This window comes from Sorex araneus, chromosome 1, assembly GCF_027595985.1.
Source record: "Sorex araneus isolate mSorAra2 chromosome 1, mSorAra2.pri, whole genome shotgun sequence".
In the NCBI taxonomy this organism is placed as follows: Eukaryota; Metazoa; Chordata; class Mammalia; order Eulipotyphla; family Soricidae; genus Sorex; species Sorex araneus.
This window is the reverse complement of record NC_073302.1, coordinates 181,393,157-181,681,514: the sequence shown is the minus strand read 5'-3', so window position 1 is coordinate 181,681,514 and position 288,358 is coordinate 181,393,157. Positions and strand designations below refer to the sequence as shown.

The 288,358-nt window shown below is 36.2% G+C and overlaps 1 non-coding gene across 1 annotated transcript; it reads right to left on the bottom strand.

The window, feature by feature from the left end:
- Window positions 1–274,786: 274,786 nt before the first annotated feature.
- On the bottom strand, window positions 274,787–274,909 carry LOC129401061 (small nucleolar RNA ACA64). Its single transcript, XR_008628080.1, has one exon. It is a non-coding gene; the product is annotated as a small nucleolar RNA ACA64 (small nucleolar RNA).
- Window positions 274,910–288,358: the final 13,449 nt, after the last annotated feature.

Below are 288,358 nucleotides of genomic sequence, written 5' to 3'. Positions count from 1 at the left end.
ATCGTTTTTTTTTTTTTTTGAGGTCATGCCTGGCAATGCACAGGGGCTACTCCTGGCTTTGCACTCAGAAATTATCCCTGGTGGTGCTCGGGGGATCATATGGGATGCTCAGATTTGAACCCGGGTTGGCAGCATGAAAGGCAAACGCCCTACCCACTATGCTATTTCTCCAGCCCCATGGGAATCTAATTATTGTTAAAGAACCACCTGTGATATATTTATGATATATATGGTATATATGATACATATGATATATGTATGGCGTTTGTATTATAAAAGATATGTTGGATGTAATATGCTCAGTATTCCAATAACCACATAAAACGTGTAAGCTTTCTTAATTTGAACATCAAAATGATCAGAATCCAACAGAAAATAGAAGCAAAGCCATTCAAATACATTGTAGTAAAATGAAGATGCTTAGAGTATCCTTGATCACAGTGTTCAGAGAGGTGAAAGGCAGAGATGGAAATAAATCGAGGCAGGGGGCAAGGGAAGAAGAGAAAAAGAAGTTGTAATTCAGATTTAAAAGGCAGGAACTGCTCTTCTTATACCTAATAAGATATACTTTCAGCCATCAAATAAGTAATACACAGACACCATTTAATAACCAAAAGAATAATCTGGCAAGAAGATCATTGGGGCTGGAGAAATAATGCCATGGGTAAGACACGTGCCTTATATATATATCTGACCTTGGTGCAGTCCCTGACACCTCTGAGGTTTCCTGGGCCCACAGGAGTGAGCCCTGAGCACAGAGCCAAGAATAAGTCCTGAGGACCACCAGATATGACCCAAGATTTAAGATAAGAAAAGATTGATCATCAGCATCAATATATGTACACCCAACACAGGTATATATAAATTATTTTTAAATCTTAGAAGACATAAAGAGATGCACTGGCAGCAAATCAATAAAACTGATTATCTACACCAATGGGTGTATTTCCAAACAGAAATTAATAAGGTAATAGTTAAGTAACCAATCATATAAATGTAATAGGTCCCGTGATAAATTAATACACATTCTTCTCAAGAGTGCATGTACTCTTTTCAAAGATATAAATTGAGATAATCAAGAAGTCCTTGAATTTAAGAGTATTGAAATAATATAAATCACATAATCTGTAACCATACACTAAATACTGTGATTTTAGAGGGCTAATTATAAAAGGATGTATCTAGTCTTCACTCCCTGGGAACAGAGAAGCCTTTCTTCAGAGAAAGTCATCTATCATGTAGAGAACTAAAAGTGGATCACAACCATATCAACAATAATAAACTTGAAATGATCTCACACATATGGAAACTAATTATCATTTCCTAAAAAGATATTGATGCATGTAAAAAATAGAGGACATTTTCAAAATTATAAGTGTAGAAAATGAAAATCAAAAGGTATACCATCAGGTCAAGTTGATATTCAGCAAAAATAATATTACATGGAAAACTCATCAGTATAAGGTTTCTATGAATATCTACATATTGCTATGTACTAGAAAATTAGACAAAGGGAAGAGATGGACACAGGACTAGATGGTCAGGTTATTCAGAATAAACTAATATACACTATTGTTGGGAATGTAAAATGATAGTTATCAGACATTTTCTCAAACTTGATAAATTGCCAAGGCCAATCAATAGCAAATCACAACAAACTATATTAATTATTCACAAAATAAAATAATTATTAAAGTCGAAGAAAAATTAGGCAGGAGAAATGAGAGAAAATGCCAATGTGATGATGATAATGTTCTATGATTTAATAGATATAGTGGCTCTTACAAAATTATAAAGTAGCTCTCCCCAAATTTAAGTATTACTATAAACCTTTTATAAATGAGTAATTTCATTTTTATAAAGAATATGAAAGTATTTATGTCAAAATAGAATAGCTGCTACACATAGTGTGACTTCCCCCCACAGGCAGTTTTAAATACTGAGATGCAAAAGGCAGTACTTCCAGAACATAATTACAAAATCAAAATTTCAATCAAGCCAAGATTGAGAAACTCTAAGAGGTAATCAACCAGTTAGCTAAAAGCATAATTTGTCAGGCTTTTTAAAACTCAAATGTTATTATGATGATATAAGAACTTGAATATGATTATTAAAAAGGTGCTTAATACTTTTGCCCTGACATAAGTTGGCATCCTTAAAGAGTGACTGTTGAGCTGAAACTTAGTAATCACAATTTGGAAAAAAAGAAAATTGTATGTTTTTGAAGTAATCAAGAATTTCACATCCAATGGGGACTTAGAATTTATCAATACAACCTCTCTAATATATTTTATTGAAAAGGAAATACAAGATGAAAGACTAAATGCACAGTATTATAGAATTTAAAGCTGACAGAGGTAATTTTTAAATACAGGCCTCCTTTTTGTCCAGCTATTTCTACAGAAGCACAGACATTACCATAACATATCTCTACAGGAACACAGACATTACAATAATATATTTTTAAAGGTACTTTGCTAACTTATTCTTAAATTAAAAGACCCTAAAATGAGAATACTAGAGAAAGTATAGGACTTTTCTGTAAGAACACATTTTTAACTGTGTGACATTGGTAAAAGTACAATGCTCTCATTTCAAAAGAAGGATGGGGCCAGAAATATAATAGAGTGGGTAAGGAATCTGCTTTGCATGTGGCCCACCTGGGTTCCATGCCCACATCCACGTGTGGTCCTATAAGCACCCTCATGCAGGATTCCTGAGCTCAGAACCACGAGTAAGTTCTGAGCACAGCTGAATGTGGTAGAAAATTTGTCCCATTTTGTCCTAATCAAAAAAGTCAGTAAGAGATGGTCAGTTGACAGAGGAAAAACGTTTTCGTCATCACATGTTACTGAGAAATACAAATCACAATGGGAGTGAAATATAATCTCACACCAGTGAGAATGGCACATATTACAAAAAACAGAATCAACCAGTGTTGGCAGGAATGTGATGAAAGAGAAACCTTCCTTAACTATTGCTGAAAATGGCATTTTGTTTATTTCTATGATATTTGTTTATTTCTATGATACGTAAAAATTAAAGTTACAACAGAGCTTCACATAACCCAGTGACCCTATTTCTCAGCATCTACCCAAAGAATACAAGAACATGAATTTATAGAAATGTATGATAAGTAGATTTATGTTATTTGGGCTATACACGATAAGCCAAAGCTGCAAAACCAGATGAATAAAGAAATTATGTGATAAATGTACAATGGAATATTATGGAACAGTAAGAAAAGATGAAATCTTCAAGTTTACTGAAACATGGATGGAACTAGAGAGCATTTTTTTTAAGTTAAATCACTCAGAAATAGAAAAATAAGCATGTGACCTCACTCACTTATAGTATGTAGAGAAACAAAGAGGAATAAATAGTGTCCTTGTCCTTAGTTTATAAACTCACATACCAAGTAGTTAGCAGTGATATTTGTGGGAGGAAGAAAAAGCCGAGCTAGAAGCGACAGGACAATGGGGAGAGTCTGGAACACTTTGGTTGTGGTGAAGGTGAAGTTTTTGTTCTTAAAAGCCATAAGAGATAATGGATTTTTTAAAGGAAAATAAACTGTAAAGAGAATTAAGTATTATAAAATATAATTGGATGTTATGAAACATTATCAACTTAGTTTTTTAATTAGTAGATAACCCAAATGTACTTTGACATTACCTTAACTGCTAAGTTTCTAGTGTGAATCTCAAAGTCTTGTCTATGCTCATGTTCTACATTTCGATTTATATTTTGTCATGATTTAGGAAGATTAATTAACCTTCAATATACAAATAAATGAGTCTCTAATATTGTCACAAATATGGAATATTATATAGATTAAGATGGCCATAAATGCTGTGAATTTTATTAAAACAATTATGGTTAGTAATTAAATATACTATGTAGGTGGGAGTAGTACAAATGTAAATGTGATCATTCTAAATGCAGTAATTAAAAAAGTATTTATTGGGAAAAAATAAAAACGCAATACACTGGCTGTAAAATACTAAAAAATGCATTTCGGGTTTAAAAAATTGTTTATTGTCTGACAACTCTGATTTTTATGATCTGTCCTTTTGAACCACAGAACATAGTTTAGCGATCTGGCAGAAATTTCACTTTCACCAGTAGTAGCCTAAGTACAATATGATTCAAAATATCTAAGATGACTACATCAGAGAAAGGCAAACAAACAGATATAATACAGTAGTATGTCAGAAAAAAAGACGCTACAAATAATTTATAGTACTTGGTAACTATATCTGTATCATTACATCAAATGCAACATGTAATGTGATTAAACATTTACAGCACATATATGTTGCTATTATGCTTGTATGTAATATCATGGGACTATATCAACTCAAGTTTATCCACACCCCATATTTTCAATTGCATTAAATAGCTAGGCAATTTTTAAAGTCAGATTTGGTTTAGTACCAAGTATTCTGATTTAACAGAAAAAAAAATATTCCCATAATTCTCTCTAGGGAAAAAGAACTAGAAAATTTCAACTAGTTAATTTTGGGGCAGGGGAATTACAGGATAAATATTTAATTTTAGCTTCTCCAATTATTTATGACCTAAAACAAACTTCAAGGAATGAGAGGACCTGCAAATACTGACACATGGCACAGCTCAACATCTGCTTCAGTTGCACACACTTTAGTGTTTGCTATCACACAAATTAAGGAAGCTGCAAAAGAAATCCAAAAAATACTGCCTTTGTTTCACCATTGGGAACCTATAGACACTGTACTTAATGCTGTGATTATTTTCCAACTCAAATAAGGCAATAATTTGAAAATAAATTTCATTCAAAATTCAAATGATTGTAATCTTTCTATGTCTGTCTCTCTCTTTCTGACTCATTTCACTTAGGATGATACTTTCCATGCTGATCCACTTATATGCAAACGTCATGACCTCATTTTTTCTAACAACTGCATAATATTCCATTGTATAGATGTACCAAAGTTTCTTCAACCAGTCATCTGTTCTAGGGCTCTCGGGTTTTTTCCAGATTCTGGCTATTGTAAACAGTGCTGCGGTGAACATATAAGTGCATATGTCACTTCGACTATACTTTTTGGCTTTTCTGGGATATATTCCCAGCAGTGGTATTGCTGGGTCAAATGGGAGCTCAACCTCTAGTTTTTTGAGAATCGTCCATATTGTTTTCCAAAAGGGCTGAACTAGCCGGCATTCCCACCAGCAGTGTAGAAGAGTCCCTTTCTCCCCACATCCTCTCCAACAGCGGTTGCTTTTGTTCTTTTGGATGTGTGCTAGTCTCTGTGGTGTGAGGTGGTATCTCATGGTTGTTTTGATCTGCATCTCTCTGACGATTAGTGATGTAGAAAGATTGCACTTATCTGTGGAATATAGAATAATAGACTATAAGACTAACACCCAAGAATAGTAGAAATAAGTACCAGGAGGTTGTCTCCATGGCTTGGAGCCTGGTCTCTCATTCTTGGTAACTCAGGGAAGGGACCACCAAGTAAAATGTGGTCGGAGGTCATGTGGGGGAAGGGTAATGCGGGCCGAATACAGACTAGAGACTGAACACAATGGCCACTCAACACCTTTATTGCAAACCACAACACCTAATCAGAGAGAGAGAACAAAAGGGAATACCCTGCCATAGTGGCAGTGTGGGGTGGGGGGAGACGGGACTGGGGAGGGTGGGAGGGATGTTGGGTTTACTGGTGGCGGAGAATGGGCACTGGTGAAGGGATGGGTTCTAGAACTTTCTATGGGGGAAACATGAGCACAAAAATGTATAAATCTGTAACTGTACCCTCACGATGACTCTCTAATTAAAAATAAACTAATAAAAAATAAAAATAAATTAAAAAATTCAAATAATTTAAGAACTTATATCTTCATATTATAATGTAATGTTGGTGTGTGTCAAAATTTCAAATTTAGAATGTAATCATAGAGAAATTTTATATTTTAATATTTACTATCAAAATATAAGCTTGTTTGGGATAGGAAGTTTTATGTGATTTTTAACATTAAAACGGTAAATTCAAATGGAGTGCTTAATATTTTAAGCATTTACTTGATGAAATAGTTTATTAAGTCCTCTTTGAAAATAATAGTATCATCATCCCGTGGTTTTTAAAGGAAAATTGTAGCATGAAGAATTTGAATAAATTATGCAAAATCACATTATTTGTGAAGAGTGCTAATCAGATCCAGATCATATTGTCTTGAAAGCATGAATGTATTTCTTCTTACAAATTTTATGAGTTCTCTGACATTTTCTATTGAACATATTACTTAAAACATGTAGAAATTAGACTAAAACTGATTTTGCTGTAGTCATGGACAAAGCTTATCATTTACTCACATAGAAATTACTTGTCTAGAAAAATCACCATAATAAGTGATTCTCATACAAAGTAAAAGAGGTGAGCTTTATTAGACACACAACTGTTAGGTTATCAGAATGTGTTTAAAGTATAAAACAGAATTGCATTTATTATTAAATCTCCAAAATTAATTTAAGAAAAAATATTAATCTATTTTCACATCTTTCTTTTTTTCTTTTTTTTTTGCTTTTTGGGTCACACCCAGCGATGCTCAGGGGTTACTCCTGGCTTTGCACTCAGGAATTACTCCTGGCAGTGCTTGGGGGACCATATGGGATGCCGGGGATTGAACCCAGGTCAGCCGCATGCAAGGCAAACGCCCTACCCACTGTGCTATCGCTCCCGCCCCTATTTTCACATCTTTTTTTTTTATCTCCTATTTTTTTTTTACTCCCAGCCATTTTCAGTATTGACTAGATGACTTTCTGGCCAGCAGATTTAAAATGACCAAGTAAATTAGTTTGGTTACCTGGTGCCATTCCCCTCTGCTTCTACCATAACAGTAACATGTACCCTAAAATTAGTAGGGTTTTTTTTTTTCAACATTTAACTTGAAATGAGAGCCTCCATGAAATTGTAGTCATGGCAGAATTAATTACCCTTCCTTTTTGCCCAGCCACATGTCACTTAGATCCTAACTTTAGACTTTACAATTAGACTTTAGAATTAGACTCATTTATGTAAGCATCTTTCTTTCCAAAGAGTCTTTGAAGAGTCCTTGAAAATTTTAATGTCAGAAATAGTATATTATCATTTTATGCTCACAACAAAATTATTCATACCCTGCTCGTGGATAGGGAGAATCAATGTTGTCAAAATGGCAATACTCCCTAAAGCATTATACAGATTCAATGCGATCCCTATAAGTATACCCATGACATTCTTCAAAGAAATGGATCAAGCAATCCTAAATTTCATATGGAATAACAAACGTCCAAGGATAGCTAAAACAATTCTTGGGAAAAAGATGATGGGAGGCATCACCCTCCCCAACCTCAATCTTTACTACAAAGCAGTAACAATTAAAACAGCATGGTACTAGAACAAAGGCAGAGCCGTAGACCAATGGAACAGGGTGGAATATCCCTACACACAACCCCAAATGTATGATCATCTAATCTTTGATAAGGGAGCAAGAGATGTGAAGTGGAGCAAAGAAAGCCTCTTTAACAAATGGTGCTGGCACAACTGGACAACCACATGCAAAAAAATGGGTTTAGATCTTGACCTGACACCATGCACAAAAGTCAGATCAAAATGGATTAAAGACCTCAACATTAGACCACAAACCATAAGGTACATTGAAGACAAGGTCGGCAAAACCCTCCACGATATTGAAGATAAACGTATCTTCAAAGGTGGCACGGAACTAAGCAATCTAGTAAAAACAGAGATCAACAAATGGGACTACATTAAACTAAAAAGCTTCTGCACCGCAAGAGATACAGTGACCAGAATACAAAGACTATCCACAGAATGGGAAAGGATATTTACACAATACCCATCAGATAAGGGGTTGATATCAATGGTATATAAAGCACTGGTTGAACCCTATTTTCACATCTTTCAAAATGCTAAACTATCTTTCAAGTTTATTAGTTAATCCTAACGTGGATTTTAATGATTATCTTGAATGTTGATTTCTTTTATTAATTTTGTATAGCAATATGAAAAGCTGGAAGAAAATACAGAGTAAGTATATATACATTCTATTCTATTAATTTCTGTCTTAGTAAACAATGTTACTATGTGCTTATATACTAACTTATGTTTTAGTAAAACTTCACTGCTTCTATGAGTTTTTATACTAGTATACTACAAAAAATAGTAGTTTGGAATGTGTTAAATTTCAAAACTGATTACTCTTTTGACCTTAATCCCCCTCAATTTAATTTTTACCACTTTGGGGGCTGGAGATATATTACAATGGTGAAAGTGTTTGCATTGTCCTTTCGATCCTTACCACCCCATATGGCCCCTTAAATGAAGAACTTAAGACCTGAAAAAAGCTAGCCAATGTGACCCAAAATCCAAAATAAAGAAATAAATTATAACCTCTATGGAAATGATATACCTTTCCTTATATAATATAAATATCTCTGAAAAATATGACATAGATAGATAGATCATAAAGCTTTTTAAATACAGAGCTACTGACCCATTCATCAAATCGCATTTTAAAAAATTAATCTCTGTTAGGAGACAAAAATAATTAAGAAATAAAGATATATATATAACATTGTAGAATCTGCTAAAATGTATATTATCACCCCAAAATAAAGAATAGTACTTATGTGAATTTTTGCGAACAATTCTCTTACATCAGCTATGCATTTATTATATTCCAAAAAGTTGTCAGTGGAGACATAAAATTTATGTAAGATTTTAAATAAACTCAAACTGAATTTGTACCTCCTAGAGAGCAATAAAACATAGTGCAATTCTATGATAAAACACAACGTGAAAACTACAAAGACTGATATCAAAACAATGTATTGATTTAGACAACTCAATAATATATGATTATATATGAAATTTTTTCAAACATATATAACTATGATAAAAAACATGTTTCCTTAAACATACGACTATATGTGAAACTCAGAGTGGAACAACTAAAATATATTCAAATACACAGCAAAATATCTAAAATCATTGTCTCATATGGAAACCTTTGATAAATTTTAGGATATTGAATGAAACATTTTGAAATTGTTACCTGTTTCTAACAAGACATCTACCACTTCTTTGTATATCCAAAATAAAAATAATTAAAACACATATTTTCTCATACAGAAATCTTTAAATATTAAGACTTTGTTAAAAGTTTTTAAATATGAAAGATTGCATGGGTTGATATATCTTATTAGATATATGAGTTAAACATTTTAAAATCTTCCATGGTAAAAAGTATCTAGGTATTGATATTAGAAATGACTGTGGACTCATTCATCATTCTTATAAAAATTACACTAAAACAAAATATAACACATGAAAGATATTGCAAAAAGCATATTATCTAGAAAATAGTCTGTATCTCCCCAAACCAGTGTTTTATTTTGCAATTTTATATATTTTATGTTTTTCTATCTCAATGACAGTACAGAATTAAGATGTTCTGTAACTTATTGACATAAGTGACTAAAATAAGGTGAAAGAATATCTTGATAAATATGGATAAATCCAGGGAACAAAGCATTATAATTAAGTCCTCTTGTGTGACAAATTGAAGTCACATTCAGTCAGTGTGTTGTTAGTACACAATACTCATTCAAATAAACCTAAAACTAGCATATATTTTAAAGTATTTTTCTCTTCAATCTATTTTGATTTTGATGTCTTCATTCTATTTTTATTCTTTTTTTAAAAGAAATTTTTTTTGGATCACTGTGAGGTAGACCCTTACAAAGCTGTTCATGATTAGATTTCAGTCATACAGTGTTCCAACACCCATCCCTCCACCAGTGTGCATTGCCCAGCACCCCAGCACCAGTGTCCCCTGCTTTCCTCTCATCACCCCTTAAACCCCACCTCCTGCCTGCCTCTATGGTAGGCACTTTTCCTCTCTGTCTCTGTATCTGTCTCTCTCTCCATTTTAAGTCTAGTAGGTTTTTTTTTTTTTAATTGAATCACCATGTGGAAAGTTACAAAGCTTTCAGGCTTAAGTCTCAGTTATACAATGCTCGAACACCCGTCCCTTCACCAGTGCACATATTCCACCACCAAGGATCACAGTATACCTCCCCCCAGCCCCTCACCTCCCCAGCCCCCCACCCCACCTGTGTAACTGATACATTTCACTTTACTTTCACTTTACTTTGAATACATTCAATATTTCAACAAAAAACTCACTATTATTATTTGGAGTTTCTCCCCCCAAAGTCAGACCTGCTGAAAAGGAAGCATTTGATAATTTGTTTTTCATTGCTGAGAATGAAGAGGTATGAAATACTAAAATACAGAAATCCAAAATCATGCAGCCGCTATTGCGGCCGCTAGACCTCATACCTGATGTGTTCATTCTAATAAGGATGTCTCTTTCCCATTCTCCTCTTTAAATCTTTTTACCATATTTATTCTATTTAAACTACAGTAAAAGTATTTTAGGGATGGAGCAATAGCACAGCAGGTAGGGCATTTGTCTTGCATGTGGTTGACCCAGGTTTGAATACCTGCATCCAATATGGTCCCCCAAGCACCGCCAGGAGTAATTCCTGAGTGTGTGAGCCAGGAGTAATCCCTGTGCATCGCTGGCTGTGATCTAAAAAGCAAAACAAAAAAAGCACTTTAAAAATATGAATAAATTTGGTGAAATTTGGACTGAGGAATTTAATAACTGGCATAAAAACTATGACCATTTGTTTGATTTTTATTGTATCACAAAGCAAGAAAAGATAATTTTGATTTTGACAGTTATCTATCGTCCCACCAATTTATGAGTGAAGTTAGACTTTGGTTTTGTAGTAGAAATCTATTGTTTTGTAATCCCTACATTACATTTTTTTATTCACTTTTAGTCAGTAAGTTCAAGTCACACAATATATTCTTCCCTTTCTAAGTAATGCTCATACCTAGAATTGTTCTAGAAGATCTCTGAAATCTTACCTTTTTAGTTATCTTGCTTTCTTAATTCAGTATACTCTACTTGAAATATTTTCATACACAAAAACTGTGTTTTGTAGTCTAAATGTAAAATGACAAATGATAACAATTGAGAGATAAGTGCCTTTTGTAATCAATGAGCAGCACTTGCGTGTTGTTTTTCCCATTTCATTGAGAAGCAAAGTGCAGAAGTGATGTCCATAACCTCATTACCATCCTGTTTCTTCTGGTTAGATAAATAAAAATATATTAACAAATTTTGTGATTTTTTCCTAAAATTTGCCAATGAGTTTTGGATTGGTCTTATAAGTCAGATGTAGTTGTTTGCAAATATGAGGATGAAATTTGTTCCTGACAGATATAGAAGAGGCTAGATCTCATAATTATAGCTCTGAGATTGACAACCTCTCATCTTTTTCCTAATTCTCCCTATTTTCATGTTTTATTCTATGTAAATCAGGTCTACCAATATGTCTCCAAATTTTCCTCTTTCAGACTTATCCTGAATTGATTAATTTATTACTTATATCATATGTGATTGTGCACGTGAAAAATTAAAAGTAGAGAGCAAAAAAAATCACTTTAGATGTTATTGGGGAATATAGTATTTACTGAGTATCAATTTTGGATTTGAAAGTGTTTCTGAGTCAGGTAGGTAGTACTCATGGGTTACTCTTCAATCCTATGCTCTAAAATTCCTCCTGGAGATGCTCAAAGGGCCTAGTTTGGTACCAGGATAGGGCATCGTTCTGCCGCAGGCAAGAGAAGCACCCTATTCCCTACAGCTTGGTGAGTCTGAGGAGCAATATTGATATGCAAAATCATTGCAGTATGTAAAATCAGACTTAATTACAGAATATACAAAAATACACATAAGTCATAATGAGTATGATAAAAGCCTAGTAGTGAAGGAAACAGATTACATTTCTGAGCTGGCATAGAGGTCTCGGGCCAATCAAAATGATATCCAGTGAAGGAAAGTCTCAATTTATGCCTCTTGTCAAAGAATTCAAATTTAGAATTCAAGTCAGAGCAATATTTATTAATAATAGTATACAGTAGAATGGGATAAGTTTGGAAAACATCTTTCCATTTACTGTGATCTAGAAATATAGGCAGCACACGCATAGTAAAGAGTGCATTTACTTTAAAGCATAATGAAGTCTGAGAGAAGCCCTGGAATAATCCATCTCAGAGTAATGAAAACAAACACTTTGCAGTCCTCCACCGTGCTTAGATGAGGATTTTTTTCTCCGTTTCCTTTCTCAGCCGCTAGCATAAGTGTTAGTGGTGCTGTGCCATAAGACAGTTATGTGATACTTCCAGTGAGTCGCAAGTTAGGGAATGGAAGGACAATAACGAGAGTTTATAAGTTCAGTGTTTGTGAAGCATGTCATGGGGAGGCCGGATGAGCCTTAAACCGGTGCCAGTAAAAGCAAGTCAGTCAGCACCGACTGCATAATGCCTGTTTCCGTTTCTGGGTACAGAAGAGTATTATCTACAAAGTCAGGGGGCTCATTTAGCCATGCTTTCTTAATGGTGGTAAGACCAGACAGCATCTAAAAAGGCGGACAGAGAAAGTGAAAGTTTCTCTTTGGAATAACAGAAATGATTGCTCTGATAATGGCACAACTCTGAATTTGACAAAATTCACGGAAACATTTCAAGTCACTAAACACTGGAGCAGAAAAGATAGTTTAACAGGCTAAGCACACACTTTGCAAGAAAGAAGCATGGATTTGATTCTCAGAACCACATAATTCCCAGAGCACTGCCAAGATTAATGCCCGAGTCAGAGTTGGTAGATTTCCCCTGAAGTTCTCCTTGTGTGTCCTGTAAAATTAATACAAACCAGTAAATTAGGATCGGTATTAGCTACACCCTGTAAAGGTCATGGTGAAGTTACTGCATGTGAGAATTCTCAAAGAAAAGTTCCCGGGGACGCATTTACATGGAGATAGCAAGATGGGGCATTTTCCCATAAGATTCTCTATGAGAGTTCTTATCTATATCCTTCTGTAATATAGATACTTTAGTTAGTCTACCCCTCTATATTTATCCCATTTAGTTTGACCTATATATGTATATATAGTTTATATATATACATACATATCTATATAAACACACATATGTGCATGTCTGTATGTGTGTGTGTGTTTTCTGGGAAGAAAAGTGTTAGGTGTTAATAAAATGATTTTATTTTTAGGAAAAGAACTTCACATCACCAAGAGACACTACCCTTTCAATTCCATGCAAACAGATTATTTCAAAATAACTTGACACTATTCATGCAATTCATAGAAACATTTACATTTTTATTTTGTGAAAAGTAAAACATTTAATAAAATTGTTAAAAAAAAAAGTACACAAATGGATGTCATTAGAGAGAATACAGTGGGCAAGGAAATTGTCTTGCATGTGACATGCTCCTGTTAGTCCCCGCTTGGTCCCTTGAACTGAAATGGGTAATCACTTAATAGTAAGTCAAATTCCAAACATCACCAGGAGTAACTCAACACCATGAGAAGGAGTTCATCTCTAGGCCCAAGAACTTGTACAGTAGGGTGTTTGCCTTCGACAAAGTCAACACAGGTTCAATCGCCAGCACCCTATGATCTCCCGAGCTTGCCAGAAATGACTTTTGATCACAGAGACAAAAAATAAGCCCTGAGCACCATTGAGTGTTCCCCCCCAAAAGTATAAACATAGAGTTAAAGGTTAAATGCAGAAACTTTTCCTTTCAATTTTGTGGCAAAATTGAATATTTTTCAATTTATATTTTAAAAAATATAATATAAATTGAATATTTTTAAAATATAAATTTAATATTTATCAATTTATATATTTTTAAAAGTTTATATTTTTTTAGAATCAAAGAAATTTAGTGACTAGAAATCCCTTTCAGTTAGAAACTTATGAAAGAATGAGAAACTTATGAAGGAATTATGCTTAGAAAATTTTTTCTGTTGCATGAATAATTTATATTTGAAGCAAATCAAGTTGAAATATCGTATAAATGAACCTGAATGTGAAATTATTTATGCATTATATGTATGATAAGTTGTATATGTTATTGGTAAGTGCGTATGTTACATGGTAGTCATATATTTATAGGAGTCAGGCTTTACATTTTTATAGTACAGCTGAAATGGAATAAGAACTAAATATTTCTTTGGTTTTAAAAATAAGTGGTACATACCTTGTATGCACAGATTATTTTTAGATCCTCATGACCCCTGACCCCAAGCATTAAAATGTCCTGCACTTTGCAGTAAGAATGAAGACCCTCAGGGGGCCCTTAGGCCTAGTGTGGCCTATAAAATAATAATGATAGTAATAATAATAATAAATATGTTTATACAAAATGACATTTTATGGGCTGGAGTGATAGCACAGTGGGTAGAGCGTTCGCCTTGCACGTGGCCAACCCATGTTCGATTCCTCCGCCCCTCTCGGGTAGTGAGTCAAGCTCCAAACACCACCAGGGGTAGATCAACCCCATGAAAAAGAGTTAATCTCTAGGCCCGAGAGTTAGTACAGTAGGGTAAGTTACCGAGAGTATCTCGCCCGCACGGCAGAGCCTGGCAAGCTACTCGTGGCACATTCAATATGCTGAAAACAGTAACAAGTCTCACGATGGAGATATTACTGGTGCCTACTTGAGTGAATCGATGAGCAACGGGATGACAGTGACAGTGACAGTGACATTTTATTATGGTACATACACTTTTCAATGTTTAAATGTTTAATCACTTGAGAAAGTCACATTTAAAAAGTTAGTAAGAGATAAATAAATCTTACATGTTTAAAGAAAAGAATCAGAGGGCCTGTAGATCACATTTTAGGAGGGTTTTTGGGTGAAGGAATAAAGGAATTTCTGGAAGTGAAGTATATATTTAGATAAGACAAACTATAAAACTGTTTCCTGGCAGTGTTAAAAAAAAAGATAACAGGGGCTGGAGCGATAGCACAGCGGGTAGGGCATTTGCCTTGCACGCGGCTGACCCGGGTTTGAATCCCAGCATCCCATATGGTCCCCTGAGCACCGCCAGGAGTAATTCCTGAGTGTAGAACCAGGAGTAACCCCTGTGCATCGCCAGGTGTGACCCAAAAAGAAAAAAAAAAAGATAACAGGTTTTCTAACAAATGACTGTTGATAAACTTATAGATGCGCATATACAGACACATACCCATGCATATGTGTATAAATATACACACATATACAGAATGAATATGTGCATATATTAATGATAATAGATAAATTCATATGTAAGAACACACATATACATACATTATAAGGGAGAGAAAAATGGTAATCAAGAAATAATGCTGACTTGAAAGATTATATATCAAATATATACATTGGGCATCATTTTTTTTATCTCATTTTATGGTACTTGACCTGGTCTTCAATAATCCAGTGTGGTTACCCCAAAGGAGAACTGTTTTCTAAACATTAAATATTTTGAGGAAAACTATTGTTCTAATATGATAATGACACTCCCCATTGTGCAGCTTTTGGGGGTTACTTGCAATTCATATGAAAGATAACTAAGTCAAATATTACAAAAATCTATTAAATTATATTGCAAATATAAGACTTGATTTTAAAAATAAGAAAAATACCACCAATATAAATGACACAGATGAAATAGTATATTATGCTAGTGGAAAGAAATCACCATTTTATATTTTCTTAAAATTATAATTATAATTTTATGAATTACAGAGTATTACTGCACCTATATATACCTTCATAAAAGGTAAATACATAGGGCTAAAAGAAGTTTAAGGATGGGAAAGGCTAATGGGTAGAAAAATCCACAATAGAAAAACAAACAACAATACAAACTTGAGTTTCCACAATGAATGTCCTTAAAGCAGGCAGAGCTTTATCACGTTAATGCAGTCATCCCAATGCTTCCTAATAATCAATAATCTCACACTTTTGAAATCCAATATTAGTCATTAGGGGAAATCTACTGATCCCTCTTTGGCTAAAGTATCCTTTTGGGTTTTAACAATAAAATTAAGATGTGTTGATATCATTAATCAAGTGTGTTTTGACATTATGTAGATAATGTTTTTCCTAGAAATCCCATCAGGACATTGGAAGCAAGTAGATTTGAGTCTGTATCGACATCAGTTTTGAAAAATTATGATAAGACCGTGTGGCTACAATTCTGGGTCTGTCATATTGTAGTGGTGACATTCAAAAACTATCTTGATATTTGAACATAGATACTTAGAAAGACAATTTATTATATGAAATTAGTACCCTAGGAAAAGACATGCCATCAGACGTTGCACAATAGCTGCTTTAGTTGTTGGGCTTGAAGGCAGTGCCAGCAAATCCCACACCCACCGGCCAGCATCTGTCTCTCAGCTGGACACTCCTGTACTCAAGAGCCTCTGCTTCCCCTTCTGAGGATTAGCTAATAGATTCTGAAACAAAGGTATTCATAGTTAATGAGGAGTGGTTTGGGATATTTAAAGTGTTGCTTGTAAGAAGTCAGGTCTGGCATTATTGGAAATGCTTCTAGGCACAATGAATATCCTGTCATCATTTGGAAATGATGCTAAAGCTAGTAAGCAACCTGAGAGAACTGACCTCATTAGCATTCAAGCCAGTGCATCTATTTGGCAAGTAAAGAAATTGCTGAGCCTGGCAATCTACCCGTGGTGTATTTGATATGCCAAAAAAACAGTCATAACAAGTCTTACAAGGGAGACGTTACTGGTACCCGCTCGAGCAAATTTATGAACAAAAGGACTAATCAATGAACAATGGGACTACAGTGCTACAGTGCTACTTGTTATATAACATGCATAATACATACTATAACAGTACATAATTTATATGATAACATAAATAGCAACTAACATAATTTTACAAAGGTATAAAATACAGACAAAACAGTATATACAACAGAAAAATTTCTATAAAATGTAAATTAATCTGTAGTAATGGGGTAAACAAGTGTTTTCTTGGAAATAGGGAGAGAATATAAAGAAGAAAAAAGAAGAAAATAAGAACCTCTTTAGATGATGGATATGTTCATTGTCTTCTCTATATATATGTATGTGCAAATATATCAAATTGTGATAGTTTAAATATGTGATATTAATGTGTATTATTATATTGCAATAAAATTTACATTAAGGTATTTTGAGACTGGGGGATAGACGAGTGGCTGATATCAAACCCAAGCTTGGGGTGATTTGCTTGAAGGCCATTATTTAAGGGACAAATGTGGTGCAAAAATAAATGAATAAATAAATAAAAGATTTATTCAACACTAGCCACCTGAGACGTTGGTGGATATCTCCTCAAAGGCCACTTGCTCTGAGGCTGGAGTTAGTGGTTTGCAGAACACTCGCTAGGAAATGACATTATCAGAAAATTGTGGGGAGGGGGCCAGCAGGTGGTTGAAGTTGGTTGTGCTCTTGTGAGAGTTAAGTGTTGGCTCCTGTTGAGACGTCCTTGGCCATGCTGAGCTACAGCAGAATGTCGGGAGAAAAGTCCCTTTCGGTCTGCTTTGAAGTGAAGCCTATTATCTTGGGTCAATGCGACCATGGGACGACGTTTCTGGCAGATGTGCGATGACAGTTTAACCATTGTAATCACACGGGAGAGGTGTAACCCTCTCTATAGGAAGCATGTTTGTTCTGACCACCGTGAGTACATCACCGTCTGCTCGTCTCCCCCATTTGCTCAAGCCCATATAAAGTTACACTGTTCGCTTAGTAAATTGGAACTGCTTGACTGGACCCCCTCCGTGCTTATGTGCTCATTTCTCGGTGGCGACAGCGGCATAGGGATATGCTCTTTTCCCCAGACCCCTCTCTTTGCAGGAAGGGTAGATCAGCCCAGGGCAGGAGGAGACCCCAACAGCAGAATTCTCTGAGATCAGAGCGTCTATTCCCATTCTTCCTTTCGCCCATAACTAACCTTCAGTTTCAAACACATGGTATTCAAGAACACCTGTGGAGATTGGCAAGCGGGACAAGAGTTAAAGGGGAGTGAGTGGGGGAGTCAGATCTATAGTACAGCAGGCAGGGCACTTGCTTTACACGTGGTGGACCCACGTTCAATCCCTGGCATCTGAGATGTTCCCCCTGAGCACTGCCAAGAGTAATTTCTGAGCACAGAGACAACAGTAACTCCTGAACACTGCTGGGTGTGACTCCCCAAACAAAAATAAAGGTGTGTGTGAGTATTAGGGGGGGTGGGGTTGGGGAGAGTGAGAGATTATAAATCCACAGTAATAAAGAGGGCAGATTGTCTAATGCTTGCTCACTTAGGTGCTCAGACGTGCAAACTATTTTTTCCAAATATCTTATTTTTAAATTAATTTTTTTTAATTTTAAATTTTAAAAGTGATCGTAAAACTTTGATCTCCACCATGACTTACAAAGTTATCTGTAGTTGAGTTTTAGACATACAATATTGCAGCACTGATCCCACCACCAGTGTCTTAAGAATTTTATATCTCTAACAGTGGTTGGAGTGATAGCACAGTGGGTAGGGCATTTGCCTTGCATGTGGCCAACCTGGGTTCGATTCCTCTGCTCTTCTCGGAGAGCCTGGCAAGCTACCCGTGGTGTATTCAATATGCCAAAAACAGTAATAACAAGGCTCACAGTGGAGATGTTACTGGTACCCGCTAGAGCAAATCGATGAGCAATGGGATAGGATGACAGTGACAACATTGGTTGAGGGAAGCCTGAACCAATGTTAGAGATGTAAAATTCTTAAATGCAGGAATAAAATTTGGGGCCCTTTAATATCTCCCTGATCACCACCAAAGGTGGTCATAGGGGCCTAGAAGTGGTCCTAGAGGACTATAACACCACCAGAGAGTCACCCAATCCTATAAGACATAGGGTCATATTTACATTATATTTATGTAATGTTTTAAAGCATATATAATCATATGATTTGTTTCTGACATATAAAATTGTGTTTATTTTAAGTTTTAAATTAGAATTCTGATTAACTCAAGAGCTTACAATAATTGCAATAAATTTAGTCTAACTTTTAAAAAATACATTGTTTCATATGGACTTATTTTTATAATGAGATCACTAAGTCATATCAATTAGTTCATAAGTTAATTTTTATCAGAAATGTTACATAAGCTTCAATAAATACGATTTAGAAATATGATGTTCATGAACCAAATTTTAAGGAATCTATAAATCACTTTTGAAAGCTCCTCTTTAATCTTGAACCGAGTCTTTTTTATCTTGTAACTATAGTAACAAAAGCTATTATTTAAATTTGCTGTTCCACATTCTTAAAGCAAGCAAGTGAATCACAGTTAATTAACTTTTTAAAACACACTTAACTGTTTATCTGAACTAGAAATTCCTTTCTAGAGTACTCACACAGTGACAATGTGATTGCTTTCTTTTTATGATCAATTTGCCCTTTAAAGTCCTGATAAGGAAAAAGAGAAAAGCATGAAAAAGGGGAAAGGTGAGTAATGCTTTGTCTTAGAACAAAATATATGGTGAGCAGAAAATTCAAAATAAATCTAGGGATTAACTGTGATTTATAACTACATATATAGTCTTCAGGTTTATACATTATAATTTGACTTTTGTGTCTTTCACATTGTAATATCACCAAAAATCCAATAGACAAAAAAATGACGATCATTATCAGACCACCATTACTCAGTTTCCCATATAATTGCCCTTATGATTTTAGTAAAACTAGTTAACTTCCTCAAAATAACTATTGGCCTGTACTACTACCTGTAATACATTCACCAATTCCTTTTCTCCTTTAGTCACCTAAATTCTGTTTTCAGAATTTCAATGTTTATTACTTGTTTTGTATTGTCATTGCTTTATATTTTTATCTTCCCCATGAGTAAATCTAGATGGTATTTGTCTTTGTTATGTCATTGAGCATAATCCCCTTAAGTCTTATCCTTCTTGCAAGCCAAATTCAAGAAGATACATCCTTATATTCAAAGCAGAATTGCTAGTTTTAGGCAAAACTTGAGAAAGAAACATAAGTTTTCATGACAGTTGAGTGGATAAAAAATTTGTTTCATATACACAATGGAATATTATGCAGTTACTAAAAAGATTGATCTTACTCTCTATGGCAGCAAATAAGGAGAAAGATTTAGTCCACAGAAGCAGTAGCTTCATTTTATTTTTTTCTTTTGCATTATTTTAACAGTGCTTTGCAAGGAATTACCATCAATAGAAAAACTTAAACAATCTGTGAAATATATTATAGAGATACACAATAAGCACCTGATGACTTCAGATGACTGATGAATTAATGATTTGGTCACCAGGGAACTTTCCACTCTGAATTATTTAGAATTATTTATCTTAACGTATATTGCTTCATATATATTATGCTGAAATTCCAAAAATGTCATTATTATTAAAAGTTTTAGGTATTAGAATTCCTAAATTATCAATTATCCCTTAAATCTTAGTATCTCTTAATGCTTCATACAACTCCTTTTCTTACATGTAGACAATTAATACTTATATTTAAATAAGCTTACACTAATGAGAATTTCAAAATTCTTAATATGTTCTTAGATTCATTCTATAGCAAAGGACCTTATACTTATTAACTATACATTATTACTAATTATTTTATAATTATTCATATTCTGCTTCCCATCAATATAATCAGAATACATATTTTAAAAACATTTACCATATTCAGAATTATAACATTTGAAGCTAAGGTAGATTTTAGGATATCACTTATACTAATAAAATAATGTGCTATTAAGAAAATCTAAACATATTATAGGTAAAATATAGGGCAAATAACTAGAAAAATAAATAAAAACAACAAAAAAATCAAAAAATATTTTTTGCATTGTCAGAAAAGATCAGGAATTTTGAATTCACTATTCCTTGATCGTAAATACTAGGTTTTAGAAATTTCAAATTCATACGTAGTAATACATAGGTTTAAGGGCATCTTCAGAGAGATGTCAAATAAAATAGTTCATAAAACAAAACAAAGGAAAACATCAATTATTTCTGACAAACTTTGTCTAAGAATGTTGCAGCAGGAGAGTTAAAAATCAGGTTTGGTACAAAACTAGATTATTTTTAGAAGCAATCCATAATCCACTGGAAAGAAATACACTGTGTAAAGGAGTGGTAAGTGGCCTTTAGTGTGTAACTTTAATGTCTTCAATTATAATTTATGTCACTTCAGCAAGGCTATTACTCCATAATAAAAAAATAGTTCCTTTTTGTTTTACAGGAAGATTGAAATTGAAATTAATATCTTAAAGTAGAAGCATGATAAACTACCTGTCATGGAGGTCTGCTTGTACTTTTATAAAGTTCAATATCTAGCTCTTCTTCAGTACTATGACTCATTTTCATTTAAATCATTTGTGGCATTATAGAAAGGAAAGAGATAGTGTGCTCTTAGTGGTATATGAAATTCCTTCCAGATACACATCAAATCTGGTGTAACTTTAGAGACTCAGACAATTTTATGTGCACATTCACATCATTTTTTGCCCAAATATAGGAAGGCTAAATGAAAAATAATGAATAAAATAAGCAACAAAAAGTTTTGTGGTTAGAAGAGTTTTTCACAAAACTTAGATATGAGTGACTAATTGTTACAAGCACATTCCTCTTTCCTTAATGTAAAATTTAATTTGATACTTCATCACCAATATTTTCCAAAAATACTGTTATTGCTCCTTCATAGATTTACACATGATATTTTGTCTATACTCTATTGAACTATCTATGCCAAATTCTGAAACATTTACCTGACAATGCTATATCTCATTTCCATCAAATAAACATAATATAACTGATGTTTCAGCAGTTTATGGAAGAATAATTCCTTATAAATGCTTTTCAATTAACTTCTAGATACTCAATTATAAAAAGAAGAAGCTTTATTAATGGGGTGAAAATGAGGGGGATAACTATGACTTCTATTTTTTAACCAATGCTATGTACTGACAACTCCAGCTAAAATTTATGAAAATTCTGGGAAAATAAAATGAACAGTGTGTCTGTGGAATATAAAATAACAGAGTAGGAGACTGACACTCAAGAATAGTAGAAATAAGTACCAGGAGGTTGGCTCCATGGCTCAGATGCTGGCCTCTTTCTTTTCTTTCTTTGCCCTCTTCTATATTTATTTTACTCATTCTCATGATAAAGGATTTCTCATTTTTTAAAAGAATTGAAAGTCTCTGAAAATTATCCATTTGTCTGTTTCATGGGATAACTTTATTGTTGTTCTCCAATTAATCCCCAAGACCTATTGCGGTCTTTTAATGGTGGATGGATTTCAGCCTTTGACTTACCTTTCAGTGCTCTGTCATTTCTCAGACTTTTGCACAAAGCCAAGTTAATATTGCAACTGTCCCAAGATAGGTTTTTTACTGAATTTGATTTAAGAAGGCATGTTATAGACGGTATCAAAAAGTTTCAACTAAATGTGTTTTCTGTGAGGTGCTTTTGGCACAAAAGAAGATGCTTGAGCATCTCTCATACCACTTCCTGTTGCCTATGTAATGACTGAGGACTAATATCACCCAGTTACTATTGAGTGATATCAATAGTGAGGTGGGTCATGCCTTACTTCAGAGTTCAGAAACACAAAAGAATAAAAGCATTTACCTACAATTTATCCTAAAGATTTCTTATTTTTACTCATAAGAGTGGGGGAGCATAGCAGGTGATGCTCAGGGGTTAGTCCTGGCACTACTCTCGGGAATTATTCCTAGTGGTGCTCTGGGGAACATATAGGATGTCAGTGATCAAACCCCAAAAAGGCCACGTGCAAGGAAATTGCCCTACCCACTATACCATCTCTCCAGCCCTCCAATGTTTCGTAAGAGAGCTCACTTACCACTCAGCAGATTCCTCTCATAAGTCAGTTTTTGGCAGAAATGGAAACTTGCAAAATATCATTGACGAGTGTTCAAAAGTTAAAAGTTTAAATGGCTTCAGAAAAACATTAAAAATGCATTTCTCAGCCCAAAACCAGGTCTACCATGCAATAGTGTGATAATAATAAAAATGATGAGAATGGCAGTATTCTGGATTAAAAATTTTGTCATTGAAGATAAATGTGCATGTAACAATTTGTTTTATTGCATTGGTGATTTAAACCATATTATCTTATATGATTCTTTTCTGCTCAAGTATGTCAAATCTGTTCTTTTCCAGATTCTTTGATATGCAGATGGCAATCTGTGGCAGTTGGAATTTTATTTCTACCATCACTGGGGTATATAATCCTGGAACTGACTTGGACCATAGTGATTAAACTCCCATACACATACCAATGCGAGGGATGTTACGGAACTGGTACACATCCCTCACTGAACTTTATTCTTTTGACAATGATTTTTCTGAAATAAAAAATATGTTTTTCATATAACTGGTTTATCAAATAAACATGAAATTATCTTCAAAACATTAAAGTTTTTCCATATAGAACGCCAAAGGGGAGAAAAAAAACAGTATTTACAAAGTTTCATCTCTGAAGAAATAATCATAGTTTACAAAAGCCTAATATTTGCCTCCACAGCTAGTAATAGAATATTTTGAATATGGTATTTTCAGTGAAAATCCGCTATTCACTTTTTTCATATTTGTGAAAAACTCTTCCCAAAGACGATGAAACTATGATTCTTTCATTTTCACTTATCTATCTGTCTATGTTTCTAAATGACCATTTATTTAACTTTTAACCTTATGTGATTTGGCCCAAGTATTCAGTTGTTGACAAAATAAATAAAAGCAGGTGATACATTTAACCAAATGCAATAATAAAAATGCAGCAGAATATGCAACTTAATGAATGATAAAATCTCCATCAGGCATATATAAAGGGGAACGTTTCAATTCTAGGTGCTCTGAAGCATGGCAGGCACACTCATGAATGGTATGGAAGTAAATGGTCTATGGCTGGAGTTAGTGTGTGAATGGGAAGTGTAAACCCTTTGAAGAATAAGGATTATTAATAGATGAACTAGAAATTCCTATCTATGGGCATTCTGTTATTAAATACTAGCTTATTAATTTGAGACAATCTTTGATCTTGTACACTAATCTTAAATGTTTCAGTGTTTTCCTGAGCCAATAAAGTCTTTAATTAAAATCAAAGCCTTGAGCCATGTATAGGGGATGCTCTGTTATCACTGTACCTGAGATGCATCACACTGAAATATATCGCACTGAAACAGGCCCACACAGCTGGACTAAGTAACACATTCAGCATCTCCGGACAACTGAACACTGTAAAGAGCCCACAGGCACATGAAACCTGTATTATGGAAATTTATATTTTTGTACTAAGAATAACAGTGTTAACATAAACAAGAAATTGAACTTTAACTTATATAGAAAATGTGTCTATTTACAAAATTCAAATAAAAATTATTCACACTATGGTAGATTGAATTTTTTTTACTTACAATATAGAAATTTTTTACTCACAATATAAAAATATAGTATATTGGACTGGAGCGATAGCACAGCTAGTAGGGCATTCGCCTTGCATGCAGTCAACCTGAGTTCGATTTCTCCATCCCTCTTAGAGAGCCCAGCAAGCTACCGAGAGTATCCCACTCATACGCAGACCCTGGCAAGCTCACGGTGGCATATTTGATATGCCAAAAACAGTAACAACAAGTCTCAGAATAGAGATGTTACTGGTGCCCTCTCGAGCAAATCAATGAACAATGGGATGATAGTGCAGTGCTACAATATAGAAATGATTACTTGGCTAATTTGAAATTCAATAATATTTAAAAATATTTGCATGACTCCAAAAACTGTCCATTTTCTTTTGTTGAGTAGTAAGACATGAATTATTGGAGCTGGGGGTATATCATGAAAAATAATAAATAATTGCTTCTAAGTCATGCCCTACATTTATTACAAATATTTAGTCAAAGAGAATAGTTAAAGGTAAAGGTATCCACAAAATAAGCACAAACATATACACACAAAAATATCAGAAGGGAAAAGTGCATTGTACTGTAGATTTACATCTGGATATGTGAACACTGTGAACCTTAAGAAACTTTATTGTAAAAAAGAACAATAATGAGTCCTAAAGTAGTAAGAGGAAGAAAATAAAATTTAAGGATGAGGTAATAAAACATAAATTATAATCACATATGCAATTATATATGTATATATGTATACATAAAGCACAGAAGATTAATAAAACCACGATTTTGTTCCAGAAGAGTAAATAACATCAACAAAACCTTACTAGAGTAACAAAGATAAAAAGAGAAACTAGTTGTAAATAGTTGGGAAAAAGAGAAACTAGTTGGAAATAAAAATGTGAAAACAGATACCACAGAAATACAAAATATATTAAGAAACTACAATGATTAACTAAATGCCAATGAATTGGAGAGCTTAAGAAATGAATAGAATTTTAGAATCATACACTTCCTAAATTTAAATCAGGAAGAAAAAGTAATTACCATAATTAAATTTAAATTTTAATCAAAATTCTCTATCAAAACAAAAACTCAAATTCACAAAGAATTTCTGGTAAGCTCCTTTCAAGCTTTCAAATGTGACCTGTTAATTATTCTTCACAATTTTTCCAAAAAAAAACTAAGAAAAAGAAGAATTATTCCCAATATTTTTATTAGGCCTACATTATCTCAAAGTCAAAAACAAAGTTGTCATTGAAATAAATAAAAATACAAACTAGTGTCTCTAATGAACAAAAATACAAAACTTCTGATGCCCTTGGTAAGATCTTAGAAAGTCAAATTTAACGTCAAACAGAAAGAAAGAAACAAACTTATAAAGTGGAATTTATTTTAGATATTAAAATGGTTCGGCATATAATAAATAAATTGGTGCAATAACCCAATGAACTAGAAAAGAAAACTTTGTATGATCATATCAGTAGATGTAGAGAAAACTTTTTCAAGATTCAACACCCATTTATTTATATATAATGAACATTATCAGCAAAATTGGGATAGAAGGAATTAACTCAGGATAGGCAAGGTCAGATGCAACAAACTGCAGCTACCAATTGGCAAACAGGCTTCTCTTCCAAGGTCAGACATATAAGTCCAGAACACGCCTGTTCCTCAACATAATCTTGAAACTCCAGTCTCAGAAACTAAAGAAAAGAAAGAAATGAAAAGAATTGAACTGAAAATTTTAGTTATTCCATCTACTTATAGATAGATAATATATTAAATATAGATAATATATTAAAACACATAGAAAAGTCTAAAGAAGCCAAGAAATAGCTTTTTTTTTTAACAATCTAAGCCATTGGGAATGTAGAGATAGTCCAGTGTGCAGTGTGTGTGCCTTGCGGTTGGCTGACACTGGTTCACTCCTGGCACCTCCTATGGTCCCCCACTGCCATCCAGAAACACTCGTTGAGCACAGAGCCCTTTGTGCCACCATATATGCCCCCAGAACAACAAACACAAGACTTATACAGCTTTAGTTTCTACTCACATGTACAGGCCTTAATAAGCATTACAAATAAGCAGAATATTTGGGCAGTTATCGCATATATTTTTTAAAACATATTCATTTTTTTTATTTAGGTACTGTGATATGTAAAGTCATTGAGGGTTGGTATCAAGTACACAAATTTCCAACCCTGCTCATCATCAGTGTGGGCCTTCCTCTGCCAACTCACTCCTTTTCCTCCCCACCGCCCCTCCTGGCTACCTCCTTGATAGAGATATTTCTAGTTATTGCAAGGACATAAGACCTCTTAGTCACCTTGTCTCTTGGGCCCATCCCCTGCCTATATTACCATCCACCTTTTCTTGCCTGGGCCTTCAGTTCATTGCTTTAACTATTCTTAGTTCTTTGTCATTCTATGTCTTTCAAATTCAGGTTGCCATTTTGATAATGTTATTTGTTTAGTTAATAAATTTGAACTATCATACATTTCCTTGTGTCTTCTACTATTTTCTTTCTAAAATGACATATCTTGATGTATAAGACTATTTAAAGTCTTTATAGGGAACACTAAAGTCCCTATAAAGACTTTGAAGTCTAATTTAGGGACACTAAAGGACTTTATAGGGACTTTAAGTCTGAGGGAAAGTTTAAGGACTTTAAGAATAAGGGAAAAATTTTTTTAAATGGACTAGTAGGAATGTTTTCAAACTCTCAGACCAGAGCTGAGTGCAGTGGGCAGGGCTCTTATCTTGCATATGACCTACACCTCTGTCACCACATATGGCCCCAGTCATTGTTAGGAGTGACCCCTGAGCACAGAGCCAAGAGTAAGGCCAAAGTACTGCTGTATGTGGCCCCAAAACAAAAACAAAATAGAAAATAAAAAGAAACTCACTCACAGTTGATAAGATTGTGGATTGATTCAGCTTGTATGGAAACGTGAGGGACAATTCTCAATAAAACTGAAAATAGAACTGTGATATGGTCCAGAAATATTATTCCTGGTGATCTATCTCCAGAACACATTTGATTCAAAAGATACACACAGACATGCATCTTTTCAAATACATGAATGTATGCAAATCTTGCCTCCTGCTACAACATGGGTAAATTAGGAGGTGTTCTGTTAAGCAACATAAACCAATAGGAAGAAGAAGCAAATCTTGGTGATCTTGTCAAGTATAATAAAGCAAAGAAAGGGAATGGAATTGTCTGGTGAGAACAGACGACTCTGACAACATAATGAGAATCTCAATTAGAATTATGGCAAGAGAGGTGATATGGAAAACCAAAAGGAACCAAGAGAACATGTGGGATATAAATTGGACCTTTGGTGAAGGAAAGGATACAGTATCATTGCATGACTAAAATATAAACATCAATGCTATTGTGATTCATGTTTTTCAGTAATTGAAACAAATACAGTCATGTAACTAAATACTAAATAAATAAATGAAAGACAGAATACTGTAGAAAGCTATAAATTTGGAAGTCTTGCTGAAAGGTTTTAATCCTTGGTTTGCTTCTCTATCCCTTTGGACGATCATTAACATCCCAAGTATATAAATTGTCTCCTCAAAAATGGAATGACTGATGATATCAATGACAGGAAGTCACCCTGCTAAAGATCTGCACGTTCTCTTTGGTATACCAAATTAAGAAACGAGAGATGCAGATGTGCATCAGGGCAAAACATCTATATAGGACAAACCAAGAGATATCGTGGTAGAAATACAGGACAAGAAAACAAGGTTAGTAATGGATATTTAAGATGCAAATCTGTTTAAGAGTTGTCAAACTGTAGCCAAGAAGGAAATAGCCAAGAAGGAAATGGTTTTTCTGGGGAAATGTAACCTTAAGCAGATTTAGGAGCATCTTACATCATGTGGCGTGCCAGGAAGTATTCTGCTGAGAAAAACAATACTTCACCTTTTAAAATTAAGCATTAGATATGCAGGCAGTTGCTCAACTACATTATTTTGTAAGTCCTTTGCTGTATGGTGAACAGGATATTTGAGTAGGAATGGGGGGAAATGAGTGGTTTACTAAGATTAATTATCAAAAAAATGGCCAGAGGGTCCCGAGGTGATCTTGCTGTGTGGACCTTTTCTGGTTTGTCTCCTTCTTTGCCAGGATTGTCTTGCTGGGTAGGACTAAATTACTGACCCAGTGAGGACACTCCCCACTAAATCTAGCGTTCTTTTTTTAAAAAATTTTTATTAGTGAATAACCGTGAGATACAGTTACAAACTTATGAACTATGAACTTTCATGTTTGCATTTCGTTTAAATCCCTCCACCAGTGCCCATTCTCCTCCACTAATGTTCCCAGTATCCCCGCCACCACCCTCACCCCAATTTCCACATATCCACCATGTTTCTGCGGCAGGGCATTCCCTTTTGTTCTCTCTCCTGCTTGGTGTTGTAGTTTGCAATAGAGGTATTGAGTGGCCATCCTGTTCGGTCTATAGTCCACTTTTGGTATGGGGCTTTCAACCCGAGTGGGTCCTCCCAACATTCTCTACTAGGTGCTCCCTTCTCTATCTCAGCTGCCTTTTCCCCCAGCATGTGAGGCCAGTTTCCAAGCTGTGGGGCAGACCTCCTGGTGCTTATCTCTACTACTCTTGGGTGTCAGTCTCCCATTCTGCTTCTTTATATTCTATAGAAGAGTGCGATCTTTCTATGTCTTTTTTAACTGAACGAGCATTTAATCATATATCTTAAGTTTACATATTTGCTGAAAAATGATTTAAAGTTCACTTCTAGTTTTTAAGGATTGAGCAATAAGCAAGACTCTCAAGATAGCTACAGGAGCTTCTAGAAAAATTAAGAAATATCTTAGTTTACAGAAATTAAGAAGAATAAATAGAACTCCAAGACCTGAGATGAGTCTACATTTTTTTTTAGGATAGAAATTGCAATTTAATTATCCATATCATATTGTATAAATATTTGCTTTGCTTATTTTTATTATGTACAATATCTAAATGAATTTATGCAAAAATAGATATGATCTATACCTTTATACAATTAAACAACCCATATGATATCAGATATTTCTGAGCTTTATTTCATTTTACTATGTAATTTTGACATATTTTTACCTAGCAACTCTAACTTCTAAACAAAATTTTTAAAATATGGAAAGAGTTTTAAATCAGAAGATATAAAAATATTGCTAATTTTTATGTAATTTGAAAGCATCAAAATATTCATTTTTCTCACAGTAAAGGTTCATAACACATTTTCCTGCTGTGGATTAAAATTGAGCATTAAATTATAATATAACAGATAGGTAAATTTATTTTAATCATTGAAATGGAAAATAATATGTGGAATCCAGTGACAAAAAGTAGTTAATGAAATACAGGAAACTACAAAACAAAAAGAGAAACTCTATCAATGTCACTTAGTTTCATTATACAGGTAATATACAACACATATTTTGGTGCATCTGTCTATTTAGCATTAATGCAACTATCTCCTCACTGTTTAATAAAAATGATAATATTAATAAATTAGCATAATGTGATATCATTTCTATCCACCTTTCTGTCTTTTTGCATATCAATCTTATTCTATTTAAGGGAGGTATGCGTTCAGTCTGATCCTTTGGAAGGAAAGTCTTTATTTTAATAAATGCTCTAGTGAGCAGAGTGTCCATGTGGATAACGATCCGTGGGGAGTCAATTTCATTACTTTCTCGAAAAGACAATTTTGCTTGATGACATCATCATTCAAGCCAGAACTGTAGGGCATTGCATAGATCTTTTGAATAAACTGGCTGAAAATCATATGACTGCAGTGCATTTTATTAGCATTCTATACCAACTTGAAAAATCCTAGGGTCGCTGGAGATTGCTTACCCCCCTAGTGTACCAAAGCATTATAGAAACCATGTTCAGGATGGGTGAGTGATGAAGACACAAATTATCCTTGTATAGTGAAGTATAACAAGCAGTTGGATGCAGTACCATACTGAGTAGAAAACGAAGACAATAAATGCTAGAAAGCATGTAAACAGCGGGAAATCATGAGTATAGTGCCAGCGAAGAGATCCAAAGGAGAAAATCTAAATAAGTAGATAAAATCAGACACTGGCCTATGCGTTTTAATCAAATACCAAGAGTGAAACCTCGGCAGGGGTGAGAAATCTGTGGCCATTTAATGGCAAATAGGGATCTCTGCATTTGGTCAGGTCAATATTTCTGTTAACTGTGTTGGAAATCACCTACAACCTGGGGGAATGAATCAACATATTAAAAAAGTGCATTTAATTCATTAAGTAACGTGTATTAATCCAAACAAACAGGAAAGCAGCAAATTGTAGGAAAAAAAAACCACAAGTATTCAATTACTTCATGTTTGAAGTTATTTAGATTCTATTGTTAGTTGGTAATGTTAGCTATCTTTTGCAAAACAAATTTAAAAGTCATGTTACCGACTAACATTTTAAGGGTGCCTAAAGAAACATAGATTCTACATAGGGTGTCTAAAGCCAAATTCAATTTCCAAGGTAAGAAAGGTATTGGAGAATAGCTCTCTAAATGAAAAGTCCATGTTCAAACATTTGCAGACCTCCAATCTGCATTTCTTTCAGAAAAAAAAGGAAGTGCAGATTTTTTCTTTAACAGAAATGACGTACCAAAGCCATGCCATCAGCATGAGATTTCAAATCCATTTTCCTCAAAGCCTTTTATGGGCTCTATTTTGCTAGTGCTAAATGGATCTAAGATATTTTCCTTCTGATTGAAGTTTCCATGAATCTGCAGTACCAAGATTAACATTAACTTAAATTGTTAGAACCTAGGTGAGCAAATATTTCATTGTTTTATAAACAATATCAATGACTTACTATCATTATTATTATTACTATTTTAAGAAAAGGTTTGGGGCAGGCATAGGTAAGGTGTTTGCTTTTCAGGGTACTGACACAGATTCAATCTCTGCCACCCCAAATGGTCCCCTGAACCTAGCCAGAAGTGACCCCTGAACAGAGGCAGGAGTAAGCTGTGAGCAGAGTTTGGCCCAGCCTCATCCAACATCTAACGACCAAAATAAAACAAAAGAAATTATGAACAAAGTCAGTGAAGGAAAAAAATGGTTGGAAAGGAAAAAGTATAACAACTACACAACAGCGATTTAGTATTTCCTATAGGAATATATCTGCACATTGTCACATTAAATTTGAAACAGGAGCCTTCCAAGCACAAAAAAAAATACATCCTTATTGTTGCACTGTCAAAAGTATAATCTTGACCTTTGATGAGTTATCCAAGGAATAACTCCTCAAGGAATAAATTCAGTAAGTGAACACCTCAGCATACCCGATAAGCTTTAGCCCTCACAAAGATAGAACCCAAGTTAAAAATTTATATTCACTTTTGTATCTCTTTATTTCATATGTCAATCTAGTAAATTCTACTACTTCACTTTATACAATTTAGTAGTTTACATCACTACTAAGTTAAATCAGTGATATAAATATTTGTGGGTTACTTTTTTCCTGTCTGGCATCAAGCACTTCTATGTTTATGGATAGAAATAACTGAATATTTTTTTACTTTAAAATGTCACATGTGCTTCAGCATTAATGAACATATTAAACAATTAAATCCAGACAATTTTCACTTGTCAATTTCAATAATAACTGAACCCAGTATATTTTAGCTAAACTATTAATAATCCAAATGTCTGAAAATTTAAGTTAAATAGAAATTCTGTCATTCTTTGTGAAAGTTATTATCCATTTCATTTATCCACTACGAGTCATTCTCTTGTTAGCATGTGCTAATTGGGATGTCAGGATATTGAAGACTTATAGACAAAGCTAATTTCTAGCAACTCATGTAAATATTGTGTGCTAAGCCTGTATTAGCTTTTAAATATGTCTATTGCTTATTGTTCTCAGAAGTTATCTAATAATTCAAACTATCAAATATAGTACTTATATGTAGTGATAGTAACAAATTTATTTAAAATATACATCTTATAGTCTAAATTATATCACCATGTTTTATTCATTTAATATTTTAGAATAGTTAAAACAGTTTCTGGTACACATTCATGGTTTAATAAATATGATGTAAATAAATAAAAGGTAGTTTGTTTTTTTCTTGCTTTCCTAAACCCCCTTTCTCTGGATATTCATTCATCTAGATTTCTGCTCATCTTTGAATGTCCAATAATTTTTTTTTTTTTGCTTTTAAAAAATTTTTATTGAATCATCATGAGTTAGTTACAAGCTTTCATGTTTGGGTTATAATCACACAATGATCAAACAACCATCCCTCCACCAGTGCACATTCCCCACCACCAATATCCAAGGTATACCCCCCTTTTCCCACCCTCCCCCTGCCTCCATGGCAGATAATATTTCCCATACTCTCTCTCTACTTTTGGGCATTATGGCTTGCAACACAGACACTGAGAGGTTATCATGTTTTGTCCATTATCTACTTTCGACACACATCTTCCATCCTGACTGATTCCTCCAGCCATCATTTTCTTAGTGATCCCTTCTCTATTCCATCTGCCTTCTCCCCACCCCCCCCACCCCCCCGCTCATGAAGCAGGTTTCCAGCTATGGGTACCCTATGCTTTTAGCCATTAGACTCTTCCTTCTTATTTTTTTAATATTTATTTATTTTTAATTAGAGAATCACCGTGAGGGTACAGTTACAGATTTATACACTTTTGTGCTTATACTTCCCTCATACAAAGTTTGGAACCCATCCCTTCACCAGTGCCCATTCTCCACCACCCGTAAACCCAGTGTCCCTCCCACCCTCCCCAATCCCATCCCCCCCCCACCCCACCCTGCCACTGTGGCAAGGCATTCCCTTCTGTTTTCTCTCTCTAATTAGCTGTTGTGGTTTGCAATAAAGGTGTTGAGTGGCCGCTGTGCTCAGTCTCTAGCCCTCATTCAGCCCGCAACTCCCTTCCCCCACATGGCCTTCGACTACAATGTAGTTGGTGATCGCTTCTCTGAGTTGACCTTTCCCCGGAACGTGAGGCCAGCCTCGAAGCCATGGAGTCAACCTCCTGGTACTTATTTCTACAGTTCTTGGGTGTTAGTCTCCCACTCTATTATTCTATATACCATAGATGAGTGCAATCTTTCTATGTCTGTCTCTCTCTTTCTGACTCATTTCACTCAGCATGAAACTTTTCATGCCCATCCACTTGACTACAAAATTCTTGACCTCCTTTTTTCTAACAGCTGCATAGTATTCCATTGTATAGATGTACCAAAGTTTCCTCAACCAGTCATCCGTTCTGGGGCATTCGGGTTTTTTCCAGATTCTGGCTATTGTAAACAGTGCTGCGATGAACATACATGTGCAGATGTTGTTTCGATTGTACTTTTTTGCCTCTCTGGGATATATTCCCAGCAGTGGTATTGCTGGGTCAAATGGGAATTCAATATCTAATTTTTTGAGAGTCGTCCAAATTGTTTTCCAGAAGGGCTGAACCAGTCGGCATTCCCACCAGCAGTGAAGAAGGGTCCCTTTCTCCCCACATCCTCTCCAACAGCGGTTGCTTTTGTTCTTTTGGATGTGTGCTAGTCTCTGTGGTGTGAGGTGGTATCTCAAAGTTGTTTTGATCTGCATCTCTCTGATGATTAGTGATGCAGAGCACTTTTTCATGTGCCTTTTGGCCATTCGTATTTCTTCCTTGGTAAAGTTTCTGTTCATTTCTTCGCCCCATTTTTTTGATGGGGTTGGATGTTTTCTTCTTGTCCAATAATTTTTTATAAAAACATTTTCAAACCTTTGCAAGATCTTCCACTTATCAATGGTCAACAAGGAAACTAATCTAAGGAAACTTTGTTACACTAGACACAGGTCACTATTTTGCTTTAAACAGTAGTTTCATCTTCAAACTATCTGTTATAAATCATACTATTACCAAGAATGTCTAGTTCCACTGCAATTAAAGGGCTAATAAATAGACCAAGATAATGACAGGCCAAAAATAATTTCTTAACCATCGTTTTCAAGTAAATATGCTATCTGACTGGCTCCAAGAAGCAACTTGTATAGAAAAAGTGAACAAGGAAGCAGGGTTTTACTGTGTTTGCTTTGTATGTGTGTGGAATGGTGCATGCCCCAATGGCTCCCGGGGCTTTATCCCAGCTCTGTGCTGAGGATCACTCCTGGCAGTACGAGGGCACACACCCCTGGTCAGCAGCTTGCAAGGCAAGTACTTTTCCATAAAACCCTATTGTCTGTGCTGTTGTTCAGGTTTGGAAATCAATGTTTAGTATATTTCTTCATCTATCTCCTGAAAAGTGCTTTATCTCAAAGAAATCTATGACACAGTTTTCCAAGCTAAGTATTTAACTCCTCCTTATATTTGGTGTTTTTTGTTGTTGTTTGTTGGGTTTTGGTCCACGTCTGGCACAGCTTACTCCTGGCTCTGTGCTCAAGGCTTACTCCTGGCTCTGTGCTTAGGGCTTACTCCTGGCTCTGTGCTCAGGGATTACTCCTGTTGTGGTTTGGGGAACCATATGAGATGCCATGAATCAAACCTGTGGATGTCACGTGCAAGACAGGGACTTTCCCCACTGTGCAATAACTCCAGCCCCAGTCCTTGGCATTTTTTTGAGGAAGAATATGATAAAGGCAACCATGATATTCTTGAAATCTTGTGAATTTCTCTTATTTCACTTGTCAATTCCTTTGAAATCAGTTTCAATATATCAATATTATAATTCTTTTAAAAATATCACCTAGTAGATGTTGAATCTTATTTTGCTCATCATAATAAACAAATGATACATCAAATGTACAAGTTCTTTTTAGGGAGATTGCCAACAAATGACAGTTTACAGTGTTTATGTCATTCAAAACCTTATATGATATTCTTTGGTTGACTCATTCATTTCTTTTTTTAAATTTTTGGTTTATAATAATGTGATCATGAATATATTTTCTTCCTGGAGGAGACAGTGGTATATCAATTGGTATTTTCAAACACACCTGTGTCTGAGTCAGCTGGCACTGATTTTTTTTTTTTTGCTGCTATTACAAATATCCTTGAATGGAACTAAGTAATGTGTATAAACATACAGATACAGTTTTGTGGTAATTTCATGCCAGTTATATAGACCCTGAATGAGAATTCTGATATTAAATCCTCTACTTAGAAGACTAGAGTGATAGCACAGGACTGGAGCGATATTACAGGGGGTAGGGTGTTTGCCTTGCACGCGGCTGACCCAGGTTCAATTCCTCCATCCTTTTTGGAGAGCCCAGCAAGCTACCGAGAGTATCCCACCTGCACAGCAGAGCTTGGCAAGCTCCCCATAGCATATTCGATATGCCAAAAGTAGTAACAACAAGTCTCACAATGGAGACATTACTTGTACCTGCTCGAGCAGATTGATGAACAAAGGGGCGACAGTGCTACAGTGCTACTTAGAAGACATGCTTCATACCCAAAGTTTTAACTGACAACTAAAATACATAAATTGTACAGATTTGACCACAAGCCTATAAATATAGTCATAGTCCTAAAACTAGATTAAAAACCCAATGAATCACATATTTGAAAAGTAATTTTTCATATAATGATTTGTTCAACATAAACTAACAAATGAGTCTCCAGGTTATCTTTGTTATGTTATAAGTCCTATATGGTCATATTTATGGCACCATGAGGTTTATTTTTCTCTGTGAAGGCAAGCATTTATTTCTTGAACCTACACTAAGGATTGAAACACTGCAGTTTCTTAAAATATCACCGTTAGTCACTAATTCATTTTATCAAATATACTCACATTGATTCTTAGAAATGGATCCTTACCACTTATGTGACATTAAAAAATCATAATTAAGAGGTAAATAATTAATTGGAAACACATTACAGCTCAGAGTTGACAGATATTAATACCTAAATTCAGTTTTGACTTTTATTGAGTAGCTCTCCCCTTCTGCAGGAAGACGCCTACTTATATAATTTTTAGCCCATCTTCAGTCAATAAATACAATTGATAAACATAAATATGTACCAGTGAACTTATACAAACTATCCTGAAAGTTTCTATAACTTGCATCCATTTCAGATGTTTTAAGTGTCTCTAATTTTACTTGATACATAAAGAACATTTCATTCTGGAATGATCATCCCTTTAGGATGGTTAATGTTACAATAGAATCTTTCTGATGAGGCAACTTGGAATTTGGTTTGATTCACAGAGTAGACAAAAAGCATATAGAAGCAGTGCTACTGAAATCTAGGTATTTACATGCAGATAAATGCTCTTCTGAAAAAGTGTGAATCTTAGCATTAAAGATCAAAGGGCTACAGAGTAAAAAATATGTATAAATTAAATCTGAAATCACACATTTGAAATGTCAAATATTCTCCTTTTTAATTAATTACTGTTAGTAATACAAACTTACTGTCATTAAATAATGTCATATTACTCAAAATTAGAAAACTCTTAAATTATATTACTCCACTAAAACAAAAATACAAAAATCAATGTATGAAACTCTTTTGTAATTAAAACTGTATACAAGATACTAAGAGAAAAATTCAAGAAAACATTTTAAAATGCATCAAAAAATATCAGATTCTTAGGAATCAAATTAACAGATCAAATTTTCTCAACACATAAAATGATGTCACTGATAAAAGAAAGAGAGAAAACAAAGAAGAAATAAAATTATTTCATGCTAGTTAATTAGAATGAAATAGTCTTATTAATTGTACATCCATTCCAAATTATTACAAGGGCCAGTGCAATCCATTTTGAACTTCCAATTGCTTTCTTCTAGTTTACCAAAAATACATTAATAAGATTTGTAGGGAGCAACAAGAGACCGCCAACTAGTCACAGCAGTTTGAAGAAAAGGAAAAATGAGAGAATCATGTTCCTTAACTTTAAACTCTAATATAAATATGCAATTATCAAATAGTAAATTAATCTGATTGCAAAACTTCCATGGGAAATTGTATCTCAACTTATTTTTTAATTAAAAATCATATTTTGTTAGTTAGGCATTAGTTTTGGATTACTTAGTGGAGGGAAAAACTGAGAAAAGTGAGAAATCATTCAGTTCACAAGCTACTATTTATATATAAGCTTGCTTTCTGGTCTTTATGGGTTTGTGAATCTCAGATACAAATGCCAAGGTTATATTTGTCTAGGGAATTCTATTTAGCATCAACAGCCTTCTTAATATCTCCATTGTTCCAAATAGAGTTTTGAAGACATAAACATGTTTTGTTGGAAAATACAAATTTTAGCTTTTTCATGTCACTTCTGTATTTTTATCAGACATATGAGAATTAAAGTCTTCCCCATTGTGCTTAAAAAGAATAAACTACAGCCACTTCTAAAATTATCTGACTTTAGAATAAACATTTATGCTGCTCACATGTGTCTTAAAATATTATATTAAACATTATATTATACTAAACAACAATAGCAAAAGTTAAGTTTTTCACTGTGACATCTTACTGGTGACTTTTAGTTGGAAACCAAGTAAAAACTTTACAGGAAAATATTTAATACATTAAGAAACACACATATATACATATTGTCTCAAAAATAATTCTCAGCTGTATGTTCCTGGAAAATTCAAATTCATAGAGTTCTGTATCACAAGTTTTTATTTGTTTATTATGCTACCATAAATCCTATTATTAGCATAATAATCATATTAAATTTTATGATGCTTTTTAGGCTATTAATCTAAATATCATTACTAAATGGGATTACATCTAGTAATCCCATCAACGGCCAACATCTGGAGACTATAAAACTAAGCTCTTGGAAGAGAGTCTCTTGCCCTGAGTCTGGCTGTCTTCACCGGGCCCCTTGGGGGGTGAATTGAGTTTCCCTCCCCACCCCGAGTAGAGCCCCTGCAGCCCGAAGACCTCCAGAACCCTGCCACAGCCATGCTCAAGGCCCCTCTCCACAGGTTCGGACAAACCTCACACATGAAGGAACTGGCAGAGGAACCCACGTGTGCGGGACAGGGGGCTGAGATGTCCAAGCCTGCTCAGATCAGGACTGGGCCTCTTCCACCCAGTCCCCCCATTTTCCAGTAGCTAAGCGGTCACACCCAGGGACTGTCCCAGGCACTGTGTAATCCCACCAATGGCCAACATCCAGAAACTGTAAAACCAAGCTCCCGGAAGCTCACGGATATCTTATAGCCTAGTTCTCCCTCTGGGAGAGCCTGGCAAGCTACTGAGAGTTTCCTGTCCACATGGGAGAGCCTCACAAACTTCTCATGGCATATTCCTATACCAAAACCAGTAATAATGATGGGTCTCATTCCCCTGACCCTGAAAGAACCTCCAATGAGGCATCGTTGGAAAGGATGAGTAAAGAGAGGCTTCTAAAATCTCAGGGATAGGACTAATGGAGAGGTTACTGAGACTGCTTGAAAAAATCGATGACCAACAGGATGATGATGATGATGAAAATGATCATTACTAAAAGGTGATGACTATATATAGTTACATGAAGACATATATTACTGTGATACAGGCACTGAAAACATTTGTCAAAAATTTTATTTTGATAGAGTAGAACAGTGTTTATTGATTAATTCAAAAGGAATTTAAGGCAGATGTATGAGAGTTTCTACTATTCTTTTCTCACATTTGAATTGAGTTGATATAATTTACAATGCCTGTGTAAATATATTTTGTGTACATTAGTCCAATAAGACATCTTCTATCAAAGTGCCCACTTTGCTCCAACAATATTCCAAAGACTCCACCCACCTACTCCCACCCGTACCAAGGAAGCTTCATTCTGTACATCATTCTTTATTACTTTAAATTACACTATTTTTTCTTTTGATTATGTGTTGATTACTAAAACCTAAACATTTTCTTTAAGTGAAAATTGATTTTCATATACTTAAAATAGCATAAATTTTAAGAAATTCATGAAAAAATTTATGAGGCATATTTTATCATTTTTAAAAACTGATATTGCACAAAAAACATATTGTCCATGTCAACCTCATTCTTCCTGTAGTCTCACAGTGCTGAATCTGAATTGAAAGTTTTGTTCAGTTTTCTCTGATTCCTTGGTTTTCTTCTCTGCCTCACATATGAGTGAGATCATCAACATTTCTCTATTTTCTAGTAACATTTTTCAGTTTTATAATCTCATTTTAGTTATAATATATATTTAAAATTACTTCATATGATAAATTGCTAAATTTATTGTAGAGTTAGAATTATCCTGGAGAAGTGTCAAGTTCTATTCATTGCAGACACCTACTCTTTTGTTAAAGAATAATTGTAAGTATAACTTAAAACATAACATAATTGAATATTTAATGAGTCAAATGTGTTGAACAAACATGATTATGTTATTTTAGTGTGAAGCATCGGCACACCTATAATGGCGATTAGAGGCTGCCCTTAAAGCCTGCATCCCTCTCAGAGAGCCTGGCAATCTACCAAAAATATCTCGCCCACATGGCAGAGCCTGGCAAGCTACCCTTGGTGTACTCGATATTCCAAAAAATGTAACAACAATGGTCCTCATTCCCCTGACCCTGAAAGAGCCCCTATACTGCAGCATTAAGAAGGATGAACAAGGAGAGGTTGAGAAAATCTCAGGGTCGAACTAGGCTGCCAAAATAATGAAGGACTAAAATGACTTTTTGCACTTTTAATGCACGTATGCTGGCATCAGAAGCATCATCAATGACCTAATGGTACAAACATGGAAAATCAAGTACAACGTGATTGGATTGACCGAGAGACGAGAAGATATCAAACACATCACACCATTTTCGACACTGCAGAAGAACTGTTCCTCAGAACATTTGACAGTAGAGTCGCCAGTGGTGTCAGTGTCCTTGTTAAAATGAACTTAGCCATGAGCACTGATTCATTCAAATGCCTAACAACCAGAATTGGACGCTTATGTTTGAATAGATGTGGCTTGTTGCCAACAGTTTGCATCTTCGTCGTCTACGTACCAACATCCAACTACGACAAAAAAGAAATTGAGAAGTTCTACAAGGAGCTGGAGAAGTTCTATAAAGAAGACCACACCTTCTACAAGGTCATTGTCGGTGATTATAACACCAAGATAGTACCTAGAAAGTCACCACAACTCCACATCGGGACTCACAGCCTAGAATGGAACGAACAGGGTAAGAGACTGTCTGAGTTCATCACGTTGATCAAGACCATCCATGATAACTCACAGTTCCAGAAGGCCAAATCTAAAAGTTGGGCATGGGCATGGGAGTCTCCCCATGAAGAGATCCACAATGAAATTGACCACATCATATTCAATCAACTGTTTTGCTTGACTGGTGTCACTGTTGTCCCAAAATTCCAAATGGGATCAGACCACAGTTTCCTTTGTGTGATTGTACTTCATGGAGCAGGGAGAAAGGGCTGCAAAGTTTAAGAAGAGAAAACCCAGAACGACCACCAACAGGGAGCTCTTTGGTACTATTGCAGCAATATGGGAAGATACCATTGTTGACAACATAGACGAAGAATACGATTGACTGGTTCAGCACCTCCATGATTGTGCAAAGAATGCAGAGAGATAGAGAGAGAGAGAGAGAGAGAGAGAGAGAGAGAGAGAGAGAGAGAGAATCACAAAAAGTCGCCTATCTTCAGAAACTCTCGAGCTCATTCACCAATGTGGTCTGGCACGAGCCTCAGGCAATCACAAGCTAATGTCCGAGCTCACAAAGCTGTGCAGAGAGAAGTGATAAAGGAAGACATCAAAGAGAGAAGAGCAGCAGTGTTGGCCGATGCAGCAGAAGCTGGGAAAAGTATTTGCAACACCTGCCTGTCCTTCGTCAACTATAAGACCAAGATGACTGCCCTCCGACGTCCTGATATACCTGATATATCACGTCTTCCAGAAGGACAATGGAAAAGGTTATCCACAACTTCTACTCAGATCTCTTTGACAGCCACGTCCACCTGCCCACATACCAAATTCCACACGATGAATATGTTGTTTCCAGCATTCTCCCTTCTGAAATCCATCACACCATTTTGTCGGTAAAGAAGCGTACAGGGGGCCGGAGCGATAGCACAGCGGGTAGGGTGTTTGCCTTGCACGCGTCCGACCTGGGTTCTATCCCCGGCATCCCATATGGTCCCCCTAGCACTGCCAGGAGCAATTCCTGAGTTCAAAGCAAGGAGTAACCCCTGAGCATCGCTGGGTGTGACCCAAAAAGAAAAAAAAAAAAAGAAGCGTACAGCACCCGGTCCAGACAAGGTCAGACCCGAACACCTGAAGAATCTGCCACCTGTACTGGTCAATACACTGCCTCAGCTCTTCACACGCTAACTGTCCTAATGCAAGGTTCCGTCCCAATGGAAACTGAGTAGGACCATTATGTTGTACAAGAAGAGGGACACCCACGACATCGGCAGCTATTGCCCGATCTGCCTATTGTCCGTTGTCTATAAGTTGTTCACTCAAGTCATCCTGAATAGGATTGACAGAACACTAGATGAAGTACAATCATGTGAGCAAACCGGGTTCTGAAAAGGATTCAGCACGATCGACCATATCCACATGTTGACCAAACTCATTGAGGTTTCATGAGAGTTCAAGATGCCATTCTGTCTAACGTTCACTGATTTAAAGGCCATTGATTCTGTTGAGACTGAAGCAGTCATCGAAGCTCTAGCCAAACAGGGCTACAATAGCATGCAACAGGGACAAATGGAGACATTACTGGCACTGGCTTGAACAAATCGATGAACAATGGATTTCAACTGATACAAGTGATACAAGTGATTTTACAGCATCTTCTCATGGAATTAATTTTTCTTCTTTAATCAACTACAATAAAATAGCGATATTATTAAAAACTTATGAAATCAAAGCAACCATGAGAATAGAATATTGTACGATTTTACACTAGAATTATAACAAAAGTAGAATATACAATAAGTTAATTTCATTCTGATGATATTCTGACTACCTGGAACACAGTACATAAAGTGGGGTTTTAATGACAAAAAACAAAATTAAAACTTCAGATCCAGATTCAGATCGCATGTCCTTCTCTCTCGTAAGGGAACATAACATGACGCTCACCATAACCATGCAGCTGACCCCAAGCCGGTTTGTTTCACTCGGAGCGCCCCAGTGGGTGACAGTGAGAGCCCTCCCTGCCTAGGAGACCCAGCCCTGGCAACCGAAAAACTCCAGAACTCAACCGCCACCATGCTCACGGCTGCTCTCCACGCATTCAACCTAGCCTCACCCATGCATTTGCAGCCCATGCGACTCTTCATAGCACACACACTACCCCTACTCCAGGAGTACTACACCTCATTTGATGGGTTCAAAGTAGGAGGCAACCAATCTTAAAGGGAAATATTTTTTTTACAGATATAAATATAAAAGCACAGAAGGCTCAACTTCTAACATCATGTTGGTGATCTCTTTATGAAGGGCTTAATGGCCCCTGTGTGGAATACAGCAATCTTCACCCTCTTTCCTCTAAAAATACTTTTTTGTAGAATTCTCATCAGTTTTTCATAACAATAGCACTGTAGCACTATCACTATAGCACTGTCATCCCATTGCTCATCGATTTGCTCGAGCGGGCACCAGTAATATCTCCATCGTGAGACTTGTTGTTACTGTTTTTGACATATCGAGTATGCCATGGGGAGTTTGCCAGGCTCTGCTGTGCAGGCCAGATACTCTCAGTAGCTTGTTGGGCTCTCCATGAGGGACAAAGGAATCAAACCCAGACCGGCCATGTGCAAGGCAAACGCCCTACCCGCTGTACTATTGCTCCAGCCCAGTTCTCAACAATATATAAAAAAAAAACTAATTGCATTTCATAACAATATATATTATTTCGGTTCTACTTTTGGGGCAGGAATTGGGGTTTGGGATGGAAACACCCAAAATATGGTAGTGGGAAGGTATAATGTTGTTGGGATTGGTGTTTAAATATTAAATGTAATGAAATCCTGTAAACCACTTTATAAAATAAAAAGATTATTTGGAAAAAAAACCTTGACAATAAACTAATTATAAAAATGAATTAAAGGTCTTTTTTATTTTTTGCTAAAAAATATAAATAAAACATTAGATTCAAAATTTAGGTTGCAAAATCTCAGACAGCATCATTGAGAATTTACTTCACCAAGAATGTGAGATTCTTAGTTTTACTGGGCTAGTATTTAGAAAATGATTGAGCTTGGGAAGACTAGTTACAAGTGTTCTTTTTTTTTAATCAGATCAATAGGCAGCAGTAAAGTATTCTCACCAAGTACGCAAATCTATCTCTGCCTTTCCTTAATTTTATAAGAAAACACAGTCAAGAAGCATTTAAAGGAAAGATGGGGAAGGAATAAACATGCCGAGTGGTAAAAATGCCAATAATTTATCTTTACCAGTGTATAAATTCTGAGAATCCAGTTAAAACACAGCCATTCTTTTCTGGACCAGCACTCACAGAGCCAGATTAGTCTCTCCGCATAAAGAGATGATCTGAGGACAAGAACAAATGACATTTAGTTGTTCAGGGTGACACATCATCAGCTAGAAGCCCTATTGTCAGCTAGGGGCTCACAAAGCAACTAAAATACAATCCCACTTCTTGAGATACAAAATATCATTCCAACTCAGAATTAAATAGAAATATTTGAAAGCTCCAGTTTCAAACTGACTATTGGAATATATCGTTAATGGGGGCAAACTTGCCTTGTACATTGCTGACCTGGGGTTTAGTCCTGTGCACCACATACGGTCCCATGAGCCCCTCCAGGTGCCACTGTAAACAGGTGGCATAAGTGAGGCTCAATCCACAGAGAAATAATATCTAAACAAAACTCTCCGATTAGAAAATTATGTAGCTGTAATCATTATTTAGATGTTTTAGTGCTTCATTCATATCCCTAAACAAGAGTGTATGACTGCATCAAGTTGATATTAGTAAAATTATGTATGTGCATACATAAATTTTATATTTTATATGAAAAGAAATGAGTTAGTATTGAGTGACACAGTCTCTCAAGCAATGCCTTTGTAAGTTTTCTTAATTTGGGAAATGCAGATTTCTATCAGTATCCAACTAGATAAGATAAGATAGTTTATGTGAAATAGCTGGCAAACAAGAATTGGTTTATTTTATACTATATGTGCCTTAGTATAATCAAGTTAGATCACATGTCTCTAAAAATTCAAATCTGTTTTAATTCCAAGTAATACATCCTTATATTTATTAAATTGAATTTCTTGAATTCATTTAATGAAAACCAACCCAAGAAATTTGCAAATTAGTGACATTAGTTGAACTCACTCAATTAGGTCTTTGATAAATTTCTTCTAAGGTATCATATTTCTCTTAATACACTGTAGTATTTGGGGGTGTTATGTTCAAGTATTAAATTATATTGTCAATTGTAATTTAGAAGAATTGATAGTTGCTTATTTGTCCATTTTGTCATAATTTCTAGGCAGATAATGCTATATACAAATTAGGAAGATTTGGGCCAAAGACAACAGAAAAATCCAACCCATAGTAGTCAAAAGTAGGAAAAAGTTAAATATCCTGCAGAGCTTGTTTGATAGTTTTAAGTGCATCATAGTTGAATAATGGATGTGACAGTTCAAAGTATTTCATCTAAACAACACAAAATAGGGAAAGGAAACAGTTTTCTTATCAACATTAGAGGTTAGAACTCTATACTATGGATAATGAAGTAGTCATATGTTAAAACTATGGTCATTCATGAAAAAGAGAAATTATATTATTATCATATTATCATAATATGCTGAAAATTATCATATTTGCTCTTTACCTCTGCTTCAATTCACCTCCCGTATGGAAGAATTAGTGATTTTGATTTGAAATAGTTGGGAAACAGATGTTGCACCACAGCCTACGGTGTTCAGCAGAAGAGAAGCTGCAGAAGGAATAAACTAGTTGAAGCACAACAGCAGCCTCTCACTCGCACTAATGCACACGTCTGCATGGTATCTCTCATCTTCACACAACTCTGCTTAGAGCCTGCATTACTGTAAATATTTAAGAATCTCGATGGAAATTGTCTGAATTGGAGTCAAGGCCTAGAATTGTATCTGTCAGCCTTGTGCAGCACACAGAAAGGAAAGATACATTTATACGTATATGCATATACAGACACACAGAGTCATATACAGATAATTATTTTCCTTAAATTAAAATCTTAGTGAGGACCATCAGTATGAACACCCTAAGAGAGCCCCACGGGCAAAAGCTTATTGGGGTGCATGATTATTGTTGTCGCTTTCTTATTTGGTCTGGGGAGCCAGGTATGGTTAGGAAACTGGTGACACTTGGGCCACCAGTGGGGGCCCGAACGTTCAGTGCTCAAAGCTGCTCAGCCCTAATGATAAGGTGGGGAAACCCCGGGGCAGTGCATGGGGCTCGTGCGCGTGCCAGCACTCTGATTCCAAACAGCTTGTGCTGCCGGGAGCCGTAGACAGGAGAGCTTGCAAGCTCCACCAGCCGCGCTCACGGGATTGGACCAACGCCAGGCCTGGCGCTAAGCCACGCATCTATTGCCCTGGCCCCGTAGCTGACATTTATGCATACCTTGATTTTGGGGTTTAATACTGTCTCTGAACTGACAACAGTTATGTTAAACTGTATTTTAGACATGCTAACACACTTCAAATTGCAATGTTATACAATTTGGTCCAATCAAATATTTTTTCAATTAACCACTAAATTTATTATTTTTGTTACATTTGAACTTCTTTCCTTTCTCTTCTTATTCTAGTTTCGTATGTTACTTTATTTTCCCCACTTGTTAGTCTTCCTAAACTTACCATATTTATTCTTTATTGCTAATGTTTTATATTTTCTACTCTGATTTGTGTTTTAGTTTCTCAATAGGCAGACCAATAACAATGACAATTCTAAACTGGATCAGCACTTGCATAATACTGCAAAATCAGTTTTTATACATTGAAAACTACCTTCCTTGTATCACTGCCACTGCCGTCCCGTTGTTCATAGATTTGCTCCAGTGGGCACCAGTAACATCTCCATTCACCCCAGCCTGAGATTTTAGCAGCCTCTCCTTACTTGTTTTTCCCAATGATTAGAGGCTCTTTCAGGGTCAGGGGAATGAGACCTGTTTTTGTTACTGTATTTTGCATATCGAATTCACCACAGGGAGTTTGCCAGGCTCTTCCTGTGTGGGCAGACAAGAGTATATTTAATTTTAAAGCTACTGCTGTCCATTGCAGGAGTTGAGAGTTCTGGCATCTGGGACCCTCAGCAACCCTCAACTCTCAAAGTCATCTGGACCAAGCCCACAGGCGTGAGACCATACTTCACCATTTCAATGTGCATTTCTCTGATGAAAAACAATGGGAAGCAAACACCTTTTCATCTGCTTATCTGCCATCTCTGGGGAAAAATATGGGAAGATCTCTTGCATCCGTTTTTCAATCATTTCTCTTAAGGATGAGTTTTGTAAGTTCTCCACAGATAATTTAAGATATACCTTCTTTGTATATCTTAAATTATTTTACTCTACTGTTTTAGTTATAATGTTTGTCCTCCCAACAAATTACAGTGTTCATTTGTTTTGTTTCACCTTTGATTTCACTTCTAATTTCCCTTTTGTTTTCAAGTTTATTTGCCTGTTCAATTTTCTCTAGTCTGAAATTTAATATGTCTCTGTGTTTGTGTCTTTATTAGTATTAAAATGACTTGCAAATACATGTCTTTAAATAGTTACAAGTTGAAATGACATTTCAGACATAATTCAACCTGAAAAAACTTTCAAAGAAATAGCAGTATTACAGATTGACATTCAAAATGTTTATATTTCATTCTTTATTTACATTTCAATTATATTATAGGTACTAAGATTTAATTTAGCTTTTCATTAGAGACTGCTGATATAATTACCACTATATGTATGCATATATAATCATGATTTAAACATATATTTCTCTTTTTAACATTTAGAACAAGAAATAGAATAACTTCTCTTTAATGGATTTTATTTTATTTTTTATTTTTTCATTTTTTTCTGACTGGGCAAAATCACAAAATGAGAAAATCCTCCATTCAGGGCAACAAACCTCAGTGAAACTTGGTTAAAACAAATGTAAGGTGAGGTCACTGGACTGTTGACACGTTGTAGTGCTCACCTTAACTTCCTATTGTTATTACAATAATATGAGGAAGTAAATATAACAATGCCTCGACCCCAAGCCTAAAGAACCTTATTTTTATCTATGTCAATGGGACTGAAATGTGCATCTTATATTATTTTTGGTATGAATTTATCTACATAATAGATGGGGAAATGAAATGAATCGTGTTTTAAAAATAATAGTGTAAAATATACATTGTGTGTCATACATTTTTCCAGTACTATAAACGTTTTTATCTTAACTATAGTCCTTATTTTACTGTTATTCATGATTTATAGGGTTTTATATTGGCTGATGCATTCCCTGAGCACAATTAGATAGAACTGTATTCCCTTCTCTACTATGGTGATGGGCAAATGAAGCTTTCTCTCAATTAAAATATTGCTCATTTGTGGATATTATTTATTTCATTTTACTTCTGTGATATTTTATCACTCTGTTGAACTTTTTTTTTCCCTCATAAGTTGATTGCATTTTTTTTAGGTTAGGATTTTTCTTTATACATTCTGTTGTTCAATGTGATCTTTTAATCTAAAAATTAAACTAATTAATTAAATTAAATATTAAATTAAATTAATATAAAAATATGCACAAACATATCTAGGAAGCTTTTAATAATCACACATATATTTACTTTATTTCCTAGATATATAATAGCAAATGGCAAGAGTAAATGGCGTCTTCGGGGCCATGCGACAACTTATAACCTAGTTCTCCCTCTGGGAGAACCTTCCAAGCTACCAAGAGTTTCCTGCCCACATGGGAGAGCCTCACAAACTCCCCATGGCGTATTCATATACCAAACCAGTAACAATGATGGGTCTCATTCCCCTGACCCTGAAAGAGCCTCCAATGCAACATTGTTGGGAAGGACGAGTAAAGAGAGGCTTCTAAAAATCACAGGGCTAGGATGAATGGAGATGTTACTGAGACCACTTGAGAAATTCAATGATCAATGGGATGATGATAATGATGATGATGATGATGATGATGATGATGATGATGATGATGATGATGATGATGATGATGACAAAAGGGCAAGAATTATCTCATTTGGTCAGAGAGTCTCTTGCCCGCATGCCTGGCTGTCTTCCCCAGGGCCCCACCGAGAGGATGGGCTCCAGCTTCCCTCCCCACCCTAGCAGAGCTCCCAGCGGCCGAAGACCACCCAGAACCTAGCTATAGCAATGCTTGAGGCCCCTCTCCACATGTTTGGACAGGCCTCACGCAGGAAGGTACCGGCAGAGGAACCCAGGTGTGTGTAATCCCATCAATGGCTAACATCCAGAGACTTAAAAGCAAGCTTCCAGAAGCGATATCTTGTAGCCTACTTCTCCCCCTGGGAGAAACTGGTAAGCTTCTGAGAGTTTCCTGCCCACATGGGACAGCCTCGCAATCTTCCCATGGTGTATTCATGTGCTAAATCCAGTTACAAGCTGTATCTCATTCCCCTGACCCTGAAATAACCCCCAGTGTGACATCGTTGGGAGGGTCAAGTCGAGAGAGACTTCTAAGATCTCAGGGAAAGGACGAATGAGAGGTTACTGAGCCCACTAAAGAAATTGATGATTAACGAGATTTTGTGATATATACTGACAATATACATATATTCATATTATATATATATATACATATATACATGTGTGTAGGTTTTTTTCTGTGTGCATGTGTTTTCAACATTAAGCTGTGCTTGAAAGGAAATGTGCTAAGGATTTTTTATGATTAAACATGAAACTCTTGCATGCAAACCATGCACTCAAGTCATCTCCCTGCTTCCCTGATATCTTATATTCTTTTGATTTTTCATGTCAACTTAATTAATAGGTGTGTCTTATTACTTGTTCAACATCCTATATTTATATTTCACTCATTCAAACAAAAATGCTGCTTATTTTATGTTTGTTGTCGATATTATAATCAACGCAAAACTTCACAGATTTTCTTTTGTAGAGTTGCCACTTGATGCATTTCCAAAGAAAAATAAATAAATATCTTTATCTGGGGATTCCAGAAGAGCTTGTTAAAAGGGATAAAGATTTACCAGAGTTCTTATATGCTCTTAAAAGTTTGTGAAATGTCACCCTCAAGTTATGTGGATTTTGATATAATGAAATTGAAGGAGAAAAATATAAAACACTTTTTTATTGGCTCTCATTTTTTTCTGTTAAAGCAAATTTTTGTAATAGTAATAGGTAAATAAATCCACTATTTTTAAATGAGAGGGTATTGGAAACAAGAAATAACTGTTGTGGATCAATGAACAGTTAAGTTACTTCTCAACAGCTCAGTTAATTCTTTATTTTTCCACTCTTGCTTTCTATGTGAAAAAAAATAATTTAACCTATTTTATTGTTGTCACTAAAGTGAGTATGAGCAAGTGATTATTATGAAGCTGAGTTTAATCCAAATTAAATCCTAACAAGCCATGTAGTCAATAGTGTTTTCATTTAAATTTTGGTGTGGGTATTGCCGTTATTTCTAAATAAAAAAAATCGTGCAAGTTTAAATGACAATCCAGGGAAGCCCAAATATGAGATTAGAATATGCACAACTTCCCATTATGTATCATCACTTGCATTTTTACTACTTTTACTGTATAGTGTATGTTCATGGGACAATGCATTTATAATTTTATTACCATTATTACAAAAAAGTCAAAAGAAATGTTTTATTTATATTGTAAATAAATTGCAATGTACTCATTGTTGGATTGGAGCAATAGCACAGCGGTAGGGCATTCACCTTGCAATCGGCCAACCCGGGTTCAATTCCTCCACTCCTCTCGGAGAGCCCGGCAAGCTACTGAGAGTATCGTGCCCGCACAGCAGAGCCTGGCAAGTTACCTGTGGTGTAATCGATATGCCGAAACAGTAGCAGTAAGTCTCACAATGAGAGATGCTACTGGTGCCTGCTTGAGCAAATCGACGAGCAATGGGATGACGGTGACAGTGACAGTACTCATAGTTTAATTATAGCATTAACAATAAAATAAACCACAATTAATGGCACACCATTAACTTAAAAAGAAATTAATTTAATTTTACTCAGTTAATTTCCAAATTACTTTTTTTGTAAAATGATCATCACTATTTGGATGCATTAAACAGTGATATTGTATCAATCTGGGTCAGTACAAGACATTAGTTTGCATTTTCTAAAATTTATAGTAATGACAGAAATTTAGAGATTTTCAAAACTGATCTTTCCAGACGTTCCAAATACATGCTATTTTCTTGAGAAGCTATAAAAGAAAATCTCTGCAGTTAACTTTAAAGCTACTGTCTTTAAATTTAATCTTTAAGTCCTCAGGGATTCTTTAGTTAGGAACTGAAAACAGAGAGTAAAAAAAAAAGGGCCAAGTATTATTCGAACTGTTTCCAGAACAAATGGACCATTCAATGAACCTATAAATTTAACTTTTTGCTCTCTCTAGATAGTCAGGATTGTTTGGAGACCAATTTTTGTGATTTCATTTGGGTTCAGTGTCTAATTCTTATGCCAGTTGGTAAGGAAAAAGGAAGGAAGGAAGGAAGGAAGGAAGGAAGGAAGGAAGGAAGGAAGGAAGGAAGGAAGGAAGGAAGGAAGGAAGGAAGGAAGGAAGGAAGGAAGGAAGGAAGGAAGGAAGGAAGGGGGGAGGGAGGAGGGAGGGAGGAAGGGAGGGAGGAAGGGAGGAAGGAAGGAAGGAAGGAAGGAAGGAAGGAAGGAAGGAAGGAAGGAAGGAAGGAAGGAAGGAAGGAAGGAAGGAAGGAAGGAAGGAAGGAAGGAAGGAAGGAAGGAAATAAAGAACTAAAAAGAACTAAATTCTAGAGAAGTTTCCAAACCTGAACTGCTGAGCAAAGGGTAGAGATTTTATTTTGAGTTTCAGATATCCTAGGGTTTCAAATGAAAGTTAACCAAAGGAAAAATTCACTGGACATGACATTTGTGAACAAAAAACAATATAAAGTTGGCTCTGACTGATTTAGTGTGGTTGAAGTTACCTTTATTCTTTTGACAATACACTTATATCTTCAATTTTATCTACTGCACAGTAGGCAAAGGAAATGATGCTTAATTTGACCATTCTTAAGATTCAGGTTTTAAAACAAAGATTCCTTTAACTTGTTGTTCACTATATTCATTAAGATTTCTTTAAACATTACCCTGTTTTTTCTATAATCTAAATCCTATTTTATCTTCAATTTTTCCATATGATGTTTATTTGCTCTCATTTAGAATTTTCAAGTCAGACAAGTTATAAAATATTACAAAAATTGCATAAGATTTAGCATTATGAAAAAAATCACTTAACATTTTCTTAGTGCAAAGATAAGCTAAGTCAGTTTCGTATGTAAACTCTATATTTGTTAATTTTATAAAATACATTACAACATAATTCTTTACTGACTTTGTTTTGGGGCAAGAATCCAGCTGTGCACAGGAATTACTCCTGGCTCTGTGCTCAGGGATCACTCCTGGCAAGCTCAGGGAATCATACAGGGTGTCTTGGACAAAATCTGAGTTGGCCATTTGGAAGGCAAACGCTCTACATGCTGTAGTATTTATTATTCAAGCCCCTGTAATGGAATTGTCTTCAAATCTGTGGAATTTTCATAATCTTTGTATTAAAAGTAAGAGAAATAAACCTTCCAAATATACACCATTATTAATGTATAACATGTGCAATCAAAATCATATAATGCAAGTTTAAGACTGAATATGGAGAAAAAGTAATGTTTAGACTTGTAAATTTGTGTAATTGCATTCTCATTTTAACCAAATTGGCTAAGAAATTTATCATATAATACCTGTCTAAAGGTACACAAACTGCATAAAATTTAGTCTTGCAAATAAAAGTCTTTCAGAAATTAAAATACTTTAGGCTAAGAAAAGAAATGTTTTAGATTCTACCAGACTTTAAGAGAGAAAAAGTAAATGTTTGAATCTGAATTCTCTAACGATTGCAACTTTTCTCCTGTGATTTTTTTTTTCTTTTTTTGGAGGTGGGTATGCTTCATAAACAGGGTCAGGGATTGGCACCAGCAGCTCCTGTGCCGTGATTCTCAGCCAACCCAGAACCTGAGGATGCAGTTTCCCAGACCCATCGGCGACAGGACTGACCCAGGCATGACTGTCAGCTTTGAGGGATCTCTAGACCTTACCCAGAAATTCTGGGAACACACCACAGTCAGCGTGCAAAGCATGTGCTTAAGCCCCTATACTATCTCTCTTATAATTCTTGCATCATTTTCTAGAAATGCCAGCACAGAAGCTTACCTGAAGTTGACACGATTTTCAAAAATGTTTCTTAAACCATTTTCAAATTAGCTTGGCAAGTAGTAGTTACTTCAGGGGAGTATTTTAAAATTAGCTGCCTCCATTCAGATTATATTTGGCATAAATGTTATATGCCATGATAAAATAGAATTTATTTTTGTAAAAAGAATATTCCTTCTATGTCAGAAATTTCCTGACAGTCTTGTCCTTGGCGTTTTGTAGCCATAAATGAGAATTGTTAATTTTTAAGTTGTTTTGCTTGTAATGTTTATCACATTTTGTCACCATTCATTCACTGATATAATATCTATGACTATCTAAGTAAAACTTTATTTGTTTTTATGACTTTCAGAATCAATAATTTTTCAGGAAAGGTTATAATTATAAGCCAATACCTTGCTTTGTTTTTTCTTCTTGCTATTAGCCACAAGTTTAACTTGGCTTTGAGTTATGTCAACTAAGAAATACAAACACTGTTTGCTTTATTTTCATTTTTTTCTTAATATAAAGGTCAGTTTGACTGTTCAAGCCATGTCTTCTTGTGCATTCCTTACTGGGAGAAACAAGCTGAAGATAATATCAAATGACATTTTTAAGCTTTGTTAAATATACAAGTATTTCAAACAAAATACGGAAGTCCTAAATGCTAACATAAAAGCTGAAATCAAGAAAGATATCTCTAAGCCCCTCCAGAATATTTACAGCCTTTAGATTGACTACAACTCTGTCTCTTCCAGAGTTTCGGGAAGACTGAATTAAGCTTAATTTCTAAATTAGTGCAATTAGCATATAGGTTATTAAATCATGCATGAATTTTAAATAATTAAGTGTGTATATTATATCAGACTTGAATAAATACTAATTATGTAAATATACTGAAAATATTTCTGTGTCCATTGAAAACTCTTGTCAAAGTCATGCAAACCTTGCAAATTCAAACCCAGCTCCTCTGTGTCAGGCATTGACAAATTTCTAAAAGGCATAGTTATTATTTTACCAAAGGAAAATTTACATTTGAAAATGAAAGTGCATACAAATGCCTCAATGTACCTGTGTCCATTTTAGTCATTGATCAAAGCAAGTTTTGTCATGCATGCACACGACAAATTAAAAGAGATCTGGGTGAAGGAGATTCACCTGGAAAAATTAGGCCGATTGCCATAGCAACAGACCTTTGAGTAATGATCCATCTTCAACTTTCTGTGTCCTTAGGTTTTGAGTTTTCTAATTTTTCACCAGATTTGGATTCTAGTTTCCACTAAAGAATATCCCCTGATGAATGACAACTTTGTAAAGGTGTATGCTGTTCTTGATTTTTGTTTTTCAATTATATAGTTTTGAAATAATTTGAAATGTAGAGGGATGTTGTTAGGAAAATACAAAGAGAAATGTATTCCAACCCCAACAAATGAACCCCAATGTGTTGGAATACATTTCTGTATGTATATATAAAAATTAATACATACATGGTCACCGATACTCGACATTTTATCATTTTATTTTCACTACATCATGTGTATATTCTTATCATAACTGCTACACAATAAATATTAGACATAATATCCTAAATACTTATTTACTTGAAGTATTTATCTTAACCTAAATACTTAAATTTAGTTTTGTCAGATTTAAGAAATTTCTCTGGCATATTACAGTAAAAATATTCTAAGAATCAGGTAGTTAAATGGATACAATTATTCACTTTTTATTTAAAATTCAGATCTTATCTATTTTCCAAAAATTCCATTAGAAGAATAAGATTCTAGGCTAAAGAATTAGTATGACAAGAGAGGTGCTTACATGGCAGGAAGCCAATATAGGTTTTATCCTTGTCACCACATATGGTCCCCTGAGCTCTGCCAGGAGTAATCCCTAACCCCAAGCCAAGTGTAATCCCTGAGCACTATTGTACAGTCCAATAAAAGGTACACACACAACACAGAAACAGAATAAATTCAAGTTTATTCATTCCATCAATTTATCATGTTTTGACTTCTTTCATGTTTTATCATTAAATAATGTTACCAAAATTGAATCTTAGTTGACTCATATATGTTATATATTTTATATTATATTATAAATACTATATTACAATACTATATTTATACTATATAGTATTTGTAGTACTATATTATATATTTTGTAATATAAGAAAATATTATATATCTTATGGGCTGGAGAAATAGCACAGTGGGTAGGGCATTTGCCTTGCATGTGGGCAACCCTGGTTGGATTCCTTCGTCCCTCTCGGAGAGCTGGCAAGCTACCCGTGGTGTATTCAATATGCCAAAAACAGTAACAAGTTTCATTTGGAGGCATTACTGGTGCCCGCTCGAGCAAATCACTGAGCAATGGGATGAAAGTGATGACAGTGATACATACTATATATGTAAACCCAACACATCTTTTCATTTCCTTCTTTTGTAACCAGGCACTGTGATTTGGAAAGGTATTCATAGTTGGGTTTCAGGGAGTGTGTGGCCCCCAGTCCTATCACCAGAGTTCATGTCTCTCATCAGTATTCCCGTTGCCCTCTCACCCTCCAGTTGGCCTCCTTGACTGGCAGTTTTAGGTTTGGTTATTGTGCTTTAGATATCATGCTTTTTGTCTTCTTAGTTCTGTGCCAGAAGCTTCTGCCCCTGTGCCTCTTACTTTCTGCCCCCCTTTATTCTTCCTCACCCTTGATTTCCTTCATCCCTTATCCTTCAAATTTCTATAATCTCAGAACCAGCATGATCTAGGTACCTGCTGATTTATATCTTGCAACTCTTGTCCTGTTATATTTATTATGTTTGGTTTTAGAACCACATCTGGCAATGCTCAGGGGTTACTTCTGGCTCTATACTCTGGATCACTCTGGCAGGGATCAGGAATGCTATGAAGTGCCTAAGATTGAACTTATGTCAGCTGTGTGCAAGGCAAGTTTTCTACCCACTGTACTATGTCTCTAATCCTTTGTACTGTTATTTTGCATACCACATATAAATGCAATCATTTAGTAACTGTTCTGGCAGTGTTTAATAGTGTATCCTTTATATCCATCCAACTTGCAATGAATTGCATGATTTTATCTTTCCTCAGATGCCTCTCATTGTATTGTGTAATATACAATTTCTCATGTTTAGATTTGGTTACACAATCTGGACCTAAATTGGTGATAATATTTTGGTACATAACGTCAAGTTGAGCATGACGATAATTTTTTTATTGGTGATGCTAATTAGATATATTGGTCAGATTGGTTTATGTTGTCTATGAACATTTTTTTAGCATTAATAAATATTTTAGGTGCATATAACTTAGTAGCTAGATATAGATCATGAAATCACGAAATCCCGTTAATCACCGATTTCTCGGGCAAGCTCAGTAACATCTCATTTTGTCCTTTCCCTGAGATCTTAGAAATCTATCTCGATTTGGCCCTCCTAACGACGTTGCACTGGGGTCTCTTCAGGGTCAGGGGAATGAGATCCAGCTTGTTACTGGATTTTGCATATGAATACACCATGTGAAGCTTGCAAGGCTGTCCCATGTGGGCAGGAAACTCTTAGAAGCTTGCCAGTTTCTCCCAGAGGGAGAAGTAGGCTAAAGATATCACACGGCGGCCGCAAGCTTCTGAGAGCTTTCTTTTAAGTCTCTCTCTGGATGTTGGCCGTTGATGGGATCACACACATCTGGGTTCCTCTGCCGGCACCTTCATGCATGCATGATGCCTGTCCGAACGTGTGGAGAGGGGCCTCCAGTATGGCTGTAGCTAGGTTCTGGTGGTCTTTGGCCACCGGGAGCTCTACTCTGGGTGGGGAGGCAGAGATATAGATATAAGTACATAAATACAATTCTTAATTTGCATTAATAATTATTATCTATTCATTTACTATCTATCAATAATTAATAATAACAGCAAATATTATATTCTTTTATATATTATTTTATAATTAATAATAATAACAAATATTATATTATTAATAATAATAGCAAATATACTATAATAATAATAGCAAATGACTTAGCTATCATAATATGATTATTTTCCCATTTGTTACTTGGCTTTATGCTACAGAAAAAGGAGTCTCCATTATCTTAGTTATATAAGTTGCATTTTGATTTTCCCTTATTTTCTTCTTGGGTTTTTTTTAATCAATCTCTTATTATTTTCTGTATTTATTGTGTTAGTGCTAGGGACCTGGGCTCACTCCTGGTAGAGCTGAACCCACTCCATGCTCTGAATAATGACTCAGAAACCACTAAATCCATAGAAAGGTTCCAGTCTGACTTGCTTGAGGGATACCAGGACCACAAAAAAAGATAGTGGAGCTGACAGTACCACGTCTTATGGATGAGCAGACATGCAGAACTGAGAAGTCAAACTCTGCATCTTTGACATGCTAGTCATGCATAGCAAGCAATGCTGCTCTTTGAATTGGTGTCAGGGCTTACAGTGCTGCAGCAACACTCAAAGCCATGCAGGTCTATACCAGTGATGCTCAGAGGCCACGTGGTTCTGGACTTGAGCCTCGCTGGTCACATGAACCTTAACCTGTGCTCTCTCTCCAGACACTGGCTCACATCCTTTCTCCAAAATATCTGGTGTGGTTAAGTTATGATATATCTAAAAGTAAGAATTTATCTGTTTTCTCTCTATTGCAGTACTTGTCGTGTGTTATCTGATCTTATATGTACAAGAAGAGTGTTCTACTCCTGAATTCCTCAAAATTAATCCTTTTGTTTTTGTGCTGGTAGTGAGAGAAATCTAACCCAGTCCATCACCTAGACAAGGCAAGAACTCTACTGTGAAGTCACATCTCTACCCTTAATATATGACTTAATTGTTTTTGTACAATTACATTTTTATTTCTTCCTTATATGTTACTTTTTAAGTATATGAGCTGTTAATAAAAGCTATAATCAGCAAAATGCCACTCCCAATAATTTCTATTTTTTGTTTGAGCCACAATTGGCAGTGCCTGAGTCTTACTTCTGGCTCTGTGCCTACCACTGATAGCAGTGTTCAGAGAGGCATCTGTGGTGTGGTGTCAAACCAAGGTTGACGACATGCAAGGCAAACACCTTCCCTGCTGTACTGTCTCCAAGCTTCTCTCTTTCGTAATCTTTTCTCTCTTTCATTGAGTGGCTGTGGTATGATTTTACTAAATTTCATCCTATGTATGAATGACATTTATTGTTTTCAATGATTTTCAGTGTCAAATAATGCTGTGATATATATAATGATTTTTAATCATTTTATTAACATGGACATCTCTGCCAAGAAAATATTGGAAATGAGAGACTGGGATAAAAGGAAAATTATGCTGCAAGTTTATTACTTGCTAGAGTATCATAGAAGAATATTGCCTTAATGGCAATTTTTATGAAGTTTTCTTCTTTGTCTTTTTCCGGGGAAGGGGGTGGGCAGTGGTACTTGTGAGCTATACCTGGTATTGCTTGGAACATTCTTGGTTCTCTGTTCAGTAGTGGCCACTGATGATGGTTGGATAGCTGCATGCAGTACCAGGGATCAAACTGGGAGTAGCTGCATGCAAGACAAATGACTCACATTCTGTACCATCAATCAGAGCACAAGTTTTTGATACAATGCTGCTTTGTAAAATTGAGTATTTAAATATTACTTATATTTTTCAGATAAAAAAGCTGAGATTAGTCAATGCTATTGTTATTAATCCCAGTAATGTCCTTGTTGACCTTACAGTGGTTTATCGGTGTGAATTGGGCTAAGTCAGAGAAACTACAGACATAAACCATGACAATAGGTATTTGTATAGTTCCTCCTGTTGGTAAAGGGAAATGTTCATTTTTTTAACTTCTTGTTTCTTCATTGTAGTACAAAGAAAACAACCTAGTGTGGTATGGCTCACTGTACTCACTGTAGCTGTGAGAGGCCCTGGGTGCACTCTAGGGCATAAGAACAAAACTAAAGAAAAAAGAGAAAAGAGAATCAAAATTGAAAAGACCCTCATTCCATCCCCCAAATATTAGCATATATTTATACATGTGCATGCTCAGGATTTTATGTATTCAATACAAATAATTATTGACTCTAGATCTGGAAACTGGCATCCACATAATAGTCTATATATCTTTCTACCATGTCAAACAATAGTTCCTATGACTGTCATCTGAGTGCCATCTTCAGGATTGGAAACATACCTAAGTTCCAGAGCCAGTATGTTTAAACTATTATTTACTCAATACCTCTCTTGTTAATTAGGATGTTAATAACATCCTAATGTTATTCATGGAGTTCAAAAGAATGCATGTATTGACATACATTGAAAAATTATATGGTCCTATTAAAAACATGTCTGAGAGTTGTCTAAGCAATTTTAAAGGCTTGTCACAATTGAATTCACATTTTATAGAAGGGACATCTGTGAAAGCCCCTTTTGTCAGCTGTTACACTGGAAACCTTTCATTTTGTGGGAGTTGTGCTCTAACACGATCGTAGGATTCCTGGACCAGGAATCTCTTTCGATCAGCCTGACTTCCAAGGCACTATTTCTTGCTGATCTTAAAGCTTTTACTTCTCTTGGGATAAGTTGGTTTTCAACCTTCTGTGAGTCTTACCACTTAGTTATTTTGCCTAGCTTCAGTATACCCCTGGCTCTTAAAGTTACAATTTCACTTTTTTTTTCCTTCTGTTCTTACTAGCTGCTATGCAACAGCCTTGAAAGTCTGACCTGATACCCAACTTTCTGAAACGGAATACTCCAAAGTCACAAGAGAATACAAGGTCAAGGTCTATTCCTTAGTGGATGCATGAGGCTCATAACAGTGGGGTCTTGTTTGTAGAGAAGCCCTAACCTTGACTAGTTACTTGCAGGCTTTTCATATGCTTGCATCTTCCTAGTTCATTGGCCCTGGGTGCAAGGGGGAATTTCACACAAAGTCAAAATGAAAACAAAGGTCATGTATAATTCTGAGTTTCAAACCCGAGTAACAGTAGGAAGCTATCATTTCATGCTTCACTTTGACTCTCTCTCTGGAGAAGATCAGACTGTGCTCTTTGGGTGTGTAGCTTGGAGCCCTGCAGAGAGAGGTTAACAGCAATAAACAGGGAATGCTTTGTTGTTGGCAAAAATTTCTATCAGCATCACAGAGAGAAATTCAGTCATTGCAAATGATTACTTAAGAGAAAAAGAGAAAAGCATGATTCTCGTTTCTAATCCCAAACAGTTAAAAGAATGTAGTGACAGGAGGAAGATCAAGTGAAAAAGTACAGTATCACTAGCTCAATAGAGTCCAAATTTTTTAAAACTTGCTCAGTTCAAGACTGTGCTCTAAAGAAACTGCTATATGCATACTCCCCTTTCAAATCCAATTGCTTTTATGGGTGAATGACATAATTCAGACATGGCCAAGGTATGGAATATTCCTTTTTCCCATGCAAAATTTCTCTCGGCTATGATTTATTAGACCCTATGCTCCAACAGTAATTTGAGATCTTTTCATAATATATCAAAAAATTACATAAATGGAGAGCAGGAAGGAGTCGATTGATGAAAAAATATGAGACTATTCAGCATGTAACACATACAGTATGACTACTTAGGGAAGAAAAATACTCAGAAGTAGAGCATATAATTAATATAGTGTACCCCAAAGGCAAAAGTTGCAGAAAGTTTGTAAGAGCTGCCATCAACGAAGGATTTCTCCTACCTCCATCTTGGGCCATTTAGAAAACAGCATTTTTACTGAGCCTGGTTTCAACCTTCTGTTTTGTTGTACTTTTCAAAGGAAAATAATTTTTGTTTTCAGAATGTTAATATTTTTCCAGTATTGAATTTTAATTTACTTCACATATTACCTAAAATGTTAGTTAAGATGGTGGAAATAGGTAAATGAGTCCAGAAAAGAAGGGTAATGCTTCAATTTCCCACCGTGCCCCATTGCACAAAAGCATCACCATGGATCACCCATCATCTGCCTACTGATGTATCCAGCCATACAGCCACAGAATTTTCATAAAATTCTCAAATGTGAGTAACAATTTTAGGGATGTTAATCATTTTTCACTCTAAAATTTTCTTATTTCCAAGCCTGAACAGATTTTGGGCTTTCTCAGTTGAGGACTGTTTTGTTGTTGAACTGATTTTTATCTCCAGAAGTTTAATCCCATTGGGATGAAACAGGATAAACAAAAGGATGTGTATTATTTACTAGATATTTTGTGAAAAGAAATAATCATGGGGCTTACAAGACAAAGAAATTATGCTAGCTAATTGTTCCCTGAAAGATGGTGAAGTTATGTGTGGGGTACACTCATTTGATGGACCAAGAAGCCAGATTCTAGATCCTCAGACAAGATTGTAGGACCGTATACACTCCAAGGTTCTGACTTCGCTGGGACACTGATAGGCAGAAATTAATTATAAAGGCCAGCACATGAACATGGCAGGTCAGGCAGATAAGCACTGCCCATGAGGACAGCACGAGGGCATTCCTGGACAATTTGGAAGCAAAAATGCTTATGTAGAAACAGACTGTATTTGGGTTTGGAGTCTAATTTTAAGATGTTTTTAGATAAGAAATGAGTCTGGAGAATTTGTACTTTGAGTAGGGTTCTTGCTTGCATGCAGTTGAATTTGCATTTGAACTCCAGGATCACATATGGCACATGAGTATTGCCAGGAGTGATCCCTGAAGACAGACAGGTGTGATCCCTGAACACTGCTGGTTTGGCCCAGACTGCCCCCCACAAAAAGAAAAAATAAAATAAAGAAAGGGGCCAGAGTGATAGTTCAGTGGGCAGAGCGTTTACCTTGCATGCTGCCGACCTGGGTTCAATCCCCAGCATCCTCTATGGTCCCCGAGCACTGCCAGGAGTAATTCCTGAGTGCAGAGCCAGAATTTAACTCCCGAGCATCACCAGGTGTGACTCAAAAAGCAAAGAAAAAATAAAAGGAAGAAAGAATAAAGAAATGAATGAACAAAAGAGAAAGAAAACAAAGAAATATTAATATGTCAAATATCCCTTTTGTATGTTTGCATAACGGTACTTTTACTATGAATACTTTATAATTAAAGCTAGCTATTTAACTAAACTAGTATTATATGCAAAACACTTGCTGACTAATCATATCCCTCAAAATTCCAATCACAAGAAATTCCATAGGTGCAGAATATTCACAATGTAATACAGATCATGATAAAAATTGTTATTTTATACTTATATTATTTTTTTAAATTGTCTCCTTAATAAATGTAAATATCTGAGAAATTTTGAAATTCTACCTAATATGAAATATGCTTAATCCACAGACCAGAAAGCTAATACAGTGCTTAAGGCACTTGTTGTGCATACATCTGATTCCAGTTGATCTCCAACCCTGCATAAGGACCCCCAGGCACTGTCAGAAGTGATCCTCGAGACAGAATTGAGCAAATCCTGAATACTACCAGGAATGGACCAAGAAACAAACCAGAAAAAGCATTTCAATTTAATGAAGCACTATACAAAAATAGCAAAAAGTTTAGTTGTTTATTTGACAAGGTAAAGCCAGTGGGCCTGTTGTTCTGTAGAAATCTCACCGGCGAGGTGTCCAGCTCACTCTGTGTCTCCACTGATTTATCTTGTTTCTCTTCTTGTCGGATGCAGTCTACTGTCCACCCTATTTGGTCATTGTTTCTTCTTCCTCTTTATTATTCTTTTTACTTCTCTTCCACAGGGAGATGTACAAAATTATACTGTGGTAAGAATTAGAAACTCAAGCAAATATAGGTGAAGAACTGTCTTATTTTAGTGTTGAACCTGTGAAGACTTCATAAAAGTTTAAAAGCTTTCTACATTCTCTGCAGACAAAATTCATATTGTCATCTATGATGAAACTTTATATCTAGAATTGCACTTTTTGGTGTTGTTTTTGTTCGGGGGCCACATTTGGCTGTGCTCAGGACTTCCCACTGCTCTGTACCCAGTAAGTTTTCCTATTAGGCCTGGGGGGAGCTACTGGGATGCTGCAAATTGAACCTAGTTTGCCATATGCATGGCAAGGAACCTATTAGATGTACTGTCTCTTTGGCCCTAAATTATATATTATTTGTAAAAGTAAGGAGGCTATTGAAATAAAACATATTGAAAACTGAAAGTGACATTGGTCTTGGTATACTCCTCACCAATACCAAAGTACTCAACGTTCCCCAAAGTGCCCTTGTGTTACTTGTAGTCTACCACATCATTGCTCTCCAGCCACCCACCCCACCTTCTGTGTAGTCTCATTTTGGGAAATGAGGGTTACTCAGCACTTCAACAGAGCTCCAATCACATGCCACTCCCATTGGAAAAATCTTAGACACGTATGGCATTTTTAAAAGCATTCTTCTCTGGTAAAATTAAATTAACACATTCACTCATAAGAAGGTATACAAGAGAGGCAGCTTGAAAGTGTAGTGTATCACTTGCATGTGCTATGTCTGAGTTTGGGTTCCAGCAACACATGTGTCACTGAACACAACCCAATATGGCCAGGTGACACAGCCTCACAGAATCACATTGCCAGCTATTATCCATTAGATCCTGTAAAAATTAATAACAATTATTGCTGGTTGTGTCCACATATGAGTACCCATAAAGAGACTAAGAGAGAGGGTGCAGGGTAATGTTCCACCTAAATCAGGCCCCTGTAACTTTTAATAATTTTTGAACATTATCGGATAAATTGAGGCCGTTCTATCATTGATACCATCACGACACTGTAAGTTAAACATCTACTGGATTTCTTGGACATTTCCAGAGTAACACATCTCTCAATTCAAAATTTACTTGTGCCAATTGAAGCTGTAAATTAAATGTTCTGAGACCCCCCCACCAAAAATAAATTCTAAAATTTGGCCAGATACCAATACGTTTTCATTAGTGCTCCCATTGTCGTCTTCCCTAAGGAAGTCCCATGACCTCATTCTGGTCATTACAGAATATCTTGGGAACTCCAGTTATCTATGGATTTTCATTTCCCTGCCACTACACATTGATCTCCTCAGCCCTTTATGTGTCCTTAGAAAGGCAACCGTTGACTCTTCTGAGCTCTCCTGGAGAAAGAGACTCACATGCTCTCTAAGTCTGGCATTCTGTTCCCAGACCTCATCTATGTCTCACAGTAAGTGAAGCCTTGGCATAGTACTCAAGCTAAGTTTGGCATATATTCTTTCTAAAATATGGATTCTGGATCTGCTGGCTTAAACTGCCTGCCAGAAGTACATTATCACTAGTCTTTAGCCGCTCGCTTGATGCCATAATCTTTAAGATTAGGTCATCTTTTATATCCTGGTCTCCAAGCTGTTGAATGAACAACCAAGGAAATGTCTACACTTTGAAATTAATTGACACCCTGTATGTGATAGAGTTCCCTGATGAGTCTCTGGTTTCCATCCTTTAACCAGAATATCCCTGACCAGAAGGGCTGGTGAACGTTCTTTGTATTGTGAAGCCCCGCTTCTATTTCTTTTCCTGGTACCACACGGCTTCAAAAGCACAAAGACGGCAGTGACCCCTGGGCATTGTGGGTTGTGGCTAGAAATCAAAGGAAAATAAAAGAAAATGAAAAACAATGAGTTCCAAATGTGAGTCTAATGGGCTCAATATCAGGCACTCATGTCATCACTAGAAACCATGACTAACAACAAGCCTGATCTGAATATTTTTGGAGACTCTATTCTTTGTTAGATAGAGTCAGATCTATTGCAGCAGTAACATTTTCTTATATGAAGATATCCCTTTAAAACTTTTCTAATTTGCTTTGTATTGGGGGCCTGAAAAAACTTAGGGCTTTTTCTGGCTTTGCATTTAGGAATCACTCTTTGGGGTGATCATACATGGAGGTAGGGATTGAACTTATATTGGCTCCATACAAGGCAAATGCCCTATTCGCTGTACTCTCTCTCCAGTCCTAAAGGACAAATATTTTAGGACACTTATTTCTAATAAGTATACAAATAAAATGAAAATCATAGTTAAATATTTTGTTCACGTTTCTTTTATATAGTCAAAGTGAAAGATAAAACTAACAATGATGAGCTTGTAAATAAGGCATTCAAAGATGATCTTAGCTAACTGTTGTCTCAAGTCCATAAGCATCAGAGGAGGAAATAGTGGCTTACTAAACCAGTCCAAATTGAACTAAATAATGTGTTATATATGGCAATTAAGAGACAAATATTTCAAAGAAGGAAGACAAATATAGGAAGGAAGGAAGGAAGGAAGGAAGGAAGGAAGGAAGGAAGGAAGGAAGGAAGGAAGGAAGGAAGGAAGGAAGGAAGGAAGGAAGGAAGGAAGGAAGGAAGGGGAAGGAAAAAGCTTACTGAATTGAGGGCAATAAAAAGAATGTCAGTCATCCTGCAGCCTTAGTGCCAGGTTCACACACAAGCATCAGTTTGTGTCCAGAGCATCATGTGGAAACAACCCTAGAGCCTCAATTACTAAGGCTGAATATCTCTGGCACTGCAGAGCCCTAGAAGCACTGCATTTCAGTCCCTTTTATTGGACCACTAGCTATTCTGCAAAGAACCCCTAGAGGTGCCGGGGGTCTTTTGATGTCTCCTAGATGACCACTCAGGTGTCCCAAAAATATCACTAACATTTTTCTCTAAACGAATTACACATGCCAAAAACCGTAACAATAAGTATCTCAAAGAGAGACGTTACTGGTGCCCGCTCAAACAAATCAATGAGCAACGGGATGACAGTGACAGTGATTGACCTATAATCATCCATGTTAATGGAGTCAGATTGAGAAAAATTGGATATTGTTTTTACTTTAATTTAGTATCTTCTTAAAAATGTTTTTTTATGAGACTTGGTTATTGCTTATGATTATAGGGAAAAAGTCCTATATTACATCTATCTGGGTATGATAAATGTAGCTTCAAGAAGGCAAATAGCATTTTAAGACACACAACTAATGTACAGTTGAAGAACAATGGTTTATACTAGGCAGTCAAGTCGCAAATTCCCTTGCAAAGCAGAGAAGATGGGCTAAAAAACAATCTATTTTTCCTGAAATGAGTGCAGAAATGTGCTTTGTTACAAAGCTGACAGAGAAAAAATAAGTTCAGTGTTTGTAAAGCACTTACAGGAGCGAATTATAAGCTTCTTCGAAAGCATAGCAGAGTAAAATAAGTTTTACACAACTCTATTAAAGCTGAACTAAATGCATGCATTGTTTATCCATTAACTTAGCCATTGAACAGGAATATGTAAATTTATATTCTCCAAGGATACTTCTTAAATCATGTGTACAAGACTTTTCTTGGTCAGTCTATGAATTAAAATCTTCTCTTGGCCTTCTGCTTACATTAAATGTGATTGCTTGAGGCAAACTGGCTGCTTCTACACCTTGCGGGCATTCTTTTTTTCTTTTTTGCCAATTCAATAAAAAAAAATATGCTCAATTACTCAAATGCTACTTCTTCAAGAATGTATAGGTAAGGAATTTATGATTCACAGGTCAGGTTAGGTTCATTGCTTAATTTCCTCAAGTGTTAGATATTATTAACCTTTTATAATTAGTGCATTTTGTGTGTGGCATTGCCATTTGTTCAAATTTGTTCATAGCCTGAGTTTAAAGCAATAGATGTCACTCACTAATGGATCTCAGAAGATGGCAGTTTGCCACAGAGAAGACTCAGGTCCCCAGGCTGGTTTCACACAGGAGCCTCAGGTGTAGCAGACATTCTCTGTCAGCCCACTCCAAATGAACCCTGGCTGCCACAAACCTCCAAAAGAAAAACCCACGTACACAAGACTAGTGACTGAAAACTCCAGACCACATGAAGATGCATATGGGCCGTCCCTCTCCATTTCCCCACCCATTGGGCTGCTGGCTGTCACAAACGTCCTATACTATTCATAACAAGTAAATCAAAAGAAATTATTTAGCATCTGCCTGTGGGGCAGGTTTTAGTGGTGGTGAGAAAATTCAAAATAATGGTGGAGGGAAGGTGTAATGTGGTGGGATTGGTGTTGAAACTTTATGAAAATAAAATTGAAAAAAAAAGATAAAGTAACAGGTGTTTCCTAATTTATTTACTAATTTAGTTATTTATTCATTATGATTTATGGTGTAACTAATCTCAAACTAGTTTGAAACAACATATAATATTAAAACATATGCAATGCAGACCGATTAAAATATAAATTCTATTCCAAATTCAATTCAAAGGAAGAATGGTGATGTGCTTTATGTTATCTGGAATGAATTATTTGTTGTCATTGACCACAAAATATGTCTCTCCATTTCCAGGTAGCCAACTTAATAAAAGAATGAATCTTATGCACTAATAATATCACTGATGGTTAAAAGACAATGCATGTGTGCATTAAATATTTCACTAAAGTATTCTTTTATTACTGTATCTGTAATATATCTGAGTCAACCATACCTTTGTTAACATTGGCTCACACCAGTTTTATGTCCAATGTAAGCTATGATTTTAGGTTCCTAACTGCTTTCTCCCCTGCTCAGTAACAAAGGGCAAAAAGTTAAGTACAGTCATTCCTCTCAAGACACACTTCCCAGTGCAGTTGACATTTGACTCAATCTTCATTTAATCTATTTTCTACCTAATTTTTGCCTGTGTCTTCCTGGTTACTATGTGCCAAATACTTTTATTTCAAGCCTCGGGGAATACTATTCTCTTTGCTTTCTTGCAATAATTGCCCTTAAATATCACCTAAGATATTCTTTCCAGAAAACTCTTTAATAGTGATTCTTTTTATCTAGTTTAATTCAACTTTCAGCAAACAGAAGGAAAAAGTTATTTTTTTTTCTCACCAATCATCATAAAGTGCAACCTGCTTGGTTAATCTGTTATCTCTTTCAAATTAAAATGAACTTCTAATTATTGTATATCTTCACAAATTTTATTTCCCAATAGAAAATTTGCTTTAAAAGTCTAGTAGTATTATTGAAAGCTATCATTTGTTATTACTATATGTAAGGCACTTTTTAAAGTATCTTACTAAAAGGTCTTGAATTAGAGTGATAACACAGTGGGTAGGGAGTTTGCCTTGCAAGCGGCCGACCCAGGTTTGATTCCTCACTCCCTCTCAGAGAGCCTGGAAAGCTACCAAGAGTATCCCACCCGCACGGCAGAGCCTGGTAAGCTACCTGTGGCATATTCGATATGCCAAAAACAGTAACAACAAGTCTCACAATGGAGACTTTACTGGTGCTCGCTTGAGCAAAAATCAATGAACAATGGGACGACAGTACTACAGTGCTATTGAAAAATCTTATTTAATGTTTCAAAAGTGTTTTGACTTCTGTTATAGTGGGTCCAGAGAACCTTGAACAGTGCTACTGAAACAAAGTAGGATTAAATGTTTTTAAATATTCTGTGCATATAAATAATGTGACAATATTCTTAATTAGTGCTATCAGAGATGTATGAATTGAATCTGTTTATCAAACTACTACAAAAATAGGAGAAATGAGTCAAAGTTGCAGAAAGCTGGAAAACTATACATAAAGCACCTAAAAGGAAAAAAATCCCAAATTTCCCAAACACTGTGACAATCATCACCATGTACACATGCAAACACCTGCACGTATGTGTGTGTATGTGTTTATGTGCAAATTTTCAGAGACAATATGTTTCCTAATTTAAGAAAATTAGTAAAAGACATAAAACAGCATTTTAATGAATACTTGAAATATTGCTGGATATGAGTTAAATGACTCCTTTTATATATTTATATATACATATATAAGCAATAATACATTATGTAGTACATAATGGCTCACCAATGGTTCACCATCTCATTGTGGCGGGGGGGGTGACAATGGTGCCAACCCACGAAGAGTAAACCAACAGGTGCTGCCCAGAGATGCAGATAGGTGCGTGTTTGTCAACGTGCAGATTGTTACAACATGCCAGTTGACCAAAAGCTTTCATTCAGTAGACTGGGGGCACCTGTAAGGGCAATTAGAGGCCCCCCAAAAGCTGCCATCCCTCTCAGATATGTCAGCACGCTACCAAGGGTATCCTGCCCACATGGGAGAGCCTGGCAAACTACCCGTGGCATATTCAATATGCCAAAAACATTAACAAAAATGGGTCTCATTCCCCTGACTCAGAAAGAGCCCCCAGTAGGGCAGCATTTAGAAGGATAAGCAAGGAGAAGCTGATAAAATCTCAAGGCCGAACTAGGCTGCCAAAACGAAGAAGGACTAAAATGATTGTAATTTCAACGCATGTATGCTGTCATCAAAAGCATCCATCGAGGACCTGATGGTTCAAGCGTGGAAGATCAAGTACGACATCATGGGACTGACCAAGATGAGAAGGCATAGATCACATCACACTGTTTTTGACACTAGAGAACTGTTCCTAGAAACATGTGACAGTACAGGCGTTAGTGATGTCAGTGCCCTTATCAACACAAACTTGGCCATGAGCATCGATTCATTCAAATACATAAAAACACTAATTGGATCTTACATTTGAATAGATGTGGATCATTGCTGGCAGTTTCTATCTTCGTCATCTACACACCAATATCATACTACTGTGAAGAAATTGAAAAGTTCTATATGGAGCTGGTGACCTTGTATAAAGAAGACCACACCTGCTACAAGGTCATTGTCAGTGATTTTAATGCCAAGATGGGACCAAGAAGGTCACCTGAAGAACTCCACATTGGGAATCAAGGCCTAGAATGGAACAAACAGGGTGAGAAACTGTCTGAGTTCATCATATTGACCAAGACCATCCATGGTAAGCAGTTCCAGAAAGCCAAATCTAAACATTGGACATGGGACTCTCCGGGTCGACAGTTCCACAATGAAATTGAAAACATCAAATTAAATCAATGGTTTTGCCTGACTGATGTCGCTCTTGTCCCCAAATTCCAAAATCACTGTTTCCAACATGAGAAATTCTACTTCATGGAGCAGGGAGAAAGGGCTGCAAAGTTTAAGAAAAGAACTCCCAGATCGACCACCAATTGGGAGCTCTTGGACACTATTGCGGCAATGTGGGAAGATGACGTCCTTGACAACATTGAAGAGGAACATGATCGACTGGTTCATCACCTTCATTACTGTGCGATGAGTGCCAAGAGTGAGAAAGCAATAAAAAAATGCCTGTCTTTGGAAACTAGTGTTCATTTGCCAACGTGGTTTGGCAAGAGCCTCAGTCAGTCACAAGATAATGTCTGAGCTCGAAAAGCTGTGCAGAGAAATGATAAAGGAAAACCCCAGAGAGAGAGAAGAGCAGCAGTGTTGGCTGACGAAGGAGCCAGGAAAAGCGTTCGCAACACCCACCTGTCCTTCATCAACTACAAGTCCAAGATGAGTGCCCGTTGACGTCCTGATGGATATGTCACAACTTCCAGAGGGCAATGGAGAAGATTATCCACAAATTCTACTCAGATCTCTTCGATAGCCATGTCCACCTGCCCACATACTAAATTCCGCAGGGTGGATATGCTGTTCCCAGTGTTCTTCCTTCCAAAATCCAACATGCCATTTTGTCAGTAAAGAAGCATACAGCACCCTCTCCAGACAAGGTCAGACCTGAACACCCGAAGAATCTTTTGCCAATACTCATCAAATACACTGCCTCGGCTCTTCGCACGCTAACTGTCTGAATGCAAGGTTCTGCCCCAGGGAAAACTAGCAAGACTGTCCTGTTGTACAAGAAGGGAGACATCCATGACATTGGCACTATCTCCCAATCTGCCTGTCGTCTGTTATCTACAAGTTGTTCACTCAAGTCATCCTGAATAGAATAGGCAGAACACTAGACAAAAGACAACCATGCGAGCAAGCCGGGTTCCGAAAAGGATTCAGAATGATCAACCATATCCACACTGTGACCAAGCTCCTTGAGGTTTTGGGAGAGATCAAGATACCGCTCTAACACTCATCAATTTTAAAAAAGGCTTTTGATTTTCTTGAAACTGAAGCATTCATCAAAGCCCTAGCCAAACACAGCGTTCAAATTCAGTACATCAAGATCCTCCGTGAGCTGTACTATGATTCATCAGCATTGACGAGGAATACGATGGACTGGTTCAGCATCTCAAGACTGTATAATGAATGCTTAGAGTGAGAAAGCAACAAAAAGAGGCCTGTTTGGAAACTCTTTAGTTCATTTGCCAGGCAAGCCTCAGGAGCATGGATCTCGCCATTCTATAAGGAAGTGATCATTGATATAAAGTGATCATTGATATAAAGAGAGGGGTTCAGCAGAGCGACACCATTTCACTGAAACTCTTCAGTGCCATCCTTGAGAATGTCATGTGATGAATGAAATGGGAAGGAATGGAAATGAAGATAGACGGTTGGCAACTTCTCCACCTCTGCTTCTCTGATGACATCGTTGTAAAAGCACCAAACATTAACCAAGCAGCCCATATGCTAGCTGACTTAGACCATGAGTGTGGAAATGTCAGACTGCAGCTGAATCTCACGAAGTCAATGTTCATGAGAACCAAATTAGTTCCTGATGTTCCATTTGCTCTCAACAGAACAAACATCTCCAAATGCAGCAGTTTTGTGTATCTGGATCAATAAATCAACATGACAAATTACTTGACACCAGAAATGTGCAGGAGGAATAGAACATCGTGGAACACCTTCAAGGGTGTTGAAGAAGTGGTTAAGAGGATGAAGAACCTCTGGCTCCAGGCACAACTTTTCAACTCCACTGTTCTTCCTAAACTAACACATACCTTAAAGACCTGGACCCTACGAAAACAGTATGAGAACACTATTTGGGTCTCCTAAAGAGGAATCAAAAAAAGCTATGTTTGGAGTACCACATTTCACACAAGTCAGAGAAGGAATATGGACTTCCGACCTCCATTGAAGATTGAGGGTCAGTGACACTGCCTTGCTTGCCAAGGCATCAAAAATCAAATGGGCCAGACATGTAATGCTATTTGGTTTTTTGTTGTTTTGTTTTCATTATTTATTTTTCCCCCCGGGGGCCACGTTGGGGCTGGCTTTCCGCCTCCCCTTTTTTCTTTTTATTGAATCACCATGTGGAAAGTTACAAAGTTCTCAGGCTTATGTCTCAGTTATACAATATTCAAACACCCATCCCTTCACCAGTGCCCATATTCCACCACCAAGAGCCCCAGTATACCTCTCGCCCCCGCTCCCCCACCCCCAACTAAATAACTGATGAATTTCACTTTATTTTCTCTTTACCTTGATTACATTCCATATTTCAACACAAAACTCACTTTTGTTGTTGGAGTTTCTCCCCAAGAAAGATAGCCCTACCACCAAGGAAGCATTTGGTAATTTATTTTCCATTGCTTAGAATGAAGAGATATGTAGTCCCACTGCTCCGAGTATATACTCTTTTTTTTTCCTTTTCCTTTTTTATTTTTTCCTCATCCCCCTTCCCATGCCTCATAGTATGGTGGGAGCCACGCCGCGTTTCTCCCCAAAAATGGGAAACAAACGGGAAAGAGGGATATTTCCTCTTCTCGGCCGGCGTGGGGTTATGGCTTAGTTCACAGTCTAGAGAAATGGCTGCTACTTTGATTACCTTCAATATTTCAACAAAAAATTCACTGTTATTGTTTGGAGTTTCCCCCCAAAGTCAGACCCGCTAAAAAGGAACCGTTTCACATTGCTGACAATTAAGAGATGTTAAGTCTCACGGCGCGGTTTTGGTTTTCTGTATAAAGTCCAGGGAAAATTCTGCCAAAAATTGCATAGCCCAGCAGCTCACAGTCCCAGTGCATTGTTGTAAGAAGCCGCTATGGATGCCAAAATGGGTTAGAAGACCCCTGGAATCAAAGTCTTTAGGAGCAGAGGGTTTGTTTCACGCTCAGCAGCTCCGGAATTATCAGGGTCGAGGGCGTGCTGGTAACACCCAATTCCCATGATTGCCTAGGAGCCCCAAACTATATAAACCATATGCCTCTGGGTTAGGAGTCTTAGAAGGTGGCTTTCACCACTTGGATATTGGTGCTGCCGCCATTTTCCATGCAGAAAAACAGGGTGGAGAGGAAAAATCCATCCCCGGCAGCATGGAGTTGTATCCCAGCTCACAGTCCCAGTGCATTGCTGTAAGGAGCCACTCTGGATGCCAAAATGGGTTGGAAGACCTCTGAAATCAAAGTTTTTAGGAGCAGAGGGTCATGTAATGCTATTTGGATATGAATGCTGGACTAGAGTCTTATCGATTGGATTCCACAGGATGTCAAAAGAATGCCTGGCCACCCACCTATGTGATGGTCAAACTTCTTCATCAAGACCCTGCATGAACAGTTTGATGCTCTTCATATTCCTGGAGCGAGAAGACGCCATTTGGCTACACTAGCACAAGACAGGGATGAATGAGATGTTACTGGTGCCTGCTTGAGCAAATTGACAAGCATTGGATGACAAGTGATACGAATGATGTATAGTATATACAATGTAAATTTCCTTGTGAGACATTAACATAGCTCTTCTGGTCCTCAAAGAAGTCCTGTTTATCAGTGAAAAGCGTATAACTGAAAGAATGTAAATGTAGAATATGACCTTCAGTTATCATAATGGAGTGAATTAAACAGTTACCTTTGTATGATCATTTATAAGTTTCTGTTTTCTTTCACAAATATTCATAAATTTTTATAAAAATATTTTTAACTACTAGATTAAACATATTTGAAATAAGTGTGCCTTTACAATATTACAGGCCAGTTTCAATAAATAAAGTTAAAACTTTCAATTTTTCCTCGTGTCTTTTATTAAAAATTTGGTGCTAAAATGGATTTTGTGCCAAAATCTTAAAGAATTAATGGGAAACACTTTTGAAATTTGGTATTTCTAGTTTTTATTAAGTTCTGTTCATCAGTATTTGTTGCAATTATCTGCTTTTATATTTGTTTCATATTTTGTGACATTTGGTAAAATTGATTTCCAAAATAACAAGTATAATTATGTGAGTAATATTAATAGTTAAAATGTATAGGAAAATTTTCTGGAAATTATCAGCAAGTAACGTTACTGCACAAGCTGTATCACATGGTCTTTGTCAGATAAACAAATGAAGATGAAGTTAGAAATTGCACATTATTTTGAGTCTGCACTCATATTAGGAAAATAAAATTTATTCATGGGGCAGGAGAGATAGTACAGGGGGCAGAGTATCCTTGAATAATAAATAGTCAACCTGGGTTCAGTTCCAAGCACCTCATGTGGTCCCTGAAGTTGTAAGAGTTATCCCTGTGTACTGACCCAGGAGTAAACCCTGAACAGCACAGGGTGTGGCCAAATGCCATCCCCTTCCCAGAAAAAAAAAAAAAAAAGCAAAGGAAAGAAGAATAGTCAAATGCTTTCTAGTGAAAGAAATAATTTCTCCATGGAAAACATTATAGAGATTGAATACTTGGTACTGATTACGATGATTAAACAATGAAGAAGTACATTAATACCACCGCTGATTTGTTGATCCAGAAATAATAACACATAGAAACTAACATTTAAATTAAGTGCAGATACTCATAAATTGATAATACATCTTTGCATTTTTCCAAATATATAAGGCAAAAATATCCAAATTATGTTTCAACTAAAAACTATATTGATAAAAGGCTGGAATGATGGAACAGAGGATAAAAACTTGCCTTGAATCTATCCTACTTTGATCACTAGCAATGTATAAGTCCCCCAATCACTGTCACAAGTGACCCTTGAGCACAGAGTGAGGAGTAAGCCTAAAAGGTGCCAGGTATGGTCCCAAAAGGACAAAATTGGTTAAATAGTGACAGAAAAAACAAACCCTCAGGGAAAGCTGTGTGTTTGTGATGGGAGGGTGTATGTGAAATATTTATAACATATTTGTAAGCACCTTTAGTTAAATTCCATGCATGTAAAACAAATTATGTAAACAATGAACATTAAGAAAATATAATCATATACTCAAGTGGAAAAATTCAAGTATAGTCAAAAATAGTGACTAAGTCTTACCTTCAACACCATGCATTTATTTATTTACATATGAAGAGAGTACTTTACTCAATTTGACTGGTAGAAAATTATTTAAATATGATGTAACTATTATCTCTTTTTTATACCAGCCTATCAATAGGAGAAGCCACAATTGAGATTATGGAAATAAAACAGCTTTAATAAATACAAAAGTTAAAAAATTAAGTAAAAAATTTTAAAAGAAATATAACAACATTCTTTCTTATTATCCTATAATCTGCTTTCCTCCCACTATTCTATATCCTCTTACATATTCTACTCTTCCCTACTCTCCAACTATTCTGTCTTCCCCCACATAAGGGAAAGACATAAAATAGGGTAACATAAGTAAAACACGAGAGAAAATTGTTAATTTTTTGGAGTAAATACAAATAGAAAAATTAATCTAGTAGGTTATGTTAGATGATAATAGTGTCCATATCTGTGCATGTTGTGATCAGTGACAACTTATCTGGGCAATTTCCAATCATAAAAGCATAACTTGAATGAAAACAAAAAGTTTAGACACAGGCTCTAGAGAAACGTAAGCTCCTTGATATCTGGCTCACATAACAAGTATTTTCTATAACATTTCTTGCTCTACTCAGCATTTTGATAACATGAATGCAGGGGCCTTTACAACATAGTTTACACTATTCTTTTAGTTCCCACAGAAGCCATATATTATGCTCATCCATTCACTTGTACTCTCATGATAGCTCTACCCCCTACACCCCCTTGCAAAATAATTAAAAGGAAAAAACATGCTAAAATGTAATCCGAAGATACCACGTTACTATAGTATAATGAATTCAAGAAGAATACTCCACCTATCCTTTGTCCCCTATCCTTTGTCCCCTGACTTTTAATCATAGCTCTAATTCTCAAATATCAGAACCTTTTTTCAATGAGTAAAATCTCTAAGTTTCACAGAATCAGAATTATTTGGTTGGGTGCTGTTGCAACTTCTCTTTCGATTAAACATGCACAGAAATTTCTAAAACATTAATGATACGAATTTCACTACTAATGCTGACCCACACAGGATAAAGTGTTAGACTCCAAACTAAACTCCAATAAATAAATACAAATGATTATTTTTCTTCTATTACTTCAGTACTTCAGTGATTATATTTTGTGTGTTTTTATCATTTCACAATTACAAAACTTAACTTTCCTTTAGCATAACTTACATAGTAGCACTGTAGCACTGTCATCCCGATTTGCTCGAGTGGGCACCAGTAATGTCTCCATTGTGAGACTTGTTACTGTTTTTGGCATATAGAATATGCCATGGGGAGCTTGCCAGGCTCTGCTGTGAGGGTGGGATACCTCAGTAGCTTCCCAGGCTCTCTGAGAGGGACGGAGGAATTGAACCTGGATCAGTTGCGTGCAAGGCAAATGCCCTACCCATTGTGCTATTGCTCCAGTTACTTCATTGGGAAACTAGATGACATATCAAAAACTATAAAAATATCCATTTATCAAAATCATTGAGAATTATAACTCATCTAAGTGCCTACTTGATGTTCTTTCTCTGAACAACCCCAAAATTTGGGGTTGGGCTTTTGCCTTACACGCAGCCTACCAAGGTTTAATTCCTCCGTCCCTCTCAGAGAGCCTGGCAAGTTACTCGTGACGTATTCGATATGATAGTATAAAATCTATTTCATTATAAAAGTTTTAAAATACAATAAGTGTACATGTACAAATTTATTAAATTATATACATATTTATTTTTTTAATTGAGATTCTGGTACAACTGATGTGGAAGTGTGGAGAGTGCCAAGTGAATTTAATTGGTCAGTTTAAATCTCACCCATCAAAAAGGTCTCCAATCAAAATAGATAATAGAATGCCTGAGGTAGAAGATCACTTCAGATGCAAGAAAGCCCTCAGTCAGATTCTATTTGCATACTCACCTATGCAAATGGAGCCACAGGTCAAGGACAAAGATCAGAAAATATTACTAATCTCTATTACACAGGGAAACAACCCTTTGTTTGAATAGATAATATCAAGTGATGGAAAATCATTTGATATTCTCTATTCCCTTTTGTGTTTGTTGGCCATTGTTAACAAAAGTGGTATTACTAAGTAAAAGGAAGGCAAAAATGTAGAGAATGTTGAAGTGCTCCAGAAATATCCCTTGACAAATGTTATTGAGCACTTTGATGGTGGTAAGGTGCACCAACTATCAAAGACATAAAGACACAAAGTGAAGACTACTGTGAATATGTCACCTGAGCAAGATGCAAGTTGAACATGATGGAAGCTAAAATAAATATATAAATGAGCTAAAATAAAATGGTAAATGTAAGAGAAAATAAAAACAAGTAAGTTGAGTATACTGAGTATTCAATTTTAGTATTTTTCTAACAAATAGATCAAAGAAAAGTGCCACAGACCTGGAGAGATAATACAAAGGTGAAAGTCCTTGCCTAGCCCTGCAGGTGAAAGAACCTGTCCATGTCCCCCAAGCATTGGCCTGGAGGAGTCTGAGTGTCGAGCCAGAAATAGCCTCGAGCAGAACTTAGTGTGTAATGTACCCCTGCCCAGACTGCTTAAAAGAAAGAAAAGAAAAGCCCATAAAAGTTTCTTCCAGAACCACTATGACAATGATTTGGTACCTGTTTTGCAAAACTTAATGCAGAAGGGAGAGAGAGGGGGTGGGAAGAGAGAGGGAGAGAGAGGGAGAGAAAGGGGAAGAGAGAGAGAGAGAGAGAGGAAGAGAGAGAGGGAGGGAGAAAAGGAGAGAGAGAGAGGGAGAGAGAGAGAGGGAGGGAGAGAGACTGGTGGTGGGGCAAGGGGGCGTGGAAGAGGTAAACTGGGAACATTGTTGATGGGACAGTACACTAGTAAATGTACGAGTGTTAAAAAAAAATCAAATGTTTCTTCCATATGACAACTTCAGTCCAGTTGCAGATGTAAACATTAAAGAATTAATTAGAAATGTGTAGGACTGTATTGGTACATTTTGTTCACGGTGTTTTATAGGTGTGGATGATGTAGCACATAAAATTTACATTTTTCACCAAGATCACAATGAGAGGCAGAGCAGAGACTAGAATGATGGTTGTTTGACTTCGAGTCAATTTCATCCAGTATTGACTATCAAATGATTATTCAGTTAAACTCATTTCATATTAATTTTTTAAAAATTAACATAGGGTCTCTTGCCCCAGTGCCTGGCTGTCTTTCCCAGGGCCTCCTCAGAGGGGATGGGCTCCAGCTTCCCTCCCCGCCCCGAGCAGAGCTCCCAGGGGCTGAAGACCTCCTGAGCCTAGTCACAGCCATGCCCAAGGCCCTTCTCCACACGTTCGGACGAGCCTCACGCATGAAGGAACCGGCAGAGGAACCCAGGTGTGTGGGACCCAGGACTGAGACCTCCAAGCCTTATCAGATTGGGACTGGGCCTCCTTCGCCCAGATTTCCCATTTCCCAGTAGCTAGGCAGTCACACCCAGGGACTGCCCCCACGCCTTGTAATCCTGTCAACAGCCAGCATCCAGAGACTTAAAAGCAAGCTCCCGGTAGTCTACATCCTATAGCCTACTTCTCCCTCTGGGAGCACCTGGCAAACTACCAGGAGTTTCCTGCCCACATGGGAGAGTCTTGCAAGGTCCCCATGGTGCATGAACAAAACCAGTAACAAGCTGGATCTCATTACTCTGACACTGAAAAAGCCTCCAGTGTGGCATCTTTGGAAGGACGAATAGAGAGAGGCTTCTAAAATCTCAGGGATTAGACAAATGGAGACGTTACTGAGACCACTCGAGAAATTCGACGATCAATTGGATGATGATGATGATGGTGATGATGATGATGATGATGATGATAGGGTCTGATATTAGGAGCTGCTATTATCATCCTAGTAGTGAGATTTTAATTATATAAAGCAAATTTGTGAAACTGTATATTTTAATACATGTTCTATATCAATACCATATAATCTCTAAAATATTTTAAATTATTTTTTAAACTCCAATAAAATTAAAATCATCCTATTTTATGAGATAATTATTGGCCATATATACACATATATGTGAATTTAATTAATAGATTTCAATTATATCCAGAAATTTTTATGTCTGTTTCTTTTTTCAAATACTAGGTTTTAGTGATTATTGCTTTGTAGCATTACACTTTGAAATTATGAAGTTTTCTTCCTTGATATTTTTTCCTTTTTCTCAGGAGTGTTTTTGGTAATAAAGATTATTTTTACCTTCAAATAAATTTCTAATGTTTTCCTTAGAATAATGTAGTTAGGGTTTTGATAAGAATATCATAGAATATGTATTTTTGGTAATAAAGCCATTCTAATAATGTCTAATTCTGCAGTTCATGAAAACTGTATACATTATTACCTTGTGTCTTATTTATTTAAAAAATGTCTATACTCATCTGTATACTAGTATCTTTCCAAGTGTGTAATAAATATTTGTTCTTATGACACGTGTAGGTTTTTTTTTTATGCTGTCACTATTTGCAAAGGTAAATGCAACAGTTTTTTAGTCCTGACTTAACAGTTTTCTTGTATTTGCCTGTTAATTCCCATGGCCTTTTAGACTTGCTTTTAAAAATTTCTGTGTAAAATAAAAATTTCTGTGTATATTATCATTTAATAAGAAAGGAGAGACAATATCTTTTAATGATAACTTATTTTTTAATTTCTTTCACAGGAGGGAGGTGGCTACTCTTGCTTGCTCCTGATCCTGCACTCGGGGATCACTCCTGACAGGGCTTGGTGAATCACATGGGTGTTAGGGATGGAACCAGAGTCAGCCACATACCAAGCACCTTACCTATGCACCTTATATGTATTATTTCTCCTGCCCTAAACTCTATTATTAAACTGTATTAGAGTATGAACAATCAAACAGACAAGAAGAGGCTTAATAGAGGGAGAGATAGGGGCCAGGGAGATAGTACGGTGGGTAGGGCATCTGCCTTGCACTGTGGCCCACCTGGGTTTGATCCCTGGTTGCCCATATTGTCCTCCAAGCACCACCTGCAGTAATTCCTGAGTGCGGAGTCAGGAGTAACCCCCGACCATCACTGGGTGTGACCCCCAAAAGCCAAAATTATTAAAAATAAAACAGGAAATGCAGAGATGGTCATATTTATAGATAATATCAATTAAAAGGTAGAAAGTTTATGAGACAGAGAAAAACACTATAACAGTATTAAGGAGGGTGGGCAGATTTTCCAGTGGGTAGGGACCGTGCCTTGCACAGGCTGACCTGGGTTTGATCCCGGACCCCCAGAGTGGTCTCTGGAGTCTCCAAGAGAGCAATCCCTAAGTACCAAGCCACGAGTTAGTCTTGAGCATCACTGAGTGTGGTCCTGAAAAACAAAGGCAACTAAATTACAGGATGAACATCAAGAGGATTTTGCACATTAATATCGATTACTGCACAAAATGAAAGTGTAAGGTAATCTTTAAAGTTCCCAAAGCAACATGCTAACAGCAACAAGAGAATGCTTCAAATTTCCACTCTCATCATTGGATAATTCAATGCAAATATCAATAAGAAAACAAATGTTTTAAATCAGTTGGGAGTGTGTGTGGGGGCGCATACACATGCTCACATGTTTGTCTTTGGGCCACATTTGCCAGTGCTCATGGCTCACTCCTGACTCTGTCTCTGCACTCCGGGGTTATACTTGGCGGTGTCTAGGGGACCATTTGGGGTGCCAGAAATCTAAATCTAACCTAGTCAGCAGCTTTCCAAGCAAGCTTCTTATCTGCTATACTATTGCTCCATCCTCTGACTAAATTTTCTTGTCTATAATATTGGAGCACTATCCAGTATAGACACATCCTATTATATAAATTAAGCATAAGTAAAATCATGAAAGAAAATGATTTCAAGTATCCTCTCAAATCTTACTGCTATAAAGGTAAAAATTAAACATAAAATAATTCTGGGAGAAGCTCAAAATTTGCAGAGAAACCATCATGATATTGAAAAACTATTTGGTCAAGGGAAATCAAGGAAAAAATAATAGAATTCCTTGAGACAAGAATGCAGACATGAACTGTCAGACTATATGAGACAGAGCAAAGATAATACTAAGTAAAGTTCATAGCAATTCAGATTTACATCAGGAAACAAGTAAGAATAGAATAAATGGTCTATTCCTATGTATTAAGAAATTAGAAAAAAACAAATAAAATCCAAATTCAATAGAATAAATTAAATAGATTTTAGAGTGGAAATAAACAAAAATATATGAGTTAATAGACCAAAAATAATCCTTTGATATTAAAGAATATTTACAAATCCTGATGTAGACAAATAAAGAATTTACAAGTATCAACTAAATAGAAAAGATAATAAGAATTTAGTATGAACATCTTAGTTACAATATATTGGAACACCTCAAAGTAGTTAATGAATTTTAGAATCATATAAACTTTCAAAATGTAATGAGAAGAAAACAGAAAATTGTGATAGATTGATTACAGAGAAAAAATTTAAAAAGCAATCAATGTATTCATCCAAATTAAAGCACTTGTGTGTGTGTGTGTGTGTGTGTGTGTGTGTGTGTGTGTTGTGTGGCGGGTGGGGGAGGGGTGTTGCTGGAGTAGTGACCTGTCAACCTAAGTATGATCAAGTAAGAAATTGACAAAGCAGGTGCACAGCTTCATTTCTTCAGCCCTCTTCTAGGGATTTTTTTTTAATCCCTATGATATAGACCACTACGATGCTGTCCATCACTGGGTTTCAGGTTTTAGTCATGACTATGTTCCAAACCCCATCTCTCCTCCAGTACACATTTCCTAGCACCAATGTCTCCAGTTTCCCTCCCATCCCTCCTAACTTTAACCCCTGAACCACCCCCACAAGCCTGCTTCTGTGGCAAGCACTTTTCTTCTCTCTCTAAGGCTCACTAGTTATTTCTACCTAATAAAGATAAAGTACTTCCTCTGTTCCTTAATATCGCTGAAAAATAAAGGAAATTTCTTAAAATACTCTCTATGGTCCCAAAATTACCCAGATTAAATAAACACAAACAAAAAATAATAAAAAATGAATACGGCATGATATCACTAATGAACATAGATGCCTATATCCTGAGAAAAATCTTATCAAACCAAATTCACAGTAAAATAAATTAAGCATACATCAAGATTATTTAAAATTTTCACATGGCTGTATGATTTGAAATACACAAATAAATATATTTAAAATATCAGATGAACAAAAATATAGCAATGTTACACATATACATTCTAAATAAATATTTTATAAGATTCAATATACTTTGCAATTTAAAAATCTCAAAAAATGATGCTAGGTCAAACTTACCCTCCACATTATAAAGATTATGAAGTTCAAACCCGCAGCTAGCACCATTATCAACCAGAAATAGTAGAAAATGTTTCATCAATGATCAGGTGTAAAACAAAAATGTCTAATTTCATTACTATTATTCAAAATAGTAGTGCATTTCTGTATACAATAACTCTGTAGCATTGTAGCACTGTTGTCCCGTTGTTCACCGATTTGCTTGAGCAGGCACCAGTAATGTCTCCATTGTGAGACTTGTTACTGTTTTTGGAGTATGGAATATACCTTGGGTAGCTTGCCAGGCTCTATCGTGTGGGTGGGATACCATCTGTAGCTTGCTGGGCTCTCCAAGAGGGACAGAGGAATCGAACCCAGGTTGGCCACATGCAAGGCAAATGCCCTACCCGCTGTGCTATTGATCCAGCCCTACTATGCTATTACCTCAATAAAAATACTCTTTGCATTTAGACTGCTGTGGAAATGATGCTTGAAGTAAGCCAAGGAGAGAGAAAACTATGCAAAATAACCTTTACAAGCAAATCCATTTGGGATAATTTTGAACATAGCTTTTTAAAATTTTTTTGTATGTGTGTGAAAAATAGGTCTGCCTAGAAGATTATTAGGTAAGGATTTATTTCCAGATCATGTCTTAGAGATTATAATAGCACAGTTTTGCTTGGCACAAAAATTATTTTATGGAGTAATCCTATCATTTTTAAAATAATGGGAAACCATGCCAGTATTTTAATAAATAGTAAATAGCAAGCTGACTCATTTAGCTGGCACAGTCAAAGACCTCCGGAACCCAACTACAACTATGCTCAAGGCCCTTCTCCAAATTTTGGACGAGCTCACATATGAAGGAACCGGCAGAAGAACCCAGGTGTGTGGGACCCAGGACTGAGACCTCCAAGCCTGCTCGGATTGGGACTGGGCCTCTTCTGCCCAGATCCCCCATTTTCCAGTAGCTAGCCGGTCACAGCAGGGATTTCCCCCTGCACCGTGTAATCCCACCAACGGCCAACATCCAGAGACTTAATACCAAGCAACATCTTAGAGCCTAGTTCTCCCTCTGGGAGAACTTGGCAAGCTACTGAGAGTTTCCTGCCCCCGTGGGAGAGCCTGGCAAGCTCCCTGTGCCATATTAATATACCAAAACCAATAACAATGATGGGCCTCATTGCCCTGATCCTGAAAGAGCCTCCAATGCGGCACCATTGGAAAGGACGAGTAAAGAGAGGCTTCTAAAATCTCAGATCTAGGACGAATGGAAACATTACTGAGATCGCTCAAGAAATTCGACGATCAATGGGATGATGATAATGATGATGATGTTGATGACAGTGTGAAATATGCAGTATGTGTCAGGAGTATGTAATCTGTGGACTATTGAAGACACAGCCAAAGTCTATTGTAACTGCCTAGAGGAAAAGCAATCATATGATGATGGTGAATTAGAATAATGGTCATTGTGAAAACAAATACAAATGTTGCTTCTGGAAGTAAAATTTGACAACAACGGTTGATAGTTTATTTTCAGTTAGTTAAAGAATGAGGGAATTTATCAGTAATTGCAACATAGAAGACTCGGAATTGATAGTTATATGTATGAAATAGGCCATGTCATTAAGAGATTTGGAAGAAGAGCTTGATAAAATTAAGATAGATAAATGTTAAAAGAGATTTCAAATAATTTGTGTTGGAAATTCAAGATTTTGTTTATTAAGATATCTGAAATATAAATGTATCTTTATTGGAATCTCATATATCATGATGGACAAAAAACAAGCTTTCAGTGGAACAAGAGAAATGTTTTCCCAGCAGCTGAAGGGATCCACAGTAGAAAAACTGCAGTTGTTGGCTCCTTTGGGATCTGCCTCAGGTCCAGAAATGTCATCTCAAGTTGCCTATTCTAAGAGAAATAGTCCTCAAATAACGGGTTGTAGTGAAGATATAAACGTTAGATCTCTGAAGGAGAATTCTAATTTCTGTTTACTGATAACTCTACAGGTTTAGTGAAGGTTTTACCAGTCCACACTGAATTCTGATCCATTCCTCTTCCCATTCCTGTTTTTCATCTCTTCTGATAGAAAAGTGATCATTTGTAATCCTAGATATCAAAGTTCAGACTTGGTTGTGTTTCAGAATGATCAATCTGTGACAACACGATATCAGATGTGCTTTTTGTAAGGATGTTGAAAGAGCAAAAGGAATAAGGAAAGGTGAACAACAATAATGAAAAAAAGAGAAGGGAATTATGTGAGAATACACTACAGAAAAGAGAATAAAGAATTCAAGAGAAGAGCAAAGGGTGATAGAATTGAAGAGAAGAAAAAAATAGAATTAAGACCTGACTCCCTATTTTTTTTTATAAAACAGTACATTTGAGAAAAATGTGGATGATCAGTGTCACAATCCATGAGAAAGTTATGTGTTCCATGATCCATAACACCTCTATTGGTGAAGTAGTTGCTTTTCACTATGACTGAAAGATTCTCACCACTGTCCTTGGTGTCAACTGCATATGCAGTACCTGCATATTATTCACTTTGAGTTTTCTTAGATATATTCAATATCATTATTTTATATATCTATACTTTTCTGCCCTTGTACAGAATGCCATTTTCTCGAGCAGTATATCACGTGGCAGATTTGCTCTTTGAACACATGTGTTCTTCCTCAGTCTGGTTTCTGCAACTCAGAGGCATTTGAACCTTGTATTGATTGTAACAGTCTGTTTTAAGAGAAATTTTAGATCCTCAATAGAATTAGAAGAAAGTAGGGGATTTTGCAGATACAACCATCCCAATCATATAGACAACCTCATCATTCTTAACATAGTAATATGTGTATTACAATATCTGAATCTACATCAACATCCTCATCACTTAAAGTTCATATCTTACCTTACAGTTCACTGCACTACAAGACATCTGTGCACAACCTATTTTTTCCTAAGCTACAGACTCAGAATACTATATGGCGTGGCTTCCTCTGATTGGGTTCTCATTTGGTAATATATGTTTAAGCTTTCTCCATGTATTTTCATATTCTGGTTTCTTTTGCTGCTAAATAATAAACATTCTTAAGTGTATGCTTGCTTCTTTATTCATTCTCATAGTGAAAGATTTTTTTGCTTCCAAGTTTTTGGCAACTGTGAACAAAAATATAAACATCTGTGTGCATATTTTTACATAGAATAAGCTTTAACTTCCTTTGGGTAAATACCAAAGAGAACAATTGCTGGGTCATATGGCAAGAGCATATTTACAAAACTGTCAGGCTGAATCCCAAGGTAACTGAACCATATTATATTCCCACTAACAATGAATGAAAGATCCTACTGCTTCACATATTCTAGTGTTGTCAGTGTTCTGGTTTTTGAGACATTTCAACTGGTATTTTAATTTGGTCTTAATTTGCATTTTCTGATGTATTACATGGTTCATCTCTGTGTATGATCTGCATTCTCATTTGCCCTGAATCTTCTTCCTTGGTGACTAGCTGAAGGGTTTGGCTCCTTTATTTAATTGGCTTGTTTAGTCTAAGTAGTCGGTTTAAGAAATCTCATATATTTGGGAATAGTGTTTTATCAGAAGTGTCATTTGTACATATATTTTCCAACTCTATGACTCTTCAATTATTTTGTAATATCTTTCCAAAGTTATTTTTAAATGATGCCTAGAATATCAATGATTTCTTTTAGGTATCATGCCTTAGATGTTGTGTCTTTCCTGTTATCTCATAAATTATATTTTAATGGCTTGATGATTTTTAATATAGGCCTTTGAATCATTTGAGCTCATTTCTTCAAAGAATGTAATATCAGTCTCTCTTTTTTGGCACGTGCATTCCAGAGCATATAAATTTTAATCAAATAAATCTGACAATTTAGCTATCTTTGTATTTTATTCAATGATTTCTTACATCTCTTACATCTCTTAGGTCAAATTTGCTGAGCATGTAGAGAAGAAGCAAGCCCTGAGCACAGCTGGTAAGTGGCTAAAAACAAAAACAGAGTTACTTAGTAACCTTTCATCAGCTGACAATAGCAAAGAATGGAGTGAAATGACTGAGAAGGCCTTTCATTGTTTCATCAGAGGAGTGATGTGTTATGAGAAAAAGGCAGGAAATGACCAGTTTCTTCCAGAAAAGAGCCAGATTTCATTGTAGTCAGAGCTTATGATACAAAGTAATGTTTCTTAAACTTTTACCAAACATGTATCCCTTCTCACTTTGTTTCCTACCTGTGATCTTGCTGTCCTACTTTTTGGTCCTCCAGCTCAGACCATATCTGTGAATTGGTGACATTTTCACTCTTGGCCCCTTGTGATACTCTGAGGGGCTGCAAGAGTTCATTTTAACTGCCTGTAGAGAAAGGCTGATATAGATGAATATTTATGTTCCCGTCAGTAATAAGTTGAAAATTATTCCCCAATGTGACCGGAACTCTTCTTTCTCACTACTATACTGCATTAGGTAATTTGGATAGTATATTTGTGATTTTTGTACTATGAACAAGTGTGGTAAGCATAGGTATTCAAAAGATAAAAAATATAGAAACTTCTGAAGAGCAGAATAAGCTGAATGGGCATTTAAACATACATTATTAGTTGCTGTGAAGTTTTATATTTGAGTTTAGTAGTTTATTGGTGTCACGGTAAAGAAAAGCTTTCACTCTGACTAAATATTCTCGATAATTTTTAAATTTCATTCATTTAATTCCAGTTTTTTTTTTGCTTTTTGGGGGTCACACCTGTGATGCACAGGGGTTATTCCTGGCTCTGCACTCAGGAATTACACTTAGTAGTGCTCAGGGGACCATATGGGATGCTGGGAATCGAACTTGGGTCGGCTGCATGCAAGGCAAACACCCTACCCACTGTGCTATTGTTCCAGCCCCTCCAGTGTTTGTTTTTTATTTAGCACAATGGTAAGGCATTTTCCTTGCACGTGGCTGGCCCTGGTTTGATTCCTCCGCCCCTCTCAGGGACCCCAGCAAGCTACCTAGAGTATCTTGCTCGCACTGCAGAGCCTGGCAAGCTACCCGTGGTGTATTCGATTTGCCAAAAACAGTAGCAAGTCTCAAAAATGGAGACGTTCCTGGTGCCCACTTGAGCAAATTGATGAGCAATGGGATGAAAGTGACAGTGACAGCGACAGTTTGTTTTCTATTAGAAAAATGTTTCTCAAACATTTCTTTATACAGATTAGCTAAGAAGTTTTATTTTAAAATAAAGTACTGAACCTTCCCTGAAAAATTTGTTTAAATAGGACTACACTTAAAAAAATAGTAATTTCAGTAGCTGTTTCATTAAAAATATCTCTGATATAGAGGTAATTAAGTAGACATCAGTACCTTTGAACAATAGGTAAAAATTGGTGTTAGATTGAATGAGTTTGTATTGAAAAGCAATAAGTTAAAAGATGTTTTAAGCTTGATGAAAGTAGTCAGTAAAAATTGGTGAGGTCATCATTTACACATGTCTAATCTCTCCTTTTATTTATGTAAATAATATTCTTGTTAAATGGTTATGTAGCACAAGCTCCTAAATAGAGCACATCCCATTTTGTCAAGCCTTTACCAGTAACATCATTTCAAATATGATATTCATACAACTCAAATGTTTCCAATCTATTAAATAACATGCATTTTGGAGCAATTTATCATGCATATCTGAGTACTGCTACAATTTAAAATGAGCAGCTTAATCTATTGATGAAAAAATTTTGACTCTTAAAAAGCTCTCTACTTACTTACTGTGATAAAATTTAATCCAGATTGTGTTACATACTTCCTCTTCAATTAAGGGTTTATATTTTATGATCTAGTAAAATGAGATTGAATAAATATTGCAATTAGTTTGCGGCAGGCAGATGTTCTATAGAAGAACTGCACTGTAGCACTGTCATCCCTTTGTTCATCGATTTGCTTGAGTGGGCACCAGTAACGTCTCCATTGTGAGACTTGTTACTGGTTTTGGCATATCGAATATGCCACGGGGAGCTTGCCAGGCTCTGCAGTGCAGGCAGAATACTCTCGGTAGCTTGCCGGGCTCTCCGAGAGGGACAGAGGAATCAAACCCGGGTCAGCCGTGTGCAAGGCAAACACCCTACCCATTATGCCACTGCATCAAAAGAACAATGGCAAAAAATCAAGAAGCAAAAAAATTTATTGACTGCCAGGTGCTCATGATGGTCAGCTTTAGTCCCACATACAAAGTAAGTCAAATAAGTGACATTAGTATGATGAAAAGAACGAAGAATCTATCAGTTAAAATCAAAGTGCAAAATATTTGAAATTCTGGAAAGTTAAAAGCAAGCATAAGTGCTGCTGTTAAGATAGTCCCCTAGGTCATGCTGTGTCTCCTTTTTACAATATAAGCTGAAACAGCAGCAGCAGAAAACAAATTTTATTGGCCAGAAATAATCAAAATAAAAGCTACAAGAAAACCCGTGGGAGGGTGATGCCATCCAAAGTTTTGGAGGATATAAAGCCCTCGCCAGACAATTGCCTAAGAAGCAGCTTTCAAGATAAGCCTGAGTTTTGCCATACTCTGCTGATAGCCTGTATGATATAGAGCTGCGGCCTGAGTCTGCTAAGAAAGGCGTGAGCAGATAAATAGCATCAGCAGTGCCCACACTCTGCAGACTAATGAATTGGACACAATAGAAGACAGCTGAGCTCTCCGGGAGCATCCTGACCTCTACCTGCCTCCCAACCTTTTACATCCCCAAATCCAGACAACTGCAGAGAAAGGAGAAATCACATAGAGTGGGTAGGCCAAGGGGAAGAGACAGGAGTGCGCCCTGCAGGAGCAGCCCTCTGGGAACTGGGAAAGAGGCAGCAGAGAGTAGAGCCAAGCATGGACTAAGGCATTTCCAACTCTGTTTTCTTAATTTGATTGATTTTTTTTTTCAGAATGATGTGTTTGCTTAGTTTCCTATTGAGTACTAAAAAACTTGATGGTCCAAGAGAAAGAATAACTTTATGCTTATAATAAAAACACCGTAACACAATACCACAAAGAAAAAATATAAAACTATCTTGGAATTTATTTGTTTTATTGAAATTTGGATTAAATGTATATATATATATATATATATATGTATAGTTATATACGGACCAAGGAGTCTTAGTGTAGAGGTGAAGGCTCTTATCATATAGTGCTGCCAGCCTGACTCAACCCTCATCAGAACTGAACCCAGCATAGAACCATCAGAAGTCCCTAAGCAGTGCAGAAAATATATACCCAAATATATATTTCTATGTATATGTGTGTATGAACATGCATTTATTATACAGATAAGTGCTGAGAATAAACACATACCCACACTTATTTTGTACAATAGATATGTGTATATAATGTGCATATGGATCAATAGCACAGTGGGTGGGGGCTTTCCTTGCATGTGGCTGACCCAGGTTTGACTCTTCCCCCCCTCGCGAAGAGCCCGGCAGCTACCGAGAGTATCCTACCTGCATGGCAGAGCGTGGCAAGCTCCCCATGGCATATTTGATATGCCAAAAATAGTAATAATAAGTCTCACAATAGAGACATTACTGGTGCCCGCTCGAGCAAATGAACAACAGGACGACAGTGATTACAGTGACAGTGATAACATACATAATAAATTGTAACTCTTTGTTACAGATGCACAGAATAAAGTGTACAATTGTTTTTAATTTTTTTTATTTTATAAAGTAGTTCACAATATTTCATTACATCTAATATTCAAACACCAATCTCACCACCATTATACCTTCCCACCACCATATTTTGGATGTTTCCATCCCGAACCCCAATCCCTGCCCCAAAGCAGAACTAAAATAATATATTTTGTATTGTTTGTTATAAAAAAAACCTCTGAAAATGTTACAAAAAGTATCCTTAAAGAAAAAAGTGTGGAGGTTGTTGTATTTCACCCAGAGGCCATTAGGCCTTTCTGTAAGAGATCACTTACATGTTGTTAAAGGCTGAGCCTTATGAACCATATATATATATATATATATATACATATACATATATACACACATATATGTATATATATGCAAAAATACATATATTTCCCTCTAAGATTGGTTGCCTCCACTTTGAACCCTATCAAATGTGGTGCAGTAATCTTGGAGTATGTGTAGGGTGTGTGCTTTGAAGTACCTTGGGTGATGCACTGCCCGTGCAGTGGAGAGTGGCCGTGGGCATGGTGTTTATAAATCAACAATTTCTTCTAAAAGTCCATGTGAGTTAAGATCATCATATATTTGTGTTCCCACTTTTAACTCATTTGTCTTACATGATCACCTTCCATTCCACCAATGTGTCCCCATGCTAAATACCTCATTTTGCCTAACTTAGAAGGGTATTTTTTTGAGTATTTGTACTGAATCTCTGAATCCACTCAATTGTCCTAGGGCAGTGGGGTCATTTCCATATTTTAACTATTGCAAGCACAATGAGTAGGAGTATACAATGTTTAGTTGCATTTTTAATATTTAACAACAAAATTTATATCACAAATTTATTTGTAAAATGTATAAAGAAGTGTGGCCGAGGGTAGCTTAAGAGGTAAGACACATGTTTGTATGTGTGAGATACTGAGTTAAATCCCAACACTGCCTGATCTCCCAGGAGTGCTGGTTAATAAAATGCTGGCATCCAGACATCTCCAGAAACAAGCATCATAATTCCTACTTGACCACAGAACTATCAGGTCCTTAATGCTAGCCTGAATGTCACTGGAAGTGATGACTATTAACAATCATAAAACATGTGCAATGTTGAAATTTAATTGATTAAAATCTCCAGCTCAAACGGGTTGTGATTTTCTTTATAAGCATTTCTACAGACGCAATGCCTCTAATACTAGGACTTTTGAAAAACTTGTAGTGTTCATGCAATTAACCTGAGAGGCTACCAACAGTGCAGATTTTGATCAAATGTTATCTGAATAGTGATAGAGATATAGCATTTCCAACAGTTTCTAGGTAATTGTGGCATTCCTGGTACTCATATTATAACTTGAATATCAATATTATACAGCATAACTATATATACTACTTGAATTTAATTAAAAAATTAATGTTTATGTCTTAAATTGATTATATTTTTCTGCAGGCTTACCTTAACTCAATCACATTTGCTTAGAAAAAATTGAAAGTGTATATTTAGAATGGTTTACTTCTTTTACAGCTACTTTCTAAAGTGCTTCCTTTCTAAACTTTACCCATCACATGATGCTCTAGAAGTGATAAATAAGTTAGATGAACTTGCATTCTTTGATTCCGGAATAATTTCTCACCATTGGCATAAAGTAATCATTTGATATAGACACACACATGATGCATTGCATAACAAAAGAGAAACTCAAAGAACTTAACTTTTCCAGCACCAACTCACCCCAGAATAGGAATTTTATTCCTTAATTTCACAAGGCCTCTAAGAGAAATCGGCTAGCTGCAAGATAATAGCTACTTTTCAAATGATGTACTTGATTGCATGAGAGAGGAGAGGCAGTTGTTCTCCACCTCAAAGTGTACTTTCAAGAGGAGACAGTTTTCCTTTGCCATCAGTTCCAATCATTATAATCCTTAGTTATATTTGAAGCTCAAAGGTGTCATCAGGATTATGGGATCCCTCAAATAATAGCACTTTTCACCAGCAGTTTTTATTGATCAGTAAAGGTCAAGAGAATTCTTTCTGCACCTAAGTAGGGACAAGTAAAGCTCATAAAACAAAGCCAGCTAAAACTTTAGTAGCAAAAATCTCTCTCTCTCTCTCACACAGAGAGAGAGAGAGAGAGAGATCTGTATAAAACTGCCTCAGGGGTTACATCTACAGTTGAAATTAGTCTTATTATGTCACTATAAATATTTATCAAATGCCAGAAGTTGAATTAGCATGCTGCCTTTTCTGATTCATGGCATGAGAGCTATTGGGATGTAGAAAGAGAATCATGTATGAAAGTTAAAAACTTTTATTTCCACAAGTTTTTCCAAGCTCATGGGATGAGCAGTCTTTATCTTCACTTCTTGTGGGAGTTAGACATTAGTCTCATCCCTGTTAGCCTTGTCCTTAAGCTGCTGGGTGTTGGGCAGAGTGATGAGGGTCATGGACACATGTGAGTGAAAGTAGTCTCATTCGATGCAAAGTATGATTTGAGTTTGGTTTCAAGAAGTGTGACAGCAACAAAAAAAAATAGTCAAATGAAATGTCCATGTTTTCTCTTCAAATCTCCCCATGTGTGAAGCTTTCTTAGCCTTTGTTAACAACTTCATCTTTTGAATTGGGAATATGTGTGAGTTCGCTTTTTACTCCAGCATGCAGATTTTTTATAACCAATTTCTGATTTAGCTTTTTAGTCACAGACTTGTGATAGTTCTCATAAATTTCACATTCATTGAGGGATCTGTTATCCCACTTTTAGAATAAGATTTAAACTCAGGGTTCTGGAACAACAGAAGATCTGGTGGGCTGCATGCCTTGCATGTGGCCAACCTGGGTTTGCTTCCCAGTGCCACATCTGGTCTCCGAGTGCACCAGGAGTGATCCCTGAATTTAGAACCAGGAGTTTACCATGAGCAACACCAAGTGTGGTCCACAAGCAAAAGAAAACAACACCCAAAAATCCCAAAGAAAAAAAGAATTAAGAAGATTTAAATTCAGGGTGCTGATGACCGTAACCTGATGCCCCCAGTGTTCCATACCCAAGAGCCCCAGCTGACCCCAATAGCCCTTTAGAATGCCAGCAGGTAAGGGCCCACCTAAACTATCTCTAGACTATATAGGAGCAAGATCTGCAGATCTAACATCATACTTGTGATGTCTTTCTAGTCACCACCCAGGAGAGACTGCTGACAGCTATGAAATAATAAAGAAGCAAAAATAAATAAATAAATAAATAAATAAATAAAAGCAAAAACAATTGTACTAAAAGTTTATGTAATCAAAGTAAAGAGAAAGTAAAGTGAAATTTATCAACTACACAGGCGGGCTGGGGGGCTGCGGGGTGGGGGGGTGGGGGAGGTTCAGCGTGGTTCTTGGTGGTGGAATATATGCACTGGTGAAGGGATGGGTGTTTGAGCATTATGTAACTGAGACTTAAGCCTGAAAGCTTCGTAACTTTCCACATGGTAATTAAATAAAAAATAAATAAGAAGAAAAAAAAGATAACAAAAAAAATAGTCGGAACACCCCAAGGCACAGACAGGTATCTCTGATGAACAATTTATTTTCATTTACTTAAGAAAATTTACATTGGATTCCTGAACTAAAAGCCATAGTTCTTTAAAGAAAAAAATAATAATTTGGAAAATTCTTAGTCATTTAAATGCTAATGCAATTAACCTAATTTGAAGTAAAAAATTATGTTTTTAAGGACTGGAGTGATAGCACAGTGGGTAGGGCATTTGCCTTGCATACAGCCAACCCATGTTTGCTTCCTTCATCCTTCTCAGAAAGCCCAGCAAGCTACCAAGAGTATCCTGCCCGCACAGAAGAACCTGGCAAGCTACCCGTAGCTTATTTGATATGTTAAAAAACAGTAACAAGTCACACCATGAAGACGTTTCTAGTGCCCACTTGAGCAAATCAATCAACAATGGGATAACAGTGAAATAGTAATACAGGCCAGATGTAAATCCCTTCTATAAAGACATGTTTTATATGTACTAGCTTGTTCTACTGTTTATCATCAAATGAATTATTGGTAGTTTAAATTTCCTTTAGATGAACTTACACTGAATGTATCATAACTCTAAATATGTCAATAAAATTATCTATCCAGAATACTAAAAATTAAACTTCTTAGATCTTTAAGATTATACATTTTTTAATTTATGTAAGCTTACAGAGCATTAATGTAGAGATAAAATTCACAGTAAATTATTACAAATTTAGTAAGACTTCACAAGATTTATATTCGATTAATTTACTGAAATATCTGATAGATATTTAAATAATATAAACTAGAAAGCAGCATTGTATCACTGTCATCCCGTTGTTCATCAATTTGCTCAAGCAGGCACCAGTAATGTCTCCATTGTGAGATTTTCGTTACTGTTTTTGTCATATCAAATATGCCACAGATAGCTTGTCAAGCTCTGCCGTGCAGGCAGATACTCTTGGTAGCTTGCTGGGCTCTCTGAGAGGGACAGAGGAATCCATCTCAGGTCAACAAAGTGCAAGGCAAACACCTTACCCACTGTGCTATCACTCCAGCCCAAACTAAAAAGTACTGCCCACAGAGTATAAAATATGTATTACAAAAGGTTTGTTACTCCTAAAGAAGTATTTTGGCTGTTGAATTACTATAAAATTAACTACAATTAATATGATTTTGTTGATATATTTACATGGCAATATTATAGTTTCTAAAATTCTTTCTTTCCTCACTTATTCAGAGAAGTAGGAGGAAAACTAGCTTATTCACATAAAAGGCTTTTCTTCCTGGTCAGAATTATTGCTATATAAATCAATAGCAAGTATTTTAAGAAAAAATAAAAGAAGCAATAAACCTCTACTGTGTGTTGGGACAATTACCTGATACTTATTTTAGGGCAGAGTCTCTTGCCCTTGAGCTTGGCTGTCTTCACCAGGGCCCTTCGCAGTGGGCAGGTTGAGTTTCCCTCCCCACCCCGAGCAGGGACCGGGCAGCTGAAGACTCCAAAATACAGTCACAGCCATGCTCAAGGCCACTCAGCACACATTCAGATGAACCTCACGCATGAAGAAATCAGCAGAGGAACCCAGATGTGCAGGACCCCAGGGCCGAGATTTCAAAGGTTCCTTGGATCAGGACTGGGCCTCTTCCACCCATGTCCCCCATTTTCTAGGAGCTAGGCAGTCACACACAGAAACTGCCCCCAGTGCCATGTAATCCCATCAATGGCCAATATCCAGAGACTTTAAAACAATGCTCCTGGAAGACATCTGATAGCCTAGCTCTCCCTCTCAGAGAACCTGGCAAGCTCCTTGTGGCATATTCATATGCCAAATACAGTAACAGTGATGGGTCTCATTCCCTGGCCCTGAAGAGCCTCTAATGAGGAACTGTTGGGAAGGATGAGTAAAGGGAGACTGCTAAAATCTCAGGACTTGGACAAATGGAGACATTATTAGGCCAACTTGAGCAACTTATTGATCAATGGGATGACAGTGATATAGTGATACAGTGATATCTTATATTTTATAGTCAATGATGGACATTACTTGTATGGTATCAACACATGCAATTTATCTCTTTACTAATTTTATTATCTTGGTTTTTAAAACTAGATTTTTTTATTTAAACAATTGAATCAAAAGAGACATAGTATGCTACTCTTCCTATATCATACTATTAATATTAAATATTTTATATAGTAATGAACATACCAAAATTTTGCATATTAAGACTGGTCATACATAGTCACATAACAATAAATAATTTCTTATTGAAATATTTAAATACTATAATTATGGAATAGGAGAAAAATAATGCAACCAGCAAAATGTTAAAATAATAGACATAATTTATTTCACATATATTAGGACATATATTACAAGAAAAATTTATTAGATTGCATTTGTGATGTATTTTTCTTGCTGTCAATCAAAAAAGTTTAAATTTAATTAATAGTTTTATATTAGTTTTACTAAGTCTTTAAGAAACATTTTAAAATAATATTTTAAATGTGCATGAATGTTAAGGAAGCATCTAAATCATCTAGCTCAAAGATCAAATATCTTAAATATGATTTTCTCATATAAGAAATTCACAAAATTTACTCTATAAAATAATCTCTATTTTCAAAACTTACCTGATAATATGGAAAATATGTAAGTACAGATTCTAAATTGAGTTCACTTTTGTAACGTTTTTAGTATAAAATAAAGAAATATTTATTTTTAACTTACTCGTCAAAATTTCTATGGTTTTCTTTAATTTTTATTTCAATGAAGAAGCTCATAATAAAGTTCTCAGGTGGCTATTACAATGGGGAAAGTTTTTTTCAGTTAATAGCAATAAAAATCTCAAATCTTTTTTTTTTTTTAATTTTTTATTTTATTGAATCACCATAAAAAAAGTTACAAAGCTTTCAGGTTTAAGTCTCAGTCATATAATGATCAAACCCCCATCCCTTCACCAGTGCACATGTTCCCCCACCAAGAACCCCAATATGCCCCCCTCCCACACCCACCCTCTTACCTGAGTGGCTAATGATCTTCACTTAATTCTCTATATACTTTGAATATATTCAATATTTCAACAGAGAACTCACTATTATTATTTGGAATTTTCACCCAACAATCAAACCTGCTGAAAAGGCATCATTTGATAATTTATTTTCCATTGCTGAGAATGAAGATGTGAGCTCTTGGATTTTTGAATTTCTGATATTGTATTGGAATTTTTTTGGATTTGTGTTGTATTGTTTCGGATTTCTGATATTGTAGCTCAGTTCACAGTCTAGATGCATTTCTATAAGAAGCCACTGGGTGCCAAAATGGGTTAGTAGATCTCCTGGATCATAGTCTTTAAGGAGCAGAGGGGTCATGTCGTGCACGGCTGCTCTGGTTCTCATCTGGGCAGGGAGCATGAGAACATGCTAGTAATACCCCCATCCCATGATCTCCTGTGCACCATGTCACTGAAAACTCATACCTCTGGGTTGTGAGCTCCAGAAGATGGTGGACGCCACGTGGGCACTGCTGCTGCCGCTGCCGCCGCTGCCATCTCCCCCGTAGAAAGAGAGTTGAGAGAGAAAATCCTTCCCCCTCCCCGGGCAGCATGGGTTTGTAGCTCAGCTTAGTGTCTAAATGCATTTCTATAAGAAGCGGCTGGGTGCCAAAAGGGTTGGCACCCTGGGTTAGTTGACCTCTGGCACTGTTTTTTGGGTCTCTGTGTCATTGATTTCTGTTCTAAGCTTTATTATTTCTTTCCTTCTGGATGGTTTTGGCTCCTTTTGTTGGTCCTTTTCTAAGATCTTGAGTTGTGAAGTCAAGTTATTTATGTAGGCCCTTTCTTCCTTAATAAGAAATGTTTACAGAACTATAAATTTTCCCCTTAACACGGCTTTAGCTGCGTCCCACAGATTCTGGTAACTCATGTCTTCATTCTCATTTGTTTCCAGGTATCCTTTTATTTCTTCCTTGATTTCCTTTCTGACCCATTTGTTGTTGTACATTGAGTTGTTTAAGTTCCAGGTGTTTGATTTGGTTTTCTGGGTCTGTACATGATTAACTTCTGTCTTCAGTGCCTCATGGTCTCAAAAGATAGTTGATACAATCTCTATCTTCCTGATTCTGTTGCGGTATGTTTTGTGTCCCAGCACATGGTCTATTCTGGAAAATGTTCCATGCGCACTGGAAAACAATATTTATTCTTTAGGGTGGGGAGGGGGGAATGTAAAACCTTGTATAGATCTATTAGCCCTCTCTCTTCTATTTCTTCCTTCAAAGCCAAAGCTGGGGTGACCTTACTAGTATCTGAGAACATAGATTTCAGGTTGAAAAAGATTAGAAGGGACAGCAAAGGTCATTTTTTTTTTAATCAAGGGATATGTACAGCAGGAAGAAATCACACTCCTAAGTGTGTACGCACCCAATGAGGGGCCAGATAAATGCCTACAACAACTGCTAACAGACTTTAAGGAGGACATTGTGAGCAACACAATAGTGGTTGGAGACTTCAACATTGCCTTATCACCTCTGGATAGATCAACGAGATTTAAACTCAGCAAGAAAATCTCAAATCTTTTATTAGTTATTGTACCCAAACATTTCTATAGTCATGAGAAATAGCAAGTATTATAGTCATTTCACAGATTAGGAAATGTAATCGAAATAGAGAGTAACTTTATCAGTATCACAAAACTAGAAATAGTTTAGGTACAGAATCTGGGACCATTTACAAATTAGGGCTATAGCCATTCACCCCAAATACAGATTCAAACAGAACTGAAAGTATGATCTCTAAGCAGTACCCACTGAAACTCTGTAATGTGCCTGTCAAATTGAAGGGCCGGGATGGAATGGGAGTTTGGGTGAGAGCAAATCTGAGAACACAGGTGAAGGGAAGTTGACACTGGGGAAGGAATTGGTATTGAATTATTGTGTATTAAAACAACTATCAATAACTTTGTAAACCATGGCTCTTTAGTAAAAATTAAAACATATAAAATAAAAAAAAATGGTTAACACAGTGTTTGTACTCAATTCCTAAGATTCACCTTAAATATTAAGGTAGTAGAATAAATTTCCAGTAGTTTCTTATAGATGGGGCAATTTTTTATGGTTACCTATTCTTTATTTCCTATAATGCAGCCAGAGAACTGTGCGAAACTGTGAGCCAATAAAGCACTTTCTGTTATCCTTGAGGTTCAATAATAGTGATGTTCTTTGGCAGACATTATATTTTACATTTTTGTATGTGTGTATGTGCTGAATTTATGGTGCCTACTATAATTTCTTAAAAAGCGATCTACAGGTATAATTTCACAATTCTTAAAAATATATGTTGCACTCCTACATAAATAAAACTCATAAAATAAAAATAAACAACTGTGCTATTCCAAAGAGAAATACAGATATTCAAGAAGCACATAAAAAGAAAAAAAATAGTTTTATTGTGACTAGCTTGGAAATAAAGATCAAGATTACAATGGCACACAATCTCACACAAGTTAAATTAGTTTATATCAAGAACTGTGCATTCAAAAAATAAAATATGAAAGGCCACGCTGCTTCCTGAACTCCAGGGAGGTCAATGGCAACGGGCAGGCAAAGGAAGGGACGAGGGCCAGGCTGGTCGGCATCAACTGCAGATTATTCCAATCTCGCTCCATTCTCCTCTGATTCTCCTCCTGCTTCTCTCTCTCTGGATCCCCCCAGCCCACTCTTACAGCATAGTTTATATAGAAATCTTTAGGGTGGGAATATAAAGGTGGGGTTGAACATTAACAAATCAACAAAGAGAAGGAAGGCCATTCCTCCGGGAGATTAACTCAAGGACAAAATCTCATCTAAGGAGATTACTCCAGATGACTAGGATATCTGGTCAAGGGCAGCATCCCGTCCAGGATGTGTTGCTTTCTTTTTTTCTCAGCCTGTAATCCACTTAAATAGTTGTAGTAAATTTACTTCTAATATTTCTAGCAATGTCGTTCTGTATGAGCACAGTAAAGATATATCAAGCTTAAAGTTTGGTTCTTCCTAAGGACAAATCACTATATATTCCAGACCACAGTCCTCAGGCCAGGTTAGTCTTCCTAACCCCAGTAGGGTCCTTATCCAGTTGCTACTCTTTGGATCATGACAGAATTTATCTATGATCATGCTCTTAACTTATAGTTAAATATTGTGGCGCTTTGGCCTGGCCCGTTTCGATGCCAGGGTAGCTCACAGCTTGCTCTGGGTTCATTCAGTCCCTAGTCAGGACCCTGATTTTTGAGTGCTAGGAACTAAGGGCAACTAAGGCTTAAATAGAAGAAGCAGATGTCTGTGAGTGAATATTATTTGGAATCAATTTACTCCCAAATTACAAAAGCATAATATTAGCTGTTTTTCTGTGTCCATACAAAAAGGACATTGCTTTCTAGTGAACTATGCACAAGACATAAGAGAAGGAAAAGCAATATTTAACTTTCAATCCAAATTCAGTGTCCTTAGAAGGATCTGAACTTACAAATTAGCAGGAATCTGATTAGGGTTGAAAAGTGATTAACTGGTTGGGGAGGAGGGCACAGAGAAGAGGTTACAGATAAACAAAGGAATGGGAGTTTCTCCAGAGCACTGTGATGGGTATAATCTGATAAACCCAAGCTCCCTGTGGCAAGGGAGAAAGGACATACTCACTTTATCCTATAATATTTATAGCTATACTCCAACAAGAACAAATAATCAAAAAACAACAGCAAAATATGCTGGTAGAGATGTGCATAAAATACCTCCCATTTATATTTGGCTGGTGGAGTTAAGTGCTTTAGTTTCTATAAAAATTATTATGAGGATTTCTCAAAAAAATAAGAATAAAACAGTATATATTCCATTTGTCCTAATCTTGGCCATTTATACAAGGTACATTAAAAATTATTTAAAAAGACATTGGTATACTTTAATTCACTACATATATGCACACTTTAGTTATGATCCATCCCTATGCAAGTGGTGGGATTGGTGTTGAAAAATTGAATGCTCATAACAACTATGTCATTTAAACTGTGTTTAAATGAAAATAAATGAATTAAAATACATTTCAAAACTTGGTCTAGAACAACTTATTCCTGAACTACAGAGGAGCTGGTAATAAAAATCTTATATATATTCAGTTGAGTACTATTTAATTATAAGTAAAGCCAAAATCCTGTTTGAATTAGAAAGGGTCATGCTAAGTAAAACAAGTATGAAGGACAAAGACAAAAACTAGATGATCTCAAACATGCGTGATAGTAAATATATGTGATCCACACAGAAACAAAGCAAGGGGACAAGCTATGTAAACACTAAGCTATCTTCACCTTACAGAAAGTATTTCTACTTTCAGATGACAGATCTATACTACTCTTGGAGAAATGTTTCAATACTGACAAGAGATGTGGAGATTCACAGAGTTCACCAAAAAATAACCACAACACACAAAAAATAAAAACCACCAAAACTTGGAAATATGGGGCTGGAATCATAGTATAGCGGGTAGGGTGCTTGACTTGCATGCAGTGAACATGGGATTTGATTTTGGGTACCATATATTGTTCTCTGGTGGCTTTCTTCCCTAGAAGTTTCATTGCCATGTGGCCCTTCCCTGCCTGTCTCTCTACCTGCCAACATCAGGATTCTAGTTCTAAGTGTTTTAGGTTTAACATAGGCTTGCCATTTCTCCTCCAACCTTTCTCCTATGCTGCAAGGAGCTTAGGTTTACTGCTCCTGAAGCACTCCCATTTTTCTTGGTATTCATCTTTAACTTCTCCTTTGTGCTCTGTTTTCCCTATCTGCTAATCACTCATTTTCCCTAACCAGAACCTGTGACTTGTAAAGTTAAATTCTTCAGCTATCTCTGGATTTGTATTTGTAAATGAAATACTGCTTTTATCTTTCCCTTACGTCCTTTGCATAATTTACCTTAGAGCAATGTCCTTTTGTATAGACACAGGAAGACAGTTAATATGCTTTTATAACTTGGAAATTAATTGACTCCAAATAATATTTGTTCCTGGGCACCTGTCATATTTACTTGACTTAAGTCTCAGTTGCCCTTAGTTCCTAGCACTCCAGAAGCAGGGTCCCAATGGAGGAACTGGATGGACCCAGGGCAAACTCTAATCTACCCTGGCATCAGAATGGGAAAGGCCAAGTGTCATAGAACTTATAATAAGCTAAGAACAGGGTTGTGGATGAATTCCATTATGACCCAAAGAGAAGTGACTGGACAAGGATCCTCTTAGGGTTAGGAAAGACTAATCTGACCTGAGGACTGTAGTGTCAGATCTATAGCGAGATGTCCTCAGGAGAGCCACTCTATAAGCTTAATATATGTCTTACTGTGTCCATACAAAATAACTAGAAATATTATTAAGAAATAAATTTTAGGTGACTGTTTCATATATATTAACTGAGGAAAGGAGGAATATCCCCTTTAGATAAAATTCCACCCTTGAGTGGATCTCTTTTCTGATGAGATCTCTCTTAGAAGAGCTTCCTAGAATGAACGGGTTTTCATATATTGATTGTGCTACCTCACCTACGTGTAACTGCTACCCCCAACTCTTGGTGATTATTCTCTGTAACTAAGGCTGTGAGAGTGGGCTGGGAGAGGAAGAACATGGGAAGTGAGTGAGACTAGAAGGAGGAAGAGTAAGACTAGATTGAAATGAACGACAATTGATCACTTCCAGCCTGGCCCCTGTTTTCTCCTTCTTTGGCCCATCACCATTGGCTATCTGGGGTGAGAAAAGTGGACTGACCATCGAACGCGTGTGCGGAGAGCACCACACTCACTTATTGAACAAACAATTGATTATAGTGTATTACACATCAGAGCAATGAGATGATATCTCACATCAATGAGGCAGGTGTGTGTGTGTATGTGTGTTAAGCAAAACTAAATCGTGGTAGTTATGTGGAGAAAATAAGTCTTCTTCACTGCTCATGAGAATGTTAGCTTTTTTAGACTCTATAAAAAGATTATTCTTATAAGTGGATCAACATGGAGAGTAACATGCAAAGTGAAATGGGCCAGAAAGAGAGGGACAGACATAGAATGACTGGACTCATTTGTGGAATATAAATAAAATAATAGGAGACAAATACCTAAAAACAATAGAAATAAGGGTCAGAGGGATCACCCCACAACTTGGAAGCCCATCTCCTGTGCTGGGGGAAAAGGTAGCTGGAATGGAGAAAGGAACACTAAGTAAATGATGGTTGGAGGGATCACTCAGGATAGTAGATGCATGCTGAAAGTAGACTATGGACCAAACATGATGACTGCTTGATACCTGTATTGCAGACTCGCAAACCAAAACACCCAAAAGTACAGAGAGAGTAAGAGAGAATGTGCCTGCCACAGAGAGAGGGGATGGGAAGGGGTAGGGGTGGTAGGAGAGATATTGAGAACATTGGTGTTGGAGAATGGGCACTGGTGGAGGGATGGGTACTTGAACATTGTTTGACTGAAATGCAACCATGTAAGTTTGTAAGTTCATAATTGTATCTTACGGTGATTCATTAAAATAAAATTTTAAAAAAGATTATGCTTATTTATCAAAAATAAAAAGTAGAACTACTATATGTTTCAAAATTATATATTACCTAGCAAAAGTATGTAGTATCAAACTATCCTGGTATCTAGCCAAAACCCCATGTACTCTCCATGCACATGCACATACACAAATCCTTATCTGGAATGATTTTTCCCACACTTATGTTCATGGCAGTGCTATTTACTCTAGCCAAGATCTGGAAGCAAAACCACCCTGGGATAGAGTTTAAAAATTGTTATATATTTAAAGGAGGCATATGTAAAGATGGAATATATAAAATGTGTGTGAGTATATGTGTGTTGTATATCTGCAAAAATACTCAGCTGTATGAAACTTTGAATTCCCATAATGAACAAAAGAATCCTAAATTGGATTGGAGATAACCTCTGAATGGAGTTAGAGCGTGTTGCCACAGGAGGCCTGTTCCAAGTTGCCTTGGCTTGAGGATCTGTGTGTATTAATTAATTTTTAAAATTAATTTTGTGTAAATTAAATTTTTGCTAGAGTTTTGTCATAGAGAAAGAATTTTGAAATCTGTGATGTGCATATAGAGTTTGATAAGCCTTTAAAGGTATTTTGCTAAAATGTCTCCTGACTGGTCTAGACCTTGGAGTTTGGATGGGTCCTGACTAATCTTTAGTTGTAGTCTTAAGTTATTCTAACACAGAGCTAGGTCCCAGGTTCCTTTAAGTCTTGACCCTGGCACCCACTGAGAGAAAAGTTATTTTCTTCAGATTACATCTTTATTTTAAGTTTTTCTGAAAATTGTTGCCAAGTTCTCTCCTCCCTATTGACTTAAATTGAGAATAACTAACTTTTAGCACTTTAGTAATAGAGTTGTGCGGATTATAATAGAGAATTTTAGTACTCATAAAAGTTAGTGTTTTTTTCCTTTCTTTCAAAAGCTTATCTCATATTGACCAATTTAGTAGTAGCATGTCCCTCATATAATCTCATTCTAGTGCATAAAACTTCATAAAGTGATAATACATAGGCACATAAATTTAATAAAATTATATCATGTGGTTCTCTGATTTTTCTTACCTTATGTAAAAATAGAATGCAATTATAGTTTTAGAATCCAAAAAGTTATTATTTTAAAAGATGTATCTTGTTCACTATTAAGTTTGAGAACCTGTAATATGTGACAAATTTTAGGATTATTTCAAGCTATCACAATATCAAAGTGATTCACGATGAAAGAATTTTAGGAAACCCTGATCTATATTTGTCTGCCTACACACTAGAATCATTGACTAAATGGTTCAATAATCCTGACTAGGAATTAATAGTGCATCACAGGTTGATAGCCACCTTGAGATCAATTTAGTATATTCTTAGAAGAGTCCTCTTTCAGTTGATTTTACTCTATCAGAAGTGATTCTTTTTAGTACTGAATTTTATTGTTAACATGGTGTTATGCTTACTATGCAACAATTAAATACATATATATATCAATAGAATATATAAAGAATAAAATTTTTAAACTGATATAAACTGATATGTTCTTGATATAATAATTTATCAAGAAGTTATTTTTCAGAAACAATATATCAAACTCAATATTCAAACAAAACACTTTTTGTCTGACCAACCAAATGGTTCTATACATTAATTATAATATCTGCATAACTTGTGCTTCAATAGTTTATTCATTAATTGGTATTAGTGTGACATTCTTCAAGTGAGGTATCAAATACTTCTGTAGATTTAGGTAAGTTGTTATAGGTACTTTCTTAACTAGTGCATTCTACTACTGTAATCAATACCTTTTCCATGTTTTGGGTAATGTAATCAAGATGGCAATGGTTGTTGTACCATACTAGAATACATTTAAACAGAAAAGTTGTAAAAAGTCAGATAAACTCATGTTTGCTTAGAAATCAAAGTGAATATGAAGACATATACAGTGCTGAACTTTTATATTATGGTATTAACAAGTTTATTTACATATTACACTGCACTAACTTCAGTGTGTAAGAGAAAGCTTTTTTTTTTTTTCATCACACCCAGCAATACACAGGGATTATTCCTGGCTCAGCACAAAGAAATTACCCCTGGTGGTGCTCAGGGGACCATATGGGATGCTGGGAATCAAACCTGGGTCAGCCGCATGCAAGGCAAACGCCCTACCCACTGTGCTATTGCTCCAGCCCCTAGAAAGCTTATTTTTAATTCAAGTTTTTTTTCATGATAAATAAGTGTAGTTTTGAGTTAGTCAATTGACATTTTACTTAGTCTTGACTGTGTTCCATAAGACCCGTTTCAGAAACAATATGTGATATTGTTTATATGTGATATGTGTGTGTGTGTGTGTGTGTGTGTGTGTGTGTGGCTCTGCACTCAGCAGTTATTCCTGGTGGTGTTGTGTTGGAGGGACCATATGGATACCATGGATCAAACCTAGGATGATGCATGTAAAGCAAGTGCCATACACACTTTACTTTCTCTCTAGCCCCTGTGTTTATTATATTCTTTTAAAAGTGTACCAGGACTGGGAAGAGATGCATTTAAGAAATAATATCTGAAATTTACAATGTGCATGAGATTTCCAAGCATTCATTCCCAGGATTTACCCAGGTATCATTTTTTTCTGATCCCTAAACTATTATACAAAATGTTGTGATCATGTAAGAAACTGAACAACTGGTAAACTATAAAAACTGTATGCATTTGTAAGAAGGGTAAGTGCTACCAAACAGATGGCATTTTTTATATATACTTATATCACAATCAGCTTTTAACAATATGGCCTTAAATCCTAAGCACTTCTTTGGAATTTAAATGTCTGAGTGATCACTGTTACGTGCCGTGTGAGGAAAGTGATATAGTTAGAAGTTTGTTTCAGTTTATAGTCAAAGAACAAGATTTTACTTGTCACCAACACACTACTGAAAGATTGCACAAATATCAGTATACACTGCTGTAGAATAACATTGGGTTTGTCATTTCAGCCTTGCTGCAGGCAACTTAGGTTTATTGGGTTACACCCATCACAGTGCTCCCAAGTCACTCCCATTCCATTGTGTACCTATAAACTCTTATCTGCACCCTCCTTCCCAACCAGTTAATCACCTTTTTCCTAATCCAATTCTATTACCTTCTAAGATCAGATACTTCTAAGGACACTGAACTTGTAAGTTGTGTCTTTTTCATAGTTTACCTTAAAGCAATGTCCTTTCTGTATGAACATAGAAAGACAGTTAATATTATGCTCTTGTAACTTGGGAGTTGATTGACTCCATTAGACTGCAAGCTATGAGCTACCCAGGCATTGAAGTGGGTCAGGCCAAAGAGCCACAATACTCAACTATAAGTTGAGAGCATGGTCATGGACAAATGCTGTCATGATCCAAAAGTAACACCAAGATTAAAACCCTGCTGGGGCTAGGAAGACTAGCCTGACCTGAGAACTGTGGTCTGGTACATATAGTGAGATGCTGTCAGGAAGAACCAAACTTTAAGTCTGATATATCTCTTACTGTGCTCATACAGAATGACATTGCTAGAAATATTAGAAGTAAATTTGGTATAACCATTTAAGTGAATTACTAGCTGAGGAAAGAAGAAAGTGACACACCCTGGATGGGATCCCACCCTTAAGAAGATCTTCTAGTAATCCAAAGTAATCTCTTTATATGAGATTTTATCCTTGAGTTAATCTCCTGGAGGAGTGGTCTTACCACTTTGCTGATTTGTTAATGTTCAACTCACCTTTGTATCCCCACCCTGTGTGATTGCTATATAAACTAAGACCGTAAAATCAGAGGGTCTTAGTGATCAGAGAGAAGCAGAAGGCTGTGGGGAGAGAGATCAGAAGAGAGATCGGTAGAGATTGGAAGAGACCAGGGGAGAGATGACAGAGACAGAGAGAGATTGGAAGAGACCAGAGGTGACACTATAGAGACAGAATCAGAGATAGAGAGACAGACAGAAGAGAGGAGAGAGGCACACACAGAAGCAGAGCACAAAGGAGGAGTCACCCCGATCCCGTCCATACCCATTGGCTTGAGAGCGCCGAACATGAATGGGGAGAGAGAGAGAGAGAGAGAGAGAGAGAGAGAGAGAGAGAGAGAGAGAGAGAGAGAGAGAGAGAGAGAAAGAGAGAGAGCTGGCCTTAGATCCAGGAAACACCCATTACCCTAATGCATGAATGCTTGTATTTTTATTTTTTACACAGTCCTCCAGTTATATTTTTTTAATATTTGGGGTTTTTTTCTTTAAGGAAGTTTTACAGGCTAGGAAGTGTTTGATGTTTTTTTTTTTTTTCAAGTATACAATTGTCTACTGCTCAAAGAAAATGTTTCTTATCTCAAAGACTTTTCAGTGGAGTCCATAAGAAAGAAAAGACACAAATAAATTTACTTAAAAATACTAATGCTGGAATAAAATAGTGAAGTATTTTAAAAGTCAAATAATGGGTGTCATATAACACATGATGACAGTACAAGGATGAACCTGGGATTTATAATTAATAATGAGAAGTCCTGTGGGAGGAAAAATGTCTGAATGAAGGATTAATGACACCAATTTATAGTCCCATCAACGGTCAGTGGAAAATAACTGGATATGAATCTCACTTCCATGCAATCCAGAGTGCCTGGGAGAAAATAGTACTGACATAATGAAATGCAGTCCTGTGTGGAGTGAGCACTTTGGTGAACGATTCTTCAAGCAGAACCATGAAGCTCTGGATGAATGATGGCAGCCTCCACAACTCCTAAGGAAGGAACTTAGGGATGTTTGGATCTAGAGTGCAATCTGTTCCATTGGAACTGCAAACTAATTTTCAAACATAAAGAACAGTGTGATATCTGTCCAGAAACTATAATATTCCTAATATTCTAATGAAAGGCGTCAGAAATTTTCTTTGGTCACAATTGAGAGATCAGTCATCTATAAAGTACCAAAAGACAAGGACTAATTTCCTGATATTTATGCTTTTAATTGAAATTCGTACAGGTGTTTGCTTTAGGGAGATAGGGTTATAATCAGACCATTTTGACTAGTTTGGAGAGTTAAAACCAGAAATATATAAAGTATAGGCAAAGGCCAAGAAAATGAACATTCAGATTTTCACATGTGATATGGTTGGTTCCTGAACTAGCACTGAAATGAGCTGGTAAATGACCTGATAACTATGTGGACTGAGGCCACTAAAAAGAGAATTTGGGAAGCTGTGAACTGGCAACAATTTCCTGAACCTGCATGTCCAAAATAATGGCCACTCTAACACAAATACATTGAAGGTCACTGGTCTTAAATTCTCTACAAAATGCAAAATAAGACAGCTCTTCACTTATTCCGAGAGTACCCTCTGTTATACTGTATCAGTTGCCCCTCTAGAGGAAATGATATTCTTGTGTTTTTCAGGATATAGATTGTAGGATGCCATTACTTTGTCCTCTCCCCCCTTGCCACAAGTAGCTTGTCCCGGTTTTCCCCGGAGTTTAGGCTTACCCTAGTCTCACCAATCAAGGTGTTCCCGAATCTCTCCCATCCCTTTGTTTAGCTATAATCACTTCTCTATGCTCTCTTCCCCAAAACAGTTAATCCGGGGCTTTCCCTTAATCTGACTCTGCTAATTTGTAAGGTCAGACCTTCCTAGGATACTGAATTTATATTATATAAGTTAATATTGACTTTCTCCTTTTCTTGTGCCTTTTGAATAATTTCCTTTAAAGCAATGTCCTTTTTGTATGGACACTAGAAGACAATATAATGCTTTTGTAACTTGGGATTTAATTGGCCTCGAATATTATTCCCTCCCAGGCATCTGCTTTATCCACTTAAGCCTCAGTTGCCCTCAGTTCCTAGCACCCCAAAAGCAGGGTCCCGACGAGGGACAGGATGGATCCAGGACAAGCGGTGAGTTATGTGCTACCCTGGCATCTAGATGGGCCTGGCCAAAGTGCCTAATTCTTAACTATAAGTTAAGAGCATGATCATAGACAAATGCTGTCATGATCCAAAAGTAATTATGAGACTGGGACCCTGCCAGGGATAGGAAGACTGATCTGGCCTGAGCACTGTAGTCTGAGATTGAGATGGCCCCAGGAGAGCAATTCTATAATCTTTAATGCATCTCTTATTGTGTCCATACAAAATGATTAATATTATGAATTCTTATGTTTGCTGGCTGAGGAGAAGAGAAACACACTCATGGGTCTCCGCCCTTGGGTGGATCCTCCTGCTGAAAGAGAATTAAGTCCCAGGAGAAGCATCCCCTAAGGGAAAGGAAACTTACCCTATTGATTGTGACCACACCTAGGTGTAGACCCCAACCCCCTCATGCTGGGGAGATTTAACTAGGCTGTAAGAGTGGGTTGGGGGGTCAGATCCACAGATCCAGAGAGAGATCCAGAGCCGGGAGAGAAGCAGAGAGAGAGAATGAAATAAACCAATCGAGCAACCAGTTTGTCCTTCTTCCTTCCGTCGCCTGCCCTCGACCGACAGCACACACAGCGGTTCCAGGGCACCGAACTCCGGCGGTGAGACAGAGCCGCCCTCCTGGAGAGCCAGAGAGTGTGCGTGCCCCTCTGCGAGCTTTAGTTTTTTACAATAGATATTTCTCTTTCTCTAATTTTCTTTTCGAGCCAGAAAAAGGTGATTGAATGAATTTATCATAAGATTTAGGCAACATAAACTGGTGCATGTAAAATATATTTTCAGTGCATGAATTTGTATATGTATTCATAGGTGTTTGCATACATGTGTGAGTATATATAAATATCTCACCATACATATAGTCAGTAAATGTAACTTTAAAAGTATATGTTGGGGGCGGAAGTATATATTTGCTGGGAATTAACTGCATAGTTAAGCAGTGGCTATTATGTGCCATCTGTATCACTTACTGCCTGTAGAACTTAAAACATGGACATGTAATCAAGGCTAATCTAATAAGAAATGCAAAATAAATAATGTTTTTTCACAATGATCTCCTGGTTTGCCTGTTCATTCACTTGCACAGCTAAGGGGAAATGAAATCAACAAAAAACAAACAGTATAAAAATTTCCTATTATGAAGGGAGAATCATACAGATTCTTCAAAGATTTAGTGCCACAGAGATAATAGAGTGGGCGGGGTTCTTGCTTGAATGCATCTGACACTGGTTGGATCAGCAGTTCTTACAGAGTTACCCTGAGGACTCACAGGAATCAGCCCTAAGTATAAGCCAAAAGTAGGTCCAAGAAAACCAGATGTAGACTCACCTCTCCTCACCCACCTAAAAATATATATATATTTAAATGTAAAAATGTAAAATGGATGTAAACAAAGTATGTAAGCTGTTTAGATAGTGAAATTAAGCAGATCCTCAATGGCAGAGCTAAATCAGAGCTTAACTTTTTCATCCACTTTTCTATATTAAAGCTTTATTTTTAAAAAGATGATTTAAAGGAAGCAGTTTGTTGCATTTTAAACATATTTCAAAATGGATTCAATATGGTTGGATGGAAAGTTTCTTTGAATCATATGACATGAACTGCACTAGGGATGTGCCCTAAGGCTTATCTTCTTTGTGTTATAGTATTTTATTTAAAAAGTGGGAACATATTTTTACTAGATGAAGGTGTCAGTGCTTATCTGACCTGTGAATGACCCCAGGTTTATTCCAGTACCCAGAGTGGCACCCTGACTACTGCCAGGGTTGATGCTCCAGCACAGAATATAAAGTAACTTGTGATCATTTTCAGGTGTAATCCCAAACTCCAAGTAAATAAAGCAAAAAATGTTATTCTTTAAATATAAGCACTTTTATTATTCATAAATAACTTGTACAATATGAGCTTTAACACATTTTTCCATTTGATCATTTATTTCTAATGTGAAATATCCTTTCACTTATATATGCCAACAAATCTTTCTTATCATCAAGTCTTTCTTATTTGTATTTGGGAGACAATACTATTTAGGTGAAAATGTTATATAATAGAACTTATTTCACATATTATAAACAGCCATATTAGCAATATTAAACACAGGCAAATGGTTTAATTGTTCTATTAAATGGTTAATAGAAATGGTTAATAGAAATGGTTCTATTGTTCATTATTGTGTATAACCTAAATAATCTTTACTTCTGTAGAGAAATGGATATTATTTATATAACTAAAATTAGATATGTGTATGCAAATTTCAGATATAGACACATACACACAGAGTATTGTAAACAAAATAACTAGATCTAGGAATCTAATAAATTAAATGAGAAAAAAAAGACTATAATTTCATAGAAAATGTTTAGAGTGAAAAAGAGGAATTGTCTGGAGAAATAGTTCAGGTGGGGAAATCAGTAAAACATTTTATGAAGATTTTTGACTAAAGAGAAATTTTCTGTTAGGCTAGGAAAATAGTCTCTCATTACAGACCTCCATTCTAGGATTCTAGAAAGGTTGAGTGTAATTCTCTGCACCACATGATCTCGGGCTCCAGAGCATGCCTGCCTGCTCACTCTGCCTTGGAACTGCACTACTAGCTCAAGCACTGTGGACAGTGCCCCCCCGCAATCCTCAAGCACAACTGAGGGTGGCACATATTTTTATTTAAAAAAAAATAATTTTCTATAAAATGAGCTCTTAAGAAAGGTGATCTACAGGAGCATTTGGTAAGGGAGAGTGGCACCAGATGACTGTGATGAATGTGGAGTATTGGATAACATTGGGTTGTCCCTGCTCCTACTGCAGGGAACTTAGGTTTATTGAGCTACTCTCACAACAGTGCTCCTGAGTCACACTCAATTTTATCAGGCACTAATAATCCTACATTGCTTTGCTCTTTCCTTTATGTCATTTTATGGTTTGCCAATGTCCATTTTTGTATAGATAGACACAGGAAGGCATTTCATGATATGCTTTTGTAACATGGGAGTTAATTGACTCCAAATAATATTTACTCCTGGGTATCCATCATATTTACTTGACTTAAGCCTCAGTTACCTTTACTTCCTAACACCCCCAAAAGGAGGGTCACGATGAAGGGACTTGATAGACCCTGGGAAAGCTGTAAGCTACCCTGGCATCAAAAGCTAATCACCGTAAGTATAATAAGTTAAGAACATGGGCATGGAAAAAACTCTGCCATGACTCAGAAAGAAGTAACTGAATAAGGACACTGCCGGGGTTAGGAAAGACTAACCTGGCCTGAGGACTGTGGGGTGTTATATATAGCGAGATGTCCCCAGAAAGAGCCAACCTTTACACTTAATATGTCTCTTATTATGGTCATACAAAATGACTAGAAATATTATAAGAAATAAATTCACTATGATTGTTTAAATGTATGACTAGCTGAGGAAAGGAGAAAGCGATACTCACTGGTTGGAATCCTGCCCTTGAGTTGATCTCCTAGTAAACTGGAGTGCTGAATCCTCAAATGAGATTTTGTCCTTGTATGATAGAAAAATTTTCCATGTATATGGACTTCCAAGAAATCTAGCACCAGTTTACAATTATTCAGTACAGTACCATTTTCTATACTCATCATTCTGTCAATATTCATCTATATATCTATAAAGGTTATTTGAATTATACTGAATTGTGAATTATAATGTTATATATATATACATACATATGTATATATTGATATATGGTGGTTTGCTTTGCATGAGGCCGACCTGGGTTCAATTCCTCTGTTCGTCTTGGAGAGCCTGGCAAGCTACCGAGAGTATCCCACCCACACGGCAGAGCCTGGCAAGCTCCCTGTGGCATATTCGATATGCCAAAAAAAGTTACAAGTCTCACAACGGAGACGTTACTGTTGCCCACTCGAGCAAAGAGATGAGCAACGGAATGACAGTGATACAGTGACAGTGATATATATTGAACATATATAGTTTATTGAACCCACTTTCAATTCCACCTGTTTTTCTCTGGTAATCTCAGTTCTGCTATCAGAGTGTAAGGATTTATTTTTATTTGACTTTGTCTTCTTACTTGTTTTCCATCGCTATATTCCACATATTCCACAGATGAGTGAGATGTTCAGTATTAAATTTTACTCTTTTAATTTATTTCACTTCTTTTAATTTATTTCATTTCTCTAATTCCTAACACTTTATCACACATGTTGATTATCTATATAATTGAATATTATTCTATTGTATATATACCATATGTTATTTATCCTTTCATCAGTAAACACAGTTTCATATAAATAATAGTCTCAGAAAATTAATTTGAATATTCAATAACCTTTTTACAGGTTATTAATTTCCTTTGTCACCGTTAATAAATGAATATTGAGTGAATTACTGAAAGAAAAAAATGAATAAATGAACCAGAAGCTGTTATGAAATATCTACATCTTTCTGATGACTTTCAAATTCTAGCACTGAAACTCAAAACACCTAGAATTGCATTAGTCATCTGTCTGCATTATATCATGACTACATTAGTCATCTGTCTAAGAGTGATCAGACCTAGTTTGTCAGAGAGTACTTGATTACACTTTTTAATATTCACTCCACTTTTTTTTTGTTTTGTAGGTGTTTCTGCAACATCTGTTCTTTAATTTAATGTTTCCAAGTCTTCTTATGTTGCTAATATATTTACTAACACAAATATATTTACTAATTTATAAATTACTCACTACTTTCTGAGACATACTCAACTGGTTAAGTGAATCTCAATTATTGTCTTTTTGACACAATTAAACATCTTTTTAACAAAGAAGCTGTGCAATCAACATATTATCTACAAATCCACCTGAGCTATAAACTCATGACTGTATAATTCATAGAAATACATCTATTGCTGTGTATTATTTTCTTAATTACATTTATATTTATTCTGACTCTCTACCTTCCATTATTCTTTAAAATATTTAATTTGAGTTCAATGCATTATTCTGGGAGATAAATATCCTAAGTGGTGCTTAAGAAGGGGTGGGGATCATACCTGGCTCTTGTCGTCCATCTATTTAGTCAGATAATGTGAGAGTCTGAGAACCCGTTGCTGGGTTCTATATATGGTTCTATATCTGGTTCTATATTGCTCTATAACCATGATGGTGCTTTGGGTGTCACACCTACGGATGCTGGGGTTCCAAAACCATATGAGTAATGCTATATGGATCACCTGGAGTCAGGGATGAACCTGGTTTTATGTACTGTATACCCACTCTTATAGATTTCTATATTTTAGAATCAACAAATTCTAGGATACATCTAATCTAATGGAATTTTTTGTACAAATGGAATCTTCAGTATTGTAAATATATTAAATAAAAGCTGCAATTAGCAGAGAAAAAGTAGCAAGAAAGAGAAACTTTGAATAATGAATATTTTTGCCTCATAGATGCTGAGAAGTTTTGAAGAATCCAAAACTAAATCCATGTCAACTAAATCCAGATTGAAAAAAAATATTTAATACAATTGCTTTTATAGGTGAATACATGGGTACAAAGACACCCAATGCAATAAAGTTATCTTGAAGCTCAATTTGGAATGATTTCTGGGTTTTTGAGCCATATAATGGCTGCATGAAAGAGCACAAAGAAAAGTAGATGTCATATATTTGGGATGTAATACTGCCTTTTCCCTTTTACACCTTGTATAATCATGGGGAATATATTTATTGTCTTATTAAAACTGTGGTGATTACATGCCTATAAAATGGGCATTGAACTATATGTAATATTATATAATTTTATTTCATAGATGAAAAAATTGAAACACATTTTTCAAAATAACCAGTTAAAAAGTGGCTAATTCTAAATATAGTAATCTAGGAACTGAACAAGTAAATCTCTGAAGCACAATTTCTTCTACTACTGACTGCAGATTTAATTGATAAATTATGAAATGGTAAAGAAAAAAATTCATACTTAAATGATGCTTTGTGTCTTTTTCAAAAATGTTAATGTTTTTAAAGTCTATATCAACACTACAAAGTGTATTTTATAATGCTAGTTTCATAGAAAATAGATGAAAATCATGGCATTAAATTCTGAACAGTATTACAAATCTAGCAATAAAAAACAGGAGTTGATCTCAGATTTTCTTTATGATCTGAAGTCAGACTACTGGAATACATGGTCATTTTCACCCAAATATGCTAAATTATTAGAATCAGTTTGAATCTATTTTGTTACTTAAAGCAAGTAGAAGAAAATACTGATTCTTGTTTCCAATCTTTTTCTATCCACTCACTCTACTGAATCTCAAACTCACACTGGAAATATTTGGAAATTATATAGAAATAGAGCTGTATATGCCCATAGCCATAGTAAGGAAATAGGCTTATTTTTGCTCTCTCCTGAACCCCTTGGTAATTGCATAAGGTTGCAGTGGCATAATTAGTGAGATGCTCATCAAAATTCGATATGTGCCCTGCGTGTCTAATCTGTGAATCTGGCATTTGGAACATACAATAGGCCAGAGCCTGCTGGCACTCCAGACTCATAACAGTACTTACAGAAACACTCTCCAGCAAGCCACAAAATAAACACAGCACATGAAAATTACTCAGGAAAACTTCCTCCAGGCTATTCTTTCGCCCACAAGACAACACAATATCATGATCATTGAGTCCTGCTGGAAGTCAAATGACTTCTGTGGAGCTTCCAGCATCCTCATTCCTAAATTATGACTCTGTCTTCCAACCAAAGAAGCCTGCTTACTGTGCATTTTCCAGTAGTTAAGAAATTCACACACCCACAGGGAGCTAACTACACATTCTATTTTCCTATTTCTTCTGTATTATTTCCATAATTACCTGTCAAGCTCAATGAGAAAGCACCTAGCGCTTTTCTTCTATCCATTACTGTGAAACCTAATAAAGAGATTGACATCCAGCCAATTGTTCATACCATTTATCATTGTCTCTAATTGGAAAAAAACAAAATACTTTCATTGTGGAATATTTTAAAATATAAAAATGTAAACATAAAATACAAGTTCTTATGGAATTGCTTCATATTAGTTCATGGATTTGGGGATATTTTTATGTGAACATATGCTTATTGGGCCTAAAGTTATGTCTATGCCAATATTATTTAGTACATAGCATTTAAATATACTAACTCATACTATGAATAAACTCCAAAGTCATTACATTTAAATTCCTAATATGGTTTAGGTTGTGTAAAATTCCATCTCATGAACTGTTCATACACTAATCATTTGACATTTTTTGTAATTATACTATATACACATACTTTAAACAATGTATATATAAATGTACATATGTGAATAACTTGACAATCATGCAACAAATTCTTTGAGACATATATTAATGTAAATAAATTGCTTACAGAATATTTCCTACATTCTGAGATTTTTGAATTATTGGCATAAATTGTTTCTAGAAGGTTTGGAAATATAAGCATATTTCTAATACCTTTAGTAATGTCTGTATTAATACTAAAATCTATTTTTTTAAAGAATTAGACCTACAGGAAATAGAGGAAAATGAACACAAATTAATGTTACTCCAGAAATTATCATACAGCCATATTTAATGAGTATATATGAATAGATACCTAAATTATATATAATTGAATATACATAGAAAAAACATAAAAATGATCTACTATAGCATTCATTTCTCATTTCTTGACATTTCAATGCTATAGTATCTTCATATAATTTATTTAATTATGAATGTTGTTATATGGGAAGACCATCAAGTTATTAAACATATTTTTTCAGTTTAGGCATACTAAAATATTTAACAATATAATAAATATTCCAAATAATACAAATATTTAAATCTAGTTTACAGTTTGGATTTATTTTTATAGCAAATATTTCTTTAGCAATATTTAATGAACTTATCCTGCAGCTGTGATTTGAATTTAATTTTTGGCAAATCATTTAATAATGACTAATACAACTCTGGAGAGATTTTGTTAACTTAGATTTTGCTCATAGAGTAAACCTGCTTTAATGATATTCTGCATATAGGTTTACTTGTTTTCACTGAACTATTTCTGATCACAGAGAATTAGTATAAGCTATTGTGTATGTTTGTGTGTGTGTGTGTTTATGTGTGCACGTGCATCATGGAGTGCGTACCCTCACATACATCAATTTATTCTCCTACATTACAAAATTTTGGAACCCTTTGAATTCAACTGAACATTTTTCTTGAAAAAGACAAGTCAAAAAACAGAGTAAAGTAAAGCAAAATTATCATTTGAACTTAGAGTAAAGTTTAACATGAAGTCAGTCTGATTTAAGACTGGAGAGATACGACAGTGAGTGGACCCAGCTTCAATTCCTGGTCATACATACGCTCTCCCAGTTCCCTCAAGGAGTGATTCCTGAGGCCAAATAAAGAAATAACAAACCAGTTGGTCGAATTTTATAGTCTGTAAGGTATTTTTTTTCACAATTTTTAATTTAAAAAATGCTATGTAATCATTTGAGCATAAATACTTCATGCAAATTAAATACAACTTTAAAAGGTTATTTTTGTTGCATGTATATTCTATGACTTTCTACACTCAAAGGACCAGGAACTGAGTATTGCACATAATATATGTTTTAGCAAGTATATGTATTGATTATACATTTCTGACTCACTAAGTTTATCTTCTGGCAGAAAAAGATAATAATAAAAAACTGCACTTTTGCTTATCTACATTGCTCATGTTTTATAGAGTTCAGTCATGATTTCTTTATTTCTATCTTTTTCTAGCATGTTAATCAAGAAGCACACGCTTGTTGAGCATTGGTATAAACTATTACATGACCTTCTGACTTTGACTTATTATTCCTTAGATCTTTATTTTCAAAATTTACAACACCAAACATTCAATGACACTGATGCTCAAGGACAAGACTAAGGCCTATTTTTGCAGGTTTGTGTATTTGTCTTAAACAAAGACAAATACACTAAATTATTAATACAGTTGCCTGGAATTACTAATAAAAATGGAACACAAAGGAACTTTTTAAAGGCACATTCCTAAAATGCCAAAAGGCAAATGATGCAATAATATTGGTGAGAAATATGACTAAAAATTAAATATATACTAAAAATACTGACAATGTTGTTTTTTTCATGCATATGGAATATTAAAGCAAACTGTGAAAATAAATATCAGTAGGTAGGTAAAATAGTTTAATGTTTAAAAATATATTTAGAAGATGCTTAAGAAAATGTATGGAGGAAACTAAAAAAAATCCCATAATTCAAGACTAAAATGATATTTCGCATTTAGGATACTTTAACAGAGAGGGGATAATTGGATATAATAAACACTTCCTTACCAAAAGCACCTACAATTATCAAATTAACTTTGCAATGTGAGTGAGCACATCCATGCTACTGTTGATATAATTTCTATTAATATATGGAGAACATTTTTAATAACTGAGAATTTCCATCTAATCAACATAGAAATATGAAGCCATGATTGATTTATCGGATGAATTGAAAGATGTCGAATATTATGTAACTCATATAACTTTCTCTACTGGAAGAAGAGTAAGAAAAATACAGGATTATCCCTGACTGTGCTGTGGGTTCCCTAGTTTCCCACAGTATATTGACTATAGGAAAAAAAAAAGAACGAAAGAAAATGCTTAATTTGGGGCTGGAGCAATAGTACAGTGGGTAAGGTGTTTGCGTTGAACACGACAAATTCCAGGTTTGATCTCAGGGATCCCACATGGTCCCTTGAGCCTCACCAGGAGTGATTCCTGAGTACAGAGCCAGGAACAATCCCTGAGCATTGCCAGGTGCAGTCCCTCAAACAAACAAAAAATGTTCACTCCGCTAAAATCAGCATATCATCCATTATCAGAAAGGAATTTAATGAGCTGTTCATCAAATATGAATTTAGAGGGATATTCTATTAGGTTATTGACAAGATATGTTAAATTTAAATATTCTAAGTGTCAAAGCACTTCCAGGAAATATAAACAATCTTATAAATCAATATTACCTCCATTAAAATTTTCCATTTAAAATAAGTTAAATTAAAAACAATGAGAAATCTCCAACACACAGACACACGCAGACACAAACACACACATTTTTAAATTTGTATTTGTATTTTTTAATCTCAATCCCCTGGTGACCATACTAATTTCATTAGCTGCCTTTCTAAAACATTCTAATAATAGCATTTGTGTATAATAAAAGTCACCATGTTTAGCATGGGCTTAGAATGTGCCTTGCAGTTAAGTTTTTCAGGAGTTAAAGTATTCTTAAACAATGCCCATAAATCATGACAACTGGTGGAAACAGTGTCATACTACAAATTTCAACAAGCTTCACATATTGATTCCATGAGTTGAATTCATAAATTCAACTTTGCATCCAAAAGTTCTCAACAAGTACCCACATGTTCACTGTCCCATTTTTCAGCATTTATTATCATATACTATCCTATCACTAAGAAAGTACACATTGTCTACTTATAAATCACTGAATCACTGTAGAACTGTTGTCCCATTGCTCATCGATTTTGCTCGAGTGGCACCAGTAACATTCCCATTGGGAAACTTGTTGTTACTGTTTTGGGCATATAGAATACTATCGAATACTATCAAGCTACCACTGGTAGCTTGCCATGCTCTGCCGTGCAGGCAGGATGCTTTCGGTAGCTTTCCAGGCTCTCCAGGAGGGACAGAGGAATCGAACCTGGGTCAACCGTGTGCAAGGCAAACACTCTATCCACTGTGCTATCTCTCCAGCAAAAGTTGGAATTATTTATCCTTCAGAAAAAGACATGTCTTACAAATGTATATATAATTTAAATTAAGCATATTTTGTACATTGATTAAATTTCACTTTTATTCCTTTCCAAGCAGCTGGCAGAATGCTATAAACTCATGGCAATGAAGTACATCTCAATGTGGGGCTTTCAATGTGCTTGCTCCATCATTAAGTGCTTGGGGCTACCAGGGCCACAATATACAATGTTGAAGAGTGAGTGGTTGGTACATGTGATGGATGGTACTTGGGGCTTCTAGCAATATACTCTACCCCTTTGAGCTAGTTCTTCATTTCTAAGAAACTCTTTCTCTGTGTGTCCCTGTCTGTAAACTGGAGGAAAAAAATTAGTACTACATAGGGTTCTTGAAAGAATTTTAAGATGTTAACCAGTCTTTGAAAGCAATCTATTTCTAATTTATAATGCTATAATGAATACATCTGTTTGATACATTTAATGTTAGTATGAAAATCACATCTGAAAAAGTGCCATAAACAATTTAAATTGAATGACAATTAGGATTTGGATCTGACTTCAGCAGTAGAAAGGTTCCCTGTCACAGAACATACATCAACTATACATCAGTCAGCCATAAAGCACACTTGGTTCAACTTTGGCAACACACTGAGGTAGGATTGTTCTGATACTCAGTAGTCAGTGTCACTGTCACTGTCATCCCATTGCTCATTGATTTGCTTGAGTGGGCACCAGTAACAACTCCATTATGAGACTTGTTGTTACTGTATTTGGCATATTGAATATGCCACGGGAAGCTTGCCAGGATCTGCAGTGTAGGCGGGATACTCTTGGTAACTTGCCAGGCTCTCCGAGAGGGACAGAGGAACCGAACTCGGGTCGGCCAGGTGCAAGGCAAACGCCCTACTGCTGTGCTATCGCCCCACTCCATATTTTCGTACAATAATACTAAATTAAATGCATTAAATGATTTGATATTTGTATAATATTTGCAATAATATCTCATCTGCTGAATTTGTTAACATTGCTAAATGCAAAGCTTCAAAAAAAGCATATTTGTCTAATGATGTTTTTTCCCCAATAGTATTCGTAGTAATATTTAGTGATCAAAGACATTCATGCTCTCAAAATTTGGGGCTATGACCACACTAATATTTAATGGTCATAGGTAATAGCATTAAAATATTGGTATAACAAATATTGTTCATCAGTGATATATGCAAGTTTTGTATTCATTCTTGTTTGTTGATTATGTTCATCATGTTGACTACAATATAATTCACTGTATCACTGTCATCCTGTCGTTCATCGATTTGCTCAAGCAGGTGCCAGTAAGGTCTTCATTTGTCCCTGTTGTGTGCTAGCGTAGCCCAGTGGCATCTGCTCACTCCAGGAACATGAAGAGCACGTTGTTGCTACTGTTTTTGGCATATTGAATACATCACGGGTAGCTTCCCAGGCACTGCTGTGCGGATGGAATATCCTCAGTAGCTTGCCAGGCTCCCCGAGAGGGACAGAAAGAGAATACAGGCAAGTATGTTAAAACCAAACACATGTGTTTTAGGTACATCAGTGGGGTGGAGTATAAGAGGTCAAGCAGCCGCAAATGCAGCCATGTGCTCCAGGAAAAATTGTGTTGCTCTCTTCTAGGAGCTTTGTTTTATAGTCTGGATCTTGGCCGTTGATGAGATTACATGGTGCTAGAGGCAGTTTGTGGGTGTAACTGCCAAGCTACTGGAAAACTGGGGATCTTAATGGAGGAGGCCCAGTCCCAATCTGAGCATGCTTGGAGATCTCAGCCACGGTTCCTCATACCTGGGTTCCTCTGCTGGTGCTTTCATGGTGAGACTTTTCTGTGCCTCATGGGTGAGGCAATATAATTAAATAAAAAAATTGCCAGAGGTAATTATTATTATTGTTTTTGTTGTTTTACGTCCATACCCAATGGTTCTCAAGATTATTTGTTGCTTTGCATTCAAAGGTAACTTCTGGCAGGAATTAGGGGAACATATTTGGTGTTTTGGGGACCTATGCATGGTACCAGAGAGTAAACAGAATAGGCAACATGGAAGGCAATTGCCACACCAGTTATACTATTGTTCTGGCCAAATAATACATTATTATAATTATAACTTTTCTCACATCATATTTTAAGACTTTTATTGATCTCATAATTTGTATCATATTATGCCCCAATTTTAATACAAACTTAATTTTGCCACCCAACTTGTCCCCAAATTGAGAAGATTCTAATTACAGTCTTTTTGGTATAGTTTGATTTTTTAATATTCCTGACTTTCCCATTTTCCTGATTTTATTAATAAGGTTTTAAATGTTCAATCTTTTTAACGATAGAAACATTAAAGAGAAAAGAATTATGGTGTTTATGGAAAGGAGTATTTGAGATTATAGAGCAACACAAAGAACTCTCATCAATTCATGACATCCCTCACTCCTCACTTAATTCAGGTAATTATGGTTCTAAACACACTCTCTGGAGCTGAATGCAATAAATCAGTTCCTCTCATTAATAAAAATCATTCTATAAACAAGAGAGATTCAGATGTACAAATATTGATATTGAGTTGAATATCTAGTTGAATATCTAAAAGTAATTCATAGTAGATTACAGATATGCAATATATGAAGAAAAAGGAAAGTTACATATTTTTGGATGAAATTTTCCAATGTTTTGGAATTAAAACATATACTCTATTAGTTGTCACCTTAAGCTGTCATAACAAAATATTATTACTAAGTTGCTTAAACAGCTTAGATTTATTATTTCACAGTTCTGGAGTCAGAAAGTCTTACAATTAAAGTGCCAGTAGAGATTACTGGTGAGTTTTTCTAAGGCGCTTTCAAGGGGGAATATATGATCACCTAGTTTGTTTGCTTTTTTCTGACTATGCATGCCCATCATGTCATTCTCTTTTGAGAATTAATTATATATTAATTAGATAACATGACATAGAAGAGTGTTGATCTTATGCTTCTTTTTGTTTTGTTTGGGGGCAACATGCCTGATGACAGTCAGGGGACCATATGGGATATTGGGGATCAAACCCAGTTTGGCCAAGTACAAGGCAAGGCCTTACATGCTGTATTATCTCTCCAACCCTAAGGTCCTTATTTGTTCACATTCAGAGTTACTGTGTCAATACCATTGAAGTATATAATTTGCTTATTTTTAGGCCCCATTATTCACAACATTGTTGATGGTCTTTTTTTCTGCATACAATGTATCCTCCATCAGAGTCCACTTTGCTTTACCACCACTGTCCAGTCCCCACCACCTACACCCATACCCCCACCCCCCCCACCCTCGGCTCACATTTAGTGCTGTAGATCAGCATCACACATACACACACACCAAAAAAAAATGAAAAAGGAAACAGAAACAATTAGTGTGTTGATGTGAAAATGGTAAAAAGGAACATACTCACCCATTGTTGGTGAGAGTGTCAACCAGTTCAACCTCCTGGATATGGAACTTTCTCAAATAAATTAAGAATCAAGCTCCTGTAGAATCTATTAGGTTCATTTTCTGACTATCTAACCCAAGGGTCCAAATCTCTTCATTATTATTTATTCACTCATTTTTTAGTTGAGGAAATATAATTTAAAGTTATTCATAATGGAGTTTCGGGCAAGCAGTGTTCCTACACCAATTCCTTCACCAATGTCTACATCCTTCCACTAAACTCTCCAGTTCCCCTCATGTGTTAATGCTTTACCATATTCTAGCTCCTACAAGAGCCCCCCAAAAGTAGTTCAGGACCGATATTTGTATTCTTTATATTTTTGAAAGGTGTTAGTCTAATGGTATTGGTGTTCCACACTAACATAGTACTGGACCTTTAATCTCTGAGAACCGACACGTGGGGGGATGGGGCTGAGTGGGGGTAGAGCTTCAGTGAGAAAATCTTAAAAAGATGCAGTTCGTTCCAAAGCAACAAAAATGAAATCCATTATCCTTGTAAAATCTAAACGTGGCTTTTCCTGGTGAATTCTAAGAGTGATGCAAGAAGCAACAGGAATATTTTCATAATCTATACTCAGAATATAACATGAGCCAAACATTCATAAGATTCTTTCTGTCAAAAAACTACTTTAAGAATTTTTACTTTTAATAAAGAGATAAAAATGTCACTGAGGGAAAAATCCCTGCAGAGTAACAAAACATTTTATTACTTGAAAATATAAAATATGAGTCTCTATAAAGTCTGCAAACCATCTGTTATACCTTATCTTTCTGTTCAGCCTCACCTTAATTTACTTTATTGTTTTTCCTATGTAGGAAAATTAGTCTCTTGAACTATTTTTTTATTTTTTTTTGTTTTATTGAATCACCATGAAATAATTACAAGTTTTCATGTTTGTGTTACAATCACACAATGATCAGCACCCATCCCTCCAGCATATTCCACCACCAATATCCCCGGTACAATCCCCCTTTCTCACCCTCCCCCTGCCTCCATATAAGACAATATTCCCCATACTCTATCTCTACTTTTGGGCATTATGGCTTGCAACACAGAAACTGAGAGGTCATGATGTTTGGTCCATTATCTACTTTTGGCACACATCTCACATCCCCACTGATTCCTCCAGCCATTATATTCTTAGTGATCAATTCTCTATTCCATCTGCCTTCTCCTCTCCACTAATGAAGCAGGCTTTTAGCTATGGGGCAATCCCCCTGGCCCTTGTATCTATCTACTGTCCTTGAGTGTCAGTATCATGTGATGTTATTCTATACTCCACAAGTGAGTGAAGTCCTTCTATGTCTGTTCCTCTCTTTCTGACTCATTTCACTTAGCATGATACTCTCCATGTATATCCATTTATAAGCAAATTTCATGACTTCATCTCTCCTAACAGCTACACAGTATTCCATTGTGTAGATAATCAGAGTTTCTTTAACCAGTCATTTGTTCTAGAGCACTTATGTTGTTTACAGATTTTGGCTATTGTGAACAGTGCTGCAGTGAACATATAAGTACAGATGTCATTTCTACTGTGCTTTTTTGCATCCTTGGGATATATTCCCAGAAGTGGTATTGCAGGATCATATAGAAGCTCAATTTCTAGTTTTTGAAGGACTGTCCATGTTGTTTTTCAGAAAGGCTGGACCAGTCGGCATTCCCACCAACAGTGAAAGAATGTCCCCTTTTCCCAACATCCACGCCAGCACTGGTTACTTTTCTTCTTTTGAATATGTGCCAGTCTCTGTGGTGTGAGATGATATCTCATTGTTGTTTTGATTTGCATCTCCCTGATGACTAGCAATGTGGAGCATTTTTTCATGTGCCTTTTGGCTATTTATATATATTTTTTTGAGGAAACATATATTCATTTCTTCTCTCCATTTTTGAATGGAGTTGGTGGTTTTTTTCTTGTACCATTCTACTAGTGTCTTGTATATCCTGGATATAAATCCCTTATCAGATGGGTATTAGGTAAATATTCTTTCTGATTCTTTGGGCACTTCCTGGGGCACTTCCTGTATTTTGGTCACTGTTTGTTTTGACGTGCAGAAGTTTCTTAGTTTGATGTAGATGCATTTGTTTATGTTTGCTTCCACTTGCATGGTCAGTGCTATTTCTTTCTTAAAGATGCTTTTAGCTTCATTGTCATGGAGAGTTCTGCCTACATTTTCCTCTATGTACCTTATAAATTTATGACTAACATTGAGGTCTTTAATCCACTTGGGTCTAACTTTTGTTCCTGTCATTAGACAGAGGTCAGAGTTCACTTTTTTGCAGGTAGGTATCCAGTTTTCCCCATACCACTTGTTGAAGAGGCTTTCTTTGTCCCACTTCACATTTCTTGCTCCTTTGTCAAAGTTTAAGTGGTCATATATTTGGGAGTCTGTGACAGGATATTCAACTCTGTTCCATTGGTCTGCAGGTCTGTTTTTATCCCAATACCATGCTGTTTTAATTACTATTACTTTGTAGTAGAGTTTGAAGTTGGGGAAGGTGATGCCACACATCTTCTTTTTTCCAAGGATTGCTTTAGCTATTCGTGGGGGTTTATTGTTCCATATGAATTTTAGGAGTGTTTTGTCTATTTCTTTGAAAAATGTCATGGGTATCCTGATAGGGACTGCATTAAATTTGTATACTGTTTTGGGAACAATTGTCATTTTTAGAATGTTAATTCTCCCTATCCATGAGCAGGGGATGTGTCTCCATTTCCTAGAGTCCTCTTTTATTTCTTGACGTAGTGTTTTGTAATTTTCCTTGTTTAGGTCCTTCAACTCTTTGGTTAAGCTGATTCCAAGGTACTTGATTTTCTGAGGTGCTATTGTGAATGGGATTATTTCTTTAATGTCTCTTTTATTATTTGTATAGAAGAAAGCCATGACTTGTGGGTGTTGATTTTGTAGTCTGCCACTTTGCTACATCAACCTATTGTTTCTAAGAGCTTTTCTGTCTTTAGGGTTTTTAGGGTTTTCTAAGTATAGTATCATACCATCTGCAAATATTGATAGCTTGACCTATTCCTTTTCTGTCTGTATGCCCTTGATACCTTTTTCTTGTCTAACTGCTATTGCTAGAACTTCCGGTACTATATTGATAAGAGTGGCAAAAGTGGGCAACCTTGTCTTGTGCCCGATCTTAGAGGGTAGGCTTTTAGTTTTTCCCAATTGAGAATGATACTTGCTGTAGGCTTGTGGTAGATGGCTTTCACTATATTGTGGAAAGTTTCTCTGATGCTCATTTTGCTGAGAGTTTTCATCATAAACTGGTGCTGGACCTTGTCAAATGCTTTCTCTGCATCTATTAATATGATCATATAGTTTTATTATTTATTTTATCGATAGATCAGTTATGTTGATTGATTTGTCAATGTTAAACCATCCTTGCATCCCTTAAATCCTACTTGGTCATGGTGTATGATCTTTTTCATGAGTCGGATTCTATTTGCTAATATTTTGTTGAGGATCTTTGTATCTCTGTTCATTAGGGATATAGGTCTGTAATTCTCTTTCTTTGTGGTATCTCTGTCTGCTTTTGGTATCAGGGTGATATTTGCTTCATAGAAGTTGTTTGGAAATGTTTTTCATACTTCAATTTCCTGAAAAAGCTTAGAGATGATTAGGAGTAAGTCGTCTTTAAAGATTTGGAAAAATTCACTAGTGAATCCATCTGGGCCAGGGCTTTTGTGCTTGGGGAGACTTTTTATTATCATTTTAATTTCCTCGATAGTGATAGGTGTGTTTAGGTACTGCAGGTCCTCTTGGTTCAGCCTTGGGAGGCTATAGGAATCCAAGAATTTATCCATTTCCTCAAGATTTTCTTGTTCCGTGGCATAAAGTTTCTCAAAGCAATCCCTGAAGATCTTTCGAATTTCTGTAGTTTCTGTTGTATTGTTCCCCCTTTTCATTTCTGATTTGGTTTATTAGGGTTTTCTCTCTCCCTTTTTTGGTGAGTCTTGCTAGAGTTTTATCTATCTTATTTATTTTCTCCAAGAACCAGATCTTAGGTTACATTGATCTTTCTGATTGTTTTTTGGGTTTCCATCTGGTTCATTTCTGCTCTGAGTTTTATTATTTTCTTCCTCCTGTTCGGATTGGGCTCCGTTTGTTGGTCATTCTCCAAGCTCTTAAGCTGTGAGGTTAGGTTACTTATGTGGGCTAGTTCTTTTTTCCTGAGGAATGCTTGCAGAGCTATAAACTTTTCTCTTAACACAACTTTTGCTGTGTCCATAACTTTTGGTAACACGTGTACTCATTTTTGTTCGTTTCCAGGAATCTTTTGATTTCCTTCCTAAGCCATTCATTGTCCAATATTGAGTTGTTTAATTTCCAGGTGTTTGATTTCATTTTCTGTTTCTGTGTGTCATTTATTTCTAATTTCAGCGCATCGTGGTCTGAGAAGATAGTTGATACAATCTCTATCTTCTTAATTTTATGGAGGTATGTCTTGTGCTCAACATGTGGTCTATCTTGGAGAATATTCTATGCATACTTGAAAAGAATGTGTATTCAGCTTTTTGAGGCTAAAGTTTCCTGTATATATTTACTAAGTCCCTTTCTTCCATTTCTTCCCTCAGATGAAGTATGTCCTTACTAAGCTTGAGTCTGGTAGATCTATCAAGAGGGGAATAAAGCGGTGTTGAAGTCTCCCACTGGTATTGTGTTGCTATCGATTTCTTTCTTCGAGTTTATGAGTAGTTGTTTTAAGTACTTTGCTGGTCCCTCATTAGGTGCATATATACATTTAGTATTATTAGTTCTTCCTGTTGTTCAAATCCCTTTATCAATAAGAAGTGACCTTCACTGTCTCTTGTTACCTTCTTCAGTCTAAAATCAATATGGTCTGATACTAGGATGGCTACCTCAGCTTTTCTATGGGAGTTATTCTTCTGTACGATTGTTTTCCAGCCTTTGACTTTGAACCTGTGTTTGCTCTGACTGTTGAGATGTGTTTCTTGCAGGCAGCAGAATGTTGGGTTCAATTTCTAATCCATCCTGCCACTCTGTGTCTTTTAGCACATTGATGTTGAGGGAGATTATTGTTATGGAGTTTTGTCTCATTTTTCTGCTGAAATTTGGTGTATTTGAGGGGCCTCTGTTGTCTTAAAGTAGCCCATTCATTTGTCCTTGTAACCATGGTTATGAGTCTATGAAGATCCTGAGTTGTTGTTTATCTGTGAAACTGTGTGTTGTTCCTTCTGTTATGAATAAGAGTCTAGCTGGGTAAAGTGTTTTTGGTGAGGCATTTATTTCATTGAGTTGCTTCACTATATCCCACCAGTTTTAGGGCCATAAGGGTTTTATCAGATAAGTCAGCTGTGAATGTTAAGGATGCTCCTTTATAGGAAATTTCTTTCTTTGGTCTTGGTCCTCTCACGATTTTGTCTCTATGTAAGGTTTTGGTCATCTTGATCAGGATGTGTCTTGGGGTAATTTTATTTTAATTTCTTCTAGCTGGTACCCTTTGGGTCTCCTGTTTGTGATTGCATGTTTTCTTCAGCTCTGGGAACTTTGTAGCAATGATGTCTTTGACAATTTCTTCTTCATCAGGGTTTTCTTCCTGTCCTTCTGGGACTCCAATAATTCTTATATTACTCCTCTTGGATTCATCACAATCTCTTGCCATCTATTCCCGGATTGTCAGTCTCTTTTCCATTTTCTGTTGTTTTCTAGAGAGTCTCTGGACTTCATCTTCGAGCTCACTGATTCTGTCCTCAGCAGCTGTTACTCTGCTGCTGAGGCCTTCCACTGAGTTTTTTAATTTGCCTACCAGGTTTTTCAGGTCTGACATTTCCATTTGTAACTTTTTTTTTTTCCTGCATTTCTACCTTCAAATCTTCTTGTATTTTATTGGCATTGTTTTCCTTTTTTTTTTTTTTTTTTTTTTTTTTTAGCTCCCTAAGCATCCTCAGTAGCTCCCTTTAAATTCCCTGTCAGAGAGGTTATCTACCACTTCATTGCTGTTGGAGTCTTCTGGGCTAGCCTCTTCAATAAGTAAGCTTGATGGGTTTCTGCATTGCTCAGCCCTTTACCCTCACTGTTACTATTCTGCTTATGATGCAGTATTAATTGAGGTGGGCTCAATGAGTTATTGGCTACTGTGTTTCTGGTGGTGAAGCTAACCTAGTGAAAGTTCCAACTAAGAGGATAACTTATAGTTCTTATGAAACGTGGATGTGGGAGAATAACTTGCGGCCATGTTAGCGGCCTCAGCTCTGGGAAGGAGCCCTGACATGGGCCAGGTACCTGAATGGGATGAGCAGAGGGTGCCCGGGACATTGCAGCTTCGGGGGTGTCCGGTGTGCCTCAATTCCCGTCCCCTGAAGATCAAGGATGAGAACCAACTGCTGGGGAGTCTAGTTAGAATTGCCGCTCTGGGAAGGAGCCCTGACACATACTGGGTACGTGTATGGGATGAGTAAAGGGTGCCCGGAACCTTCTCTTGAACTATTTTCAATAGTGAATGCATTATCAATCACAAAATATAAAGATATTAGACAAGAAAAGTATATTCACATGAACAAATATCTAGAATGTTTAGGATATAACCATATGAAAAAATGCAAACTAAAGTTAACAGTAATCATCATTATTATGGCAGGATATATTAATAGATTATGTAAAGCAGTGGGTAATATGAATTAATTTTGAAAGGGATGACTAAGTTGTCAGAGATGCAATAACCAGTGACTTAGCATGGAGGTGTTTGTTAAAGAACAAGACTAGAGTAGAATAACCACTAATTTCTCTCTATTTAAATTTGATTTTGTTGATCATAATAAGCAATGAAAACTTCTATTGCAAACTGACTTGTTAGCCACAGAAATAGTGGTTGATAACTCATAATTAGATGATGGTTAAAAGAAATTAAAAAACCTTTGAGGTCTACTCTTGTACGTTCGATATAAACATCTTTTCAAGCATCACATGCTCCTTGTGAGACTTTTTGAGAAAACTGAACCAAGAATAATGTTTCTAAATTTTTTCAAAAATCACCATTTATTCATTTATTATAACTTTTTAAAAATTTTTTTTAAACTTTTTATTAAATCACCATGTGGAAAGTTACAAATTTCGCAGGTTTATATGTCAGTTATACAATATTCAAACACCCATCCCTTCACCAGTGCCCATATTCCACCACCAGAAACCCCAGTATACCCCCCGCCCCCACCCCCTACCCCCTACTGTATAACTAATGAATTTCACTTCATTTTTTTCTTTACCTTGATTACATTCCATAATTCAACACAAAACTCACTATAGTTGTTAGAGTTTCCAAGCAAGAGAGACAGACCTACTACATTTGATAATTAGTTTGCTTAATTCACAGTCCAGAGAGCTGGCTGCTACATTAAAAACCTTCAATATTTCAACAAAAACTTACTGTTATTATTTGGAGTTCCCCCCCCCCCAAGTCAGACCTGTTCAAAAGGAACCATTTCACATTGCTGACAATTATAAATGTTAAGTAGGTTTTGGATTTCTGTATAAAGTCCAGGGAAAATTCTGCCAGATGCTGGAACCCCAATTCCTAAAGCTGTCTCTGGTTCCCGCTCATTCCACATCCACCGGCTCTGCAGAGACATGGGCACCCGGGCCGAAAACCCGGCCGGCCGGAGCGGAGCCCCGGTCCTGGTGGGCTATTCATTTATTATAACTTTTATAGAATGAAATCTTTTTTATGTTTTGCCCTGTAAAAACACAAAGAATAATAACATGGCTTGCAAAATATTAATATTAGAAAATGCTATTTATAAAAAGGCAAAAGTATATATTTTGCAATGCAAATTAAAATGTAATGTTAATAGAAGCTCAGTATTGCTTTAAAGGTTGATTGGACGCTATTGATAATTCCCAAATATTGAGATTACAGAGTAGATTCTCCCTAATATGTAAGAAGAGCTAGTATACTATTGATGCTCAAAATATGTTCTTCACACCTAGCTGGATAAAACAAAGATTTGTTAAAAAATATTGAGCTCCAGTAAGAATGTAAATGAGAATATACTATAATATTAAAAATATTATATTAGTAACTTTTCAATATTTTCATTGCAACTTTCATATTTATGTGTATATGTATATATGTATATAAAATACACGTTTGATTGGCACATGCAATGAAAATAATGAAATAATACAAAATATCAAATATTTCTGTACTTTCTGATGTATATGCAGGTGCATATATACAAACATATATACATACGTATATACACATACATATATATGTTAGTATGTATATATACATACAAATTACATCCTTTTAAAATTACTTATAATGTAAATTTAAAGCAACAAGAAAAATTATGCATAGGCACATATATAAATGTAATATATATTTATATATAGTATACACTTATCATGTAATATATAATTTAGTATATTTATTTAGCATAAAGCAGAACTTTGCGACCTGCATTCCAGGCTCAATGAGACCCGGAAACAAGATCTTCTGTTTGCCTACTCCAATCTCCGGCACTCTAGGGATCAAACCCAGATGCCCCACACTACTGGAGCCAGATCAATACCTCACAGGCCAACCTCTACTACCTCCACTGCCCAGCCATCCACCACCACACTCCAGGCCATTTTCGAAACTGTGAAAAGTGGCTTCGTGACACACCATTAAGACATTTAGTACCCATTTTCCATAATTTCTGCACTATATTTGATGGGCTTCAAATATGGTGTGAACCATGTAAATAACTGTAAGGGCAATTGGAGGCCACCCGAAAGCCTCCATCCCTCTCAGAGAGCCTGGCAAGCTACCAAGAGTACTCCGCCCGCATGGCAGAGCCTGGCAAGCTACCCATGGCATATTCAATATGACAGAAACAGTAACAACAATGAGCCTCATTCGCCTGACACCGAAAGAGCACCCAGTATGGCAGCATTAAGAAGAATGAGCAAAGAGAGGCTGATAAAATCTCAGGGACTAACTAGACTGCCAAAACGAAGAAAGAATGAAATGACTGTCTGTACTTTCAATGCACGTATGCTGGCATTAGAAGCATCCATAAAGGACCTGATGGTGCAAGTGCAAAATATCAAGTACTACATAATCGATTTCCTAAATGGGAAGGCATAGATCACATCACGCCATTTTTGGCACTGGAGAAGAACTGTTCCTGAGAACATGCGACAACAGAGGTGTTGGTGGCATTGGTGTCCTTGTCAACATGAACTAGGACATGAGCATTGATTTATTCAAATGTCTAACAATCTGAATCAGACAATTATGCTTGAATAGATGTGGCTCACTGCCGGCAGTTTCTATCTTTGTCGTCTATGCACCAAAATCCAACTATGATGAAGAAGGATTTGAGAAGTTCTACATAGAGCTGGAGAAGTACTATAAAGAAGACAGCACCTTCTACAAGATCATTGTTGGTGATTTCAATGCCAAGATAGGACCGAGAATGTCACCCAAAGAACTCCACATTGGGACCCATGGTGTGGAGTGGAATGAACAGGGTGAGAGATTATCTGAATTCAACACGTCAAACAAGACCATCCATGGTAAATTTTCCCAAAATTCCAAATGGGATCGGACCATCATCTCCTTCATGCAAAATTCTACTTCACAGAGCAGAGAGAATGGTATGCAAAGTTTAAGTTTAAGAAGAGAACTCCGAGAATGACCACCAACTGGGAGCTCTTTAGCACTAATGCAGCAACGTGGAAAGATGCTGTCCTTGACAAAATCGACAAGAAATACGATTGACTGGTTCAGCACCTCCATGACTGGAAGAAGAATACCGAGAGTGGGAAAGCCACAAACACATTCCTGTCTTTGAAAACTATGGAGCTCATTCTCCAACGTGGTTTGGCACGAGCCTCAGGGAACCACAAGCTTATGTCTGAGCTCTCAAAGCTGTTCAGAGAAGCGAGAAAGGAAGACCTCAAAGAGAGAAGAAAAGCAGTGTTGGCCGATGCAGCAAAAGCCAGGAACATTTGCCTGTCCTTTGCCTACTACAAGATCAAAATGACTGCCCTCTGACATCCTGATGAATCTATCACATCTTCCAGAAGGGGAATGGAGAGGATTATTCATGACTTCTACTCATATCTCTTTGACAGTCACATCCACCTGCCCACATACCAAATTCCGCAGGATGGATATGTCGTTCCCAAGGTCCTCCCTTCTGAAATCTGACACACCATTTTGTCGGTAAAGATATGTACAGCCACTGATTCAAACAGGGTCAGACCTGAACAATTGAAGTATCTGCCGCCAGTACTCACCAATACACTGGCTCAGCTCTTCACACACTACCCATTTGTATGCAAGTTTCCATCCCAATGGAAAACCAGCAGGACCATTATGTTATACAAGAAGGGAGATATCCACAAGATGAGCAACTATCGCACAACCTGCCTGTTTTCTGTCTTCTACAAGTTGTTCACTCAGTCTACAAGTTGTTCACTCGTCCTGAATAGAATAGGCAGAAGACTAGACGGAGGGCAACCATGCAAGCAAACCAGGTTCCAAAAAGGATTCAGCACAATTGACCATATCCACACATTGAGAAGCTCATTGACGTTTCTCGAGAGTTCAAGATGCCGCTCTGTCTAATGTTCATTGATTTAAAGAAGGCCTTCAATTCTGTTGAGACTGAAGCAGTCATCAAAGCCCTAGCCAAACAGGGCATACAAACTCAGTACATCAAGAGCCTCCTCAAACTGTGTTACGGATTCACCACCAGTATCTCACCATTTTACAAAGAAGTGATCATTGACTTAAAGAGAGGGATTTGGAAGGGTGATACCATTTCAACGAAACTCTTCAGTGCCACTTTCAAGAACGTTATGCGACGACTTGTATGGGAAGGAATGGGAGTGAAGATAGACTAGAAGGTCGGCAACTACACCATCTCCTTTTCGCTGATGAAACCATTCTAATAACACCAAACATTAGGCAAGTGGCAAAAATTCTGGCTGATTTCAACTGCGAGTATGGAAATGTCTAACTGTAGCTGAATCTCAGTAAAACAATGTTCATGAAAAAGAAACTAGTCTTTGCACAGAAGGAAGAGAGCAGCGTGGAACACCTTCAAGAGCATCAAAGAAGTGGTTAAGAGCACGAAGAACCTCTGGCTCCAGGCACATCTTTTTTGACTTCACCATTCTTCCTGCCTTAACATACGCCTCAGAGACCTGGGCCCTATGAAAACAGGATGAGAACGCTATTCAGGTATCCCAAAGAGGATTGGAAAGAGCTATTCTTAGAGTATCACATTTCATTCAAGTGAGAGAAGGAATCTGGAGTTCTGACCTCCGTAGGCAATCAAGAATTAGGGAGGCTGTCTTGTTTGCCAAGGCCTCAAAAATCAAATAAGCCAGACATAATGTGATTCAAAGACACCTGCTGGACTAGAGCTGTTACCGACTGGATTCCACAAGTTGTCAAAAGACTGCAGGGCGCCCACCAACATTATGATCAGACTTTTTTGTTAAAACCCTGAACTAACTGTTTGAAGCTCTTCCTGTTCCTGGAGTGAGCAGATACCTTTGTGCTACACTAGCATCGACAAGGTTGAATGGAGACATTACTGGCACCCGCTCGAGCAAATTGAAGATCAACCAGTTGACAAGTGATACAAGTGATATAGCATATATATATATTTATATATGCATAGATATGTAAATTATATTAAAACAGTTGCCTTAATAACTGTAGTAAACAGAGACTTCTAATAGCAAAATAATATATTCAATAAAGACTTTTTATAGTATGCTACCAATATAGTCTGTGGCCTTAATGAGCCAAACATTTTTTAAATGGTTGATTTGTATAAACACTGTGAGACTACTCTTGAAAATATTAGTCTGTACTATAGAAAAATCTACTAACAAATTTTAGGAGATAATGAAAATGTATTAATTTATTTAATAATATTTAATTTATTTAATAATATCATTTATTCAATAATAAATTTTCATTATCTCCTGAAACTTGGTAGTAGATTTTTCTATAGTACAGACTAATATTTTCAAGAGTAGCAATAGCACAGCGGTTGGGCATTCACCTTTCACATGGCTGACCCGAGTTCAATTCCTCCGCCCCTCTCCGAGAGCCTGGCAAGCTACTGAGAGTATCGATGCCGAGTGACAGAGCCTAGCAAGCTACCCGTGCGTATTGGATATGCCAAAAACAGTAACAAGTCTCTCAATGAGAGACGTTACTGGTGCCCGCTCAAACAAATGAAAATTTAATATTCCCTGGAATTAAGGTATCATGAAGTGCTACACTCAAATATTAAATTGCTGATAGTGTGCACACATCTATGTGTATATATGATGGTCCTCAAGATTCAAGAGTAAACCATTGTGAATATTAATTTATAATGTAATTAAAGGATCCAAAGGTCTATTTTGAGAGCTAAATAAATAAAACTGAAATGTTATAAAATGATAAGTAGAGAGTGTGAGGAAATAATAGTGTTCAAATAGAAAAATGAAAAATAAGAGCTCACCCTTAAATCTATAGTGCAGAACACCAATAGTGTTCTTAAATTTTCAGAATATTTTAAAAACTCAGCTCATATCCAAAACATGATGTGGACTAAACTAAACAATCCTGAAGAATATGTCCAAAAGGAAAGAATAGTATTAAATATAATGTAACTTTGAAACTGTGGTGATAGTGAAATTGGTCATTGACACTGTCATCCCATTGCTCATCAATTTGCTTCACCTTTCACCAGTAACGTCTCCATCGTGAGACTTGCAGTTACTGGTTTTGGCATATCGAATATACCATGGGTAGCTTGCCAGTCTCTGCCATGTTCGCAGGATACTCTCAGTAGCTTGCCAGACTCTCCGAGAAGGGCAGAGGAATTGAACCTGGGTCGGCTTCGTGCAAGGCAAACACCCTACCAGCTGTGATATCGCTCCAGCCCAATAAAATTGGTAGTAAGTACAAAATAATAGCTACAGAGACTTGATTAACACCATACATACATATTTCTTCCCCATGTAAAATAATTTTAGAAAAGGAAGTGCTCAACAGCGAAGTAATAGGACTCAAAAATCTGAGTTTCCTTCACAAGGTGCCATCATGGGTTAGAATACGACTCAAATTATTGCCAATTCAAAATATCTTTAATTATTTCACATAAGAATGGAAAACTAGCAGAGCCAGAGTGACAGTATACTGGAGAGGGTGTTTGCCTCGTATGTGGCTGACCTTGGGTGAATCCTGGGCATTCCATATGATTCTCCTAAACACCGCAAGGAGAGTGAGGAAGGAACCAAAAGTAATCTCTGAACAATACTGAGTGTGACCAAAAAAAAATCTTAAATTTTCTGACCTCACATTCAGTTAATCAATTGTATGAGCATCGGAGATAATAAATGCTTTCTGGTCAGCTGGGACTAAATACAAATTCTTTTTCTTTTGTTTTTTTAAGTATTACAATCATTGCTTAGAATTTTAGTCTGACAGAGGCTCATCCCTCAGATCAGTAATTCTTGAATTAATGTGATGTTGTTAAAATGCCATATTTTGAGGAGAAAATATACATCTGTTCTTCTGGAAGTATTATAATAAACTGAAGTATTTTTCTGTCACCAGTATTGGTAGTGCTAATAATAAGAATTTGCCTTTCTCATGGTAGTAGAATATCAGATGTACTTGTTTTATTTCAAATTCATGTAAAAAAATCAGGAATTCACACATACATGCAGGTCTGAAATATGTCAAGTAATTCCATAAATCTAAGTCAGATTTTCTACATGACAAATAACCATTATCAATCTCATGCTAAGTGAGTGTTTAAATTTCAGAAATCAAAACAATTGAAAAATAAAATCAATCATCATAAAAATCTGAGCTAGAGTTCATCAGTCATGACATGTCAGAAGGTCCCAAATTTCCATAACTTCATTCAATCTAAAATAATCAGAGACAGAAAAAGACATTATAAAATGCATAAATGTCACTTTCACTTCCCTAGTGTTTTGAACCTGGAAAAGTTGAGATTCACAGACGCTCCACGCAGACATGTATTCTAAAGCAATCAGATGACCCATGACATCACTAGTTCAATGTCGAAAAAAAGGGGGGGAGGAGAAAGAAAACGCTAAGGTCAGTTATGCAATCTGATCTATTTGGTAAGAATTGAATGAACCCAATGGTAATGCCACGTTCTGGTCTCTAGCAGAAAAAAATATTTTTGAAATTCACTAAAAAACTTGTACATAAACTGTCTCCCTCTGTTTTCTCTATGTGTTTCTCTCTCTCAACCTATATGCTTTGTGTGTAGGCCTGAGGAACAGATATAAATTTTCACTATAATTATAGGATAGTAATTATTTACTCCAGCATTGGAATTTCATTCTCTAAACTCTGCTGTTTTCTATTTGTTTCTTGCCAGTTCATGATTGAACCATTTTTACAAAATTTAGGATCTCAATGTGAATTTATTTTCTCTGGAGTTTACATTTCGATGGTTGATGATTGAATAGTAGAGACAGCCAACTTTTGGCAGCACTCAGCTTAAGCAGTTTTCCAACAATTTGACTCTGCTGAACTCTTCCCTCAGTTTTTATTTCTGCCCTGAGAACACACCGATTAGAGGCAGCAGCCAAAGAGGAATACAACTCGGTGCTCATGTTTGAACCTTCTTCTATCTCTGCTCAGCAGGAGTTTGTTACATCTCAAATCTATTCCATAGTTCTACCTTTTTCCTTGCATCCCCCATTAAACTACTCTTGCATTATTGCTAGTACATAAGAACCTTCTGCTCTTATAGGGAGCACACAGTGACCTGTCCTTTGCCTGGACCTGTGCAGAATCACAACAGAATCATTTGGGATTGACAAAAAATGAACCATAGGACACACCGCTCAATAACTAGGCAGAGATGATAAAGCGGGTGATGTGTAAACAAGTGCACCAGCAATTCTGATTAGATTAAAATGCCTTTAATTTTAACACCAGTACTTGAAGGAATTGTGTGCTATTTGCTTTGAACATTTTAAGTTACAAATATGCTTCTCTTTTTTTTCTTTCAATCAATTTGGTGAAAGCAATTGTTGAGGTGCAGCATCAAACAACACAGTTTCAAACTTTAGCACTAATGGCAAAAGTTGTTTATAGATGCATTTTATTTCAAATCACATGATCACAATACTAACAAGGATTCTCAACTCTCAAAGTATAAAGGTCTGAGCATAAATCAGCTCTGAATATAAGAATGTGTTCTTTTTCGGGGGGAAGGGGTCACATCTGGCAATGCACAGGGATTACTCCTGGCTCTGCACTCAGGAATCACCCCTGGTGGTTCTCAGAGGACCATATGGGATACTGGGAATTGAACCCAGGTAGGCCGTGTGCAAGGCAAACACCCTGCCCGCTATACTATTGCTCCAGCCCCAAGAATGTGTTCTTTCTAATCACAAGTGTGTGGGAGGCTGAGAGTAGATAGGATGGAGAAGAGACCAGTGAGACAATAATAGCAGGGAATTATCACACTGGATAAAATCTGAATGTTAAAAGTAGGTAAAGGGATATTCCTGATAAACTTTCAGTAACAATATTTAAACCACAATGCCCAAAAAGAGGGGGGAAGAGGGAGAGAGAGAGAAAAGAGCCATATAGACAGGGAGACAGGTTGGGGTGGTGTGGGTGGGAGGTGATGGAAGGAACCTGGGGACACTGGGGCTGGGACATGTACACTGGTGGAGGGATTGGTGTTGGAACACTGTATGACTGAAACCTAATCTTAAACAGCTTTGTAAGGGTCAATTTCACAGTGATTAAAAAAAAAGTTAAAAAAGAATGCATTCTTTGTGCCAATCTATTAGAAATCACACTTGCCTTATTTCAAATACATATATGCATATGATATATGTAAAGTAATATACACGAGAATGTATAACAAAGTAGTACACATAAGAATACATACAAGGGGATAGCTAGTAAATAAGAAAATATTTGGGAATAATTTATATAGAGAACATAGACAAATAAGCATATATGGGGATATTTGATTCAAGTAATTGACTCTCCTATTGTAAGCAAAATAAAAATAAACAATGTTCCTTTATATAATATTCCATGTTTGTCACAGTTGGAGAGTACATTATACAATATCAAACTCCAGAATAAGTATAATATTTGAACACTTTATAGAATTTATTCACAAAACATGTAAAGATTTTTTCCACTCATTTGAGCTGATTATAATGGAATAACATAACAGGCTTGTTTCTGCTGACCTTCATTCAATACTCTGCTTATGTAACTCATGTTGTCATTTGTACTCTGACTTTTGTATGCAACTTTATTTAACAGTTTGCCACAACTTTAAATTTACTCCAGACAAAATTAATATACTGGTCATATTAATGAACTTTCAAGAGACAATTGGGCTTATAAAGATAGTCTTAGGTTCATTGAAGTAACAAGTATTATTAAGATGCTATTTGATACATTATTATCATCGAGATAATTTTGGAATCCTAAATTACTTAAATTTCAATAATTTCCATCTATCTTTACTTTTATCTACATGCAAAAATAAATAAATAACTCAGACCTCTGTCAAATGCCAGGCACAGCAGTCAGATATAAATGGATTCAGGTATCAATATCATACCTGAATCTGTAAGATATATGGAGGAAAATGTAGGCAGAACCCTTCTTTGACATTGAAGCTAATGACATCTTAAGGATGAAATACTATTGATAACTCAAGTGGAAGCAAAGATAAATGGGACGACATTAAGCTAAGAAGCTTCTGCATCTCAAAAGAAATGGTGACCAAGATAGACAGACAGTACATTCTTGTGCCAATCTAATAGAAATCACACTTGCCTTATTTCAGATACATATATATAAAGTAATACATACAAAATGTATTACAAAATAGTGTATGCAAGAATACATATAAGGGGATAGAGAGAAAGTAAGAACATATTTGGGGATAATGCATATAGAGAACATAACTAAATAAGTATATATGGGGATATCTGATAGAAGTATTATCACAGATATTGATAGCACACAGATCGGGAAAAATTACTTACCCAATACTCTTCAGATAACAGGTTAATATCCAAGATATATAAAACACTGGTATAGCTTTATAAGGAAAAAAGAAAAATCAACATATTTTAATTACACTCACAGTACAGCTAAAATTCAGGTTGATGACTGCACTCATTTCCAGATGAACTACTATGAGATGTAGTGTTCTTACTACTTTAGGAAAAGTTGTATAGTTTAACCTGTGAATTCCTGACATGATTGTGGAAAAAAGGGGCCCCTGTTCAATGATAGTGGGAATGTCAAGAAACACTGACTTTTAGAAGACAATACGGACATATCTCAGAAAACTAAGTATTGAGCTTCCAATAACCTAGAAAGTTCACGTCTTGGCATTACATACAAGAGTCAAAAAACTCTATTCAGAAAAGATATTTGCACTTAGAGTTCCATTCACAGTAGCTAAAATCTAGAGCTAGCACAAGTCTCCAGATGACTGAATAAAGAAACCATGGCACGTATATACAACAGGTGATTGTGTGGGCATTTAAGAAAGGATTAAATCATGGCGTTTGTTACTACATGGATGCATCTGTAGAGTAAGCTGAGGGAAGATAGTCAGAAGGTGAAGGCCAGACATGAATGATCTCCCTCATACGCAGATCGAAAGAAACAGAGTAGGGGAATAACAAGGCCCAAAGGCAGCAGTGTCTTGAGAACAGATCTCCAACTAGATGCTAGCCATAGGAGCCGCCAGCCAGGCAGGGCTGAGGGAATGGGACTATGGTGGCAGGAAGCAGAAATTCCGGGAGAATTTTTGGGACCCCCTTATGTGGTATTGGAGATTGAACCTGGGTGGGCTGCATGCAAGAAAAGCACCTTATCCCCTGTATTACATCTCTTCCCCCGTATGCAGGTATTACTTCTTTTATTATTTAATCACCATGAGATACAGTTACAGAGATGTTCATGGTTGAGTTTCAATCACACAATGTTCCAATATCCATCCCTACACCAATGATCATTTCCCATGACCCAGTATTTCTCACCACCCCCTCCAGTCTATCTCTATGTCTCTATGCCAACCACTTCTTTGTCTCTCTGCCTGTCTGTCTTTGTCTCTGTTTCTCTCTGCCTCTGTCTCTCTCTGTTTGTCTGTCTCTCTGTCTCTGTCTCTGTCTCTCTCTCTCTCTCCATCTCCTCTTGGGAATTATGGTTTTTAATACAGATACTGAGAGGTTATTGTGTTTGTTCCTGTACATATTTTCACCCCTCACTTCTTAACTTCTTATCCAGAATGGTCATTTCTAATCCTCTTTGTCATAGTGGCCCCATCTCTATCCCAAATGCCCTCCTGCCAGCACTGTGGCAAGCATCCAGTCAAGGCCCGGTCCTCCTGAGCCTTTCTACGATCCTTGGTTGTTAGTCTCATACTGCATTTTTTAAAATTTATATCCCACAAATGGGTCCAGTTTATTCTATGTCTGACCCATATATTCTGGCTGATTTCACTCAGCAAGGTACTCTCCATGTTCATTCATTTATAAGCTAATTTCAGAACTTCATTTTCCTAACAGCTACATAATATTCTGTTGTTTAGAATGTATCATGTTTTCATTAACCAATTTTCCATATTTTCAGATTCTGGTTATTGTGAATAAACAATGAACATAGAAGTGCAGCTGGCATTTCTGTGGTGTTTTTGGACCCCTGGGGTACAAAAGTCCTAGGAGTGGTTATGTTGGGTCATATGGAATCTCAATTTCTAGTTTTTTGAGAAAAGAATTCCCATATTGCTTTCCAAAATGCCTGAAATGGCATTCCCACCAACAGTGAACGAGAGTCTCTTTCTTCCAGTATCGATGCCAGCACTGGTTGCTCTTCAGGTTTTTGAGATGTGCCACTCTGTGGTGTGAGATGATATCTCATTGTTGTTTTGATTTGGATTGGCCTGATATTCAGCAACGAAGAGCATCTTTCATGCATCTTTTTGCCCTCTTGTATTTTTTCTTTGAGGAAGTTTCTGCTCATTTATTCTCCCCATTTTTTCATGGAGTTGGATGCTTTTTTATGTGTGTAAATACTGCCTTGTATATATAGGATATTAATACCTCATCAGATGGGCACTGGGTAAATAATACTTCCCAGTCTGTGGGCTGTCTCTGTATCTTAGTCACAGTTTCTTTGAAAGTGCAGAAGCTTCTTAGTTTAATGTAGTCACACTTACTTAGTTTTGCTTTCATGTGTTTGGTCAGTTGTGTTTCACCCTTGAAGATGAATTTTGCCTTCAGCTTCAATGTCAAGGAGGATTCTGCCCTCATTTTCTTCCACGTATTTTATGGATTCAGGTCTGATATTGAGGTCTTTAATCCATTTTAATCTTACTTTTGTGCCTGGTATTATTAAGAGGTCACTCAATGTGATTTTCTTTAACACTCTATTTTTTATTATACTATTTTAACAAGTCTTATAGTATATGTAAATCTGTGGCCATAAATATACATATAAACCTCTGACATTTAGAAGATCTCTTTATATTTCTTTTTTTTTTTTTTTTGCTTTTTGGCTCACACCCAGCGATGCTCAGGGGTTACTCCTGGCTTTGCACTCAGGAACCACTCCTGGTGGTGCTTGGGGGACCATATGGGATGCCGGGGGTTGAACCTGGGTCGGGTGCATGCAAGGCAGACACCTTACCCGCTGTGCTATCGCTCTGGCCCCGATCTTTATATTTCTTAAACAATCAACTTTCTAAATCTTTTGTTATTTTATTTTGAATATTTATATGCCGAAAACAGTCATAGTAACAACGACTGTTCTCATTCCCCTGATCCTGAAAGAGCTCCAAATATGCCATCTGGCTACACTAGCACGTGACGGGGATGAATGGAGACGCTACTGGAGCCCACTCGAGCAAATCGATGAACAATGGGATGACAGTGATACAGTGATAGTAATACTTATTTTGAAATGACATGAAATGTCAATTTGTGACTTAGTTTATGGACAATTAGACACACCAAAAAGTCACCACAACTAATTGTTTAGTGAGAGTCATTAAGCATGTAAATTGTTAGAACAAACTTCTCAACCACAATGGTGAATTGTTTATTCACAGTGGTAATGTAATTATTTCAATCACTTAGAGAACAAATTACATAATTGCATTGTGGGTATTCAACATATATAGTTGCATTATGCATATTTAACAAACACCATGATTTTGTTAAAAATATACATTGAATATTTCACTTGCCACATATCTTCTCTCTTTTTGCTATACTATTAAGCCTTACTGATTTAACAAAAATATCGACAAAGTATGTTTTAATAAAATACACAAAATTTCACCATATATATATATTCTGGCATTATGAATTAATTCCAGATCAAAAAAATATCCTTTTTGCTTTACTTCTAATAATTCTTATAATTCAAGTATTGTTAAAATAATGAAAGATTTATATGTAACATAGTATAATTTTTGAAAACAAATTTATTGATATGTGTTCTCTTTTATTGAGGAACTAATGGTTGATTTGACTATGTATGCTTTAAGGGTACAATTTCATAGTTTTTCTAAATACATATTACCATAGCACATCCACCACAAAACTATCAATATCATTTCACTACAATCCACTGGATCCCCTCTTCTTTTCAATCTTCCTCACCTTTTTACCTCTGGTAACTCTAGCCTGCATCATAGATGAAAAGTTTGTTTTCATTTATTTTGACCTGTTCCCTTGCTTTGCTTGTTTTAATTCATATGAGTCTGATCATTAATATTTCACTTTATTTTTCTGACTTATTTTCCTTAACAAGCCCAACCCAATTCTGTCCATGTTGCTACAAAATGATTCCATTGGATTGTAGTGAAATTATATTGATAGTTTTGTGGTGGATCTGCTATGGTAATATGTATCTTCATCAAATGATTGAGTATAAAAGTTACTAATAAGAGACCTGGGAGAAAATCAACAGTAATACAGTAAGGATAGGAGTGCTCGACTTATACCAAAGAATATATTAATCAAAAATGGTTGATAAGAAGACAATGGATATAAAAGAAATATTTAAGCAGTTTATCTTAATAGGTATTTACAAAGCCATTCTCAAAATCCAAATGCACATCTTCTCTAGAATTCATGAATTATTCCCATACTGGCTTAGAATAAATGTCAATAAATTCTTAAAAGCTCACATCAACTTTCCTTTAGATTGTATTTCTATGACATGTGATATCAAACATAAACAGCTAAACAAAACCTAAAAAAAAACTATAGACAGGAAAAAAATGTTGATTCAATAAGAAATCACAGAGAGAACCATGAAAAAAAATTCTAGAAACAAAGAGAATGAAGACAGAAGCTATTAAAATTGATGGTACACATAGATATTAGTATTATTAGTGAAACTCACAGAAATAAAAGCTCATACCAGGAGTAAAATTATTTATGTTTAATTAAATAGTCTAACATCACAATTTAGAGAAAAATAAATAGGGTCTCATGTCCACTTAAAGAAGTAATTTAAAAAGTTGAGAGAAGAAGATAATAATTATAAAATTCAATGCAAAAGATCTAGAAATTAAGTGTTTATACTTTTGCGGGTTTTTTGTGTGTGTGGTCATGATGTTTTGGGACACACTAGATACTGCTCAGAATTTAATTCTGGCTCTGTGCTTAGGTATTGATGCTCTGGTGATGCTCAGGGAATCATATGGAGTCCTTAGATCAAAACCCAGTCTGTTCTGGGCAAAATAAACAACCTACCATCTATATTGTCACTCATTCCCTAAGATCAAATTCTTAAGAACGATATACAAAATAAAACATAACTAGGCATAAGAATAAAAAATGGAAATGTCAATTAATAGGATCAGAAATAAAAAATGAAGGATTACAATGGACACAGAGTAAATACAGTATCAGAACCGTCAATTATCATGAGCAACTCCTCACACTGAGTTGTAGTCTAGAAAAAATGAACATATTTTTAGAATCATCTGAACAAAAAGGCAATAAGGTTGTTTACAGATTTTTGTTTATTGTGACTAGCACTTCAATGAACATAGGAACGCAGATCTCCTTTCTGCTTTGTGTTTTGGGGCCCTTGCGGATGGAATTGCTGGGTTAAATGGAATCCCAATTTGTAGCATTGTACTATAAAGGCAGACTGTTATAAAGGCATGTACATCATGGTAGCAGAATGAGAACAAACATTCCAATCAACGAAATAGCATTGAAAATTCAGAGACAGATCCTCATGTGTATGGCCAATTAATGAAAGGAGCAAAAATTCTGAACTGAAGTAACAAAAAGTCTCTTCAACAAGCGGTGCTGGGAAAACTGGTCTGCCACCATTTATAAAAATGAACTTAGATATATTTTTAATTCCCAGCACGAAAGTAAACCAAAATGGGCTAATGCCCTGGTATCAGATCTGAATCCATAAGGTACAAAGGAAAAAACATAGGGAGAACTTTCCATGACATTGAAACTTGAGGCACCTTTAAGGATTCAGCATCACTGGCCAAACAAGTGGAAACTAGGATAAACAAATGGGAGTATCACTTGTATTACTTGTCATCCCGTTGATCTTCGATTTGCTTGATCGGGCACCAATAATGTCTCCATTCGTCCCTGCCATGTGCTAGTGTAGCCCAATGATATCTGCTCACTACAGGAACAGGAAGAGCCTCAAATCATTCATTCAGGGTTTTGACGAAGAAGTCTGACCATCTCACAGATGGGCGGCCACCTGGTCTTTTGACGTCCTGTGGAATTCAGTCAGTAGCAGCTCTAGTCCAGCAGTCATCTCTGAATCACATTATGTCCGGCCCATTTGATTTTTGATGCCTTGGCACACGACACATTTTTTGTTTATTTATCTATTTTTCTTCTTTCTTTTAAGAAAAATAGATAAATAAAGAAAAAAAGAATGAAAAACTAGGGGCAAAGCAATAGTCCAGGGAGAGTGCATTTGCCTTGCATGCATCAGAGCTAGGGCTCTATCCTTGACAGTTCTTATGGTATTCAGGAGGAATTCCTGAGTGAAGATCAGGAGTAACCCCTACATACTCTTGGGTGTATCCCCCTACTCTCACCAAAAAAAAAAATGGAATAGAAAATAACCAGTGGATACATGGCGGAAAAAGACTTTATTTATTCACTGTTGGTGGGGATGTTGACTGGTCTAGCCATTCTAGAAAGCAATATGAACATTCCTTAACATTATTCTTTAAAATATGCTATGTGTTTTATTCCACACTTAAATAAACAATTTCTTATAAACAGCTGAAATACTGGTTCTGATTCTCAGAAAATACCTATATCAATGTATGCGTGTATACATGTATAATTGTGTGGAGAGTTGCATTTCATACTATTTTAATAGAAGTGGTAACAGATTCTATTATTGTGTGATAAAGAGAACTCAGGTGACTGTGCCTTTCCATTTTTGTTTCAGGGCAAAACTATTTGTATTTCTCTGATCTTCATGGGTATAAGAAATTTGTCCACATGGAATGGGACAAAAATAGGTCAGGTCAATGGCTCTATTCATAGTCTTCCAAAATAAGAATATAGTTCATTGATATAAAATATGAATGTCCCCTGTCTATAGATATAAGCACACAAATCAGAGACCTATTCAGGACATTTAATCAGAAGTATTTGATAAGAGATTAATGACTTATAAAATATGAAGAAATCTATTTTTCTTCTGTATATTTTATGTGAATATATAGATCATCTTTTTGCTCATTAGACATATACTGTCCAACTTAAGTAAAATCAAAATTCTGAACAACATTTTATTAAGGGTCTAGAATGAATTATGTTTGATGTGTCTCCTTAAAAAAGAGATGTTAATTTATAAATGTCCAGAGCTTATTTAGTTGGGCATGCATAGACATATCTGCATACATATCCTTCTTCTAACTGAATTATTTTTCTTAGTCAAATTTCTTGAACTTTTTTGTTTTATAAAATAAATCACAAAAAGTATTCTTATTTTTATTTAAAATTATTAGAATCATTCCAGCAATAGTTTTTATCTCCAAAATTTATTCATGTACTTTTCAATATAGCGAGTTAACTTAGATTCAGCCGTCCTCTAACTCACTAAACATTTTTAAAGGATTTTTTTATCTGCATTTATCTGACAAGGTAATGCATCTTTTGGAAGTTTTGTCTTCCATCACATTACGAAGGACTGTCACTCATGTGACAAGGGATTTATGATAAATGTAGTTAAGGATAAAGGTCAAATAAAATGCACTGCCAGACTCTGGTGTGACATAATCCATCAAGTAAGAAAAGCAAAGCCTCTTTATCCTATATGGATTCGATAACAAACTGTCAAATGTTTATGATAGTCTAAACTCTGCAGATAAACATAATTAAATGTTGCGTTGAATATTAAAACAATAGTATAATTTAATAAAAATGAAAGTGAATAACCGAAATGCCCAACAAAAGGCAAGCAGATAAAGAATGTATAGTGTAAGTTCCCAATGAAGTACTGAACATCCTGAGAAATGCTGACATCTTTTAGACATCACACTTTACTATAGTATAATAGAGCTAGTGTTTATATGACACAAAAGAGCATTTGGAAAAACAAATACTGAACTAACACTTGTAGTTTTTACAAAGCCAGGGAATAAACAATATTTGGTACAATTATCATGTTGCTCTATTTCAAGACTGAGGTAATCAGTATGGAAGGACTTGGGCTGAAAGTTTTCAGTAGGCTGTGATGGCCAACACTTTGCCAGTGGGCATGGTGTGGTAACACTGTACAACCTACGCATATAAACATGAGAACTCTAGGGGAGAAAGGTAGCTCAAAGGTAGTTTAACATGTGGCAGCCCCAGCTTGCTTCTCTGGCACAGTCGTTCCTTGAGTCTTGTTGGGCTGGTCCCAGAGAATCTAACATAGAGTAGATGCCCCCTGCCAAGCACTAATGGGTGAAGCCAAAAAAGAAAACAAAACAAAACAGGCTAAAAATACCCAACACCTTCCCCCAAAAATCAGGCAACAACAATAACAAATTTGACATAGTTCTAAAATAATTTAGAGTATTATACAAGATTACAACTCTGTGTCATTAGGTTTGAAGGAAAATGTGTGTTGTCTTTGAGTAGGCTGACTTTTTTTTTGAAGGTTTACAAGAAGTATGTGTGTTTAATTGCTATGATATGTAATGCAGGGACACAGGAGACACAGGACAAAGAGTATAATGGGGAAGAGATGAAAAAGCAGAGAAAAATTGTCTTCATAGGACTGCAGTAACATTGGCATTTAAGAATGAAAGCAAAACAATAATGATTAGTATTTTGGAAGTGAGTATATCTAAACATGTAAATTATAAAGATTATTATTTAAAATTATAATTATAAATATTATTTTATAAGTCTTGCAGCCAAGTCTTATGAAAGGCAAGTGACCTGCCTCCTATATTTCTTCTCCATCTCTAACATATTTTGTTGCTTCTCTTGTAAAACCTTCCACTTGCATCAGTCATTTCTATGTGTACATAAAATGAGAAGGGCTGTAAATGGAAGTCATGAGTGTCATTTGCAGTTACTTTCTAAGTATCATCATCATCATCATCATCATCATCATCATCATCATCATCATCATTCTGGTGATTGTCGAATTTCTCGAGCAGTCTCAGTAAGGTGTCCATTCGTCCTAGCCCTGAGATTTTAGAAGCCTCTCATTATACTTTCTAAATATAATACTGCATATTATAGATACATTCTCCTGACAATGACTTTAAGTCAATGTATCACTTCTCATCCTGTTGCTCATTGATTTGGTCGAGTGGGCACCAGTAATATGTCCAATGTGAGATTTGTTGTTACTGTTTTTGGCATATCGAATACGCCCTGGGAAGCTTGCCAGGCTCTGCCGTGATGGTGGGATACTCTCAGTAGCTTGCCGGGCTCTCTGAGAGGAGCGGAGAAATCGAACCCGGGTCGGCCTTGTGCAAGACAAACTCCCTACACACTGGGCTATAGTATTTAAATGACTTTAAGTACAAACAGAAATTCTTCTATTTCTCAGTTAAATTATCTTGCTTTCAAATCTATATCTCAGAATAAAATTTTACATGAAAGTAGAAACAATATTTTTTTGATTTTCCAAATAAATAATATAATCCAAAAATTATAATTTTTAAAATTAAGTTTTATTTCTCTCTTTGTTTTGCTTTAAGGCCTCACCTGGCAGTGCTCAGGGCTTACTCCTGAACCTGTGTTCAGGGATCACTCCAGGAGGCTTGTGGAATGACATGGGATGCCAGGGATTGAATTTGACTTGGCTGCTTGCAAGGCAAATGCCTTACCCGCTGGACCATCTTATATACCCTCACACTTTCATTTCTAAATAGCATAATTCTTTTCTTTAGAGGAAAACTAAAAATTAAAAAATAAGATAGGAACTTGCGGTAATTTAACAGATGGGTAATTACTTGTACATAAAAATACTGAAGATTTATTCTGATCTTTTACATTATGTGATTCAAATGGTATGTGATGTTTCCAAAGTTATATTCTTTAAGAAAATTGGGGTCTGATTTGGTATCTGATTCTTTACTAAGTACAATTAAAAAAAATTCTAAAACTCCAAATCAAAAAAGCAAATAAAATTCACAATATTATTAGAGATCTGGTTTTATAGCAGAAAAATGATATCAGAATGGTTAATTTTTTATCTTTATCATGCGACTTCACTCCATTCATTCACTTTAGCATATATGGAAAGTGAAAGTACTAGTGCACATTTCAAATATGTGAGATCACTAATGTATTGATAAGAAAGTGTGTAACAGAATCTATATGTAAATACCAAAATTAATATCAAATCAGATTTACAGCTCAAATTGTCCTTTTAAATGAGAAAACTTAAATTGCTCACATGCAAAATATAAAAAATATAACATGATTTGCATATAATAAAAGCATGCTACATCAAAGTAGCTATTCCAGGTAAGTGTGACTTACCAGAATGATGGTCATTTAAGAATTTTACAGTTACATTGACAGCAAAGATATATGAGTGATGAGATTAAACCTGCTTGGTGTCACTTATTTTGAATCAGTTAAAACATAGAAAGTACAAAATTAAATACTATAGCCAAGCACATCTTTAGATATTGGCAAAGGAACGTGCTCAAGGAGAGGAGATAAAACAAAGAAAACTAGCAAATGTAATGATTATCCAAATGTTTAACTTTAAGACCTAAGTGTTTATTTTTTAACTGACAAGAGTTTAATCAATAATTCTTTTAAATAAAATTGTGACAGAGAACATACAAGAAATAACAAAGCTTTAAATCTTGCTAACTATTTTGTTGTAAGACTACCCAATTTATAATGTAATCAATGCTACCAATACAGAATATCATCAGAACAAAGAGACAGAAATATTTTCAAGAATAACAAATCCAATACAGTAGATTTGTTTTCACTGTTATATGCCCAGAAGTGTGATTTCTTTGTCAAATACCAGCACCGTTTTGAACGTTCTCAAGAATATCCATACCGTTTCACATAATGACTGCACCATTTCACTTTCTCACAGTACATGAAATACCACCCTTTTTTTTAAACATTTTTGCTTCCTGTCATTTGATTTGATGTAATTCTAATACACAGAAAGTTGTAACTCTAATGGTGTTGATATATATACATATATATACATACATATATGTATATATATATATAGCTTTTTGGGTCACACCCAGCAATGCACAGGGGTTACTCCTGGTGGTGCTCAAGGGACCATATGTGATAATGGGAATCGAACCCGGGTCAACCAGTGCAAGGCAAACGCACTACCTGCTGTGCTATCACTCCAGAACCCTAATGGTGTTGATTTATGTTTGACTAATCATTTTTGTTATCTAGCATCTATTCATCTATTCTTGGACATTTATATTTATTCTTTTAAAAAGTAAAGTCTACTTATTTCCTTGGTACATTTTTCTAACATTTATATGCTATTGAGTTGTATTAGTTCTTTTTAGTTTTACATTAATTCCTACTCAAATTTATGATAAGAAATGTTTTCTCTCATCAATTTTTAGAAATTTTATGACTAGAATATAAGTTTTGGAAACACATAGTTAATGGAATTCCATTTTCCTCCTTCAAATCCATTTACATTAATGTTTCATAGATTATAGCACTGTTGATATTATTGTGCATTCACAGTCAGAATATGCACCAGAGAGACAAGATGGCCTCTGTCTTATCCCAAGAGCCTTCCTGCAGGTCACAGTTCTAGTGACCTTATCTCCCTGCATATTCCCATTGGGGACTTAGTCCCTTTACTAGTTTGCTTACACTCCACTTATAAATGAGATCATCTATTGTTTGTCTTTTTTAATTCCAATTTAGCATGACACTCTTCAATTTCACCAAGTTGAAGCAAACTGAGAAACTTCAACTTTTCTCATAGCTGAATAACATGTAATTGTGTAAATATACTACAATTTCTTCATTTTCTTGTCCAGTATTGGACATTTCATTTGTTTCCTGATTGTAATTATTCTAAATAATTCTATGATAAGCATATAAAATAAATAGAGCTTATTTTAAAAGAATAGGACTACATTATAAAGAGTGGTATATTATATAAAACACAGAGAAACATTAACTCATGGTAATTGGAACATAACTAGAATAACACATTAGGTGGTATTTTCTGAAAGGAAAAGTAAAATTTCCTTGTGGAATATAAACCAGTGTTTTAACTAGAAAACTACATTTATACATTATGCATTTGAAATGATAATTCATATATATGAGCACTGGACTAAAATAAGATAAAATAAAAAAAATAAAGAAATCCATTGTCAGGGAAAGTGTCTATGAAATTCAATATTATACTTGGGAAGTAACTGCAAAGATAGACTCATAATTTACATACACATTTTTTGTCATTTTAAATGCCCATGGAAATGACTGATATAAATGAGAATTTTATATAGCACGAAAAAAAACAATTAAAATATGTTCCATAAAAATAAAGAAGTAGTGTAGGATGTAAAACACTTGCCTTCTTTTAGACTGTAACAACAAACTTGGTTTGAGTTCTGACACCACATATAGGCTCCTGTACGCCACCAGTAGTAACTCCTGAGCTAAAACCAGCTCCTGAGCACTGTTGTGTGTGGCTTCTCTGCCTCAAAAAGTATTTAATAACATTGGCCATAAATTTATTTTATATTTTCACTTTCAAAAAGTTGGTAACTTTTGTTGTGTTTTTATCCTTAAATGCATAAGGTGATGCTATTTTGTGAAGAAAAAAGATTTCTTCAATTACTGTGTTTTTACTTCTCATTTCAATTATACTCTCTCATTCTGTAGCCCTGTATTGCATACTTTCAAAGTGTGTACACAAATGAGATTACTAATAATATTAATACTCAGGGACTGGAGCAATAGCACAGTGGGTAGGGCGTTTGCCTTGTATGCAGCCAATCCGGGTTCGATTCCTCTGCCTCTCTCGGAAAGCCCGGCAAGCTACTGAGAGTATCCTGCCCACACAGCAGAGCCTAGCAAGCTCTCCGTGGTATATTCGATATGCCAAAAACAGTAACAACAAGTCTCACAATGGAGACGTTACTGGTGCCCACTTGAAAAAATTGATGAGCGAAGGGATGACAGTGACAGTGACAGATTAACCCTCAGAAAAATTTCTAGAAAATGTCAAGCAATTGGAAATTAAATAATCTATTAATAATAATCAATGGGGTCAGATATACTGTATGCCAGTAGGGTGCTTGCCTCACATGCGACCAACCTGAGTTCCATGCTTGACTCGCCATCCAGGTCCCCAAGACTCGTGGGAGAGATTCCTTGAGCACAGAGCCAAGAATTAGCCTTGAGCAGCACTGGGTGTAGCCTCCAAACACCCAAAGTTTATTTCAAAAAAATTAAGTAACTATGGATATGAAAAAAATTAGAAAATAAATTATGATATTTTTAAGTTCAATTTTATTATGACAATTATTGTTTAATAAAACAAAATGTCTGAGGGAACATCACAAATGAAAACCAAACTAGAAAACAAAAGGGCATAGTACACATTACACTGTTGATTTGATATGTATATCTATTTGCTATTTGAATTACAAAATATGAATCAAGATAACCTATGTATCACTTTGTATACTAGTAAGTATTATATTTTTTCTGTGTGGTGGGAACACTTAAGATCTACTGTTGGTGAACATTTCAATTAGGCAATGCAGAACTTTTCACTTTAAGGCTTCATGCAGTACTCTTTAAAAGTAGATAGCTTTAATTGCAATTTTACTTCAATTAAGTTTAAACATGGTTGAAGTTTAAAAATTAATGTTAATAGCAATCTGTAAGACAAAGAAAAATGCTAATCTAAGATGACAAAAGAAAAATCTAGGGAATGTGAAAGAATTAATACAGGAGAAAATGAACAACATAAAAAGTTAACAAACCAAAAGTGATTTTTTGAGATAGTTAATGAAACTTGTAACTTCTATAAGGGCTTAAAAAAAGACAAAAATTCAAATTTTTGTTATCAGAACTGAAAGGAATATAGGAATATATATTAGTGGTATAACAGATGACTCTTATGTGTGAGGCCTTAAGTTTAATGTGGTACCAGAAAATAAATAAATGATAAAATCCAGCATTATTTTATAGTTCTTTAACATAAAGTGTCCAGTAATATAATGTTATATTTAATTAATACAGTTTAGAATGGTGAACAAATGAAACATATGACCAAAATAGGAAGAAATGAATATGAATAATGTTTATTATAACAATTTAAATGATGATCTATTTTTTCTCTTAAATGAAGTTCAGACATAGTTTTTTTGTGTGTGAATTCCTTTATTTATAGTGGGAATAGTACTAATTTTATCTAATTTATTTCAGAATTGGAGGAGACACACACTCTAATTGTATGAGGGCACCTAAAGATTGAAACAAGAAACTCAAGAAACTCACAAATAAATATATGAAATTATAAATGCAAATATTTTAGAAAATAGAAAATGAATAAAATTGCATATGATTAGTATACACATATTTTTAGACACAAAGGAACTATTAATAAGCAAAATGATCAATGGGATTTTGATAAAATTTCAAATTTCTGCTCTTTAAAATTACAGTATGGTTATTAATAAGTTAGTTATATAATATAATGATACAGAAATATTTCCCATTGGCTTTTTTCCTTCTGGTACCCCGGGTTATGAATGGTATTTCTCTGTTATGTCCTTTAAATATATTTTCTTTTTTTCCTCATTTATAAATTCTTTTAATTCATATTTTTCTATTGGATTTGTTATTATTTTTTGCCACTTCCAGCTGTGTTGAGATTGGAAGTTATTCCTTGAGGTGCTTAGGGTATCAATAGTGCATTGAGTCAGGGATTCCACAGATAGAATTCTCTTCTTTTGATGAGTTCCTATACCTTGTATAACTTGTATCACTTGTCATCCCGTTGATCTTCGATTTGCTCGAACGGGCACCAGTAACATCTCTATTCATCCCTGTCATGTGCTAGTGTAGCCCAATGGCATCTGCTCACTCTAAGAAAGCAAAGAGCCTCAAATTGTTCAGGGTTTTGATGAAGAAGTCTGACCATCTTGCAGGTGGGCAGCCACATGGTCTTTTGACATCCTGTGCAATCCAGTTGGTAACAGCTCTAGTCCATCTGGCATCTCTAAATCACATTATGTGTCCGGCCCATCTGATTTTCGACACTTTGGCAAATGAGACAGTGTCCCTGATTCTTGACCATCAATGGGGTCGGAACTCAGGATTCCTTCTCTCACTTGAGTGAAATGTGATAATCCAAGCATAGCTCTTTTGATTCCTCTTTGGGATTCCTGAATTGTGTTCTCAACCTGTTGTAGGGCCCAGGTCTCTGAACCCTGTTAGTGCAGGAAGAATGGTGGAGTCGAAAAGATGTGCCCGGAGCTGGAGGTTCTTCTTCTTCCTTTTAACAACTTCTTCAACACTCTTGAAGGCGTTCCACACTGCTCTCTTCCTACTGTGCAATTCTGGCACCAAGTCATTCCTCATGCTGAGTTCTCAACCCAGGTACACAGAGCTGCTGCATTCGGAGATGTTCGTTCTGTTGAGAGCAAATGGAACGTCAGGGACTAGTTTGCCTTTCATGAACATTGTCTTTGTGAGGTTCAGCTGCAGTCTGACTTTCCACATTCACAGTCAAGTCAGCCAGCATTTGTGCCGCTTGGCTAATGTTTGGCATTATTAAAACAATGTCATCAGCGAAGTGGAGGTGATGTAGTTGCCAACCCCATCTTCACTCTCATTTCTTCCCATTTCAGTTGTCGCATGATGTTCTTGAGGGTGGCACTGAAGAGTTTTGGTGAAATGGTATCACCCTGCAGAACCCTCTCGTTACGTCAATGATCACTTCCTCGTAGAATGGTGAGATCCTGGTGGTGAACCCATTATAGAGCTTGTGAAGGATCCTGATGTACTGAGTTTGAATGCCCTGTTTGGCTAGGGCTTCCTATACCTTATTCCTATGTTTACCAAAGTTTTCTTTCTTTTTTTTTTAACCACTGACCATTCCACTATTGAACCTCTCTACTGCATTTTTGGGGTCATCTGGATTTTTGTTGTTTGTTTGTTTGGGGTTATACCCAGCAGTGCTAATCCCAAGCTCACTCATGGCTCTGTTCTAAGGGATCGATCCTGTTGGACACAGGAATCTTTAGTGATGCCAGGAATCGAATCCAGGTGGGTCATGGGCAAGCCAAGCTCCCAAGCTACTCCACTACTGCTGTGGCCCCAAGCAATTCTTGTTTTGCTTGGTGGCTATCCCCACTGGTTCTCAGAGGCCACTCTCATGTCTGTGTTCAGAGGACCACATGCTCACCAAGGAATCCCATCAGGTGTGCAGCCACAGTCCCAAGTAAAGCAAATATGCTCATTTCTGTACTGTCTATCATCTTCTCCTGTACTTGAGAGCTCCCTGCCCCTACAAAAATACACATACACAAACACATGTCTGAGTGGCAGGATTGTATGTTGTTCCAAGAGGCCACCTCAGATAGAAGACTGAGAGTGCCACAAATCAGGTGCCAAGCTCTGAGAACCTCAGCAGGTTTCCCAGAATTTGGGTTGTGGGTGGCCAAGGGCAGCTGGGCACCGAGGTCATACAACTTTGCTGGTTTTGAAGGGGTCACCTGGACTTCAGGATTGCAAGTGACAGGAGGGATCAGAGCAACCAATTTTGCCATGGCTTCAGGAGCCCCCGGGGCTCCTGTCTTTGAAAGGAGCAGTTCACAGTGTGCCCAGTCTTTCACAGGTTTGGGCACAGCGAGGTAGCCTTAATAGGCCTCCCATGCATCATCCACGCTTGGTTGTGATCTCAGTCACTGTTGGGTGGGGCCACCATAGTCACCCACGGTCAGCCACCAGCCTCTATAAACCTGGGGCCACAGTTCAGCTTCCATTTCTCCTCCGGCATGTGCTGAAGGGAAACAAGGAAGCTGGTGGCATCCGCGCTGACCATGTTTGGGGAGGGATTGACTGGCCAATGGCCCTCCGCTGAGGACTGTGAGAAGCCGGTTCTCTTGGGCTCCACTCTGCAAGTGTCTGTCAGGCTGGAGCTTGCTCGGCCATTAGCCTGGGCTGGCCTGAGCTCACTTCAGGAACTTGCACTCAGGATCTGATTCTAAGAGGAAACGGTAGATAACCTTTCCCGGCAAAGTTATCAGAGGCTGCCACTGATTCCGACTCCTGTGTATGTCCTAAACTATTTTCTTCCGAAAATAGTCCTGGTGCACTGGGACTGTCGACTTAAAGGATGAGGGGTTCAGCGGGTCAGCCCTGTGGTTTCCTGGGAAACGGTGAGGATTGCACAGGCCTCTTCCCACTGCTGTCTGTTACACAGTGCACTGGCCCACACTTTACACTCTTTTCTGGTTGGCAGCATGTCGCTGCCAAGTGACAGGATCTATCTCCTACTTGGTCTAGCTAACCCCTGCTGAAAAGCTCTCATCCTGGTCAGTGAAATGTTCATAGATAACCTGGGTGTGGGTGCAAACTCGATAAGATCACAGGAGAATACTGACAAAGGACTTGCATGTTCAAGTCCCTTGTGCACACATATCTATCTTCCAATAATAAAATGGATCAACTATCATATTATAGAAATAAATAAAAATCAGCACTAAAAGAACAAAAGAGGAGAAAGGGATTCATATTATCAACCAATTATAGCCAAACATACAGCTGGGTGACTACTAATACAAGCATTTATGTTTGTTTCGGTTTTTATATTGTTGTAACCATGCTCAGGGCTCTGTGCTCAGGGATAACTCCTGGCAGGGCTCTGATGACCCTGCCTGGGACCTGGGGTGGAACCAAGTCAGCCACAGAGAGGCAAGTACATGGGCTCTAATATTTTCTTTGACCCGTGTACTTCTATGTCTGAAATTTGCTGAGAGTAAATATTAAATCTTAAAAATTGTCATCATAAGGAAACACTGTAACTATGTTAAGTGTAGAATGTTAAACCAACTTATTGCTGTGGCCATTTATATAAAAATATTTTGAAATAATATGCTATTGAAATTCACAGATAAGTAGATGACTCGTTAAATCAGTTTGCACACATAATTTAAGGATACAAGCTTCAAAACCAAATCTGTTACACAAAGTAAACTATTTGCTTCAAAATAACAACAATAGTTACCAACAGGAACAAAGATTAAAAGGAAATGCCTACAAAGAAATGATTGTGTTTAAGTTCTTTATTGAAGTGTAAGCCATAAACGTTTAATTCTTGCTCAAATAGATTACTTGTGAATTAATATGGATATAATTAACATTTTAGAATTTTTATCTCAGTGCAATAATCAAAAACCCTGGCAATATAGCATTGAGCTTTAACAAACTAGAGAGAATAAATAAGTATAGATTAGATTAAAATAAAACTCACGGGGCTGGAGCAATAGCACAGCGGGTAGGGCGCTTGCCTTGCACGCGGCCGACCCAGGCTGACCCAGGCTGACCCAGGTTCGAATCCCAGCATCCCATATGGTCCCCTGAGCACCGCCAGGGGTAATTCCTGAGTGTAGAACCAGGAGTAACCCCTGTGCATTGCTGGGTGTGACCCAAAAAGCAAAAAAAAAATAAAATAAAATAAAATAAAATAAAATAAAACTCACAACATTTGCAGTAGGGCCTCTGTCTTTCAATGCCTTATGAAACCTATCAACTTTTCTTGGACTTTTCATCACTTTCAACAAATTTCAATTCAGTGATTGAAAGAATTAAGAAAGAAGATTTATAACTACTCTCATCATCAGAAATTGAGGGAGCATATGGAAGTAAAAAAATCAAATAAAGGAAAAATAAATAATCAATTTAGGGACTAAAGAGGAAAAAAATCCAAAATAATTTAGAAGTTCTCTATTTCTGCAGATTGTTACCATAAAAAGCACTATTTTATATACTTAAGATATCATTGGACACATAGATTCTGCAATTTTTGCTATAACTTCAGTTTTGAAAATCTAGGTACCTAGGGATAAATAAACATAGAAACATAAAACTTTAAAACAGTTTGTGACTCCAAAGATTCTAAGCATAATTCATGCAGTAGAAATAAGACAACTGAATTTTATGCCCATGGAAAGGTAGGTTATGTGTCCCTGAAGTCCAAAGTGACATTGCATAAATAAATTGCTCTGTTCAGAAATATATCAAGTAAAACACGCTAGGCATTACAGTAAGGGGAGGAATATTCTTTCTTAATGTCAAAAATATAAATATTCATAGCAGTTACTTTACTCTACATTTTAACATACTCTTTAAACCACTGGGGGAAGAAACATGAAAAGTCATTCAAGTAGTCATGATATTCAGATAGCAATGGGAACAATCCCCTAAGATAAAAATAGCTATAAGCATAGATAGACATAGGGAAGTCATACTGCTCATCAAATTTGCTTGACATCTAAGAAAATATTATCAAATACAATTAGAAAATATTGTTCAATCTCAGGTGGCTGAATGCCACTTGTCCATCTAAGGAGTTAGGGTACACCGATTGCTCGGGGCTGGAGCAATAGCATAGCGGTAGGGTGTTTGCCTTGCACACAGCCAAACTGGGTTCGATTTCTCCGTCCCTCTCGGAGAGCCCGGCAAGCTACTGAGAGTATCCCGCCCACACTGCAGAGCCTAGCAAGCTACCTGTGGCATAGTCAATATGCCCAAAACAGTAACAACAAGTCTCACAAGGGAGAAGTTACTGGCGCCTGCTCCAGCAAATTGATGAGCAACAGGATGACAGTGATACAGTGATACAGTGAATTAGAAAGTAAAATCCACAAAACGCTTTAAAAAGTTAAGCTTCACACTTCTATAGAAAAAATACTGAAGAAATACCATATGCAATCCTCATTACCATGCAAAATCATACTGTATTGAAATGAATTATGATTTGGAGTTAAAATATAGAGTATATTCCAGGCTGAGTGAACAGTTAACATTTTGTAGAAATCTTTTTTTTTTTAATGAAGGAGAGACCAACACAACGTGGTTGTTCCCATTAGTCTAAGTAATTTCTAAAATGTTTAGGTATCCCTAATATCACAAAGCAAGATGGAAGTTGAGGTTTATTTATTTACACACACTTCACAAAATATAGTCTCCAAACATGCAAACTGTAGGTCATGATTGAAAAGTACATATAGTCACTTAAAATAATCAAATGGTCTACATGTTATCATTAAGTATATGATTTTGAGATTAGCATAAACTCATCATTAAAAAGATGATCTATCAATGCAGCCTGTATTTTAGATTATTGTGCTTTGGTTTTGCTTTGATTTTGTTTTCTTTATCCCAATCTCATTTAACTTTTTCCATGGGAAATAAAAGGAAAAAGCATCTCAAAGTAAAGTGAAGATGATTTTGGAATAAAAGCACTTTCTTTCCTAAGGGTTTCACAAAATCTCTAAATCAACAATTCTTTTTCATTCTAATCAAGAATCTCATTTTGCTTTTCCAAGCAATCTTTAAAATGTCCTCCTGAACTTTTTTTAATGTTTCGTGTCTTTCAATAATTGTATTACGTTTTCAGAACAGAATTATTGATATTTATAAGTTTTTTATGCCAGACTGCACTTTAATCCACTTCTGAGCAGACTTTCTGCTTGCCATCCTTCATCTCCAAAGCTTTATGGTCACTTCTTTTGGAAACATACATAATAGGACCCCCCTATGGTGCTGTGAGCTATGGGGAAAGTTTATGAAGCCTTCTGGGTATCCATTGACCAATCTGTGGAGTCCTTGGATGGAATGATCCTATTAATGGATGGGTGGGCCTAGTAAAAAGTCCCTGACTTACTTTGCCTCCTCCTCCCCATTCCCCTCTTCCTCTCCCTCCTTCTCTTTCTCCCCCCTCCTCTTCTCCCTCCCCTCCCCTTCCTCCCCTTTCTTCTTTTCCTTCTTTTTGCTATCTTTGTTCAGTTTTCCGAACAAACAAGTCTTTGTTCAGTTTTCACAACTGCTTTCTGTCTCCTTGTCATTATGAACAGAACTCAGTAATGTGGATGAGGAAAAATAAATTCACACCACTGGTAATATGGTGGAATTGAGGAAATTAGACACTAATTCACAAGATTTCCTTTCCTCTGTGCAAGAAATGCTGAACAGTACACTCACAACTGATATTAACACCTTGGGAAGCTGAAATGTGTGCAAAGTTAAACTTTCCTTCCAACCTCTTTCATAGTGTGATTTTAACCAACATGCTGCTCTGAGTACACACACACACACACACACACACACATGCATGGACCCAGACCCCAGACACGCACATGCACATGCATATGCACACATGACACTCATGCACTCAAGCATGCACACAAGTGGGCATGTTCCAAAACAAAAACAACCAAGCGTAAGTCCACAGATACTACTGTTCTTTCAAAGATTCCAAGATGTTAGGGGTATAGTGAAGCCAGCAGGTAAATTTGTACCTGTGGGGCAAGTGCATCAGCAGCTTGATGGTGCCTTCAGACTTCCAGATACCCCAAAATTGCTGCTATGCCTTTGACCAGACACCAACTTCTTGGGGCCAAGTTTACTAAGAAATTAAATGACCAGAATTTAACTATGTGGAAGCCACACCCACAAAGCACCTCTAGCTCAGCTATATAAACACACTTATTGGCCTTATTTCAGAGATCCATAAGTCTAGAAAAAGATCAAAAGACACAGTTAGGGCCTGTAGCACAGAGGTTGGCAGGAACCCGTGACTGAGATCTCCACACCCGCTTGGATCAGGACTGCACCTCCTTTCCTCAGGTCCCCAGTTTTCCAGAAGCTTGGCAGTCACACCCACAGTCTGCCCCCTGCGTCACGTAATCTCATCAATGGCCAAGACCCAAGACAATAAACTAAAGACCCCGGAGGAGAATGTCACAAAATTTACTGGACATATTATATTCTATTTATAAAAAGCAATACAAAACAAATTGTCTAGTATTTCCTTTTCAGCAGGTTTGAGTGGTGGTGAGACAGGTGTAAAATATCGAATGTAACCAAAGTAGAGAGAGAGTATGGGGGAAATTATCTATCTGCCACACAGACAGGAGAAGGGTTGGAACAGGGGGGGATGGGATGGGGAATACTGAAAATTTGGCTGGTGGAAAATGTGCACTGGGTGTTTGATGATTGTATGACCGTAGCTCAAACATGAAAGCTTTATAAATGTATCTCGTGGTGAATCTAAAAAAGTGGTGGTGGGTGGAATAATAATAAAATAATAAAATAAAATTAGCATTCTGAATAAAAAAAAGAAAAAGTAATGTGGATTTCATGCACAATTAAATCAGCTTAATCAATGGCTGGGTAAATAGCAGTACTCCTACATTATTAAAAAAAAAGATTCCAAGATGTGGCAAAAAAACAATTAAAATACATTCCATGGGTCCACAGCCAAAATTTACATTTACATGCTTATCCTAAGCATAAGTGAACAAAAATACCCAGGAATTTCCCAGGACATTATTGCTGACTCCTGCGATATAGTTCTGCATGTATGCTTGAACGATATAAACTAAGTAGACTTTATTTTCCAGTAACCAATGGGAATTTACATAGAAAAAGAAGCTGTACATTAATATTCCTTCAAATGAAAAGAATCAATTACCATGACTCAAAAAGCTTCACAAAGATCAACATTTAAAGGAGTAAAGATGAACACAAAATATATCATGGGATCCCATCTGTTTGTCTATAAAAGTCTTGGCCTGCTATCTGACCTAGAAAAGATAGATTTTTAAACTATTAACATCGAGCAATTCACATAAACACGGTTATTACAATTCTCAGCATGAGCACATCCTAATAACATTCATTTTGATATGTGAAGAACGTGCTTTTCCAGGGATGGAATTCATGTTTTGTTAGTGTAGTGTACATTATACAAAAATTGATATTTGATGATGTGTATCTGAACCTACATAAGATTACTAAATTAATGGTACTTTAATAAACATTGTTTGATAAAACATAAATTTAAAATGATAGTTTATGGTCCCTTGGCAATATCAGCAGTGAATCCCTGAGGGCAGAGCCAGGAGTCACTCTGCTCATAGCCAGGAGTGGCCCCAAACAAAAACCAATATTAACAACAATGAAAGTGCATAGAAAACACTGAGAACTTCACACAGACCATTGCCCAAAACAAAAAAGATATCTGCTCTTGTCCTCAGTGTAACAAAATGTCTAATTGAGTACATTATCACTGGAAGATTAAGTAATATGTGTTGCAAATTTATCATTGGAAGCAGAAAACTACATTAATTCTATAGTTAGTAGCAGTTTTCCATTAACTTCTCCACTCATTTGTTCTGCCTTCTAAGCTAATAGGAAGCAATCGTTGTCAAATATTTGGTATTATTTTGAAGAATTGGTAAATCTCTATAAATATAAAGGCTTATAGATGGAAATATATGCCTTGGTCTACATTTTTTTAAAATGTTTTGCTTTCTTGCCCACTCCTGTTTATGCTAATGGCTGACCCTTGGATCCGTGTTCAGATTCACTCCTAGAAACGCTGGGTGCGATGGAAAGATTGGGTGCCAGGAATCAGACATGTGCTGCTGCTATTGTGTCCCTCCAGCACACTGCTTTCAGAATTCCAAGGAAGTATTCTTTGAGTCATGGGAGAAGATATTTTTTTCTAGAAAAGGCAGCACCTATTATGTCTGAGGAAACATTTATATTTCTTTGATTATTCTCTCCTGAGCCATATTGTTTATCCACTGTAAGGTGTTGCTAATTATTATTCTATATAGAATTATAAACATACTGTCTATGTAAAAACTCTGATAGAAATAATAGTTTTGGCTGAAAGAATAATCAGTATTAACTAAAACATACTACATGTAAACTTAAAATTTGCCAAATTTTCTATTTATAGCAAATCCTTCAGAGACTGCAAAAATTGAAAAACAATTATCTTAATCAATTGACCAAATAATAAAACTTCAATACAAACACAGTATACTCAAGGGCATCTCTGCTTTCAATATACTTGGTTTACTTTATATCAAGTAACAATACTGATTTCTAGATCAAATTTCATATAAGTTTGGTAAATCTTAGATGTTATTTAAATTATATTTTGCGGATCATTCGTTTCCTTAGTTTTCCTCTTGGTGTTTCCCCTCTCGTGTTACTGCTCCACTTTATATTTTCATACCTCTGATGATTATATTCCATTTCAAATATTTCTATACATGTCACTATAACACCCACTATAAAATTTGGAGCCTTTTAAAATTACTTTTAGGTAAAAGATAGAATTCTGGCTTAGATACTTTCTTTGCACATGAGACACTGGTTCCATCCTTGGTATTACATATGTTCCCCTGAGCTCTGCTAGACATAATCTCTAAAATTATAGGAGTTAGACATGAGAATCACCAAATGTGGCAAAATTCCCCTTATTTTTTTTATAAAGAAAAGTATTATATAATGGGTTAGAGCTAGCTGACCTCATTAAAATATTCAATGTGAAAAGCTAAAAAAATCACATAAAATATCATTTTCAAAGTTAACCCACTGAAAGAAGCATCTTACTAAACAAAAAAAAAGTTGCAATTTTCAAAGACAACAATACAGCAGGAATTTTTCACACATATTGTTATAGTTAAAACTGTTATGCAATTCATTCCCTTCTCTATCCCTCTCTTCAACTTTCTTGTCACAGAAATTCTGGTTGTAGCAGAACCATTCACTGCTAATGTGTGGTCATTAGGTTCTGAGAATGCTGTGTCATTTCGTTCTAAAGTGGTTCCTCATTTGTTGGATCCAATTACACAATAGCTATTTGGTTACACAGCACGTCCATCTGACCTATTTGTCCACATCAATTTGCTTTCTAAAGTGGTTTCAGTGTATTTCATTGCTCTGGGACTGTTCCTTGTTGTCAGGGATTTTGCCTTTGATACATTCCCTGACTAATTTATGAATTTCTTAAATATTTGTGCTAATTTGGTAGGAAAAGTCAGAAGTCATAATAACAAATCTTTAAAGAAGTAAATGTTCTAATCTCAAGAATGTATGCAATGTAAAACTCTGCAAAATTTGTTTGGTAAAGAAATTGACACCACACTAGTATCTCATGCTGAGTGCTTTGCTCCAAAAGCACAGTTATTGAAAACAAATAAAAGGCCATCAAAAGAGAGAGGGTTGTACAAAACATTGATTTTGTAGGACAAACCCAAGTTGAAAGTGATTTTATTATTTTTGTACTCTCGCAGCACTGTTAATTTTTTTCTTTACAGTACAAACTTTGCATTTTATTATGATGACTTGCAACTCTTCTTACTTCCATGGTAGACTTCAAGCTCCCTGAAGGAATAAACAGTAGTGTTTTCATTTTTTAAAAGATCTTTTGGGGTTGTTTCTATCATATAAGGAAAGAATTGTCTGATTTATTATTTTGCAAGGAAAATGAGATGTTTGAATCTATTCCCATTTAATTTACTTGAACTTGATTTTTTCCCCATTGTAACTTACTTGAAGGAAAACAGTCTCCTCGGACGCTGCAAGTAAAGTCAAATATGTGTGAAATGTTTTTAGATAAAATATCCAGGATTTAGATAATATATCCAGTCTTAACAACTAACATTATCTACTATAATATTTCTTAAACCCAGTCACTTCAGTCATATTTGACATATATGAATTTTCACTGTCACCCCATTGCTCATCGATTTGTTTGAGCGGGCACCAGTAATGTCTCTCATTGTGAGACTTATTATTACTGTTTTTGGCATATGCAATAGGCCATGGGTACCTTGCCAGGGTTTGCCGTGAAGGGCGAGATACACTCAGGAGCTTGCCAGGCTCTCCGAGAGGGGTGGAAGAATCGAACATGGGTCTGCCGCGTAAAAGGCGAACGCCCTACAGCTGTGCTATCGCTCCAGCCACATATATGAATTAGCATTTAAAAATATATTAAATATTCATCATTATAAAATTTATTTATAATTGAGTTTTACATATACAATGTTCCAGTACCATACCACTACATGTGTCATCTTTCATCTACTGTTCGCAGATTCCTTCCCACCCTACATCCCCACGCCCACATCCTGACAGACACTGTTTTAAAAGTTTGATTAATGGGGTTAGTATCTCATGTTTTGAATATTGTTGACTCTGTGGTATTTTATCCCACCAGTATACTCAAATTCCCATTTCTTCATATCTATCTTTTTACCCCCACTCCCACTCTCCCTTGATTTATTTCCTTCTCTATTCTTATCCCTCTTATCTTGGGCTATCGGTGACCCAAACATCTGCCCTTTAAAACAGACACCCAAGGACAGTATATTAAAAGGTTAGGAGGATTGCCCCATAGCTGGAAGCCTGCTTCGTGAGCGGAGGGGAGAAGGCAGATGGAATAAAGAAGGAATCACTAAGAAAATGATGGCTGCAGGAATCAGTCGGGATGGGAGATGCATGCTGAAAGCAGATAATGGACCAAACATCATGACCTCTCAGTGTCTGTGTTGCAAGCTGTAATGCCCAAAAGTAGAGAGAGTATGGGGAATATTGTCTGCCATGGAGGCAGAGGGAGAGAGGGAAAGGGGGGGTGTTTGATGATTGTGAGATTGTAACCCAAACATGAAAGCTTGTAACTATCTCACAGTGATTCAATAAAATTTTTAAAAAATCACAAAAAATGGTGGCAGAAGAAGGACAAACACAGGACAATCTAAATTATATGTGGTAGATAGAATAACTTGAGAAGGGAATTCAATGAATTGACATCTTTAATAAGTTCTACACTTGCATGCATCTAAAAGATGAACTGAATGATATCAATGAGTTCTCAAACAACAGTCAACTCGACTGGTTTTAAGAGAACACTGATTTTAAAAAAAGTATGATTAGTGCTATTTTCAGAGAGCTTAAAAAAGAGTATTAAGATGTCCTAGATTAGCTGTATTCAAAATATATATTGGACCTAGGACAATTAATCAGTTTAATACTTTTTTTCTCATGTAGAGGGTTATAATAATTTATATGTTGAATCAGAGAGTATGTAGGTCTCAGCTTCTGAAATGTCTGTGCATATAAAAAAGATACTTTAAAATAAAAGAAGGATCTCACTGTTGAAACTTGGAATGTATCTTCTGTCAATTGTCATTTAAAAGTGTTTTTAAATAGATTTATTTGATGACTTCATCAAATAGCTCAAAGGTTGAAATAATTTCTATCTACAATTGATTCAAAGTTCAAGACTGACACTGACCGCATTTCTTTCCTATATATCTTGACCCAAGAGATAAAATAGCAAGTATACAAAACAATAAATTTTAGGGTAATATTTTAGTTCCCATTGTATTGCTTGCCCCTTCCTTCAACACTATAAATCACCCAAGAAAGTGGGAATAAAGCTCTTTTAGTCATATCTTACAGAAAGAGGGTGGATTGAGAGATAGATGGAGGGAAAAAGAGGGAAAGAGAGAGAGGGAGAAAGATAAAGAATTGCCCTTATAACTCTAATTGTTATAATATAACATTAACAAAATATTCAATGAATATTAAAAATGCATGTTACCTTTTATAATTCTATTTACAAAACAATAAGAAAATATATTTAATGCATTTGATTATCAAATCATAAAAGATCTAATTAATTAACCTTTTAATTTGTTTTTTAAAATACAACTTTAAGAAAATTTTATTTGGGAACCACATCCATAGATGCTTAAAACTTACTCATTGCTCAGTACTCAAAAAAAACTCCTAGTGATGTTCAGAGTACCAAACCCAGGTCAGCCACAAATTAGGCAAGTGTATCCTTACGCTTTCTCCAGACCCCTTTAATTTTACTGAAGTAACACTACTTGTACTATATTTATTTCATATATGCATCATAGAAATTTACTTGCAAGTGATACATTGGATTTACAAATTTTATTCATCACTCTGTAATTTTCTCCTTTGTCCCAATTTCTCCAGTCTGTCTACCCATTCCCTTGGTAAACATGACCATTTGGTCCTATAGCACTGTCATAGCACTGTCATCCAAATGTTCATTGATTTGCTCAAGCGGGCACCAGTACCGTCTTCATTGTGAGACTTGTTGTTACTGTTTTTGGCATATCGAATATGCCACAGGTAGCCATGCTCTGCCATGCAGGCAGGATACTCTCAGTAATTTGCCGGGCTCTCCAAGAGGGATGGAGGAATTGAATCTGGGTCAGCCTCATGCAAGGCAAACACCCAACCCACTGTGCTATTACTCCAGTATAATTAAGTTTTTTTTCTTTTAAAAAAGTGTTAATTCATTGTGTCTTTCTACAGCTGACTTAATCTATTAAAAAATTATACTCTAGACACATTCATGTTGCGGAAAATTACAGAATTCCAACCAGTTTTAGTTGCTGGCTTGTATCCTATCCCACTGGAGAAGATATAGATTGTGTCTTCTTTATCCATTTATTTGCTAATAGGCTCTTAAGTTCGCTTCTTCTTATTGACAATAGAAATGCATACATCTCTTCAAATTTTAAGGATTTTTTATTTGAAATCTTTTTCAAAGAAGTTGATACCCTGGGTTCCAGAAATACAGTTAGTACTGAGTTCATCTTATGTATTTCGCCTCATCCTTGTCTTGGGAATGTCTCTGTATCCCCAAGATGACTACCAGTGCCCTGTCCTAAATATTTCCACGTTTATATCCAGATGGTGAAAGGAACCTAGCTTCCCTAAGAATCAGATAAAAAGCCATATAATCCAGGAACATCTTCTTTATATATACTGACTTTTATTTGAATTTACTTGGAAAAATCATCTTTTTCAGGAAGATAGTTATGTAAATTTGATTTAATCAATTCTAATACAGATCTGAAAAACAGATGTAAAAAAATTATTCTTCAGATACATTGTAAATATAACTGTTTGATTACTTTTAGGAAGTAGAGAGTAGAAACAAGTACATGAAGCCAACCAATAGATGGCAACAATATTAATACATCCTATTATAGACATATATCATATCCTTAATACTTTTTGAAAAATTTTCAGTCTCTTTTATTCCCTAAAATTTAGATCTCAGAAGATTTTCTATTAACAGATAATATGAATATGACCCAAATTTCAAGATCAGGACAAAGGTTGACACAAGGATTTTTTAAATATTTTGATCTAAATTAGGATGATATTTTCTCAGAAGGAAATAAAATGCAATGAGAATTATCATGCTTACTATTACTGGTGAGAAGGTAACTGTGGAGATTTCCAAAATTAACTATGTATTACCCAATATTAAGTAAAAATGGACTCATAATATGTGTCAATTGGCTAACTTTTAAAATATTCTCATCATATTAAAGTTTGCCTGATAACTTGTAAAATGTTTTCAATTACACTAGAATTATGCAATTTCAATGGATAACCACAGATTCTTTAGAAAATCTTTTGCAAGAAACTTACTTTCTCCTTTACAGCTTTAAGATTTGCTTTTCTGGATAGGAAAATAATTAATTAAAATTATGATTTTTAGGATATGATTGCATTTTGCCAGAGTGAAATGAAAAGAATCTGTGTACTTTTGCTTAAAATTCTAGTTTAAAACACAGTTTATATTATTCAATGGCCTTAAGTTTCCAAGTTGAGAGGAAACACTTTCGAAATATTTACATATTTCAAAGTTAAATAAGTTGGAGCCATAGCATAGTGGGTAGGGTGTTTGCCTTGCATGTGGCTGACCTGGGTTCGATTCCTTCGCCTCTCTCGGAGAGCTTGGCAAGCTACCAAGAGTATCTCATCCACACGGCAGAGCCTGGCAAGCTACTTGTGGCGTATTCAATATGTCAAAAACAGTACTAAGTCTTCTTACAATGGAGACGCTATTGGTGCTCATTCGAGCAAATCGATGAACAGCAGGATGACAGTGCTAGAGTGCATACAGTGCAAAATTAAATAACCAGATATATGGCCTCTTCCATGACAACCTATAGTATTGTATGTAAAGTAACAGAAATTTGGTGCAAAAGAGAGTTTGAGAGATTAAAAATCTCCGAAAGAACTAAAACTATAACTAACATCTGTTAATGAAATGTTAGTGACATGACTGTGTTCCAAGTATAATGAAATAGAGATTTTACTGAGTAGGAACTTAGTTTATAACCATCAGATAAGTAGAACTTCCGAGGTCATTCATTAGCAGTGAAAACTTAAGCAGATCACTTAACCTCTTGCAGATCGATTTCCTCTGTGTTAATTGGGAATAATGATGTCTGTTTTACAGTGGTTCTAGCAGGATAGACGAGCACCAGAACTTTAAAAACACTAAGTCTCACGCTAGTATTAATAAAGAGCAATGTCATACATTTTCATTGTTGACTCTTACCCAAGCAAGGAAAATACAACTAAATTATATAAATATTCAATGAAATTATGAGAAATAATCATGTAAGATTTACTATCAGTTTTAATTCTAAAGATGAAAATATTAATATAAAATTTGATAAATTTCAGAAATTATAAGCTTTCAAATACCATAATTAAAGTTAGGCAATAGATAATGAGCGTATGTCCCTATACATGAAACAGACTATAGGAAAACATCTGTGAACCTTTGTAAAGAAAGTATTGATTCTTTAATAAATAGAAGTAAGTCACAAGAAATAAAGAGAACTATTTTTCAATCGTCTTTGTAAAATTTGGAGGTGAGATTTTTCCCATAAGGAATCATAGATCCTGCTATTACACTGATGAGAACCTAGATATAATGGTTCCCAGAGGTAAATTTCAAAACAGAAGAGTAAAGGTAGTACCAAGACAATCAGACAATTCATCATACATTCACTAGCATATACTTTTGAAAGTGAGCATCTTCAAATAAAATATTATGTGCAATAGAATAAGTCACAAAATGAAGGACATATTTGAGAAATTGAAAGACAAAGCTGAATTATAAAAAGTGAGACTGAATTATAAAAGGTTTTTTTGGTTTGCTTTTGTTTTTTCCTTCTATCTCCTTGCCTCTTTTTGTTATGTCTGGTGGTCACAGTAAGGGTCCAACACTTAAGGTGCAATGGACGATAATGGTATCATAAGAGCACACTACAGACTGTTCTTTTTGAATTACAAGGTTGTCCTGAGACTGACTTTTGATCTCAGACATGCAAACAGATATTCTACCACTAAACTGTATCCCTGTGCTCCAAATGATATACAACATTCTGTTGTCCCTAAAATACATGATAAAATAAACATACAATTCAGTATATCTTGTTATAATAAATAAAAGAGAGAAACCAGTGACCAACTGATTTAAGCAACTGGCATTTAACAAACTAAACGAGTTGTGAAAAATGTTTAACAACATATTTTCACAATAAGTTTTAGACAAGTATAACATAAATTGCAAATAAGCATGATTTTCAATCCATTTACCATTAAGTGATCCCTTTCTATCTGCATTATAGTCTTGGTTTAAGTGGAATCATTGAGATTTTCATGGCAGAGGAATGAAATAGACATAGACTGAAGACTTTGAATTAAATTATCCAACCTGTCGCTTTAATTCCTAATTTTTTGGCACTTATCTGTACTGATTTATTATTTTTATAATGAAATCATGAGTACAAATGGAATTAAATCTAGCCATTAAATTATAAGACAAAACTGAGTTTAGCCCCTGTAAAGACTTAGAACTTCTACCACAATTCTAAAGGTTCGCTTGTATGTCAGTCAAAGAAGACAGTCTTATAGGTCAGTTTTAAGACCACTATGGAAAACAGTCCTTTTGCTGGTATATTATGAAAATAACAAAATAAGTTGAAATGCAAAATTCAGGATTATAACTTTTCAGGATTCAGTGATTATAAACTTTGAAATTTCAAAAATAAAAAATTGACTCTTTAGAGATTTTTTTGTTTTTAGTCAATATGATATGTATATGTTTTATACTGAAATACTGGAAATTATTTTTAAGAAAGAAATAATCAACCAAACATATAATTGTACATATGCATCTATGTAGTTCTAACCAAAGTAAAACACAATTCTCTATAACCTTCGGTCAACATTTACATTTTTATTGAGGTAGTTTAGGTCACAGCCAGATTGGCAGATTGGCTTAAGAGTTGTTCCCAGTTCAGTGTTTGGGGTCACTTACTGCAATTCTTAAGAAACCACTTGGTTTCAATAATCAAACAGGAATAAGTTGCATGTAAGGAAAGTGCTTTAACCCCTGTGTTATTCTTCAGCCCTCAATATTTAATTCATAAGAAAAACTTAGAGTCAAATCATTATTGTAAAAAGACATTTACCTTATATAAAGCTGAGAGAATATTATTATCAAAATGAAGAAAGCATATCACTAGCACACTATGGTATACCAAATATATATTAACATATATTCACCCTTTTATGTATTTTCCATAAGTTATCTTACAGGCCATGGTCAAGTCCACTCTCCACATGTTCAGACGAACCTTACACATGAAGGAACCAGCAAAGGAACCCAGATATGTGGGACCCGGGGCTGAGATCTTTAAGGCTATTCGGATAGGGAAGGGGCCTCTTCGACCTAGATTCCCCATTTTCCAGTAGCTAGGCACCATGTAATCCCATAAACGGCCAACATACAGAGACTACAATCAAGCTCCCGGGATCGTTATCTAATAGCCTAGTTCTCCCTCTTGGAGAACCTGGCAATCTACTGAAAGTTCATTGCCCGCATGGGAGAACCTAGCAAGCTCCCTGTGGCATACTCATATCCCAAATACAGTAACAGATATATACATACCTCTCAGAGAGCCCAGCAAACTACTGAAAGTATTCTGCCTTCACAGGCAGAGCCTGGCAAGCTACCTGTGGTGTATTCTCTATGCCAAAAGCAGTAACAATAGGTCTCATTCCCCTGGCCCTGAGAGAGCCTCCAATCATTGGGAAAGTTGAGTAAGGAGAGGCTTCTAAAATCTCAGGGATGAGAGAAATAGAGACATTAAAGTTGCCCACTCGAGTAAATAGACGAACAACAGGATAACAGTGATAAAGTGATCTTTACAAGGTACGCTTATAACTTGAGCCTTCTGAAATGTAAAATCACATTGTCTAAGTCATAATGGTTAAAAGTTAAAAGAAGGGGCCAGAGCGATCGTGCAGAGAATAGGGCATTTGCCTTTCATGCGGCAGATCCAGATTCAATCCTTGGCATCTCATATAGTCCCCCAAGCACCACCAGTACGAATTCCTGAGTGCACAGCCATGAGCTACCCCTGAGTATCATTGGGTGTGGCCCAAAAAGCAAAAGAAAGTTAAAAGAAAATTGAGTGACAAGTTTAGGAGCCCAATATCAAAACATTTTCTGACATCTAAGACAGATACTGCAAGATGCAATGATTAACTTGATCCAAACACTCCAATCCTGGAAAGAATTTATCACCCAATCCCCATGGACTGGGGCCCCACCATCATCAAAAACATAATTTTCTAAAAACATCTTCTCAATGATTCTAGTACACTGTGACTATGCCTCTTCCAACTTTGATGGCAAAACAAAAAACAGCAGAATTGTCAACTTCTGATAATTTGATGCTATCAGATCCCACCCTAAATCTGCACAATCTTTTGTTGTGCTAGGGCATAGAGGTCTGCTTTCACAACCAGCAGCGTAATGTTGCTCCCTCTGAAGTTTGAGAACTATCGAGTTTGGCTGAAAGTCAATTTTTTTCCCTTTCTGTTTCCTAGTTCATTCAGTAACTACATATAATAAAATATGAATGTTCAAATAAATGAGATAAGATTGTTAAAACCCAGGTAACTTGCTTTATATTATTGGGGTCCAGAGCATTCACAGTAGGTTGCATTACGGTATTTTCTGTCAACATATAGTAAACTCAAAATGTCAAATCTGCACACATAAGGACAATTTTCCAGTTATATCTATAATCCAAGTTTAGAGTAAATGTTCATAAACATTATAGCTACATATTCTAATTTTGTTTTTATTTTATTTATGTGGACTGGAGCAATAGCACAGTGAGTAGGGCATTTGCCTTGCTTCGGCCAACCCAGGTTCGATTCTTCCGCCCCTCTTGGAGAGCCCGGCAAGCTACCGAGAGTATCCCACCCTCATGGCAGAGCCTAGCAAGCTACCCATGGCGTATTTGATATGCCAAAAACAATAACAAGTCTCACAATGAGAACGTTACTGGTGCCCACTCGAGTAAATCGATGAACAACTAAACAACAGTGCTACAATGCTACAGTGTTTTATTTATGTGTCTATTATTTTGGGACCATATCAGTCAGGATTTTCTCCTGACTGTGCAAGGATAATTCCTGCATGGTTCATGAGACAACCTGGGGTACAGAGATTGAAGCTAGATCATCTATATTTAGGCACTCACTACATATTTATCTCTTCTGTCCTTACATATCTAAATTTTTAATTTACCCTTTTATATTTATATGAAAATCCCCTCTGGAATACCCTTAAAGAAAAAAGATGAAGATTCTGAATGGGATGAAGTTGTTTTGACTCTTTTTGTTAGTTTGAATGGTTTTGTGTGGTTCATAGAGAGGATTCTCTGGATGATGGTCTGACATTTCCTGTGTGATAATTTCCTCAGCAAACAGGCAGTCTCAAAATGGAGACATTACTGGTGCCCGCTTGAGCAAATCGATAAGCAACGGGATGACAGTGACAGTGACAGTGTTTTTAGTACTGTGTCCTATTAATTTTTGTTATTCTTTTCAAGCTCTTTTAAGGTTATTTATTTATTTATTTTTGTTTTTTTGAGTTACATCCGACCATGCTCAGATGTTACTCCTGACTCTGCACTCAGGGATTACTCCTAGCAGTGCTGGGGGGACTACATGGGATGCTGGGAATCAAACTCAGGTTGGCCACTTCAAGGCAAAGGGCCTACCCACTATGCTATCACTCTAGCCCCTTTTTATGGACTTTTATGGACTTTGTTTTGGGGCCACATCTGGCAGTGCTCAGGGATTAGTCCTGACCCAGGGCTTGGAGGTTACTTCTGGGCCTCCCGAGACTGTAGTAACTATACTAGCGTGCCAGGGATCAAACCTGTAGATAATGTTCAAGGCAAGCGCCATATTTCCATAGTCCACATGCTTTTTCACATCCACAAATGTACACATGAAAAACATAGAGTTTAGGAAGAGCGAAAGATAGTGCAAAAGGGAAGGCATTTCCCTTGCATGAAATATCACAATTTGAATCTCGACACTGTAAATGATTCAGAGGAATCCCTGAACACAGAGACAGGAGTAAGTCCTGGACACTGCTGTAGGTGGCAAAATGCACAAACATTCATTTTTATATTAATTTTTGATTTTACACATGCTATATCATTTTATGCTAATATAAAGTTTATTTGAAAAACAATGTGTCCTGTTTATTGCATAATGACCATGGAGATATATCATTTAATTGTGACATAATATTCATAGTGCACAGTTGTATGTTTCATGGACATGTAGGATTTATAACATTTTGTTATAAATAATCATTTTGAGACAAATAATCTCTCTTGTCTTCACAATTATGTGAAGTAAGCTTAATTTTATAACTCACTATCTCCATGCCATTCTTTAATATTTCCCTGTTTAATCTCATATCTGACTTGTGATTCATGAAAATATCTTATTTCATCCATTGCATAAATCATGATTTCTTCTTTATTACAATGTAGGTGTCTTTAGTTTTTTTCATTACTTTTTAGCACTACAATTTATGAAGATAGTAGAAGGTATCAAGAGGCATGTGAGTTTATGTCCCTTCACCTCACCCTAATTTATAGATCATTTCATCTTGTTTCAAAGTGTTTGCACTCTCAAGAAGATAGCTGAAATCTATTTCTCTTTGTAAATGAAACCAAATGCTGAGGATATTGTAGAATGTCTCTGCTCAGACTTTAATACTAGACCAAGAGCATTACTGAGGATGATGAAGCAAAAGTTCCAGAAACCTAATTGTATCAGATTGTTCTGAAGTAATAATTGCACGGTTTCTTAACTGAGTCCTGAAAATCTGCCAGAAAAATTTAACTTTACATTTTCTTTATTGATTTAATAAAAGGTTACATTTTTTCAATATAGAACTTATCCATGTTTTATATTATTACCTGCTCTAAAGAAATCTGCTGGTATCAAATAAATTATTACTTGATTGTGAGTCATCAAGGGTGTCTCTACCTGGGACAGTATTTAATAAATATAATGAAAAGTATTTCTTTGTTAAAATTTCCTTTCTGTTCCCCTAAAAGTGTAGACTTTTAAGTGTCTTTCACTCTGATGGAAAAACTTCTTATAAATAAATAAATAAATAAATAAATAAATAAATAAATAAGATTTGTTGGAGAAGCCAGAAAGATAGAACAGAGGTTAAAGCACTTGTCTTTTAGATGATCAGACTGTAATGACCCGGGAAATCACATATGGTCCCCTGAGGACTGTGAGGTGTGGTCCAGCACCTTCCCCCACCACATTTAAAAAGAAATAACTTTTTAAGTATTTATTGGTTGAATAGAATTTTCATTCATCATAAATGGAAATGTCCTTTTCTAGTATCAAAATAAATTTACTATTTTACTTTAGGCATTGACAACTAAAAGTCATAAAGACTTTTCTTAATTACATAGAAAAAAGAAATATCTTAAGAAATTCAAAGTATTCTCTTATGCTTTATTGTAATATGTCTCAGATTAATTTCTTTGTGTGTTTTGGTTGTTTTTGGAGTCACACCCAGCCGTATTCAGAACTTACTCTTGGCTCTGTGCTCACGGATGCGCAGCTCCTGGCTGCGCTTCAGTGTCATAAGTGGTGCTGGGGATTGAATGAAGGTCAGTGGCAGCAGGACAAGTGCCCTAACCACTGTGGTATAACTCTGGCCTGTGACTCTTCGAATTAAAGAGTACCTTATCATAAGTATAGGGGATAATATTTCCAAGTTTTTCAGAAATGTCTTCATCTGTGTTCTTCTATTGGATATTAAATTTCAAATAATAAAGCTACAAGATGAACAGTGGAATGAGTGCTACAGAGCTACATTTAACTTTTCATACACTTTTATTTAAAAAAAATACTCCTTAACTCTCTGTGTGGCAGTGAGGGATATGTTTCTTTCTTTTTTTAATTTTTTTAATTGAATCACCATGAGATACAGTTACAAGCTTTCATGTTTGAGATACAGTCATACAATGTTCGAACACTCATCCCTCCACCAGTGCACATTTCCCACCACCAATCTCCCCAGTATACACCCCCGATTTCCCACCCTCCTCCTGCCTCCCTGACAGACAATTTACTAAGGGGGATGTTTCAATGAGCATTTCATGGAGATAACCCAAAAAGTTGTGATGACTCACTGAAAAGCTAACTAGAAGAGTCTGTATGGACGGTTTTACACTTATGTGTAGGTGACAACATACAATCCGCACTGCTGTGATCTGGCACAGAACTTAGATACCAGAGGTGAACAGGGACTGGGGCTTACATATTCAAAACTAACTCTAGACGAAATAGTGACTGAGTAGTTGTTGTGGTGAGTTCCCCAAACAACCTGGAGGAGAGGTACAGGAAAGAAACAGCTCTAACCGACCTACTCTCAGCCTCACAAAGATGCTTGGTATATGTTTCAAAGAGCTTTATCCCACCGGAGTAGTATTGGGGCACTCAAATTTTATTCATTAAGGTGTCTAAGAGCACTGTACAAATTATTGGGAAAATCTGGGTAAATTTAGATAATAATGCCACTTTGGGAAGGTCCCAGAAAGACTAAATATTATCCCAACTGTCCAGAGCTTCCTCTTCCCAGACTCTTTACTTCACACTAGCAGATAATCAAGTTGTTCTTGAGTGATATATCTGATTTGACAATAAACAACTGGGTGATGTGGAATTTAAAAAGAGAGTGAAGGTTAAGGCCTTCTAAGATTATTATGGTTTTTGTTGTGTGGCATAATCTTTGATGCTAGAATTCTAGACAAGCCAATAGGGTAGAAGGCAGAGTTCCTGACCTTGGTGATAAGAAATTTCCAAAGTTTTATCTTGTGGACAGTTCAGAGAAAAATGATACTTGGCAAATCATTGAGAAAAGAGAACAAAAAGATTACCTGTGATAATTGGAAATTCTGTGTTCAAGGTACTTTAGATTGTAGTTTGTGAACTAAATAAATGGAAAAAAAATCAAGAAAAGAACACAAAAATTTGAACAGTTTTGTAGAAAACTCTAAGATTCAAAATGTAAGGAAAAATCAGTTAAGTAAGAACAAATGGTCAAGCAATAAATACTTTAGCATTTTAAAATTTTAAGTAAAATTATTGCTATATTAATAATTTGATCAATAATCCAGTTGATAATGTGTAAGTGATTACAATAGAAATAAGAACTATAGTAATATTATTAAATATGAATGATAAATTCTATAATTTATATTGAATTTGTGTATAATAAAACAATTACAATCCCTCTCAATAATACAAGAAGAAATTAGAGATGACAGAATGACATAAAACGATAAAGCTCACAGATCATAATAATTTTGTCACATAAGTAAATTAATAAATATAGCAAGAATAGTCAAGGTACAAGAAAAGTCAAATAATTGGCCAGAGAGATAACACAGAGGATATGGTGTTAGCTTTACACAAAGCTGACCCAGGTTTGATCACCTGTCACAGATACGATCTTCTCAGAGATCCCTGATCATGGAGACATAAATAAGACCTGAAGATTGCTTGCTGTGACCCAAAAAGGGAATAGAAGAGAAAAATTAAAAAGAAAAAGAACAAAATGCTAAAAAATGATGTATACTTATTTGTGTGTAAGCACTTATGTCTCTAAAAATGAAATTCATTGCTAAAATTGTCTCCCAAAGTAATCTTGAACTTAAATGATTTTAGATGTGAATTCTTCTACTAACAAAAGATATATAACCAATGTTTCAGAAAATCTTCTCAAGAATAGAGAAAAAACATTTTTCAACTCTTCACATGAATACCCATATCCTTTATAATAACTGCAGTATGAACTTTACATTATTTAAAAAAAACTCCCTGTGTATACATAATGATCTAGACTCTAAAAATAAGATATCATAGCAATATCACACATGGACTACATCATGTATGAGAAAATCAACTAATGTAGGGCTTGAGAGAGAGTGCTTTGGGTAGGGAACTGGCATCCCAATTGGTCAACCCAGCACTGCCAGGTATAATTTCTGAGTTCAGACTTGTAGTAACCCCTGAGCATTCCTGTGTGAGAGCCAAAAACAAGCAGATAAAAAACAACCAATGCAATTAAACATATTAAGCACAAAATGGATAAGTAAACAAATGCCACTAAAAATGATGCAAAAACCATAAATATCTTTCTGTATTCAACTACTATTAAAATTAATTTCACATTGGGATAAAAATGGAGTCACATTGCTATGGTTAATAATGTTTACCAAAAGCCTATTCAGGCATCATTTTTTAAAAAGTTTTTAAATTTTGGGACTGGAGCTATAGCACAGCAGGTAGGGCGTTTGCCTTGCACACGGCCGACCCGGGTTCTAATCCCAGCATCCCATATGGTCCCCTGAGCACCGCCAGGGGTAATTCCTGAGTGAAGAGCCAGGAGTAACTCCTGTGCATCGCCGGGTGTGACCCAAAAAGTAAAAAAAAAATAAATAAATAAATTTTATTGAATCACCATGAGATCGTTACAAACTGTCATGTTTGGGTTACAATCTCACAATGATCAAACACCCATCCCTCCACCAGTGCACATTCCCCAACACCGATATCCCGGGTATACCCCCCTTTCCCACCCTTCCCCTGCTGCTATGGCAGACAATATTCCCCATACTCTCTCTCTACTTTTGAGCATTATGGCTGGCAACACAGAAACTAAGAGGTCATCATGTTTGGTGCATTATCTACTTACGGCATGCATCTCCCATCCCAACTGGTTCCTCCAGCCATCATTTTCTTAGTGATCCCTTCTCTATTCCATCTGCCTTCTCCCCTCTGCACATGAAGCAGGCTTCCAGCTATGGGGCAATTCCCCTGGCCCTTGTATCTACTGTCCTTGTGTGTCAGCCTCATGTGATGTTCTTTTATACTCCACAAATGAGTGCAGTCCTTCTATGCCTGTCCCTCTCTTTCTGTCTCATTTCACTTAGCATTATACTGTCCATTTCTATCCATTTTTAAGCAAATTTCATGACTTCATCTCTCCCAACCTATTTAGGCATCTTAACTAATACTTTGTGGTGAAATTCTGAAGAATTTCTTCTGAGGAAATTTAGAAGAGAAGAATGCTCAAGAATGCTCAAAGGCTGGTGCAATACTGTGTGTGTAGCAAATATGTACACTAATTAAAGCATAGTACTAATAAAGATAGTACAGCAAGAAAAGTGCCTGCCACCCCAGGTCAACCCCCAGTACCACAGAGAGAGGGATTCCTTAACACAGAGCCAAAAATAATCCTCAAACAAATAAAAATAATAATGCTTCTATTGAATAGTATGCTTTAAAGTTTGTATTGATGCATTGTAAAACAAGTACAAGTACTTGCATTTGCAAAGCATTGCAAAACAAGTACTAAACTTCCTGACAGTATTGTGGATGGAGTCACCATACAAAAACAGTGAGAGTTAGAGAAATAGAACAGGATTTAAAGCATTTAACATACATTTTGCTGACCCCTACTTGACCCCCTCCACCCAGGCATTGCTAGATTAAAAAGCCAAGAGTAAGCCCCTGAGTGATACTGGATGTTTCCCAAGGTCCCCCTCAAAATACAATAAAAAATTAATTAATAAAAAATCATTCTGAATGATTAAACAGGACAATTATTTGTTGAATTGTTCATTGAATAATTCCAATTCTCTTTAAGAAAGCAAAGTGATTCTTGATACACAACAGTTGAATAGACACAATTTTAAGGATTATATTGAGTGAAAAATGTCTCTAAGGTTTAGACACTATATCATTTCTTAATATACTATTTTGAAAAAAAAATACTTGACGTCATATGCCAAAAACAATAATAAAAGTCTCACATGGAGATGTTACTGGTGCCCACTCGAGCAAATTGATGAGCAATGGGATGACAGTGACAGTGACAGTGACAGTGACAAATGTCATATTAGTGGCTCTCAGGGTTTAGGACCAAGGAAAGATGGCTTTGAAACAAGGAGATTTGGAGTACCCGACAAAGCATGACCATGCTTGCTGGGATTCACTGCTATTACCTTCACTGTAGTGTTGGAGACACAATCTACATATGTGTGAAACACATAAAAACCTCACCAGATACTGATATACATAATGACATGTAAATATGTATAATTCGAAATAAAATTTGTGAAAAGTGTAATATCAGCATCATGGTTTTAATCTTTAATAGTGGTTGCAGGACATAAAACTTCCTTATTTTATTCCCTAGAAGTCTGTATTTTATTTTATTTTTTTATTTTATTTTATTTATTTATTTATTTATTTTTGCTTTTTGCGTCCCAACCAGCAATTTACAGGGATTACTCCTGGATCATCCACTCAGGAATTACTCCTCACAGTGCTTGGGGGACCATATGGGATGCTAGGTATCGAACCCGGGTTGGCCGCATGCAAGGCAAACACCCTACCCACTGTGCTGTTGCTCTAGCCACAAGTCTGTATTTTAGATACTCAGATTTCTGGAAAATTCTCCTTATTCTTAACATTTCAAAATTTATAGCAATAAGTCTCAGATCAATAAAACTTCCAAAAAATGTACTTTCTGACTTTGCCACATTCCACCCTCCTCAGCTAAGCTTGTACTCTTGACTCCATCATTTATATTCTTTCAAGACTGGAAGTTAGAATTGACTGCTTCACTTGTTTAATTGATTACTGACTGTTTTGGTGCACTAAAATGAAAATTTTATGAGTTTGGACATCATTTGTCATATTCACCTCACTTCCTAGTGGTTAGAAGAGGAGCTGAAGTACAGAGACACTCAATAAATATTTCAATATACATTAATATCAATATCATGTTCCTCTTCAGTTATTGCCAATTTTTCTCCTTAGTTTTAAAATAGGAAGATCTCAGTGGTGTTCCTATATATCCTCTTGGTTCCTTTTAATCAATCTTTGACATATAATAGTGATATTTTAAAACATAATTCTGAATAAGACAACACACTATCCAAGATTTTCCATTGGCTTCCAATTACTTTTAGGATAAAAACCAAACTAATTATTGTGTCAAGTTTTTAAATACTTTATATGTTTTTCCTTTATTCCACATTCTCTTTCTTTACTATCCTTCTAATTATGTTTACTATTAAAACAGATACCTATTTGACTTCACGTTTTCCTAATGGTGTTAACTTTATAAATCTTAACCTATTATACTAGAGAAGAGCTAAAGTTAAAAATTAAAACATGACTAAATTAAGAGAAATTTAATTAAAATGAATTTGATTAAAAATTACAATAAATGCAGTCCAAAATAGAATTTTAATGAATTATTTTTTTAAATTTATCATAATTTTAAAACATTTATTTACTACTTTAAAATATTTTATGTGTGGTAAGTATAGACACTAATTTTGATAGAAACTTTTAGTAAAACAAAATTCTAAATAGTGTCATTGATATTTAACAAAGGAGAGGTATTTTAAAATTTATTTATTTTTTAATTAGTGAATCACTGTGAGGGTACAGTTACAGATTTATACATTTTTGTGCTTGCGTTTCCCTCATACAATGTTCAAGAACACATCCCTTCACAAGTGCCCATTCTCCACCACCAATAAACCCAGCATCCCTCCTACCCCCCAATCTCATTTCCCCCCACCCCACCCTGACTCTGTGGAGAGAGAGAACAAAAGGGAATACCTTTTGTTCTCTCTCTCCAATTGGATGCTGTGGTTTGCAATAGGGGTGTTGAGTGGCCATCTTGTTCAGTCTCTAATCTAATTTCAGCACACATCACCCTTCCCCCGAATGGCCTCCAGCAATATTTTACTTGGTGTTGCCTCCTCTATCTGATCTGCCCTCTTCCCAGAATGTGAGGCCAGATTCCAAGCCATGGGGTCAACCATCTGGTACTTATTTCTACTATTCTTGGGTATTAGTCTCCTAGTCTGTTATTTTAAATTCCACAGATGAGTGCAATCTTTCTATGTCTGTCTCTCTCTTTCTGACTCATTTCACTTAGCATGATACTTTCCATGTTGATCCACTTATATGCAAAGTTCATGACTTCATTTTTTTCTAACAGCTGCATAGTATTCCATTGTATAGATATATCAAAGTTTCTTTAACCAGTCATCAGTTCTCAGGCACTCAGTTTTTTTTTCCAGATTCGGGCAATTGTAAACAGTGCAGTGATGAACATATAAGTGCAGATATCATTTCAAATATACTTTTTTTTTGCTTCTTTGGGATATATTCCCAGCAGTGGTATTGCTGGGTCAAATGGGAGCGCAATTTCTAATTTTTTGAGAATTGTCCATATTGATTTCCAAAAGGGCTGAACCAGTCAGCATTCCCACCAGGAGTGTAGAAGGGCCCCTTTCTCACCACATCCTCTCCAACAGCAGTTGCTTTTGTAAAACATCATGATACTGGAACAAAGGCAGAGCCGCAGACCAATGGAACAGGGTGGAATTGACCTACACACAACTCCAAATGTATGATCATCTAATATTTGATAAGGGATCAAGAAATGTGAAGTGGAACAAGGAAAGCCTTTTTAACAAATGGTGCTGGCACAACTGGAAAACCACATGCAAAAGAATGGGCTTAGACCTCGACCTGACACCATGCACAAAAGTCAGATCAAAATGGATTAAAGACCTCAACATCAGACCACAAACCATAAGGTACATTGAGGATAAGGTCAGCAAAACCCTCCATGATATTGAAGATAAAAGTATCTTCAAAGATGACATGCGACTGGTGAACCAAGTGGAAACAGAGATAAACAAATGGGACTACATTAAACTAAAAAGCTTCTGCACTGCAAAAGATACAGTGAGAAGAATACAAAGACAATCTACAGAATGTGAAAGGATATTCACCCAATACCCATCAGATAAGGGGTTGATATCAAGGATATATTAGGCAGTGGTTGAACTCTACAAGAAGAAAACATCCAACCCCATCATAAAATGGGGCAAAGCAATGAACAGAAACTTTCCCAAGGCAGAGATACGAATGGCTAAAAGGCACATGAAAAAATGCTCTGCATCATTAATCATCAGGGAGATGCAGATCAAAACAATCATGAGATACCACCTCACACCGCAGAGACTGGCACACATCCAAAATAACAAAGGAAAGTTTTTAAGTAATCTAAAAAAGCACTTAATCTACACATATTTTCCTTTAATGTACAATGTTATACATGATGTAAAAGGACTCATTCTTAACAAAATTAAAATATAATTTGGGTATCACTCTATCACTGTCATCCCATTGTTCATCAATTTGCTCAAGCGGGTGCCAGTAAAGTCTCCATTTGTCCCTGTCACATTCTAGTTTAGCTCAATGGCGTATTGGGGGCTCTTTCAGGACCAGGGGAATGAGAACCATGGTTGTTACTTTTTATGGCATATCAAGTATGCCACGGGTAGCTTGCCAGGCTCTGCTGTGAGGGCGGGATACTCTAGGTAGTTTGCCAAGCTCTCCTAGAGGAACGAAGGCTTTTGGGGCGGCCTCTAATCGTCTTTATAGGTGTTCCCAGTCTACCTAATGTAAGATTTTGATCGACTGGCATGTTGTAACGATCTGCACACTGACAAACACGCACCTGCCTGCATCTCTGGGCAGCACCTGGGATATCTGCGGCCTCAGGTTGATCTCCTTGAAGTTGATGGAGTGCGCCTGGAGGTTGTTGAGCAGCTGGCAGAGCAGGACCCTATCGCGGAGGGTCTGTGCCAGGTCAAACATCTGTGCGTATTCCTAGGTCACCCGGTGGTTGGCTGACATCACTGAACGGTGGATGAGCCATTGCGCGCACTGCCACCACAGCTCTATGTCCAAAGGTGCTGCGACTCGGCCGGCCTGGGCAGGAGGCGATGCTGTTGCTGCCAACTGAGGTTTCTCCATGCCCCACTGAAATAATTCTGTCTCAGTCTTGCAAAACAGCTGGCAATGTCCATCAGGAATCACGCTTAGAGTTCCAGCTGGGATCACGCATAGAGTTCCATGCCTGGAGTGCTGAACCAAGCACTGTCTAAGGTGAGATGTTGAGCCAGGTTTGGGAGAGTGCAAGGGGTTCTGGCAGCATTGGCGACATCTTGCCTCCAATCAAATATTGTGTGGTAATTACGGAGAATGAGTAAGGAGTGTCTATGATGTGTTGTGTGGCCACAAAAGTGGCCACACAGTTTAGGAGTATGTTCACTCATACGTGAAGCTCAGCCTGAGCATGTGGAAAGTGGCCTGGAGTGAGGCAGTGGTTGGGCTGTGGAGGTCGGCTGCTGGGGCTGTGTCCCTTGGCAGATAATTTGGGTATTTTCTGAAATATTTTGTCTGTTTCATTCAATTTTCATTATATGCACTGTAATTTCAGAACATTTTGCTTATTTAAATCAGAAGCTTATGACATTGATTTTTATCATATAATGAAATATATAAAATCATGTAAGAACTAGATTTACTTTTTAATGTTGTCTTAGGAATCAATGAATAATGGCAGTATTTTTAGTGAAGAGATTCCAGGTTAGGCTATAAAATTTAATTTAATGTAACTGACATACTGCATATTGCTTATTTCCCCCCTTGGATCTGGATGAGCAAAATAATGCTTCATCTCCTGAGGCCAATGCTATGAAGACAACATTTTAATGAAGAAAAACATTCTAAAGAGCAATTTTTAAAATGTAATATGGACCTTATTTTGTAGACTTACAGTTGATGAAGATGTAAGGAAGGTTTTTGGGAATTCAAATGGAGAGTAGAAAATTGCTGGAACACTGCAACCTCATCGGGTTACTACAGCTGTAGAAAGGTTTGCTTAGGAGAGAAGAGCTAAGTGAGAGTGAATCAATAAGGAACTAATGTTTTAGCAGACAAAGCTTATCTCTATGGAAGTTATTCCTGCAGAGAAGGAAGGAATTATCTCTAAGATTTATATCACCCTGGACCCCAAAGATTTCTCCCCACAGCAGAATTTGCCAAGCAACACCACCTGTCACACCTGACCACCAAGATGCTGGCTGTTGGCACAGAATAACAAACTTCAAGAGGAGGTATACTTGTAACTGCATTGTAGGGGCATTCAGTCACTAAAAACTTGTCATGATCTCCCATTTTACAAAATGTTTTTGTTCTGTTTTCTGGGGGACAAAATTGAGTGGTGTTGAGGGCTTACTCCTAGCTCTGGGTTGGGAGATCACCTCTTGTGGACTCAAGAAACAATACTGGGTGCCAGAAGTGAATCAAGGTCAGCCCTGTGCAAGGCAGGACCCTACCTGCGGCTGTATTATCCCTCTAGGTCCCCACTAAAACAATGTTTTGCCAGATAATTTTATTTGTTGCTTTGCTTTAGCAAGATAAATGGTGTTGTAATAGTCAAAATCAGCTTGAATAAAATAAAGAGAGAGTACTAATTCCAGGATTACCTGCAAGTGAATAAGAAACTATAATTGCTAATATAACTTCAAAGCTTCAAGTGTACTTTTCCTTTAGCGTACTTTCAATTTTGATGTGGTTCTATTGGTACATTTTTAAAAACAAGATAGCACCAATATATATTTTTGTTTTGAGTACTTTTTATGCATTAGGGTTGCCAACTCCATTTATCAATTTAATCCTTAAAACTTTATTAAAATGTCACCATCATTATCTCCATTTACTAAAGAAAATACTGAAGCACAGGAATTTGATTAAAAGCATATGACTAGTAAGTGGTTAAGTAAAGTTGCTTTCAACCTATAGAAACAAATCAAAAGTAGCTTGCATAAGCTATTATATTAATCTTGTGAACAAATTAATCATTGCATTGCTTTTTGGTCTTCAGTTAATTTTCCTGTGATTTGCATCCTTTGAGTCCACTTGGCAATGCACTAGTAGAGATAATGCTTGAGTTTGATGCCCCCAATGCATCTGTGAAAGAAAATGATCCTTGGCTGACCAGATCATGTGACTGATGGTCCTAGAATATGATAGAATTTAGGACACAAGTACCAGGGCCACTAATAGCACTGCACTCACATGACTTTGTTATAATTTAAGAGGCCCATCTCTTCTTCCTAAAATTCTAATGAAATCATTTCGAAGGAAGATACATGTATTTGCTAAGAGGGTATCACATTTGGGAAGGAACATTTTTCTTGCAAAGTAATATGGAATTCCACTTCCTAATTTTCATGGGCTGTAATGAATATTCTGAAATTCTCCAACAATAGAGACAAGTCAAAGTGCTGCCTTCCATGAACAGCCATTTTTTCTCAAACTCTTGCTTCATTCTTTTGTATTCATAATTAAATCAGAATATTATCCATACTATGTTGAATCAATTATAAATTTATTTTATCTACTAGATGAAAGTGAGTGAACCTCTCAGGAGTTTTAGCATATTGGCTTTTTGTCTCAAATTTCTGTCCAGTTCTAACATAAGAAATTCTATTGCTGCATAATTCCATTTATTAGACCATGTTAAGTAATCTTAAGTACACAAATTTGCTTAATTGCTGTCATTTTGTCATGTTATGTATATAATATACAAATTATTATATGTGTGCAGGTACATATATATATATATTGCTACTAAAAATTGTGCAAAGTACACAGTTCTCTCCTTATAAAGAACTTTGAGTCATTAATTTAGTTATGATAAAAGATAATTACCATTTACACAATGTCATTTTGCATGTCATAGGCACAGCTATATTTTTGTTTGTTTGACAGAGAATTTGTAAAACAAAAGTCACTTAAAAATTACATTTACGCCAAAAAGTAATAATAAGCAGTCTAGGTATTATTTGCAATTTAGAGCTACTGTCACTGAGATAGAGATTCTTAGTTGTTGAAATTTCAGTACAATTTTAAATTAGTCAAAGGAGAATGAATTATTATTAATATAATTCATATCAAAAGCAAGATAAATTTTACAAAAAATCTGTATTATCTATAAGAATGAAATCAGGAGATATGAAACAGACAATACTAGACTTATATTCTTTTCTTCTGTATCTAAAAAAATGTTTGAAATGTAATGATTAACAGCTGCCTGGATCTTCAAAAAAGAAAAATAAAAGAAATTGAAGCCTTGCTTTCAATCCTCATTTTTTTCCCTGACAATTAAGGTAATATGCTTTTATCTTTGCAAAGCAATCAAAACCAGGCCTGGCAGTTAGTGAGACACAATAAAGGAACTGAAATATTTCCTCATCAGTATTTTGGGAGGTGCTAAATCAGTTGCATTAACTGAAAGTGCTTTATTTACATATTGCTTTCCTCAACAGGAGAATCGCTAAATTCGAGATTGTGATATTATGCTTTCTATGTGCTAAACTCGCCTGCCATTTTATCACAGAAATCTCATAAAATATTAAGCAGTTTCTAAAGCCTGCAAGTTCCACTCCAGTTGCACCATTTTTTTCTTCTTAGCTTTAAGAATAGGAAGAACTGAAGACATGTTTTATTTCAAGAATTGCAAGCCTAGCTGCTTAATCAGAAACAGTTCAGAAGTTAAAAATGGGAAAGACTTCACACATGCTAGCATGCTTGCAAAGAAGCTCAGGTGCAAATTTACCATGACCATTTTTCATCTGTGTTTAAAGAAGGAAGAAAGTGAACGCAGATTCATATAAATATTTTTTTTGACCTCTTGTTCTCATTTTGCTTAATGTTCTGGAAAACCATCTGTATTTTTTATATGATAGAGATTAAAAGAATTTGTTGTCTTGTGGAGTGTGGCGTGGGAGATCACTTGCTTATAAACTATTTTTAAATTGACTTTGACATCTTCTAGAATACTGTTAAATGTACATTTATATAGTTTTGTTAAAAATCCTACCAAGTAGAACTTAAATAAAATATTATCAAAACTTTATGGTTTGACTATGATTTTGGTTTATTGAATATAGATGTACTTGGCATACCCACTAAATTTTGTAATACCGTAAACTAATTATAAATCAATGGAATGATGGAAAATAGCATAAGAATATGTGTTTTATTCCCTAAAAACATTGTTTCGCCAATTTATTGTATAGGTTATAAAATAAATTATATTCTTTAAAACATGTATAAATTAATGAATACATTTTAATAAGAAATTTGCCTAATTAATAAGAGAAAGTTTTTATAGTATAGGCATTCTATAGATGTATGTATATGACATAAATATGCTTTCTGTATGTATGCCTACATATACTTTGTATTTAGGTAAATTAATTGTCTAAAATGAAAGAAAATTTCATATATTTTAATCTTAGAATATCATTGGTAAATCAAAATTAACTGCAATGTTTATAAAAACTTTTTCAAAATTTGAATATGATATTCGTAATTAACTTAAGCTCTTTTTTTAAATATTCCTATGTAAATAGACTGATTTCTAAACAATGGTCATCAAACATTTTATGATACCCATATAATTTCTTTTTATAAAAGTCAATAAGTAATCTTTTTATGTGAAAAATGAAAACAATGATAGTATAATTTGTATCAATGATATAATTTGAACAAATATATAAGCCTCTGTAATACATACAAGCCCTCCTTGAAATCCTGGCCCATGTCAATCATCCACAAGAGAACACTGCATTAAACATTTCAAAAACAATGATACTAAACAATAAAATTCATCTTCTAACATGTTTAGTTTTAAAGCTATTTTATAATTTTACTTTCATAAAAACTTCTATGACATTTATTCTTCATGCATATAGTTTCTCCTGTATGTTGATTTTATTGCCTATGTATGTCACTCTGCATTTTTAACATTATACTATCTGTGCTCACTACTTTTGAATAGGACATTTTTGAGCAATTAATTCATATTTAATTAGAAAAAAGCAATACTACCTTAAAATGTGGTGAATAATAAACATAAAACTGTAAATTATGTGAAATACTTTGAATTGCTAAAGTTTTGTTTAACAAAGGGGAATAGAAGTACACTCAATAAAGTGATCCTGCTATTGCAAAGACTCACAAAACTACATGAAAGAAAGGCTTATACATTAGATGTTTCAAATTTGGGAACATAAAGAAAATAGTTTCTGTTTTCTTCTCCCTTATGAGCTACTGTAAACAACAGTAGCTCCATCTGCAGAAAACTTGATCTATCTCAGAAACGTAATGGCCCATTTACCATACTTTACAAACAGTGTACTAATGACTCCTTCCTTATCACTCTTCACCTATTAAAACATGCAATAAACATATCTCTAAAGTTTCACATTAGTGTGGCTTCGAATACATCTTTTATGTGCAGTAATGATTTTCTAATGAATGTGTATGCCTCAATGTCATCTAAGTATTGATTAGTATAAGTGGGCTAATTTTAATTCCTAGCAATTTCCATTTGTCAACAAGATCTTTATCAATTTCCTACTGTATGCTCTGCCACATTAAGAAAGAATATTTGAATCAGATGTATAAAATTGTGACTTTTCTTCTTAGGTTCACAGAAAAAGAAAATAATGTGACTCTGAAATGTATTGAGTGGCTATGATGCATTTACTATTTTAATTAAAATTTTAAAAATGTTTTTAAAAGATGTTAACTATTCAAATAATTTAAAAATAGTGTTTCAATCCAAATTTGTACTTAATGATATTATTAGATTTAGTGCCTTCAGAGGTAAAATTATTTAAAATATTTTAGCTCTCATCATCTATATTTTACACAGTAAGGTAGATTGAGTACAATCTAGTACAATTAACATTTGATAAAATTCTACTGACATTATTTGATAACTACTTTTGCTAAAATATATACATTGGTGCATTTGGGTGAACCTTTTCCTCTCTCCTTCATATATTTAGTGACTATATAGAATTCCCTTTAACTAATGAATCACAAACTGTTAAGCATTACCTTTGATCTAAGAATTTTAGTTTTGTGATTTCACACATCAAATTTTCTAAGCATTCTGATCTTCCATTGTAAATTTGGACAATTGTTTATTTAAGTCAAAATTCAACTGGGGATGCCAAATCAGACTCTGATTATAGATACTTGTTTGGGAGCCATGCAACATTACTTTAGAAAAGACATATATTTATAGTCCAGATTTCTTGTATATATACTTTGAAATCATATTTCCTATACTTCTTTTATTGGGAAAAATTTTTTGAATGTAAATTCTGTGGGATACCAAAGTTGTTGTAAAAAACCATTGGCGTCAGAAAGAAAGTATAGTATTTAAGTATTTGCACGTGGCTGACCCTGACTCAATCACCAACACCCCGAGGGTTCCTTGAGTCTACCAGCTCTGTGACCTAGTGGCATAATCAGGAGAAAGCTCTGAGCACTGCCGAATGTAGACCACAGTACAACCCAAATTTATTTTTTTAATTTAAAACTTAAGAAAAAAATTTATTTTCCAATTTTAACTGCTAGAAGGCTGTACAAAGCCTTTATTCTCCTCTCTGCACAGTACTCTAAATTAGTAATTTTCATTGATATCTTGGTGATAGAAGAATTCTCACACACCATTCTCAGGTGTTAAATGAAATATGCCTTGGTATAAAATTATAAAAGTGAAATTTAGAGCTAATTATTAAACTTGTAAATTCTCCTACTTAACTTTGCTAAAAGATATTATAAGTCTCATTATTCTGAAGAAAAACTGAAAATACATAAGTACATTGCTGTGCAGGATATCAATATCAATACCTGAAAACAAGTAACTCAATTTTTAAAGTAGAATTCTCATTTGATTTGTTTGCTAATACTTCATATCTGGAAAGACACAAAAAATACTGTGTGTTTTAATATTAAATAATTCCCTTGATGTATATTTATAGGAAACATTTTTTAATTATTTTAAATTTATTTTCAAGTAGCTGTTTTAAAAATGTCACTTTTTTTGAGACCCTCCTGGGGACACATACTACGCAGTCTACCTTGAAAAATAAAATCCATCTTGCAAAGCACATGTCAAGCCTTCAGTCAATGGAAGACCACATGTATTTAGAACTAGCAACTAATCTATATATGTATTAAATGTCAGAGGATGAAACTAATTTAGATTAGAAGAAAATTCTAAACTTTTTATTTGCTCCATAGAGTGAGCCAGGGAAAATGTTTTTCCATTGCTATCTACTAATTCTACAGAATATTAAAATCTAGCAACTCCTATTCATGTGAGCTCCTGAGTCCAATTTCTGTGTGCTAAATTGTTCAACTGCAGTAGGTATCTTGTTCATCCAGAATCAGTAATAGTCTTAACTGTGCTTTTTAATACCAATAACTGATTTCTTTGCTCCTTTCTTTCTCTCTACCTCCCCACCCGTAACCCTTCTAATTTATCATGCTTGTCTGACCTAATCTTTTGTAAATATGTTTTTAAACATTTTAAGTACCATGATTCACAGCATTGTTAATGACAGTGTTTCATGCATTCAATGTTTGAGCATCACACCCTCCACCAGGCTATCCACCTTCCCCGCAACTGTTCCAGGGCCAAGTGGTACACTGCCCACGACTCCCAACCATCCTTGAGTCTGGATTGTCTCTGGACTAGTAAGAGAAAAACACTCTCCAAGTATGAGTTAGAATCTGTCAGTATATCACTTAAAACCAATACTTTTTCTAAATACTTCCTTTGTGCTTCTACATATGGCTTAAAAGGATGAAAGGAGTTTAAGGATCAAATGAAATGCTGGAAAATATGAAGGGAAATACACAGGTTAATACTTCTGAAGTTAACTCTGCTATCTCTGTTATTTCTCTTAAGATAGCTCTAATCCTAGTTTGCTTTGTAATAGAGTGTGAAATGTATGGGGAAATGTAAATAATATTTACATAAAGTGTAGCTCTCATTGTTCCTTTCATTTTTATACTGGGGAATGTAATATAATATTTGCATGAAATGTCATTTTCATTGTTCCTTTTGTGATTTCTATGTAAATTAAATAGAGGTCATCCTGTATTCCCATTGTTAATCAGACAGATACAGTTTCTAATTCTCAGGCTATCATTTGTAAATTACATTATGTTTTGTTATCCAAGAAAATCTCACAGTGATTTAAGAATCATGTTTAAACAAATTGCCAAAAGTCCTTCAATTTTCCACACTTGCAGGACACATGAAACTGAGGATTTAAACTTAGACAAGACAAACTGAAATAAGTTTGAAACTTTTCTTTTACTTAACAAAAATAAATGTAATTGTTCCCATGAAAACATATACTTTGTCTCAAGTCTAAGTTAAACTTAGACTCATTCATTATTAATTATTTTAAGGGCCATTTCACCTGAATACATTAAGAGTCTACAAACTAATTCTTATCCTCTGTTGGGATACAAGTTGATTGATTTTACTTGTTACTTACATGCTCATGTTTAGTTGTGTACTGTACTGATTTTCTAAGACATTGCTTGAGGAGGACTTGTATATCATTATAAGAAGCCACATTTCAAGAATGGGGGGAGGAAGAATGTTTTCAAGGTTTATTAAAATTTCTTTCAATTAAATAAGGCAGAATTTTTGACAGATTACTTGGTTTTTAAACAGGTTCTTATGTAGAAACTTCCCCCTTCCCCTCCTCTCCCCTCCCCTCCCCTCCCTCACCTCCTCTCCATCCTCTCCCCTCCCCTCCCCTCCCCTCCCCTCCCCTCCCCTCCCCTCCCCTCCCCTCCCCTCCTCTCCTCTCCTCTCCTCTCCTCTCCTTCCTCTCCTCTCCTCTCCTCTCCTCTCCTCTCCTCTTCTTTTCTCTGTTTCTCTTTCCTCTTTTTCTCTAATGAAGTACTTGAGAACAATGTGTGTGAACTTATTTCTGGAATCTCTCTTCTTCATTAGTACGTGTACTTGCCTTTATTTCAGAACACAGTGTTTTAGCTATTATTTTGTAATACAGTATGAAATAAGATAGTGTGATGTCTCCATTTTTCTTCTTTTCTCTCAATTATTTGTCTATTTGGGTCTTTTATAGGTCTATGCATATTTTAAAATTTTTAGTTCTACTTCATGAATAAACCCCATTGGTATTTTGCTTGTTTGCTTGCTTGTTTGAGTGGGGGAACCATACATAACTGTGCTCTAGGCTTATTTCTGTCTTCTTGTTCAGGGGTCACTCCTAGCAGTGCTCATAAGAACTTATGCAGTGCCAAGAAAGTGCCTACCAGCTGTACACTGTCTCTCTGGACCCACTAATGGTATAAAATATAAAACATAGTATCTGTATTTCCTCCATATACCTTTATGTAAAGCACAAAAGGAAATTAAGAGAAAAAATTGATGCAACACATTATAACAAAAGTATCTGGATATAAACTGGCATCCTATGCTTCATTTTAATGATCATGTATATTTTTAAAAGATATATGAATTAGTTCACAGTTTTTACTCATACTATTAATACTACTCATTATAAATATAAAAATCTTTTATAATAGATTTTAATGGTCAAGATAGAAACTCAAGTAATATTTTTATTTCTTTTAGACTGCCAGAAATATAAAATAAATTTTTTCATATAACTCACATTGGTTTCTATAAATATTGTATTTTGTCTGCTTATCTGTATTTGATTATGAAATTAATTAATTTGGAATTATTTTTTTAAATAACTAATCCCTTCATTTGTAAAATCATATCACTTATTTTAAGAACTCAAATAGATTGTGTATTTACAAAATCATTGGCAATTTTTAAAAGATATTTAAGGTTTATTCTTAGCACATTACTTTTGCGTTAAGACCAATACTCCTTTAATTCCCTACTAAAAATCATTTTAAAATAAATATCTCACCAAGAACATTACTCTTTCTCCCTTTGGGGAGATACAGCTTTTTGCAAGATAGAATCTTGTGTCCTTCAAGAAGTCCTTCAAGTAGTACCTGAGTGTCACTCCGATGGCAGTTATCCCACATCCATTACCTTAATGCCTTTTAAGATATTACCCTCTCACAAGCCCAAGGACTCTAATTATTGGGAAATAGAGTTTCACCTAATATTGGTGTACTTTATAAACTCTTTGAAAGCAGAAGGTCAAGGAATATTGAAATTATAGTCTATGTCTCCATCTTATTCAGGGTGCAAAATGTTTAAATGATTACTTCAATTAAAAGTGTCTGCTTAGGCTTTTAAACACTCATGTAAAATGTCACTGGATTTCTTTTCACCCAATCATACATTTATCATCTGTCAGTACACCAAGGCCCTCCGGAGACACTGGCGCTGGCTGGGTGAACATCGGGGTTCTCATTTTTCTGCTTGGCTTCTGACTCCGTACATTTTAGTGGCGGATTACTGGAAAATTTTATTTGTATGAATGTTAATCAAATAAAATTGAATCCCCACAAATAATCGAAGAGTTCTGAAATATTTTATTTTCAAAATGACGTTAAAATATTTACTAACTTAGGAATAACACCCAAAGCGCAGAAGGTATAAAGTTTTTGAAGGAAACTATGCTTTTTTAAAAATTTGTTACAGTGAGGCTTGAGCAATAGCATAGCAGGTAGGGCGTTTGCCTTGCACGCAGCTGACCCGGGTTCCATTCCCATTTAGTCTCCTGATCACTGCCAGGAGTAATTCCTGAGTTCAGAGCCAGGAATAACCCTTGTGCATAGCCAGGTGTCACCCAAAAAGCAAAAAAAAAAAAAAAATTATAGAAGTCGGAGAGATAGCACAGCAGATAAGGTGCTTGCTTCAAGAGGCCATCCCAGGTTATAATGCAGACACTGTGTGTGACCCCTTGAGCACTGCAGGCGTGGTCCCTGAGCATAGATCCCGGAGTGATTCCTAAAGCCCCCAGCACAGCAGGTAGAGGCTCCCAAACAACATCAGTTGTAAAGTCAGTTTCTACACCAAGTTCTGTGCATTTGACAAGAACAGAGAAATATTTTGCAATCATTTGAAGTTCAACTAAAGCAGAGAGGAAGCTGGTGAGGTTGATGAGGCCAGACTCACACAGACAACCCACCTCCAGGGAGGAGATGAAACACATTCAACCACACAAAACACCCAGGAGGAAATCTCAAAGGAATCATTGCTTGACAAAATTGCCATTAAGAAAAAGTAGAATGATTGAACTTCTGGTTTGAATAAAATCCACCTGACCAATTTTTTGTGTACATAAGCACTTTCCACACTGCACAACTCGGGTATACAATCTGAGATTTCCTGGTCTGTGTTTCCTGGGCCACTGTTTTAAAATATCCTCAAGTAATGCACTTTGTTTTTCTTGAACAAGATCTCATTCATTTTGAGACAGGGTTATGGTAAAAGGCTTGAAAATCAACTATAAATTCATGACTTAGTTTCCATATAGCAAAAACAATACTGACTCTTGCAGTTTAAAATATGACAGTTCTAGAAACCTAACCAATTGATAGACTAGGAGCCAGACAGAATCACATACTATGTGCAAAATAGGTACCACACTGCCCAATCAAATAAAACGTTTCAAATTCCTCAGGACAGAGGGAGTGTGTTAGATACAGGATTTCATTGATGCGCCGATCTGCATCATAATATTACTCAGTAGCATTACTTAACACAAAGGATGTGAAAATGTGCTTGCTATTTATACTGTCAGATGAAGTGTAAAAGTACAAAGAGAGCTGAAGACAGACTGTGTCTTTCCTTAGGGGTTCAGTAAAGCAGAGTTCAAGTGCAGTAATTGTAGCTATTGGGCCTCTTCCCAAACATAAGAAACTTTTAATATTTAGAATTTTGAAAAAAAATATATCTAACTTTTCACAAGCCTCTTATTGAAATCTCTGTCTAGCCCTGTAGTCAGATAATGTGATCCTACTTCTATTTCTAAGATTTCTTTTGTTTTGTTGTCAGAAGCAAGTCACAGTACATCTTTGGTGAAATAGTTGCCACATATTAGAGCAAGTGACGCTGACACAAAAAAACATAAAAATAAGAATGCTAGAATTTTTTTAATTTATTAATAGGTAAATAACCATGATTAAATACAGGATATTGTATAAAACATTTTAAAAAACTATAAATACTCTATATGTAAATATGTTCTATGTTTTATGTGTCACACCTGGAAATGCTTGAGATTAATCCTTGCTTTGTGCTCAGGGATCACTCATGCTATAGCTCAGGGACTCTATGTTGTGCTAGGGACCGAACTGGAGCGAGCAGAATGCAAGACAAGTGTCTTTACCCCTGTATCATCACTTCAAGCCAAATTATTTGTTTTTGAGCCACACTCAGCAATGCTTTACATTCAGGAATCACTCCTGGCCAGGAGTTATTGTAAAGTAACCAGCCTGCTCACTGCACTATCTGACCCTGATAATCCCAAAGCTGATAAATATTGAATCATATTTCTATGGGACCTGAGATATACTATAGGCAAAAGGATGTTTCTCTTGCATATGGCCAACCATTGCCTATCACAGCATGCCATATGGTCCCTGAACACGGAGTCAGGAGTAAATCTGAGCATGTAACCAAGTCTTTGCCTATAAAAACAAAAGCAGGGGTAGGAGAGATAGTATAGCTAGTACAGTATTTGCCTTGTATTTAGCCAGAGATGGTTCGATCCCCAGTATCCTATGTGGTCCCCCAAGCACCAACAGGAGAAATTCTTGAGTACAGAGCCAGAAGTAACTCCTGAACATTGCCAGGTGAGGCCCAAAAACCAAAAAAGAAAAATATACTTAAAAAAAATTTTGAGTCCAATGCTGACTGTACATTTTCTTATTTGATTATGCAGATCTTGGGGTTCTTTATTGATAAATTTCCTCACTCCTTTATTTCTATTAATTTGCTTTGCTTTTTATTTAATTCATTTAAAAACTAAGTAAAAACTCCACATATTTTTATATAGATACATGCACTTTGCTATTACAGGTTCTACATTACATGTTTCACTTATAAAATTACTCTATTTTACTAAAATGCATAAAATGATATTTATTCATTTATGAATGAATATTAAAGACATTTATAACAATGTTCCAGTGGGTAGCTTGTATAATACTAATGTATTGCATGACTTGCTTCATGGAATAAATTTATATATATATAACTATTGTTCAAAACTATACTTATTTTAAATATGGTTCTGTTAAAATGCCTTACCCTGAAAAGTATGAAACAATTTTAGAACTTAAGAACACCTGCCAAACTCCAGTGTTTTTTTCATTAATCCACTTACTAATTTCTTCATCAAATAGTGATTGCATATTCACCATATGCCAGACATATTGTAGCAAACAGGGTACTAAAGTGACATTCCTTTGTAAAGAAAAGTTGCTTCCATTAGAAGCTTGTAATATAACAAATAATTAGTAATTATTTTTCCATAATAACTGACTTAATAATAGTTTTCTGACATAAAAAAGTAGACTGCATTTGGAGCAAAAACGGAGCTTAGTCATGATGTTTAAATAGAAATACATATGAGTAAGAACTGATAATACAATAGTTTTATTTATGAACTAGGATACTACTTAGTTACTGGACACTATTATAATAATCTAGAATATTTTGCAAACAATTAAGATTAAGTGAGAAACTATATGTTCTGTTTTGTTAAATTGTTAAATGCTTACAATTTAGCATTGTAACAGCTAGATAACATTACAGGTCATTTAACTCAAATGATTATTACATGAACTTATTTTCTCTTCATGTTACACAGTATGTATTTGTATATTATTTTAAGTATTGTTTCTTTATGTGACAGTAATATCAAAATTTTAAATATTTCTGTGAGAACTTTGAATATTGATTTGAAGTCATACAGAAGTTTATATATTGGAAATTCATACACAGGATTATAGTGGATGCTTCTTAAAAGGAATGTATGCAGGGCCGGGGATGGCACAAATAGTGTGGAGCAAGTGCCTGTCACTTAGGAGGTCTTCATGTTGGTCACTGGCACACACAGCCCCAAAGTTATATGAAGTAAGTTAACTAGTATTTGTTCTTAGGTATGCTGGCGATTTCAATAAATGTTTCAGGGAAATATAAAAATAAAGTATGTGTGTGAGTCTGTATGTGTGTCTATATGACCAAATGAATACTTCGAGGAGTGGAAAATTGTTCAAAAGTAATTATTCCAGGACAAGTGCCAATGAAAAAATATATTAGCAAAACTAAAATGTTTGTTCATACTAGCAATGCATTATTTGTGCTTAGGTAAATACATTGTTTGATCTATATGAAACTGTCTGTAGCACTGTCATCCAGTCGTTCATCAATTTGCTCAAATGGGCACCAGTAACATTTCCATTGTGAAACTTGTTGTTACTGTTTTTGGCATATGAATATGCCACGGGTAATTCCAAGTTGAGTGAAAATGTTTCTTCCCCTTATCCTTTTGACATAAGAGCATATTTTGCATTTATTTCTGATCTATAAAAGCATCCTTCTTTGATAAAGTACACACAAATATTTCCTTAGTTTCTTAATTTCCAGTCTGCCAAAATCTTTTAAATACTTTATTATTATTTCTTCAATATGCTTTCTGTAGGTATGTAAAAAACTAAAGCATGCCAAGGGGCGTGAGCACTCGCAGGCTCACCACCTGCGACAGAGACGCGGGCGTCTCTGTCTCACCACCCGCGTTCGGTGCTCTAGAACCGCTGTGTGTGCTATCAGTCAAGGGCAGGTGACGGAAGGAAGAAGGCCAAACTGGTTGCTGATTAGTTACCATTTATTCAATCTTCCATCTTTCTCATCTCCCACACTCCCAGCTACATCCTCTCTCTGGATCTGCTGCAGCCTCTCTTTCAGTCTCTCTCCTCCCTTTTTCCTCTCTCCTCCTTGCCCCCAGGTTACTCATTGCCAGGTAGCAAAATCATCATAAGAATGCCCTTCCTGATGGCTAGGCATTCCAAAGTCCTTCCTGACTCTTAAGGTGTTTTTCTCCTTTCATTAGTCCAAACACTCATTAACATCTTAATACTAGTTATTTTTGTATGGACATAGCAAGAGATACATTGAGACTTGCAAGGCAGCTCTCCTGGGAACATCTTGCCAGACTCAACTACAGCACTCAGGCCAGATTAATCATTCCTCACCCTAGTAGGGTCCAAATCTAGTTATCACTGTTTGAATCATGACAACATTTGTCCATGATCAAGCTCTTAACTTATAGTTAAGCATTAGGCACTTTGGCCAGTCCCATCTCGATGCCAGGGTAGCATACAACTCACACAACTCATCGCTTGCCCTGGGTCCATCTTGTCCCTCATCGGTACCCAGCTTTTGAGGGTGCTAGGAAGTAAGGGCAGCTGACGCTTAGGTCAAGAGAACAAATGCCCAGGAGGAAAATATCATGTAGAGTCAAATGACTTCCAGGTTACAAAAGCATAGCATTTGCTAAGTCTTCCTGTGTCCATACAAAAAGAATATTGTTCTGAATAAGCTATGCAAAGGACTCAAGGAGAAGAGAAAAACAATATTTACAATTCAACAGAACACTAATAAAGAAGGTGCAAATAAAGTGGAATGGGAGCACTGTAACGGGAGTAACCCAATAAACTTAAACTACCTGAGGCTATGTAATCCTACATAGGTATTATTTACTTTTTTAAAAATCTATGGGCCACACTGAATAGGGCTCCTGGCTTTGTGTACAGGAGTCAGTCCTGGAAAGCTCCCAAGGACGTATGGAATGGCAGGGATTGAGCCCAGTGCTCTTGTGTGCAAGGCCTTCTCTGCCACACTCTCATACCAGGCTCTACTTACATTCTTTACTATTACTATCAGTATTGTATTACATGTCCTTGCATGTAGGTTATTTTGCTTTTTATAAACATAACTGCATGATAAACCATTAGATTTAGAATTAATATATTGACAATTATATTTTAAAATTTTGATGGGCATTGCCAAGATCTCTTCTTGAAAAGTTGCTACAGAGATGCACTAGTTTGCCAATTTACTATTGAGGGGCCAGATTATCAAATACCAATAGATAATCAATATATTATGGGTTATTTATTATTTAAGTGGACTTTTTATGTATCTTCAATTATTTTATTTATTTACTATTTCAATCTACTTTTCATGATGAAAATAAATAACAGTGATTGGGAAATTTTAAAAAGATGCTGATTTTTTAAAAAATAATGTAGGAGTACTGCTATTTGTTCAGCCACTGATTAAGCTGATTGAATTGGTCATGAACTCCACATACTTTTTAATTATTATTTTACTGTATCAGCATGAGATAGAGTTAGAAAGCTTTCATGTTTGAGATCCAGTCATACAATGATGGAATACCCATCCCTTCACCAGTGCACAATTTCTACCACCCACATCCCAGTCCTCACTCTGCCTCTATCGCAGACAATTTCCCCAATATCTCTCTTCAATTTTGGGAATTATATTTTCTCACCACCACTTGAGCCTATCTGCCAGGAGCAAATGACAGATAATTTATTTTCCATTGCTCATTTTGAGTATCATAAGAGCTTGTGCGGCTGTGATTGTAAATGTAAATTTCTAGATCATAAATGGTTGGGTTCCAGAGACATCTCTGTATGGCACTAACCTATTTTGGGATTCAATTAGGCATATCTGGGTCAGGGCTATTGGTGACCTAAAATGGCTCCCAGAGGCAAATGGTGGGCAGGGCAGTCAGTTTTCTGGGCAGGTGGGGACGGAGAAGGGAGAGCCTAGGCCCTCAGCTGCCATGCATCCTGGAGATTCAGTCCTGAAACCCGCATACTTGGGCCTTGCTTGTGGAAGCTCTTGGTCACCAGAATTCTATCTGGAGTAGGCAGGGAGACTGCACCTGCTCCATCTGGGGTGCCCCAGTGAAATTGGCTCGGTGTGGGGCCCGGAGAGATCTCTGGCCCTGTGGTGTCTTCCTGGACTTGCTGCTGTGTCTCTGTGTCTCTGGATGTTGATGTGCTAAAATCCACATTGCAAAATTTCAACAGATTATATTTTTGTGAGGTCCATCCTGAGACAGTGGAGTCAGGCTGGGAGTGTAGAGGAAATTTTGGATTGTGGAATCAAGTGGCTGCCGGGGACACTGCTTGGGAAGCCACCAGGCCAACCCACCCCCCTCCGATTTACCCCAGTCTGTTCACCATGCACTGGTCTGAGACTAACTGTGGTTTGAATCTCTTTCAAGATTTATCTATGGGTCATTGAAATAAGGCCAACTGGAGGTGGTTTGTGGCTGGTGCACCCACAAACCTAACTTTTGGCCCTTTAATTTCTTGGTAAACTTGGTCCTAAGTTGTTGGGGTCTGGCCAAAGTCACAGTGTCAATTTTGGAGTAGCAGGAAAGCCTGAAGGCACCATCAGGCTACTGATGCACTCGCCCCACAGGTACAGGTTGACCTGTTTACAACACCATACACCCTTTAAGTGGACTTACTTTAATTAAGTATCATATTACACAAGTTAGCATCATGATATATATTTCTTCTATAAATTATAGCCATTTAAATTTTTTGAGGTATCAAGATTTACCAAGATCTACCAAGAGTATCTCTCCCACATGACAGAGCCTTGCAAGCTACCCCTGGCATATTCAATATGCCAAAAACAGTAACGACAAGTCTCACAATGGAAATGTTACTGGTGCCTGCTTGAGCAAACCGATTAACAATGAGAGGACAGTGACAGTGATTAAGATTTACAATTAATATTATCTTATGTATACAAATCTGCTGAACCACATCCCACAGCATTATCACGATTCTTACAGTATTTCTATTTGCTTAATTTAGAGAATATTTAAATTTTATCTTGTCATTTTTAAATGAAGTTGATCAACTTTGTTTTATATGGTTTCCTATATGGTTCATAGGAAAAAGATATCAGACATTTTATTCTGAACTCTATTTCATTTGCATGCATACACAGATGGAAGAGTTACTATACCAACTTTTTAAATGTATACTTATTTTGGCAAAGTTGATCTTCCTCAAAAGAAATCCTACCGCTCTATAAAACTTTGTTACTGCAGTCGGATGAAAACTCAAACAGATATTAGGAGCTAGTGAGTCTACAGTGGGAATATTTTTAAAAGAAATTCTCTACTGCATTTGGACTAGATACCTTCATGCTTTTCACTCATGCTCATACAAAGTATTTATTTAATAGGAACTTTGTAGTTAGCTGTGCCAGGTGTTGTAAGTAAAACCTTGAGATGCTATTCCTGACCTGGCTACTAGTCAGCTAGTAGTAGACCATATACAGGAAATGATTTCAGAACTCTATATATCTAGATACAACAGACATTTCTTTTTTTGCTCACGCTACATGAAAGATGCAACATGCAATTCATGAGCAATACTATATGATGTCCATGAGTCTTTTTCAAATCAGAATATTTGGAGTATGCTATTTTTATAAGAGAAGGAAAAAGGGAGAAGCATTGACTCACATTCAGTCTTGCTTGTGTTTTGTTTTTAGGTCACACCCATCAGTAGTGGGGACTTACCTGTGTATCTGAGCTCAGGATCACTTTTGGCAGTGGGTGTGCAAAGCAAGTGTTTTAACCTCTGTGCTGTCTCTCCAGCCTCGTATCACACTTAAAGCTTCCTCACACTTACAACAAATTGGGACTTCTGAAAAATACAAGTGCTCAAAGTAAAAGGCGTGGTGAAAACTAAACTCAATGAAATGAGGAATTCTACCATTTCCAAGGAGAGGTACTTTACTCAGGTAATCAAGAATATTATTATATAGCAGCAGTGATTAGAAAGAATATTTCAATGTGGAACAGGCAATTGGTTTTGAACCAATTTATGCTGGTTTTGGACATATATATTCATTTTTCTCTTTTCTGTATGTAAAACATTGTCATCTATTCTCTATTTGCTTGTGAGAAACATTGTCAATTTCAAGTATAGGCATTGATGTCAATGCTATTTAGAAATTAAACATTCTAGTACACACTTAACAGTTCTAAGAAGAGGTTAAAGAAAATATTTCTTAAAATTTATGAATTAAAAGAGTTATAAATATTTATTTCTTAATTACTTATACTTGTTATTCAAAGGTATATCATTATATTATATTCTCCTGTTATATTAGTTCTTAGGCATGAATGCACCAGTGGTTAACAGACCACTAAAATAAGTAAAGGAATAAATTTTATATATATATATATATATATGGCAATCATTATTTCAAATACATTTTCAAGTAATACTTTAAAAATTTTTGAATTTTCCAGTCAGAAAAATAATAATAAAATTAAAGGCCATAGCAACATGTATCAGTATTTTTTCTAAATAAAATTTAGGAAAAGATAGTCTTTATGTTGTAAAGCAAGATCACATCAGGTATTTCTTGATGGTATTTATTTTTTCATAGTAATTAACATTGCTATATATTTTTCAACTTATTCCTTCATCAATATTTACTTAGAAGACAATATTATCAGAGAATGTGCTAGGCATTTAAAATAAAGACTTGAAATGCAAATTTTCATATGCATTCTGGAGTAAAGGTGTAATGATTAAACCAGCACCTAAATAACAAGAGTGCACATCCTTCTGATGGAAGCAGAATGCTAAAGGGCAGAATGTTGCTCCTCAAGAATATGAAAAGAATTCACAGAGGAAATGTTCCACTGAGTACTAAAAATGGGGACTTTGAGTGTAGATGATCGAAATGCAAGCAGAATGAGCCTGATTAAAAAGTGCATAAAGCAAACACATAGACATCCCCAAAGCCAAAATTTCAACAGGGGTAAACAGGATTCCCAGACCAATCAGACTTGTAAAATGTACTGAGATTAAGAAGATCCCTAAGCAGGAATGCTTTGACTATTTATTTTGAACTAAGATGATATGGTCTGATAAAGTGTTTGGAACAATAATTATTACTGAATTGAGAATTAGGTGGGCTCAGATTGGCCTTGAGCATAGGAAAACCAACATTATCCCATGGCAGAAGAACATTCGCAGATCTAAACAAAAAGCATGAGCGTGTGTGTATTTGTTTTAAAACTTAGATATTTGAAATATATTAGGGTTCTTGTATCACTTGTATCATTTGTCATCCCATTGATCTTTTATTTGCTTGAGCGGGCGCCAGTAATGTCTCCATCCATCCCTGTTTCATGCTAGTGTATCCCAGTGATATCTGCTTGCTCCAGGAACAGGAAGCGCCTCAAACCATCACCGTAAGGTTACTTTAATGAAAATATTCCTCTGACTTCACTGTAAATAATAAATGATTTTGTTTGTGCCATTGTGCTTTTAAAAGGAGCAAAAATTTTAAGATGACATTAAAAGAACCTATCTATTGACAGGCACATGTATAACCATTTTCCCTACTGTACTTTCATTTTGTCTATAAAAAATAATTATTTTCACCTTAGTTCTAGAAGGAATGGTAAATTCTTGAGGGATTTCTTCACCTTATTTCTAGAAGGAATGGCAAATTCTTGAGGGATTTCTATAGTTACTGTCAAGCCATCTGCAAATGATGTTCATTTTATTATTTTCCATTTTGATTCCCTTCATATATTTTTTTACTTTTGTTCAGCAAGGACACGTGAATTGTGTTCAATAACATAATTAGAATCAACATTTTCTCATTCTCCTGAATTTAATGGAAAAGTCTTCATTTTTTTCACTATTGAAAATGATGTTAGCTGCCAGTTTTTTAAACACAATCTTTAATATATTGAGGTATATCCTTAGTTTCCTAGTTCTTTGAATGTTTTTTTTTTCAGTAAATTTAAGTATCATAAATTACTTTTAAGTGTCAATTAAAATAATCATGTGCACTTTATTTTCCTTTGGCTACTGTGATAAATTGCATTTACTTATTTGCATATTGAACAATCCTTGCTTCTCAGAAATACATTTCATTTGATAATGGTGAGTAATTCTCCTAACAAATGTTAAAACTCAATTAATCAAGATTTTGTTGAGAGACTGGAGAGATGGGACAGCAGGTATGGCACTTATCTTGCCAGCAGCCTTAGTAGATTTGATCCCGTGGCCCCCTATTGGTTCCACAGGGAGCACATGGTCTCTTGGAGAGATCTTCCTGATTGCATTTGTTTCTCTAGGTTGAAACAATGGGCTGGAGCGATAGCACTGTGGGTAGAGCGTTTGCGTTGCATGTGGCTAACCGAGTTTGATTCCTCATCCCTCTCAGAGAGCCTGGCAAACTACGGAGAGTATCTTGCCTGCCAGCAGAGCATGGCAAGCTACCCGTGTCATATTCGATATGCCAAAAACAGTAACAATAAGTCTCACAATGGAGACGTTACTGGTGACTTCTCGAGAAAATAAATGAACAATGGGATAACTATGATACAGTGATACAGTGATGGTGAAACAATATATCTCTATATCCAACACCTTTCCTTCCATCCATTGTTTGAGCTTTCAAGTATATTTCTGTGATCAATATTTTGGTGTTGCAAGAATTATTAGCAAGGTCAGGTTTTTCTTATTTGGCTTCATAACTAGAGCTCCAAGATTAGAATATTGTTTGGATTTTTTTTCATTTCTGTGAATTTCTCTTTGCTGCCTCAAATAATATTGAATGACTACAAAGAGATGTTCACGTCTTTGCTTTGTTGGGATTTGGATAATTTCACGGTGGAGATGTGACTGGTGCCCGCTCAGGCAAATTGATGAGCAAAGGGATGACAGTGACAGTGACAGTTTACTTCATTGAGTTATGAAGGGTTACGATGTTAAGTTCCATATCTGTACTGTCTTTTTTATGGTGTATTTCTAGCTTTATACCATCATTGTCAGGATACATGCTGGGTATAGTCTGAATCTTCATGTATTTATTATGGCTTTTTGGTATCTCAGCATATGATCTATCCTTGAAAAGCTCCACAAAAAGTATGTAACTATTTGTCAATGAAATTATTTTTGCATTTCTATTAAAGTGCTTAACTTTATTTCATATTTCTGTATTAATATTTTGCTGCACCCATTTGAATCTATCCATTGATATTAATAACATTAAAATATTTCAGTACTGTGTCAATCTACATATATTTGTGGGTACATATACATATATAAAGTTTATTCTTTCTTATACTCTGTAAAACCATCATTTAGGTATAAATATTTTAATCTAGCATAATTAATGGAAATGCATAATTTCTTTTGGCCATAGCAATAGTACAGCAGGTAGGACATTTGCCTTGAAATAAGCTAATCCAAATTCAATCTCTAGCACAGTCATGAATAATTTCTGAGTGCGGATCCAGGAGTAAGCTCTGAGCATTGCTGGGTATGGACCCAAAACAAACAAAACAAAACAAAACCCAAAAGAAAAAAAAAGAAAAGAAACAGTTTCTTTAACTTCTGCTTCAAGGATATGTGTTATCAGCATTTTTAGTTATGCACTGCAGCTCAATAAGCACTGGTCATTTTTTATTCAAACTGACATTTCCATTTAAGATGGACACACAATAAGATGAAAGAAAATTTCCTTTAAAGTGTCTATTTAAGTTGGAACCTAATATAATGATTTTGCTCTTCTAACAAATAACCCCTACCCAGGGCTGTCACTATGTCCTGTACTAGACAGCAAGTTTGACTGAGACAAACTAATTAGCAATAAATCTGCCAGAATGCACTCAAAATATTCTCCTAATAAATCAGAAGAAAAATAGATCATTTGAAAAATGTCATTATCACATGTTAGTGATGTTATCAATTTCTAGGGCTACTTAACTGATTTGTCTGTCTTTGTTCTTGTACATTCATCAGTCTTTGCCTGTGAAGACGGTTAAAAATTATTCTGATTACCTTGGATAAAGACATTATGAATGGCTTTATGGGAGCACCAAATAACTGACTCTTAGCTGGCTTACATTTATTTGATCATACACTCTTTGTTATAATAAATATTTTTTTTCTCTCTATTCATACACTAGATACTTCGGTATTTTTTTTAGATCAAATGACTTCTATTTTTTTTATAATGCTTTCAATGCATTTTTTCTTTTGCTTTTCTATGCAATAATTTGACTTATTTCTTCCTTAATAATTTGGGGTAGGTATTTTCACTTTTGCTAAAAAGTTTAATGTCTTTTAAGTTAGCATTTAAGCTTCATTAATGCACACCAATTTCAATGTAGCCACAATGATCAGAAATAGGGTAAAAATATAATTGTTCACGGCCATCTTGCCGCACTCAGCAGTGAAGAAACCCAGCAGGCACCACAACACCACACTGCAGAATTCTCTGGGCTCCATACCAAACCTATATCTCCGGGACCCCCAGATTGGAGCAGGTGCAGTTTCCTCGCCTCCTCCAGATGGAATCCTGGTGACTATGAGCTTCTACAGGCATGACTCCGGTATGTGGCCACAGGACTATTCCTCCTTTGTATATTTCGAGATACACAAAGTGAGCAATGGAAAATAAATAATCTAGGTCTGCGCCTGCCCAAAACTAGAGAGAGAGTAGTGACACACAGGGCCTCCAGGGATGGGGTGTGGGACTGGCCCCTCCTCCTGCCCCCCCCCAGGCCCCGAGTTGCCACCCATGAAAGGCTCCTGGATCCTGAATGACCATCATCCCAGAAGCACATAAATTAATCCCGGAACCCACCAGCTTTTGGCAGAAATCCCTCCAGACCTATTACTAAAATATCAGAAATCCAAAATGCTCTTCATACCAGCAATAGAAAATAAATTATCTAATGATGCCTTTTCTGCAGGTCTGAATGTTGGGGAAAATTCCAAATAATAATGGTGTCTTTCGTCAAAATAATTCCAAAATAATAATCTTTTGTCAAAATATTGAATGTGATCAAAACAGAGAGAGTAAGGTGGAAATCATCTGCCACTTGGGCGGAGGAGAGGCGGGATGGGGGTATACTGGGGTTCTTGGTGGTGGAGGGTGTGCACTGGTGAGAGGATGCGTGTTTGATCAGTGTATGACTGAGACTTAGACTGGAAACCTTTGTAACTGTTCTCACACTGATTCAATATAAATAAATAAATAAATAAATAAATAAATAAATAAAAATATAACTGTTCCCTCGAAAATAAATAAAATCACGTTATTTCTCATGCAGGTTAAAAAAGCAACATTCTGCCCTCTGGTAATAATTTAAATTTAATAAATGTACATTTACTCATTTATTCTTTGCTTTAAGGATTTAAACACATTTTTCTCCCTAAATTTCTTAAAAAATATATATTTTAATTTCTTATTTGATTACACAAACTTAGAGTATGTAAAATGTTAGACTATAAAATTTATGGGGGTGGAGTTACTACCATAGATGAAAATGGCAATAATTTGCCTCAGCTAGGTGTTCAAGGCCAGCGTCATGAGTATTTTTTAAAAATTGGGGCGGCACCGGCCCCGCTTGCAGCCGAGATGTGATCCCGGGGGCCGCACGTGTGCGGCCTCTCCTCAGCTGCAAGAGCATGACTCCAGTTAAACTATTTTTTGTATGGGCAGCTCCTTGCAGAATGTCTCCAGACTGAGAACAAAGCCTCGGCCCCATGCCTGCCCAGGAGGGGAAAGGTCTCTCTCTCTCTCTCTCTCTCTCTCTCTCTCTCTCCTTTTTCCTTGCCGGGGGTGAAGGGCATGCTGACCACCATATTATGACAACCACAGATTAGAGTTACAAGCTTGCATTGATCCAATATCTGGAAGAAATTTCCCTGGACTTAGTTGCTAAAATACAGAAATCCAAAACCTCATATCTCTTCACAACAGGTCTGACTCTAGTGGGGAACTCCTAACAATAATAGTGAGGTTTTTGTTGAAATATTGAATGTAACCAAAGTAAAGAGAAAGTAAAGTGAAATTTATCAGTTCGAGTGGGGGGGGACGGGATGGGAGGAATACTGGGGTTTTGATTTTTTTTCTTTTGGTGGTGGAATATGGGCACTGGTGAAGGTTGTTTCAGCATTGTATAATTGAGACTTAAACCTGAAAGCATTGTAATTTTCCACGTGGTGATTCAATAAAATAAAAAAATAAAAAAAATTTATTAAGCAATCATGACATAAATGATATTTCACCAGCATATTGCTCTCATTCTAAATCATGTACTGCTGATTTAACCAAGGGAAGAAAAAGAGAAATAAATAAATAAAATATAAACAGGGGCAATCTAAAAAAAATTAATCAGTTTTCAAATGTCAATATCATAATAAACAAGAAAGATATGAAAACAAAGGAAACTATGAAAAAACAAGTAATGATTAAACTTAGTTTTGACAATTATTCCTTAGAAACAGTAGATGATAATGAGTGAGGGTTATTTAGGGATTTGGCATAATGTTTTCATAGTTTTTTTCTACGAAACAAATAATGAAAGTTTTTGTTTATTTAAAATTTTTGTTAAGCATAAAATCTGCAATGCAATGTAAAAATGTAAACAGTCAAAATGGCCCCACATGTATATCCAAATAATAATACACTGATTATTAACAGACTTCTACATACATTTCATTTTATGAAATATTTTGTATGTGGATTTACACCTCATGAATTAGGTAGTAATCTAATGGTGAGAGAAATACTTTGTTGAAAATACTTTTGGCAGTTTGTTAAACTCTAACAAAACATGGGACTTATAGTTTTACATATACAACATTGTAAGAACTTACACAAGTTTTTATAAATCCTTCATAGGTGATGTTTTCCATGGTCCTTTTCCTAATAAATACAATCCTTCAATTTAATTTCCCATTTCCCAACCACTTGCACAAACACTGTTATTTGCTTCTCTCTCAATGATCTGGAAACCTTTTGTAGAATCCCCCATCTTTCCTTCCAAAAGCATTCAAATATGGATTGATTACCTAGAATTTTATTATATTTATCCCCAGGGATAGATTCTCATTGAGAAAAATGCTGAATCATCACCTCTACATTATTATGTTTATTTCCAGATGGTTTAAATGAGCTTTTGCAGGTCCATATGTGAAACTCCATTGTTCTTCAAGATGCTGTAGAAGTTTATTAATGTTGCTATGTTCCATGACCAAAAAATTAAATATTTTCTGTGGAAAGAAATAATATGGATATTCTCATAGTTAATGAACAAATTAAGTAAACTGTACTTAAATAATTTAAATATTAAAAAGTATAAAATAGAGTATCATTGAATTGATATTTGGTCAGTTTAAAATTTAAACTTTGAAGAAATTCAGGAGCTGCTATCCTTCTTTAAATATTCGCTTTAAATATAAAAAGTTAGCATTCACTTTTAATGTGTTCTAGATAATATTCCAGCTATAATGCTGCCAATCCTTATACTAAAACCCATCATTGATATAATTCCAGTATTTGTTCAAGTAAATCTAACAGTACTGTGTAGGCTCATGTATATGTACTGAGACCAAACTCTGAGTGTGCTTTGAAGGAATATTCAGTAAATGTTTATTCCTTGAGGAAAACATTATGTGCTCCATTTATCTTTCTATATTTTTCCATTTGAGTGTGATTTGATAAATCACATATTACACATCTTTAAAGACAAGGGCAGATATCTTTTCTTTGTTTACATTGCTAAGACAGTTTTCTGAGCTTCTCCTTATTCATGAAAAAGGTATTATATATTCTATCATCTCGTCATTACTTTATGATTATACGTAATAATCTCATCTCCTTGAGTACATTGAATTGCAGTGCCTACCCTTCAAGTTGTTTTATACTTTACCTTTTCCAACATACCAAATCAATTTGGAAGCAGAGCAAATGATTTATTTAGTACTCAGTGAAACTAGTTTTTACTTAGGAGATTAAAATCTAATATAAAATATATATTTACATTAAAAATATACAATCTTGCTTTCATTGTACTATTTTTACTCTACATATCTTCACCTCACTTAGTAATCAAAAACTGCAAATTAAAACCACATTTAGATTCCTATGCCCCGCATGTTAATATTTAAAATATTTGAAAATGCAAACATGAATGGAAATGTAGACAGATATATACACAGTAGTATATTATTTGAAAATATTACTTAAGATGATTAAAGTTACATATTGTCTTCAATATAATTTCATTGCTAAGCATAGTTTATATAAAATACACATAATTATGCATACTAAAAGTCATGGACAAAGATATCCTAGATATTTTGTTCTTTTTGTTAGTCCCAGATTAGTTATATTTTCTAATCATATCATAGACCTTTTAAAAATATATTCAAGCTGGCCAGAGAAAGAGAATAGAGAGACGGTGTTTTACTTGCACAGGAATCACCCATGTTAGATCCACAATATCCCTTATGGTCCCCCTAGCCTGCCAGGAATGATCCCTGAGCAGAGCAAGAAGTAAGCCCTGAGCACTTTCGGGTGTGATCCAACAACGCACTGTAGCACTGTCATCCTGTTGTCCATTGATTTGCTCAAGCGGGCACCAGTAACTTCTCCATCGTAAGACTTGTTATTACTGTTTTTGGCATATCGAATACACCACGGGTATCCTGCCAGGCTCTGTATGTGGGTGGGATACTTTCGGTAGCTTGCCGGGCTCTTGGAGAGAGACAGAAGAATCGAACCCGGGTTGGCCGTGTGGTGTGCAAGGCAAACACCCTACCCGCTGTGCTGTTGCTCCAGCCCAAGTCCAGACAAGTAGACCAGGCAGCTGAATAAAGGAACGTGCTGGAGACCAACGGATCAAAGTAGCAATGGATGAGCCCTGTAACACGTGAGATTTAAGTCTGGTTAAACCACAAGTCACTTCTGACTGACTGCCCTGCTGGGGCACACTGGAAGACACTAGTATGCAAAAGGTGCCCCTGAGAATATAAGGGTTACAATTCAGAAAGGTCCAGACGAGTCAGGTTCCTTTCCCTCCCACAGGCTCCAGTCCACAGGGGTCAGGCTCCTCCGGGGCATGTCTGTAAGTTCCAGTAAAAGTCAGTGAACTCCGAGAGTCTCGACTTACCCCTGCTTCAAAGCTGTGCCTTCACCTATAAAGCTTTTGTCTTTAACTCAGTGATTCACTGCAGATGAAAAGAACTGGCACAGGAATATTACAAGGGGGTGGTTCAATTCTTCTCAATCCTGGTCATTTAAGTCCCTAAGGGAATGGGGATTAGAACAGGTGTGAGAGACCCATGTTGTGCATGCTCAGGACCCCAGTTCTGCCCCCGCCATTCACAGACTTCCAAGCCCAGTGGGGTACTACTCTGGAGGTCCCCAAGTGCTGCCAACAATACAAAATAAAAATGGCTGAAAGCTTTTATATCCTTTTATAAAGAGATACAGTGAATTTGTAGAATCAATTCTGATTTATTTTGACTGTTGAATAAATTATGGTGCTGGATATTGAACTGGGGTTGGCTGTGTGCAAGTGAAACACTAACTTTAGGCAAGTACTAACTTTCTGGAACTGAGCAACTTTTCAAATTCTATTTTAGAAAAGGGATTAGAGCAAGGTTCAGTAATTTATGGGAAAGGAACTAGGCCATCTATGTAGCAAATGAATGGACATCTAGAGTAACTCTTCCCCGCGGGCAATGTGGAAAGCCAAGGAAGCCACAAGTAAGAAAATAAATCACATGAATCAGGGGATCAGAGGATGAGACTTTTGAGACAACTGATAAGATAGTGGGAACACAAGGAGGAAATAAGGTCAAAGTATCAGAGTGGGAAGGTTGAGAAACAGCTGTTTCAGTGGAATTAACCTCAAGGAGAAACTAGAAGAACAAAGAGAGGGAAAGGACAGTGTCCAGTGAACACAAGCCCTCGGATTGTGACTCAAAACTTAACTTAGAACCAGGGTGAAAAGGAGGGAAGGGTTCTATGGTAGAGTAACCTTGACATTTAGGTGGTGAGTATGGCAAAGTGAGAACGGCACCTGGATCCTAGCAGTACACATAGATGGTCACTAATCAGCAGGCTGAACAAACCTGGAGGTGAGTATCAAAAATTGAAAATGGCCATGCACTCATCACGTGCTGCCAAGCAGGGCTGGCACACAGAATCATAGACAGATTCTATGGACCACGGAAATAAAATGTAAGCAGGGTGGTGGGTGCAGTGTGATGACCTTTTATTTAGAAAATAAACGTTTACACCATTTTCATTTAAACTATTTAAAAGAAAGAAAGAAAATTTTAATTGGTTTTTGTTTTTATTTTTGCACAGATCCATTTTAGTTCCATTTCTTAATTCTCTTTAATATGAATATTTTCCTCCTAGTCCTGAAAGGGTTCCCTTCTGATGGCTAATTTCATTGTATGTAAACAGGAAGAAGTTTTTATGCCTCTGCCACTTTTTCACCAACATAGTTCAATATAATCAGTGTTCTGAAAGGGCATCATGTGGAGATCGTATGTATGAAATCTTGCCTGATGATTCATGCATCAACAAGCTTATATGTTACCTTAACTCAGTTTAGACAAGTCTATATCTGGACAAACATTATTTCCGCTATATCAATGAGATTTTTCTAGAAAAGATTAGTGTTTAACTGAACAGGTTAGCATTTGGTAAAGAATATTGCCAGGAGTCATGCACCCTCCCAAGGCTGAAAGATTGAATAGAACATGTCGGAAAATATTTTGGTTTTGAAGAGACATCTGTATTTTGACCCCCAAATAAGCATTCCTTTGGACTCAGATTTATACTTTGCATGTGGTTGACTTGCTTTGCTAGTTTGATATCGGACATTCATTATGGCCCCCAAGCCTACCAGGAGTGACTTATCTCTGGCTGTATCAATGAGGTATTTCTAGAAAACATTAGTGTTTTACTGAACAGGTTAACATTTGGTAAAGATCATCTTAAACAAGAAGATCTCTGAGTGTAAAGTTATTAGTATAAAAAATAAGCCACACAATTAGATGTTCTCATGAACAATATTGTGAGTAAAATTAGGGCATGTAACTTGATAACTGTACACTAAAATAAAATATGAATTAACATAAAAATCAAGTCAGTGATAATTTTTTAGACATATGCATGTATACATATTATTTCACCTGATATAGACATGGCATTTCTCAAAATAACAAATGTCAACCTGGGTTTTAAACAAGGCAAACAAAGAAAAAAACTTTAAAGAAATAGGAAAAAATAGAGAGAGAGGTTCTATTAAGAAAGAATTGCTTTATTTTTTCAAGACTGAATGTAACACCTATTATCTAAACATCTATTGGGTTAGATGAAATTTCTAAAAGACCTAATAAATGAGAAGGACTTCTGTAATAAAGGAATGAAATACCTGCAGAACCACAACACAGACAGCCTAATTGAGTTTCATTAAGATTTCTATTATATTGGCATGCATAGTTATGTAATGTGGCATATAATGCTTAGACTATCAGATTTGTAAATGACTTCAGTATTGACTGTGGCTTTTGGAAATTAGGTGATTAGTGATTTAAAAGCAAATGGAAATAAAATGAGACAAAATAAAAAAAAACAGAGGAGCACAAGGGAAATGTATAGTCGAAATATTTTTATGTTTGTTATATTGTCTTTTCCTTTACTTGGCTATACTTTTCATAAACATGAATTTACATATTCTAGAAGAACTCAATAACTCATTTTTAAAGATCCCTGGAAGACCTTTTTATCCTCTGAATCAAAATTGCAGGTAATATCTCCCTGTCTTAATTTTATTGCTATTGGACATGTGGTATAGACCACACCTAACTCGTAAAGGCTTATTTTAGAAACCATAAAAATTTTATTGTAAACATAAGACAAAATTTATCTTCAAAATTAAATATGCAAAATTCAAAGTAATATGAGTTTGTTAATCTTTTTCTCACGGAAATAACAAAGCACAACTTGTAAGTGTCCTAGTAATTTTATTATATTTTCATTTTTTGTTGAGACCACATCTGGCATTAACCAGAGACTCCAAAGACCACTTTAGACAATATTGTAGGTTGTGAGGTTCTGACGACAGAACCTAGGGCCTCATATATGCAAAATATAGTCTTTGCCACTTGAACTATTTTTTCTGATTCTTATTTGAACTTTGCAAACACAATTTGAAAAAACGCTAAGTTGCATGCTGTACCTATAGTGCATTTTCTATCAGTTAAAGTAGGGTTGGTAATTTAACTGATCACAAAATATGTTCAATTATACAAATCATACAAATTCAATATTAATTATATGGTAGAATAAGTAATTCAACTAACCTCATTCTCTCAAGATAACTTAGACTGCTATTATGAAAATATTATATATATCGTTCCAATTTTTCGAATGAATTAACATGAGAGTAAAGGAAATTCCCTAAGGACAATATATGGGGAGGAAGTGAAAAACTAAAGTGATTAGTTAGAAATAAATGTGTGGCTAACCTTGTTTTCTTCAAGTTATATATTCAAGAGTTTGGGTTTTGATAGCTGTATTGAGTACAGGAAACAACATCCTATGAAAAGTAAAAGTTGCATCTGAGTGCCAGACTAATATTAATAAATACATGTCTATTACCAGTAAAAAAACATGAAAAACTATGACTATCATGAAGTCCAGATTGAAAATATTCACTCATAAAACTAGAACCAAAATTGTCTCTTTGATAAGTCTATATTTTTTAAATTCTTTAGACTCCCAAGTAGGAAAAATGATAATTGATCTATGGAAAATTCCTTAGTTCTAACTGCAGAATTTCCTACACATATTGTAACTAGTCAACACAAAAACAAATGTGCTACAATGAGTAAAAAGACATAGATTCATTCCAGTAATTTCCATGCCACAGAATTTGATATATTGAACATAAGATCCATATATCTTAATTAAGGAGGGAAATTGCCACCATCCCAGTTGTGCTCAGGGATTGCTCTTGTCTCTGAACTCAGCAAGCACTCACATTGGGTTTGTGGAGTGAACGGAACTCCCACTAGTAACAGGGTCTGTTGTGTGCATGACAAGCATCTTACCTGTGTCAATCTCTCCTTACTGGCCTCTAGCCACTAAATTCTTAAGTATTAATTTCATGGCAGTGGAGAGGGAAACAAAAGAGAAACTAGTGTTGCCTTGCATGCAACACACATGGATTTGATTCTCAAAACCACATACAGCGCCTCAAACACCACCAGAACTGATTTCTGAGCAGAGATCCAGGGTGAAGTTCTGAGGACCCCTGAGCATACCCCCACCCCAATTATAAAGATAAGGATTAAAGCATTAAAAGGTAAAAAATGGCAGAAGTAGCCCCCAAATTATTGATGATACTACTTAAATTATTAAGTATATTTTCTCAGAAAATGTATTACTGAGTAAACTCAATGGATTACATAGTGGCTTGAATGTATCTTAAAGAAAATTTTAGGAAGCTTAAATAGAATACAGAAAAAATGACCTAGACAGGCACATCACGATCCCACGATCACAAAATCCCATTGATCGTCGATTTCTTGAGTGGGCTTAGTAACCTCTCCATTCATCCTATCCCTGAGATTTTAGAAAACTCTCTCCACTCAGCCTTCTCAATGATGCCACATTGGAGGCTCTTTCAGAGTCAGGGGAATGAGATCCAGCTTGTTACTGGCTTTGGCATATGGATACACCATGGGAAGCTTGGGAGGCTGTCTCATGTGGGCAGGAAACTCTCAGTAGCTTGATAGTTTCTCCCGGAGGGAGAAGTAGGTTATAAGATATCTTCTGAAAGCTTGCTTTTAAGTCTCTGGATGTTGGCCGTTGATGGGATTACACACACCTGATTACACACACCTGGTATCCTCTGCTGGTACCTTCATGCATGAGGCTTGTAGAATGTGTGAAGAGTGGCCTTGATCATGGCTGTGCCTGGGTACCGGTGGTCTTCAGCCTTCGGGAGCTCTGCTCGGGGTGGGGAGGGAAGCTGGAGCACATCCCCTCTGAGGGGCCTTAGGGAAGACAGCCAGGCGTGCGGGCAAGAGACTCTCTGACTCTGAGACAGGCATATAATATAGATAAATGGGAAATCAAAAAATAAACGAAAACTTGAATAACAGAGAGAAAAGTTTTAGAATGCCAGAACTGTTCCTAAAGAAACAGAAAGAAAATATAGAAGAAAAGGTATGCACATAGATACTAAGAAATCATTTTCCTGAATAAATGAACGACGATGGTAAATATTATAAAGCCAAATTTATGTGTAATAAATATTAACTTAGAGACAATAATTTTTCTCCAAAGGCAAAATATTTTTTTTAAATTTTTAAGTATATAGTATAGTATGTTTAACTATAATGACTATGCCATATATTATTAAACCACCAAAAGTTAGCAATCTTATAATGTATATGTGTATATTTTGAGCAGTTTGGTCTCCATTTATCTCATCCCAGCTTCTTCATAACCATTATATTTGTAAATGCAACTAAAATATATATACACATATATATATATAACTTTGTCCACATATATATAACTTAACAGTACACTTTTCTAATTTATTTCATATATATGCCCATAAGGTCCACCCATACCGTTTTAAATGGCAGGTTTTCCTTTTTCATTATGACTGATAATTATACATATTTTCAATTTAATTTGATTATTTATGCATAGATGTATGTCTATGTTATTTATCTGTATATATCTTCACATAATTTTAGGTTGTTTCCATTATTACTAATTATAAACAATTCTACTACAATTGAAAGAATGAATATATCTCTTCAATAGCATACTTGCATTCATTTATGTATAACCAAAAGCAAGAGGACTAGTTCATAGGAGTTTTTATTTTAATATTTTAAGAAGACCAGGGAAATGGGTCAGAGAGTTGGAGTGCATGCTTTGCACTTACATATTTGGAAGTCCTGGGTCTGGTCCTCTTTATCACATGGCCTGTCCTGAAAACAAGAGAAGCCCCTTATGAGGGAGCCAGGAGTATCCAACCAGAACCACCAGCTATATCACAAAAGATGAAATATTAAAAAAGTGCAATTTTTTCATTGGTGCTATATACATATATACAATATATATGTACATATATGTGTGTGTATCTGCACCAACACTATATATAATAAAATGAGTTCTCTTTTCTCCACATTTCACAAACATTTGTAATTAATTAGTTTTTTGATGGCAGCCATTTTGGTAGGTGTGAAGTGGTGTCTCATGGGGGTTTCAGCAACATTCACTTCCCTAACACATGTCATGGTAGTTTCACATATACCAGAGACAGATTCTTTGGAATAACTTCTTTGTGAAAACATTACTTAATTTCTTAATTAGGCTTTCTATTGTGTCATTGAATTATTTTTTACTGTTGAGTTGTATGTGTTTAAAAATATGTGTGATCTGCATTTCCCTGATGATTTGTGATGTGGAACATTTTCTCATGTGCCTCTGAGCCATTCGGATTTCTTCTTTAGGAAAGTTTCTGTTCATTTCATCACCCCATTTTTTGATGGGTTGGCAGTTAGTGCATTGTATATCCTTGTTATCAACCCTTTATCGGATGGGTACTGCGTAAATATCCTTTCCCATTCTGTAGATTGTCTTTGTACTTTGGTCACTGTTTCTCTTGAGGTGCAGAAGCTTCGTAGTTTGAGATAGTCCCATTTATTTATCTCTGTTTTCACTTGCTTGGCCAGTGGCGTGTCAGCTTTGAAGATACCTTTGGCTTCAATGTCGTGGAGGGTTTTGCCGCCTTGTCTTCAATGTACCTTAGGGATTCTGGTCTGATGTTGAGGTCTTTAATCCATTTTGATCTGACTTTTATACATGGTGATAGGTGGAGGTCTAAGCCCATTTTTTGGCATGTAGCTGTCCAGTTTTTTCCAGCACAATTTGTTAAACATGCTTTCCTTGCTCCACTTCACCTTTTTTGCTCCCTTATCAAAGATTAGATGGTCATATATTTGGGGGGATGTGTCAGAGTATTCAACCCTGTTCCATTGGTCTGCCGCTCTGCCTTTGTTCCAGTATCAAGCGAGATGATATCTCATGGTTGGTAGTTTTAATGACTACCAACCATGAGATATCATCTCACACCACAGAGACTGGCCCACATCCCAAAAAACAAAAACAACCAGTGTTGGCGTGGATGTGGGGAGAAAGGGACTCTTCTTTACTGCTGGTGGGAATGCCGACTGGTTCAGCCCTTTTGGAAAACAATATGGACGATTATCAAAACATTAGAAATTGAGCTTCCATTTGACCCAGTAATACCACTCCTGGGAATATATCCCGGAGAAGCAAAAAGGTATAGTAGAGGTAGCATATGTATTTCTATGTTCATTGCAGCACTGTTTACAATAGCCAGAATCTGGAAAAAACCAGAGTGCCCCAAAACAGATGACTGGTTAAAGAAACTCTGGTACATCTACACAATGGAATACTATGTAGCCGTCAGAAAACATGAAGTCATGAAATTTGCATATAAATGGATCAACATGGACAGTATCATGTTGAGTGAAATAAGTCAGAAAGAAAGAGACATAGAAAGATTGCACTCATATGTGGAATATAATGTAACTGAGAAGTACAAGTTGGCAATGATGCAACTTCTGGCAGATATCTCTCTGGACTTAGTTACTAAAATACTAAAATACAGAAACCCAAAACTGAGAGGCCACTAAGTGTGGTCACTCGACCTCATACCTCTTCATCCTCAGCAACGGAAAACAAATTATCTAATGCTTCCTTTTCAGCAGGTCTGACTTTAGGGGAGAGACTCTCCAAACAATAATAGTGAATTTTGTTGAAATATTGAATGCAATCAAAGTGAAAGTAAAGTGAAATTTATTAGTTACACGGGGGGGGGGCTAAGGGTGGGGGGTCTAGGGGCTTTGGGGGGTTAGGGGTGTGGGGGTGCGGGGTGGAGCTATACTGGGATTCTTGGTGGTGGAATATGTGCACTGGTGAAGGGATGGGTATTTGAGCATTGTATAACTGAGATTTAAACCTGAAAACTTTGTAACTTTCCACATGGTGACTCAATAAAAAAATTAAAATTAAAAAAATATAAAAAATAAAAATAAAAATATGTGTGTTAAAACCTTTCAGATATATAAGTAATTGTTTTCCTAATTCTGTATGTCATCTTTTTACTTTGTTGATTGCTCCTCTGGCTTTTAAGAGTATTAGGTTTATACTCTCCTGGCTTTTTTTTTTCAAATAAAATTACATACCAAGATCTATATCTAGAAGCTTACTTTTATATAACTTCTTTATCTAGTCGTCTGTTATTGGGCCCTTGGGTTCTTTCCAGATCCTGGCTATTGGGAATGGTGCTGCAATGAACATAGGTGTGCAGACACCTTCTCTGCATCGTGTTTTGGGGCCCTTGAAGTTATTTCAAGGAATGTAGTTGCTGGGTTATATGGGAACACAATTCCTAGGTTTTAAGGAATGTCCCTATTGTTTTCCAAAAAGGAATAGACCAATCGAAATTCCCATTAGCAGTGAATTAGCATCGTTTCTCCCCGACCCTCCCCTACTCTGCATCTCTGCCAATACTGGTGGGTGTTCTTTGCGATGTGGGCCAGTCTCTTTGTCATCATTGTTTTGATTTGTATTTCGCTGATAATTAGTGATATAGACCATTTATTCATATGACATTTGGTCATTTGGATTTGATTTTTGAGGAAGTTTCTCTTTATATCTTCCTCCCATTTTTCACTGGGGTTGTAGGGTTTGTTTTCCCTTTTGTTTCAGGCTAGAGCGATAGCATAGGGCATAGGGCATTTGCCTTGCACACAGCGACCCTGGTTTGATTCCTCTGCCCCTCTCAGAGAGCCCGGCAAGCTACTGAGAGCATCCTGCCCGCATGGCAGAGCCTGTCAAGCTACCCATGGCGTATTCGATATGCCAAAAACAGTAACAAGAAGTCTCACAATGGAGACATTATGGGTGCCCTCTTGAACAAACCAATGAGCAATGAGATTACAGTGATAACAGTGATTCTTGTAAAGTTCTACCTGTGCTTTATGCATTCTAGACATTTCTTTGAAAATTTAATAGTTATCCTCATAGGGACTGCAATGAATCTATGTAATGTTTTGAGGAATGTGGCTATTTAGATGATGCGAGTCCTCCCAAACCATGAGCAAGGGATGTGTCTCCATTTCCCAATGTCCTCTTTTGTTTGTTTTTTTATTTTATAAAATAGTTTATAATATTTCATTACATTTAATATTCTAATATCAATCCCACCACCATTACATCTTCCCACCACCATACTTTAGATGCTTGCATCCCGAACCCCAATTCCTGCCCCAAAGCAGAACCGAAATAATATATTTTGTATTGTTTGTTATGAACATCTGCTAAAAATGCTACAAAAAATGTCATTAGAGAAAAGAGTGTGGAGATTGTTGTATTTCACCCAGGGTCCATTAATCCCTTCTATAAGGGATCATTACTATGTTGTTAAAAGTTGAGCCTTGTGTGCTTTATTCATATATATATGAAAAAATGTATATTTCCCTCTAAGATTGGTTGCCTCCGACTTTGTACCCTATCAAATGTGGTGCAGTAATCTTGGAGTATGGGTAGGGTGTGTGGTTTGAAGTATTCGCTGCTGCCTGGTCCAAGAATAGATTCACTTGTGGGTGATGCTGTGCCTAAGAGAGCGGCCGCGAGCATGGCGGCAGTTGAGTTCTGGAGGTTTTTAGCTGCCGGTGCTGGTTACTTAGGGCGGGAAGGTGTGCCACCCTACCCTCTCTGGAGCAGCCTGAGCGAAACAGCCTGGCACAGGGTCCCGTGGCATGGTTATGGCAAGCATCATGTTATACTCCCTTATGGGAGAGAAGGACATGCAATTCTTTTATTTCTTTTAGTAGTGTTTTATAGATTTCTTTGTATAGGTCTTTTGGCCCTTAGATTGTTTAGGCCTAGATACTTGAGTTTCTGAGACACAACTATGAATAAGATTTTAATTTTTCTCTTCTGTTTAATTATTTACATATAAAAAATCCATGGACTTTTGTGCACTAAGTTTTGTAGGCTAATACTCTGGTATGCAAATCTACAGTTTCTAAGAACTTTTTTTAAATTGTTAAGCTTTTCTAAATGTTGTATCATGTCATCTGCAAATCTTGAGAGTAGTGAGAGTTTGGTTTATTCCTTTTCTATCTGGATGCCCCTTAGTACATGTATATATATATATATATATATATATATATATGTATATATATATATATATAAAGTAACTGCTACAGCAATTGATTATTATATTGAATAAAAATGTTGACAGTGGACAACCTTGTCTTGTGCCTAATCTTAGAGGGAAGGCCCTTACGTTTTTCCCCTTTGAATATAATGTTTGCTATTGGTTTGTGGCAAATGGCTTTGACAAATTAAAAAAAGTTCCTTCAATTCTCATTCTGTTTTTTATATCATGAATGGGTGTTGGGTCTTATCAGAAAAAAAAATATAGTATCCAATGCACATGGCTCCATTTTATAAGATAAACTACATAACTACATATTGGTCACATATTGAATGACTATAATGTCACAAATGCTGCATCAATTATCTTTTTAGATCACATTGCAATGAAGGTAGTGAAATCCAGAATACATTTCAACATTTAGAAGCTGAATAACATGCATTTAATTTAATGTTTTCTTTGGATGAACTAAACTGAAGATGTAAGTTGTCATAACTTATGGAACACAGCAAAAGGAGTGTCAAAGGGTATTTTATAGCAATATAAAAAGATATCTGAAGATAAGAAAAGACTCAAATAAATAACCTAACCTCAAAATTTGAGGAATTAGAAAAAGAATAATAAAATCTAAAAAAAGTAGAAGAAAAAAATAACAAAATTTGAGCTGAAATTATTGATTAGAAATAAAAAAATAATTAAAAGTAGAAAATGAAACCAAGAGCCTGTATCACTTGTCATCCTGTTGCTCATTGATTTGCTCGAGTGGGTGCCAGTAACGTCTCAATATTTGTCCCTGCCGCATGCTAGTATAGGCCAATGATGTCTGCTAGCTCCAAGACCACAAAGAGCCTCAAACTGTTCATTCAGGGCCTCGGAGAAAAGTTCTGACCATCTCATAGTGGGTGGTTAAAAGGCATTCTTTTAACATCCCGTGGAATCCAGTCAATAACAGCTCTATTTCAGTGGTCATCTCCAAATCTCATTACATGTCCAGTCCATCTGATTTTGACACTTTGGCTAACAATGCAGCATCCCTGATTCTCAATTGCTGACGGAGGCCAGAACTCCAGATTCCTTCTCTCATTTGAGTGAAACGTACTACTCCAAGCATAGCTCTTTCAATTCCTCTTTGGAAGAAACAAAGAGCCTTCTCATTCTATTTGTGTAGGGCCCAGGTTTCTGAGACGTTTGTTAGTGCAGGAAGAACGGTGGAGTCCAAAAAATGTGCCTGGAGCTGGAGGTTCTTTGTCCTCTTAACCACTTTGACGCTCTTGAAGGTGTTCCACACCACTCTCTTCTTGCGCAGCTCAGGTGCCAGGTCGTTTGTCATGTTGAGTTCTCGAGCCAGGTAAGCATGACTGCTGCATTCAGAGATGATCTTTCCAATGAGAGCAAATGGAATGTCAGGAACTAGTTTGTTTCTCACGAACATTATCTTCGTGAGATTCAGCTACAGTCCAACTTTTCCACATTCACACTCGAAGTTGGCCAGCATTTGTGCCACTTGGCTAATGTTTGGTGTTTCTAGAACGATGTCATCAGCGAAGTGGAGGTGGTGTAGTTGCTGACCGTCTATCTTCACTTCCATTCCTTTCCATTCCAGTTGTCGCATGATGCTCTTGAGGGTGGCACTGAAGAGTTTCTATAAAATGGTATCGCCCTGCAAAACCCTTCTCTTTATGTCAAGGATCACTTCCTTGTAGAATGGTGAGTTCCTGGTGGTGAATCGTAATCCAGCTCATGGAGGATCTTGATGTACTGCTTCAATAACCACTTAAGTCTCAACAGAATCAAAGGCCTTCTTTAAAAAAAACTGAATGTTAGACAGAGCGGCATCTTGAACTCATGTGAAACTTCAATGAGCTTGGTCACTGTGTGGACATGTTCGACCATGCTGAATCCTTTCTAGAACCCGGCTTGCTTGAATGGCTGGCCTTCGTCTAGTATTCTGCCTATTCTTTCCAGGATGGCTCGAGTGAACAACTTGAAAATGACGGACAACAGGCAGGTCGGGCAATAGTTGCCGATGTCTTGGATTTTTCCCTTCTTGTACAACAGAACCATCCTGCTCATTTTTCATTTTGCACAAAGGAGACAGTGGTCCGATAACATTTGGAATTTTGGGGCAACAGTTAGGCAAAACCTTTGATTGAATAATATGTGGTCAATTTCTTTGTGAAACTGTCCACTGGAAGACCTCTCTATCCAATGGCCTTCTGGAATTGCAAGTTACCATGGATAGTCTTGGTCGACATGATGAACTCAGACAGTCTCTCACCCTTTTCATTATATTCTAGGCTGTGGGATACGATGTGGAGTTCTTTGGACGACCTTCTCGTCCTATCTTGGCATTAAAATCACTAACAATGACCTTGTAGATGTGTGGTCTCCTTTATATAACTTTCCCAGCCCTATGTAGAACTCCTCAATTTCTTCTTCATCGTAGTTAGATGTTGGTGCCTAGATGACAAATATAGAAACTGCTGGTAAAGAGTCACATCTATTCAAACGTAAGCATCCAATTCGGGTTGTTAGGCTTCTTTCTAATGAATCAATGCTCATGATCAAATTTGTGTTGACGAGGACTCCAACACCACCGACACCTCTACTGTCACATGATCTGAGGAACAATTCTTCTCCAGAGTCACAAACGGCATGATGTGATCAATGCCTTCTCGTCTGGGTCAATCCAATGATGTCATACTTGAACTTCTGTGATTGCAACATCGGATGCTTCCCATGCTAGCATATATGCATTAAAAGTGCAGACAGTCATTTTAGTCCTTCTTCATTTTGGCAGCCTAGTTCAGCCCTGAGATTTTAGCAGCCTCTCCTTGCTCATACTTCTAAATGCTGCTGTGTTGGGGGCTCTTCCAGGGTCAGGGGAATGAGGTCCATTTTTGTTACTGTTTTTGGCATATTGAATACACCCGGGGTAGCTTGCCAGGCTCTGCCATGTGGGTGGCATGTTTGTTTGCTGTTCGCCTGTTAGTACCATTGCCATTCCCTCACCCGAATGATGAGGCAGTGAACCATCAACAGGGCTTTTAGAAATAAATAATTCAAAGGGTAAAATGAAACCAAGAGCTACGTTTTCAAAATAGCATACTGAAAAACTTTAGCAAGAACCACAAGGATCGGAAAAAGAACACTAGAACAAATTGGGTTACTTGTGAAAAGGGGGAATAACAAATAATTTAGAATCATAAAATATATACATTCATTTTGAGCAATCTTTTTTTGAGCAAGCTCCACTAAGCTGGAGAATCTAGAAGAAACTGACATATCTTTGAATCCTAAAACCTCCCAAGACTGAATTAAGATGAAGCATAAAATATGATTTATCCAATGACAAGTAGGAAAATTGAGTTAATAATTAAAAATTCCCCCACCTAAAAAATCCAAAAGCTTGGATACTATTACTTTTCAATTGTGTTCTAACGAAAACTTCAAAGAAGAATTTACTACCCATTTCCTCAAGCTTCTCTAAATATTGATAAAGCAGAAATCCTTACTAATAGCTTCTATAAATCCAGCAATTTATCTAACCAAAACAATATTGAGATATTATATATAAAAAACTAAAATTCCAGGTCAATATCTGTGGTACACAATGGTGCAGAACTGTTCAACAAAATCTTAACAAATGGAATTCTAAAAAAGTATATCAGAAGTATATCAAGTGTCATCAATTCTGGGGATGTAAAAATGATTCAATATTCACCAATCATTTAACACTAATTGAGCACAACTCAGTAACAAATGAAAAGCTTTTTAAATGTATGATATTATTTATTGATGCAGAGAAAACTTCACAAAATGCAAATTCTGCTCATAAAAAAGGTAAAAAAATAGATATGTAAGAAACATACATCAAGATAGTAGTAACAACAACAAACCACGAACATACCACAAAGATCACTGTCTGTATCACTGTCATCCTGTTGCTCATTGATTTGTTCGAGCAGGCACCAGTAATGTCTCTATCATGAGACTTCTTGTTACTGTTTTTGTCCTATTGAATATGCCACAGGTAGCTTGCCAGGCTCTGCCATGTGGGCAGATACTCTCTGTAGCTTGCCAGGCTCTGTAAGAGGGGCAGAGGAATCGAATCCAGGTCTGCCAAGTGCGAAGCAAATGCCCTACCGCTGTGCTATTGCTCCAGCCAGTGGTGAAAATTCAAAACTTTCCCCCTTATCACAGGTACAAAACAAAGACATGTTCTTTTCCACAGTTATTCCATATAGTTTGGAAAATTCTTGCCATAATAGACATGACAAGGAAATGGAAGGCATTCAAATGGAAGCAAGTAATTAAATTATCATTATCTGTACATGAAATGAACACAGTCATTTAGTACAATATACAGGATATAAAAATAACCAAAATGACCATTAATAACTTATTGAATTAAGAAAGTGTAACATGCATGAGAATTCAAATACTACACAGATATAAGAGAAGATGAATTCTTACAGGTTGTATCAATTTGAATGGAAAGAGAGGAGCACCATACTAATCAAAATTATTTAAGGAAAAAATAACCAATATCAGATTATGTGAGATATATATATATATATATGATATATAGAGAGAAAGAAAACAAAGTAATAAATTAGTAATGATGGGACAAAGCCTTGACTTTTGCAAAACCTGGAATAGAGAGAAGAAAAGTTGAACTAGAAGACAAGCTGTAAGAAAAGATGCCATATCTGAACACTTGATGGTGGTAACAGGATACTTAACTTTGTACATTAAAACAATAAAAGTTAATAATACTTTAATAGTATTCTCAAAACTGAAATAAAATATTAATTTGTTTTTAAATGGTGATAAACAGTGACACAAGGATCGTGTTAAAGGGTTTGGGACATTTTAGTGGTGGTAAAGGTATAATAATTTTGCAAAACAAAACTATAAATATTAACACTATTACAGAAATGTTGGCAGAGCCTGGCGAGCTACCCATGGCATATTCTATGTGCCAAAAACAGTAACCATAGGTCTCATTCCCCTGACTCTGAGAGAGCCTCCAATCATTGGGAAAGACGAGTAAGGAGAGGCTGCTAAAATCTCAGGGCTGAGTGTAGTAGGGACGTTACTGGTGCCCGCTTGGGTAAATCGATGAACAACGGAATGACAGTGATACAGAAATGTTACCTAAACTATACTGAGGTATATAGTTTAATTAAAATTATCTAGTAAATATCTCAAAGAATTAGAAAAATGCTAATGAATGAGCTCTAACATAGTTGAAGATAAGAACATATAAGACAGTAGAAAGCAGTTGAATTGGCAAAAAAAGACAGTAGAAAAGGTCACTGAAACTAAGATGTTTCCTTAAAAAGATTAAATTCAAAACCCTTTATTTAGATCTAGTGCTTAGTGAAAAAGAGACAGAATTCAAATAAGCAAATGGGGAATGAAAAAGAAAATGTTTCAGTGGATACAGCAGAAATACAAAGGATAATTAGATAATCTATGAACAATAAGACACTTAAATTGAACAATATAAAGATATATAAAAAAGGTTCTAAACAATATATTTAAATAAACTCATGAAAATTACTGATGAGGATGTTGAGGCAGTAATAAGTAGATATAAGTAATAAGTAGATATAAATAAGCTAATATTTCTTACCATAATAATACCCAAACATCATTAAATTGAAATACATTAGAAAAACATTGCATTACATTGTGATAAAGATTGTATTTGATCAAGGTATAAGACTAGCATATGGGTTTAAAATATGCAAAACTTCCCTACATAGAAAGATAGTTTTAAACATTCTTGTCTTGGGGTAGAATTTGACAAAAATGTGCTTAGTGTGAAATTTGAAATACAAATTTTTTTAAACTATTCAAAGCTAATATCAGGTAAATTCAAGGTATAAGTATATAAAACAAAGTTTACTTGTGTGTATTATTTTAAATCTTTTTAATGGAAATGCATTTTAAACAAAACCCACATACTAATATTTAAAAGAAAATACAGATATATTGACTGTGTTCAACAAAACAGAAAAAAAAGGAAAAATAGAAGATATTTTCGAAACATGTAAACAGATGTGGTTTTTTAAGAATACATAACATTTATCTTAAAAACCTCAATATAATAATAATCACTGTTTACATTTCCATTATTTTATTAGTTATAAATATGTTATAATAATAATTAATGATAGCATGCAGACCAAAGAAACGGTCAAGCTCTTTGTTTTATTAACATACCCCCACAATGCAGAAATTATCTTTCTAAGTATATAGGGAGCGTTCGTGTTCTGTTCCAAGAGCGAGCAGATACCATTGGGCTACACTAGCACGTGACAAAGATGAATGGGTATGTTACTGACACCCACTCCAGCAAATCGAAGATCAACGGGATGACAAGTGACAAGTGCTAGGTATATACTCAGTAAATTACCCTTGCATATGTGTGTAGCAGAGATGGATAACAAATGTAAAGCAGCATTGCTTTCAAAACTGAAAGTATTGGAATCATGGTATAATCAAATAATGAAATGTTAATAATCTAAAAAGTTGAACTTCAGTTATCACCACAGCTTAAACTATTAATAAGGTTGGGGTAGGGGTGCAGACTCACTCTCAAGGGCAACTAAGGATGACAGAGACATCTCTGAGATACTCAGCCAACCACGATGGAGATTCAGTTGAGCTTTAGGGTGTTACACTGCACCATCCTGTGTGTCATCGACCTCTAGGGTCACTTGACTATTCTTGGTGGCCATCACAGGAAACTTGACAGCACTGTGGGGTTTCCATGCTCACCCTTCTCAAAGCCCTTTGGTCTCCAGGCCTCTGGGCATCACCACAGGTGGCCCTGAATATCCCCACACAGTGCCAGGCATGGCCCTGTTAATCCAAAGGCCCATTTACATTGAAACATCAGTATAGTTGACCTGAAAATTTCCTGAGCAACTTTATAAATTAATATTACTATTATTAAAATTGATAATGATAACTTTCTTTGAGGGGAATAGAAGCAAGAAGAAGAATGAAAAAAAAACGAGTATTACAAGAACTTCAATATTGTAACTATTTTAAATTGGTAGGTAAAGCACGAATGTGTCCAATATTATAATCTGACATTTCTTTGAAAAATACGTTAATATAAAATAGTAGATTGTGTTTTATCAACAAAAAATCATTAGTGGAAACTAATTTAAGAGGAGATATAGTTTGGGAAATAGAAATGACAAAATATATTTATATAGCAATAAACTATAGTATGTCTCATGAAAAAATTATGAGCTTTTTGTCTACCTTCTGCAATACCAAACAAATTGCAGTGAGGATGGCAACTGAATATTGCTTAGTATCTCAACTTTGTTTAGAATAGTTTTGCGATGTAAAGTGAGATCCTGTTTGAACTATCGCTTAGTCTAATAATGCTCAAATAAAAATGAGAAATAATATTTATTTAGAAGCAACATATTTCCTCCCAAAGAAACTTTCACTCTTAAAATTTGCTCATCCATTATTTGGTTAAATATAGAATAGTTCACTGCTACAATCAGAGATGATCTCTAATTATTCTACCGCAGTAATGCGTAATGCCAGTAGATGCATTCTCACTACTACTATTTTTGGTAAGCTTTTCCCTTTAGAAAGACTAAGTTATAGCACAGCGGTAAGGCATTTGTCTTGCACACTGCAGAAACGGGGTTTGATTCCTCCGCCCCTCTCAGAGAGCCCGGCAAGCTACAGAGAGTATGTCGCCCATATAGCAGAGCCTGGCAAGCTACCCGTGGTGTACTCAATATGCCAAAAACAGTAACAAGAAGTCTCAAAATGAAGACGTTACTGGTGCCTGCTTGAGCAAATCAATGAACAACGGGAAGACAGTGACAGTGAAGTCTTATAAGAGCAAATAAGAACATTGTGTATTATTATCACAAAGGAATAAAGTATACTATTGAAAGTTTTTTTTAATATAGTCAAGTTGTCATCTTTAATACTGGCATCACTTCTCACATTTCCGAAACAAACCTCTTCCTTGCCCCCACTTACCCCCTCCAATAAAACTTCATTCATTACAAACTTTGATATTTTTTAGACTTTATTTAATATTCTATCACCCATACAGAGTTTCCTTTTCTGCAAGTACACGTAACCAGTTAAGTTTATCAACTCTTTGTCTCCCAGAATCTCCCCTTGCACTAATTCAAATATCTTAAGTAACAAAATTGTTAATGTATTCAACCTGCTAGACTTACTACATGTTTTATAGGCTTGCGAGGAATAACAATCTACTAATGACATTCTTTTTTATTCTCTATGGCTTCATATTCAAATATTTATTTGACATACTTATCCTCATTCTATCATTCTGCAACCTATTCTTAAAAAATTAATTTTCTCATTTTACTGAAGCTGTTTGAATGAATCCAGTTTAACACTTTGTGCCTAAATTAAGGATTCATTTAAATACTTAACTTTCTTAAGCATTTAAAATTTTTCAACTCAAATACCTTTATACACACAGATAGAGAGTGACATATTAGATGAATATATGTGTATGTATGTATATATGCATTATATATATTATTTCTGACACAATTTTAACGACTCCCTATACCTTTGTATACTCAGTTATCAAAATATTAAATTTGGCATCTTCTTTTCACAGTTTGGATGGTAGTTAACAGTAACTTCTCTGGTGTTAGATCTATCCTGCCTGACAAAACCTTCTTTGTTTCTTCTCTGAATCTGTGACAACAGAATTTCCTGAATTTTCTCCTATAGCTGTTTGGTTTGTCTTCTCTCTCTCATTGGTAAGATTCCTCATTCTCTATTTAACCATGATGGTGAACATTATCAGGTCCTTACCCAAAATGTATTATCTTTTTAGAAATTTCTCTAGTTAGACATATCATTTCTTGGGCCTCACTATCTTAGATCATGGTAAATACCCAAAGGAAACAACATTTACAAATCTATAATATGAACCTTGCTTCTTAGGCATCTCATTAGGATAGCTTAGAAGAATATCTATTCATTAATTCAAAAGGATTTGTTTCTTTCTTCATTTTTTTTCTTCTGCTGTACAATCTTGCAATTATGTACCACTGTAGCACTGTCCTTCCATTATTCATCAATTTGCTCGATTTGCTCTAGTGGGCACCAGTAACGTCTCCACTGTGAGACTTGTAATGGAATAAAACTTAAAAGTGTTTACTGCACATTTTAAAAGCTTTGAAAGGTTTATTGTTTCTGAGAATGCTCTGAATTTTTTGTTTTGTTTTATTTTGGGAGACAACTAGAAGTGCTCCAGACTGTCTTGCTCCTGACTCTGATCCCAGGGATCAGCCTAGAGGGCTCAGGTGACCATGCAGGTTGCTGGGGACCAAACCCAGGCCTACTGCATGCAGGCAAAGTCCTATCCACTGTATTCTTACTATGGTCCCTCTTCAATAAATGAATTTATAAGAAATTCTCTTATTCACGGAATTAATTAGATGTGGACAAATAAAATATGAGCACCCTAGCTTATGAAAAACTGGAGATAACTATATTAATAAATAGCTATTTGAGTAGGGAATTTTGACAGATAAACACTAAAATATAATCTAAATATTTAAAAAGAAACATGTCATGGCAAAATCTGTATAATGTATATTTTGAAATACGACATTCAAATGAATTTATAGAATTTTTATTGCACATCAGTGGATACAATAAATACACACATAGAGGATTACAAGAATAGAGAGGAAAATAATAGATAGTACGGATGGGATTGATTCTACACCCATTTTTAGGGGTACACATAGGCTTTAGTCATCTGCACTCATTTTGTTAAAGTGCCACATCCATCCATGCTGGGTTGGCGTTGAGATGGGTGAGGATGTCGGCTACCCACAGCGTAGCTTCTGGTGAGGGCTTGATCTGTGGTGCTTGATGTGAGGGGAGGGTCTGTCCACACCAGGAGTAAAGGGGTTCACACATGCAAAGGCCTGTCTTCTACTTCACTTTCCTTCTATGAGATTTTTTTTAGAAACAGAAAATTATTTTATTTTATTCATAATCTGATATCTTGTTGAAAAATGTTATACCTCAGCAGATAGCTCATTATAAAAATCAACAAGAAGTTGATGGTTACTAAATCATCATTTTTTGAAATAGTTTTTCTGTGTTTGAATGATGAACAAAATTGAGTCTTATACCTTTTCATCATGGAGCTAATGTATGAAATTTGTATTTTTTTGTTTGTTTTCACATAAACTTAAACCTGATTTCAAAAGACTTTGCTTATAAGTAAAAATCTAAAAATCAACCCTACTGTTAATAATCAAAGGAGCTTGCATTTTAGGTATTAAAACAAACTACCTTAATGACAAAGGCCACTGAGAAATCAAAGATGACATTCCATTTATATGTATAGTTAGTTATGTATTTGGGGGAACAATTGTGTCTTCATTTATCAGAAGTATATTTACTGCTGCCATGGAAAGGTTAAATATGGATTTCTAAATAATAATTGAATTCCAATACTGGCACATTTATAGTATCAATTTTACAACTATCTATTTTTAATGTTCAAATAGAATATTAAATGATATTGTTTATTCCGATAAAAATAAAACAAGTATTTAAAAGATTTGTTTCAATTTCACTTACAAACACTGAGGTGTATATTGGATTATATTGAAACAATTTTATTGAAAATATTAGTTTTGGTAGATAAATATGCATATACATTTGGTAGACACATAAACATTTGGTATATACATTTGGTATGTACATATACATATGTATTTTAATATATATACATGTCCTTTGTAATCGCCTGTAACCGGATATTTAATATAATTTCTACTTATTATAGGTTTATTGAATACACAATGGCCTGAAGCAGAAAACAAAATCTTTGAAAATCTTTGAAAATGATGGGGAACAAATGTCAAATTTTAACTGTTGAATTTATTAAGCAGAGAAACCTGTAGACTGAAGAAGCTCCAATGCCCCAGAAGTCTGTAAAAACAAGCCCAAACCTAAATCTGTATATCCTTCAACGTGACAAAACCAATACGCTAAGGAAAACCTATTGTCAAGAGTCTATTAGGCTTGATGCTATTGCAATACTTATATGCTAGCTAACTTGTGTTTGCATGTTTGGGGGCCAGACCCTTCTTCCAGGCACACACTGATCCATGCTTGGGATCACACATGTAGCTGCTGGGAGCACTGTGCAATTCTGGCATCAAACTCAGGCTCCCCCACGTGAAGCATATGCCTCAGCTACTTCAGACACGCCAAAGCCCTCTCTGTCCTTTTTTCTAAAAGTCTTTCTTAGAACTGTTGCAGAGGAACTCCCTAATCACTTCCACTTCTGGTGGTACCAGAGTCACCTCTGGTGGTACTCAGGGACCATTCACATATAAACCATTTGGTCAGCCTGCTGAGCTAGCCCTCTGCACCACCAACTCCACCCCCATTGTCTAGGACTTGTAACAATCCCTTTTCAAGGCAAAAGGAATCTCACTAAGGCAATGACTCAGAAGAGTTGAAAGGCAGTCTATTTTTCCAATAGTGCAGTTTCTAAAAAGCAGGATGAAATTCACAGTGACACCGCAGTCACTTTGGAGTCTGCAGAAGGAAAACTCAGTCACTGGCAGAAGCCAGAAAAAGTCAAAATTCTTACCAAAATCAGCTTTCCCAGATTTTATTTGGGTACCTGAGGGATACTTTAAGGCAAGTTTTTATTGCTTTTTGTCAAATTCAAATGGAGGGGAAAATATCTAAAAGCCTGAAAGTATTGGATTTTACATCCTGACTCTTGCATAAATATCTACTTTTTCTCTTATTTTATGACCCAAGAATTTGAGTTGTCTACCACCAGTTGGTATTCAATATGTCCAGACAGAGTGTGGCTACCACTCTTTTGTGTCTACCTACCCTTGACAAATTTTACCAGATCTGAGGGACACTATCTGTCCTAGTCTTTGTTTATGCAGGTGTTGTTCCTAGTTCTGTGCTCAGGAATCACTCCCGGCAATGCTAGGGAGGCCATATGTGATGCCTGGATTGAACATGAAAATAGCACATAAAGGGCAAATAAATGCCCTACTCACCATACTCTCTGTCTAACCCCTAATTCTTTTTGGATGTCCTAATTTTGATTATCTTTGGGACTTGTTCTAAATCTTTTCACCCATTTTGAGTACCTATATGATATCATAGAATTTTCAATATTGTCAGGATATTTACTAAATTTCTAATTTTTCCCTCCTTATTTATGAGTCTCCTTACTGCATGACAGATATGATGAAATATTTTTCTCCATCAAGACAAAAATAATTTTTCTCTTACTTGTGTAGTGTAATTATAAATAATGCAAACATTTATTTATCTAGGCATACAAAGGACAAAACTTATTCACAAGAGCCACTGTTTATTCTCTCTATTATTAAAATCATCGCTCTGAGTACAACCACTGTTGATTTCATTCTTACTAATTATCGTATGTTGAATACATTTTTAATGATTCCAGACTTTTCTTCTAAACAGATGTTCCTTAAACAGTTTTCACTTTTTCTTTCCTGCTGCTGTTGGACTGTTTAAGTAAGTTGGAACCAATTTGTTAGGTTATAAAACTGGGTACTTTGCTGGAACCAATTTCATATTAGCATAAAACTTCAGCACTCTTGGCCCTGAGTGCTTCCCCATGGATGGGAAGGAGCCTTTCTCACCATTTTATTGCTTCATCCATCAGTGTTTTATTTGCAAATTGAAGATTCTTTCCAAGGGTGTCTTTTTCTGTGTTAATAAGCTACGAGCTAGTCTTGGCTAAGAATTGTGTAGCCCTTTAGGGTTAATTTCAGGAGTAAAGTAATTCAATTCCCTAGCAATTCCCTGGAAAAGATTAGCAACAGCCAGGATTAGTACAGACACAAGAGCCAAGTTTTAAATATTCATTCTGAGGCAGCCACTCACATATTTATGTCTACCCTTAAACCTTAATTACACAGACTTCAAGAAATAATGGCAATATCATTAATTGCCCTCATTGCTATAGAAACAAAGTGTACACAAGTTATGAAGGTGGTTTGGAAAATAATCCGTCAATTCTTAATCTCATAGGTGAGATGATTAGCTACCTGCTGAGGGTAATCGGGATCTAATATTTGTCTTAGAAACATAAAATACAGATTCTTAACCAAAGTTTAAAATACTGATAAAGGAACAAAGACCCTATTTTCCCACCCTTTAGTTCACCAATTGTTTTCACAATGGAATTAGACAGTATTTTATTATCTCTTTTGCTTTCTTTGTGTCCTCCCTTACATAACTGAAATGTGATCTGTTGAGGTGACAGAAATATCAATCCACTTATAAGACTCATTACAACAAGAAAAATGTTCACTCTTGGGCTATGTCCTCCACATAGTGTGATACCATAGTGTCATACACAGTGGACAAAGACCAGGCACTACGAATTCTTCACATCCACATCGCTTTTCCTTCTTATCAATGACTCCTGAAAAGAAACTCTCGTTATGAGCATTCATTTTTAAATGCTGTGTTTTTAGATTCTAGAGATGAAATTAGAACAGGAATGTACCCCTTTCTGAAAACAGGAAGAGATCCAACATAGGAACGACCACTCAGCATTGATTGTGAAAGTCAAAGAAGGTAGTCACAGGTTATGGGTTGAAACAGTTTCTAGCTGTGAAAACAGGATATCTTACCCACTCCGTTTGCTTCTGTCCTTGTGCTCTGCCTTATTAAGAATGTGCCAATTGTGAAAAGCCACCAGATGTATCTAGAGTTGTGAATCTGTAGCAGCATCTAATGTAGCAGAAAGTAGGGCTCTGGGTTCCAAGACTTGTGAACCCACAGTGCTATGCTGTGCTTTGTGTGAGTGAGGTTCACACAGCTTCCCTTTCTAATTTCCCTGGTGTAAGTGGATTTGTCTTGAGCATCAGGAGTCTTCACAAGGCCAGGCATAGCAGTGTGGTCTGATTTTATTAGTGTCAAAATAAAATGATGTTTTCTTGAAGAAGCTAGGGAAGGTTTCTTATAGGATAGATAAACAATTCTCAGCCTTGAAAAAAGTCAGTCTTCCTTAGAGTACATAAAGTTCTCCAGGAAAATATAATTCTATTGAACAAAGTATGCTATCAATGTCAGTTTAAGGAACTGGCTGTTATACACCTTTTGACTCAGTATCTAAAAACACTGAGTTACAGATGACTCAATTTTTGATTTTACTTACTGCTCATTACTTAAAATTCCAAAATTAACATGAGGGCCAGAATAAAATACCCTAAGAAAGGAGTATTATAACCTCTTATCTATTAATTGATGATAACATTCTTATTTTCAGTTAATATTTCTGCATTTGAATTTCCAAATATGACATCTCAAATTTGCCTTTAAGAGTTTGATCACTTTGTTTGTGTATTTCAAACATTACATATTACTCAGATAATGAGCCATATATGAACAACCATTTGGTGATACGTTTTCTTCTATGTAAACAATTCTTCATAATCAGTTTTTATATTTTCTCCAATTAAACAAACTAAATGTATCATTTTGTCATTGGGCCCACATCACAAAATTGGTCATGGGAAAGCATTAATGATATAAAGCTTAGAAAACTTACAAGAGGAAAGAGAATAACGAAGCCACACATTAGAAATCAATCCATTATTTTTTCACGGGTGTTGTGAAAATATAATTCAAACTTGGTTGCTTGAAAACATTATAGATTTATAATTTTCTAATTCTAGGGGTCAGAAGTCAAAATGCATCATGTTGAGCTGTAAAATAAATGGTGTTCTCATTTCGGAATCTCTAGGGGAGAATTTGTTTTCCTGTTCTTGCTTTTTCAACACTGGTACTGCCTTTGTCTTTATCTTCAGAACCAGTTTTCTGCTTCTCAAAACTTCTTATTTCTTTCCCACTGATAAGAACCCTATTATTTGGAGACTCACCTTTCACGTCCTGATTCTCCCAAACTGCTGGATCTCTGAGTTCAGCTTCCACCTCTGAAGATAGCTAATGAGTAACTTTACATCAAAATCCTTTAATGATCCTTTGTCAAATAACCACACACAATCAGGGATGAATAGAGTGACCAACTCCATTTTTTTCTGCCATCTGTATGTACCAACTACAATTACCATCAGTGCTTTAACATTTCATCTATCCTCTGTATCTGACAAAACACACGCAAAACCGTTTTGTCTAATTTAAAGCCTTTTAATATTGGTTGCGAGTATGGATCAATTCTGGCAGTGCTCTGTAAACCATAACTGGTACTGGGATCAAAGATAAGTTGGCCTGATGTGAGGCATGGACTCTCCATCCTCTTACTATTCTTTGGTCACCTCAATACTTGATGTATTTTCAAAGACAAAAAAGTTACTAATACAGAAAGAGAGGGATAGACATAGGAAGATTGTACTTATTTGTGGTATATAAAGTAACAGAATGGAAGACTAACCCCCAAGAACAGTAGAGAAAAGTACCAGGAGGATTACTCCACAGTTTAGAAGCTGGCCTTGCATGCTGGGGGAAAAGGCAGCTCAGATAGAGAAGGCACCACCAAGTAAAGGGTGCTAGGAGGGCCCACTCGGGATAGGAGAGGTGGACTGAGTGTAGACTATAGACCGAACATGATGAACACTTAATACCTCTACTGTAAACCACAACACCCAAAAGGAGAGAGAGAGCAAAATGGAATGCCCTGCCACAGAGGCAGGGTGGGGTGGAGGGAGGATGAAGAGGGGGTGGTGGGAGGGATGCTGGGAGCATTGGTGGTGGAAAATGGGCACTGGTGGAGGGATGGGCATTCGACCACTGTATGACTGAAATGTAAGCACGAAAGTTTGTAAGTCTGTAACTGTACCTCACGGTGATTCACTAATAAAACATCTTTTTAAAAATAATGTATAATGAATTGAGCAAATAAATGAAATGACTCATCATTTTAAAAAGTGACTAATAATGTTTAACTAAGTAATATTAATGATAAAACTTATATCTCTCAAATGTGGAAAGCCCAGTTTTGCTTGTAGTGGGAAGTACAGATACCTTGTGTATTTCCTAAGAGTATCTACAGAAATCAGACCTCTATAGATACATTAGAAAACAGGACCTATAGTTGTACAATCTTATTGCTTCTCTTGTTAAGATAAAAAATATCCTTATTAAGAAATAGCTTGAATGAATACATATTCACTTTTTCTGTCTAAAATACACTAAGGGTGAAGTTCATGCCCAATTCAATAAGCTTAATCAATGACTGAATAAATAGCAGTTGGCCTACATTAAAAAAATACATTAAGGTCATTTATTATATAGCAAAACTTTTAGTCAGACACATATTCTAATTGTCTAATTTATATAAATGTTATATATACAACTGCAAAATTGTATCTTGAAATTAAATGAAAACCCAAATGTCTGAATTTATACCTTATTTTCAGTAAAACATCAAGCCATGTTTTTTATCATATAGGGATTTTTACATTAGTATCTGCAAGATTCCCATGGCTTGCAGATGCCCAAACCAGTAACAATGATGGGTCTTATTCCCCTGACCCTGAAAGAGCCTCCAATGCGGCACCGTTGGGAAGGATAAGTAAAGAGAGGCTGCTAATATCTCAGGGCTAAGACAAATGGAGATGTCACTGAGACCACTGGAGAAAATCAAAGACAATGGGATGATGATGATGATGATGATGATGATGATGATGATGATGATGATGATGATGATGATGATCTGTGTATCTATGTTATCATTTCTTCTTTGGACACAGCCTGTGATGCTCAGGGTCTCTCCACCTTGGTACTCAGGGATCATGGCCACTATTGTGCAGGGTCCATGTGGTGCCAAGAATCAAATCCAGGGTTCTGTAGGCAAAGCATGTGCTGAAGATATGCACTGACACCCTTTTAGCCTCGTTTTTGAAATTTATTTCTACTGACCATAAATTTAATGTTCAAATACAAAAAGAATGAGCAGAGTGGAGAAATGAACAGAAGGATTAAATGCTTTTTCAATTTTATAGGATTACTTCTGAGCAAAAACTTGTGGGTTTAATTTTCGTCTTATGCTTTTTAATGAAAATGGCATATAATTATCCTTGGGGCATGTTTAATTATATATGTGTGTATAGCTTAATTATAGGCACTGTAATATAATCCCACTAATAATTATTTTCAACAAACTACTGAAATGCATTTGGTTATAAAATACTGTACCAATGTATGTATGTTATGTATGTAACAGGCTTTATCAACAGTATTGATAGCTCACTGTAGCACTGTAGCACTGTCATCCCGTTGTTCATTGATTTCCTCGAGCAGGCACCAGCAACGTCTCTATTGTGAGCCTTGTTCTCACTGTTTTTGGTATATCGAATATGCCATGGGTAGCTTGCTAGGCTCTGCCACGCAGGCGGGATACTTTCAGTAGCTTGCCAGGCTTTCCAAGAGGGATGGAGGAATCAGACCTAGGTAGGCTGCATGCAAGGGAAACACCCTACTCACTGTGCTATCGCTCCAGCCCCACTCTACCAATATATATATATATATATATATACATATATATACACATATATGTATATATATATATATACATTTGCTTTTTGGGTCACACCTGGCGATTCTCAAGGGTTGCTCCTGGCTCTGCACTCCGAAATTACTCCTGGTGGTGCTGAGGGGACCATATGGAATGCTGGGAATTGAACCCAGGTCAGCCATGTACAAGGCAAACCCCTGTGCTATCGCTCCAGCCCCTCTACCAATAAAATGTTTATACCAGAAAAAATAATAAACTCTGTAATGAACTACCTAGTTTAGATATTAAAGACATACATTGTCACATATTATTTTTCATATGATAAAGTTAAGCATTTTCATATGATAAAGTTAAGCATTTTAAATCAATATTTTGAATGTTTTAAATGCTCAGGCTTTACTTTCTGTGTGTTTCCTCCTGGACATGTATATTTTAAAAGTCATATTTTATTTACCCATTAATTTAAAATACCTCTAGAAAAATTGAGATTCAACCTATCTGTATGTATTAAAATACACACATATGTGTATATATGTATATATAAAATGACAATATGGTCCAGAGAGATAGTACAGCCAGTGAGGAATTTGTCATGCTTTCAGCTGACCATGGTCCAATTCCCAGAACCACATTAGGACCACCAGGACTGACCCTGAGCAAAGAGCCAAGAGGGAACACAACAAAGCATCAGGTGGGACCAAATACAATCCCCAAATAGGGTCAATAAAATATATTTACTGTCATTTTCTTTTATTAACATTAATAAAATATCCACTTCTAATATGTAAATTCACTATATCATTTTGCAAAAGGAGCAATAGCACAGTGGGTAGGGTGTTTACCTTGCACAAAACCGACCTGGATTCCATTCCTCTGCCCCTATCGGAGAGTTCGGCAAGCTACTGAGAGTATCCTGCCTACATGGAAGAGCCTGGCAAGCTCACTGTGGCAAATTCAATGTGCCAAAAACAGTAACAAGTCTCTCAAAGGAGATGTTACTGGTACCCACTCGAGCAAATTATGAGCAATGGGATGATAGTGACACAGTGATACTATATCATTTACACCTTTGGGGTTTTGTTACAGTTTTAAGTTTTAATGATCTCAAAAGTATGAAAGTTATAGTTCTGGAGACATAGTGCAGTGGGCATGGTGCTTGCCTATATGCAATCACTGTCACTGTCACTGTCATCTCATTGCTCATCGATTTGTTCGAGCGGGCACCAGGAACATCTCTCATTGTGAGACTTATTGTAACTGTTTTTGGCATATTAAATTTGCTACGGGTAGCTTGCCAGCCTCTGCTGCGCGGGCGCAATACTGTCAGTAGCTTGCCGGGCTCTCCGAAAGAGGCAGAGGAATCGAACACGGGTTGGCCGCATAAAAGGTGAACACCCTACCGCTGCGCTATCGCTATATGCACTGAACTGGGTTTATTCCCTGGCACCCCATATGGTGCCCTGAGCTTGCCAGGAGTATTCTCTAAGTACAGAGGCAAGAGAGTATTCTCTAAGTACAGAGGCAAAAAAGAAAGAAAGAAAGAAAGAAAGAAAGAAAGAAAGAAAGAAAGAAAGAAAGAAAGAAAGAAAGAAAGAAAGAAAGAAAGAAAGAAAGAAAGAAAGAAAGAAAGAAAGAAAGAAAGAAAGAAAGAAAGAAAGAAAGAAAGAAAGAAAGAAAGAAAGAAAGAAAGAAAGAAAGAAAGAAAGAAAGAAAGAAAGAAAAAGTTTAGCGTTAGCGGCTAGGGCACTTGCCTTCACACAGTTGTCAAAGTTCTTTGTCCCAGACCATAGATAGTTTCCTTTGCCCCACAGGAGCTAAATCATGAGCTAAGCCCTGCACACTGCTGGGTGGAGTATCAATATGAAAACAAAACAGAATTCAAACACCACAATTTTGGTGAGCGATCCAATATTGGATATATGATATATCACCTGTATCATGTGTCATCCCATTGCTCATACATTGCTCAAGTGGGCGCCAATACCGTCTCCATTTGTTCCTGTCACGTGCTAGTGTAGCCCAATGGTGTCTGCTCACTCCAGGGACACGAAGAACATCAAACCATTCGTTCAGAATCTTGAAGAATTATGTGTCTGGCCCATCTGATTTTCGATGCCTTGGCAAACGAGACAGCGTCCCTGATCCTCAATCATCAGCAGAGGTCTAAATTCCGGATTCTTCTCACTTGAATGAAATGTGATACTCTAAGCATAGATCTTTCCATTCCTATTTGAGAGACCCAAATAGCATTCTCATCCTGTTTTCATAGGGTCTCTGAGGCGTATGTTAGTGCAGGAAGAACAATGGAGTCAAAAAGATGTGCCTGGAACTGAAGCTTCTTCATCCTCTTAATCACTTATTTGACGCACTTGAAGGTGTTCCATGCTGTTCTCTTCCTCCTGCGCAGATCTGGTGCCAAGTAATTCATCATGTTGAGTTCTCAACCAAGGAACACAAACATAAATGCTGCATTTGGAGATATTCATTCTATTGAGAGCAAATGGAATGTCAGGAACTAGTCCTTTCTCATGAACATTGCCTTCATTAGATTCAGCTGCAGTCTGACCTTTGCATACTCATGGTTGAAGTCTGCCGACATTCGTGCCACTAGGTTAATGCTTGCTGTTATTAGAATGATGTCATCAGTGAAGCAGGGGTGGTATAGTTGCCAATGGTCTATCTTCACTCCCTTTCCTTCCCATTCCAGGCATTGTTGTCTGGAATGGTGTTCTCGAGAGTGGCACTGAAGAGTTTGAGTGAAATGGTGTAGTCCTGCTGAACCCCTCTCTTTTCATCAGTGATCACTTCTTTGTAGAATGGTCAGATCCTGGTGGTGAATCTGAAATACCAAGGATCTTGATGTACTGAGTTTGAACGCCCTGTTTGGCTAAGGCTTCGATGACTGCTTCAGTCTCAACAGAATCAAAGGCCTTCCTTAAATCAATGAACTTTAGACAGAGCAGCATCTTGAACTCTTGTGAAACCTCAATGAGCTTGGTCACTGTGTGGATATGGTAGATCGCGCTGAATCCTTTTTGGAACTCGGCTTGCTCACTAGGTTGTCCTTTGTCTAGTGTTCTGCCTATTCTATTCAGGATGACTTGGTGAACAACTTGTAGACAGTGTATTGACCAGTACTGGTGGCAGATTCTTCAAGTGTTTGGGTCTGACCTGGTCTGGACTTTGTGCTGTATGCTTCTTTACCAACAAATGGCGTGTTGGATTTCAGAAGGGAGAACGCTGGGAATGACATATCCATCCTATAAAATTTGGTATGTGGGCAGGTGGACATGGTTTTCAAAGAGATCTGAGTAGAAGTCATAGATAACTTTGTCCATTGCCCTTTTGGAAGATTTGATAGATGGATCAAGATGTCAAAGGGCAGTCATCCTGGTTTTGTTGGTGAAGGACAGGCGGCATTGCAAATAGTTTTTCTGGCTTCTGCCACATCAGCCATCACTGCTGCTGTTCTCTCTTTGAGGTCTTCCTTTATCGCTTCTCTGCACAGCTTTCAAAGCTCATGTTAGTTTGTGATTGCCTGAGGCTCGCTCCAAACCATGTTGGCAAACGAACTCGAGAGTTGCCGAAGATGGGCATCTTTTTGTGGCTTTCTTACTCTCGGCATTCCTTTCAATGGTTCACCACCTCATCATGGCCGGGGAGTGGCAACGATGACAACTGGTGCAGAGTGAGCCAAGAGGTGCTGCCCAAAGTTTCAGGCAGGTGCTTTGTTTTCAGCGTGCAGATTATTACAACATGCCAGTTGGCCAAAAGCTTGCATTCGGTACACTAGGAGCACCTGTAAGAATGATTAGCGGCTGCCCCCAAAACCTCCCGTCTCCTTGGAGAGCCTGACAAGCTACCAAGGTTTCCTGACCATATGGCAGAACCTGGGAAGCTACCCGTAGTATAATCGATATGCCAAAAACAGTTACAATACTGGGCCTCATTCCCATTACCCTAAAAGAACCCCCAATATGGCAACCTCGGAAAGGACGATTTAGGAGAGGCTGATAATATCTCAGGGCAGAACTCGTATGCCAAAACAAAGAAGAACTAAAATGACTATACTTTGAACACACATATTCCAGCATTGGATGCATCCATCAAGGACCTGATGATACAAGCGCAGAAGATCAATTACGATGTCATTGGACTGACTGAACTGTGAAGGCATTGATCACATCATGCTGTTTTTGACACTAGAACATGAGACAGTAGAGGCATTGGTGGTGTCAGTGTCCTCGTCAACACAAATTAGTCATGAGCATCGCTTCGTTAAAATGCCTAACAACCCAAATCAGACGCTTATGCTTGAATTTATGTGGTTCGTTGTCAGCAGTTTCTATGTTAGTCATCTATGCACCAACATCTAACTATGATGAAGAAGAAATTGAGAAGTTCTACATGGAGCTGGAGAAGACCACACCTTCTACAAAGTCATTGTCAGTGATTTTAATGACAAGATAGGACCGACAAGATCACCTGAAGACATCCACATCAGGACCCATGGCCTAGAAAAGGGTGAGAGACTGTCTGAGTCCATCATGTTGACCAAGACCATTCATGATAACTCATAGTTCCAGAAGGCTGAATCTAAACGTTGGACATGGAGTCTCCCGATTGACAGTTAATCAGAGAAATGACCACATCATGTTCAATCGAGAGTTTTGCCTGAATGTTGTCCTAGAATTCCAAATGGGATCAGACCACTGCCGCCTTCGTGCAAAATTCTACTTCACAGAGCGGGTAGAAAGGGCTGAAAAGTTTAAGAAGAGACTCCCAGAAAGACCACCAACTGGGAGCTCTTTGGCACTATTGGGGCAATATGAGAAGATGCTGTCATTGACAACATATGTATACATATATATGTAGTATGTTTTATATGATATATTCATGAATAGAAATAAAATCACATAAAATATTACTGTAAAATATTAAAGATTCTCTGCTCCATAAATTATAGATGATGCTGAAATAAATAACAAATACATATTTTTTGGTAACTTGTCCATATTTACTAGATTTCATATGATAAAGAAAGATGTTTGCTAAAACATTTAGGGAAAATATAGTGATAAAATGAAAACTTCCCTACCAAAAAAGATCACTGTCACTGTCACTGTCATCCCATTGCTCATCGATTTGCTCAAGCAGGCACCGGTAATATCTCCATGTGAGACTTTTTTGTCACTGTTTTTGGCATATTGAATATGCCACGGGTATCTTGCCAGGCTCTGCCGTGAGGGGGAGATACTCTCTGTAGCTTGTTGGGCTCTCCAAGAATTGAGAGGCAGAGGAATTGAAACAGGGTCAGATGCATTGCAAGGCAAATGCCTTACCTGCTGTGCTATCATTCCAGCCTACCAAAATAGATATTCTTTAAAATTATTGAAAAGGAAAACTATGGGGTTGGATGTTTTCTTCTTAGAGAGTCCAACCAGTGCCTTATATACCCTTGATATATAAGGGTATATATCTTATCTTATCCCCTTATCTGATGGGTATTGGGTGAATATCCTTTCCCATTCTGTAGATTGTCTCTGTATTCTGGTCACTGTATCTTTTGTGGTACAGAAGCTTTTTAATTAAATGTAATACCATTTGTTTATCTCTGTTTCCACCTGGTTCACCAGTTGCATGTCATCTTTGAAGATACCTTTATCTTCAATATCGTGGAGGGTTTTGCCGGCCTTGTCCTCAATGTACCTTATGGTTTGTGGTCTGATGTTGAGGTCTTTAATCCACTTTGATCTGATTTTTGTGCCTGTTGTCAAGTCGAGGTCTAAGCCCATTCTTTTGCATGTGATTTTCCAGTTATGCCAGCACCACTTGTCGAAGAGGCTTTCCTTGCTCCACTTCACATTTCTTGCTCACTTATCAAATATTAGATGATCATACATTTGGAGTTGTTTGTAGGGATATTCCACCTTGTTCCATTGGTCTGCAGCTCTGCCTTTGTTCCAGTACCATGCTGTTTTAATTGTCACCGCTTTGTAGTAAAGTTTAAGATTGTGGAGGGTGATGCCTCCCATCGTCTTTTTCCCAAGAATTGTTTTAGCTATCCGTGGGTGGGTGTTTGTTGTCCTATATGAATTTTAGGATTGCTTGATCCATTTCATTGAAGAATGTCATGGGTATCCTTATAGGGAATCATGTTGAATCAGAAAACGGGGCGAAGAAATGAACAGAAACTTTCCCAAGGAAGAGATACGAATGGCCAAAAGGCACATGAAAAAGTGCTCTGCATCACTAATCATCAGGGAGATGCAGATCAAAACAACCATGGGATACCACCTCACACCACAGAGCCTGGCACACATCCAAAAGAACAAAAGCAACCTCTGTTGGAGAGGATGTGGGGAGAAAGGGACCCTCTACACTGCTGGTGGCAATGCCGACTGGTTTAGCCCTTTTGGAAAACAATATGGATGCTTCTCAAAAAAATTAGAAATTGAGCTCCCATTTGACCCAGCAATAGCACTGCTGGGAATATATCCAGGAGAAGCAAAAAAGTACAGTTGAAATGATATCTGCACTTATATGTTCATCGCAGCACTGTTTACAATAGCCAGAATCTGGAAAAAAACCGAGTGCCCTTGAACAGATGACTGGTTAAAGAAACTTTGGTACATCTATACAATTGAATACTATGCAGCTGTTATAAAAGATGAAGTCATGAACCTTGCATTCAAGTGGATCAACATGGAAAGTATCATGCTAAGTGAAATGAGTCAGAAAGAGAGAGACAGATACAGAAAGATTGCAATCATCTGTGGAATATAAAATAACAGAGTAGGAGACTAACACCCAAGAATAGTAGAGATAAATACTAAATGGTTGGCTCCATGGCATGGAAGCTGGCCTCACATTCTGGGGAAAAGGCAGCTCAGATAGAGAAGGGAACACCAAGTAAAATGTGGTTGGAGGCCATGCGGGGGAATGGTGATGTGTGCTGAAAGTAGACTAGAACACAATGGCCACTCAACACCCCTATAGCAAACCACAACACCCAATTGGAGAGAGAGAACAAAAGGGAATACCCTGCCACAGAGGCAGGGTGGGGTGGGTGGAGATGGGATTGGGGGGTGGTAGGGATGCTGGGTTTATTGGTGATAGCAAATGGGCACTGGGGAAAGGATGGGTTCTCGAACATTGTATGAGGGAAACACGAGCATGAAAATGTGTAAATCTGTAACTGTACCCTCACGGTGATTCACTAATTAAAAAATAAATTTATTTAAAGAAAAAAGGAAAACTATTGTGAAAGACTATTTTCCAGATCAATGAAATAAAATAATTGCTTACAATCTAACTTTAATGTAACTTCACTTTGGGAAAAATATGAAAAGTAGCTGAACTATACACTGAAAAGATGACAGTGTACTTTGAGAAATTGTATGATTTTTACTATTTCCATTTTTAAATAACTTCATAAGTGCATATTGTGTTTACAATGAGAAAATAATCTTATATTTTCAAAATTTTATACAGCATTAATTTGGTTTCTGAAAATATAAGACAATGTACAATTCACAATAATAATAGGTTAATCTGTTTTAAGAAGAAATTCAATTTTCCATATTTACCTTGACCTGTTTGTCATTCAATGCTATTTAAATCACTGTTATGATAGATTAGCTATTTCTCTGACCACCTAATTATTGAAAAAAAACAGCCAACTCAACTTAAACTATCACATAAAAAATAATTGATTCTTCTCAAATGAAGTAGTTGCTATCCTGTTATAAAGATAATTAATTCAAACAAGAATTTGTACCATTTTTTCTTTATCTCATAGACAACAGAAGTGATTGCATTAATATCATTATGTAATTAGATTATTATTTTATAACATGATTATTTTCATTCCTTTGCAGTATAAACATACTATTATCAGAGGTACCAACCAATCTAACTAAATATTTAACTCATTATTTTTTAAATATAGAAATAATATTTATTCTAAAAAGGATAAAATAAAGATTAACTAGAGTTAGCAAAGAAATCAAATTATCTGTTATCCTTGCAAATGAAGGAATTTACCTTATATATAAATGTAAGAGAAATATATCAAAATAAACTGGCTAATTTTGTTTTCTGAATTTAATCTTAAGCAATACAAAACAATTTATCTCTGTATCGCTTAAATATTTAAAGGGGTGAAATCTCTAGTGGTTTAAATGTTGAAGGAAAATAAATAAAGGGTTCTAAAAATGAAGTTTTGGGAAATAATAAAATTTAGGCAGAAATCATCCACCTCTGAAGTAGCCCAAAGGAATGAAGATGGAATCTCTTTGAGATGCAAATCTGAGCTTCTTGGAGAAAAGAAATCCCCACCCAGAGATGGTGGGTCCCACAGGGAAGAATTTCCAGGAGAGGCTAAAGGTCATTGTAAAGATATGGAAGGGCCCTATGAGTCCAGGTCTTTCCTCTGACAACCTCCAGCGGGACAACTCTTCCCTGACCCCCAGTTTCTCAGGGAGCTGTAGCACCCGCTGCTTTTTGCGGGAGGGAAAAGAAAAGTCAGTTCTCACCTTGGCACAGGCATCCTGGGCCCATTGCCTTTTCTCCAGACAAGAATGTAGGGAGAGGTAGGATAGTGAATTCAGGCAGGTTTTAATGAAAGATATGTAAAAAGATGTGAGAGGAGAGAAAGAGAGAAGCATGTGTTCCAGTGTTCAAGAGCGAATGTAAGCATCCACAGAGCAGCAGGCGCGGAACAGAGTCTGCATTCAAGGAAGAACAAGGGCTGGAAGAAGCTGTCCTGCTGGCTTTCTGAGGGGCTTTTACACTCCAATTATTTTTTTTATTTTTCCCTGAAGCATTGCACACATAGGTGTTAATCTGGGCCTTGGCACAGGAATGCCTGGTTCTTTGATGGCTTTCTCTTAATCACATCCCACGCAGTCTTCATCATTTCTTAGATTCTTCTGTAGTTTCTCCATTTCTGAGAGGGTCTCCCTTTCTCTGGAAGGGGCCTTGGATTTCAGTATCCAGAGCTGCTTCAGTTTCAGTTTCTGCTCTCCAGAGAACTCTGGATTTGCATGTCAAAAGGTGAGGGCTTCATGCATTGGGCTACTTCAGGGTTAGGGATCTCTTCCTAAATTTATTTATTTATTCATTTATTTAATCCCAGTAGTACAATCCAAGGTTTACTACATATCTGCCTGAAGCAAAAAAGTTTCTCTACAATAAGCGGAATTTTGGGCATAGAGAGATAGGCGCACCTGTCCTGACTGTGCTTCAGGGTGACTCCTAATCCTGGGAGTGCTCAGGGGACCCTATGCAACTGTGTGGATAGAACTGAACCAGGGTCTGCCGCAAGCAAATGAAACAGTATCTGTGATGTTGGTGGACCTCACAGGAGGCTTATGTAAAGGAGAGAGAAAGTCACTTTCTCTTAATCTACCTCTGGGACTCCTAGACCCAGAGTTTCCGGGTTCTTGTCTTGCCTTGCAGAAATGAATTTCAGTAGACAAGGGGTGAAGTAGAGTAGATTTTTTTTTGGAAGTGTTCTTTTTTTTTTTCAGAGTTTTCCTATTGGTGTTCTTTTTTTTCCTTCTTCTTCTTTGTTTTTAATTTTATTGAGGGCTGGAGCTATAGCACAGTGGTTGGGCTTTTGCCTTTCTTTTTTCTTTTTTTAAAATTTATTTTATTGAATCACCACGTGGAAAGTTACAAAATTCTCAGGCTTATGTCTCAGTTATACAATGCTCAAACACCCGTCCTCGGCCGACCCGTGTTTGATTCCTCCTCCCCTCTCGGAGAGCCCAGCAAGCTACCGAGAGTATGGAGCCCGCACGGCAGAGCCTGGCAAGCTACCCGTGCATATTGGATATACCAAAAACAGTAACAATAAGTCTCTCAATGAGAGACGTTACTGGTGCCTGCTCAAACAAATCGATGAGCAAATTTTATTGAATCTCCATGAGATAGTCACAAGCTTTCATGTTTGGATTATAATCTCACCATGATCAAACACCCATCCCTCCACCAGTGTGCATTCCCCACCACCAACAGAGAAGGGATCACTATTTGGAGGATTTTAGAAGGTGAGGAGGGAGGGAAAGTGAGAGGGTAATGGGCACAAGGGAGAAGGTGGGCTTCTCCGAGGGCTGGGAGAGCCCCTACACACACCTGAGCATAATGGGGTAGATGCGGGCACACATGCAGTTCACCACATGGGCACAAGCAGTACATGGACTCGAGTGAAACCTGAGCAAGAACAGGAGCAAGCTCTGATGACTACCAGGAATAGATCAACTTTCCCAAAATTCTTACCTTCATGAAGCTATTGTGTTATTATACTAGTCTCTCTCTGTTTTTCTCTCTCTCGTCACTCCGTCCATCTCAATTACTCCCTTATTCAATGCAATCATGCACATAATTTTCTGTTTTATCTACCCATTCTATTTTTTGCTTTTCTTTTAGATCCCACAAAATAAATTGGTAATAAGAATCCACTACTAATAATTGATTTGGGACTTAATAATGGATCTTGTATCAACAATAAAAATCCTGTTATCTAAATATATCATAAACTTAAAAAGATAATTACATCTTCTAGTTTTTGTTATTGTTTCTAATGATTCTTTGTTATATTCTATCATGAACTTAAATATTTATTTTCCACCCCTAAACTCTTTTTTTTTTTTTGCTTTTTTTGGGTCACACCCAGCAATGCTCAGGGGTTACTCCTGGCCTTGAACTCAGGAATTACTCCTGGCATGCTTGGGGGACCATATGCCATATGGGATGCCAGGGATCGAACCCGGGTCGGCTGCATGCAAGGCAAACGCCCTACCCACTGTGCTATCTGGACCCCCTTAAGTCTTTTTAAGATGGAATTTTAATGATTTTGTTGTTAATCTAAATGAAAGATCCTTTTTATTTCTGTTAAATTTATTTCTGTCAAACACTTTCTTTCTTGGTTCTAGTACTTCATTCAAGCCTATCAAGATTTTTGAACTCTGCTACTATCATGAAATATATTATATAATCCTTCTAAGTCTGTCATCCCCAAATATGAGAAGGCTGGCTTGTGTCACAATCCAAATTATTGATAAAAATATTGCAGATTCCTATAGTTCTTCTTGCAAGAACTCCTTCCTCTAGCATTGATCCATAAATGAACACTTTACAGTTATATTTGCATATTAAAACATAAATTAACCTAAAAAGTTATTCAGAAATTTCTAAATACTAAATATCATACTAAATATCCCAACAAACTCTCAAATATGCACTGCATTCTTGAGTTTATGTTTCCCTTATTTACAGTAACCAATTCAGGAATATATTATTAAATTAATATTTCTGTCCATTGAATTAAACTAGAATTAAGAAAAGCCAGACAAAAGAATAAAAATTAGGTGAGATTCTCCGTCACAGCACAATGGGAGTAAGTAATGGTTTTAGAACCAGCAAACGCTCTCTGGTGTTTGTACCTCATGTGGGGAGTAAGGAGATGCCTGAAGAGTTTGGAGCACATGCTTGTGCATGTATAAGAGGCAGAACGCCTGGTATGTACATTTCGGGCCATGGAGAGGGCACAAACTGTTGCAGCAGGCACAGATGCTCAAGTTTTTGTCTGCAAGTAGTGAAGATTCAAAGCAAGGGAACCCAAAGCATTTGACTGAATTCAAAATCAAAGGCTTTATTGGGGGAAGGGAGAAGAAAGAGAGAAGGAATGCAGGGGATTCCAAGAGTCTGGCTGGGTCTTGAAAAGAGGATCCCAGAGAGAGATTAAAGGAAGCTTTCCCCCTCTTAGACCCTTTAAACAAAGATGAGTGGTCAGGTTTCTTTAGTATATTCTGAGAATATGGACCATCAAAACAGGGGAGCACACCCTGAGATGCTCCTTATCTGAAATCTGGATCCAACATGGCCAGTCATCTGGGTTATCAGACCCCACCAAGGCCCTCACCAGGCTTTGCGCACCAGAGGATTCCTTTTCTTCAGTGCAGGACCTTCGTCTTGTCCGGCCTACTCTTCTTTTTCTCATCAAAAGGACTGGATTGCAGATTTGCATATAAAACTGCCACTTTGATTCTTTGTACCTTATGGTCTCCACAACCCACCGACTGTGACACAACCCTCCAAACACTCTCTATTTCTCAGGCCAGGCATGCTTCTATGGGTATCATTTATATTCACTCCTTGGAAAAATGTGACTAGGATATAACTAACAAGATACTGTCCTTTGCTAAGAGTACAGAAAGAGATACTAACCAAATGATACATTTGAATGCTCAGTGTTATCATACACTAAGTGCATTACTTTTGCCAAGTCTCTGTACTTCATCTGTAAGCCTTGAGTTGGAAATGCATCCCTCTGAAGACACACTGCAATAGAGATATTCATCTGTCTTTTCACAAAAAAGTACAATGCCTTTCAAATTTCCCCCTTGCCTTTCTTTAAGTAAGTAATAAATCTAGAGGAGGAGCCAAACTCCAAGTAAGAAGGGAAATGTAGAGAAAAAAGTTCTGACACACTCTTGAAGAAGTCATCTTAGTATAAAGGGTGGGAGCATTAGTAATTAATAGCATAGCCTTTAAAATCAGACAGACAGAACTAGATTTGCATTTAATGAAGACATTATCTTGCTGAGTCACAATGAGAAGTTACTCAGCCTTTTTCCACTTATTTCCTTTTATATAACTCAGGATAATAATATTTCTTCACTGACTATAAAATAGTAGTAATGAGAAACGTGTAAAAGTTAACACTTTACTATGTTGTCTAGCTGGTATCAAATAACAAGATTATACTACTGTTTCTCCTGTTGCTCCACTTAAAAACTCATTTGCAAATTCTAATTTATATTCTTTATTTAAAATGGTAGTCAAACTGATTTTACTTTTGAAATGTGCTTTGGCAATGCATGTTTGCCAAGAATCTCAAATAAGACCTAACACATGCTTTTTTCTGAATAAACCAATTACCAATTTATACTTATGCAAAGCTGTGAGGAGTTTGTATTGAACATGTTAGAATCTCAAGAAATACATAATCTCAGCATTGTGATTTTAGTCACTGAAGGCCAACAGTAAATAGTTGTTGCTTTGTTTTTGCCTCTCATCCTTTTGGCTAAGAATAAGTGTAACAATTCTTGCTTTGTTGACTTTATTGCTATTATAATTGTTGTAGCTATTATTTTTGTGTGTTTGGGTGGTATTGTAGCTATTTGGGTGGTATTGTAGCTATTATTTTTGTGTATTATACTCGGTGGTACTCAGGGCTTACTCTTGGCTCATTGCTTAGGTACTACTCCTTGCGGGTTCAGAGACCAAATGTAGTGCTTAGGGTTGAACACGGGTCTGCTGCATGCAAGGCATGAGCACTAATTTCTGTACTATTTCTCTGTGCTGCTTATTAATTTTTATAGTCTAACATTTTATATGCTAACTACAGGTTCAAAATACCTGAAGGAACTTGTTGATATCCCAAATATATGAAAGAAGGCAAACATCAATTAAAATTCTTCCTTGACTCAATTGTGGCATATAAAAAACTTCCCATTATCTATGGTTAAAAAAGATAGTTGCTCCAGTCATTACAGTCTTGATTTAGATAAAATATGTTTGTTTTTACAGTCTCTTATCCTCATGTGTTTTTTCAGAAATACCAAGGAATTTTCTATGTCCTCTTATTGTCTAGATTAGCAATTCTATAAAGTAATTTACTTTCTAGTATTCATAATCCGGTTTAACTGTTTCATTCCCTCCCAGTACCACCACTACACCCCCGCCAAAGTGCTCTGCAAGGAATAAGATGAACTCACTTGAACCCTTGGTGACATTAAACTACAAACACAAGTATTCATCCAAAAAAATGAGCACTAATTATAAATCTTCTGTGTTTCATAAATTATGCTAGAGATAACAGAATATAAAAGGAAATAGGAATATATAAATATGTATATACATATATATGTGTGTATATATGTGTAAGTACATAAATATATGTGTGTATTTATATATCTGTATATAAATATATATACATATAGAAAGCAGCAACAAAGTACATTACTTATCATGCAAGAGTTAGTGAAATCAATTGAAAGAGAATGCTTCTGTTTTTGTTAAAAGTTGCTTGGAAAAAGCACTTATTTGAGGCATATAAGATGTCAGTATAGCCCAGATATAATGCATGGGAAATTTTTGTTTTATTTTGTTTTGTTTTAAAAGGAGGTCGAGATTATCATCTGGAGAGAAAGAGGGGGAGGGTGGTAGTAAAAGGTGCAAAGAGGTCAAAGAGGGGATATTGATTACATTCTAGTGGTATCAGGCTATTTGTATGAATAATTCCGTTCTAAATCAAGGAACTTTTTGAAGATCATATGTTATGTGACAATGTTCATTTCTGATGTGCTTGAGATCTAGTACTGAGCTGGGTCTGAGCCTTCTCCGACCCTCAGCACTACACGTATACCAGAGCACTGCTGGCAGGTACAGGCCCGATGTCCAGACTCCACTGGTTGGCCTGTAGGCTCCCAGCCCCATCTGGCCCCCTCGGCTCACCTTGGAGGTCACTCCCCCTACCCCACAACCCACAATAAAATAAAGAACATGGTTTAGTTCTCAATCACAATAAAATGAAAGTTTTATGTTTCTAAAAATATTCCATGCATACGTCTTCTAACATATTTATGGAAAGAATGTGTTCAAATTAGAGTTCTTATATAAATAAATTATTTGCTTTGGGAGTTTTATTTTGTTTTATGGTTAGGGCCAGAGCTGGCAATGGTCAGGGGCTAACACCTGACTCTGATTCTGGGAATTACTTCTTGTGGGTCTTGGTGTTTAACATAAGTGGTGTCATTGGCCCTTGTAGATGTATACACATCAGGCACCCTACCCAAAGCACTCTAGTCCTTTGAGCTATCTTCTTGCTCTTATAAATGCAATTTTGAAGAAAAGCTTATTGTCTGAATTATTTAGCTGCTTATTTTTATTCCATAAATATTCTAAAAACATAATCTTATAGACTAACAATAATATTTTAAATTATATTTGAGTTACATAATAGTGCCTTAAAATGTTAGTTCTCAAAAGCTGCATTGCCCAGCATTTTCTCACAAATTGTACATTAATTGTGGTAGTTTTAAATTTTATAATATTTTATTCAAAGAAAAAATCAGCATGAAATCAGTACTAAAATAATTTTTTAATCCAGAATAGATTTTATGTATATATATATATATATATATATATATGTATTTTTTTCCTGCAGTCAGCATGTTACAGAATCAAGGAGACTGTGGATTAATAGTCTGAGAATTGATCTATTTTTATTAAGTGTCTGTGCACTGTGATAAAGACAAATGCTAGGGGAAAATTTACACAGATAAATGGAAAATTCAAATTTTAGAAATCAATAACTCTTGTTTAAGTTATGCCAGTTGTTGAATTAGAGCAAACATAACACTGGGACTTGAACAGGGAACTAGGCTTTGCTCAACTCAGCTATGAACTTAAAGTTTTTGAATACAAGCAGGCTAAAGTGAAGATGCATATGAATCAAATTAATCTGATTAGTCATTGGAAGAAAGGTTTAGCTTTTATCACATGAAAGATAGTAAACTGGACCCTCAACATGGCACTCACTATATACTCTGCCCATTCCTAGTTATGTAAGTCTGGTTTGTTCCCTATACTTGAAGAGAGAATTGCTAGTTTCTGGGGAGAAAAAAGTATGCAAGGAAAAACATATATCACACATGTTGTAAGAACATATTCAAATTAAAAGATTCTGTGTCAAAACCTTAAGATAATTTTCTGTGGGGATATGGAAATTAGGGGAGACAATGGTGGTAAGGGGAATTCATTAGAAAATATTTTCTCTAAAAATGAGTTACATCAAACCGCATTCAAGAAAGACAAACCATTTTCTAAATTTACCCAAATAAATGCAATGCACATGTGTACACAAAAATAGATAATTCTTTGTGATATCTATTAATATTAAACATGCAAAAAAGGTATTGAGAAATGGCAGATAGAAATATTTTTATTATACAAACTGCATCATAAAAATGAATAAGGGTCCTCCAACAAAGAAGGATGTGCATGAATACATGGAAGGTACACAAGAGACTGAGTGCGGTGAGTATGAAGACTGGCACTGGGACAGCCCTAACCTCAAATATGGATCCAGGTGATTCTCTGATGCACGGTTTGATTCCCTTCCCATTCATTGTGAAGCTAAGGAAAGCTTGTTCCACAACTACTGTTGTTGCAAAGTTGCTCATCCATATTTACCCATTGACTCACATGTTGACTTTGCAACTCTGAGATTTAAAGATCAGCTAAGACTCATATATAGAAGATATATTAATTGTGAATCTTAGCATTGTAGTTTACCTTCCCTTAATAAGAAATCAAATTAAAACTTTCTGACCAGAGGGGTAGCACAGGCGGTAAGACTTGCACACAGCTGACTCTGGTTTGATCTTAGTTACCTCATACGGTACCTAAGCATCACAAAGCCAAGCCAAGCGGCCTCCAAACCAAATTAATAATATTTGATAAAATATCATGTATTTATTTTTCATTCCCTAAAGTGGCAAGAAAAGAGATTAATGTATTGGTTAAGAGAAAAGATCCCTTGAGGAGCAGGGAAATAGTACAAGAATTGAGGCATATGCCTGGTGACCCAGGATTTCTTGCGGACTTGCTTTGGATTATTTTGAATATATGTATATTAAAAATATATATGGAATTGATAATATATCTTATCAATTTCAAAATACATTAGATTTTGATAATTTGGCTTTACATTTTTTTAGGAAATAAGCTGCCTTCACAGTGTCTGTATTACTTATTTTTTTCATTTCTTTCAACAGCAAACAAAGATTAAAATTCATCCACAATCTCACTATCATTCATTTTCCATTGCTTTTTCCCTTGCTTTCCTGATTGTAAACATCCTAATAGGAATGAGATAACATTTATTGTAGTTTTGTTTGCATTCCCATGCGAAGAGCTGTCGATCATTTTAATTTGCTAATTGAAATTTGCTATATCTTCTTTGGAGAAATGTTTACTTAAATCCTTGTTTGACTTTAAATTAGGTCTTTTGATTTTTAATGCTCATATAAATTCTCTTTGTATAGTAGATATTGACCCCCAGCAGCCATTTTCTTGTGGCCTTTATCTCTCCTGATGTATTTTTTGGGATTCTGTTTGGGTCTATTTCTAACAAGTTCCATTTGTTCACAAACCCCAGCAGCTGAAAATCTGGAGAACTCAACTACCCATGTGCTCAGGCCAAGTCCCACCCACAAATGAGTTGCTCTTGCCCCGCTCCGTACCCAACAGTGGCCATGCAATATTTCAAACCACATGCCATAATCATACTCCAAGATTAAAGATTACTGCGTCACATTTGATAGGGTTCAAAGTAGGAGGCAAAAATCTTAGAGGGAAATACATACTTTATTTTACAGATATATATGTATATAGATGCGTATATATGTGTGTGTGTATATATATATATATATATATATATATATATATATAGCACATAAGGCTCTTAACAACATGTTAGTGATCTCTTATAGAAGGACTTAATGGCCCCTGGGAGAAATACAACAATTTTGCTTTTTGGGTCACACCTGGCTCTGCACAGGGGTTATTCCTGGCTCTGCACTCAGGAATTATCCCTGGTGGTGCTCAGGGGACCATATGGGATGCTGGGAATCGAACCCGGGTCGGCCGGATGCAAGGCAAACGCCCTACCCGCTGTGCTATCGCTTCAGCCCCTAAGCATACTTTCTTATAGCATTTTAAGCGGTTTTTCATAGCAAACAATACAAAATATATTATTTCAGTTCTGCTTTGGGGCAAGATTGGAATTCGGGATGGAAACAATCAAAATATGGTGTAGGAAAGGTGTCATGGTGGTGGGATTGGTGTGTGAATTTAAATGTAATGAAATATTGTGAACTACTTTATAAAATAAAAATATAATTTTTTTAAAAAATAAAAATTTAAGCTTAGAAAGAAAGAAAGCAAGAAAGAAAGAAAGAAAGAAAGAAAGAAAGAAAGAAAGAAAGAAAGAAAGAAAGAAAGAAAGAAAGAAAGAAAGAAAGAAAGAAAGAAAGAAAGAAAGAAAGAAAGAGGAAAGAAAGGAAGAAAGGAAGGAAGGAAGAAAGAAAGAAAGAAAGAAAGAAAGAAAGAAAGAAAGAAAGAAAGAAAGAAAGAAAGAAAGAAAGAAAGAAAGAAAGAAAGAAAGAAAGAAAGAAAGAAAGAAAGAAAGAAAGAAAAGCATTATCTGATCCAAAACATTATCTGTTCCAAACTTCTGGTGCTCTCCACTATATTTTCTTTTCAAGGTTTTTATGGGATTTGTTCTTCCAATTAAGTTTTAGATTCAGCACCTGCCACAGAGGCAGGGTGGGGAGGGGGCATGGGATGGGGGTGGTGGGAGGGATACTGGGAACATTGGTGGTGGTGAATAGGCACTGGTAGAAGGATGGGTGATTGATCATTGTATTACTGAAATGTAAGCATGAAAATTTGTAAGTCCTTAATTGTATCTCACGGTGATTCACTAATAAAAAATTTGGAAAAAAGAAAAAAATTAGATTCATTTGGAGTTATCTTTGTTTGATCATCTCGGGGGTCACAACTGGCTCTGCTCAGGGCTTACTCCTCACTTGGCTAGAGCTCACATATGGAGCATGCGTGCTGTCAGGGATCATGCTCAGTGAGTTTAAACAATGCAGCCCTTACCCACTACACTATACTATCTCTTCAGACGCTTTTCTTAGTTATTTTTTTTATTTTTTTGAAATATGTTATTAGGTGAGAATTTAACTAAACATTTTCATTGCATCGACAAATCCAGTTCTAAAACATTTATTGAAAGATTTTTTTCATATTAAATATTCTTTCATGGGTTGCTTAGGGAGGAAGGAAGAAAAAAAGTTAAAAACCTATGTAAATATTATTTCACATTGTATAATACCATTTTATCATATACACAAGATTTTTCTCCCATTATCTTATATTGCATTCTATTTGTTTATATATACATATATATGGGGGGTCAGGCTAATATTTTTATTGTTATAGTTTTCTACTAAGCTTTGATATGGCAATTTTTTTTTAATTTATTTATTTTTAATTAGAGAATCACTGTGAGGGTACAGTTACAGATTTATACACTTTTGTGCTTATATTTCCCTCATACAAAGTTCGGGAACCCATCCCTTCACCAGTGCCCATTCTCCACCACCCGTAAACCCAGTGTCCCTCCCACCCTCCCCAATCCCATCTCCCCCCCACCCCACCCTGCCACTGTGGCAAGGCATTCCCTTCTGTTTTCTCTCTCTAATTAGCTGTTGTGGTTTGCAATAAAGGTGTTGAGTGGCCGCTGTGCTCAGTCTCTAGCCCTCATTCAGCCCGCAACTCTCTTCCCCCACATGGCCTTTGACTACAATGTAGTTGGTGATCGCTTCTCTGAGTTGACCTTTCCCCGGAACGTGAGGCCAGCCTCGAAGCCATGGAGTCAACCTCCTGGTACTTATTTCTACAGTTCTTGGGTGTTAGTCTCCCACTCTGTTATTCTATATACCATAGATGAGTGCAGTCTTTCTATGTCTGTCTCTCTCTTTCTGACTCATTTCACTCAGCATGAAACTTTTCATGCCCATCCACTTAACTACAAAATTCTTGACTTCCTTTTTTCTAACAGCTGCATAGTATTCCATTGTATAGATGTACCAAAGTTTCCTCAACCAGTCATCCGTTCTGGGGCATTCGGGTTTTTTCCAGATTCTGGCTATTGTAAACAGTGCTGCGATGAACATACATGTGCAGATGTTGTTTCGATTGTACTTTTTTGCCTCTCTGGGATATATTCCCAGCAGTGGTATTGCTGGGTCAAATGGGAATTCAATATCTAATTTTTTGAGAGTCGTCCAAATTGTTTTCCAGAAGGGCTGAACCAGTCGGCATTCCCACCAGCAGTGAAGAAGGGTCCCTTTCTCCCCACATCCTCTCCAACAGCGGTTGCTTTTGTTCTTTTGGATGTGTGCTAGTCTCTGTGGTGTGAGGTGGTATCTCATGGTTGTTTTGATCTGCATCTCTCTGATGATTAGTGATGCAGAGCACTTTTTCATGTGCCTTTTGGCCATTCGTATTTCTTCCTTGGTAAAGTTTCTGTTCATTTCTTTGCCCCATTTTTTGATGGGGTTGGATGTTTTCTTCTTGTAGAGCTCAACCAGTGCTTTATATACCATTGATATCAACCCCTTATCTGATGGGTATTGTGTAAATATCCTTTCCCATTCTGTGGATAGTCTTTGGATTCTGGTCACTGTATCTCTTGCGGTGCAGAAGCTTTTTAGTTTAATGTAGTCCCATTTGTTGATCTCTGTTTTTACTAGATTGCTTAGTTCCGTGTCACCTTTGAAGATACCTTTATCTTCAATATCGTGGAGGGTTTCGCCGACCTTGTCTTCAATGTACCTTATGGTTTGTGGTCTAATGTTGAGGTCTTTAATCCATTTTGATCTGACTTTTGTGCATGGTGTCAGGTCAAGGTCTAAACCCATTTTTTTGCATGTGGTTGTCCAGTTGTGCCAGCACCATTTGTTAAAGAGGCTTTCCTTGCTCCACTTCACATCTCTTGCTCCCTTATCAAAGATTAGATGGTCATACATTTGGGGTTGTGTGTAGGGATATTCCACCCTGTTCCATTGGTCTACGGCTCTGCCTTTGTTCCAGTACCATGCTGTTTTAATTGTTACTGCTTTGTAGTAAAGTTTGAGGTTGGGGATGGTGATGCCTCCCATCATCTTTTTCCCAAGAATTGTTTTAGCTATCCTTGGACGTTTGTTATTCCATATGAATTTTAGGATTGCTTGATCCATTTCTTTGAAGAATGTCATGGGTATATTTATAGGGATCGCATTGAATCTGTATAATGCTTTAGGGAGTATTGCCATTTTGACAACATTGATTCTCCCTATCCACGAGCAGGGTATATGTTTCCATTTCCTCATGTCCTCTTTGATTTGATATGGCAAATTTTTATATCTTCTTCTTTATATAAATGGCTCAGCTATGTAAAGTCCTATTTCCTTTGAGTTTTAGGGCAGAGTTTTCTATTACCACCAAAAAGATCACAGGGATTTGGAAGGGCTTCAACAATTTAATATATCACTTTGCATTGACATCTTAACAATATTTACTAATTGATTATCATAGGATGTCTTTCCCTTAATTTATGCCTTAATTTCTTTCAAAAATGTTTTAATTTTTTCTGCATATCTTTTATCTTCTTAGATAAGTCAATTCTGAAATATTCCTATCTATAATATTGATTGTGGTGTAATTTTATTAATTTCTTTTACAGATTACTTCTATTTATGAATCCTGCTTTATTTCCTTTATAGTTACTGAACTTATAAGTTCTAATGGATATTTTGAAGAATGAAATATTTAAAATCCCCCCAATACTAGTCTGCCATCTGTGAGCATATATAATTTCATATATTTTGTTAAATGAATGTGTTGTTTTTCATTCATCTATCTAGAACTTCAAATTTCATGGTAAATAGAGTAGTTAATGTGAGCATCTCTTTTTGATAAAGGTTGAAAATATTATTCTTATTCACCATATGGGTGGTCTTTTATTATAAGCTTCCCATACTGTGTGTGCATATGTGTGTGTGCGTGTGTGTGTGTGTGTGTGTGTTTGTGACTTTCTTCCACTATAGTGGGTAAACTGCTACAGGGGGAGGGGGGAGTACTGATTTTTTTTTTGCTTTTTGGGTCACACCAGGGCGATGCACAGGGGTCACTCCTGGCTCTGCACTCAGGAATAACCCCTGGTGGTGCTCAGGGGACCATATGGGATGCTGGGAATTGAACCCGGGTTGGCCTTGTGCAAGGCAAATGCCCTACCCACTGTGCTATTGCTCCAGCCCCATGAAGTGTTGATTTTTTATCAAAAAGTGTTTTTCCCTACACCAATTCAGATGCTAAGTGGTCTGTATTTCTCTGAATATGAGAATGAGATATATTCTAGTTTGTTTTTCGTAGATTGAAGAATTCTTGCGTTAAAGGAAAACTACCTCTCTTGATCCTGCTGGATAATTATTTAACAATACTATTGAATTCCTTGGGCTGGAGCGATAGCACAGCGGGTAGGGTAGGTCGTTTGCCTTGCAGCAGCCGACCCAAGTTTGATTCCTCTGCCCCTCTTGGAGAGCCCAGCAAGCTACTGAGAGTATCTCACCTGCATGGCAGAACCTGACAAGCTACCCGTGGTGTATTCAATATGCCCAAAACAGTAACAACAAGTCTCACAATGGAGACGTTACTAGTGCCCGCTCGAGCAAATTGATGAGTAATGGGATGATAGTGATGCAGTGACAATGATTGAATTCCTTGAGTAATAAGTTCTTTATGATTTTACACTGTGAAGCAAGATAAGCTTTTTTTCCCTTATATTTACTTAGAAATATGCAGAGGTAGAGGAAGAGAGAAAGCACACGTTCAAGAGAGAAGATGAGGAGGTGGGGAGCAGGGTGATGAAGCCAGCAAAGAGACACAAAGGAAAACAAGTGGGATACATTTTCAAAAGAGAAGGTGGGATTGAAGCCTAGACTTTCATGGGTAAATGGACGGCTGAAGGTCAAGAGCACCTGCTCTGCAAGCAAGAAACCTTGAAGTTTATCGCCAAAGTTGCAGGTTTATCTCCTGGTGCCGTGTGCCAGCTGTTTGAAAACCTTGGCATGGTAATAGAGCATGTCATGTGCAGTACATCACAGTCAGGCATGTGCAAACACTGTAACTAAAGTGTGACTCCTGGTGAGAACCACAGAGAAATATTTGTGAGCAACATGACGGAAAGTATGAGCCCTGGTGAGAATCCATGAGCACCCCAAGGATAGAAATGCAGCAATCCTCACACGCAGAATGCTCACAGGCATGAAGTCAAGCGAAGACCCCCCTACATTGAGCCATCAAGTAAAGATGTGTGAATTTACGAATATCATGACAAGTGCGCAAGCAACACAACCAGGTATGTGCATGCAATCCCCAGTTGTTGCAGCAAAAGGACAAATGGATGCAGAGAGGAAAAACAAAGTAAATCCAAACTGTTTTGATTGTTCTTCCTCTTTGGTTAATTTCCATTCTGGAGTCAGTGTACAGGAGTTTGTTTCCCCTTACTTGATCAATTACATTCCAGCTTTGAATATCTTTGGTATTTGCTCACCTTCTTATGCATTTTCCTTAGAATGACTATCTCTAGTTCCATTAGTGTTATAAATTTTTTCATATAATCATGTAGTATTCTTTGTGGCTATAGATCAGAACACCTTTGCCCATACAATATTCTACACATATAGAATACAATAGAATACACATATTTTAGATAAGTGCCCAGCACTTTAGTGCTGGGCAGTTATCTAGAATAACTCAAGTGCCTGTTGATGCCTGTTGTATTTGTGGTTTTGGGGGGATGGATATCTAGGACAAACTCAGTAATATCATATATCTATTGTAATTGTTTAGGGATATCCATACTCATTTCCATGGAGCCTAGAACAATTTACATATGCTTCATATGTGTACCTTTTTATTTAAACCCTCACTAAGGCCTATGTCTGGCCATTTCGCTATAAGTCATTTTTCACATGTGTTATTTTTTCAAGCAGGCACCAGTAATATATTTTGATTGTGAGATTTATTTGTTGCTGTTTTTGGCACATCCAGTACTTCACGGGTAGCTTGCCAGGCTCTGCCGTGCAGGTGCAGTACTCTGGGTAGCTTGCCGGGCTCTCCAAGAGGGGTGGAAGAATCGAACATGGGTCGGCAGTGTGAAAGACAAATGCCCTACTGCTGTGCTATCACTCCACGTGAAGATTAATTTTTAAAAATTTGAAAAGATTTTGTTTCCTTATTACTTTTGGAATGTAAATGATTAGCTTTGGATTGTAATTATAAATCTGATTTGTGGATATTATTTATTGTTTGCAGACATATATATAGCCATCGAATAAAAATATATTGAAAAACCAAAAGATGACCTTTACAATGTTCATTAACTTTACTGTATAGACAACTAAAATGTAAGTTTATTTGAGTCTCAAAGCTAATAGATTTATTCTGAAATAATTATGAATAATGTTGAATAAGAATGACTTCAAAACAAAAGTTACATATACCAACATAAAAATATTGACTATTGTCATATCGTATTGTAAGGTCAATAATAATGTAAGTGATAATATGATATAAATTTATATTTCTACCAAGTACTAGGTATAAAATTCCTATCACTGAAATAATAATAAAAGCTGGGAAACTCTTATTTTAAAAATGAACAGTTTTGCCTTTCCATTTATTCCATAGCTAATGCTTTCTTATTTTATCAAGTGTTGCTTTAAAATATATATATATATATATATGTTTATGTGTGTGTGCGTGGTGAGTATGCCTTTGTGCTTTCACAGGAAAAAAAGAGAATTTATACACTTGAGCATTCTCTCACTGCATTTCTCTGTCTTTCCAGGCTGAAGGAAGATGGGAGACAGGAGGTCAATAATCCGAACTTCTGAGCATCCTGAGAAAACTGTTTGTTCCAAATCCTTACCAGTGTTGATTCAGTACATCTGAGGAGGTTGATGGGTGATTTTGCTATGGAAATTCAGTGAGCAGTAATCTTAACATTGACTGAGGATTAAGTAAATGGTGAGAAAATGGAGATTCCTTTGTACCCAGCAGTCCTTACAACTGTTCATTTACTACATGATGCTAATTAAATGAAGTTAGTTTCATAGTGGCTATGTATGGTGCCTGCATAGGAAAACTATTAACATAATTATATCTCTAACATAGGGGGCAAAGCAGATTACAATTATTGCAAAGCTGTGAGATACAGACTACCCCTAGTGTTACATTAAGAAGTGAATTTAAAATCCTAAATTTCCCAAATACAGTGTACAGTGTGTATTTGTTTCTATTTATTGTGTGTCATTTTAACAGAAATATTTAAAAATTAAGGATACTTCTCCAAATAATCACATTCCAAATTTAGAGAAGAATCAGAAATGAATGCAAACATATGTGTTCATATGGATATAACTATGAGTAAAATATGTTTCACTGTACACTTTACTGCCTTGTCTAAATATTAGTTGTTTTAAAATATATATGTGGTGATAGTTATGCATAAGCCATAAATAAAATCTGATATATAAATAACTAAAAGTACCTTTCTATGCAATATTCAATCCCTCTTCTTACAAGTGTTTTCCCTTATCACTTACCATGGCAACACATTATATACTAGTCAAAGAATATCAGGCTGAAAAAAAATGAATTCTCAAAGGTGAAGTTGCTTTTAATTTCAGTTTGCTTTATTGAATGTTATTGTCACTCAGAAATGTCCTATTTACAATATTTCACAAAGAAACAAAGGGACCATGATAATGATATAATTTTTTTATGGTTTTATGTCTTTCTTTTTCTTACAAAAAATTTTTTTATTAATGAATCACCATGGGGGTACAGATACAGGTTTACATATTCTCGTGCTTGTGTTTCAGTCATTTACAGCTTGAGTATCTATCCCTCCAATGATGACCCCATCATCCCTCCCACCCACTCCCACCCCATCCCACTGCCCACCCCACCTCTTTTTGTAAGGGCATTCCCCTCTGTTCCCTCTCTCCCTTTGGGCGTTGTGGTTAGTAATGGAGGTCTTGGGCGGCCAATGTGTTTGGTCTATAGTCTGCTCTAAGCACACCTCTCCCATCCGAGCAGGGCCTCCCACCAAATTTTTGCTTGGTATTACCTTCTCTATCTGAGTAGCCCTTACCCCCAGCATGTGTGGCTGGTCTCCAAGCCATGGAGCTAATCTGGTACTCATTTCTGTCACTCTTGGGTGTTATTCCTCCACTCTGTTGTTTTATATTCCGCACATGAGTGCAATTGCTTTATGTCTGTCTTTCTCTTTCTGACTCATTTCACTTAGCATGATACTTTCCACGTTGATCCACCTGTATGCAAAGTTCATGACTTTGTCTTTTCTGACAGCTGCATAGTATTCCATTGTGTAGATGTACCAAAATTTCTTTAGCCAGTCATCTGTTCTTGGGCAGTCGGTTTTTTTCCAGATTTTGGCTATTGTAAACAGTGCTGCGATGAACATACATGTGCAGATGTCATTTCAACTATATCTTTTGCCTCTCCGAGATATATTCCAGAAGTGGTATTGCTGGGTCAAATGGAAGCTCGATTTCTAATTTTTTGAGGAGCGACCATATTGTTTTCCAGAAGGGTTGAACCAGTCGGCATTCCCACCAGGAGTGTAGGAGGGTCCCTTTCTTCCCACATCCACGCCAATAGCAGTTGCTTCTGTTCTTTTGGATGTGTGCCACTCTCTGTGGTGTTAAGTGGTATCTTATAGTTGTTTTGATTTGCATCTCCCTGATGATTAGTGATGATGAGCATTTTTTTCATGTGCCTTTTGGCCATTCATATTTCTTCCTTGAGAAAGTTTCTGTTCATTTCTTCACCCCATTTTCTGATGGGGCTGGATGTTTTCTTTTTGTAGAGCTCAACCAGTGCCTTATATACCCTTGATATCAACCCCTTATCTGATGGGTATTGGGCAAATATCCTTTTCCATTCTGTTGATTGCCTTTGTATTTGGGTTACTGTGTCTTTTGTGGTGCAGAAGCTTTGTTTCCACTTGGTTGGCCAGTTGCATGTCATCTTTGAAGATACCTTTATCTTCAATATTGTGGATGGTGTTTTTGATCTTGTCTTCCATTTACCTTATGGCTTGTGGTCTGATGTTGAGGTCTTTAATACATTTTTATCTGACTTTTGTGTATGGTGTCAGGTCAAGGTTTAAGCCCATTCTTTTGCATGTGGTTGACCAGTTATGCCAGCACCATTTGTTAAAGAGGCTTTCCTTGCTTCACTTCACATTTCTTGCTCCCTTACCAAAGATTAGGTGTTCATACAATTGGGGTGGTGTGTAGGGATATTCCACCCTGTTCAATTGGTCTGTGGCTCTGCCTTTGTTCCAGTACCATGCTGTTTTAATTGTTACTGCTTTGTAGTAGAGTTTAAGGTTGTGAAGGTGATGCCTTCCATCATCTTTTTCCCAAGAATTGTTTTAGCTATTCATGGGCGTTTTCCTTGTGTCTTCTGTTACTTCATGGAGTAAAGTTTTGTAGTTTTCTTTGTAGAGATCCTTAACCTCTTTAGTTAGGCTGATTCCAAGGTACTTGATTTTCTGGGGCACAATTGTGAATGGCATTGATTTTTTTAATGTCATTTTCCTCTATCTAACTGTTTGCATATAGGAAGGCCATGGACTTTTGGGTATTGATTTTATAGCCTGCAACTTTACTGTACAAGTCTATTGTTTCTAGGAGTTTCTTAATGGAGGTTTTAGGATTCTCTAGGTATAGAATCATGTCATCTGCGAATAGTGAGAGCTTGATTTCTTCTTTTCCTATCTGGAAGCCTTTTTGTCTTAATGTCTTTTTCCTGCCTAATTGCCATCGCAAGTACTTCCAGTACTATGTTGAACAGAATTGGTGAGTGTGTGCATCCTTGTCTTGTCCCTGATCTTAGAGGAAAGGCCCTTAGTTTTTCTCCATTGAGGATAATGCTTGCCATGGGTTTGTGATAGATGGCTTTGACTATCTTGAGGAAAGTTCCTCCAAAACCCATTTTGATGAGAGTTTTCATCATAAATGGATGTTGGATCTTGTCAAATGCTTTCTCTGCGTCTACAGAAATGATCATACGGTTTTTATTTTTACTTTTGTTGATGTGATGGATTATGATGATTGATTTCCATATGTTAAACCGTCCTTGCATCCCAAGGATGAATCTGACTTAGTCATGATGTCTAATCTTTTTGATGAGTTGTTGGATTTTATTTGCTAATATTTTGTTGAGAATCTTCGCATTCCTGTTCATCAGGGATGTTGGCCTGAAGTTTTCCTTGTTAGCAGTGTCTTTATTTGCTTTTATTAGGGAGATATGTGCTTCATAGAAACTGTTTAAGAGAGTTCCTGTTTTTTCAATTTCTTGGAAAAGCTTGAGGAGAACTGGCAACAGGTATTCTTTAAATGTTTGGAAGAATTAACTGGTGAAACCATCTGGGCCTGGGCATTTGTTCTTGGGGAGACTTTTAATTACAGTTTCAATTTCCTTGATATTAATGGGTCTGTTCAGGTATTCCAAGTCTTCTTTGTTCAGTCTTGGGAAATTGTAGGAATTCAGGAATTTATCCATTTCTTCTAGGTTCTCTTGTTTTTTTTGGCTTACAGACTTTCAAAGTAGTCTCTGATTATCTTTTGAATTTCATTAGTTTCTGTTGTCATGTCCCCATTTTCATTTCTGATTCAGTTTATTAGAGTTCTATCTCTCTCTTTATTTGTGAATCTTGCTAGTGGTTTATTGATCTTATTTACTTTCTCTAAGAACCAGCTCTTTGTTTCATTGATTTTTCAGATTGTTTTTTTCGGTTTCCATGTCGTTAATTTCTCCTCTAAGTTTTATTATTTCTTTCCTTCACTCCAGTTTGGGTTCCTTCTGCTGGTCCTTTTCTAAGATCTTGAGCTGCGAAGTCAAGCCATATATGTAGGCCCTTTCTTCCTTCCTGAGAAATGCATGCAGGGCTATAAATTTTCCCCTTAACACAGCTTTAGCTGAGTCCCATAGGTTCAGGTAGCTTGTGTCTTCATTCTCATTTCTTTTGAGGTATCTTTAGATTTCTTACTTGATTTCCTTTGTGACCCAATCACTTTTCAACAATGAGTTGTTTAACTTCCAAGTATTTTATTTGGTTCTCTGAGTCTGTGTGTGATTAACTTCTACCTTCAGCGCATCATGGTCTGGGCATAGGGGTGAATTAGGGCGGAGCTGAAGATGACTGGTAGCGGCGGCAAAGTGGAGGTAGGGGTCTTCAAGAGCCCGAGCCAACAGGGCGCCGACTTGGTGGCTGTTTCTCCCAGGGCCTCGGGGTTGCAAGAGGACAACGATATCATTTTTAAGTCATCTATGATCATTTAATTATTTTTCAAGGGTAATGTGTAACTAACTTACAGAACTATACATATAAATATATATATATATATATATTTACTCTTAAATGTACTTTAAAAGACACTAACATGATGAAACTTGTAAGCAACTGTAGTAATAAAACATCAATATAATAACATTTTCAACACTATTTATGCCTGCAAATGAGTCATATGACATATTTCTAAGTAATAATATAATTAAATTCTGCCTAATCTGACTTTTTGAACATTCAGAAGTATATAGTAAAGCTTATCCAGGATTTCAGAACACCCTTCTTGAATTTCTTTGGAGTAATTGATTAAGAAGTTGGCTATAAATGAAGGAGCATGAAACACTTTCAGTTCTCAGGATGAAGTACAAAATACTACCTATTGATCAGATAGTTATGTTTATTTACTCTCTTATATTTTCAAAAATATGGAATTTTTCTTATTCAAAAACTCATTACAAGGAAAGCAGTCATTTGTATGTATTAACTGTCTTGCATTAATTAATACATAATCCTATTTTGAAATGTATTAGTTGAGGTCCTCTACATAACTTCTCCCCATATAACTTATTTAATTCTTCTCAGTCCTTCAACCTTGATATCTAGCATACATGCTGCCAGGGGGTCTCTGTATTTAACTACACAACATAAGATATCTGTAGCTATTATATATATATTTGACCCTGAATGTGTTCTATAATTATGAATTAGCAGAAGATAATATTATAAATACACACAAATCCAGATGCACAGAATAAATTTTAAATCATCACTCTTTGTTTTAGATATACACTTACATGCAAAACTTTTTTTTTAAGAAAAAGAAATACAGAAATCTTTTTGCTGTTCTTCTGACTTTTATTCTCCTCATCCTACAGAGTGGTCAAACAAGTTTATTGTGTATCATATTTATTGATATTTAATGACTGACATACATCTTGTGCTTAGTAAGTATGAAAGTACATATTTATCTCATGTAAACATTTCCCACTATGTATACACATCTTCTGGCGTAACACCTCATGGTTTTTGCATCTCTATTCATGTTATAGATTATAGATGGGAATGGGTATATTTATATAACTAAGCACTACAGAGCAGTTTAAATAAATGAATGTCCATGGCTCATGTGCAGAGAGATTTTTCCCTGTTTTGCTGTGGATCATGAATAGAAACTTTCCCCTGGACTAGAAGCTTACATGATTCTAATAATGTATCCATTTCTCCTAGTACAATTTTTTTTTTTTTGCAAAGAGACCCATCTCCTTTCAGACCTTTGCATATCTGCAATGTCAGTTGTAGCATTGCATTTAACTTCTGATTTTTTTGATCATGGTTTTCTTTTTCCTTGGTGAGAATTTTAAAGTATCACTAATTTTAATGATCCATTTGGAATGTCAGCTTTGGGTTTTGTTATTTTTAAATGTCTATTTTAAATGTCCATTTATTCCACTTTAGTTTTTACTGTTTTCCTTCTTTTACTGACCTCTGTTTTTGTTCTTTATTATTATATCATCAGATAAATTTTGATCATTCATTTGAGTTTTCTTAAATTTCTTGATATAGATCTGTACAGAAAGTAACTTTGTGTTTGTTAGTTTTGGGTCACACTCAGAAGTGCTCTGGATTTACTCCTGGCTCTGTGCTCAGGGATCACTACTGGCAGGGTGTGGGAGACTACATGAGGTACCCAGGATCTAACCAAAGTGGATGTATGCAAGGTAAGCACCCTACCTATTGTATTATCTCTCCAACCATAGAAAGAAACTTTTTTATTATTTTATAATTTTTAAAATTTTTTTAAATTCAGGGGGCTTTTGTGGGTCACACCTGCGATGCTCAGGGGTTACTCCTGGCTCTGCACTCAGGAATTACTTCTGGCAGTGCTCAGGAGACAATATGGGATGCTGGGAATGGAATCTAGGTCGGCCTAGAGGAAGGCAATAGCCCTCCCTGCTGTGCTATTGTTCCAGCCCTCTTTTATTTTTATTAATGCTGTGCATGGCAGAGCCTGGCAAGCTCCCTGTGGTGTATTCATTATGCCAAAAACAGTAACAACAAATCTCACAACGGATACATTGCTGGTGCCCGCTCAAGCAAATCGATGAGCAACGGGATGATAGTGCAATGGTACAGTTGCTTTATTTCTATATCCTATAAGATTTGATAATTTGTTATTTGTCTTTTTTGTTTTCCAGGTAGTGTTTATTTCATTTCTTCATTTATCCTTGTATACAAATCATGTCATTTAATCTCTGCATATTTCCCCCCCTTATTTTATTTTTTGCTGTTTATTTTCAGTCTAATGCCTTTTTAGCCAATCCTAATTAGTGATTAATAGTTCCTAGTGTAATTAATCATGTAGTTCTATGTCAACAAAATATTGAAAGTATTCCGTGTTCAACTGAGATTAAAAATGTGTGTTTATATTTGATACAAATTTCTGTATATTAAGTATAACTCTTTAGTTATGCCACTTGTTTTTGTTCTAGGGCCTATTTTTTACCAACCATAAAGTAGCAAGTAACTCATAAATTTGTCCCCCATGTTGCGTCAGCTCTATATTCAGTAAAGAGGCTGCTGTTACTGTTTCCCACCCTGTTGTTTCATCCTGATTGATCCTTCCCTTCACGTCTGTTATGAACCTCAATCGTATGCATTCAAATAGAAGGATTCATGTGTCTCTTAAGTAAATCTGACTAGGAGTGGAGATGCTTATTATGTGATGTGTAGCTGATTTCTGATTACACTCTAGCTGGGTCATTACTTTGACAGCATCTCTTCCAACACTTGGCGAGATATCTGAATCATTATTTCATATATAGATCAAGTCTTAGACAAAGTAATGTGGCTCTAACTGAAACTGTGTTACACACATTTTATCCAGGAATAAGTATTGCAATTAGTAAGAATGTGCTCCATGAATTGAACTCAACGTGATTTCTGTAGAGGTGGTAGGGTATTTTAAAGGAGCAAAAAGGAGAGTAAAAAGAGAAAAGTTTGGAGTTTAATAGAGTTATGGAAGTGGAAATTTACGAAAGGGGAGATAATCAACTTTAGTGACTTGACTAGGTTACTTGGGTTTACCAAGGGGAATTTTGGAACTGAGAGATCCCTGCTCCCAATAAGACTCCATGCTGGTTCAAATACTAGAAATCTTCATAGTTTTGTAGGCTTGCCTTTCCTCACACATTTTCAGAGAAGCTGGGGTTATTGTAGATATGCAACTGTGAGCAGGAAGCAAATATATTTTAAGTCTAATTGTGTGTGTGTGTATTTGTGTGTGTGTGTGAGAGAGAGAAGAGAGAGAGGTGGAGAACAGGGGACTCAGTTCTGGGATGCATTAAATCATTTGTGCAGATTTTCTGCAACAGCTTTAAATAGGTTAAAATGTTTATGCATAGTAAGAACAAAGCTCAGAGAAAACTGAGTAGAGTTAGGTAAATGAGTCTTTGTTAATCTTCAGCAGGACAGGCTAAATTTAGATTTTTTTCTCTTCTGCATTTTTGCCTATACTTGAAAATTGTCTACTATGTTTTTGAAAATCAACATTTTGCCTTAAACTAAAAATTTTCTAAGCAGTTACCATGAGATTAATTCTATATCAGATATCCCTATTTTCTAACATAAAACCCACTTGGTAGAAAAATGAATCAAAATAATTTGGGATTCAATATACTGCTAGAGAAATTATGGAAAGAATATTGGGTACATTGTCTACAAAGGTAAATTATAATAGGATAAATAAAAATAGGCACAGTGATGTTAATGCAGAATGTGTATATGTTGATTTATAATAGTATATTTTTGAATCCAATGCAGTTTTAGAAACTGTTGTTTTATAAATTTTAAATATCTAAAAATAGCAAAGTAATTTGCAGTATGAGTCATTGCTACAGGAGTTATTTGAAGATAAAATCTATATAAAGAATTTTCCAAATATTTATCAATGTATTGTAAAATTTCTAATTAATAGGACTATTATTGAAGTCAATAAATATTTATTAAAACTATATTTTTTATGTTCACATTTAGACACCATGGTTACATAGCTGTTTATGATACGATTTTAGATTCCCACTTTCAATCCCAGTAACCTCTAACCCCATTTCTATACTACTGACCCTGGATTCCCTCTTGCCCTTTAATCTGACTTTGTGTCAGATAAATTTTTAAGTTTAATTGTTGTCCTTTGGGTTCTGTGTTTATGCTTGAATCTATTGGTTTACATACTTGCCAAAATGCTGCCTTTCTACCTGGGTTGAGTCTAGAGACACCTGTCTCTTCTCCCTAATTACTTCCAGACCTCCTCTTCACATTTTTCCCTGCCATATCTCTCTTTATTTGGCATTTTAATTTTTGTAATTTAGAGCCTATTTTTCCAACCTTTGCTTCCTACCTTTCCCCAAACATGTTTTTTCTAAATACCATAGAAAAACTATTGAAAATACTATACTACTGAAAACACCCATATTTGTTCTTGCCATTATGATTTACTTCATTTACTACAAAACCATCCAAGTTGTGGAAAATTGTATGATTTCATCACTCCTCGTGGTTGTATAGTCTTTGATTGTGTGTACATAGTACCTGTTCATTATCTACTCTTCTAGCCCTGGACAACTTGCTTTTTTCCTGACCTGGCCATTGTGTTGAGGGCTACAGCGATCACCCAGGTATCTTTTGGAATGAATGTTTTTGACTTTCGGGAGGTAGACACCAAACGTAGGGAATTGTTAGTTTTTTAAGGAATCTCTATTTTTTCTTCCACTATGGGAATCTGAACTAGACTATGTTCCCACTTACATACAGTGCAGGTAAGTCCTTTTCAGGACATCCCCACCAGCACCTGTTGGTCCTACCCTTACAAGTCACTTTCACTATGTGTGATGATATCTCCTTGTCATATTTAATTTGGATTTTCCTGGTAATAATTGATGATGAGCAATTTTTCAAATGCCCACTGACTACACATCTGTCATCTTCACCAAATCATTTGTCCATTTCCTGCTCCAGTCTTTAATGCAGGGATTGGATTCATTGATGTTGATATTTCTGAGTCTTTATGAATCTTGGCTATGAATGCTCTATCTGATACACTGTATGAAGATATTTTATCCTAATCCTCTGAGTTGTATTTCATCGCAGTCTCTATTTCCTTTGTTATTCAGATAGTTTTAATTTCATGTGGTTCCATTCATTTGTTTTTTGTTTTATTTGCCTTTACCAATTCCATAATATTGTTAAAATCACCCTTGAGTTCTGTTATGTCTACACTCTGTTCAATATATTTTATGGAATCTTGTTTATGATTAATCTGATCTGTGCTCTAGTAATTGTCATAGTTTGAATTGACTTTTGTGGAGGTACAGGTCCAGTTACATTTTCATCCATTAATCAACAACTTTAATGAAACAGGGAGACACTGACCTCTTCCACTCTTCCGCCTCCTTGATCCTGCCATCATGAGCTCAGACTCCAGCCACCTACAGGGTTCATATAAAATAACAGATATGAGAGAGGCCACACTGTGATAAATCAGGGCCCCGGTTTCACCTCCCCATTCCAGAGACAACAGTGGCCAGAGGCCTCAATGACTACAGGCTCTGAATTTCACCATTGGCTCTAAGTAAAACCACAGAGATTTCCAAAGAATGCCAGCAGTTTCATTGTTTTGCATTCGGCTAGAGGTTTCACAACACCATTTACTGGAAAGATTCTCTTTACTTCACTTCATGGGTCCAGTTCCCTTTTTGGTAAATTAGCTGTCCATATATCTGAGGGTTTGTCACTGCATCCTCAATTCCGACTCATGGGTCCTTAATTTCAGTACTACGCTATTTTAATTAATGAAAATCTGAAGTGTTTCAAGTTATGGAACACAAATCCTCCGTGTTTCTATTTTCCAGAACGATTTTGACTTTCTGGGATGTTTGATGATTCTGTACTTGATTTTATTGTTATTTTGTGCCTCACTTATCAGTGTACAGGGTTTGCTCATGGCTCTTTGCTCAGGCATCATTCCTGGTGGGACTTGAGGGTCTACATGCAGTGCAGGGAACCATAGAAGGCATGCAATGTATTCACAGTGTGCTGTCTCAGTGACCAGTTAGATAGAAATTTTATTGGTGACCATTCAAAGTCCTAGAAAGTCATTGCATTTTAAGGTAGTTTGCATTTGAATCAATATAATAATTTAGGTAGAATAGGCCCAGGTTCGATTCCTCAGCCCCTTTCGAAGAGCTCAGAAACTAACGAGAGTATCTTGCCCACACAGCAGAGCCAGGCAAACTACCCGTGAAAATCATATTCCATATGCCCAAAACAGTAACAACAAGTCTCACAATGGAGACATTACTGGTACCCACTCGAGCAAATTGATGAATAATGGGATGACAGTGACAGTGACAGCCATTTAATGCTGATTCTTCAAAACCATAAATGTGGAATCTTTTCTCATTGCTTTTTCTATATCTTTTTTCCATGGATTAATGTTCTCCAGATAAAGTTTTTCACCCATTTGATTAAGTTGATTCTTAGGCACTTTATGTTTTTTTTTACACAATTTTGAATGGGGCAATCTTTTTTAACCTTTTTTTTTCTTTTTCAGTTTACAGTTTGCATATAGGATTGTAATAGTTTTCCTGGTTTTTTTGTATGTTAATGCCTTGCTGAGTTGGCAGTATTCAGAGGACCATAAAGAATACCGGGGTTAAAACCCATGTAGACCACATTCAAGGCAAACACCTTACTTGCTGTAGTGTTGTTTCAGTGTCTCTCTTTGATTTAGTTTTTATGTCAAAATTTATGAGTAATTAATAATATTTGTATTTTAGTTAAGAAATATTTATTGAATATCCATCATTTTTCAATTTAAGTTTGTCACCTAAGTATATTATGTAATTGGAAGTTGAAATATTATTCTGGCAATGATGACTATGATACACAGTTAAATATGTTAATCTTTCTTATCGAAATACAATGCAATCTCCAGGGCTATTTCTGTTAGATTTAGGAAGATTTAAAACTTTTCTGTATCTGAATGAAATTACGATACTTGATTATAAAATTATAATTTATGAGTGAAAACAGCAAAATATTAACTAAAAATTTTGTAATTCTAAAGTAGGTGGGGATAATTAAAATAGATTAGAAAGCATAGTACTACATCAATCAAATAAACTCCAGAAAATCTGTTCTTTATAATTAGAAAAATACTTCAACTGTAGGTCCAGGGAGATATTTTAAGGGCTAAACGTCTTGAGTTGCATGCATCTAACTTGGTTTGATCCTGACATCACATATGGTACACTGAGTATCACCAGGAATGATCCCTAAGCATCTCAAGTTGTGCTCCCCCATAAAAAAAAGACTTTGAAGTCACAACTTAAACTCTTTGGAAAGGATTTCAAACTATAATATGTGAGGTGCATCTTTTTCTTTTTTATATGTCTTTCATTTTCCATATAGTATGATAGGAAATGATAAATTTTAGAATTTAGCATGTGTTCTCTGAATTTTCAGCTATATTATAATAGTAATATGAATCATTAGTGAAAGAGCAACTTCTTCTTACCCAAAATGATATCTGAGGCAAAATCTTACATTTTGCTTGAATGTCCATTCTTCCAATTATTTGAATAGTTAAAACAAGTGATTTGAACCAAAACTAATCTCTTGAATATGGTTTCTTTAATTAAACATTATTTTTTATGTTAAACCTCTGAATACTATCATACTATGTAAGGGAGAAAGACTTATAATTGGAATGCTTAGATTGCATAATGCAAATTTGTTTTTACTGAATCTTTTAAAAGAAAAAAAGAGAATCTCTTCCATTGATAATAAATTAGGGGTAGAATAAAATGCTCTCCAGAAATCATTATGGGCTCAAAGGGTTATATTAAAAAGAAAGGCATATGTATTGATTTATAATATAGTTCATCTGCTTAATGGACTAAGAATCCACCTGGGAGACTGCTGATTTAACTAACACGTATCATGTCAGGCAGTTGTCAAGGAGCAACTGGGAGTTGGAATGAGATTCCGTAGAGAAATGAAAGATTTCAGATCAAAGGTTTTAAGCTCAGTGTCACAGAAGCCAAACCATGGCTTTAGTGAAAGCAAAAACCAGGGTTTATAAAGTACAGTGTATAATCAGTGGGGGAGGAGAGGAAAGCATTCCACAGTTTTAAATCTACCATGGCATCCAGTATGAAACATCTGATTTAAGTATAAAACCATTTACAACAAAGTTGAGACAGCAATTTAAATTATTGTGTATTAATCTAAATAAACATTACAAAGATATATGACAACCATATTAAATATTTGGAGCAGATATATACCAGTTTAACTAGACAGGAGTTTCAGTGAAAATAAATTTTACATTTTATTGCTTGATTTGGAGATCTAATACCAATTTTCTTGGATATCTATATCAGGTAGTACTGATAAAGGAGCAAATAAATAAGAACCACATTATCATGAAGGAAAAATTACAATCTAACGACGTTAAAACACGTCAGTGATCTAGCCCTTCACTCTCCAGCACCACCATGCCAGTTCGCTCCCTCTTGCAGATTAGCGAACCAAAACGGGCACCATCTCCACTGCGCCTGCACCTCCACAAGGCCCCGGACCCCCGTCAGCTCCTCTCAGACCCTGATTCCCACCCTGCCTAAGCACTGCCCCTCTAGCCCTTAGCCAAACTCCAGCAGTGCCAGGCGGGTTTGCTCCCTCCTGCTGTCACCAAACCACATTGAGGTACTGGGCGTGGCCTCCTTTTGAGCCAGTGGCCACTCATGCAGCCACACATATTTTCCAAATAGCAAGCACTTTGTCTTTACATTGCAGTGTTCTTCGCCTATGTCCCTGAGTTTCATCTTAGCAATGCCAAAAATAGTTCACCAATAGGTTGCTAGCTAATTCCAATTTCTCAAAAGTACCAATGAACATAAGCAGCTCTTCAAGACAAACATAAAGGATCCCATTCTAAAAAAGCATCACTTGAAGCCTCACGTAAAGAATAAAGGAACATCAGAAAGGGTCATGTTCTAGAGGGGGTACAGAACAAGTTGACCACCACTAACCAAGCCCATTCAGAATCCTTTTTTGCAACCAGAGGTCAACTTAAAGGTCCTTCTTTCATACCACCACAGCAATATGAAGAAACAGCACAAATCCCCGCCACAAGGAGAGGATGACGAAAGGAGTCCAGAAGCCTCAATAGACATTTCCTACAAACTTGAGCTCTCTGATAAAGAATTCAGAATTGAAATCCTAAAGTTGTGCAATGAACTCAATGGAAAGATTGACAAGTTAAAGGAGGACCTGACAGAAATGATACAAAAGACAGCCGAGAAATTACAGGAAGAAATGAGAGCAGAAATAAAAAAGCTACAAAACGAAATGTCACAAATAAAGGATTTGGTAGATGAATTAAAAAATCAAGTGGATTCCCTCAACAATAGAATTGGTACTGCCAAAGACAGAATCAGTGAGCTCAAAGATTAGCTGCAGGAACCCTACAGGCAACAACAATCAATTGGGAGACACTTCAAAATAGCTCTAGGAAGAATCAAAGTACTAGAGGATGATTTCAAGAGGAACAACATTAGAATCATCAGAGTACCAGAAAGACAGGGAACCGACCCCAATGAAAAACCTACAGTCAAAAATATCATTGCTGAAAAGTTCCCAGATCTGGAGAATGCAGACATCCAGATTCAAGGAGCCAGAAACGTGCCAGCTAAAAGAGACTCTAACAGAAAAACTCCAAGACATATCATAGTTGGGATGATAGACGTCACAGATAACGACACAATACTGTAAACAGCAAGGTCAAAGAAGGAAATGACATTCAAAGGAGCACTCCTTAGATTCACAGCAGACCTATCTGAGGAAACCCTGCAAGCCCGAAGGCAGTGGTGGGTTATAGTGAAAAAACTCAATGAAATGAATGCTTCACCAAGAATACTTTATCCGGCTAAACTCACATTCAAACTCGAAAGAACAATACACTATTTTGCGGATAAACAACAACTCAGGAACTTCATAGACTCAAAACCAAACCTAAAAGAAGGAATAAAGGAGTTACTGTAAAACAAGAAATACCCCTACAAGCACATCAAACCCTTACAGAAAGATGGCACAAAACCCCATGACAATAATCTCTCTCAATATCAATGGTCTTAATTCACCAATTAAGAGACACAGACTGGCAAAATGGATTCAGAGACTCAACCCAACATTCTGCTGCCTACAAGAAACACATCTGAATAGCCAGAACAAACACAGACTCAAAGTCAAAGAATGGAAAACAATCCTGCAAGCAAACAACTCCCTCAAAAAAGCTGGGGTGGCCATCCTAGTATCAGATAACATAGACTTCAGTTTGAAAAGGATTAGAAGGAGTAGTGAAGGCCATTTTTTATTAATCAAGGCATATATACAGCAGAAGAAATCACACTACTAAAAGTGCACACACCCACTGAGGCACGAGCTAAATACCTACAACAGCTGCTAACGGACCTTAAGAAGTACATTGCAAGCAAAATAATAGTAGTTGGAGACTTCAACACCGCCCTATCACCTCTGGTTAGATCAAGAAAATTAAAACTCACTGATGAAATACTGGCTTTGAAGGAAGAAATAAAAGAGAGAGGGCTAATAGATCTATACAGGACTTTATATCCCAAAAAAAGGAATACACATTCTTTTCCAGTGCACATGGAACATTTTCCAGAATAGACCATGCGCTGGGCCACACAACATACCTCAACAGAATCAGTAAGATAGACATTGTATCAGCTATCTTTTCAGACCATGATGCACTGAATAGAAGTGAATCATGTACAGATGCAGAAATCAAATCAAACACCTGGAAATTAAACTATTCGATGATAAACATTGAGTGGGTCAGGAAGGAAATCAAGGAAGAAATCAAAAGTTACCTGGAAACAAATGAGAATGAAGACAGGAGCTGCCAGATCCTGTGGGACACAGTTAAAGCCATATTAAGAGGAAAATTTATAGCTCTGCAAGCATTTGTCAGGAAGGAAGAAAGGCCCCACATAAATACTTGACTTCGCAGCTCAAGACCTTAGAAAAGGACCAAAAAACGCAGCCCAAATCAGGCAGAAGGAAAGAGATAATAAAATGTATAGCCGAAATTGACGACATGGAAACAATCCAAAAGATCAATGAAACCAAGAGTTGGTACTTCTAGAAAAAAAAAAGATTGATAAACCACTAGCAATACTCACAAATAAAGAGAGAGAGAACGCTTATAAGCCGAATCAGAAATGAAAAGGTTGACATCACAACAGAAACCAAATAAATTCAAAAGATCATCAGAGACTACTTTGAAAATCTGTATGCCACGAAACAAGAGAACCTAGAAGAAATGGATAAATTCCTGGATTCCTATAATCTCCGAAGGCTGAACCAAGAAAACCTGGAGTACCTGAATAGTCCTATTAATATCAAGGAAATGAAACTGCAATCAAAATTCTTCCCAGAAACAAAATCCCAGCTCCAGACGGATTCACTAGCGCATTCTTCCAAACATTTAAAGAGGACATTTTGCCAGTTCTTCTCAAGCTTTTCCTGGAAAATGAAGAAACATAAACCCTCCCAAACAGTTTCTATGAGGCACTTATCTCCCTGATACCAAAAGCAAACAGACACCACACACACAAAAAAAACCTACAGGGCAATATCCCTGATGAACACAGATAAAAAGATTCTCAACAAAATATTAGCAAATAGAATTTAACAACTCATCAAAAGTATCATACACCAGGACCAAGTGCGATTCATCCCGGGGACACAAGGATGGTTTAATATCTGGAAATCAATCAACATAATCCATCGTATCAACAAAAGAAAAGATTAAATCATATAATCATATCAATAGATGCAGAGAAAGCATTTGACAAGATCCAGCACCCGTTTATGATGAAAACTCTCGCCAAATGGGTATAGAAGAGACTTTCCTCAATGGAGTTAAATTCGTTTATCATAATTTTTTGGCAACCATCATCCTCAATGGGGAAAAACTAAGAGCCTTCCCTCTAAGAACAGGGACTAGAAAAGGATTCACACTCTCTCCACTTCTGTTCAATATAGTACTGGAAGTACTTGAAATATGATTAGACAAGAAAAAGATATTAAGGGCATTCAGGTAGGAAAGGAAGAAATCAAGCTCTCACTGTTCACAGATGATATGTTACTATACTTAGAGAACCCTAAAACCTCTACCAAGAAACTCCTAGAAACAATAGACTCGTATAGTAAAGTTGCAGGCTATAAAATCAATAAACAAAAGTCCATGACTTTCCTAGATGCATATAATGAGAGAGAAAAAAGTGACATGATAAAAACAATCCTGTTCACAATTGTTCCTCAAAAAATCAAGTACCTCGGAATCAGCTTAAATAAGGAGGTAAAGGACTTGTATAATGAAAACTACAAAATGCTATATCAGGAGAAAATAGAGGACATGAGGAAATGGAAAGATATCTTCTGCTCATAAATTAGAAGAATTAATATTGTCAAAATGGCAATAGTCCCCATAGCATTGTACAAATTCAATGTGATCCTACGAGGATACCATTGACATTCTTCAAAGAATTGGAGCAAGCACTCCTGGAACTCAGATGGAAAAATAAGTCCCCAGGAATAGCTAAAGCAATTCTTCAAAAAAAGAAAATGGGAGGAATCAACCTCTGCAACTTCAACCTCTACTACAAAGTGGTAGTATTTAAAACAGCATGGTACTGGAACAAGGCAGAGCTGCAGACCAGTGGAACAGGGTTGAATACTCTGACACAGGACCCGAAATATACGATCATCTAATCTGTGATAAGGGAGTAAGAAATGTGAAGTGGAGCAAGGAAAGCATGTTTAACAAATTGAGCTGGCAACACTGGACAGCTACATGCAAAAATATAGGCTTATATCTCCACCTATAACCATATAAAAAAGTCAGATCAAAATGGAATAAAGACCTCAACATCAGACCAGAATCCTTAAGGCACATTGAAGACAAGGCCGGCAAAACCCTCCAGGACATTGAAGCCAAGGGTACATTCAAAGGTGACACGCCCTCCACTGGCCAAGCAAGTGAAAACAGAGATAAATAAATGGGACTATCTTAAACTAAGAAGTTTCAAAAGAAACAGTGACCGATATTCAAAGACAGACTACAGAATGGGAAAGGATATTTACACAGTACCCATCCGATAAAGGGTTGATATCAATGCACAGGTTGAACTCCACAAGAAGAAAACTGCCGACCTGATCATAAAATGGGGTGATGAAATGAACAGAAACTTTCCCAAAGAAGAAATCTGAATGGCTGTGAGGCACATGAGAAAATGCTAGACATCACTAATCATCAGGGAGATGCAGATCAAAACAATAATGAGAAATCATCTCACACCACAGAGACTGGCACATATCCCAAAAACAAAAGCATCCGGTATTGTCATGGATGTGGGGAGAAAGGGACTCTCCTTCACTGCTGATGAGAATGCTGACTGGTTCAGCCCTTTTGGAAAACAATATGGACGATTCTCAAAAAATTAGAAATTGAGCTTCCATTTGACCCAGCAATACCACTCCTGGGAATATATCCCTGAGAGGCAGAAACGTATAGTAGAAATGTCATCTGTATTTCTATGTTCTTTGCAGCACTGTTTATAATAGCCACAATCTATAAAAACCCGGAGTACCCAAATTCAGATGACTGGCTAAAGAAACTTTTGTACATATACACAATGGAATACTATGAAGCTGTCAGAAAAGATGAAGTCATGAAATTTGCATATAAGTGGATCAACATGGAAAGTATCATGTTTAGTGAAATGAGTCAGAAAGAAAGAGACAGACATAGAAATGTTGCACTCATATGTGGAATATAAAGTAGCAGAGAGATTCAAGCTTGCACTGATGCAATTTCTGGCAGATATCTCTCTGGACTTAGTTACTAAATTACTAACATACAGAAATCCAAAACCGTGAGGCCGCTATTACAGCTGCTCGACCTCATAGCTCTTCATTCTCATGAATGTAAAACAAATTATCAAATGCTTCCTTTTCAGCAGGTCCGATTTTGGGGTGAGAAACTCCAAACAATAATAGTGAGTTTTTTTGTTGAAATATTGAGTGTAATCAAAGTAAAGTGAAAGTAAAGTGAAATTTATCATTTGCACAGGCAGGGTTGGGGGCAGGGGAGGTGTGGCAGTTGGGAGTGATATACTGTGTTCTTGGTATTGGAATATGTGCACTAGTGAAGTGGTGGGTGTTTGAACATTGTGTAACTGAGACTTAAACCTGAAAGCTTTGTAACTTTCCACATGGTGATTCAATAAAAAAAAAAGAAAACAGTAAGTATATGTATGTATAAAATGTAAAATTTTTATAGAGATTGAAATCAAGAAATAACTTTTCAAATGCATATCTAGATAGTTTAACTTAAAATTAAATTTGAGGGCAGGAGAAAAGTACAGAGGATCATGCACCCACCTTGCCGCAATTCCTTGCATTGCATATGGTCCCATGAGCACTGCAAGATGTGCTAGATCTCCAAACACAGAACCAGGATTAAGAAAACTAATTAATTTTCCTTGCACAAACCAACTGGTTTAATCCCCAGTACCGATAGGAATTATCCCTGAGCAAAGAACCTGAAGCCTACAGTCCTGATAACCATTGGCTGTGTCCCCCCCTCTGCCAAAAAAGCAAATAAATGAAATAAGAGTGAAAGCCTAATCTCTAATATCAGACATGAGACAGTTTTGTCCACTGTCATCATTATATTCAACATGGTATTGGCAGTTGTGATCATACCAATTAAGAATGAAAGAGACATTAGACACATCTAGATTTGAAGAAAAGTAAATTGTCATCATTTGTGGATAGCGTAACACTAAGAAAACTTTTACCAGCCAGTAATGTGACTACAAAGATTTTATCAGAATTAAGTGAAAGAAAAATTATTGAAAATGTTTTACAAGTAAAGAAAATATTAAAGATTCTATAATGATAAAGAGAAGCTATATTGTTAAGGTTGTAACATAACACAATAATTATGATTAAATGCTTTATAATTTCTGAAAGTTCTATGGATCACCGTACACACACACACATATATATGGAAAGTACTGTGGATCCCCATATAAATATTTTACAAAACATTATAAAAATATATATAATGTTAAAGATGAATTTCAATAAAGAAACATTAGTGAAAATAACAAAAGTCTTGAGTGAAGATCAAGTTTGATCTTTTTTCTCAAGTATATTCTTCATATTAGCAGCAATTTACAAGATCAATGAGACAGTTACTTAGAGAATATTAAAGTGATGAGTATAAGAATGGAAAGAGAAATCTACCAAAACCTCTTAACTGTTATCTAGAAAAGGTAAATATTCCCCTAAATTTAAAATATAGTATAAAATCATGTCTTTTTTTTTTTTTTGCTTTTTTGATCACTCCCAGCAATGCTCAGGGTTTACTTCTGGCTTTGCACTCAGGAATTACTCCTATCGGTGCTAAGGGAACCATATGGGATGCCAGGGATCAAACCCAGGTCTGCCGCATGCAAGGCAAATGGGTAAACACAGTACTATTGCTCCAGTCCCCATAAAAATCATGTCTTGAGTGAAAAATAAGAAGTAAATTACCATCTTAAGTAGAAATAGTTCTACACTTCATGTTGCTTAGGGAATATTCCTAGCCTTCTCTAGATCAACCCAGCTGTGCTCAAAAGAATATACGGTGTGTCAGAGATAGAACCCAGGTCAGCTGAGTTCAAGGAAAATGCCCCATCTGCTGTACTATTACTCCACCCCCTTAGGTGAAAAGATTTCTATTAGGAATATTTCTTTTAACAATCTATATCTACCACTGTACTAGAATTTATGGGGATGCTTATAAGGCCTCAATACTATTGCCTAAGAAAATGTTTGAACTTTCCCCACTATGAGTTATACATAATCAAACATTAATAACTTATAGTAATCCAAAATTGATTTAGATGGCTCAATTTCAGTTTATTTTATTAGCATACAAAAAGTATGAAATGCTTTTTCTGTGGGATTAGAGCTATAGCACAGCAGGTAGGGTGCTTGCCTTGCATACGGCCAACCCGGGTTCAATTTTTCTGTCTCTCTTGGAGAGCCTGGCAAGCTACCGAGAGTATCCTGCCTGCAAAGCAGAGCCTGGCAAGCTCCCCGTGGCATATTTGATATGCCCAAAGCAGTAACAACAAGTCTCACAATGCAGACATTACTGATGCCCGCTCAAGCAAATCAATAAGCAACGGGATGACAGTGAAAGTGACTTTTTCTGTGATAAAATAAAAAGCATTTTTTCCCTCTCAGTAAGACAGAACAAAAAGTTTATCAAAATGTCCTTGCAGTTAATACATTAAACATTCCCAGTCCCTTCAGAGGAACAGTTTCATCAGAGTGATGTCTAGGTGCTACTCACCACATAACACATCAAAGTCAATTCCTTGATGAAGAAAAGAAAAAAACTTCTAAATAAAGAGTTTTGGAACCCCATCAGAAAAACTCCTTTACATAACAATACATTTTTGTTTCACAAAGTAAATTATAATAGCATTATCATTTATCTACTAATATTGTTTAATTTTAAAAGGTCACATAGACAATCAAGTTTCTTGTGTGTGACTGTAATGAAGATGTTCAATAGCAACAAGTAGTCATCATGATATATCATATAATTGCAACAATGGCTGTAGCAGTAACGATTTTAACAGTTTGATAATTTCAAAATCATTATCTTATAGTGATGGAACGTGCAACTAGGATTAAAGTCATGGCTTCATACTCAAAAGGTGTGAGCTTGTCATGTGAGACACATCCTTAACCCATATTTAAAATTTTAAATTCATATCTATTCAACTCCACCCTTCTTCCTGCACTAACATACATCTCAGAGACCTGGGCCCTATGCAAACATGATGAGAACGCCATTCGGGTATCCCAAAGGGGAATAGAAAGAGCTCTGCTTGGAATACCACATTTCACTCAAGTGAGAGAAGGAATCTGGAGTTCCGACCTCTGTCAATGGTCAAGAATCAGGGACGCTGTCTTGTTTGCCAAGGCATCGAAAATCAGATGGGCCGGACATGTAATGCGAGTTAGAGACGACTGCTAAACTAGAGCTGTTACAGACTGGATTCCACAGGATGCCAAAAGACTGCACACTGCCCACCTAAGAGATGGTCAAGCTTCTTCGTCAAAACCCTGAAAGAATGGTTTGAGGCTCTTTGTATTCTTGGAGTGAGAGATACCATGGGCTACACTAGCACATAACAGGGGGGACAAATGGGGTCATTGCTGGTGCCTGCTCGAGCAAATCAAAGATCAACCGGATGACAAGTGATATAAGTGAAATTTACATGCATTGTAATGGACCAAAATTACATATCAAACCCTTGGCTAGCACACTATTGTCCCCTGATCACTGCCAAGAGTGGCCCCAAATCTCTAAGCAGTGCTACTTGGAGTGGCCTACCGTTAAGTAGCAAAAGCAAAAAAAAAAAGGAAATTTTAATTAAGTAGCATTTATAAGTACATTATCTTATATTTCTTTAGTGTATTTAGTCATTACAGAAAATACATTCTGTCGGGCCGGAGTGATAGCACAGTGGGTAGGGCGTTTGCCTTGCAAGCGGCCGACCCGGGTTCGATCCCCGGCATCCCATATGGTCCTCCAAGCACCGCCAGGAGTAATTCCTGAGTGCAAAGCCAGGAGTAACCCCTGAGCATCGCTGGGTGTGACCCAAAAAGCAAAAAAAAAAAAGAAAATACATTCTGTCGTACGTAAGAACCAGGGCCTCTCCATGTATATGCTTCTGGTTGCACACAAGACAATGTGCTACTGGAATTTTAAAATGCATAGGGACTTACTTTCTGGTTAACAGATCAAGTATGTTTGGAAATTGTACAATTTTATGTTGAGATTATCCAAAGCAAATGCACAAAGAAGCCAAGATATCTCTGTTTCTCAGGCAGAATATTCTCAGTGACAAGTCTGGTAAAATTGAGCAAGAAACTCCATCAAAAGATATAAAACAATAATGAAACAATAGTGGAAATGATTGTAAAGTATAGATTAATATATAAAATCTCCTAAGTTACAAAATTTAAGACATTGACCAGAAAGAAATTTAGAAAGGATGATGCTTGTCAAATGGAAATAAACAGCAGTCCTTTCAAATTGTGGTGAAAGTATAAGATTTCTATTGTTTTTATAAGTATTCAATCTGATGCTGACCAGTATTTTTCTAAAATGGAGTCAACATTGAATTACATCTAAATTAGCTAAAATACATCACCAGCTTCCACCTAGAGATGAACCGGAGCCACGGCACGAGAAGCAGACCCTCCGCGCCTATTGACTGTGATCCTGAGGTCTCCTAACCCATTTTGGCACCAGAGCAGATTCTTGCAGACATGCATTTTGACTGTGAACTGAGCTACAACCTTGTGCAGCCCGGGGAGGGATTTTTTTTTCCCTCTCCACCCCATTTTTCTGACCGAAAATGGCGGCAGCGGTAGCAGCCACGTGGTAAGAGCCACCCTCTAAGACCCCTCAACCAGAAGGTAGGACTTTCTTTAGTGACATAGCCTGTAGGTGGTCCTGGGAGGGGGGGCGTTCCCGGTGCGCCTTTCACCCAGAGATGAACCGGAGCCGCGGCAGGAGAAGCAGACCCTCCACGCCTATAGACTGTGATCCTGAGGTCTCCTAACCCATTTTGGCACCAGAGCGGATTCTTGCAGCCATCCACTTTGACTGTGAACTGAGCTAAACTATTAGAAACCCAAAACTGCGCGGCCGCAATAGCGGCCGCGCAGACTCAAAGTCTTCACTCTTAGCGATGAAGAGAAATTATTAGATGATGCCTATTCAGCAGGCCTGATTGTTGGGGAAAATTTCCAATCAATAATAGTGAGTTCTGTACGGAAATATGGAATGTACTCAATATATATAGAGAATAATGGGAATATCATTAGCTACTTAGATGGGGTGGGGTGGGAGGGGGGTGTATTGGGGTTCTTGGTG